The 202,905-nt window shown below is 39.9% G+C and overlaps 6 protein-coding genes and 1 long non-coding RNA gene across 11 annotated transcripts in view; 3 read left to right on the top strand and 4 right to left on the bottom strand.

Annotated features, from left to right (window-relative positions):
* Positions 1 to 2,102, top strand: part of LOC129347320 (uncharacterized) — a 2,302-nt gene extending 200 nt beyond the window's left edge. The window contains exons 2-3 of the long non-coding RNA XR_008599350.1: positions 605 to 763; positions 1,694 to 2,102. This is a non-coding gene — a long non-coding RNA (uncharacterized LOC129347320). The remainder of the gene's footprint in view (positions 1 to 604; positions 764 to 1,693) is intronic.
* An 11,680-nt stretch (positions 2,103 to 13,782) lies between these two features.
* On the bottom strand, positions 13,783 to 36,199 carry thbs4b (thrombospondin 4b). Its single transcript, XM_023297937.3, has 22 exons — positions 35,872 to 36,199; positions 31,820 to 32,017; positions 29,840 to 30,090; positions 29,619 to 29,721; positions 29,371 to 29,453; positions 29,205 to 29,256; positions 28,914 to 29,065; positions 27,043 to 27,180; positions 24,583 to 24,660; positions 24,336 to 24,488; positions 24,113 to 24,217; positions 23,900 to 24,007; positions 21,801 to 21,960; positions 20,614 to 20,732; positions 20,160 to 20,212; positions 19,869 to 20,062; positions 18,192 to 18,370; positions 17,817 to 17,865; positions 17,522 to 17,718; positions 17,199 to 17,371; positions 15,823 to 15,962; positions 13,783 to 15,499 (listed from the first exon to the last, which is right to left on the bottom strand). The coding sequence occupies exons 1-22, from the start codon at positions 35,948 to 35,950 to the stop codon at positions 15,441 to 15,443; spliced, it is 2,823 nt and encodes a 940-aa protein (XP_023153705.3). The 5' UTR covers positions 35,951 to 36,199; the 3' UTR covers positions 13,783 to 15,440.
* Positions 36,200 to 46,509: 10,310 nt separating this feature from the next.
* Positions 46,510 to 55,819, bottom strand: zgc:73226 (uncharacterized protein LOC402792 homolog). Its single transcript, XM_023297945.3, has 6 exons — positions 55,582 to 55,819; positions 51,172 to 51,322; positions 50,816 to 50,897; positions 50,276 to 50,349; positions 49,457 to 49,603; positions 46,510 to 47,272 (listed from the first exon to the last, which is right to left on the bottom strand). The coding sequence occupies exons 1-6, from the start codon at positions 55,622 to 55,624 to the stop codon at positions 47,224 to 47,226; spliced, it is 546 nt and encodes a 181-aa protein (XP_023153713.1). The 5' UTR covers positions 55,625 to 55,819; the 3' UTR covers positions 46,510 to 47,223.
* Positions 55,820 to 68,950: 13,131 nt separating this feature from the next.
* Positions 68,951 to 109,082, top strand: LOC111587830 (mucin-2). Of its 2 annotated transcripts, none has more exons than XM_023297936.3 (4): positions 68,951 to 69,539; positions 76,801 to 80,621; positions 83,017 to 83,088; positions 108,071 to 109,082. In XM_023297936.3, exons 2-4 carry the CDS (start codon positions 77,650 to 77,652, stop codon positions 108,258 to 108,260), a joined length of 3,234 nt encoding a protein of 1,077 aa, XP_023153704.2. In that variant the 5' UTR covers positions 68,951 to 69,539; positions 76,801 to 77,649; the 3' UTR covers positions 108,261 to 109,082. The 2 variants fall into 2 exon arrangements, with proteins under 2 accessions (XP_023153704.2, XP_023153703.2); XM_023297935.3 differs by having other exon boundaries at positions 83,014 to 83,088.
* A 13,572-nt stretch (positions 109,083 to 122,654) lies between these two features.
* pcsk5a (proprotein convertase subtilisin/kexin type 5a) lies at positions 122,655 to 160,945 on the top strand. Its single transcript, XM_023297938.3, has 37 exons — positions 122,655 to 123,084; positions 126,929 to 127,033; positions 128,658 to 128,804; positions 128,948 to 129,091; positions 129,385 to 129,461; positions 129,704 to 129,792; positions 129,899 to 130,071; positions 130,241 to 130,447; positions 133,957 to 134,057; positions 134,166 to 134,269; positions 134,618 to 134,738; positions 135,006 to 135,194; positions 137,204 to 137,340; positions 137,468 to 137,590; positions 137,770 to 137,872; positions 138,174 to 138,364; positions 138,621 to 138,705; positions 139,164 to 139,267; positions 139,414 to 139,552; positions 139,793 to 139,908; positions 140,326 to 140,428; positions 141,733 to 141,869; positions 142,948 to 143,148; positions 143,334 to 143,402; positions 143,562 to 143,604; positions 143,779 to 143,921; positions 145,718 to 145,918; positions 147,843 to 147,926; positions 148,051 to 148,249; positions 148,933 to 149,147; positions 151,655 to 151,897; positions 152,503 to 152,739; positions 152,861 to 153,038; positions 153,572 to 153,789; positions 155,904 to 156,004; positions 156,360 to 156,564; positions 159,970 to 160,945. The coding sequence occupies exons 1-37, from the start codon at positions 122,935 to 122,937 to the stop codon at positions 160,455 to 160,457; spliced, it is 5,670 nt and encodes a 1,889-aa protein (XP_023153706.2). The 5' UTR covers positions 122,655 to 122,934; the 3' UTR covers positions 160,458 to 160,945.
* Positions 160,946 to 161,038: 93 nt separating this feature from the next.
* Positions 161,039 to 179,934, bottom strand: prune2 (prune homolog 2 with BCH domain). Of its 4 annotated transcripts, none has more exons than XM_035942777.2 (12): positions 179,796 to 179,897; positions 179,140 to 179,364; positions 177,324 to 177,390; positions 177,046 to 177,246; positions 176,430 to 176,606; positions 169,195 to 169,297; positions 164,756 to 164,887; positions 164,504 to 164,590; positions 162,844 to 162,942; positions 162,710 to 162,748; positions 162,199 to 162,249; positions 161,039 to 162,075 (listed from the first exon to the last, which is right to left on the bottom strand). In XM_035942777.2, exons 3-12 carry the CDS (start codon positions 177,376 to 177,378, stop codon positions 162,042 to 162,044), a joined length of 978 nt encoding a protein of 325 aa, XP_035798670.1. In that variant the 5' UTR covers positions 177,379 to 177,390; positions 179,140 to 179,364; positions 179,796 to 179,897; the 3' UTR covers positions 161,039 to 162,041. The 4 variants fall into 4 exon arrangements, with proteins under 4 accessions (XP_035798670.1, XP_054875077.1, XP_035798672.1 ...); XM_055019102.1 differs by having other exon boundaries at positions 161,039 to 162,072; XM_035942779.2 differs by lacking the exon at positions 179,140 to 179,364 and having other exon boundaries at positions 179,876 to 179,934.
* Positions 179,935 to 180,149: 215 nt separating this feature from the next.
* Positions 180,150 to 193,436, bottom strand: LOC111587833 (guanine nucleotide-binding protein subunit alpha-14-like). Its single transcript, XM_023297940.3, has 7 exons — positions 193,102 to 193,436; positions 189,829 to 190,013; positions 185,508 to 185,662; positions 184,318 to 184,446; positions 182,426 to 182,555; positions 182,157 to 182,310; positions 180,150 to 181,251 (listed from the first exon to the last, which is right to left on the bottom strand). The coding sequence occupies exons 1-7, from the start codon at positions 193,220 to 193,222 to the stop codon at positions 181,061 to 181,063; spliced, it is 1,065 nt and encodes a 354-aa protein (XP_023153708.2). The 5' UTR covers positions 193,223 to 193,436; the 3' UTR covers positions 180,150 to 181,060.
* Positions 193,437 to 202,905: the final 9,469 nt, after the last annotated feature.

The raw sequence follows: 202,905 nt of genomic DNA, 5'->3' as shown, positions 1-202,905 counted from the left end.
TTTTTTCACGATGAAATGTTGTTGAGAGCTTCCAGTCTATGAGAGCTAACTAGTTAGCCACTAGCAAAACGCTAAGGCGAGCTAGCAACTTGACAACCAAATACCAGACGATTAATAGTAGCTGTAGTATAGTTGTACAAGCAGTAGTAGTAATACTAAAAGTACAAGCAGCAGTAGTAGTATAAACAGCTGTTAGAGTCGTAGAAGTAGTATCAGCATTTGTAATAGTATTACAAGTTGTAGTAGCAGTGCTAGTATCAGCAGCAGTAGTGTGTACCACCACTACTACTAGTAGTAGTCACATTGCTATTACTACCACCAATACTACCAATAGTAGTTATAAAGCCTAACTCATGTATCTCCAGATTACCATCTATGTTCTTCCTCCAAACCCATTTTATGATTGGGATTACAGGCAGTTCTTTAGGCTCTCAAATAATTGAAATGTTACTAAACAAGGTTATACTTATCAAATTAAATAGCTCTGGTCTCCAGTATATTGGCGAATTCGGTTCTTTGTACTTAATTTATTAGCATGATTTCTTTTTAATATGTTGTGTACAGACTTAATTACTTCTCTGTCTACTTTTCTTACTCCATGTAGGTTTCCCAGAGACTATGGGTTGAGGAGGAATTGGAAGTTTGTCGGCTTAGACCTGGTGTCATTCCATCAGTGTTAAACTTCCCGGCTCATCTTGGAAGAGTACGTGCCAGAAAGACCACGACCAAGCACCCTTGAGATCTTAGGCAGCATCTCCCTGAGGTGGGTGTCGACGGTGTTCACGGTCAGGTCTGTGGTAATCCTGTCAAAAAACAAAACAGAAAAAAATCTAGATTATAAATCAACATGTAACCAAAGCACTCTGTGTATAACGCCATAGTATAGGATGTAGTTCAGAAAAGGTCAAAGTATAGTATGCTTTACTCGAGAATAACATAGTATGGCCTGTAGTTCATAGTACAGAATGTTGGCAAGAAAAAAAAACAAAACATAGATTATTATGTGGTTCAAAAAGTGCAAAATGATAGGATGTTGCCTAAAATATGTGGTTCAAAAAATGTCATAGTGCAGTATATTGTCAAAATAGTATGTAATTCAAGAAAATATCAGAATATAATATGTCATCTAAAAAATGCCATAGAATAATAATTTCATTGGACAAGTAAAAGTATAGTAACTTTTAAAACTGTTCGAATTCTTATATGTTGCTAAAAAAAAAAAAAAAAAAAACTAAAACAAAAAAAGCGTCACAGTAATATGTCAATTAAAAAAGCCTATAGTATAGCATGTCGCCCAACAAACATCAAAGTATAGCATGTCGCTCTAAAAACATCACAGTATAGCCTTTAGTCCACAGCTGTCAGTAGGTGAGGAGCAACACAAAAACAGTCCAAACGCTGGTTTCCAGAGGGTTAGACAAGAATTTATTTGAAAGAGTAAGTTTACAACAACACAACATGTGAGGGGGTTAAAAACAAATGGGTTTTAGTAAAATAAAAATAAATCAACAGAACTAAAAGTGAACTTCATGTTGACATTGATGGGCATTCCAACCAGGAACAAAGTAAAAGATAATCAATACGAAAAAAAACTCATCCTGTTCACCTCTTCAAGCCCAAAAACACACCGCAGTAGCACCCTAAACTAAAACTACCAGTGAGTTCCCTGTTTTCCTTTCTGAACAATTCAAAGGTCCCTCTCTATCTCCCCACACATCCACCAACCACTGGAACACATCTCCAAAGTTCTGCCCGGCCAGCTCAGCTTCCCCTCAGAAGAAGTGCCGCCACCTGCCAGATGAAGGAGCCTTTTGAGAGGCAGCTGGCATCGTGATTGGACTGTACTTTGGTCTGTTCCAATCCAGCTTCAGCTCCAGAGACGGCAGGCGGGACGAGTCAACGGAGGCCGGGTGGACGAAGTCATGCAGCTGAGTACAATCCAGAAAACAACAGAGGAGGAGTGCAGTGGCCCAGGACCAGAACAAACAGATTAGCATCGTATGTCTCTTAGAAAACATCATAGTATAGCCTTTGGTATGAAAAAATGCCATAATACACATCGTATATTGTACAAATAACAAGTCAAAGGAAAGAGACATACATTGTAGAATTGTAGTAATTGTGGACTGACTGATTTACTGATTATCAGTATTTTATTTTGAACTGATTTACGGTAATAAATAAATTTAAAAATGGCACTACTTTGGCTCTGAACCTTGATCTACCTATGGTCGCTCTGTCTTCTGGAGTGATTTGATTGGTTATACGTCACGAATAAAACTCCTTTAACTTAACATCTGTAAACAAAACAAAAACGTATCAACAAAGTTTTCTGTTAGAGTTTGTGTTCTTCTAAGTTTAACTCCAAGATTTTAAATACTTTCATTTACTGCAAACGAATATCTACTCCAAATGTCTCACTAATAATCTTTATCAGCCTTAAAAACCCACAAAACACCCCTCTATACTCGACCACACTTAGTACAGTCTGGTTCCCCCTTCTATAAGTCTGCTTGGAATCTTCCACTTCCTGTTTGTCAAAGTGCCCTTCTACCTGGACAGGTTTTGTTGGAGCGCATGCAACAAACATTTTGGGTAACTGCACTTTAATATGGATGGATGACACTGAATTAGAGTCTGTTTTAATGAGACTGAGTTAAGATGTGTAGCTCTGTCATTAAATAGTAAATTATTTCTCTGAATTCACAGAGAAAAGTCTGAAATGTTTGCTAGGTTAGCGTCCCACATGTTCTTTGGCTCAGCTAAAGCTAACTCTCTCCAACTTCTGGATCTCTTGAGTTGCTTGTTGTTAAAATATCTTGCTAGAGGTGCTGAAGCTCAGAAAGTCTGAGATGTTTGTTCAAAATAAGCTCATTCTCAAGTCTTCTCTGAACTGTCCTCTTTTGTTTGAACTTTCCCTAAATTTAGGAGTTAATGACAGAGCAGCACATCCAGACTCAGTCTCATTTATGTAGAGATTAAACTTCAGTGTCATTCATTGATGTTAAAGTGCAGTTTTTCAAATGTTTGTTGCACATGCTCCCGACCAAACCAGTCCAGGTGGAAGACGATGTGAAAAGAAAGCTCCAGAGGATGAATATCACACATTTACGTTGGAAATAAATGTCCTTTAATTAGACATTGTCATGCAAATGATGTTCAAACCTTTGAGTACTTTGCTCATGTTTGTTTCTAAATGTTTTTTGACACTTGGCCCCAAAGAATAAAACCTTCTACGGCTCACAAGCTGCAACAATTCACACATTATCAACCATCTTTCTGACTAAACTAAGATAAAAAGTGAAAAACTGCCTGATTCCTGCATCATGAATGTAAATGTTTTTGGTTTTTATGACAGTAAACTGAATATATTTGGGTTTGACATTTTATAAACCAAAACAAGAAATGAATTAGTGGAGAAAACAATCAACAGATTAATGGACAATGAAAATGTGTTTTCCAACATATATGGCTGAATTACTCCAACATTACAAGATACAATTTGAATTCAATTTTATTTATATAACGCTAAATACAGGTCAAATTGTCTCGACACTTTATTTTTATATTGTTTGTCATATTTAAAATATGACAAAGTAAGAAATTTAAACCTCTTGACTAATCCAATTTATTATTTGGTTTTTAAGAGACTAATCGACAACTAAAATAACTTTCTCCACTAAAACTAATAAACATGAGGTCCAATAGAAGGAACAGTTTTAAATACTGCAGTCCCACGATGACAAGAATAAAGTTTGTCAACAAAAACTAAATCTGCTGGTGGATTCCATTAAAGTCCTAATAAATGATAATAAAGTGTGATACTAAAGGTTTGTGGTGCTAAAAAAGTCAAAGATATCAAGTTGAACATCTGGATGGAGGTTGATAAAAGTTGACCTTTCATTTCTCTGGAGCGACTCCATGGATTTTATGGATGGTGGTTAAAGACCTGCTCTTCTAGTCGTTGTCCTTCTAGTCGCTGTAAAAAGTCACTCCATCCTGGCTGACTTCAACATCTCTTCATGACAACTTTTTCTGCCTCCGACCTCGTGGAAACTCCAGAAACTCAGGAAAACCTGTCGAGACTCGAAGAAATCGTGGAGACTCGAAGAACTCGTCGGGCGGGGGAAGGTGTGGTGGGCGGTGGGGGAGTAGCGGGGGGAGGCCGCCACCCACCTCCCCGCCTACTCTCCGCCCTGACTCCACCCAGACTCCGCCTTGGCTCTGCCCATGTGGTCACTTCAGAAACTACGATGCCAAAGGGACGACGAAATCATTTCTTTTCATCTGATCTGTAGCTCAGTGAGTTAAGGATTTGCCTATGGAGCTGCAGGTCGCTGGTTCAAGACCAGACCCTTCCTAAATTTTATCAAAATCCTGACAAAGACAAACAAAGAAAAGTGCCAGTGGTGGGTCTCGAACCTGCGACCTTCCAGTTGGTAGTCTGTCTTCTTATCCCCTGAGCTACTCGCTCAGATACTAAAGTTTGGGTTTTTTGCGCATTTATCATTTATTTTTTGCCATTTTCGATTTTTTTTTTTGACTTGAGTCTCGACTCGACCGTTTTTCTCAGGAGGTTGGACTTCAGCCTTTGTGCTGGAGGGTTGAACCCTCAGTTCCAAGAATTTCCAAGCCTCCAGACCTCCCGAGTCCTCAGGACCTGAGCTTTCACACAGTCTGAGGGCTGAAATTTTCTAAGTCCCACAGTAGTTCTCTGTTAGATTTAATTTTCAGACAGTCCCAGGACTGATATCTTCTAAGTTCCTGAGTAGTTCTCTGTTAGTCTGAACCTTCAGACAGTCTGAGGACTGAAATTTTAAAAGTTTCTCAGTACTTCTCTGTTAGTTTGAACTTTCTGGTTAACAGAAGCCTTAAAACTTGTGACCATGAGTCTTGATTTCACATTTAGACCATCCATCTGAGTTCTTCTCAGACCTTCACCTGTGGGTTTTTTAGAAATCCTCAACAAACTTTGATTCTCTTCACTGAACAGTAAAGTTTGTGGAGATCAGAAGGTAACATTAGTTTGATACATGCCTTCAACTACTAGTAGACTTTATCTGGAAAGCAGTTTTCTGAAATGAGTTCTTAGTAAATCTATCCACAATCAAACCAAGAACATAGAAAGAGGAAATGTTTGAAGAAACAACTTGATGTTTTCGTTTCAGACTAGAAAACGCTTTCAGACCTTTATCTGTTTTTGCTCTTTTTGATCGTTTTATTGCCTCTTCTGTTTAATTTGATCTTCTAAAGTCTAACTGGTGTCTTTCAAATGTTTTGTCTTTAGTTTGATTCTTCTTAAACGTTTAGTTTTGCTCTTTTCTCACCTTTGATTCTTTTCTAATGTCTGATTTGATTTCCAAATGTTTTGTCTTTTTAATATTTAATTGTTTTTTCAAATGTTTTATCGGCTTGTTTGAGTTTCTTTTTCTTTCCCAATATAAAATTTTTCGATTAAATCTTTAAGGTTTTTCTTTTTAAATGTTTTTCCACCTTTTAATGTTTAATTTTCTTTTTAAATGCTTCATTGTATTTTCTGTTTAATTCCCATTTGAAGTTTTATTGTCTTTAAGATGGAATTTTCTAATTAAACATTTAATTCTTTAATTAAATGTTCTGTCTTTTTTGGCCTTTTTCAGCTTTTTATTGGATAGGCGTAGTGAGAGACAGACAGAAAACGGGGGAAAAGAGTCAGGGGAAGACTTGCAGCAAAGGGCCGCAAGCGGGAATCAAACCCGGGACACTGCGTTGGGGACCAGCCCCTGCACATGGGTCACCCACTTAACCCTTTGAGCTATATGGGCACCCATGTTTTGTCTTTGTAAGGGTTTAATAATGTGACTAAATGTTTTGCATTTTTTAAAATGTTTAACATTCTTCTTGTTTAATGGTATTTTTTTTTTAAATGTTTAATCATGGAAAATACTTTATCTGTAATTTCTAATATTTGTATTTTAAAAATTTTGTTGAATTTCATAACGACATGTATTGTATCTTGTTGAATTATCTCATTCCATATTTTGTCTGTTTAATAGAATGTAATGTAATTTAATGTTTAACTCTATTAAACAGACAAAATATGGAATGAGATAATTCAACAAGATACAATACATGTCGTTATGAAATTCAACAAAATTTTTAAAATACAAATATTAGAAATTACAGATAAAGTATTTTCCATGATTAAACATTTAAAAAAAAAATACCATTAAACAAGAAGAATGTTAAACATTTTAAAAAATGCAAAACATTTAGTCACATTATTAAACCCTTACAAGGACAAAACAATTAAAGAATTAAATGTTTAATTAGAAAATTACATCTTAAAGACAATAAAACTTCAAATGGGAATTAAACAGAAAATACAATGAAGCATTTAAAAAGAAAACTAAACATTAAAAGGTGGTATATATATATATATAATTTAATTGTATTTAATGTTTAACTCTATTAAACAGACAAAATATTGAATGAGATAATTCAACAAGATACAATACGTCATTATGAAATTAAACAAAATTTTTAAAATACAAATATTAAAAATTACAGATAAATTATTTTCCAAAATTAAACATTTAAAAAATAAAATTAAACAAGAATATTAAACATTTTAAAAAATGCAAAACATTTAATTAGATTATTAATCCTTTAAAAGGACAAAACATTTAATTAAAAAATTAAATGTTTAATTAGAAAATTACATCTTAAATTTCTTAAATCTTAAAAGTTTTATTGTATTATTTTTTTTTCCTTTGATTTAATTGCTTTTTGTTATGTAGTTTATTTCTTTAATCTTCTTTTTCTGTCAAGATTTTAACCCCAACCTTAAAAATAAAATAAACCCTTAAATCACAATGAAAATACTTCTGTTGTCACAATCATGAGTTAGTCAATTATTCAGTTTATCAATTCAGCTTTATTTGTTTAGCACCTTTTACAGAGATGACAAAACTAAACAAGCAAAGAGAAAAAACTATGCTAAAACTAGGATTAAAACTCAAAAACATAAAAAAACAAAAAAAAAACAAAAACCATTTAACATGGTAATAAAATATGTTGTGTCCAGGGGATGGAGGGAGTTTATTGAAGTCTTCTTGGGCTCACATGGGAAATCATTTAAAATATAAACTTCATATTCAGTCTAAGGAAACTGCAGAGCGACAGAAGAACCAACAATATCTCCTGTTTTCTCCTTTAATGAGTCGACTCTTGTGCTTTCAGACCAAAGAACTACAGACTCTTTACAACCTGCTCAAACTCTTGGTACAGGACCTCACCACACGGGTCAAGAAGGTTTCCGTCTCATTTCTACTCTGAAGCTCACCTTCTCCTGCTCAAACTACTGACAAATGTTTCTGCTGCTCTAAAGTCTGGTCTCCAGAACTTCCTAAAAACTCTCAAAGTCTCTTCTGCTGCAGGTTGCTTTGTAGAACTGTTCCAGAAAACCTCACTAAACCACATGGAGGGGCCTCAAGATAGTCGTCCAAATGAAACCGTACAAAAACCAAACTAGCACAACCCAAACACTAAAGTCTCCTGCAGCCTACCAGAGAATCTCTGAGAACAGAGAATCAGGACAGGAACTCTTACCTTCTGGACAACCAACGCTGGTTCACAAACAAGAACACAGAATGTGTCTAACCAGAAACCTCTAAAGACTCACTACAGCCAAGATAAAGACACAACTCAGCTGGAGCAAATCCACTAATCACTGCACACATTAGCACCATGTGCTTAACTGTGGCTAAAGAACCTCATTTACCAAGACAACTATCCAGTACAAAGCCCTAAAACATACCAAGAAACACATTAAAGATGATTTTACTGCTGGAAGCTGCAAGCCAACGCCTAAAGAACAAGCTAAAGCAACGGAGCCAAACCCAGTTCAGTGGGGAAGAGAAGCAGAGTAAATGTTTGTCTGCAGCTGAATAAATTAGGAAGACACTGAGCTGCTCAGGTGTTCCTGATAACACCAATCAGCCACCTGGACAGCCAATAGGAACACAGCTTACTGGGAGTCCAGAGGGCTGGGTTAGTGAAGGAAATTTAGTTTAAAGTTGAAGCAGAAAGTTAAAGAAAGTTGAAAACCACCTTCTGATACCTAAAATCTCTGAGTTTTCACATAAAGAACACCTGAACATGTCAAACTGGTTCCATAGTAGAACCATCATTGTAAAAACGTCATAGTATGGTGTGTTGCTCAAAAAACATTACAACCCGGCTGTCATGGGACAAACATGTAAGAAACATGAGAACAGAGAGAACCCAACCAGTAGGTCACAGTTTATCATCCCCCAATCATCTCCTGAAGTCCATATGGTGAGAGACATCAGTATCTGGTTGTTCATTTACCAGAGGATGCTTATAATCATGCTGATGTGGTCTGTACTCTACAGTATTTTAGTGACTCAATAAATGCCTAAGTTGTTTTTTTTTTTTTTTTAAATGCTTTTTACTTTTTAATAAACATTTAAGAGCCTATATGTAATCAATAAATGGCCTTTGCCTATCTTAAGAAAAATTCACTCAGAACTCTGATATGTTAACAGTACTAAATAAATCAATAAATACATGCATACACACATAAATAAGTTAATACATTAACTGTGTTAAGATTTAGATTTTTAAAAAAGTTGTTTATGTTTTTGCAGAATCCAGTATTGCTCACTGGTTGGTCATTACATTTTATTAGTTTGATTTCACTGTTTAAAATGATGCCACCTCTTTTCAGACAGAACCTGTGATAATAAAACAATACAAAATTTTTAGTTCCGTGTTAATAAAGCACTTAAAGCTTTAAGTATGGCTAAATGCTTTTTTCAGAATTAAATATATCACTCCTTAGGTGGTAGTGGCCCCAAGTTCAGTAAAGTTGGAAAGATATTCACAGATTCAGACTTCCAGCATCAATAACTCATTAGATATAGGTTGTCAAAACATAAACGGTGCCTCTTTCCCATTGTTGCAAGGCAGACAAAGTGCTACAAGCCCAGTTTTATCAAAAGTAGCTGTCTTTCAAGCTACAGGAATAACATTGGTGTCTATGGAGTGAACAGGGTCCGTCTGCAATTTGCAAAACCACTGCAACAGTAAAGAGAGACAAATATTCAATAACTTCACTCTTATACATTGTAGTGTCACTAAAATCACTGCAGCCTTCAACTGGCTCCTGTTGACAAAGTGTTTTAACAGAAATGTAAATGCTGTAATTTGATTCTTTTAATAAACCATGTAACTTGAATGGATGTGATGCTGGTGTGACCACAGTGCACACGTCTGATGTTGCTCACAGTGGTCCAAGGGACGCTCAGGGAGTTTGTGTGTTTGCTCAGACTCAGGAAAAATTACAGGGAACATTGCTGCTGACTACGTGATCTTTGACCTTTCCTGTAGCGCCACTATGAAGTTTACTTGTTCTTCTTTTTTAGCAAAATGTCCTGACAGTATTATCTATCTGGGGGTATATATATATATATATATATATATATATATATATATATATATATATATATATATATATATATATAAAAAAAAAATCACTGCTGATTTGCATTTAATTAAATTTCTTCTGCAGGCACCGATTAAAACCATAAAACTCATATCTATTCATCAAAATGACATATTCAAAAGTTTCTCCATGAAACTAATCCCTTAAAATGGCTCAGATGTGGCTCTACACCTTTGCTGCTGTGTGTGTGGATCTATGAATATGTAAATGAGTCGCTGTCTCTGCCTTCCTTCACCCCTCGGCTGTTTGCCTGCAGCTCTACCTGTCTGCTTACCTTCAATTCTGTTCAAACACTGTAAAACTACTCCACACTTCTCAATGGAAAGTTGTTAAATTGGAGTTATTCAGCTGTACATTCTTCGAACCAATTCTGACGAAGAGTAGTGTATTGCACGGGGCTGGCCACAAGTCCATGCATTAGAATGCTAATGTATTTCATGGATTGCTCTCAACAACATTATTAACCACTGACACGACTATTGTCAAACAGCTAATAATATAAAAAAAAAAAATACTCAGAACAGTCTCGTCTTAATCACTTTTCCTCTGATGCAGAAAGCCAACATCCAAGTTGACAGGATTGATTCCTTGTGTTTGCTGTGTTTGAAACCACGGAAGTCATAATCCGTGTTTTTGAGATGCAGCGTCAACATGAAAAGGCCAATCCTTCCATTTTCTTCTGCTTATCCGGGGTTGGGTTGTGGAGCAACATTTTCCAGCTCCTCCTGGAGGATCCCAAGGTCTCAGTTGGACGTGTCTTTAAAACCTCCAGAGGAAGGCGCCCAGGAAGCATCCTATTAAGATGCCTGAACCATATTCCCCCAAAGAATCACCACCTTATCACAGTGGAGGGGTTTGCGTGTTCCTGTCATCCTATAGGAGCTTTGTTGTTGGGGACAGTAGCCGCTGATAGTGTCTGCCAAGGCAAGCTGGTCCTAAAGGAGGGGGTAGACAAAGGACGATTCAAAGACCCCCTATGTACTGGCAAGGATATGATATTAATACGTGACGGGGAATAAGTAGATCAAGCTTGCAAGTGGAAGTTATGTCTTCATCCATGGTGCATGGCTGGGCACAGCCTGAAGAAGCGACACAGACTCACCACCCACTGGGATGGATATAGGAGGTGGGTGCGATGCATCCAAGTGGCAGGCATACTAAACCATGGCAGCCCAGAAGCAGCTGTTAGACTGACTGTTTATCTGACTCACAATGTGTCATCTTGCATATCTAGAACACCATATGGACATGTTAACAAGATAAAAAAAAAACACTGACTCTGATCTGAGGAACTCTTTGAGGTCAGTTTAAACACTTGTTGCTAAATATGTAGTTCATCCATTTTTTTCACTTCCTAATCAAATGCGTCCATCTCCTTTCAAATATACACAAGTACATACAGCAGTAACACATCACCTTTAATTGCTCTATCTAAATACTTTTTTGAGATGAATAACTCAGCAAACCTCAGTATTTCTGCAGGAAAACATTAGATTTGTTCTGTGTTTTTATCGTCTTTTTCGAGACTTTTAATGGTGAAGGATGTGATGTGATTTAAAGTTGAACTGACATCAGGACACCAGTGAGGGGAGCGCCACTGCTGAAAAGCTCCAGACTCAGTCAAAGATGCTGTGGTTCCATATATTCAGTTCAGTTTGAGAATTCAGTTTTCATGTATCTAATAAACAGCCAAGGATGACTGTTTAGACTTTGGTGACTCTAATCATTAGGAACAAATTTTCAATTATCCAGAGAAGCCCTTATTTTTTCAGGTTCACTGACAGCTTTAGTAATCCCCTGACTTTTCATGTTAGCATGCTGATGTTAGCAATGAGCTCAGAGCAGCACTGTGCAGCTTCCCAGAGCTGCCAAAGAGGCTGCAGACTCTTCATCTGTTTGCATCTCGAACTTTCTCTTCGCTGCTCATCAAAATTAAGTTACAAACCCCCTCATCACCTTATCTGCATCATGTCTTATTCATAGCGCTTCTGTGCCCTAATTTGGACCCTGATGTTATCAGATATTGTGCTTCTCGCAAATTACAGCCAAGTCGACGCCTCCCTGCACACAAACTAAATCAGTGTGAACTTGATTCCCCTTCGCTCCCTGAGGTGGAAACAGCTCCAGCAGAGAAGTGCGAGCTGAAATCTAAACCTAGTTGCCAGTTTGCCCCGTCGTTTTGTGCTCTCTTTAAAAATTGTTTTCTTATTTATAGATTTATTTTGAAGGAGCGATCAAAGCAGATTTCCCAGAGAGCTTCCCACTGTTACCGTCAACATCCTCAGTCACATCTCTCTGCATGAAAGCCTGGCTGTGTTTATGTTGTTCAGTGAGCAGTGAACCTCTTGATCTTTCGGCTCTGCTGGTAGCCTCTTTTCTTCCGCACCACAATACTTCCAAAGAGTCAACAAATATGGAAGCTACTGAACACAACTCTGCAAACAAAAGCTTAGAGTATCGAATGTAAAATGATCAATAACCTTCTCTTGTAAGCTGTTATCTAACAAAGAATGTATCCAGAGGTAATTCAGGCCATGAGACGATTATCTTCAAACCACCATGTTGTTACTGCGTTGCATTGTTTGGTGTTGTTTGAGAGTTTTGATAAGGCCCTTGGGATTTGCTTCTTCCCACAACACTACAGATTGCGGCTGCATCTTCCCGACTGTGGTCACATTAGTTCAGCCCTGAACACCTTTTGCAGCATTGATGCTTATTTACTCCGGTTGTGATGAAAATAGCTCCTCAAAGCAGCAGCTTGTCTGATTTTGTGCTCTCATCCAAATAAAGTTTTGAAAAGTTCAGCCAAACTCTGGGTACATGAAACAACAATCTTAATATTCAGTCCATCGACCAGTAAATCAGTCAGATAAGTAGATGCAATTCTTAGAGGGGCACAGCCTCTAGACTGAAAGTAAAGCAGATCCTAGAAAATATTTGAAACAATTTAAACTTGTAAAGACGTTAAACATCTGTTCAAGTTGTCAGACTCCTCACAGCCTCTTTATGGCCTCTGCAGACTTCCTCTGTCCTGACAGCTGCCACACCCTCCAGTGTAGCTCTGTTAAACAAATCTGACTGATATTAGATGTGTGTTGGCGTGGAGCATTTTGCTGTTTGGTGTCTGTAATTGTCATGTCTTTTCTCTTGCAGTTGAATTTGAACGAATTAATCAACTAAGTAAAAAAACCTAAAGTTTATATTGACGAGCTGCAAAAATCTGCTAGATGTGACTGATTTATGCGTCTCCTACTTCATTTAATTCAGATTTTTCCTGTAATTCATTAGCATGTCTTCTACTTCATTTGCTACATTTGGAATAATTGATGATGATTTCTGATTTAACGTCTGTCTGATTCATTCATTTATAAATAAATCAAGAGTGGGCTGCTTCAGTTACCCAGTTACATTTTAAGATTTCTGTCTGAAATACAAAGCACTTTTACAAAAAACCAAATCCACGCTGCACACATCTGTTCCATTAGAGTCACTATAAAAAATGAAAGAAGGAATCTTTCTTACCTCTCTGAGTTGAAGATAATTCACAGATCTTTCATCTTACAGCTAAGTTAATGAAGACATGCAATAATACTCCCAGGGATTTATCATTTTATCTTCGACTTCATTTGTCACATTTGGAATAATTGATGATTTCTGATTTCAAGTCTGTTTTTTCATCTATAAATATCCCCAAAAGTTAGCAAAAGCAGTGCACTTCCAGTTAAACATTTACCTTGTAAGATTTCTGGTTAAATAAAGCCGCACTGTTAGGTTGCATGCATCTGTTCAATTAGAGTCATAATAAAAATTTAAAGAAGTGATTTTTTTCTTACCTCTTTGAGTCGAAGATGAATCAAAGATCTTTCATCTATCATCTAAGTGAATAAAAGCATGCCTGCTTGATTAAAAACAACTGTTATAAAAGAATCTCCATGATTTGTGCCTAGAAAAAAGCTTCATCCTTTTCTTTTATCCTTTGTCTCTATTTCCAAAGATCTCCTGCCTGGAGCAAAGACCAAAGTCCCTCTATGCAGCTAATCAGAGGTAAGAATGTTCTTATTAGGAAAGTATTTCCTGGTCAAGCAAAACAGAGGCCTTTGTTTCTCAAGCACCCCTGAAAAAAAAGAATTACACGAGGAAGCAGGGGATTGTGATCAGTAATTATTTTCATGCATTCAGGTGGTCTGTAGGAGGTTTTGCATTTGTCCTTCTTCACGTAAGTAAGAGGTTACATAAGAAATACAAAGGAATAAATAAATATATTGAAAGGCAAATCAACGTCAGTGCATATTTTAATGTATTTTAAAGCCCTTTATTCAGACCAGGTTCATGACTACACACATATGAAATGATCAAGATCTTCAGGCTCAAATGATGGAAAGAGAAGACAACGTTACACTGAGTTTTAAGTTAATCTTCTGTAGTAAATGAGACGAGATAGAATCTGAAATCGGAAACTTGGCCTGTTCATCCGCTTCCCAAAAGGACTCAAAATACCAAGTTAATAAAACACTGACACAATGCGACCCATTTATGATGAAAACTACATACAGGAAACATCATGGAGGTTGATTTTAAGCACATCTTTTTTTCTGGTGAGGATGATTATAATACAAGACACGAGCTAAAATACTAAAATATATCAACTGTGTAATAGTAAAACAAATGTTTTTTTTAACAGGATGTGCCCTTTAATTTGAACATGACAGATTTATAATGTAAAAAAATGAAATAAAAAAAGCAGAAATGTGAGAAACTGTGGGTTAAAACGATATGCATGATGGCATTTTAAGTACAATATTTATGATTTGTGCTAAATTTTTGGAGACAATTTCTAACACAGACTTTAATTTACTGGGCAATTTCATTGTATTACTGAGCGATTAATAAAATACTGACCTACTTCAAGCAACACTTAGAATACAGAGGAAGAACCGGTGCAGAAAACTGGGCAGGAGGAATGAAATAAACTGAAACTTTTGACACACTGAGTAGGGACATTACTCTTCAACACAATTGAAGTTTTAGAAAAATGGAACTGTCTTTTTCTTACCTTCCAGCAGCCTAAACACATAAAATGCTCATTGTCACTCAGTAATAAACGATACTGCAGTGTGTAGGAGAGACTACAGTATAAATGAGGGGAGTTCAGAAACAGCCGCAGGGACTCATTATCATGTCTTCTACTTCATTTGCCACATTTGGAATAAGGAGACTGTGAGAAATGGGTCCATATTTTTCAAAATGGCAGCAGACAGGTACGCTGCAGTAGAAAACAAATGGCAATGGATGACTTCTAGCGGCGTCTGAAGGTGACCGTAACAAAATAAAGTCATATAATAATATGACATTGATGTAAGTGTCTCATATGTGGCTAAGCTGTAATTTGTAACTGGTAATTCATATTTAAATTACACATGAAGTGGCTTTGCTACACAGTACTGTACTTTGCAGGGGCCCAGTATGTACAAAAAAGACTTTAATTTAATCCTCCCTTCTTGTTTTTTCCCCTACTTTTAAGTATCAGTTGGAACATGACTCTATTGTACCAATGTGTGATTCATGCGGCAAAATTACAGTGTAAAACACAGCCTGCATTATGTTCTTTCTTGTGTTTCTTTTGCTTAATTTTTGCATTCTATGTGGTAAAATACGTCATAACTTACAATATTTAGCACAGCAGGCTCAAAGAGTCTTTAAGAGATGATTAAGCAGGAAGCGCATGTGGAGAAAACGAATCCGACGTGATAATATGCTCACACAGTTCATATACAGTACAAAGATTGCGGTCATATATGCACAGAGGCTGTACACATGGATACACAGACACACACAAATAAACAGCCATTCTCATTCTCACACATACAGCAACTTAGACACGCACACGCAGACGCATTCTCTGTAGATCTGGTGTCATATTTCTGTCTCGACTTCAGAGTGAGTCAGCGCCGTGTTGAGTGCTGAACTCCTGGAAATCCTCAGGGATGGTGTCTGCAGAAGTGACAAGGTAGGTTCTATTATGAGACAAGCTCAAAATCTCAAACTTGGTGAGGCCAAACTAATAATTCTCTGCACAGCTGTAGCCCGAATGCAATAAGATAAAGTATAAAGCCATCCCAGACACAATTCAAAGAGGTCAAAGGGAAGATATATTAAGACGACTAGTTTGAATTAACACCATTTGTTTTGCACATATTGGGACATAAACTGCCTTGAATTCATCAGAAAGAGAAGCCTGGCGCTTGTAGCATTTCATCACTCTAAAAAACACAAATAATCATGTATGGCAGTTAGATTTGATGGTGTCTCCTTACCGTTGCAGCGGTATTTCAAATTGGACCAGATGATGTTTTCTTGTGAGAAACAGAACACACCGAGTCGTCCTCCTCTCATAGTCGTGTCGATAGTCACACCAGAGTCTGCAACCAGCTCAGTTCCCTCATAAAACCGAGCTCTAAACAAAGCACAAGAAGGGATTTTCACATTTTTTAATCTCTGTTTTTGGCTTCTTGATGTGAAGCCTGACACCATTCTCATATTTATTTGCTAAACATCACGCTACAGCCAGGAGATGGACAGCTTGGCTTAGAATCAAGGCTGGGAACAGGGAAAAACCAGCAGCGTGACTACTGACACTTCTGAGTCTCACTTATTAACACACTGCACCAATCAGCTGAAACATTAAAACCACTGACATGTCAAGACAAGAACATTAATTACCTTGTTACAATGACACCTGTCAAAGGGTGCGATGAATTAGGCAGCAAAGGAACAGTCAGTTCCTGCAGTTGCTGTGTTGGCAGCAGAAAAAATGGGCAAGTGTAAGAATCCAAGCGACAAGACAAGAACCAAATTGCGATGGGAAGATGAATGGGTCAGAGCTTCTCCGAAATGGCAGGTCTTGTGGGGTGATCCTAATATACAGTGTCTAGTACTTGGAAAAGGTGATCAAGTAAGGAGAACTGGTAAACCAGCATCAGGGTCATGGACCAGCAAGTCTCACTGACTGAAACCTGTCCACATGTAAAAGCGCCTACAATTGGTACATGAGAATTAGAACTGGACCATGTAGCAATGGAAGAAGTTGGTCTGGTCGGATGAATCGCATTTTCTTTTACATCATGCGGACGGCCATTTGCGTGAAGAAATGACATGAGGATGGACCATGGGAAGAAGGCAAGTTGATGGAGGTGGATGGATGATACGCCTTTATAATACTCTTTGATTGGAATGCCCTCTTTCAGCAGGATGATGCACCCTGCTACACTACAAACATTGTCCAGGAATGGTTCAAGGATCATGAACAGTAGTTCAACTTGTTGTCTTCCCATCCAAATTCCCCAGATATTAAACATTTGTGTAATGTACCATGGAGGCCCCAACTCACAACCTCCAGGACTTAAAGGATCTGTTGCTAGCATCTTGGTTTCTGATACCACAGGACACCTCAAGAGGTCTTGTAAAGTCCACACCTTGACTAGTGAGATCTGTTTTGGTAGCATGAGGTGATCTATACAGTATTATTCAGGTGGTTTTAATGTTGTGGCTGATAGATACATGCATATCCTGTATGTCTGATATAAGGACATAAATATGCAAGTGATATCCATCTTCACATCCCACTCTTGGCAAGAAAGTGAAGAATTAATGAGTATTTCTTAAAATATCTGGAACATTTTTTTCATCATACCTGATGTATCCAACCTGTGGGCGGTGCTGCAGGTACCAGCGGTAGGACACCTTGTCCTTCCAGCCCACGTTCCTTGGATCCTTCCACAGCAGACGCACCTGGTCGTTGGTGTCTCCTGTGTGCCACAGCGAGTTTCTCAAATGCTCCCCAGGGCCGGATCTAGACTTCACAGCCTGACACACAGAGACACACAGATAAGTGAGCAGGGATGTGGAAGCAGAGAGAGAAGAGAAAGGCAGAAATGTGAAAAACATGTCGAGCGATAAAAATAGGATGAGAACGAATCTCCTGCTGGGGATTTGTGACATGGCTTGTGCTTTCACCTTAAGCTGGATGCCGGGCTCGGCCACGGCTCTGAAAGGTGTTGCCTGCCAGTATGTCTGCTCAGTCTGCTTCCACATCACCACGTAGAAGGAGGATGAGTCCTGATAGCCGAAGATGAAGCCGGCGTAGTCGTCATCGGTGACTGTGTTCACGTGAAATGTCCCCTCAAAGTCCACTCCACTAAAAGCAGTGTAACCTGATATCAGAAAGTGTAATCAGTACATTATACATGTTTAGAATAGTATAAAATATTTTACTGACTGATATTCATCTCAGAGGGGAAATACATCTTACCAACAGCAAGTCCTGGATCACTATTCATGGTCTGAACAATTTCCATTCCCTGTTTAGCAAAACAAGGAAGTTGGTAATGTTGAATTTTGCATTTTGGTAACATGACCTCCTATCTTTATGCAGAAAACAGCTGCCTGCTGAGTTAGAAAACTATTCAAGGACAGCAGTAAGAGTGAAGCAAAACAGCAAAGCAAGACAATGAGCTATAAATCCCTATAAAGCCAAGGAGCATGTCAGATTACAGTAATAATTCTCTGTCGGTTCATAGGTACAAGCAACGACTTTAACCTTAAACACTGTCATTTACATACATATAAAAATATCTATCATAGCCACTTCACTCGTAGGCCTTGTTTCCACACTCAGTGATCTCACCTGGTTCAAAACAACCCAGTTGGGGTCGATCTGTGCGTCGCCTTCAGGGTCCAGCACCACCGTCTGATAGGCCCTGAAGTCAGTCAAGGTAACCTCGGCGTTCTCAGGGCAGTTGTCGATCCTGTCAATCACTTTGTCCTGGTCAAAGTCAGACTCACACACATCTCCAACACCGTCATCTGAGGAACAACAGAGGGAGGATAAATAAAATTAGCAAGATGGAGGATCTTTGTTTCATCACAAGGACGACGAGGTACTTGTTAAGTGAAAAGCCCTTTTCATTCCAACGTTTTTTCTGCACTATCATGATTAGATTTTAGACTGGCTCCACCAAAAATGTCAAAAAACTTACTTCCAAAAGAAACAATATCGAAGCTGTGCAGCTGAATATAGAAATAAAACATCCCAGATACTGTATGCTGCCAAAGGGCGAAAAAGCATTTTGTTCAGCAGTTTATCACTTTTCGTAAAGTTTTCTAAGCTGAATGGACTTGAATTGAAGCTTACAATGGTCTGAACAAGGGGCCAAACGATTAATGACCTGGTGGATTATTGGATCCAATATTTAGCTTGTTTATTTTTTTAGACCTGTAGTCATCACTGTGTGGTCAATATCCAGCCTATAGCACTATCAGACTGGTTACAGGCCATGAGGAACAGCCTAAGTTTTGCATTTGAGATGTTATTCTTCCAAACTTTTCCTCAATTATACAGTATACTGGTTTCAAATATTAGTTATTTGCCTCCTTAATCATAAATAATTTGCATCTGAAAAAAACTTGATTGGCCAATGTTTAATCTGCACTCTGCTGTGTGACAGTCATTTGATGGGTTTGTAATATGTTCTGTGCAGGTCTGAATCTGTCCAATGGTGCAGGTTATTAAATGTAAAGAAGTAGGTGATTGAGCTTTCCTTACATATTGGATTCTTGACAGGCTATTAGGACTGTGAATGTGTGACAGCTACCACTGACTGCACACGAAAAGGTCACGGAGTTTGGCGGTTGTTAGCATAAAAGTTTTGCTGCGTGTTATATTAATGGCTTAATCTGAGGAATGTCTCACTTAGTGTCTTGATTAATTCTTTTGCAAACGCAGCAGGTAACTTTGTGTATTTGCACATGTACTGTTGTCTTTGTGCAAGGCCACTATTTCATTGTGCTCTATAGCGGCGCAGACAGCGAAGGTACATCATTAGGATGCAGGTGAACATACAACTCTAATAAACATCTTTGGAACACCCTGAAGGTCTCTCTCCGCTCTGCATCACTGAACTCTGACTGCCAACAAAAACTGCTGTGCCCCACTTGATTTGAATTGACACTTAACTCCCGTTCGCTTCAGAGACCATTTTAACAGAAGTAATGTCACAATGAGTCATAAAATTGGCAAACGAGTTCAAGCACACAAAATTGTGCTTTTTACTTCCCCCTAAAATTGCTGCTTAATCTGTTCAAGGTTGCCACAGCTTGATCGTCGTGGGCGTGAAATGGGGCCACGGAAAAATGCACATAAATGTCAGTCAGTAACAGTTCAGGGAGAATGGAGGCATTTAGATGAAATTATCTTTGAACACTAAGCTGGTTTTCAGCCAAAGACATCAACCATAATATGTGAACATTACTGCAAACTGTTATCATTGTGAGGGTTTATGAAGTGCCACATATTGAGGCTCACTGTTGTCGTCGGTCTGGTCGGGGTTGGGAACCAGCCGGCAGTTGTCAGGCCCTGGTGGAATAACGTCCGGGATCCCATCATTGTCATCGTCATCGTCACACTCGTCACCCAGCCCGTCTTTGTCAGTGTCCAGCTGGGAGCTATTGATCACCAGCGGGCAATTATCCTTGGTATCCTGGTGACCATCACCATCGCTACAGGGGGAAATGACGCAGTAAAGGTGAGATGAATGAGGAGGTCAAAGTAGAACGGCAGGTTTGCAGTATAAAGAGACTGTGGAGGTGTCCATACCTGTCTTGGTTTGTGTCACAAGAGTCTCCAACTAGGTCATTATCTACATCAGACTGAAGAGGGAGAAGAAAGTACGAATGAAACAGTGTGAAAGTACTCCAATGCTGCATTTAAGATCTGACTTTAGTGTTATCAGACTGCACACGTGTTTCTTCTGCTGTTAAATATACACTTTAACTCATATATTCTTATATAGTGCATGTGTGTTTATGTGTCCATGTGTATAATTTTGGATCATCTTAACCTGTCTGGGCCTCAAAATATAGTTTTAATGAAACCATCTTTGGGGTCCCCAAAACAACACAGATTTATTGTAGAGGTCACAAGCCAAAATTCAATGTGAAGATACTCAAACTACAATATTCCCCAAATACTTCTAACTTAGATTTAACTACCTTACTGGGGTAAATGTTCTCAGCATTGTTATGCATCCATCTGTGTGACTCTGACTGACTTGATTTGGGTTGGGGATGTCGGGGCAGCTGTCGCAGGCGTCTCCCACTCCGTCTCCGTCCCGGTCCAGCTGGTCTCTGTTCTGGACACGCTGGCAGTTGTCCAGAAAGTTCTTCAGACCTGCACAGCACCCAGAGGAGATAGTTAGAGCCACTTAACACTCAAACCCAGATCCGATTGGATTTATTCAGTGCATGAATCTGCTATAATTTGAATAATTAATCATTAAGTCAATTTACAGCCAAAAAATCCCAAACAGTCTGTCTTTCCAGCTCCTCAGTTGAAGGGATCTGTTGCATTTATATGACCCATGTTGCAGTAAACTGAAATTTGTTGAGTTTTGAACTGTTTACTAGGCAAATCATGCAATTTAATGATAGTGATTTGGTTATTAGGAAACCGTGATGATAATTTTTTTTGCAATTTTCTGGCATTTTATAGACAAAACGATGAATAAAAATGTCATACATATATAGGAAGATGAATAAGTACAAAAGTAATTGTTAAGTGTCTTGTAAATGAATATGTTTTTAATCAATTTCTGCCATTTTCCCTCTCACACTGTGATTTTTTTCAAGTGAAAGAGAAATTTACATTTAATCAGTGAATTCACACAAATGTTAAGCCATAGTATCCGTACTCGTGTGTTCGAACAACTGCTCCTACTGCCTGTCTTTTATAAAGTCACCACTGGGATGCACTGTTGCATTTGCTATGTAGGGGAGGCCAGCTTGTGCTTAGACAAAATTTTTATTCATCGCAGGGAGGCAGCAGCAGCACCACAAATGCTTAAAGGTCAAGCAGCAGCGATGGAAGAAAAACTATCTTCTGTCCTGTGGGGATTTTTGAGGTGTAATCATACTGGTGGATGATCAAAGCTTGTGTTTGCTCTGGGGTCAGACTGCTGTTGGCTTTGATTTTTTTTTTTTCTGCAGTGCTGTTTGTCATGCCTCAGCTGGCTTATGAAGTCATCCATGCCACTACATAGTGATACCTTCAAACAACACGGTTTAGAGAGCTCTGTGTCTAACTGTAAATTCTGTGTGCATGAGTGTGATTCTTCATTAATTTATTGTGGTGGAGACATGGAGGGCAGAGTAGAATAATAAGTCATAACTGCGATTGCCCACAGTGATGCTGCTTATGTAACAAGAACGTCAATGTTAGTGATGTAATTTCTCCCCATACCATCTCCATCCATGTCGTCATCGCAGGCGTCCCCTTTGCCGTCGCCGTCAGTGTCCCTCTGGTCAGGGTTCTCCACCATGCGACAGTTATCGCAGGCGTCTCCATGGCTGTCTTTATCACTGTTTCTCTGGTCCAGGTTGGGCTTCAACCAGCAGTTGTCCTGAGAGACAGAGATCACAGAGGTCTCATTCACAGCATGTGTCATTCAGTCACGATATGTTTGCAAATGTGTGTGCTGGCAAAAAAGACTTCACTTGCATATTAAATGTTAGTGTGTTATGGTGGAACATCTAACCCTCTGTGGGCTTCAGAGCTGAAACAGTTATTTGATTAATCCATCAACCGGTCAACAGAAAAACATTTAGCAAACTGTTTGAATGATTAATTAGCTGTTTAATGGGATAATTTAACACTTTGCAGAGAGTTAGATAAGTTAGACAGGAAGATTGATAAACCTCTCATGTGTAATGGTAAATAAAGAACTACAACTACCAGCTTGTTAGCATAGCTTAGCATTAAACCTGGAATCAAGGTAAACAGCTAGCCTGGCTCTGCTCCATAGACTATATATAAAAAAACTGACGTATTCACTGCCTCTGAAAAGTGAAGCCAATGCAGAGGTGCCTTAAAGTGCAGCACCACTGGCTGCCACTAGGGGCTGGCTCCAAAAAATGTCTGGCTTCAATAGACTCATATTCAAAAAGATTTAACTTCTCTCATGAAAAACTAGATCAATACATTTTTCAAGTCTTTGTGATGTTATTTGCTAATTTCTCCTTCTAATCAGTGTCCTGGTGGTCTTCCTGAAAACAAGTCCATAATTAAGTAGAAATTAAGTCTCAAAGTGAGTTATGCTTTGGGGCATGGCTGACTTGATTGGCATGTCTGGTCCGGACTGACTGACAACCATTTGGACAAAGACAGACTGTCTTCTGTCCAAAGGTTACAAACTCTTCCTACAAGCACTTCTAAACCTCACTTGAACCATGTTATATCTTGTTTGGTTGCACATAAAATCCGTTAAATTGATGTTTTTAAGGAGTTTTTGTGACTTCATTTTGCATTTAAGTCTTTATCCCAATGAAAATGATGATGAAAAATTTAATATAACATGGTGATTAGCGAGCTTTGGACATGCTGGCAGGTAGAACTGGTAAGCTTTGAGTGGAGTAAGACTAGCTGTTTCCCCTTGTTTTACAGTCCTTAGGATAAGTTAAAGCCTTCATATTCAGTTCGCAGACACACAAGAGAAATCTGTCCTCTCATCTGTCGCTTGGCAAGAAAATGCACTTCCCAAAATCTTAGACTACTCTAATCTCTGATTCCAGCTTCTTAATTGTGAACATGTGCTGCTAGCATCTGTCTGATATGACTGCAGAGTGAATGGGTTTGGATTTTGAACTAATGGTTTGACATAAAAAGCAAACTGAAGACAGCACTGGGCTCAAAGTCCCAGATTTAACCCCTAAAAATTAATCTATGTGTGTATCAAAGTTACATATTTAGATTTTTTTTTACCCAGAAAACAATACCTCCCTACCCTAAGATACCTTAGATGTAACTACACTGTTGCTTCCTCAAGAATGTGGATATCTATGAAGTCCCTGCCTCTCTCACCACTCATACCAGCACACATGCCACCTAAAACTCTGTTCAAGCACTTTAAAATGACTATCATTGGTGTATTTCAATGATACATGTTTGACCTGGAAAGTGATTCTGAAGAAGAATAACGATCCAGAAAGCTCCACCCTTCAAGTTGACAGGATTGGTTGCTTTGGTTTGTCATGTATGAAAGCACTGGAAGTCTGAATCTGTGTTTTTGACACTATCATTGGTTCTCTTCTGGTTTCAGTGAGGAAATGCTCAGCAATGGTGATGGCGATTTATTTCATTCATGATATGTCTGTTATCATATAAGAAACAACACATGGGCATGTTAACAAGGTAAAAAACAAACAGACTTGATTTTCAGGTCTTTAAGGAGACTGAGAGGCTACTATTTTCTGAAACCTGTCAACAAAAACTGAACAGATTAACAGATAAGGAAAATAATTAGTTGCGACTCTTGGATGTTTGCAGGCAATATTTCCACCAACCTGCTCGTTTGGAATCCCATCACCATCTGCATCGTCGTCACAGGCGTCTCCATGACCATCCCTGTCAGCATCCTCTTGACCAGAGTTGGGAACGTAGACGCAGTTATCCTGTGAAGAAATGTGACAGTGTGATTACAACAACAACAACAACAACAACAAGAAAAGTTCAATTAAGCCAAAGTTGCATTTGCTGACAATTTGCACCTTGCTTACCTTTCTGCAGTTTGCATCCTTGCATTTAAGTTTCTCATCTGGATATCCATCAATGTCAGTGTCCTTTCCGCACAGATATCCATTACCGGCCCAGCCAATTCCACACTGACAAGACAAATGAAACTCCTCAGAAACTCAGACAGAATACATACAGACTCATGCATACATACAGAATCTTTAAATAGGTAGCGCATAAGAGTGTGTGAGTCGTGTGAAGTCCTACCTGACAGGTAACAGACCCGTCTCTTTCTACATTACACTGGGCGTTGATGTCACAGGGGTTGGTCAGGCTGTTACCACAGCTGATCTCTGGCTTACAACCCTTCACCTGATCTCCTGTGAATCCTGTCTTACAGCTGCCACAGTGATAGGAGCCCTGTGAGGGAATTAGAACAGCTGCACATGAACCTCTCTGAACAGCCACTGACAAAAAGAGCTGGTGGTCGGACAATAGACTGCAGACATCTTACCACGGAGTTGTGACAGATTGAGTTTGCAGCGCAGCCTCCGTTGTCAGGTTTTTTGCATTCGTCAATGTCATCGCAGACCTGGATTGTGCAGAATGAGTCAAATGTAACATGAAATAATCTGAACGTTTGCTTTTGTGACTACTTGCCTTCTTTCCCATCCTTCAGATTTCATTGTTGCAATAATTGTTGTATGAAAACAGACATGTCATCCCCAAAAACCCGGATACTGGAGCTCAGGCCTGCCATTCAGGAACACTCACAGCAAATTACCGTGTTAGTATTATGTACACATGGGACATTCTAAAAGTTTGTTTGGTAGGGACCCAGAATTGAATTACACTGTAAATACTTCTTTAACTATCCGATGCATATTAAATTATTGCATACTTTTGGCTGCAGGCTATAATTACCTTAAAAAGGGGGTGAGCAATGACTGCTTCATTTTACAGCTGACAAACTCCAGCCACATTTTTAATGCCTTGTTCTATTACCTCAGCTGGAATTACCGATGCATGCTTTTCAGATATACTCGGGAAAAACAGAAAATGAATGTGTCATTTGTTAAATTGATGAATAGCTCCGCACACTCTTGAGGTTTGTCCACAGATCTTAGTAAAGCTTATTTCTGACTATGTTCATCCGATGATGTGGCAGGAAGTTGATCTCGGTTCTTCGTTAATTTTAGTTCTGGTTGTCAGATCCTTCATTGGACCCCAAAAATGCATTACTTTCCCTTAGTATTATAAAATGATTTCAGAATCATGGCTATAACTAGCTACAGCCTTAGTATAATATTTGATGCTCAGTAGCAACAGTAATGTAGGCTGTTTTATATTCACACTGAAAAGTAGTCCCGATTTTAAAACTTAACAGTGTCATTTTCCAAACTAAGTTTTATTTGTGAGTATGCCATAATGCCAGTCGTGTTTCCATCCAATTTTAGAACAAATTCTAAAAATATTTTGAGAAAATTAGCAAAAATTAAATGTGAATTATGTGAATTTCAAGAATGGATGCATCAAGATAAACAGTTGGTGTTAATTCACCAGCTGGGTGCCATGAAATCAACACAACAGGAGCACATTAAGATGATGAAATGAAAAGACGAATGTCAGACCTTTAAAATGATTATGGCATAGAAATCAAGATAAAAATGTGGCATTTTGTTTCCTATTTTAAATGTGAGTCTCCTCATCTCTCCACAAAGACTACTACTAAGCTTCAGTAGATGTTTAAAGGTTCTCTCTGAAATTCAAGAAACGCTTATAATGAATAACACCAGTGGCTGCTGGGTGAACTGCATTCATCACCTTCCATATAGGTGCAAGTGAGCATCTTGGGCATCAGCCAAAACAGTGACATGACAAGCAGGAGAGTGAACATGATGGAGCGACATCATGGTAATAAATGAGGTAACTAAAGTAAGACTGTTATTATAGTTTGACTGTAAACTATATTTGAAAGTACATATCATATTTGGTTCTTTTCTTTTTGGCCCACCTCACCACTGAATGTGCAGATGTAGGGAAGCAGCTGCTGCTTTGCATTTTTCTGGAAAGTTTAACTTCTTTTATGTAGAAATGTGTCAGTTTGAAAAAAAAGAAAACATAAAATTAGGCAACTAATGTTCATGTAATGTATCAATTCAAAAAAAAGTGAACAAAATCACTGGAAATAATAATAACTTATGTCATCAGTTTAGAGAAATGAACCCGTCTGCCCTTTGGTCCTCACATCATTAACTCACAATAGCAAAAAGTACCTGTTTCAGTCTTTCATAACCACAATTTAGGTCAATAGGAAATATAAGAGACTGCTATTAATGACAACTTGAGTGTTTTTGGCCGACCATTACAAACAAGAAGCCTCATAAAAATGACGGCCCAAAATATAATACATTTGCCAAATTCTAACACACAAACTAGCTGGAATACGGGGTAGGAGGAAGGCTGGGCTTTATGTAGAAACAAATGACTGGAGGACTAGTCAAATACACTGAAAATGAAGCTCCTCTGTTCACACAATGGCAATAAAAGGCAATTTATGCATGTAAAAAGCTTTACATTCTTACACAGAGCTCTTTTAAATCACTTCTGTGAATTCAACAAGTCTGTTTCTATTTCTATTATCTTTTTTTAAGATATTTTGACATTTTTGTGTTTTTTGGGTAAACGGTTTGAAAATGTGCACACGACACTCACTGTTAGCCATTTCTCAAGTGATGATTTTACAGGTAAACTACTTGGTAAACACAAAATTACTCCATACTCTTTTGTCTTCCTTCCCTCCACTTATGTACCCAGATATGGGGGAGAAGTAAATATTTTACTGACATGCCACCAAACTAATCCTGCATTCTTTTGTAGCACAATAACAGAAAACTCTTTCTTTGATCTGTAATTTGCATGTAATTCTGTTCCCATTTTGTCTCCGTCTCCTCCACATTTTGTGCACCCTCACCTGTTTGTTGTTCTGAGCGTACAAAATGCCAACTCCCTCCACTGGCAGGCCGGTGTAGCCCAGAGGACAGGCGTCGCAGCGGAAGCCCGGGGCAGTGTTCATGCACTTCACTCCAGGGAAGCAGGGGTTAAACTGGCACTGCAGAAAGGAGGGCATGAGCTGTGTTGAAGCTGCAAAATATATGTGCTTCTCACAGGGCTTCTCTCCAAAAGCTTTTAGGTCTGATGACACTTTTGCTCATGCAAAAAAGAGAATGCTGAAGGGGCCAGTCCTTGGAAAAGAGGTCAGTGCAAACACGAGAAGACAGACAGGCAAACACACACATCCTTGCACTTCTATTATTACGAGATCCTCCATGTGCAAAAGTCATCCTTTAACTTTTATCCCCAAACTTCTATCTTTACCTGTAGTTTTGGTCCCTGAACTGTAATATGCCATATTAATCTTTGAGATGTTTCTTTTGATCTGGTGTGGCAGTTTGATGATCCTACTGCATGACGAAAGTGATGAAATATTTCAATGAACTTTCTCATGAACCTCTGCAGGGACTGGAAAATCCTCTCCAAAAACATCTCTAGATCATCATAATGCACTCAAGTACAGCTCTGTGTTTTCAGCGACAGTCATGTGTGTCATAGTGATCTTCTGGTTAAGATGCACGCTAGATGCTCTAAAAATAATGTCTGCATATGTTTAGTGAACAGAGAAAAAGAGTCCCATCCACTCAGTAAAATTTGCACTTTACCCACCTGCTCATTACATGGCTATTTATTTACTTTTTGCTACGAAATTTTGCAACTCCAATCACAAACTTGCTGATTGATAGCATACTTATTGCACGAGGTGTGTTCATAAAGTTCAGAGTTTGACTGTGTATCTTGGTCTTGTGAATCCAACAGTTGTGAGCAGTCACTTGTTAGTTCTCCACATGATATGTTGCTACTCATAGACCCAGCAGCAGTGGAGCAGTGAAAGAGCCCACAGCGTACAAGACTGAAGAGTAAAGTCAAGAGTGCAATCAAGAGCTTGCCATTGGTTTGGTTTCACATTCACTGGATTGTGCATCATGAATTCATCTCCCAGCATCAGTCTGTCAATACTGAGTCGTAATCTAATATAACCTGATCCGTGGCACGATGGAAACTGGGTGCTCTACCATGAGAGCATGCAAATTCTTTGGCAACACAATCAACGCCCTCCTCATCAGATATTGTTCCAAAACTTCTTCATCTTCCCCAAAATGAAATTCAAGCTTCAGAGTTGCTGTTTTGACACAGTGGAGGAGATCCAGAGTTTATCGCAGACGATGTTTGATGCACTTACAGGACTCCCAGGGAGCATTCAAATCGTGACATGAGCACTGGGAGCAGTGTATCGCTGTACAAGAAAATTACTGTGATGGGAATTCCGGCCAAATTTAAATCTGTCTTAGAATGTTTTGATTGCACCTGGTATAAATAAACTGTTTGTTTCAAACAGATATTTATATATCAAATATATGCACAGCAAATTCTGGCACTAGCTGTATTCAATGGCATCAAGGTGTTTGCTGTAAATCGAGGACACCCCTTGAGGTGGATTAATCACACTCTGTTAGCTTGTAATGTTTTTCATCTGGGTCCAAAACCAGAATAGGAACTTGCTTCTATGTGCCAAACATATATAGACAATATAGGCCAACTTCTTCTTTCTTAAACTAACCATGACTGTAATCTTATAAAGCAGTAACTCAGGTAGTAACTCTAAAATATGAAAACTGAGTGCGATGTCCATAGTTTCTAAAACTGTCCAGACTGGGTACTTAAACTTATATTGACTGTCAGAAGGGTAGAGACATGGAAACACACACATACACACACATTGAACTTTACCTCATCCACATCATCACAGCTGAAACCATCTCCAGTGTATCCATCAGGGCAGGGCCCACATTCAACACCATCTGCTGTCTCTATACACATATCGTCACGGAAACAGACGCCTGGAGCACACCTTGGCTTCACCACTTCAGTACCACCCAGACCTTTAAGTAAGAGACATAACAGATTGGTTTTTATCATCTTCAGTTTCATTTAATTTTTTCAAATATCCAAAAACAGCCATTAAAATGTCCTGTTTGCTGGTGAATGACAGCGTCTGATAGTTACTGGAGATCATCTTACCGCAGGCCTGACACTCTGATATGGTGTTTCTGAGAAAGGAGGTTTCTTTAACCTGGAAAGGGTCAAACATAAACAAGTTTATGTGTGGTTAGGCGAGCTGTCAGGGAGGTCAGGGTTGAGGAAGCATGGATTAAGTGGCCTCAGAGGAACTGTTAGAGGTAGTCACCTGCTGAATGAGGACGTCTTTCAGCTCATTTATCACCTTTGTTAACTCCAGCATTTGATTGGACAGCTGCTTTGTGTTGACCCCTAAGAGAAAGGGACTATTATTCTGTTTGACTGGAACAGAGGTGGGGGATTCTCAGGGCATGCCCCTGACTCACACTGACTTTTGCTCCTCTACAGCTAGGACTGCTTTCCTGGAAAACAGTTGGCTTTCTTTGTACACAGTCACTTCCACAGAAAGAACCTTACCCAGAGTTTGAACAGAGTCTCTTTGCTGGAAATGGCAGTCTTGTAATGACGCAACATTCTCAAATGAGTCCCCAACCACCAGCTTTAGCTCATCTAAGCTCTCCTGTTAGAGTAAAAACAAAGTCAAAGTGGGCAACTAAGCCATCTGGAAACCCACAGAGCCACCACGGAGACAGAAACACATTCATTATTGTATGGAAATGTTCTAAGTGATGGGTCACCTGATCTCTGGCTTGCATGGTCTTGAGCTCCACCATACCATAGCCTGCTGGCAAACCCTGGAAGGCGGCGGGCAGATCCCGGACTGTCTCCACCAGCCTGCAGTCCAGATGCAGCTCCACCCCGCCTGGCCCCTGCTGCTGCATCCCCTTCAGGTGGAACAACAGTCGGTGCTGCTGGCCGTCTGCCAACACCAGGTTGTTGAAGGTAACAGAGCTCATCCTCTTGTCACTCCGCAGGTAACGTAACACAGCTTTGAGGAGACGTGGTGGTGAAAAAGGAACAGAGAGAAATGCAGGAGCTTGTAGAGAGCATTTACTGTAAATGGTACATTCATCCATATTACAGCAAGAGTAAGATCAAGTGACCATTGGATGTTAAGCAAGTATAATGTTGCGTTTTCACCATCTTTGTTTACCATGCTATAACATGCTAGCCTTTGCTAATTAGCACTAAATAAAATGAACAGCTGAGAATAATGACAACATTGTTGCAGACAGACATTTTACAATAAAGTAATGTTAGCTTAAACACAAGACAGTTGTGCTAAAATGTATTTGGGTCATTTCAAATCTGACCTCTAAAGTGATCACAATTCAACATGAGGCACACATAAATTCCCCCCAAATTTCACGTGATTCTGTTCAAAACCCTTCAAGATTTTTCAGTACGGACCATATAGTGGACTGATCAATTGACTTTCCTTGAGCAGTAACGCTTGAATGTTTAAAAACAAAATTTTTCCACTTAACCACAATTTCCACCAATCCATGTCTAAGATTTCCTTTCACAGCAATTAATAATCACATTTTAAAAATTCTGCCACATTTTTCCAAAAGCAATGTCCTGATTACACTCAATGATCCATTGCGCTCGCTATGATTCATTTTAAAAACTGCTTGACAAAGACCAAAGTAGCAGGGGCACTAACTTTAAAAAGTTGCTGTTGATATTTTTATAATCACATTTATTAGTACTCAAGGCTCTGTTCGAGTTCAGAAAGTTGGCACAATTATACGCTTATTTTTTTTGGGTAAAATACAGACAAAACAGAGCAATAAATTAAGACTCTTTAAACACTAGCTACTGTACAACAAGCCTGTCTAACAACTGTCTAGACAAGACTAGTCTCACATTGCTAAACCACAGAATGTTCTGACTGTAGTCCATTAATACTCTGCTGTTGGGGAAAAATGCTTGGCTTTTTCTTTACACTAAATTACAACTGTGTAGGGAGGTGCTAAGCCCAGGATGCAGCGGTGGTGTCCCTCACTGCAAAGTAGCAACAGGTTGAATTGTTTTGCACACAGAAAGGCAAGCACTGCTGTTAAAATGATTGATCCACTCAAAGAACCAAACAGGACTCCAGATAAGATCCAAATCTGTAGCAAAACATGTTATTTTAAGCTTGTAGATTTCTGCTGGGAGGCTGTTGGTGTGTCCTATAGTAAAGGTGATTTTTACAACTTTAACATGCAGATAGTGGAAGGGGAGGAGAAAGCCAAATGAAATCTGTAGCAGAAATGGCAGGCTTATGTATCCAGTGAATCAGGCTAGATATAGACTAACAAGTTCCAGTAATAAGTTCATTCTTCAGAGCAAAACTTATTTATTTATTCAATGCCATTCTGAATGTTCTCTCTCTTTGTAATTGTGCTTTTGGTTTCCACCAGCTCCTGAGGGAAATATCAGGCTAAATGCTGCTAAATGCTCCACTATGTTCACCAACATGTTGCCAGCTGTGCCTTTCTGGTGTCTTTTTTTATGAAAGGCAAATGCAGCTAGGGTGGGTTGGGAAAAAAGATGAGAATGAACCAAAACAGTAAAGTTACAGACCATAAAAGTAAAACCATGAGCTGAAAAACATTAAAACGCTCTGAGGATCTTTGGATAATTCCCTCCTTATGAGAATCCATTGTGATCATAAAAAATATTGATTAGTGCAGCCTTGAAGTACCAGAGGCTCTTTCATGTCCTCCTACCTCTGTTGAGCTTCCCCATCACAGTGAACTCAAAGTACTTGCTGTTGTCCCGGGGGTTGTGCAGGCCAAACACAGCGGTTCCGGTCTTGGGCTGCAACTTGAAGGTGGTGAGGATGAAAGCCTCATTCACCCGTTGCTCAGCCAGACCCCCCTGCAGCAGATCTGGCAGGCAATCAGGCGAGGTAAGCAGATCATAGACTGTTGACAGTGATAGGGAAGAGAGAAGCAGGAAAGCACATGAGTAATGGATGATGAGATATGAATATTTACAACCTGCAGCCGTGCTCCAATCCCAGAGTAAACACATCCTGAGTCGACAAGAAGATGATGATGATGTTGACCCAGTGTTTGTTGCTCTTGCGAGGCGCTGCGTCAATCAGCCTGTGCAAACTTGGCTCAGAGAAACCACGAGGAGGTGGGTTTCTAAGTAAATCAAAGCCAAGTGCCATGACTGTATGATGTTGTTATTATTTTTTATTAGATCTCTACCAAAAACTGTTTGACTTATAAAACGCATTTGAGTTTTCATTTACAGGCAGAATTTAGACATACTGCACCTACTGACAGGCTGCTTAGTAAGACTGAAATGCCGGAGAGGAGAAGAACACTTGTGCTCATGGTTAGAGTCTATCTTTAATAAAGTGACTTGGGAGCTGGGCAGGCCACAGGAGGATGTGCAGGGAATCTCTAGTCCGCCATGTGCACACATCATGAATACTAAAGTACCCTAAAAGCAGTCTGCAAGGCCCTCTGTTGTGAAGGAGCAAAATTGCTCCCAAATGCTCCCAGAGACCAGCCGTTGTCAGCCAAGATTGCCCCAGATGAGATCTCGCCTTCTTTCTTTTATCTCTCTTCTCTGCCCCAGGTCCCTGGTGTTTTGTCAGGCCTGTGGCATATTTCAATAAAACGCAGAGGCTTTAAATACAGTTAAATGGGACTACGCCACCGAAAATGCTTCCTTATACTAAGCTGTCGACATCATTTTCATTAAAAGTTAGATACGAAGGTCATTTATGTTCATTATTATCAAGATCATCCTTTTGTAAAGGATATAATTAATGAAAGTCCAAAAGTGAGCACAGCAGCAGGAGAACAAAGAGCCCTGCTTCGTGTCTTTGGAGTTACTGTAACACCACAAAAACATCCACACATACGCACAAAAGACACAGTCCCAGTGTTCATAAGTCATCTGGACAGAGGGCTTTCTTAGGGGTCAGGCTCGTCTTACACAAGAGACCCTGAAAAAAGTGTCTCATTTCACCCCCTGATTAACCTCAGATTTCAAGCTTCATAAAACCAGTTCAGCTGGAAGCCATAAAGTAATCCAGCGTCTTGTTTTTTCCTCAACACCAGCGTATAAATCAGTCACGGTTAGTTTACTATAAAGTGTGCAAATGGTCGGCATTCTTCATTTTAGTGCTCAACAAATGCTTCACACTTGAGGGTTTGTGTGTGGAAAGCTCTGATTTATTGTGTCGTGTTTAAGACTCAGCCATTACTGGCGATGGAGGAATTACATCTTCAACATTAGCATGTAGCTAACATAAACAGTGAAGTCACACTTAGCCATGAGTAATATAAATAATCTAAACGCATTATATTTCATGTAAGAATACTATGGTCAGTTTAAAAAAGAGAAACCCCAAATGCAGGATATAGGAGGCAGATGAAAAATGCAAACCTACGCGAGCAATGCAGACAAGGAGCAGGCAAAGGTCCAAAAACACAGAGAAGATTTACGAGGAACAAGGCTGAGGTACGGTGGCCGAGAGGTGCAAACCAAATTTACATAATGCAAAACACTTTTACAACCTCCAAGAAAAATTTACAAGTGACAAAACACTTTTACAAGTCCAAAAACAAATTTACAAATTAAATTTAACCGGAAAGGGAATGTCCCAACTCCGGGGTTGAACCGGAAGTGACAACGAGGAGCGGCTAATGCACTCTGTCGGTCTGATCTCCGCCATTTAAACACTCTAAAGACCGACCACACGAAAAACAAAACCGCGTCAATCGGTTCATATGTTCCCCACAAAACGGGCAAAACATCACCTGCTCACTGTCCATCTTGGTTCACCATCAACAACAACCAAAAGTTGCATTAGCCGCTCCTCGTTGTCACTTCCGGTTCAACCCCGGAGTTGGGACATTCCCTTTCCGGTTAAATTTAATTTGTAAATTTGTTTATGGACTTGTAAAGGTGTTTTGTCGCTTGTAAATTTGTCTTGGAGGTTGTAAAAGTGTTTTGCATTATGTAAATTTGATTTGCACCTCTCGGCCACCGTACTGAGGGAACGAACTGTGATGATTATGCTCTCATGTCCATTCTTTGCTGGAGACAAAACATTTTAATCTTCAATAACAGGCTTTTTTTGGACATCGTGAGCAGCTGAATCAACTTATGAACCCAGCACTGAGATATCATCACCTTTAAGTTGATACTGCAACTGTGTTAGTTGCTTTTTTATACATGTTGCAGTTGTAGAACACTGTTGTCAGTTCACCTTCTTTTAGCTCCATTTTTGGTTTCCACCACCTCCTCAGCTGCTAAATGCTCCACTATGTTCACCATTTAGTCACTCACTGTGTCTTCCTGCAATCTAATTAATGTCAAGCAGGTACGGCACGACAGGTTTTTAGAAGGAACAGTTGCCAAAAAACGCTATTACAACAATGAAAGTGAACCAAACAGGTAAGGTTGTGAACCAGGTGGCTAAGCAGTGAGATGAAACTCACTATAAACTCTTTACAGCCAAGTGGAGCTGCAGATTAAGGTAATAATTCTCTATATGAACGACCCCTTTTACCTTGTTTTCACATTGTCATTTGATACATTGTTATTACAAAAATATCGATTAGAGCCACTGTAATGATGCACTTTGCCTCTGAGCGGCGAGCCTCAAATTCCAGCTCCGAGTGAAGTCATCCATGAGACGTTAATACTGATCAATAACCCCTATAACTCTAACAGACTATAATGCATTTTTTTTTGCACCTAAAATCTGCTTTAAATTGCCCTAACTCCTTTTAAACACACTGAATTCCAGTCATGCAGACAATGAGCCATTTGCAAGGGAAATGATAGATGATGAACTCCATTAACGTGGACTTGTTTTATGCGTAACATCAGGTACCCATTGCCAAAAGATTGTGGGGATTAATGGGCGCTGGAGAGGTACGCCATCAATCACCTGGTGTGATTTGTAAGGACCTGATAAACTATAAACACTGGCGTTTCTACGTGTTGTCTGCAGCTTTCTGTGTGTGACCTTGAGCAGAAGTGTGTGTGACTGTAACTGTGTGTCAGGGGAGTCTGTGTGACTTGAAGTTCAATATTGCGCCCAGATCATCTCTGATTATTCCCATGTGTGTGTCCCAGCTGAGACTTTGTTTGAATTAATATGAGCCAGAAAGCTGAACCTCCTGAGCTGAAATAATCAAGCAGATCCATCTAGATGGATATGAAAATCAGGGTGAGTTGACTTCAGTGGGAAGATGGCGGGTTTAAAACTTTTGTCTACTTTTTCTTTTTCATCTGCTTCTGCATTCTGTCAGAAGCAAAAAATTATTCGACTGCCCCATCTCTCCTACAACTGACAGGGATATTTAGCATTTTATTCATACCTCAGTGAGTATCACACACCATGTCTAATCTTTTGTGTTCTTTGGGTCTGCATATGATATTCTCTTTCACAGTGTCTGCTTCATCCATTATGCATTAAACTCATACATAGTCTGTTAAAATACCGAGTGGTGAAGCCATTAAATCTTTTTTGACAGATAATGAAAATGGAGGATTACATCACAGACAGGATATCAGAAAAATGCAGCATTCCAAAAAAAAAAAGCCCAGACATCTTTCTTTGTGTTTTGAAATTTAAACAGCAAGAAGAAATCCTAAAAAGATGTTTCCTGTTTCTTGAATTTCTGTCAATCCCCAGCAGCAACAAACCACAGCTGTAATCAATGTGACACATTATGTAAAAACTGCAGTGACATTTAAATAACTGATATGAAAAGGAAATTTAAACACTTCAAACAACACTCACCCAAAGCCTGGGCTTCCACATGTAAGCACAGTTTTAATAGCAGCTGCAAGGCCAGAATGAGGGCCGTCCAAATTCCCATTTTGTCCTTCCAGCTGGTCCCAGATCTGCAGTTCCTCTGTGGTGACTTATCTGGATGTGACACAGTGGCAGTTTCCCGTATGTCTGCGCCTGTTGTGAGTGGTGCGTCTGCGTCTGTGCCTCCTTTTTGAATCAAAAGTGAGGCAAGACTGACATGTTAAGCCTCAGCAGAAGCCGCTGAGTGTTTTTGGTGTGTGTGTGTCTGAATTGGTGTGTGAAGAAGGGGATCGTAGGAGTCGTATTGAGGGAGGAGCATTAGGGCCAGAACCTGCTTTTAAAACCTTCCTCAGACGGCCCCATGCAGAGAAGGAGTGACCTGGGGAAACTCGTTGCATTGGCTCCTACTGGCTGCTACTTAATTCCCACAGGCTCTTTCACAAATCTACTGTACACGAGCAGCTCCTGATTCAGCCTCACGTTTGGCCACTGTCATCATGTTTCGACCCAACTGAGCCCAAAATATTTTTAGACTTGTGAGTTCATGCTTGGGGGAATTTCTGAAAATGGGTTTCCCACCTCCAGCAATTAGAGTTGTAATATTTTTTTTTTCTCACCTTGAGATTCTTTCAGTTTCCTTCCAGCGATCAGATGTAACACCTTTCCCATGTGCCCTTGCTTTCCCCTTACATCCCTGGGCGACGTCAGGAAATGAGCGCTCTGGAGCTCGCGCCTTAACAAGCCGTGTTACTCGGCCGGCAGAGCTTCAGACAAGCTGCCGGCTCATGCGGCCTCCAGGTCGTCAGCATGTCTGGCACCACGCGACCTGCCACATTTGGCAGCGATGGAAAAGCTCGGGTCCTAATGATGTTTGTTTTTCCCTCTTTTCCTTTGCCTGTTGCATTTTATTTTCAAGCCTAATTCCATGGATGGGTGGCTGCCATCGAGCAGAAAAAAAAAACACAGAATCCGTATTAATGATGTTTGAAGCCTTCACTCTTCCAAGTCTCAGTCACTTTAAGACGATGTTGCTACTTAAGAGGATAAACACAAGTATCTATAGCAACTAGCAGCAGCAAATGAGTCATAGTTTCCATACATTTGCCACAGTACCACAGGTGTTCCTTGTGGTTTGCCTGTACACAGACGCTCCGGTTTGTTGTTGCACACTGATATGGACTAGATCCAGTTAGCAACGGGACACGGAGAGTTTTATCTGCCCTCTGGTTGGTTTTCAGACTGATCCTTTGCAGACGTCTGGGTTCTGGATCGCAGAAAGCCCCACAGACCTCCATGAATGGTCGGCAGCTGCAGCCAGGAGCTCAACAGACCACATCAGTTTGCTGGAGTACCCGGCCTGACTCACATCACGATGCGGTCGATGAGGTCAGACAGTGAACGCAGCAGCTGGCTCAGCGATAAACCCCAAATGTGTCTGACACCATCTCCAGACTATTTTTATTTGTGATATCGATACAGTCAAGTCCTGAGTCTCTCACATTTGTAACTCAGCTTAACTTTGTAACAGACGCTAAAGATTATAGCATGGCTGTAACCGCAGTGACAACAAAACGAGCATTACATAGCTGGGCTGAAATCAAGGTTTCATGCAGCATAAAAAGACAGCAAGGGCTGTTTCTGTGCTCAGGGGAGGCCTGACAATTAGCATTTTTCAAAAGCTTTGGACCGTAAATGAAAACAAGACAAACTGGTCAGAAACTAGAATGATCAAAGATATAATAGGAAGCATGTGGTGCATTAATAGACAAAAAACAAAAGAAGATGTTAAATTGTAACCATGTAGGGGAAAAAAAGAGAAACTTGCATGGCCTAGAAATACTTTAGAAGCAGGGTTAATGCTCATCAGATCTTGCCACAGAGGAAATTTATCCTTTTGTGCTGTTGTTTCTGTCTGTTTCTTACAGATTTTTAACTCAACATTTGCCCTAATTCATTATAAGCTGATTTTTTTTGCTCTTAAGTCATATGATTTTTGTTATTCTTCCCCTGGTGTGGTATTGTGGGATCATATATCAATCCCATTTGATTAAATTGTCAATGGTGTACTGCACAGAAGTGCTTGCATGATTAATTTGTGGATTTTATATGGTAGTATCACTTACTGTCCCTACAAGTTACTTATAGTGTAACATTTTATTCCCCTGGCACACATAAATATACCGAATGTTCCACAGAGGGTACATATAAATATATATTTTTTCTCATCAATGTGACATTTTCAGGCGTAATTGAAAATGATTTCCTGGTCTAGACTGTGCGGCGAAAGTGTTTTTATGTCAAAGAAATTATAGTATTAAAGAAAATAATAATTACATTCACCACATAAAGGTCCCTTCCCACAAGACGTCCTTTCATAAAATGACTTACATCAGTACTCTTACGTTTGAGGAATGGACAGGACTTTTACAGCCGCAGCTGGAGGTGACCATAAGTCTCGTTGCTCCTGCGCTGAGTGCTTAAGTGCTCATTACACTGTGGGATGCAGAACGTTACAAGCTCTGCACTGTCTTACCTGATGAAGCTACGTAACAGCAGCCAGTCAGCAAGTCACAGGGGTCTCTGATCCAGCACCTCATTAAATGTGCAGCATCTATCAAAACCTCACCCCAGTCCGGTAGCAGGGACTCGCTCCAAACCCGAAATTACACCATTAAATTGCCTGATTTTTGGTATTAAACAGACTGTAACTCTGAACCCAAGGCAGAGGCTTAATAAATGGACCCACATCCTGCAGCATATTTAGTCTGCAAACTCTTGAGCCAAATTGGTATGTCATGGTGGATAAAGCTTCCTGGAATGGTCTAACACGGCGTAGAGGGGCATGAATACAAATTATGCATCAAATGTTATAGATTCTAAATTAATCAGAAAATTTATTCAGAGTTAATATGGAACAGAAAAATGTTTAGAAACGAGGCACAGTTTATTACAACTGTAGCTTTATTTAGTTCCAGGCCTTGAGGTTTTCAGACTGAAGTCGCTACAGTCACATTTGTTTGAGTTTGGTTGCTCAATAGGATTCTATGGAAAATAACAGGAAACCATTGCTATATTTTTTCAATTCCATTTACCTCACCGAATCTCTACACATCGCTCTGCAAAATCGCTCAAAACGGCCTCAGTTGTGGACACTGTAACATAAACCTGCCCTTCTTAGAAAAGCTATTATTCTAGAAGATTGATGATAGGCGCACAAAGGTGTTCTCAGAATAACCTTGGCGCAAAGGGGGAACATAGCGTTTCTAAAACAACAATGCGGTTTCAGTGTCTCACAAAATTACTCAGGATTATGCAAGGACTCTTAATGAAAGCCCCCGCAAAGCCGCCGTTAAGAGTTGCGGTTGATGGTTTTGCCATGTGTAAACTGTGAGTTCATTCTTCGAGCATCTCAGACCTTACAGCTGCTCTTTCAGTCACTCACACCAGCTGGGCGCATTCATTCCATCCCAGTGAATGTCTCACCTACACCTACACACCTCATACAGATAGAGACGGCCGTAAATCACCACTGGAGATACTTGACACCCAGTCGGCTACGCGGCTCTGAAAATTTCTCTCACTTTTTCACACGAACACCCCCAATGCAACCTTTTTCCGTTTTCTGACATTTCTCTTTTTTGATTTTGCTTTTTTAGTCTTGCTGCTGGCATGGCTGTAGGAAGGAGCACCGCCACTTTAGTACAGACTGAAATGTCTCAGCAAATAATGGATGGATTGCCCTGAAAATTGGTGCAGATATTTATGCTCCCCAGAGGATGAATCCTACTGACTTCGATGATCCTCTGACTTCCTCCATGAGGTTTTTGACATCTTTTTTGGATGGATTGCCACTAAATTTCATTCAAGCGGCACCTTCTCCCTGGAATCCTTTTTTTTTTTTTTTTTTTTTTAACAACCCCTGTTTTTATGACCCTTGAACTTTTCATCTATCACCATTACAGGTCAAAATTTAAATCCTCCTGCACTTGGGTTCAAAAAATACCTTCACCTCCCCTCCTGTCTCCCAAAAATTGCATTCCTATAAAACTAACTACATTCTCGATATTCTCAGTTCCATTTTGAAATATATTCTGCAATCAACATATCTTTATTTTATTGATTCACTGTCACTCTTGTTCAGCCAACCAAACATATTTTAGATGGACTGAGACACGTCACCGTATTAACCCCAAAAAATGGAAGAGAAACTTCAAATTTGTTGTGAAACGGTCATAGATTAATCTAAACCATGCTTTTTCCCCCAAACTTGATGAAATAATGTTGGTACCTAAATTTAAACAAGCTTCTAACAAACCTAATCACACACTTTTGGTGCCTAAACATTCCCAAAGAGTGAATGGAAACCAAAATTACACAACAAGTTCAAATTAAACTTAAGTCTAATAATAATGTTCTGAGTGAGAGACTTATGACTCCAACCTTCCTATGAATACTTGGTGACTTTTTCAAAGTGGAAGCATTTCTTTCTACGTCACAGTCCTATCCTTCGGAGAGAAAATACATTTCTTTCTAAATGTAAATGAGAGCACAATTTAGCTGGAAAAGAATGTCATTTTCCAGACAGTGTTGTCACCAGTCGACTAATGACATTGCCGTCTTTAGCAGCACATTTGCTCAGTGCAATCTTGGCAGTGCTTGACTCCAACTTACTCAAAAATGAGCAGATGTGCAGCATGAGCCATGGACTGTCCTACGACAGTACCCACCTGTCAATCAAAGTGACGACGCCCTTAAATCTTAAAACAATTTAAACAGGTGAGACCTAGAAAGATTTATCTAATGTATAGTTGTCATGAGTGGGGAAGTTATCTATAGAGGCCAAACTCTTTTCTACACAATACTGTAAATGTTTTTATTTTGGCTGTAAAGTTGAATATTTTAACATGGGGTTCTATCAGGACTGACTCGCTTTTGGAGATAACATGCAGTGGCCATTTAAAGAACTGCAGCTTTTGGCTTTATTTTTTATTTTTTAAATCCAGGAAATTACCCGTTGGAACAGCCTCGAAGAATTTAAGAGTCTTAGGGCTTAGGTTTTTCTGGAAAAGACCAAATTAGTAATATGGTGAGCTATGAAAACACTGAAAATCAAACATTCTTTGTAGCCATAATAAAAAGCCAAATTTGAATGTAGAGTGAGAAGTCATAGAACGATCATACAGAGAGGTCATGCAGTGTTATTTAAATATGTAGATGAGGACACACATTTTCAGTTTGTCCTGGAAGGAATTCATGGAGGGCTGTTCACAGGAACAGTGACATAGATGTGTAATGAACCAGAAAAAGAGCTGAGGGAGAAGTTTAGCCTCTTTTCTCACTGCTACACAGCCGGTCAATTGCCGTGATTGTAAGTTTCAAAAAGCCTCAACTAATAGTTAACACAGATGCCCTTAATGTGACATGAGAAAGGTGTTGTCAGGGGGAGGTACAGAAGAAATCTGATCATCAAACAAGCTGTTCTTTGGAAGCATACTGAAGGCATTGGTCTTGATATAATACACACACACAGTAGTACAAAATGTGACAAATACTCTCTTTTGCTCAACTCAGCGTGTCCGTAAAGCTTTCTTCATAGCAAAACATGCATAGGACAATTTCTTCAGGACAAAACACACCCACACTTTATTGAGCTGCTTGTTTACACAGAACGAACAGCGGTGCATTGTGTTCCATTGAGCCCTATTCCAGGTGCTCCCATTAATCCTTCATACTTCTGGCACATCGAGGCCAAACATGTCCGGACTAGAAAGGTCCGCCGTACAGTGGGAAACAGCGCCGAGTGGGAGAGTACACAGGGTCATTTGTTCAGACACAGTGCAGTTCACATCCACGTCTGTGCCACGCTCAGCCGGCGTGATTGACTACTGTGAAGAAGGAAGGGGAGCGCACATAAGAGGAGGAGAGGGACGACAGCACGTGGAAGCAATTATTGCCCCTTCCTGGTGTGTAATCTGGCACTGGAGATACAAGATGACAAGCACATGTTTGAGTACATGATAGTGTGGGGGGGACACAGCAAATCATTCTTGTACACAAAGGAACTTCTTTCACTCTCCTTGTTCCACCTCCGTGCCTTGTCAGATATTAGGCTGATTAGTCAAATTGCTGCTGTGTTCTCAAGAGTGACAGAGAATATGAAAAACGCAAAAACTCTCTGTTTGCAAATGTTACCGGCGGGGCATTCATTGTGCCTCCTGAATGCCAGATTGCATCTAAAGAGATGCGGTGATCTCCCTCAACAAGCATTCATTTTGGATTTATTAGAGCAAATATCAATTTTTGGAAATAAATGTGTTTATTCTGTGTGAGTGGAGCTGTCTAAGCCCATACAAGGCAAGCAAAAAAGTTTTTCACTCTTGTGTGGGAACGTGCTGGCTTGGTAAGCTGTACATGATTATGTGTCTGACTTCCGAGTACGTCATTCTGTTTTGTGGAATTATAACCCAGTATTCCTCATAATAAGTGGTTCATGAGGGGGAAGTGGGCCACATGTGGTAAAGTCAAGCTACTTGAGATGGAGGCTCAAATTAGTGACCTTGTTTTAATGTTGAGGCTCAGACGCCGTGCCAGTTTAACTGAATTCTTTTGTTACATCCACAAGCCTTTGAAACTGTACTCTCTATTTCCTGTCTAGCAGTATAGGAGCAGGAAGATAATGCATTTCCCAGAGAGACAGATGTCCAATCTCTAAAGTGCAGTCCAGGAAATGAACAGATTTCTTGCACATTCTGTCTCGGCTTCAGTCTCCTCCACCTTCGAGAACAGGATTTGGGGTTTCTTTCGTAACTCCGGCTGCTCAGACTGGTGTTTATCACCCTATTCCACATGTATCCACGTAGGTCTACTGGTTCACTTTAATGCTGATGGAAAAATCACAGATGGTGTTCAGTGTAGTAACTGCTCCCCTTTTCAGGGAGGATATTACAGGGTTGACAGATCTTAACATGGTCCCCTGCTATGCTGAAGTCCCAGAGGTTCACAGAAACGGGATGAAACTGTGTGGGAACATGATGATTTATAACAATCTGACCCACCTGTGGCTGCCTGTTAGTCCCAGGCTGAGGATAAACAGTTTGAGGGGTTGAACCAGAGAGGCCAAAACTGATGGCCTAAAGAACCGCTAGGATGGATTACACCTCTGATTTTTATCTTTCACTATTATCTCTCCCAGTTGAATGTCTTTTTACCGAGTAAGAACCATTTTGAAAAAAAAAAAAGTTTAGTTGCATTATCTAAACTTCTGACTTCGATTTGTTTCAATTTTGTCGTTTTTTGGGTCATTTCAGAACTGGAGAACATTTTACGTCCCACCCATCAAATTTCAAACAATCCAAGTACAAAATACTAAAACATGCAGTTGTTGTGTAAATGTACTTTTCCTGAGACCAAATCTAAAAAAAAAATAATAAAAAAAGGAGAAAAGCTAAGTCTGGAGTTCCCCCTAAAATGCCATTTTCTTTTGTCCCACCCCTCTGATGACCAAACTGAATCTCAAATAAAACAGTTAAAATGAAATTTAAATCTCCTTTTTCTGGTATTATTTTTGTCATTGATGTCTCTGGTAATTGTGGGACATTTTTTTTAATCAACATATTATTTTAAATAATATTTATTATGCATGGAATGGTTGTCCCACAACATGCACCCAACCCTGTTAACTTTTTTAGCTGGTAGAAGATGAAGAAAACAGTAAATCAAATGATACGCTGGAATTGAAAGCATCAAACAGTTTTCCAAAAGTCTGGGTTGAGCAAAGATATGTCCTTGCTTCTATTTTTCATATTTTCATAGCATTGTCAGCCTTGCAACCCTGTTATGCATATTATCAGGATAAGACAAATTCAGTTTACTTTTTTCTGTACTGTTTTCCATCAGTAAGTTTGTCCTCTTGGTCAGCAGTAACAGCTAGCTAAATATCTAGCTCTTACTCCTGAGAAAAGCTAACATTAGCATGGATTAGCAACTCTGTTACTGTGATTAGAGTAGGGTTAGCAAACAACAAATATAACATGGAATAAAAATGGTACCATTGATGTGTAAGCTGAGCCAATCAAGCCTTTGATAGTTTATTACCAATTATTATAAATATGGAGCAGAAAACTGTAAAAGAGAAGGTCTATTTTTCAAAAATTTTGAAGCCCAAATGTTCTCCAATTCTGGAATGACCCTTTTATTCATGTCAATGAGATGCTCAGTTCAGTTAGATTTTTAGAAAAATTTCTCTGAGATTTTGGTGGAAAGTAACAGATTACATTTACTCATGTATTGTACCTGAGTCTAATTTTAAGGTACTACATTATTTCCATTTTCTGATACTTGATATTTTTTATCCACTACCATTCCAGGGAAATGTTGTACTTTTTACTGCAAAATGCTCATCTGTTAGCTTTTATGATATTATTATAACTTTCATATTCAGATAAATATAAAATATAGTCAGCTAATAAATCACTTTGTATTACTATGTATACTGCTGTAAGCATGTTATTGATTCCTTGGTGAATTCTACAAGCTACCTAGCAGTGACCAATAACGTTAACCATTAAAACCTTTATGAGCTGCAACATTAACGTCATGTACTCATTAGTTATTAGTTATTCTAAATCATTGGTTTTTGTTTACTACAGGACCTTTCCAAATAACAAACTGTTTCTACACTGTGTCATTACTTCTTTTATTTAAATAGATAAAGTCTACAGATTTTTTGGTGTCCCCCTGACTTTTCATGTAGAGTCATAAGGAGGTTAACATAGATAAATAGACAGATTTACATGTGACGTTGTCCTACAGGAACTTTTTCTTGTACTCAAAACTGCTGCATCACACAGGTCCCTTGTAAACAGCATCATAGTGCACATTCACTTACACTGTTGGCTTGTTAATGTTTAATGAGGCATATTTACATGTGTAAAAACAAGGAAATTACCTATAATTAAAGACCCAACACTTCTGTTTCTGTTACTGTTACTGGTTGTTAATGTTATTTTACATTGACTGTCCGTTTTTTAAGTTTCATTCATAATTTCATGTTTTTCAAAAAAATATGCGCAAAATCTAAAGTGCAGCCAAATAGTGCAAGAAGTCACACAATAAGTGAAATGGAGATCATCTGAGTGCAGTGAATGTGTCTCAGATGACTATAATATAAGGACACCTGTATCTGGAAGGTCCAGTGTGACTTCCAGCCCTAGTTAGCTGCAGCTGTGTTGACTTAGGTCACTTTATAGAGGGTAATCACTTAAACAATCACTTATTTTCCATTTTAAATTTCTAATTGACTGGCAATACTTTGTAGAAAGCTGTTTTCACTTTTACACGAAAGAATATTAAATGTCAAAAAGCAATTAAAGGAGAAAACCTGCAAGGGGGGTGAATACTTTTTATAGTCACAGTAATGTCATGAACAAATACTTTCCAGCACAGTAACTGTTGACAAAATTACCCCTGATTAGAATCTTTCTGACCTGAAAAACTGCACACATCCACAGTAAATACAGGTCACTCTGTAAACCATATGACTTCCAATGTTAGCCTTGCTATTCGGTTTTAATATGCTATGATTCACTATAATGCAACCATCTTTCTTCTTCTGAAATTACATCATACATGGATGCAATGGTTTTGTCAGCTAGAAATGATGAACGAACATTACTTAAGCATGTGTCATCTACCAACAAAGTGTTTCTTCCTTTTTCTTGTTGTCGTGTGAAAGCGATGCCAAAACACGCACTCGCCATAGATTCCTTGTGTGCACGTGAGAGAGTTACGTGCGGTTGTCTGTGAATGGAAACCAGGTGCTTTTGTGCTCCGCCAAGGCAGTCTTGTTGTTGCATCGTCAGCTCAGTGCGTCTAGGAGAAGCTTAACGAGCTCAGCAGGACCCTCACATCAAACACTGTGCTAATGGCTGATAAACTCATTGGGCTTGGCCAAGCTGGACAACAAATAGGCACGTTTGCGTCCGAGGAGGCACAGCAAAGCCTCACTGTTCTTCTCAGAAACTCCATTCAAAATCTGGGCCAACTATTTTCATGAGATGTTAAGAGGAAACGGCTCTCTGCTTTATGGGAAAGCAATAAAATGTCAAATCCATGACGGGTCAAAGCAGCAGCTTGTTAAAAAAAGAGAAAAGGAAGACTTACGTGAGGTAAGGAACGACAAAGGCAGATGGATACAGACACGCTCATGTGACGTCATAACATTTCTGCAGGAGTTCAGTTAGACAAGAAGAGTCATCACTGGTGCATGAAAAAACACACCAAAGAGTTTGTCAGGACAAACTACTGGAGTGATTTGGAGTGATTTACCTCTTTTGGAAACAGGAAGGAATTTTAAGCAGATGTTGTGGTTCATTTACAGGTTGTTAACAACACATTAGCTTGTAAAAATCTTTTCTTTTTGTTGTCTATGACTGCCTCCAAATAATCTCCAGGCAACTCAAACTAAAAATATTTATTGTACAGTGCTTACTTCAGCAAGTGTTTGTGCTTTGTCGGCTGAAAATGCTTCACTTTCCCCGTATTTGTTAAAACAGACAAGCATGTGTACATTAAATACTGCCAGGATGAGCGTGGAAGAGAGGAACAAAAGACCCAGGAGGCACGTTAAGGTTTTGAGGAGTGAAGTTTAATGGGATCATGATTGTCTTTGTCGGAGGTCAAATATTTAATTGGTTTATGGGACAAAAAGCACAACCAGAGCCACTCCTACATTCACTCAGCCAACTAAAACTCTCTACATTAGACTCACCATCAGGTCAGACAAAAACCCAAGAACCACTTTTAGCAGCTCAGTCGTACAGAGGGTCATTACTTTTGACAAATGACAGACATTTTGCTTTCTCAAAGGTTGGGAGAATGGCTACCACATATTAGCTTTCTCATTTTGTCGGAACACACCGTTCCCAACGAAGCGTTTTCATCTCCTCCTATCAAAGGGATTTATTGTTCTAGCCGGGCAAAACACTCTTTCTCTCCTCTCTCTTGTATCACGGCAATCTCTCCCCTCTGATTATGCTTCAGCTGGTTGAGATCAGTGTTACTCTGTGGGAGAGTAAAAGTGACCTCAGTCTGACTCATTGGTCGACATCCATCCGCTCCCCGGGCCCTACGACATGCACAGACTGACAAAGAGGCTGACAGAAAGGACGGACGGACTGCTGGGTGGACAGACAAACAGAGAGACAGAGGTACAGACAGGCAGGGTCCTATGTTTGCCCCATGACGAAGGGAGGAGGCAAATTAGTGCGGTAGAGAGGGCGGACTGTGACCTTATTGGCCAGACTGTTAGCGAATAGGGTCGCTGGCCTACAGCCGACGTCACAGCGTGCTGGTTGTGGAAGCGGCCAATCGCTTTCCTATGTAGATCCTAAAAAGAGAAAAGAAAAAGCATGAATTAATGATTGACACTTCACTGAACCCCTCAAACCTTAGCAACCATAATTAGAGATGGCAGTGTTTAAAAACACCGGAGCAACAGATTAAGAAATGGAATAAACGGTGCCCTTATTTGCTCTAGTATGAGCTAACTAACTACATTAATTTGTGGCATTACAGATTATGTAATATCAACATCATATAAAAAGCTTGTTCACTAATAGCCCATTTACTGTCCAGTATTCCCCAGTCCAGGATGCTATTAAAGTTTAATCTAAGGTTGGCACTTCTGTCTTGCTCTTTACAAAGAGGTAAAGTTAAACTGCCAAATGTTAAAAATATAGCAGGCCGTTAAATTTGTTTATTCAGTTTGCAATATGCAATGCAATATTTGCAAAAGACACATCAACAGAGGAGATGATTTCACAAGCGAGGACGCCAAAGAGATGCATTCATTCAGTGGTGTCTGTAAGACACTTCAGAGCGACCGACTGAAAGTTTAATAGAGTCTGGGTGAGTTATGAACTAAGTTAGGGTAAAACCTGTTTTGCTGCACTTGAAACTTTTTCTGCAGTGTTTTTTTTTTTTTTTTTTGGTGCTCACAAAATTATCATTTTCCATGCCGGTACTGTGACCCGGCTATATCTGTTTAATATATCTGGTTATATCTGTATTAAAAGGACACCAAGTCAATGCCAGTTTGTCTTAGAATATAGAATGTAAATCCCAAGAAGAAGCTGTATTATTAATTTCTTTTTCAGAGACACCAGTGAAAGACGTGCTGAACAAGAGATTGCACTAAGTTACAGAAGTTTCTGGCTCCAGAGGATAGTTCAGACATTCCGTTCTCTCTACAGCGTGGCCAGATGTATAATTATCCCATCTGTACGATAATTTTGCCTTCTGTACGACATGCAATCAAGAATGCCAGAAGTTCCATGATGTATAAGAAATTATTCATTTTGTGGCATGTAGTATTAGTAAATGTAGTAAAACCTATTATTAGGAGAGTTAGAAATGAATCCGACATCTGTGTTTATGATGGAACATGAACAGATGAGGTAAATGTCTTATTTATTTATTCTGCATTTAGATGCTGAACAGGTAGCAACTCTTGTTGTTTACTTTTAGAGCCTTTAGTTTATTGAACACATTTTCTTTCAGTGCTGGGACTTCTTTAATTGATTGAGTCCCAGAAGAGTGTCGCCTACTGCACATCATATAAGTTGACACTTTTAAATTAACATACATTTTTTTCAACAATGTGACTTGATTTTCAAGTTGCTCATGTCAAAAAATATGTGTTTCCTGAAAATACAAACTTCTGCCTCTTTGTTCTCTTGGTTGTAACTCGCTTACAATAATTTGCTTTGCTTTGCCTTTGCAACAGTACAATAATACTGTTTTCCATTTGGAAAGACTGGCTCTGTGTAAGACTCATAGTGTTAATCCAGATATAGTACAACATGTGCTAATCACATCCACAAACTGCATAAAACAGATAGATGTAACCACCGTGATGCCACTCAGTCATTTGTAGACTACAGTTCTGAAGCCTCGAGTGACCTGTCAACCATAAGGTAGCCTATACCCTTTTTTGTTGTCTATTTTACAGAAAATGGGACCATATTTTACCAAATCAACATCATGCTCTATTGACAAAGGCTTAAAACAAACAATTAAGGCGATAAAATCATGAGGAAAATGTTGATGAAGGTAATAGATCATGTGAGAATAAGGCTCATTTTCTCATAGACTTATATACAAAAAGGCTTCTTTTTGCAACCACAGCAGCCCCCTCTGCTGCCTGTTAGAAAGAATGCAGGGTTAAGACACTACATTGACTTCACGTTTCAGAACCAGATGCTATGTCTCTCTTTTCAGTCTATGAGCACATCAGACAATAATCCACACAATAAAACTCTTTTCTCCTGAAAAGAATAAACATACTTTTTGAAAATGTACTAATTCTTGTCCTGCTTCTTCCAGGCCTCATCTGTATCTAGCTGCTGGAACATGTAAATTTACCTGGCGAGGAATCAATAAAGCCCATCTCATCTTAAATACAAAAGGATTGGACGGCTAGGCAGGAAAACTAGAGTATGTAAAAACATTGTGAGCTCTGTGTTTTCTTTATTTTGTGTTATTTTTCCCTTCAAACATGGATCACACTCACCCAACTCCAAGTGTGAGCAGGTGTGAAGCCAGCAGTGAAGGGACAAGAATGAGGAGGACATCGGAGGAGAAGAGTCCCCTCTTCATCACCTCTGTCTTCCTAACGCTGAGGGAGCTCGGCTGCTTCGGATGCTGAAACACAAACTCTCTGCAGCGAGAGAGAGGAGGAGAGGAGTCAGAGATAAGAGATGCGGGAGGACGGAAGATTGAAAAGGAGAGAAATAAACAGAGATAATGAGAGCACAAGAGAGAAGACTGAGGATGCAAGAAAAATACTGAGAGTCTGAGACCACTGAGAACTGCTACCTGTCAAACAGACTTATTTCATTGCGGGAGATTAAATGTCAAGTGCAGCACAGTAAATAAATATGAGGGCGCTTCATGTGCTTCAAAGGTATAATCCACAAACAAAACAAAAATACACAGCATGCTGTTAAAGCTAAACTGAACAAACACACTCGGCAATCAGAAGTTTTGTGATGTTTTGAAAGTATACCAGACCTATTTTTCTGAGAAAAGCAAAAAAGTGCTCAAGTTTATTTATTGTATATTCCTTTAAATATACGTGAATAGATTATTAGGTAGGTTGTCTGGTTGTTTCTGTAAAACCAAACTTTTGTAGTTCATGTTTATGTGCAAACAAACTAGAAATGGGCTGTAAATAAATGATCAGTAGGCAGATTTTTGATCACCTGCTTTCAATCTTTACACTAAGTTAAGCTAACCGCCTCCTGGCTGAGTCCTCTGACAGCGTAGGCACGCAGTAAAATATCACAGCAAACATAAGCAAAACAGTAAAACTCAAAGGAGCCCGTCTTACTTTGGTGGCATATTTTCAGGTCTACTGGACCAATCCCACACCCAGTCAGTGTCCACCCGTCGCTCAGCTTCCTCCTGCAACACAGAACACGGATCAGATGATGTGCAGTAAAAGAACATAACAAATATCTAATAAAGGACAGTAGAAAACAGTGATGTTACTGTGAAATGAGCAAATCACTGAAGTAAAACTGAACAATATTTAACAAGAAACGAGCTGAGTTGATTCTCTCTTGGATGTGAGAGCATCGTGACTTTGTTCAGTTGTTTCCATTTGCAACAGAGTAAATAATTTGTCACACAAATGCAAAATATACACTCTGGCATCGATTATCTACCTCAGGCAAGTGGAGTTTCAAGCTGCACTGAAATGATCCCTTTGTGCTTTGGAAGCTGCTCATCAATAACTTAACACATTATGCAGTGTAACTACTTTCTGTGATTTACAGCTATAAACAACATCTTTGTACTTGTCAGAGCAAAATTAAACATCCGTGCATGTTGTTGGTCTGTTTTGCTTTATATTTAAATGAATGGATACCTGTATGGTCACACAGTCGCTGTCCTGCTCACTAGTGGGTCTTGGAGAGCCCGTGGGCTGTGGAGTCGTCACCTGAGGAGGACTGTGGACAGAAGACACTCTACAATGTAGGCTCAGTGTCAAGAAACAGACCAAGTGTGGCGTAATAATTCTACATTCTTGCAAAAACAAACCAAAACTGAGAAAGTAAACACGCGTTGTGAAAAACAAGCAGAGTTCCTCTGAGCGCAGAATAAACCTCATTACTGTGCAAATGATTTCTACACCTCGCTGTGCAGCTCATACTCCCATCCTCCCTCCAACCCCCCGAACAAAACAAAAAAAAACCCCACCACACTAACAAACTGCATCATTACCTGTCTCTACTCCTCTCACACTCCAGCTGTGCCTCCAGAAGGATCCTCTCCAGCTCCCCCTGCAGGGCGGAGGAGATGCTGTCCTGCGGCCCCGTCAGACTCTCTCTGCGGCTCACGGCTGCGATCAGCTCCTCCAGCTCCACCCAGGAGCCTGGAACAGCAACACAAAGGGCAGAGTTGGTGCTGATGCTGGAGTATTCTGCTTCATACATGGATATTAGACTGGGATCAGCCAGAAACGTGTTTTGATACAGAAAATTAACAAATCCACACTCTTAAAAGTGATTATTTACATGGAGTCGCACTTACTGACCTTTGGCCTTTTATTGACATTTTGCTGTAATTTCCTTCAAAGCATTAACAAGGTAAGGTAAGGTAATGGTTAGCATTAATTAATCCGCTGAAGCCGAAATCCTGCCGGCAGGTTTGAAGGGCGTGTTATCTTTTAAAAATCACACATCAGAGGCAGAAACTGCAAAAACAGAACAAATCCTCGGATTTTCAACTTTCTGACAGTGTTTGAGCTGCTCATCTGTGACATGTTATTACGTCGACAAACTGATCTATGTCTAAGCTTAAAATCATCATATTTCATGGAAGTCACTTCATCCCCAACACATCTTAATTACAAATTTGCCAAAAGTTAATGGTTTCCAATGACTAGATTCTGTAAAAAGCTAAAAATTCTCAGCTCCACTATAGAACTTGAAATCCATTAGCAACTCAGTTGTGACCAATAGTCATGTGACAAAAAATTCAGCACTTTTTAGCTGTGTTTACACCGATAAAAACAACTATGGGAATCAATTAAAAACATATCAATAGTATTTAGAGTCACTGATTTTTTTTTTTTGATCTGTGGGCAAAAATATTGTCCATGATGATTAGAGTTGTTTTTTAACATTTTTTTAGCAAATGAAAAATTGAAAATATATTCATTTTGGTGATTTGTGGCAGGGCTGCACAGTGCCTCAGTAGTTAATAGTGTCGCCTTGCAGCTAGAAGATCCCCGGTTCACGTCCTGCCATCCTGGGATCTTTCTACATGGAGTTTGCATGTTCTCCTGTGCATGTGTGGGTTTTCTCTGTTACTACAGCTTCCTCCCACAGTCCAGAAACATGCTCAGGTTAATTGGTGATTCTAAATTGTCCATAGGTGGTGGAGTGTGAATGTGAGTGTGATTGTTTGTCGGTATATGTAGCCCTGTGATAGACTGGTGACCTGTCCAGGATGTCCCTTACCTTCAGCCCAAGGCAGCTGGGATAGACTCCACCCCCCACCACCCTAATGAGGATTAAGCATTGTATAGATAATGGATGGATGATTTATGGCGTTATATCTGTGTCATACTGCATGGAAGACATGTTTGAATTCTTTCTACTTCTAGCCATGGTTTTGCTGATACCATAGAGGTGTAGGACTAAATTGTAGTGACAAATGAGCTCCTAGTGAATAAAAACGTGGCAGGAGCAATAAAACAGCAGGAATTGGGTTCAGATCTTTAACTAAAACTCAACCATTAACGAAATTGTGTTGTACACACGTGATAAAATTGTTATTTCAAATGCTGTTGCGATAAAACACTAACAAGATCAGCTCTGGAAGCGTTTGGCTGATGAGTTTGTTTGTCAGAACAGTGCAGCAAAGTAAATGCAATGGTCATCATTTTTCAATGCAAAAGATGTCTTATTGGTGAATTTTAAATTCTCTACAAATTATGCAGTTCAGTGATATTTTCTGTCTGTTCTCTGTTTGAATATCCACACAAACACACATTCCCAATTTTGATTTAAAATTTGTGTCTGCACAATGACTTGGGTCCTGTTTCATTTTCCCAATGATTTGAATTTATATTGTTCAAGTTGTTGTTTTTCTCCAGACCAGATTATTTGAATTGTTTTTTTTTTTTTTTTTTTGTTTTTTTTTAGATTTCTTTTAATGACTATGCAATGCAGCTCCTATTGTGTCCAGATAACCCATCAAAATCCTTTTATGAGGCTTAAAATGATGCAACAAGCCTTATTTCATCTTATACGGCATTAAATAATTCTGCAGTATTGCTAGACTGATATCAAGCATACCACTGAGCTGTGAAGGACACATGTGGTCGCCTGTTTATTTATAATGTCATTGGCTCAGTGTGGAGCTGACAGTGAATGGAGACGTGACATATGGTGACTTTAGGAAGCACCACAGATGCCTTGACATGACATCAGATGACCTGAGAGACGCTGACATCCAGCTGTGTGGCACAAACACATTCACACGCACAACAGGACAAACGGACGAGTGTTTCATTCTGTCAATGGAAAACCGACACAACATATGAATGAACGGACACGCAGGTTAACTGGGTACAAGATCAGGATGAGATTTACACATGCACACACACACACACACACACACACACACACACACACATGCACGCTGCTGTGTATGGCGTGCACACACCCACAGCTAAACAGTAGGGCAGGGCTAACTCGGGCTGACAGCATGTTTGCTTACGTAAGATCTTATTTCTGTTAGAGATTAGCCATTCGCCCTCTCCCTTCCTCCCCTTGTTTCTCTCTTGTCATGCCGCCTGTATCGCTGCCCGACACAGGCAGCATGTACAAAACATCTCACCTCATCTGCCTACCAGACTATCCTTCCATCTCATCCCATCTCTCTAATCTTTACTTTATGCCGGTTTATGACACGACAGTGCGATCACACAAACAGCAGCAGAGGCATGAGTGGGCTCAGTGCTGCAGGAGGGGTGGGAGAGAGAGATGGGGGAGAGAAAGGGGGGAGGGAGGGCAGAGGAAACTGTGCCATTGCCCTAGTTATTTTCCTACAGAGGGGAGTTATGACATAACGACTGCCTTGCTGCCTGACTTATCTATCTGTCGCCATTCTGCAGCACTAAATCAGTTTCTATGGTGCAATCCTGTACACATTCGTCTGTGCCTCTGCCAAATCAGCTTTATGTAACGTGGACACGAGCTGGATGCTAAAAGACTCAATGAACCGCGGCGCAGCACATTCACTTTGGCCTTTGCCGGGTTATGAATGCCTGTTGTCCAGTTTATGGACTGGAGGGAGGAAATATCAGGGTGTGAAGTGGGCTCAGAGGACAGGAGGCTGAGTGCAGCTTGAATGCTGTCCCAGATTTATGGCTTACATGAGAAAACATAAGTCCAAAAAGACCATTAGGGACAACTGCAAGAGTGTTTCCATCCACCTATTTTTAAAAACACAAAGTGGAAACAGCAAAAATTGATTTTAAAAAAAGTTTTACACTGTGCTGAGGTGGGAAAACTGCCGTGCAAATCAATTTAAAACACTAAATTCAAACCACAATTTCCACATTGTTTACATTCATTTTAAGCCTGACAGGCACTTCTCTCTCTCTCTCTGTACCTTTCTCTGTTTCAGTGATTTTTTTTGGCACCGAACAGGAGAGTTTGAATTTCCACTGAGCTCCTAATGTTTGATCAACAGCAGCAAAAGTAAAGCATTTTCTTTTGCTTGTTTTTCTGGAAATTTATTTGTTCAATTAACACATTAAACTTGAAATCTGGGCTAAATTATTAGGAAGGAAGATGTTAGAATGTCCTCTAAGTCAAGGGGAGTATTCAAAGTAAATATTGATAACAGAGCCAGACTACTGCACATATATTGCATATCTGCCAAGAAGAAATTGTAGCACAGATTTGCCAAATGAGGGCAGAAGATATTAGGAAACACTGTCACTATGACATAACCTGTTCAGCTGTCAAGTTTATTATTCATCTAGAGGATCAGTATCAAGATTGTTTTAGTGTTTATGTCAAACGAGCAGCGGTCAGATCATACATGGTCATTGAATTTTCAGTTTTGGCTTAAAAATCCAGCCTGGGTCACCAAAAAGTCAAATATCAGGCCCAGTGGCTTCCATTCAGTCCCTCAGTGTCCAGCTCCACATTATCCACATGTTTCAGAGAGCATCTTCTGTGCCAAGCAATGTGCAGCCAGCACAGTGGAGCTATAAGTGTCAGAAAATCTCCACAGCTTAATTGGCTTACAGAGATACAAACAGGTGAGTCATGGAATCCGTTTACACAATGACAGTGTCAGTGGCAACAACAATGACAAGTATAAAACTGGCAGTGGCTTCTTCTGGTGTGTGTTTCATCCCGCCACAGCTGCCCTCGGCCTGACAGTCTGTTACTATCATGTCTGCAGTGATCAGCAGCTGCACATCATCACACCTGACTGGATGAACTGCTAACATTGTTTACACACACGCAGGGCTGATATTTGCATTTGGAAACAACACATCGATCTGTGTGCGCACAGAACGAGCGGAAATCATCTGCTGCAAGGCAAATATCTAACTGTCATGACACAACAGCAACCTGTGTGGGTCTGTGTGCCACCATCACTCACCGTACAGTCCGTCTTCTGGTGACTGGGAGCCGGATACAGACATGTTTTACGCGCCGGCGGATGAAGCTGGATGAAGCGGAGAGATGCTGCTGACTCTGACCGAGGAGGACGATGCAGGACGCAAATGGGTTTTTTTTTGTTTTGTTTTGTTTTGTTTTTTGTGCCCTGAACCAGTTTCTCTCAATCTCTGTTGTGTTTTGTTGTGATCTAAAAAGGACACCGGGAACCGACGCTGCGTTAATCCGCTCCTCTCCCTCCCTCCCTCTTCCTCCTCCCTCCCTCCCCCCTCCGTTTCCCACGTGTCAGGAGCAAAGAGGTAAACAAACAGGCCGAGATGAGCTCAGAAGCCACAACAAGGTGCATGACACAGCTCTGAATGGTAACTCTGCACTAAAACGCTGTTTTAATGTTACCTGAGAGCTCAAGGTATTATAGAAAATATAGTGAGTGCTGGTAAAAATATGTATTCTGGAGCAATTTACAGAATCATTCCAGTGCTTCAGCTCCAAATTTAATACAATTCTACTAACAATAACCTCCCTACTGCAATAAACAGACAAAAAAGAATAATCAAACAAAAAATCACTCCATTTCAATCACAGTATGTCCAAAGAGCTGTTTTACAGACACGATTGGCAAAATATGACACCCTATAAAAAACTGAGAAATTAAAGAAGACAGTGTCAATATTTTACCTTCCAATAACCGTCCAATGAAAATACAACAACTTAACTGCAGTAACATGACCATTGCAAAGTATTTGGCATTCATTTGCTTTTCTGATTATATTTATTTATCAAGGTCCTTGTCCTTTATTAGACACCTGTCTCTATAACAACAGAGTTGTCCACATTTACACATATGAAACGACTGTAGTGACTTAATTACTTACTTATAATTATAAATTATCCCATGACAGAGACAGGATCAGTCAGGAACTAATGCCACACTGTTTTCTTTACTTTAGAATCACAGTTTATCAGGTCCTTCCAAACTATTTCTACTTTGACCAAAACACAGGCCTACTTATTCATTTACTTAAAAATACTAATATATTAAAAATTATCATAAAAAATGCATATACATGTCAAAAATATATGAGCTAAATATGTAATTATATGTAATGTCCAATTTAGAAATTTTACTTATTATAACGGTGTGTAATTTGTGATCCTCAAAAACTAATTTTTCTATCAAGATGTCCAGTTTTAACAATTTGCAGTTAGCAAAATGGGACAAAAATATACATTACTGAAAAGGGCAAAAGGAGTGTATTATGACTCTAAATGATTTTGATTCATAATTACATCCCGCTATAAGATAAAATAGAATCAAGTTGTGAATATTTGTTTTTAGATTTTTGATGTCAGAACAGTTATTTCCTTAACTGAGAATTTGTAATCAAGTGTCCCTGTTCCTGATGCCATGTCCCCTGTATGACATCTTACCCATAAAAACCTTTCACCTTCATCAAATGCCTTGTCAGATGTGCTCCAGCGATGTTTTTTTGATTATTTTTTATAATCCTAGAAAAAAAATACTCATTGCAAAGCCTAACTGTACCAATTTACCAGGTGTTTCCAACAATACTCACCCTCATCATTTCTGACTGACTAAAGCAACCTATCAGATGCTTGTGTAAGAAATGTTTGTATATCACACATTTCACAATAAATTACACAAGCAAAGCTGGAGTCCTGTTCTCAGACTGTTCTCCAGATCGCTGCTGCTGACGTTATATCATTTGTTGGGAACAATAACAAAAGCTGAAGGGATGAAGTACGTTATTTCTTTTAAAGATTGCTCCCTGATACCTTCATAAACTATTTAAATCACTTTATTGATAGCTAATTGTATTATAAACCTGGAATGTTATGCATTATTTAAATGAGCTTTTGCATTCAGGCTACAGCTCCAAATAAACCCCACAGATTAGACTGCTTAACTACGTTATTGTCAACTTGTAATTTCATATTGCAAAGCTTCTGTTAACATGTAGGAGCACTCTTTTTACAGGCTAATAACGAAGGAGTTTTGATTTGTGGACACATTTTACTGGTTGTTAACAAAAAAAATCACAGGTAATTATAGAGCTTTTGATAAATCTGCAGTGTGACAGTGCAATACTGTCATGTTCAAAAATAGTAAATGTCATAATAAAAATGGCAAATATCTATGAAATAATTATTTTTTCTAGCTGATTTAAATACGGTTGCACAGTGGCTCGGTGGTTAGCACTGTCGCCTCACAGCGGTTCGGAAGATCCCCGGTTCGCATCCCGGCCTGGGTCTGGGATCTTTCTGCATGGAGTTTGCATGTTCTCCCTGTGCATGTGTGGGTTTTTCTGAGTACTCAGGCTTCCTCCCACAGTCCTGAAACATGTTCAGGTTGATTGGTGATTCTAAATTGTCCGTAGGTGTGAATGTGATTGTTAGTCTCTATATGTATCCCTGTGATAGACTGGTGATCTGTCCAGGTGTCCCTGCCTTCACCCTAAGTCAGCTGGGATGGACTCCAGCCCCCTGTGACCCTAATGAGGATTAAGTTGCATATAGATAATGGATGGATTATTTAAATGCCCCAGAATAGTGTAATTTCATGATCACATGGTCACACATTATATAACAACAAATTACTGTTTGCAAAAATACATATTTTTGATGCGGACACTGGCCTTGTGTTTTTTTTTTTTTGTTGTTTTTTTTTACAGCCATCATGTAAGTTTTTACTTTTTCTCTGATTTTAATTTACACAATTCTCTTTGAGATACCAGCAAATTTCTGTATAATGTTTGTTTTATTTTGTTGATTTATACAATTTGTGTAAGTGTAACTCTCCAGTGAGACACTGCCAAGCAAACTACCATTTCAAAATCAAGATTTTGATGTGGGCGTTATTCACAGTTTTGATCTTCTGTTTTAGTAAAACAGGGAAAATCTGTACAATAACAATGAATTGTTCAATAAATGACAGTTAAAAGCTGATTCAAAACTTTTCTGGTTCCTGTAGCACAGCTGGAGAATGTACACACACATTGAACTGTTCTACTGGTGGCAGATTGAGTTGATCCAGACTCTGGTCAGGTGTGACTCAGAAAGATACTCCTTGGATAAGATAAACTTTATAGGTCCCTCAACATGGAAATTCACAAATTTGACCAGTGACTAAAAAAATCCACCTTAAAATGCAGCTTTATTTAAATGATACGATGCATTAGACGACAAGAGAAATATACACTACCGTTCAAAAGTTTGGGGTCACCCAGGCAATTTCATGTTTTCCATGAAAACTCACACTTTTATCCATGTGCTAACATAACTGCACAAGGGTTTTCTAATCATCAATTAGCCTTTCAACACCATTAGCTAACACAATGTAGCATTAGAACACAGGAGTGATGGTTGCTGGAAATGTTCCTCTGTACCCCTATGGAGATATTCCATTAAAAATCATTCACCACCAACCTCACCAACACCAACCTCATTTACCACATTAACAATGTCTAAACCGTATTTCTGATTAATGTAATGTTATCTTCATTGAAAAAAAATCCTTTTCTTTCAAAAATAAAGACATTTCTAAGTGACTCCAAACTTTTGAATGATAGAATAACTATGAACAGTTTGTCCAGCCAGAATGTTCATCATTTTTGTCTAAAAACTGATTTCAGATAGCTCTAGACGTCCAACAACGTGACCCTGTCCTCCAAAATGTCCTTCAACTTTACCCTTCAGGAAAAGTCGGACAACATTTCGCCAGCAACACTGACCACCTCATTCAATAAGTGGAGGACATACTTGTCACTGACTTGTATTTTCTAGATTCTGACCCCACTCTCAATCTGCCCATTATCATCGTTATCATCGCCATACTTAGTTTTTTTTTTCCATTAGGTTGTAGAGATGCAGTGTGTTACAACAACAAATACTAATTCCCTTACGGTAAAAAATGGATTGAACTTAACGCATGCTGTGGTTAGATTTTTGTTCAGCATACTGTGTGTTCACCAAAGTGTTGGATGGACGGTCCAATCAAATAGTATCACCATCCTTAACCCCAGGCTGTCTGCTGTTGTCTGCAGCAGCCTATAACAAAACAACAACCGTGTGCTGCTGCGAGAAGAGTAAGCAGCGTCTCCCCTGGCATGAGAAAGACGGATTGACAGGCAGCTTACATGACTGTGCTGCAGCAGATTTGGAGTTACACAGTACTTGACAGGCATCTTGAGAAGTTGCCACCATTCTTCTGTGGATTTAAGCTCTCTCAGTGTCTTCTGTCTCCTCGTGTAATCCCACGCTGACTTCGTGAGGCTGAGATCAGGGCTGTGTGGAGGCCATCCCATCTGCTGCAGGACTCTTTGTTCTTCATGTGGCTCAATATAGCTCTTTATGACTCTGGCTGTGTGTTTGGGCCAATGACTTTGGAGCCAATAACACACCCCCAGATCTTTACATGATGGAAAAGCATATAAACTTTTGAACTGGGCTGAGTGAGCACATTTACTTCATATATTGCTTAAAACATATCCTATGTCCTACAGTAGGTTGCAATGCAATTTCTGACTGTACCACATATTAAACTTTGGGACTTTTTCCAAGCAAAATGAAATATTCGATGGAAGACAATTTAGAACGACTTTTTTTGGTTCTGGGAACATCCCTCTAAATTCCCTGTTTATATTACATTAACTCTACAGTGGAGTGGTTTATTTGTTGGATTCATGCATGGATTAGAAGACAATGGGACCCCCGGGCACAGACATGTAAAAAGGCGCCTCCTTTCTTCCCACGCAAGGATTGCATCATTTTCATCCACTTTGCATCTCTGTAAGCAACATTTTGTAGGTTTACTGCAACACTTAATTGCTGCTGTTGGTTAACAGCTGCACCTGAACTGATCTTGTATCAGTATCTTGCTACAATAATGTCCAAAGCCTCCTACCATACCAAATCCACAGTGACCCATGTTTTTTTTTCACGCATCCATCAAAGATATTGCTTTTCTAATTTTAATTTAGGTTTGCTATAGTGCTAGTTTGCCCCATGGAGCTTTATTATGTCAGACAAAATAGAAACATAAGAAATGTTAATATCAGTCATTTTATTCAAAAGGGACACAGTGACCTTCTTGTAATATACTTGTAATATTTTTTATATATATTGTTATATTAATATTAAAGCAGTCTAGAAGTGGATATGAATAGTATAATGACAATATTTTTGACCTGTTTTAATTTCCGGCACTGACAGTTAATGCCAGAGGACTTCCTCAGGTCTGGGATCAATGTGGGGATTTCTGTGTTGTATCTTGTGTTGATTGTTCTCATCTCTTTGTTTCTCCAACTCTGCCTTTTAGCCGTTTGCAAACTTTTATCATTAAAAGAAGAATTTGACATTTTTACAGAGTGAAACAAGATGTTTGATCCCACTTTCATGTCTTTTTTTTTTAAATATAGCCTGAAGTTGATTGGCTTAGCTTAACATAAAGATTGCAAACAGGCTGAAACTGGGATTTATCCGAAAATCTACCTTACATCTCTGAAATTCAGTCATGAACACTTTTTGTCATGTTTATCTATTCTGTACAAAAATATAAAGCCGATTTCTTGCAGGCACTGGAAACTTTTGGAAACTTTTTGGTAAAAATCACATTGGATGTCACTTGGTCAGACTTAGTAACATTTCTGTATCGCTTTGAACACAAAGAAAGACACTTTAAGTTGTGTAAAGTAATCTGGCAAGGACTTTTTCAACATTTCAGCATCAATATTGGTCCCAAAACATCAAAGAGAAAAAATTGTACTGCTATAAAGACTTTAACAGGTCAGATTAATATGACATCAACAATGAATATAATCTGTGTTATTTACAAAATATTACCAAAAGTTAAAGTTCAGTGTGTTGCTTCCAGCTGTTTGTAGGAGTATTTCTTCTGAGTTTATTAGACACCCGTCTCCATAACCAGACAGTTGTGCACATTTACACATATGAAGTGACTGTAATGACTTAATTATTTACTTAAAATTATAAACAAAAGCAGTCAGGGAGCGCAGTTCTTCGCCAAGGCTGCTCAGTCATTGTATCATTTACGACAGCTGGAATCTCGAAAAAAGTCATGACAGAAATGTGACACACCGAGCAGGAAATAGAGGGAGAGGAAGAGGGAGAAGCCACGCTAACTGCTAAGCTAGCAGACCAGAGATAACAGGTTAAGTTACAAGACTTTGAATAAGGTGCTTGAAGAGTACAAATGTATGTTACAATTCAAATATTAGCGTTACACAGAGAGATTTAATGAATATGAAATTAGATAAGATGGATGAGCTAGGATAGTCAGAGAATACAAGACAGCGCTAGAACAGGAAATGGCGCAATACGCTCACCGTAACGTCAGACATCAGGAAACCTCACACAAATCACAAATCACAGCACTATAGAATGTGGACTTTTAATATAGATGTACCCACAAACTAAATGACGTTGTTGTGCACTATGAAACTCAACAGTCCGTATGGTTACTCTACTATGTTTGGATGTTCACCAGTTTTTTTTCTTTCTTGTTTTTTTTTTTTTTTAATAATCCATTGATCAGAAGAACTTACCGAATGTTGAGCGTTGCCTTATTAAATCTTCATAGAGCTTGACCCCTTCCCCTTTACGTCAGCCTGCGTACACTCACTCACTATATTCTCTCAGATCCTACAGAATATCCTCTGTATGAGATTGTATCATACTGTTTCTCTGCGCTGCATTTGGGTAGTCAGCTTTTCTCTGTTACAGCCACAAATCAATGGAACAGCCGGGCTGCCTGTGAGGGGCTGCAGATCTATCAGCACTTTCAAATCCAACTCAGAAAGTCTGCAAAAGCTGCTCAACTCTGCACTCACTGACTTTGATATTCGATCCTACGGTCTGCATGAGTTGTATTTATTTTTACAAGCATACATTTGTGATGTGCTGTTGGCTGTAGTTTTGTCTTGTCTGTTCTTGTCTGTATAATGTTTTACTGCATTACTATTCTGTCCTGTCTGTTAATGTGTGTTTTTTTCTCTTTGTTCTGTCCTGCAAAGGATGATGCACATTAACTTGAAACTTTACATCAATCAGTCACAGCATTAAAACCCCATGTCTGATAATGTGTAAGTCGTCCTTGTACCACCAAAACAGCTCAGACCAGCTGAACTTTGTGGATGTCCTGTAGTGTCTGGCACTTGGACATTGTCAGCAGATGCTTTGGATCCTGTTGGGTTGCAGGGTGATGTCTTTATAGATCAGGCTTGTTCTGGTGCATCCCACAATGCTCGATTAAATTGGATTTGGAGAGTTTAGAGGCCAGGTCAACATTTTGGGCTCTTTGTTGTGTTCCTTGAGCTGTTCCTGCTGTGCGATATCATGGAAACACACCTCTTTTGTTACAAATGCAAAACACCCTCTCTAGACCCAGTGTCTGATTTGTCCTTCCTGGGTTACTGTGGAGACAACATTGTCTCCATTGTAGGCTTTGTGGAAGAGGATCCGCTCAAACTCAATGAGTCTTCATTGTAGGTGATTATACACTCAACAAAACATAATTATAAATACTGTGTTCCATTTCTGCTTATAGAGCTTCCAAAATCCAACATGCTGATCCTTTAAGGGAAACCATTACATCTCCTGCTGTCTCTAACGAATGGTAGTGTACCTAGATGGACTAACACACAGAGTTCTTTGACTTTTATTTGTATTCTTCTACAGTAAATTAGACGATACACTCATAATTCAAGGTGGTCTGACTATATATGCACTGTAACATCCATTGCAAAACAAATTAATCGTACTAAATGAAGATTTCACCTTTCTACTCCATGCAAAATTTCCTAATTAAAGATTTTCTCATGGGCTGCTGCTCTGAGATTTGTCTCTTCAGAAGACAAATGTTGCCACACACATTTATTATATGAAAAACAGAAACGCTTACTGTGATAAAATTATTGGTTTTAGGATAATGTTATTGCCAAACTCTGGAAAATATTTCAAAAGTTCTCCCTTTTTAATCTTTGGCAAGCTGTACAGGCTGGAGAATACCCTTTGATGTACGCCTTAAAAACATCAAATGAAATGGACCAAAGCAGATCAGGATGTTCATGGTTGCTGCATCATCACTTTATCAGCATCATGTACCTGGAACATGTGAGAACTCTGCGCTATATTTAAACACATGCTAATGAATTAGATGAAGAACGCGCTTCAGATTTCCCTGCTTGTATCGAATGAGCCCTGCGGCCAGTGATTCATCTATTTCTGTGACATTTCTTTAAGACGTTCAGCATCAGTGACATCAGCAGTGCACAGGCTCAGCGCTGGATTTCCTTCATGTAGCCAAGAGCAAAGAGAGACCTAACAAAGGAGGATGCACACACGATGCTCTCATGCAAAAACACTGCTCATCATCATCAATGTGTTTACCCGCTTATTGTGACACTTGCTAATAATTAACAGTTCAGTAATCACAGAACCCTTGAGGGTCACATGAGTAAACAACGTTTGAGGGAAATAGATTTTTGCTGGATCATTTGGAAAGTGTGCTGTAATGCAACATTGCCCAACACTTTATGAACAACATCACCACCTGGTGGAAAGAGCTATTACAGAGCACCACGTCCTGAGGCAATTTTATTTACTAGCATTAAAACCAGAGCTGCCATATGCTGTACAGCTCAACACTGATTGAAGTACAACTGGTTTAGAGCCTCTAAACTGTTTTGTAAATCACTTTCTAAGACTTATTTGAGGTTAGACAAGAACAGCAAGCATTAAGAATGATGCAATGTATTGTTCGTGCCTTCTGGTACGTCGCAGCAGCCAGAAAGCTCTCTACTTTCACAGACTATCTTCTTGCTCATTTATTATGTTGCCAAGCAGCATTCCTCCTCTGACCTCCAGCCTTGTTTCGAGACAAGGGGACAGACACAGAAAGTCATTATTCGGCCCAGAAAAAAAGCCAGAAAAGTTCCCTCATCCATCAAAGGAACTTAAGATCTTTGACAATGTTCTGGGCCCCGCTCAGATCAAAGAGGGAGATGCCAGCTGTACTCAGGTCCGGCAAATGACTGGCCACCTCGTTCATCCATCATGCTTGGAACTGAGATAGCAAAATAATAAAACCTTTTCAGGTAATGGCCACAGTTACATATCACCATTAGACATGTCCCCTAGCCTACAACCTTATATTAGGCTGTGATTGATGACTTGATCCAAGTGTACATTATAAGATCTGCTTAAAATTCACTTTTTTTGTGGCCACGCAGACACAGAGGCTGATTAATGAGTGCCAAGGGAAACTCGTGGTGCTCTTTTGGTGGCTCTGTAGGAACTGTGAAAACAAGATCTGATTGGGTGTATGCAGAGAGCCTTCGGATTCGTTTGATAAATAATTACAGTCCCTCGGCTTACCCAAGAGCATGGTGACAAAAACACAAAGCTGGAGAAAGAGAGGGAGAAGTGAATGGAGAAACAAAGGATTTGCAATGTGTGCTATACACACAGAGCAAATCACACATGTTGTTGATTTGTAGAGTGAGAATTCACAGTTACACGATCAGCTATCAGCATTGTGAAGCTGTACTAATGATACAGTTGATGTGCCTTGGAGGTGAGCAGTCAGCATTAAAATTTTTAATCTCCTTGTGGTTAATGCACAGTATGGGGAAACAACACAGCTGCCTCCAGAATAGTGTTTGTGGTTACCCATACAAAAACAAAAATATTAATATTTGAATGTTTGTGCAAATGCATCGACTTATGTGCAAAGCAAGCATCAGATGCCCATGAAGCAACATTGAAGCCGAAATAACTTTAGTGAACAGTGAAAGCTTGAGTGAATGGTGACGATACTAATGCATTTCCAGCAAAACTAATGGATTTATTGTCAGTAGACCATAGACTGTATATAAAATATGGATGTAGACCTGTACATCCATATATAAAATATGGATGCACAGGTCTGAAAAGTAAACCCAACCCAGGAGTGCCTTAAATCTGCATTCTTTCACAACCAGCAGGGGGCGACTCCTCTTGTCTCCAATTCTGTAGAAAGCTATGAGAATATGACCCTGCTCCTCACTTGATTTGTTACCTCCATGAACATTTCCCTTGTAGTTTCAAGTCTTCAGCATTGCATGGTGTTTTTATCTATTTAGAGTGAAACAACGCGAGGTCCGCTTTAAGATGGGGGCTACCTTGGAAGTGGCAGGTCACTACTGTATCGGTGTGCGTAGTTTACTTGTGTTCGATCGATCCCTCACTTGTTACATTTGGTTTCAAGAGAGCAAGATGGCAAAGGTCAGTCTATGAGTTAAACTCATTAAAAGTGGAGAAGCTGCGTTTACATTTTGGTTTACATTGTCAGCTGTGCACTGGTGCTTTGAAAGACACACTAATACAAGCATGGCAACATGTTAATATAGTGATGTGTAGCAGGTTTAATTAATTTACTTAGTTGACAATTTAGGTATAGTTTACCAATCCTATCATAATTACTATTTACTATTTCGCACTAAACACACTGTAGGTATAGTTTACCACAGTTGTTATATTAGTTGATGTTAACATACTAACATTTGCCATTTCACTCTACATACAAAACACTACTGATGCGGATAAAAGTTTCCCTTCTTTTGCAGGTATTTGTTCACAAACCAAAGCATTGAACAAATTGAAATTTTAACCTTGTGATGGCGCTCGATGAAATAGTCAGAGAATTATGCAAGTGGTTACAAATATTTTTACGATTAACATGAATATCCGCATCATATTTAATCAGAATTGATCCAATATTGTGAACCTCAGTCAGGACCAAGATCATGTTCATGTTTGTATTTTATGCTTCAAAGATCCAGATATTCGTTACGTTCTAAAGCTATTAAGTCTTAAACAGTCAGTTTTTCTATCTAGTTAGAAATCCAGTAACATTAGCCGTATAAATCTACTGTGGTCTATTGGCATCCCCATTTCTGTTTCATTTCAAAAAGCAGTCTGTTGAAAGCGACTGTGCCTGTGCTTTAAAGTCTCTAAAGCTATAAAGAACTGCTGTTCAGGTCTCCCAAAATGGTTTAATCCTCACAACAGCTCAACTACAACCCACAGTAGAACAGATGACACGGTGCAGAGCTTCAAACGTCATCTAAACATAATGGACAACACACTAAACACCACCTAAAACAGTGCCAGCAGAAGCTCTTTGTTGTCTGTAAACTCAAGGTCTTCTCTGTAGCCAGTAGGCTGCTCTGCCTGTTTAGACGCCTCACGCAGTCTGTCCTCCAGTCATTATCCTCCACTGCTCCATCTGCTGCTTCACCATGTTGACAGTCTCCAACAGCCACAGACGTGCTAATTCTAACATGACTGGTCTTTCAACTCTCGCAGACGTCAAAGTGGCAGCAGTTGTGCAAAGCAAAGCCCTCACTGAGCCTGACCCTGAACACCCCTTCAACCCATGCGTCACTCTGCGTCAGTCCAGCTGCAGGCGTCGATCCTGGGGCCTGATCCTGATTTACAGTATCTGGACAGAGCACAAAACTAATCCAAGACAGCTAATGGTCTTCATGTAAGTCTGTGTTGCAGATTTATGTGGATTCCAGGTTTTATTATCCAGATAACATTCTGCAATAGGTTTGTGGATCTGCTACTATTACTGATGCAGGGTACTTTGCAGAATGTGCACACAAAGCATGTATCAGCTTATATACAAGATAAGATGATGCATTGTTATGGTTATCTATTGTCTATTGTTGGACAATTTCAAAGCAGTTCATCTCAATGGCATATACTCATAGTCTGGTATTGTGACTTTTACTTAAATCTGCAAGCTGTCAATTGTTGGGCCACTTGGGGGCAGCAGAAACAAGTGGTGAACTCAATCATCACCCTTGTTTGTGGCGTACTTTTAACTCTGGGTTTGGTCTCCACCAATTGTTCACGGGAATCAGGGTCTTTGGCTGCTAAATGCTCAACTGTGTTCACCAGCTAGCAGCAAAATGACTTTCTGCTGTTTGTTGCTGAGTAGGTGGAGGCAAATGATTGCATGTAAACACACTAAACTAAGATGGTAAACATGATACCTACATGATCACATTGTCAATCTGTGCATATTAGCATGTAGACAAAGCACAAAGACGCGCCTTAGTGCAGCCTCATAGATCTGTAGATGCTTTAACACAGTGGTCAAAACCTTTATTTGTGTTGACCACTTTGTACAACAGGAAGTCAAATACATGTGGAGCATACATAGTTGTGCATGTAGCTAAAAGGCTTGACTCCACATTCATCTGTATGCTCCAGATATTACGGTATTGTGTATCAGTGTTGCAGTGGTGTCCAGTCCATTCAGCTCCTATTACCATAAATGCAATCAGAGTAATTGTGCTCTTTCCATGAAACTGTATTTGAAATTCATCCAATTCCAAGAAATTGGGTCTGAAAGCATAAAAGCAGAACATCTAAGAGATATAAAAACAAGATTCAGTGGGACGTAAGTCTGATAGAGAGAGAGGAGATGGGACAAGATAAGTGATCAGAGCTGATAAAATGGGATGAGATGTCTCAGCCCTCGAGGCGTTTATGTGTAGACTTTATCTCTCCATCTCTGCTGTGTAGAGTGGTTTCTACTACCCAGCCTCAGGTGACAACAGCCAGTAAGGTGATGATGGGGTCCATGTACACCACTAAGAGAAAAAAAAAATCCTCAAAACTTCATACATTTAATACAGAGTGGTGTTTTGCCTTGTGATTTGCATGCACAACACTTACGCACGGTAATCCACAGCGGCCTGAAAACACTGGAGCGGTTTAACCTTCGATGACTATGGATCTGCCTCTGCTTCAGAGGGCCGTTGTCCATGTGTCTCTATTATCCTGCTGGTCACGGTTCCCCGGCTCTGCCCCCGCTCGTATGGGAGATATCTGTAGAATAATTCTACCTGTCTGTTCCTATCTCCTTCTCCCTCCTTCTCTCCCCCTTCCCTCTGCCTCCCTCTATGCCTGACCTTTCTGCATTCCTCTCCAGCTGACCTTGGTGTCCTGTCAGCTCTTCCCTTCTCCCCACCTCACACCGCTGGCTGCTCTCTCCCACCACCGCCCCTCCTAAACACCCCGTGCTCCTCATTTCCACCCCCCACTGACTGCCTCTTCCCTCTCTGTCCCTCGGTTCCGCCCCCTGGATCACTTTGCTCCCCTCTCTCCTCCCCTCTCCTCCTCTCGCCGTCTCCCTCTTCGCTCTCTGCAGCTGTACATACTCTGCTTTTTAATTAGACCGACTCACTAGCTCCACCTCCCTCTGCCTCCTACTCTCCGTCCCACACTCCTCTACCCCCCCATCACTCCCTCCCTCCCTCCCTCCCTCCCTCCTTTTGCTTACAAGGATACAGGGGCTTGCATGGCGACACGGAGAGGAGGTCATGATGGAGAGATGCAGAGAGAAAGGGTGAGCGAGGAGGAAGGCACAAGACTGGGAGAACTGAGAGGAGCATCTGAGAGGATAACTGGCTGTTTGCTCACTCTTGTCTTCTTGCTCCCCCTCCTGTCCTTTCACTTCCACTCACAGCACAAACGCTCAGACAACTAGGTAGGCACAGCGGAGCTCAGAGCTGTGAGGGATGGATAAAAAGGTTCCCACGTGAAAGGCATGAATGCACGGGAGAAGAGGAGGGTGAGATAGAAGAAGACACACAACCAGAGAGGAGAGGAGAGAGCGGCGAGGAGGAGAGGAAAAAGGCAGAGGAGCAGATGGACTCTACACAGAGGAAAGGAAACGGTGTGAATCTCACCGAGCAGCAGTGACAGAGAGGTGGGAATAAAAGCAAACATGAACGCCAGAGGGATGGAAGAACGGGAGGAAGCAACGTGAAGGAATAGCAGAGGCGAGGAGCGAGCGCTTGTGGGAGAAAGAGACAACTCAGAGGCAAACAGGAAGAGAGAGATGTGGTATGTGTGACTCAGTTCTGTGTCCTGATGGAAGATAGTACAGCAATCTCCCCGGCAGCCTCCTCTGAGCATCACCATAGAGATAAGGAAGTGAGCAAAAATCAGAGAGGAGGACAGATTTAAAAGCAACATACAAGTGTCTGTTTTTATTTTGTGCAGTGGACATTAGTAGAATGTGTCACTTATTGTTTTGTTCGGGCTCTTTGCATTCTGCTTATGAAAAGAAAGCCAGCGTGTTGCCCTTGCATGCGTGCACACACGTGCATGCATACATTTTGTTTATGTGTTTGTCAGGTGTGCTCATGTGTGCATGTACATATATTTATTCTGACAGCGGGGGTGTGTTCATGTACTCACAGTGTGTCTGTGCTTGTTTGCGTGTGTGAAATCTAGTGAAATTGGATTGTACGTGTGTGTGTGTGTGTCTGTGTGTGTGTGTGTGTGTGCATGTTTGGATACTGGGATTTGCTTTACTGCAGGTGTGGGAGTTATTTTCTGAGATTGTGCAGCTTTATGAGAAGCTTTAAAGAGTGAGGAGCTTAGATTGGTCTGTCAGTGATGTAGCTTTGCAGATTCCAGCAGCGTGCTTTCATTGCATATTTGTCATGAGCAGGACTATGTGTGTGTGTGTGTGTGTGTGTGTGTGTGTGTGTGTGTGTGTGTGTGTGTGTGTGTGTGTGTGTGTGTGTGTGTGTGTGTGTGGTGGTTGGGGGGTGTACGCAGAAAGTTTGAGGAGGAGGAGGCACTGAGTGAGGGAATTCCATTTGTATGGATCTGTGTGTGTGTGTATGTGTGTGTTTCTAAGCAAGGTCCAGCGCGTGCCGTTCTTCCTGCATGTCAATTTCACACACACTGTGAAATTGTTAATGCATTTCAACACTATTAACATGCCTTCACATTATGATCACACACTTAGAAGTAATTGTGTGTTAGATTTTGCACATATGTTCAAGTCTCTCAGGAAACACATGACACAAATTTACTTGCACATGCACTCTCTCATGCATGCACGCCATCATCATCATCACACACTCACACACACACCCGTGCACTGGAGCCCATTTGCACACACACACATTTGCTGTGTGGAAGAAATGCTGTGCTGTTAATCCTGTCTGTCGTCGCACAAGTCTTCCCTCTTGTTCTCTCACTCCTTCTGCTCCACACTACTGTATCTTTCCCTTTCATCTTATCTCATCAGCGTATCTTTTAAGGGGTCAGTTATCTCCATCTCCCAGCTTTTTGTTTTTTTTCCTGTCTAGCACTTCTTTTCTCACTTTGCTTATAAATCTGCCATCAATCTCCACCATTTCATTTTCTCTCCTTACTCAACAGAAGTTAAGGCACTCCTCTCTTATTCCTTTACTTTCATTTACTTTCTCCACACTTGGAGAAGCCGTCTGCCTGCTGGCCAGGTGTTCTCCCTGGACTGACAGCACGCTTGGCTTTATAGGAAACACGTTATGATGTATTCTTGGGACATTAGTCTGGACAGGGGCATTGCAGCAGAGAGGAACCCCCAGGGAGTGGACTGTGCTGTACATACCGTACATGTAGCATGCTGCTGTGAGCTGGACATGTCATTCTGGCCACCTGTTCTGTTCTGCAACTGACAGTTCACACAGAGTCCGTAGGAACATTCAACTTCTCTGAAACCCGTGGTAGAGTGGGAAAAGAGACACACAAAAGCTCTGGCATAAACGAAGCAGCCAGCCTGTGAAACAAGACAATCAGGCAGCAGAATGAGTGCAATAAAGAAAACAATGTTTACTCTGGCTTTCTTTCACAGGCACCCAAACATCCTCAAATTTGCCCACAGTTGGCTAAGTATGCTTATCACAATCCATTGGCCTATATATAGGGATTTCATATTAGGCAGAGGATTTTGGTCAAAAGAGGACAGATGGAACAAATCATTTCTGGCACTCACACTCGAAAAGTTCGAAGTAATCCAGGCATCCTCGAAGGAAACTGGAACAAGTAGGGTGGCCGCAATGTCCTATTTAGTAATAAGCTGCCCGGTGACTTTGCATGCAAACATTTATGCGTGTTTATGTGACTTTCAAAGTGATGATAAGAGTGGAAGATGTATTTGCTATCTGAGCTGTGCAGAGCATACTGTGCAGAGAATTATAACAAACTTATGCACAATAAGACACTGCAGTTTTATATTACTGTTGAGGTGTTTTTAAACTTCTGGCAGAAAATCAGAGGCTAATTTATGTGACTGTCTCCTAAGACAAACCACTATGGAATGCATCAACTTCTCCAAGTTAAGACATTGTAGGTCTTTTCTTTTCAGTACCTGTTCAAAAAAATATGAGAAAGGGCACTTCAGGAGAAAAGGAAATAGGAGTGTCTGGTTTGAACCTTTTAGTAAACTGAGAGCCTTTTTCTTGCCGCCTGGGGGCAGCAGAGGCAAGATGCAAACACTACTCTGACATATATTCTTTTAACTAATCTTAGCAACATTAGCATCATTTGCAATTGTCATGTCCAGCCGCCTGATTAATACTAGTGTTTTTTTGTTTGTTTGTTTGTTTTTTTTAAACTTTCCTCTAACTCCAGAGGGTAATATCCATTCATTATCTATACACCACTTAATCCTCATTAGGGCCATGGGGGGGCTGGCACTTATCCTAACTGATTTAGGGTGAAGGTTGGGGCTCCCTATGTCACAGGGCTACATATAGAGACAAACAATCACACTCACATTCACACCTACGGACAATTTAGAATCACCAATTAGCCTCAGCATGTTCTTGGACTGTGCGAGTAAGCTGGAGATAACCCACGCATGCACAGGGAGAACATGGAAACTATGCAGAAAGATCCCAGGCCAGGACGAGAACCGAGGATCTTCTAGCTGTGAGGCGACAGTGCTAACCAACGAGCGACTGTGCATCCACCAGAGGGAAATATTCAGTTCTGAATTTGTTCAGTATTCACTAAATGCTTCCCTTTGTTCACCAATTCGTTGCTAACTTCTCTTCTATTTTTCATGACTAGAGCTGCAAGATTAAACTAGAAGTCCGCTCCCAAGGCCAATGCCCTACTTCACAGTTTTAAATAAAGCAATCCACCAGAATTCTATGGGTTCTTCCTTTGGCCATGTTCCACCTCTGCACAAAATTTCATGAAGTTTGGTCCGTTAGTTTCTGCATAACCCCACTGACAGACAGACAGACAGACAGACAGACAGACAGACAGATAAATGGCGCTGAAACATACCTCAATTCTCACTTGAAGGATAAACACTGCATTTCAGAGAGAAGCTAGTTGCCAGTTCTCTAACAATTCCTTAAACAAGAGATCATTGCACTGAGATCACCTTTGTGTACAGCAGTTAACAATTTTCTTCAGTGTTGATTAATCTGTGGATTTTTTTCAATTAATCAATTAGTTGTTTGGTCTATAAAATATCAGAGAATGGTGAAAAATATAAGATGACACTCAAATGTCTTGCTTGTCTACAAGCCAAAGATATTTTGTTTGCTGTCATAAAGAAACCAGAAAGTATCCAAATTTAAGAAGCTGTAATCAGAGAATTTACACTTTTCTCTTCAGAAAATTGTTCAAATTGATTATTCAATTATCAGAACAGTCTGTGATTAACTTATTAGCTGACAGCCGTTCAATTAATTGAATAATACTGGCAGCTTGAGTACAATTTTTTGTACTGCATTTGGCATCTAGAGGCCAAGTGCTTCATCACTTAGATGTGGAGGCTACCACTTGGGCACAAACTCTATTTTGATGAGAGAAATACAAGAAGAGTTCATTTTACAAAGCTTCTGCTGCAGCCAGTGCCTGCTGAAATATGGTTCGCTGTGACATTAACCGGTCAAATTGGATGCCGGTACACAGTCATAAACAAACAAAACCTACATGTACATCTTGATGCTATTACACAAGTGTCTGACAGGAATGGCAATGCTTCTGTTCACTGTGTTGCCTCAGAGATATAATGAATTCACCGTAATTGAATTTGTGTTTGTTTGTATAATTTAATTTGCCGTTAAGCATGATCGAGCTTAAGATTTCATCAGTCAGGGGGAAGCTACATCACTAACACAGTTTCCTGCTTTGAGTCTCAGCAGTAAAGAAGCCTTATTTTCCATACCAGTAAAGACCATGCATTCGCTTGCTTCACTTACAGGCTGCACGTTACTTATTCCTTTGTTTCTAGTAAGAATTTGTGAAAGCTGTATAATTGTAGGCTGTTTTTTATTCTTGCTTTAGGATTGCTTATGCATGTGGATCTGGTCTTTGTGCCCACAAAGACTTTTATAGGCTTACATGTGCATTTTTTTAATACGCTTGCTGGTTTTATTGTATCAAATAAAATGAAACATCTCCCAGTTTGAGATGTTGCTGTGCTGTGCTGCACACAATGCTTACCTAACAAAATAGTCATCTACAGGCACCTCCCAAGGTGGTGTTCTTGAATTTGAGATCTCTTTAGACAAGAATGCAAACAGCACAATGGCTCATGCACTTTGCATCTATTCTGTGAGCTGACTGTGTTGTAAATTCCTCTGACAGTGCGCAGGTATAACTCTTACCCTCCTTGTGCTCACAGGGCCAATGACTGATCATATAGCTTTTCTTAGTTCCTCTCCACTTCCCTCTTAAATGCCCTGACACGCTGATGCTCCTGATTTACCACTTCACTGAACCCTAACCATGACATTTCCTCTGCTGCCAGGGGTTGTTCCCTCCTGCTTTGCTCCCTGTCCCCCTACCTCTGCCTGTCTGTCTCCCTCCGCCTCTTCTCCCTCCTACTTATTCACATTCCTACTCCTCTCAGTTTGCTATGTGTATCATAGCATCTCTAAATATAACCAAGCATGTCTACCTCCTCTCTTTCCTCTTCCTCTTTCTGCCTCCTCTTCATCCCAGTCCTGTCTGACAAATTTAAGCGTGCCTAGACAATCGGATCTGACATGCCTTTACATAACAATTCAATCCGCAGCACCTTCCACCTCCTCAGCACAGTGAGACCCAAAGGTGTGTTATTGGCATGGATGCAATTCTCGACATCCCCGAAAGAATCAGGCTCGGAATATTATTAGATCTGCGCAACCGGAGTCTTGACTTCTTGTATTTTGAATGCATCAGATAGGTTTCTTAGCGTCAGCACGGCTTAGCGCACATGAAAATCAGATGTGACCTTAACATTATCATCACACACACACATACATAGCCATAACAGCACACACACACAGGAAAGAGGATAGAAGCCTATATTCACGGTAAAACCCTCTCTGAGACGTAGGCAGGTAGCAAGGAAGCTATAGTAAATCTTAAATAATAACCTCAAAGAGTTATGACCCTTGCTGGCATTATGCCGTTGCACACCTTCCTCCTCTTGCCCGGTGATTTATCTTTTGTCTGCCAATAAAGCTCAACATGGAAATGTCACATGTGGGAAAGGGCTGGCCTCAGCCCCGGGAGTGAGCCCATGCAGCATTAAGAGGGTCTGGATTCATTAAACTGTCAGTGTAAATTTTGATCCGAGGGTAGTTTGCAGACTGAGAGGGAGGAACGGTGGAGAGGAAGGGTTTTTGTGGGGCAAAAAAAGAGGCAGCAGGAGCGATTGTGGCAGTGCGAGTGGTGGTGGAGGGAGGAAGGAAGGAAGATACAAGGGTGAAAAGGAAAAAGGAGGAGGAGGGCCAGACGGAAGATAGAAAGAAGGCATGCTCAGGATGACACCCCACTGAATGAGTGAGGGTAATGGTCCTACGACGCGTGGATGAAACTCGGAGGAAAATCTGTCAGGATGAAGGTTGAAAGTAGAGTGCTTTTTACAAGAGATGGGTAGGAAGACTGACGGCTGGAGTGAAATGGGATATTAATGAAAAAACAGGATGAATGGACATACGATTTTATCCAGGCACAACAACAAAGAAAATCACGATCAATGTCAAATGGACAGTGTAGATCAGGGCAGATCAATGATATGCTATAGATAAACCTTTGCTTTTGTTTTTTTAGTCTCCGTAGCACAAGATTCACTCCTCCACGCCTGAGAAAATGTGTACCATTACCCAGAATGATTTGGTCTTCTGTGTGATTCATAGTTAAGCAACTCATCTGTATACACTGCAGTGATAAGAAAGTAAAATGAGAAGGAATCCCGTGGTTTGTTTCTAAAGCCATTAATATATCTGAGTGTGTTTGGTTGATATTTCCCCTCCAGGCTCTATCTGCTGTGACTTTAATCATAATTAATCCTAATAACCATGTTTTTAAAGGGGTTGACGGGGTGGGGGGTGCGGTTGTGACAAAGATCCTCCTCCTCAGAGCCGGGGAAAGAAAGAGAGAAAGTGAGGAAAACAGTGGACGTAAATAAAAGTGGCAGCCCCTCGGGTATCTCTCTCCCTAAATAACCTGGGAGCTGTGAAGGAGTCACTAATTACCCCTCCCACAGAGGATAGGGAGAGCAGAGTAATGGCCAGTCACACTCGCACACAGAATTAGCCCAGGCCTGCCAGCGTCAGAGGCTATCACGAGGAGATAACAAGGAACAGATCCATAGATCGTGTAAGGCAAACGACAACATCACGCCTCACTGCCAGTGGCACAGAAAGGAAATGGAAGTGATATATACATATCAAGGCCATAGATCGTCAAAAACAGACCGGAGAATCAGAGTGACGAGAACATACTACTAACCACAGCATGGCGGACAGACTGTCACAAAGTGACCAGATGAATCAGAGAGGATGTCACCATGGCAGATCATCAAGGACTGATAACAGGGCTACAGACTGTTAAAACATGGAGGAAAAGCAAAATCTGTATGACACGCGTATGAGGGATATGATAACTGTCACAGGAATAATACTGAATCCTACCAGTACCTCTGCTGCTACTACAATGCGGCTACTTTTAGCAATAATGAGAGAGAGGAATATCGAATAGACATAAACCATAAGTATCCCCTTCAGCCAATGTGAATAGGCTTTGATTACAATCTCTTTTCATTTGTTTTGAGCGTCTATTTCTCCACCGCTGATGAAATACCTCGTGGCTTTTCTTCTTCCACCTCCATCCTTTCACTACTTTTCCTGAATTGATGTCTTCTTTTCCCATTCTATGCTGACCCTACTCTCATGCATTTCAAAATAGCTGCCTATCTTATATCTTCTTCATTATCCCGAGGAACAAGCACATTGTGTTTCAATGGAAATGCATATTATGGATACAATTACAGTCTCTTACTCCATTTCTCCCTTTGTCTCTTTCCTCTCTTTAGGAGCTCACGCTGTCTTCAGCTATGAAAGAATGAGTCACTAATAGAAGAGCAGAGAAAAGAAGGAAACAGAAAGTGATAAAATCAAAAGGGAAGTAAGGTGAGATACCAAAAAAAGTTCAAAAAGACAGGCCATTATGGGGAAGCATGCAAGCCCATCCCGGACTTAGACCATCCAATCTCCCAAAGGCCCAGGGGACGGAGCAGGTGGAGAAGGAGGAGCTGCCAAGTAGACGAGCAGAGGTGATGGACACACATAGGATGGACAAGTTGCATTCCCATCCTTTCGACTTATTTGCAGGTGACCTCTCTGGCCTTGTCAAGAGTTGATCTCCCTGGAAAGTTCAAGGAAAATGGGAATGAGGAGCAAAAGTGCACAACTTAAGAAGACATGAGACAGTATGGACCTGCTGATTTTAAAGAATATTTGATGCTGCATATATTTATTTTTGTACAAATATAAGAGTCGAGACCCATAAGGTTCTTTGGGTTAGCATTTGTCACAGTGATCTGTAGTCAGTTTTTACTTTCTGTGCTGGATAATAATACACCTCGAACTGTGAATATGTTAATCCATCTTTTCTTGGGGACAGTCTTCGTTACAAATGAAGTCTTTGGTGTACAGATAAGCTGAGCAGCTATACACAGTCCTATAAAGAGACATTTAGTTGCCCAGTCTGTTCTGTGATGAGACTGGGACTCATTCAGTCGTATACATCTCTCACTGTTATAATGAATATATAGTAATGGAGAGATCTTTTTACTTGTTGATGTATTAACACAACAAAGCTTCACAACATCAAACTGCCTACAGAGCCTGTGGATGTTGGGGGAGCGAGAGAGGCTAGAGAAATGGTGAGCAAAGAGCCCAACCACTTGCTCACAGGCCAAACCAATGGCAAGAGCACCTTGGCAGACAAGTTGCCAGGGACAATGACTGTGCGCTCTGTGCTGCTCAATCGAGACTCCCCAGATATTGAGAGTCGCCTTAAGCGGCGCCGCAACCGCACCCACCAGGTCCGCTTTAAAGACCTGGAGGATGGCAGCAGCAGCAGCGGCAACAGTGGAACAGGAGAAAACAATAGCCATCAGAGGCCTGTCACAGACTGTGACAGCCCACATCCGCTTCGAAAGCACAGCAGCAAGTCCCCCCAACCATGGACTAACAGGGATAGGCCACAGACCGACAGTCTACCTGGCCAAACCTCTGTGGTGGGGGCTGTGCGTGGGGACATGGCAAGTACTATAGAGGTGGTGGCTGCTTTTTTAGCCAGAGCCCCTCCTCATCCATTGACACCTGGTCCTACACGAAGATGCTGGGCACCACCACAGACTAACTCCCTAACCTTGCCAATGACACGTAAGTCCAGTACGAGCACCAGCACAGCCATCCAGACCTCCCCATGCTTGAAAAAGCCCCAGTCTCTCTCTTCCACCCACACACGTAGCCACAGCCTTGGAGACTCAGTTGGCGTAGATGGGGATGATGAACATGACTCTCAAGACGAGTACCATACACACAACCACGTGTTGTTGCCTGCATCAAAAGACCAAAATGGACCTACTGGCCCTGGAGATCGAACTGCGGTGGAAAGAAGGTCTAAAGTGTCCAGGACAGACGTCAAATCAGCTGTTAGTGTGTTAAAAACCTCGAGGCACAGTTGCCCCCCTTCAGTCCTTCACAGCACTGAGCCATGTCACTGTTCCTCTGTATCCTGTCGAGATGGCCCCAAGCGTCAGGGAAGCAGCACACCCTCAGTGGTCAGGAGGAGAAAGCGGCTAAACAGGACAACAAGTGATCCTGGAAAGGAAGTACACTACTGCACCACTCCCACACAGACTGAGAGCCGATGTCCATCTTCATCACCCTTAAATACCAAACTCTGCACCACTCAAGTTCAAACCGAGAGCCCTTCCCCATCTCAAAATTCAAAGTACTGCACCACCCAAAGCCAAACAGAGAATCAGCATCAGTCTCCACCTTTAAATGACGAAAAATGCACAACCCAAATTCAAACCACTAGTTCTCGTCCATCCCTACCTCCAAATGCTGAACAGTGCACCACTCAAATACAAACAGACTCTCCCTGTCCCTCGTCTCCTACTCACAAACCTTGCACTACGCAGACACAAACTTGCAGACCCGCTTCGCCACCTCTGACGGTATCACCCAGCTCAGAGCAAACTCAATCTGAGAGTCCTGTATCCCCAGATGCAACTCAAGACCCACCCACCACCCAAACAACTACTGTGCCTTACTGTCCCTCTCCCCCACCTACAAGTACACCGATACAATCTCCTGAACACAGTGCTACACCACATTGCTCCTCCCCAGCCAAGCCAGTCTGCGCTACTCCACCTCCTCCCAAAGCATTACCCATTCCTTGCTCCACTTCTGAAGCTACTGTTATCCAACATCCTATTCCCTATTACACTGTTGTGTCTCCACCAACAACCCCTAGCACAGCTGTGGTCTGCTCCAGTCCTCCCTCCACGGCACCATCATGCCCCACCCAAAACTGCACCTCCCCTATCTCGAACCTGGTATCATCCCCTCCCTTAACCTGTTCCACCCCAACCCCAACTATCACCCCCACTGCACCTCTTTTAGAACCCGCCAAACATCCATCCACTGCCCTAAATGCAACACATCAACCACCATCAGGTGCATCAAATGCCACACCTTCTGCAAGTCAAACACCCTGTACAATAGTAACTCAAACTGCCCTGTCTTGCACCTCTATATCATATTACACAACCACACATCCAGCTGGCCACCATGCACCTCGACTGAATCCGACTGCACCTTCTTATGCCACTGTCATACAAACTGTATCTCATTGCAACATCCCATGTCAAGCTCTGCAAAATACCTCCTCTGCCAACACAGGTTTAACACCCTATTCCTCCCCAGTCCCAAAACTAAAATCTTGCACTTCTCCACCTCCACTTGTGAAAACCTATACATCCACTCTTCCAAATGCTCAAATTTGTGCAACACCAACTAAAGTCGTTCCTCTGTATTCTTCCACATTTCGTGCTGCGCCGCCATACACTCCCCCCTCTCAGGCCCCCTACAGCGCTCAGGATAAGAGGGGCATTCGACTTCCACCTCCTCCCCCACCTCCTCCACCCTACACACCACGAAAAAAGGGAAATGATCCGGCAGGTCCTGCAATCCGAACTCCCATGCTCAGGGCAGACAGCAAGGCCAGTGAGAAAGATAAAGAGAAGGAGAAGGAGAAAAAGGAAGATATAAAATGTACAGACTCGCTCAAGCTCTGTGAGAGAGCCAGCTCTCTGAAGCACAGAGCTCAGACCCCGCCAGTCGCTGTGATGAAGGGAGAGAAACAGTCTTCCTCCTCCTCTCCTGCCAAGGCCTGTTTTAAGCCCAGCTGTCTTAGCTCAGCCCAGGCTCAGCTTGGGGTACTACACAAAATGCTCTGCTCAGGAGCCAACGCCAGGCCCAACACTCCCAACAGCCAACACGCTCTCCCATCGAATCAGCAGGGTTGCTCTGGAGCCAGAGGGTGCTCTGCTTCTGGGGAGCAGCCTACAGCTGGGCCCCTGACCGCCACCCAGGCTGACACTCTAAGACAGGTCCAGGAAATTCTGGGAGGATTGGTGTCTGGGGCCAGGTGTAAACTGGATCCTTCCAGGGTGACAGAAAAACTCCTGAGTCCCAACGGACCCCTCCATGATATTCGTAGCCTGCAGAACCAGCTTCACAGCCTGGAGGGGGTCCTGGAGACCAGCCAGAACACTATCAAGGTCCTGCTGGATGTCATTCAAGACCTTGAGAAGAAGGAAGCTGAGCGAGACGGGTGAGGTTAAATTTTTTTATCAGTGGGACTGTTTACATAATGAAAAGATAATACTTGCACATTGACTGCAAACTGTTTTAATCAACAATGTTTAGAGACTAATCAGACTTTTGTCACATTTACATAATAATATGCTTACTCTGTTATTATTACTGCTGACTTCCAAACAACTGCTGACATCAGTTGGTCTGAAGGCTTTTCACACTTGCATTTAATTAGATGTGGGCTAACAAACAGTCTTTAGAAAAGGTAGCTTATAGGCTCAATGCAAACTCTTGCTTTGTTTTATTGCAGAGCTGTTTAATAGGACTGTTTAAAATTGAAACCTGAAAGTCCAAGTCTAAAGTTAATGTCTTTGTTGGCTCAGTGCACACAATTCAAATACACAGAGCTTTGCCTGGACTCAAAGGGTGCCGTCGTTACTTAATTGATGTGAGAACAGTTCTAACCTCAATTCACACACAATGATCTTAACCAAACATGCGGAACCTTACTCCTGCTCTGGGTTTAGAATGAGGTTTTACACCATTAAACAAAGTGTTAACTTGGGTTAGACTACTTCTGGGTTGGCTTATACCACATTATACATTCGAATGGTTTGGAAATTTAGTTTTGGAAATTTCACACAGTAGGGCTGATGTCCCAGGATCACAGTATTGTTTTTAGCACCGCATGCCCAAGGTGGTGTCCGACGGTAGCGTTAACAGTAACGTGAAAAGTGTTGTATAGCCCAGGGTTAGATCAAGGGTTTTGAAAGGGGGCTTGTTTGGGTTTAAAAGCAGTGTGAAGGCCCTGGGCCAACAGGGGAGCTATCCCACATTTGAAGTTGTAAATGTGAAATGACTGGAACCCTTAGGCTAATGGAGCTGTAAACCTAGGACTAACGGCAGCTCTCAGCCCAGGGCCTACTGTGGAGAGCCATCTGGTAATCTTCAACATTCGGTCTTCTCTTAGACTTTATTAAATTAAATTCATAGATAGATAGATAGATAGATAGATACTGTAGACACAAAGGGAAAGAGAGAAGAACAAAGAGTGGAACAATGTAAATTATGAGAGCTAGAGCTTGGTATTTGGAGACCTGGAAAGTAAATGTCAGCATGTAGCCTAAGTGCCTGCTGTTTTATTCCGAGACAGTTAATTTTTCTACTAAGGATCTGGTTCACTCCACACAAAAACAAATGAGGGGCAGACGTGATATCGTGATCGCAGCTCTGCACTAAAAGATTGTCTGCTCTCTCATAGGCAGATTATTCTTCACCAAAACAGGAATATCCACAGCACAGCAGTAATAACCTCCCTGCATCGTGTGCTGTGAATATTACAGATAGATGGTTGTTGTGTTTAAGCTTTGCTGTGATGCAGCTCCTCTATTTATAGCCAATCCCAGTATTGTAAGCATTGTAAATACAAAGCTGTGTGGACAGAGCACAATGTAAATTTAGTGAGAAGGAGAAGGCAAGACAAAGTAGCTTAAAAAAAGCAGAATAAGAAAGAGAAATAGCAGATTGGATGCAGCAGACAGAGAGCAGGGGAGCGTCTGTAGTTATTTTTATGAAGTTACATGTCAGTCATGCAAGTCTCAGCTCTCAATATGCTAAAGAATTTATGCCATGTCAGACCACAGGGAGCTTTTTGGGGGTTTGGTTGCACCTATTTTGCAGCAGCTCTTTCCTCATGCATGTATGCAGCAGGCGGGGATAGATAGAAATCAGCAGTTGGCTGTCATCATGTTGGTGGTTTCACATGCTCCATGCCTCTTAGTGTAAACCCTTTACCATTCTCATCAAGTCTTTAATTAATCTGCTTCCTACATTGTAAGCTGCTTAGTAATTTCTCCCCCCTTATCACACCAAAATAGTACATGATGTGGGGACGAGTAAATTCTTGGATAGGAAACGATGCACATGGATGGATGTGTGTCTATGAATCCATGGAAAGGCTTCACTGATATCTGAGCAGCATAATCCAAATCACAGTGTTAACACTAATGCCAGCACTATACTGTGCAGACATCTGAGCATGTGACTGAACAGCCTTCTGTCTCATAAAGTGACATATCTTGCGTGTTCCAGTATTAGAATTCAGTCATTTGTCTTATGCATGCAGACTTGACTTTTACCTCATAAGCATTATTTTATGCCTGGAGTGATACAGTGACTCATGGTTTACGTAACAGCCTGAGCCTGTTGGAAGGGGTGTCGTTCATTAAAAAAAGATCAGTGGTGATTTCAGAGAGGAGATTGGTATATTTGCAGGGATGCGTGTGCCAGAAATTGGTTTCAACAAGGGAAATGATAACCTGAATATGTCTTTGTGGGCTCACACAAACACACACGCGCAAAACATCATTCTTGTTCCCCTGATATGTCATCTCTATGCTTTTCAACAGAAGACATTCCTACAGAACCGGACAGGACATTGAGAACTGTGGGACCTGCAGAGACTGTGCCTGCATCATCTACAGGTATGTGGACGTATGCATGCGTGAATTTCTGCACATTTCTCGCTCATTTTACATGTGAGCGCTGAGAGCAGCAGAGCTCGTCTCGGTGCACAGTTGTGTGCATCACGCTGTCATTTTGAATCACATCAGTTTTGGAAGTTCAGTTTTATGGCTTGCTAGGATTGTCATTCTGCTCTGTGTGACAAGCACAGGCGGATGCAGCACTGTGAATGTTGCTGCAGGTTTGATCGCTGAACACAATTATGGGAGATTTCTAAAGACCTATCACACACATTGCCATGCTCTTCCTCTCAAATTTAATGAGGTGAACAACAACACAGACTTAAGTCGTGCACCCGTGTGCCCACTTTGTTTCCTGCCTCCTCCTCCACGCTCCTCTCATTTTCCTACTCCCTTTATCCATCTTGTACACGCACACACACACACACACACACACACACACACACACACACACACACACATGCACGCACACGGAGTTACTGCATAAATCATTCCGCTCTGAGATTTGAATTGAAATCAATCAATTAACAAACAGGATTTCACACTTTACAGGAGGGTGAAGAAAGGAAAAAAAAGATAAGTGTGGATTGCTATGAAATTGAAATCCATGTCTCTTAGTTGCAGATGTCAACATTCCCCCCCAAGAAAAAGAAAAGAAAAAAAGTCCTGCAGAGTGGGAAGAGAAATAAAACAGCGATAGGATAGAGGGGATGACATGAGTGCTTACATGCACAAATATAATTTGATTATGACAAGATCAAAGTGCTTCTCTGATTATTAAAACTTTCATGTAAACACCTCTGAGGGTTACGATGCTCAAATTATGTCATAAATCTGAGAAAGCATAACCCAATTAACAGACCGGGATTCATCATCAGTCTTCTTAATTGTGGACTGGAGCTGTGAAATGTGGCATGTGTACACCTTAGACTGATTACCTTCAGTGATTTGATTCTTCGCTCTCACCTACTCACTCATTTATTATTTATTACCGTGTGCAGCTAATAAGGTGTTTCCTGTAGCTGCAGAATATCCTCAGCCTTAACCCCATTATCAAACAAATGATATTATGGCTGAAGTTCAGTTACTGTAAACCACATAAATGATTCAATCAAACTATTATCCTAATCTGGTTATGCTCAGTAATTTATTTATACTGTGTGTGCAAACCTCCTCAGTTGAGAAGAAGAAAGACAGTGGGGGAGGACAAGAAGAAAGACAGTTGAAGATAAGAGACTGGAAAGGAAAGCGCAAAAATAAAAAAAGAAATAAAACAGAAGAGATCTGAGGGGAAAGATCTGAGATTTAGAAATGGAACAAGAGAAGGAGAGAGCAGAGGAGGCCCATAAAGAAAATGATTCATTCAGAAATTAAATACAGCTTCATCTTGAAAGATTAGAACATTACTGCTCAGGAATGTCGGCATGAAGCAGCGACAGTTCCTCATATTGAAGCGAGGGAATAAGAAATATAGATGACACAACGCACGGAACGTGACAGAAGATAAGTTATCACTCTGGTTTGTTGCACTGTATCATCATGTTATTTCTCCTGGGTGGCAGTTCTGAAATATTTTACTTAATACTACACAGCAGTCGACACTGCGAGCCACAGATGAGGACTTATCACTCAATCACCTGTCAAGTTGGCATGTTTCTTTCATGTGTGACAAGAGGATTTCATTGCTTTGAAAACGGAGGAGATTCTCTTTTCTCTGAGGCTCAAGTTGAGCCGAGTTTAAAGAGAGCAATTGAGAAAAAGGTGAAGATGAAGTGAGGCCTGAAAACGGGTGAGTGATGGGAAAGCCATAAAATCTGACAAGACAGATTCCATCAATTAAAAAGCTTCTCAAAAGTTTAGTCCTCGAAGAAAAGCACCGCTCAGCACACTGTCAGTCTGCTTGAAAAGCTCAGACAGATGTATCTTTAGAAATATTAATTTCAGATTTCCATGGAAGAATCTTCTATATGTCCTTGACCAGTAAGCCTCTTAAAATGTTACCTGAGTAAATGAAATGCCAAAGAGATTTATTTCAGAGCTGCTATCATAGATCTTTTAATATTAACAATAGGTCTGATTACTACTTGAAATATTAAAACCACAGTGATAAATTCACTGATAATATCACCAGCTCCTATCTTTGCATTTTAGTGTCTTTCACCTCATTGTTTTGGATTTCCCTCCTGCAGCTTTACTGGACTGCATCAGCTTCACTGAACTCAAAGCATTGTTTTTTGCTTTTGCAGATTTCAGTGGGGATTTAAACAAGTGCATTATTTGGAAATCAGGAGAGAAACACACAGAGAGACACACACAAGCACACAAAACATTATTTCTGTGGTGAGGTAATGTTTTTTAAAGCTATTATGTGTAAGTAAAACTATGAAACAATTTACATGCCTAAATCATTTTTTAATTGGCAATATGTGAATGGATTGTAACATGAGAGCTTTCCTGACTGTGTTGGTGCTTTTAACAGCCTGTAGACTGATTTCTACACTGTAAAAAAATCAGTAAGTTTACAATTTTTTTCTGGTTATTTTTGCAATTTTTTTCCGCATTTTTGAGGTATACAAAAATATATCAATACAATCTACAAAATTTATAAGAATTTACATGTTGAATGTAAAATAACAGTCTAACCTGGAAGTTCTGAATAACTATAACATTTAAAAGTTTTGAAGAAAATCCTTTTTTTCCCACATTCACATTTCCTTTTAATATAATAGTTGAAACTAACTCAAATTCAAGTTTTATATTGTCATTATATTACTAAAATTAGATACAATTTGTGATGAGTGACAGAAAATTCTTCTTCTTATTATTATTATTATAGTATTATAAGTGATTTGTTTTATCATGTAAATATCCTTCAGTAAACATAAAAAGCCAAAACACTTTCCTGATTTTTCTTTTTAACAGCATATATAAAAGACTCGGGATGAGTTGTTCAGTAAAATCCAAAGAATGCAATATGATGTTTGTGCTTGCTGTCAAGCACCCAGCATCAGTGCCTCACTTCAGGTTGAATACAACACCAACAATGTGCTACACTAATGTTAGCTTAGAAATGCAGTCCACTAATATCAACAAAGCACAACAAATACTCCGACATGAACTCCACATAAACATCCAAGACACACAAAAAAAGTTTTATCTGTCTGGCCAAACGAGAATGTGACGCACATCAGGAGAAAACTGGACATCAGCAGGGTGCTCAATTCAGTCTCCGTCCCTAGAGTTTGTTTTACTGGCTGGAGAGTCAAATAGTGCCTATATAGAGGAGTGCATTGGGAACCCTCCACATATCTGGCGGGAGTGGATGGTTTTAAGTTTGCTGTGGGTGCTCAAAAAATAAACTGCAGGTCTTGGGATTTACCACGACCAGAAGGACGGAGTCGACAAATCAAGTGGAAAAGAAGATTAAAGGGGGTCTTTACAATACAAAAGCAAAGCAAGGCAAGTTGACATGTGCATACATTTCTCAGCTGTTACTGGCAAAAATGAAAAAGAATTTAACTTCATTGCAACAAACACGCACAAATCTGCCACCTCTGGGCTGAGGTGACACCTGCACGATTGTCCTGTCTCTCCTTTAATGAAAAAGCACTTCTTCCTTCTTTCACTTCTTCCGTTCAAGAAATGTATGAAATGTGTACTTATTGCTCTAGAATGACAAACTCCTATGAATGTAACTGTCTCTTTTTTAATATTACACAATAGAATAATGTGTTTTCCCTGCAAGAATATCGCCATGAATGTTTTCGGGTGTGGACAGGCAGATTGAGGGAGCAGGCAGTAATGGTCAGACATCCAGCAGGAGCAAGAGTAAGAAATCTGTCCCATACAGGACTCTACACTGTCAAATATATACATTTTTACAGTCAAACTGTAGTAACAACATTACTTAGTTATCTCATCCATCAGTGTGAAGTCACTCATGTTTCACTCTCAGGGTTCATCACTGGTTTGGCCGATGCCCAGGTTGCTTATGTGAGCAACGGGATGCTGACTGCACTTCACTAAACAGCCATCAGCGTCATTAATAACAAGGGTTTTCCAAATGTTACACAGGGAACCTTAAATCTAAGCCTCCTCCCTTTACGTACACAGTTGTAAAGTGAAAATCAGATGCCTGGTGCAGTTGTCAGTCATGATTTTCCTCTTAAAAAAAACCTCTGGTTCTGTTTGCACATAAATTTGTGATTTTACTGGGGAGTTTAATAGCTAAAAGGCTGCTAAACAACCTCTTGTTCAGGAGTTGGTGGAGAGCAAAATTGCTACATCATCCACTGTCCATATTGACTTTACCAGGTAACTTCAGTGTTGGCTTTGCCGTTAGCTTCACCTTACTTCAGTTCAATTTTATTTATGTAGCGCCAATTTAAAGTATAAGTCACCTCAGGGAGTAAGATCAAAACCTTACAATATTTTTTTTATTGAGAGAAACCAAATAAATGTATCAATGCCTTTTGAGTGAGCACTTTGGTAGCAGTGGGAGGGAAAAAAACTGCCCTTTTATAAAGAAGAAATCTCCAGCAGAACCAGGCTCAGGGAGGGCAGCTATCTGCCTCGACCTGCTGGAGTGAGGGGAGGAGAGAATAAAGGATGCAGCTTCCCTGAAACAGCTGAAACAAACAAAAAAAAACTATTCATTCAGGAAAATGCCTAGTGGAGATTGTTAAGTATTTGAAAATAGCAAATATATCAAGATGAAGTTTGAACTAAATTGATATATATATATATATATATATATATATATATATATATATATATATATATATATATATATATATATATATATATATATATATATATAAAGTTGTGGGTTGGCTGGATGTGCTTTTATTGTGTATGAGCGTGAGTATGATAAATGCTGCAATGAGTACACATAATAACACAATTACAATAATGTCAAATGTACACAATTTTATTTTAAAAGCTTAAAATAAGAAAATTAAGGGTGAAATAATGCATATTTATTTTTACTAAATTGCTGAAAATATTTATGTAACACAAATAGGAAAATACAAGCCTAACAAAAAATCTTAATATGTTAATTAGCTATTATGATACGCGTGTATTTAAGCCTGTCTTAGTATGTTTGCACACAGAGCTTCGTCCTCCAGTTACTCAGGACATCTTTCAGAGCAAAGCTTATATAAAAATGCTAATGACACTTAAAACATGCAAATGTAGATACTGGTGGCTACAGAATGTAGCATTTTGAACATTTTGTACCCAACCAAGACTCACAAATAAGCATTTCATTTGTTCTGCTTTATAAGGTCTCATATTACGACAAGAATAATGCATGATGCATCTGATGTTGTTTATCCAGCACCACTGGCACATTAACTGCATATTAATACGTGAATCCGATTGTGTGGCCATGCAGGAGTGTTAATTAGTGAGCAGAGTTGTGATTTGCTCCCTGTTATTCTTTTTGCTAATGGCGAATGTGCTGTATGGAACAAAGTAGGGAGGTCTAACAAGGAACTGTTGTGCTTAATCCCCGTGGAGTGTGTGGAGACAGCAGCCTAATCAGATCTGTACTCTGCTGCTTTATCTCCGCAACTGCTCTGTCTATTGCTCGATCACGCATTTCGCTGGAGGAGCTCGATGGGCCTCTGAGATGGATTAATGACTCTCCGGACCGTACGTTTTCAGCTAAACTATAAGTCCACTAAGAGTTTTTTTTCCTTTCAAAACCAGTCCGTCATCGCCTTCACTGAACAGCAGATAATTGAGAAAAAGGATTGCTGAGGAAGCGCTTTCTCTCTTTTTTGCTGCTAGCTTGGCCGTTATCTGTGGAGATGCCACTCATGCTTGTTTCATATCGCCACTGTGGCCTCGTTTCACACTCATATTGTTTTCTGTCTATTCCTTTCATTTACAGTCTGACTCTTTAAGCATTTGTCAATGAACGTCTCTCCACATCAGTGATATGCATGCCAGGCGCACTGGTAGCGGTGGTGGTATGGTGGAGGATTTCTTCTTCTCTGGTAGGACAAAGGCTGCAGACTGATCCATTGGAGGGCTTGAGAGGAACATTTTGTGACAGCGCCTACAGTAACAAGTCATCACTCCCCATTCTCACCACACTCCAATCATGAATCAGTGCTTCCTGACGCACATCTCCACTGACACAACATTGCATGACAGAGCTGGATACTCGCACGCTGCACTTCGATTGTGATAGACCACAGAGCGAACTGGGGGAGCATAAGCGACTCTGGAGACGTGGCACGGGGAAGGAAATTGCCTTGACTCCTCCTGCATCTCAATATCTAAACATATCCCTCATACCTCTTCGTTGGAGTCTCTCTCTTTTTTCCCGCTCTCTCTTTTTTTTTTTTTTTTTTTACAAATGCCTAGTGTGCAGTGAAATATTCATTCACATCAAAAATTAATCACAGCAGCTTTAAAAGACTTTAAAAAGTAATAATAGTGTTAAAGGAGACCTGGAGACATCTACTTCGGCGTTGGCTCGCTGTGGGTGAAGGATGGCTGCCAGACACATTTGTCCAGTAGATCCCCATGACGGAGCAGCGCTGCATGCCTCGCATGATTAAACGTGCAGGATAATGCAGGCAGGACTCTCAGAGAGAACAAATTGATTGAGAGAATTAATTGATTGTGTTAAAAAATTCCAAACGGCATGTGGCTTTTTGTGCATCTGTCAAACTGTGAAGGGCCTAAACAAGGGGAACATGCAGAAGGAGAACTCCAAAGTGGAGAATCTAGTAAGAGAATTGTGCATAGTGTCTTTGCTGTCACTCAAGTCCATGTTAAGAGCTGTGGGCTGCAGTGCATGGAGCCCTTTTTCATACTCCTCCTGCCCTCTATAATACGCTTCTGTCTCCGTCCACATCTCCAGAGTGCCTCTTCTCAGCTTGGGCTCACGTTTCCTTTCAGCGGCTCTGAATCGCTTTCTCATGTGGCCCAGAAGGGCGTAGCAGTCCAATTCAAATACTCTCCACATGGTCCTAACACTGGCCCATAGCTACTGACAGCTTCTCATTGTCCTGGTTTTATCCTGAGGAATATGCTATTTTACAGACATCAGAAAGAGGCGCCTTTTCCAGTAGATTGCTTGTGTCACTTCCTCCGCTCTCTCTCGCCATCTCCACCCCGCACTTCCCCGTTTTTTCTCTGCTTTGAATATAAATACATTTCACACCTAAATGGGGATGAGGGGAAGTGGTGCAAACTGGCGGCTCCGGATTGGGTGTAGGAGCAGCAGGGAAGAAGGGTGAGAGGAGCATCAGAGAGGAGGTGAGTAGGAAAGATTGCCAAGGCAGCTCTGCTTTCCCTTCTGCAACCAAATGAACCAGAACCCGGCGTGTTTCTGTGCACAGTTTACTCAAGGAAACGAACATCTGCACTATATATACAGCATGCAAATGAGCAGAAAGTCATCCAAAATAAATCTGTGCCTCAGTGTGCGCACATTTTGCTGAGCTCCTCTGAAACACAGTGATGTGTGAGCAAATTATAGATGAACTTCTCATGTTCATGGTCACAGGGATATTTCTGAACCCGTATCTAGCCTCCAGCTTTTCATTAAACATTGACTATTCTCTGCTATTATCATAACAGGGAGAGAAAAGACCTGACTGAATAGAATATGAAATGAATTCTCGGGAAAATACAGAGGTTAAGAGAAAGGAGGAGAGGAAAAGTGCACCTGTATTTGAAGAAGCAACGAAGCGAAGCAGACAGGAAGATGAAACATAAAACAGTATTTTACAGTGACAGAGGAACCTGTGAGTCTGTTTGTGTAAAAGAGAGAGATGAGACATTGTATGAATTTTAAAACCAACTTTAAAAAAAAAAAAAAAAAAACAGACAGCCCAGTATCTGTATGAATTATGTCCAGCCTGGACTTTTCAGGGCTCAGTAGGAAGCTTTCTACTGCAGGAACTCAGGGAAGTTGTGAGGAACATTTACAGGTGGGCCCAGTAATCAGCTACATCAGCATTTTTTGTTTTTGTTGCAGTATAGAATATCACATCTTGTGATGTTAACTTGAAGTGTCCAAAAACAATGACAAATAGATAGTGGACTTAACTAGGAGCACATAGGAAATAGAACAATAGATGGTCTGTTATGCTTATTTTCCTTGGAAGATAGTGATTTTAGAGAAAAGACTGCTACTCGAAAAGAACATCAAGAGAGCAGAAATTATTGTTGCTCTTCTTTGAGAAGTTTTTTTCAAGATCCACACAGCAGTTTTTCAGGGCCTTAAAAGTACCTAGGTACTTTTTTTCCCTCCAAAAGAGGCTCTACATCAGGGGTGTCAAACATGTGGCCCGACAGAGGGTCCAATCTGGCCCGCGGGATGACTTTGTAAAGTGCAAAAATTACAGAGAAGACAATAACTGCAAATCGTAAATTTGGAAAACTAGAAATTTAAGATAATTTCTACACTATGCTGTTGACAAGTTGTTTTGATCATAAAGTAAAATACTAGATTGTTCATTGTTCTTTTGTCTCATTTTTGTAATATTTTGTTTCGTTTTTGTTTTTTTGTCTTTTTTTGTCTGACTTGTCATTTGTCTCATGTTTTTGTGTTTCCTTTTTGTCTCGCTTGTGGATTTTGTCTTATTTTTGTCATTTTATGTTTTTTTTTGTCTCGCTTGTGCTGTTTGTCCATTTTTTGTTGCTTTCTTTCTCGCTTTTGTCATTTTTCTGTCTTGTTTGTGTCATTTATGTAAATTTTTTGCCTCGTTTCTGTCATTTGTGCATTTTTTTTGTCATTTTGTAACTTTTTTGTCAAATTTTTTGTCTCTTTTTTTGGTTTGGTTTGTGTCATTTGTCAAATTTTTTGTAATTTTGTTTCTCGCTTTTGTCATTTTGTGTCTCGTTTTTGTCATTTTATGTCTCATTTTTGTAATATTTTGGCTTGTTTTTGTTATTTTTTGTCTTTTTTTTGTCTGACTTTTGTCATTTTGATAATAAAGTAAAATACTACATTGTTCAGTTCCAGATAGAAGTGACAAAATGTGTTGTGCTTTTGTAGATAAACTGTGATCTGTAGGTTGTTATGTGTAAATGGTAAACTGGGGCATAATGTTGCTGAAATTGAATTTATTTTTCTTAAGAAATTTCAGGCTGTTCCTGGTGTTTTGTAAAAAGATTGCTCCTTAAATGTGAACATTTTAGCCTTATATTTACCTCATACATTTACCTTTGTTTATTGGATCGAGCAACAGGGATGACTTAGGTTCCACTTACAGGGAGCCAAAAGTTTGCTGAAGACCTCAAACAGATTACAAAAAAATCCCCTGAATGGCCACTAACTATCTGACATTATTCAGACGCAGTGAAGGCCATCCTCACAACACACCTGCCAAGTGTGAAGTAGATCGGACGTACGGTTGTCAAGATATTTTAACAACAGAGAGAGAGACACACACATGGACAGACAGCGATTCCTTCATTCATTAGCAGATAATGACAGCTCATAATATTGTGGCGTATTTAAGCTTAACAGGAAGAAACTAAGCGGTGCAAATCGAAGACCCTAAATACTCAAAACAAGTCAGTTATCAGTCAATACTACGCTAGCTGAATCCTCAGGTCCCGACATAATCTTCTCTCTGCAGGGCCCGGATTTGTTTTTTCCTGATATTTTAAATCGCCAGGTTGTCCAAATCTGACAGGAAATTGATTTGAACACGGATAGATTCCTTCCTCACGGTGCATTTTAAACGACAAATGAAGGGAGAAACACAGAGTCAGACGGCGATAAATAGAAACTGATAGAAAGGCAACAAGAAAGAAAAATAATAGCTGGTGTATTATCAGTTTAACTGGATGTGAGAGGCTTTCGTCTCTCTGAAAAAAGATTTGTCAGATTCTTGACTCTGACCTTTTGCTAACAACCCTGTCAGAGCTCCCAGACCTGTGTGGATGTGAGTGTGTGTGCACATGCGCATGGATGAGGCTGATAATGGAGAATCGGTGTGTGTGAAATGTGTAAAGGGCAGGGCAGGCAGCTCTTCTGCAGTAATCCATCTTTACTTGAGGGCTGAGCCGTGGAGCAACAGGCATCTCACAGGGGAGAGAGTGAAAAGACACTGTAGGCATCACTCTCGTTCATACGAAACTGCACAGAGGAAACGTTCAGCCAGTGGGAGCACGAGATTTTCACAGCAAGAAAACATGAAAATAGAAATGAAGAAGTATTATTGTTCCATATACTCCCTTATTTTCTCACAATTGCAATACAGTTAGGAAAAAACAGGCACAGTGGTATGTAACGTTGTTAGCGCTAACACTTTAGTCTCAGCTCATTCACTGGAGATGTGAGACCGTAAAATTGTTATATGTCCTTACAAATGTGTATCCATCCACTCATGAGTTTGTTTATGCGAGGAAATGACAGATATAAGGCTGGGTGTGAAACAGAGGGAGAGGGTGCGAGAGACACACCAAGAAAACAGGGAGAGCGAGAACCCTTGTTCATGCTGTTTGGCAATAATCACAGATCCGGACTCGTGCCAGCAGTGAGTGCCAGATGGTGCCCATCACCGTTGTGCCATATCTTTGAAACAGGGAGGAGAGAAGAAGATCAAGAGTGGCATGTGGAACAGGGAAGCGCTGCCTAATGTGGATGATGTGTCATATAAATACTAATCACACTAAAATCACACCCACAGCTAAATTAGATCCCTAAAGCTTCTCCACTAGCACCCACTCTCAATCTTCTCCCTCCTTTGGCACTGCGCCTCTGTCATTATCAGAGATGATCAATAGATGAGATATTAAATCCTGAACCCGAGAAGTATTTCTCACTCCTTTATAATGAGGGCCATAAGAGGTAACTATCTGCTTTATTAAGGCATAATGAATCAATTACTAATTTCTTTTAAGCTGGCTATAAGCATTATTTAGGGTTGCCAGGTTGTAAGAAATCCCTTTTGCTGGTGTTTCACCTCCAACGTGAACTCAGCATGATTGGGAATAAGTAAAGTAGTTTGTTCACTGTGCCGTCAGACCAAATCTGCAGGCAAACATGTTTATAACTGTTCCAACAGCCACACTCAAAGGCAGGACGAAAAGCTTGCTGTGGACATGATTTTTGCTCAAGTGGTGATAATGGGGGACAGTTTCAACCCCCAGTAAATGACAGGATTGTGTGAATGTTGACACAATACTCTTCTTTTGCGTTTAGCAACATTGGCAGAGAAGAGAGAAACATGGAAAATCTTTGGTCCAAATTGGTGGTCTTAGATCGCACTTTAAGACACGTCTGCTGACGGCCAGCGAGGAGTCTCAGCAACAAAACACATTATAGGAAACTTAGGTTGCAATTCTACAATATATCTGGTGCTACAACCTGCATCTGCAAACTGACCAATCAGAATTCAACATGAAGTGGTGCAGAACATGCCAGTCAATACTGTGGGTCAGACATACGGTAGCAGAAGATAAAGCAGGTATTTATCCACTGCATTGGTTGGGTTGAGGCACAAAGCACTTGGTTGGGATTTGGTTTAATAAAAAGGAAAGGTTTAGTTAAAATAGAGGACATCTGTCATCATGGTTACAATGAAGAACATGCTGTAATATTACAGAAAAGTCACCTTTAAAAGGAACATTCACTTTAGTTTTGAAACAGAAATCAAACCGTAGCCTCCCATGATCAAGTTTAGTGTTTGTCAACCCATCCATCCACCCCAGCGTCCTCCCTGTTTGCACATCGTGATTCTATAAGTACATAGAAGCTTTGCTCCCATAATAACTACTACTAATAACATTGACTGTTTATAAAGGTTTTTATGAAGTTAATATATTTACTAGCTGTACAAACATCTATGATCCACACCTCTGGTCCTTCTTTTCTTCCTCTCTTGTCAGTTTTTGATGCATGGAAGTGTGGATGGATGACATGGGCTGCTTTCTTATATTGTATATCATAACACTACAGTTCACCATGCATTCATTGCACAGTGGGACATTACTCAAATTAATATCATACAGTCTGACACGGATTGCAAACCAGGATTTTATTAGGCTACTGTTATACTTTCCATTTCCGTGAGTGTGTGAGGGTCTGCTAAGACCTGAGTGGTGTAAATTTCATCCTCAAAGGTTATACTCAAGGTTCTGTGGAGACAACAGCACAGACAGCCACTACATTGTAAGGACACTAACTGCTCATTTTGCAGGAAACACAGAACATATAGACATCGATCTACTGCGCATGTATGAAACATGTTCTCTGAGTGGACTCAAGCAGACAGGAAAGCAGTATAATAAGGCTGCATTCCAAATTGCACACTTTGTCTTTTTACTTTCATTACATACTAAAACTGCCTTTACAAAGTACATACTGTTCGTGCAGTGTGCGTACAACTGCGATAGAACATTTCATCATAATATTGCGCCTTAAGCTTTGGCTGTCTTGCTTTCATCTCTGTGCAGGTTCTAGTGTTAAATGAGCTGTCATCAGTCTGCGCACTGTTAGGTTGTTTAAACTGCTGGAAACACCACAACGTATGTGATGTATCTCCTGCTGAGCAGAGAGCTGTGGGTCACAATACCTAGAAAAACATGGCTGCTCAAGTATTGCAAAATGTTACCTGATGTAGAAGGACATCCTGGTATTTTGGACATACGGCACTGGATACACTATTTATTGGAACATTCTATGCTAAAACAGGTATTAGATGCACCCTATGAACAACTGGTGTCCACGGTGTTGCTGTGCATGCAAAAAAAAAAGGCCCCATACATTGTGACATACAGAAAACTAACACAAAAGTTGTTGTGCAGTCTATAAGTTGCTTACTAGAGAATGTCAGACTGTGTCAGTTCTCCTCATTCGTACAAATTGTCGATCTCAGGAAGTCAGAAGGACCCCCCTAAATGCCAGCATCGGAGAGCAGTGTGTTAGTGTGTGTTTATGAATGGGTGTGACAGAGATAGAGATGGATTGATCCTAACCGCGAGTTGTTTTTTTCAGGTGGCAAACTGCCACCCTGCCGTCACACTTCTCTCTCTCAGATCTCCCCAACAGCCACTCATCCGTCAGTGCCTTCCGCTCCAGCAGCTATCACTCAATACCTCAGTGGTGCTGAGGACAAACAGGTACTGTGTGCAACCAGCCGTCACCTTTTGCCTTTTAATTCACCTTAGCTGACTTACTGTACAGTTGTTTGGTCATGGTAATGTCCGCGTGAATAGTGGACAAACTTGTGCAGAAGGAGGAAAACTGCAGCACTTTTGTGTGCATCGTTGCTGGATGAATATCGATTGTGGGCGGGTGCTGTAGAAAAAAATCCTGGCGTGAATGCGAGGACAGACTGGGTGAGCACACCTCATCACATATGCTGCACTAAATTTGGCCCACAACAGCCCCGGGAGGCCGAACAGTAAATTTTGGTCCAATTTTCTCAATATCAGCACTCAGCGAGTATCAACACAAATCTACACTGATTTGTGTGTAACTACTCTTACACACTAAAGCTGTGCTTATACTCAGAATTACAGTTCAACTGAATAGAAATGACATGTTCAGCAGTTCATGGCCTGCAGTAACAGGGATGGTTAACCATTCCAGTTCAAACTTTCCTGCTCAGCGGTCTAGAAACAGCGCCGTATAGGCAAACTGCAGACAAGTGAAAGATTTACCATTAAAGACCCCCTCTTTCCGAGTGTTCTCTGTCAAGTCAGCGATGGAATTCAGTGTTTTGTGCTTCAACCAGCTTTTAAAGACCAATAAATTTAAAGGTGCTGTAATCAATCATTTTCTCTTTTTTTAAACCGATGGCGTAATGTGAAAGCACCCCTCGTAGTGATGAACCATGACCAGACTCTTCAGTTGCTCTCAGTTCCACAGAGGTTTTCTGCACACTTTAGCACAAGACTTGGTTTTCTGGCATGCAGCTGTATTGCTTTGGTCTTTCTACTTTCATCAGTGCTCTTTTAAGACACATCAGGCAGCTGCTTTTAATGAAAAAACTCTAAATACCTCTAATACCTCAACACTCAGCAGCACACAGACACTGTTAGCATCTAGCTGGTGAACATGGTGGAGCTTTTAGCAGCTGAAGAGCCACATATTTCTTTCAGGAGATGGTGGAGACCAAAACAAGGTCAAGAATACTAGATGGTGAAAACTACTGTTGTCTGCTAGAGGTTCAAATAACATTTTGCAGATGCATATTCCACATTAAGGATGGATCTGTTGTACAAACAATGTTTCAAAAACAAAATTTAAAAAAAGGTTGAATAAACCCCCCAAAACAACATTAACAGGCTGGAAGATGGTGTGCCAAAAATATATCTTCTAGTCTTAGTTTTACATGGAATTGCGTGTATTATTGGGACGTAATAATAAATGATTTATACAATTTTATATATATGTTATATTTGTTGCTTAGAAAAGGAAGATTATAGGAAATTTCACACTTACAGGGTTATATAGTTTTTTTTTTACATTAGACATGTAAATTCGAATAAATTTTGAGGTTTAGTTTTCTAATTGTATTTATATTTATGCGTGTTTCAAAAATACAGACAAAAATGATCAAATAAAAAGGAAAAATTCCCAAAAACTACAGATTTAACTGTAACGATTTAAGAAGTAACTTATTAATGGTTGTTATGTCTGGCTGTTTTGTCCATCAACAGCCACATTTGAGGTAGCTGTGTCATCGCAGCTCTTCATCTCACCCACCACTACTTCTTTTATGCTACATTTGATAATCAGGTCGCTCAAAGCAGCTCCTGACAGAGACAGTTAGGTGATCGCAGCATGCATGCACACTGACCTCCCAAAGTAAACCTGTAACGAGTGAATCCACAGCAAACAGCTTTTTTCCCCACAGAGCCGACCCTGGATGCTCAGGACTGCCAACTTTGCATTTGGCTGCTGGTTCTGTATATAAGCTCGTCGCATTTATACACTTTGTACAGCATCTTCCCATGATACAAGGAGCTCCACAGAGTAAACAAAGCACTGCGAGTTAGACCACAATAGCAGGTCAGGTCTAAAGCTGGTACAGGCTAACTCTGATGGGACTGTAAGCTCCAGGCCTACATCTGCTTTTATTTCCTCATCCCCAGCTTATGCCTCCTCAGTAATCAATCTTAACCTCGCCTGCTCTTTATTTACAAAGCTATTTGATGCAGGGGATTTTCTTTGATCTTAAACCTTTCAGGTTCTTCATCTGTTCTCTTCAATGAACAGCATTTTGCGTTATTTATTCATGCGCATGGAGGGAAATACAAACAAGGTCAGACTAGACTCTTTCTCTCACTGGAAATGGCTTTGTGTTGGTTTTTGAAAAACAAAGCACTGTGGAAAGTGCCAGAGGTTGCTAATAAGGTCGCATTAGTAAAATCTATTGTGATAAAAACGTAAATATTAGGCATTCATTATCATACAGTTGGGGGAAAAATGCAAGAGAAAGGACAGAGATGCAGGGAGAGACAATAATATTAAGGGTACACAAGGTTAAAATCATCCACAACAGGTTTCCCTTTGTTTATTCTGAACTGCTGCCAAGAACTTCGGCACTTAGTTCTAAAGCGAAATGTACTGACCTTGAAAAAAGTCACATTTGTATTCGAGCACAGATAGTTTCAATACAACATATTGTTCTGTCTTATGCTAAGAGCTGATGTGATGTAATGTGATCTGACTGCTGGTGATGTGCATTTAGACTTTTAGCGTCCCATAATTAGCATAAATTATATTGTATAGTCAAACTCCAGCGTGGATAGCATAAATCATATGATGATGTGTCCCCAAGGTATTAGTCATATTTACAGTGTCAGTGTCTTCTTTTTTCTTGCTCAGTCTCCTCTCAACAGCAGCCTGCTGAAGACATCCATATATCTTGTTAGTGAGGCCTTCTGCATGTCCAGATTTTTAATTAGATTTTTCCCAGACCTCTGTGAGTTTGATAAATTAAGTCCTGGAAGTCACTGGTTTCTGTGTTTATCTCCAGAATAACAACTCAGTGATTACAATAGGACCAACCTTCTGGCAGTCACAGTCATTTCAACTTATCAGACCAAAGATGTTTTAGTCAGCTGTCAGTAAAGGGAACCTGACAACAACAAAAGTTGGTTGTAGTCTGGCTGCCTGCATGTCATGCTTGAGATCACACCTTAATTGTCTCATTATCTTTAGATGTATTGCAATTTCTCTTGATCACAGGTTAATTATCTAGAGCTCATATTTAGTTTTTAGCCTGTCATATGGAAATACAAATTTACATACTATTTCCAGTTATCACACATTGTTTAAAATCTTACTGTAAACTACTTATTGTCCTGAAACACAATCAGCAACAATAACCTAGAGAGTCTATGGAAATGTACACTCTGTCTGACAATTTGTCCACCACTTTGATCCATAGTTTGGAAACTATTGCCATCAGTTGGAATTTGTGGTTTTGAGTGAAATAAAGTGGCAACTAGTGGCACAAATATTCATGTTTCCTCAGGATGGACTGTTAGAACTAAAGTTTACTTTGAGCTAACAGGTCACAACTGTCGATCCAATTCTTGTGCTATCTTCCTGCTAGCTTTAGTGACCACCTAGCCTTGTGGAGCACTCCAGTTACTCACAATTGTAGGCCGTATATAAAAGATGGCTGCAGCTTCCAAAAAGTGATCACAAAGTGTCTTTAACCTGCATTTTTTAGAGCAGTAAGCAGAGGGCTGTGGTTGCAAAATGAAATGTGATTGTATAGAACTCTACTTGTAACTTGATTTGCTACGAAAGTAAGCATTTCCCTAAAGATTTTATGGTTTAATTTGCTAGTTCAACATCTCCTTCAACACATCCTCATACTCATTTTGCTGAATATGGTTCCTTTTAGAGGAAAATAGACAATAAAGCATGCTGTGCGAGGCTACTTTGTAATTGACAGGGCGCTACTTTACCGCCATGTGTTGCGTCCTCTGTCAGATCCGTCCCTCACCAGGCATATCTGGTTTCAAAAGACCAAGATGGTGATGGCCAAATGTCAAACTGAGGATTTTAGATCAGTCGCCCACAAACCAATTGGATGACGCAACAGCTTCTGTAGTCATCCTTTATAAACAGTGATCTCATGCAGACTAAACCCAATGATAGGACAGACTTCCTACAGACCTATGCCTGCAACAGATAACAGATTTATTCTGTTATCTGCAAATTAGCACTCGATTTATTGCTGTCGGGATGTAAAGAGACTTTGAATTAAAATAACAAAAAACAAAATGCATCTGGAATAATACTCGAGCTTTACCTTCTTTTTTTTAGAACTGTCGGAATCTGCTGCTGTGGCATAATCATCTCACTACCAGTTTAATCCTTTTTCTGTCTCATTCAGGTTTAATTGCTTGGCCAAATTCCGACCCTGCAAAATTCAACTGCACTTACTGTCCAGTAATTCTAAGTGATGCTCACAGAGAGCTGCTGCGAGGCGCTCTTTCACCTCGCTACCTTGAATGACCTTTAAAGTATTGGCCAGTGCTGTATTTTAAATCTTTAACACACTTTTTCTATATTTAAGACAATATATGCTATTGCTGACTTCAAGAACATAAAACAGACTTGCACTATGGCCACACCTGCACCTTTCAGCTTGGTTCACATGCCTATATAGTAAAAACACATAGGCACACATACACAAACGACACCGAAGCAGTGCACAGATCAGTATTTGACAAAGATTTTTATCAAAAATCCCTCATCCTGCTGCAGCCTGTACTGGAAAGGATGAGGTCAACAAATCACACCTGGTGGGATAAATTATTACCATGTGGAAGAATCAAATGCTAGATTCAAACAAACAGCCTCAGACACTGTAACACTACTTTCATACGTCTGTTTATATCCCACTTCCAATCAGTGCAATATGAATGTTAATGCAAGCACCAAGGAAGAATCTTTACATTCGAACCACATTTTGAGACGCTCCGTGACAGCAGAGCAGCTGGTGGGACCATCTCTGAACAATAGCACGAGAAAGTGTAATAGTTGAGGGTACAGCCTGTTTTCCAGAGCAGTAATAGGAAAGTTGCTGCGTGTGTGTGTGTGTGTGTGTGTGCGTGTGTGTGTGTGTGTGTGTGTGTGTGTGTGTGTGTGTGTGTGTGTGTGTGTGTGTGTGTGTGTGTGTGTGTGTGTGTGTGTGTGTGTGTGTGTGTGTGTGTGTGTGGATGCTAAGATATTTGGGTGTTACAGCCGATGGCGGAGTGTGCATGTACATGCATGTATGTTTATCTGTTGTGTTGTGCGTGGGCTTATACATATGTTTGTGGGTGTGGTGGCTCATCACACAGATCTCGACAGAGATTGACTGCTTTGTAATTCTTGCCGAAATGAAATGTTCTGGTTTTTTTGAAAGGATATTCAGCCTATGGGAGAGAAAATTGCAAAGATATTTTGAGTTGATTGCCTGTGCACTGCTATATTTCTGCTGAAAGTCTCTCCTCCACCACTCAGCAAAGCCACAGAAGAGGAGAGATGGAGGAGAAATGATGATCTCCTGCTGGTGCAGCTGAATGAATGTTTTATAGATGGAAGGATGAAAACGAGTTGAAGCCCAGCCCAGCCTCTGTGCTTATATTATTGTAAAATGCAGTTTTAAAACATTGTTTTCAGCTTGTTGAATTTTCCGGCTATACCCAGTCTGACTTCTTAACAACCTCAATTACAGAAAGTATAATACACTGCAAGCATTGTGCACTTCCCAACAGCCCACTTTACTGTGCAGAACTTTATCTGACTGCAGCAAAAGCTTCAGGATTACAGACACTAATGTGAGAACTGATAGTGCTGGTAAAATTGTTATTAACATTTCAAATACTGCCGTTAATTTTCTCGTTAATTGTTTCAAATGGCAGTTGTGAACAACCTTGAGTTCCATTATGTGGTAACTACAAATGTGCTGATTCAATCCCCTCTAGAGATGCGCTGGGGTAGTGCTCTTGGGCAAGGTCGCTGTCTCCCAAACTGAATGATTATAATAGAGGAGATTTATACAGTAAATCTCTTAGGATGGAAAAATGCGTGCAAAGTAAGGTCACTCAGTGGGAATGGATAATACACTTACACTTAAACAGCAAGAAATATTAACTTTTCCAGTTGATGTGAGTTGACTTTGGAGTCACTTTGATCCTCCCTCTGACGTCAGAGCTGTTTCATCTGCCAGGACTTGGCATGCAATTAAATATGTGTAAGAGCAAGAGAGAGATCCCCTTAAGATGCATAAAAATACTGTTTAGAATGATAATTTGTGGTGCAGGTTTCCTAATGATACATCTATATGTTGCATATTGGAGCATAGATGGGCTCCTGCTGCGCTCTGGGGATTTTATTGTAAAACTAACGTTTTGTTCGCACTTATTCTCATAGTAAGTTCACTGCAAGTATCAGATACAACCTTGTTTGTCTGCATCTCACATCTGATGGAAACACCACCAGCAGCAAGTTGCAAGGGGATACTTTAATTCATCACATATCATCCAGATTATATGCATTTGGACAGTTGGATGTGTTTTGTTCTTCAGTTTCTGTGCTTCACGTGTTTTATTTAAAACAAATTAATGGAAACTGCATTGACGTCTCAACTTTAATTTGAGCAAATGTTGAAATACCTGTGTAAGAGATGTAACCCTTTGAACATGTAGTGCCAAAACTGCAAGGATTCAAAAGTAGTTGGAGACTTGACTACTAAATGTTTGCTGGGCAGCTGTGTGTTGTTTTAAAGATAGACAGATCTCACATGTGAAGTAGTTTGTCAGTGTGAGGAGTAATGAGGAAACCATGCAAGTGAAAGCGATAACACCATATGAGGCTAACAAAAAATCTGAGAGATATCAAAGGTAGTCAGTTTGCCAAAATCAACAGCTGGGTTCTCTCTAAAAACGGAGGCGTGCACAAGAAAACAATACTGAGGAGCACAAGTGTTGTGGATGAGTGGAAGATCCTTGGTGCATGGTGAAGAAACAAATCTTTTTGACTACATAGCGAGAGTAGGATGACCCAGGATGTAGGCGGACATGTTTACTTGTCAATGATCAAAAGAGGACTTCATGGCCAGAACTTCAGAAGATTCACCACAAGATGTAAAGCCCTGGTCATCAGAGAGGCCAGGCTGCAAAAAGACAGAATTCTGGAATAAACATCAATGGTTTTATCTCCTACACAGTTTTGTCAAAATAGATGTGAACGTACTGAAATTAAGGCGGACATTCGGTTGTACTCACTCGCATTTACAGCTATGTATGTTTTTGAAATTAACACATGCTTGGTTCAGTTTCGTTAGCATTTAAGTTTGTCCTCCTCAAGCACAGCTATGGAGACATCTCAATTTCTACTAAAGCCAGGCTACTAAAATGAATTTTCCCCATAGGCTTCCATGTAAAAAAGTCTAACTTTACAGCAACATTAAACATGTTTCCTGGTTAATAAAAAAGTTTTTGCTCTTTAGCATATTTTCCCCTTAATGACCACTATGCAGGTGTGAATTTTTATGTAACTTGAATGTTTAAATTGCTTTGAGACTTAATGTTATACATAATTAAAGGTGTGGCTGCATTAAGTGACAGACTGGTATCATCATAGAACAGTCCAAGAGATGTTTGCATGGCCCGCCTTAGCTCAGCACCCTGATCTTTCACCTGGAAGATCAGGGTTTGTGCACCATGATGCACAAAGACCATCAATCTCAGGATTAAGTTTTGTTATTTGTCATTTAACAGTGGTTTACACTTAACTTGCTTACTGGTTAGATTTAGGCAGAAAAATTATATGATTAGGTTTAGGTAATGATTATGTTTTGTTAGAAGCTAAGTTAAGGTTAGGCACCAAAATTATTCGCTCAGGGTTAAAGAAAATGTTATGGTATGGGTTAAAATGCAACATTTTCCATACATGTTTGAGGCATCTCCTCCATTTTCTGGGTCTAGGAATGTAATTTTGTGAAGACTAGGTTGTCCTTCGACCACTTGAATTAAAATGTGCTGAATGGTTATGTGGAATTTTTGGCCAATGATGTCAAAAGTACTGCCTACCCCAGCTTCAGATTCCTTGGCTTGTTCCACTTGTTTGTGGGCAGCTCTGGCCCAGGTGATACAGCGGGTCGTCCAGTGATCGAAGGGTCGGCAGTTCGATTCCCGCTCTGTCCTAGTCATGTGCTGATGTGTTCTTGGGCAAGACACTTGACCCACCTGGCCTCCAGTGCTGCTACTCACACTGGTGTATGAATGCGTGTGAATGTTGGTGGTGGTGGGAGGGGCTGTAGGCTTCCATCAGTCTGCCCCAGGGCAGCTGTGGCCACAAATGTAGTTTACCACCATCAGAGTGAGAATGTGTGAGTGAATGAATAATGGATCCATTGTACACGCTCTGAGTGTCTAGAAAAGCACTATATAAATCTAATCCATTATTATTATTAAAGCATAGTCTTTGTTGTGTTTCTTGGGGTCAAAACAATATGTTAAATAAAATGCTGATGTATCATTGTTACTGCCATATCTCCCACCTGTGCTGAACTTGCTCAGACTAGGTGTGATCACTGACATTTCTTCCAACTTTACTTACACCAGTGTTAGACTGAGCACAGCAGCACAATGTTGCTACTCTACTTTTAAAATATGGCCTGCATCAAATGCAAAACACACCTAATATGCCCACAGGCAGGACCTGAGGTGGGGTGCCGCCTGAGGCCAAAAACTGTGGCGATGTGAGCAGAGGACAGAGAAGGAGCAGTGGGAAGAACTGTGTTAGGTTCACAGCTTCCTGCCTGCCACAGTTTGTGGGCTCAGTGTGCAGATAATTAAGGTTGAGGGTGGACAGCTCCCTACAGCGCCAATGTGCCTTGATCACGCAGCACTGTGGACCGGGGCTATTCATTTTCACAAAGAGGGAACACAGCAGCAGCAAGGCAGGAGTCACAGGGGAGATCTATAGGGAGCTGAGCTGTATGGTGCTACAAATGGGGAGGTTGTGAAGATGGGGGGGACTGGCGTACTTTATTTACTCTATTCATTTCAGGCCAGTAGAATGCTGGAGACAGCCTCCATCACTCATATTCCCACTGACTAGTGCTTCATTTCACCCAGCTTTGGAGGTTTGTTTCAAGCTGTGAAGCAGCCCCAGCTACCACAAAGAGGTTTAGTTGAAGTGGCTTTTTTCCTACCTGCTGTAAATATTGTGGAGGGAAGAAATCCTCTCCACAGCTCTTTGTACCCACTCACATTTTTACTGTTTACTCTGTCCGCACCCATTGCCTGCACCATGCTCCTGTCTGGAGTTTGGTGTTTCATTTGTGTGTGTGTGTGTGTGTTAGAACCAGTGGGCACCTAGAAGTGGTTGAGTGACTGAGGGAGTGGGAGTTGTGAAGCTGGATGGATCTGAATGTGAGAGTCCTCATTGTTCTTGCCTCAAAACTCCAGGCTACTGCTGCTGCTGCTGCTGCTGAGCTCAGTCCTCCTTGCTTCCTCTGCAGCACTTCTCTCCTCGTATCTTCAACCGAGGGAGTCCTCTTTATTTCCAGCATCTGTGCTGTGATGAGAAACACCAGCTAACTAGGCCACTGCATAATAAGCAAGCATAGCAGCAAAGTAAAATGAATTCTTGAAAAAAGGAAAGAGGGAAAAAAGACTCAGTTCATGGGGGGAATGCTTACCCAACATGCAACTGCTGACAAAAGTAATTCCGCGAGCAAATATTGTCCTTATTCCTTTATTGCCGATGCATCCATTTATTATTGCTTACCTTTACCTATAGCTTCTGCAGAGGTGCATCAGAGTTCACATCTCATTTCGGCAGCGAAGCCCCTGAGCTATACTGTCATGTGACTGACAATGCACCTTTGCTGACTTTTCTTTTGGTGTGTGTGTCAAATGCAGTGATCCCTGCTGGTGCTGCGGCATTTCTGTCATACTCAGCATTTTAGCACTTGATTCACTTTGTCAACAGCTTCATTATTGTCTATGAGGAAGAGGCAGATGTGGGGTTCTTCATTGTTTCTCACTGAAGCTTTTCACTCTAGTTCTTCCTTATATAACACACTGTGCTCACTCATGTAATTTGTATATATTTCAGCGATGTGTAAAGCAGTAATAACTACTTCTTGTATAATTTATCAAAAGACAATATGAAAACACTGTGTCAGCATGAAGCAGGCTGCTTGTAGTGATCCACATAGTGAGAATTATAATTCAAATCTGCAGCTCCCTCGGCTTTATGAGCCTTCTAGTGAGTTTCAGATCATTGTTTCGCTTTCTGGCCTGTGGGTTCACTTTCTTATTTCACTCGCATCATGTTGTTTTCAGAGTTTTTACAGCATGTAATGCTTTTTACCTGCTCTCCACCAAATAGCAAAGCTAGCAACTATTTGGAGAATATAGTGGAGCGACTGAAGAGCTAGCAATTTCCTGAGGGAGCTGGTGGAGACCAAAAACAGAGCTAAAACATGATATTACCCATCTATCCAGAATCATGACTCCAAATAGAGGTTAATGAGTTCTGTTTGCATGCGCACCAACATCCCAGTTATGAGGCTGATTCCAGTATTTTTAATCATAATAATGATATGGTGTTTACATGGAGCATAGAGAAATCCGGTTATTCATTTCTACATATACATGATTAGTTTGACTATATTGGAAACGAGGCCACTTTGGCTTAAAGAGGGTTTAACATGATTAAATGCAAATATTGCATTGCAGATTTGGCTTTTTGCCAGCAAGAGGGGATCACATTGACAATAAATATTATAGATGTCCTCTTTGACCTGTGTCAGGTTGACACTGTCACTGCCACTTTGAAGGGAGCAATGGATGAAAATATGTAATGACTCAGAATGGAGAGAAAATGTCCATATTGATTGGGCATCCTTTCAGCAGCCGTTTGACACTGCTGAACTCTTCATTAGATTTATCAGAGTAAACATCAGTAAACCACTAGTTTTATTACTGATGACAGTGGGCATGTTGTTGCACAAACTGGACAGTTGCTGTATATTGCTTAGTTTGTGTTTCTGTACAGGTAGTTGACACTGATCGGAAAAGAAGTACAGATGCAACAGTTTCTGTCAGTATCAGCTAGCATGATCAGGATACTGAAATCCATGATTATCCAGGTTTCTGAGACCAAAATATGATGTTTGCATGCACAAACACAAAAAAGGGATAATTCAAAAAGCCATTGTCACTACAATACTGAATTCATATGAATACTGTCAGGGTCAATATATAATTGAGGGACTTTTGAAGTCAATCACTTAACAATAAAAAATGACTGGATGTCACTAAAATGTCAACTAAATAACCGTCTAAGTTTAATAATGACCATCTTCTAATTAGCTAAACAATAATAAAATTAGTTTATTCAAAAATTGTTTTGATTGCGTTCTTTTTATGAAGATGAGATAATCATGACAGATACTTCTTTTTCGGCAATATATCAAATTTTATACGGAAAATAGCAAATTGTATCTGTGTCTGAGAAATCACTTTCAACTAAGTTACCCATTACAAATCACATGACCTGCTCCACATGATGTCATTTCCTCCTGAAGAAAAGACTGGCAAGACTCCCAAGGCTTTCTGAGTTATTTAATATAAAGGAGTGTGTGAGTCAAATGTGGCTTTATCGCATGTCAACAGGTTTATTATAATATCTTGATAAATAACTTTCAGTTTCAGTTTTACTCAATTGTGTATTTAGAAGAATCTTTCTCTAAAAATGCCATGTGGTGTTTGGGTATTGGCGGCCATGTTGATTTTAGACCTGAAAACAGCAAAAATGTCAACTACAATACCTGCTAACTATGTTACAAAAAGTCCCGCAATTATATATTGACCCATCAATGTAACTGTGAAAATCACCTTATCGACTTCATGTCAATGTTGTGTCCTCTGCTTGTTTATTCTACCCCCATGAGGCTAAACAATCTATTATTGCTTCTTCAAATGGACGTAACTGAGACCTGCATTGTCTTTCTCTTTCTCTGTCCAGCGTAGAGCATGACTTCCGTCTGCAGGAAGGGCAGGTGGTTCGCACATGGAAGGTGGGCGACCCTCCAGAAGGCTCGCCACAGACCCCGACTCCACAGCCCTCCACACCTCACCAACAAGACTCCCCTCAGCCAGTGCGACCCCCTGCCACCACCAAGAAGAACCGGAAGAAATGCTTCTGGTTCCTCTGAGCATTAGAGGACGGAGCAAGAGACATTTTGATACTGTAATGCACTGCATAACCCTTCTTTTTAAAAAAAAAAAAGACAAAATATTAACTGTGGAGGTCTGTTTTAAAAAGAAAAACAAATGTGAAATGAACTGGGGGATTAAAATGCAGGAGTGAAATTGTGGGAGGATAAATTGCTACTGAGGTTAGAATATTAGCAGTTTCTGTTGGAGTTGATGAAAATGGTTTGACTGGGTCGCACACATTGTTACTGCTCTTAAAATACCTCTTCAGCACTCACAGGTTTGATACTGGAGCAGGGACGCAAAAGTGCTGAAGTCAAATAAAAACAAAAGTTCACTCCACAATATGACTCAGTTTAGAAGCAATTAGGAGATATAAAGAGAATATATAGCAGTCAATGGGCACAGTACAAGAGGCAATACAGCAGAGAGGATAGAGCATATTTATTAAAAGACAACATTTATAAAAGAGTTTATGTGAAAAGAGAAAGAGACAAAAAAAAAGGATTCATCTTCATTAATGGACTAATGAGGGTCAGAACACCAGCTTTTATATCCAGAGACATTTAAAAAAAGAATTATTATGACCTGTATTTAAAACTTTTAATATTCTGTAATTGATGAGAAACTACTACATGCTCACACAGTGCACACACAAACACACACACACACACACAAGCAAATAAATGGACATATTTACACAAAAAAAGCATATATAAATGGAGAAAATGGTGAGTCGAGTTCTGTACATATCAGAGCTATTCTGCTTGGATGCTATATTTCAGATATGGATTACTGCTCTATAAAAGTATTTTACCACAGCTCCCTGGTGTGTGTTGTCATTCAGGGTTCAACACAATCGTAGCTGGTCAAATTGGAGTTAGTTTGAACTATTTCATATACAGTGTGGAACTCTAATCCATTGTTTTCCAGTTTAGGGGATCAGCCATGAGATGTGATGGTTTGTGATGAGATTAATGATCAAATTGTAGCATTGTCTTAACGTGTTGGCTAAGTATCTGAAACTCAACCAATTTTGTACATGGGATCTGCCATATTTAAATGCAGTGAAGAAGAAGTATAAAGTAGCATAAATGTAAAGTACAGGCACCTCCAAACTGTACTAAGTCCTGGAGTAAATGTATTTAGTTACCTTTCATCACTGGTTTGCATCATTAGGCATTAGTCACTTCTAAGAAACAAGTGTTAGTCGATGATTGTTGACTTCCAGGAAACAACCGAATGCAAGCGAAAGGAACTTTTCAGTCCTCAGATGGCGGCTCAGGCAGCCCACTTTCGTGGACACTCCAGGGCAAGTCTCAGGAAATTAAGCCTCAGCTGTTTGATGGCTGTGAGAAGCCCCAAATATTACTACTTAGTAATTCATGACACACATAAGCTGCTTCTATGAAGCTCTGAGGTGGTATGAGATCCTGGCCTAATTTATTCCAAACTTTGGAAAGTGCTGGCTCTCAGTTTGTTTGCCTGCTTGTTTGGATTTGTACAACTACTGCCAGCTTCCACTTTGCCTCAAACAAAGCAGTTAGAAACAGACTGTTTTGTTTTTGTTGGGAAGAGTTATTGGAGGGAAAAGATGTTTCAGGCATCCGTGTCAGGCAGCAGCCCACAGTCCCTTATGTACTGGACTTGTAGCTGCCACTTGTTTTTCTTTTTTCGCTGGGCTCTCAAGACATGAGTACACAAATGTGCATATGTACACATGAGAATACACACACGCATCAGCCTAAGCTTGTTCAACAGCGGCCACATGTTCGCTGACTTAACTCTGTCCTGCTGTGCTGCACTGAGGTGTAGAAGTCGAGAAGCTCCTCCTGCACGTATCGCCGCTTCAAAATGAGCAACACGAAAACCTGTGGCACACACAGCTGCACACGCCGCCTCGCGATTCCACTTCACGCACACAATCTCACAGCTAACATATTGTTCTCAGACCAACACAATGCATTATCTCCCCCGCAGTTGTTCCTCTCTCCCTCACAACCAGGCACACGCTCCGTCCTAGTAACTGTATGTGTGCCGTGCAATGCTGAGAGGAGTGTAGAGTTGTCAGTCATTAATCTGCTACAGCACAGCCTGTAATCCTGATGACAGAGCGGAGCGGGCTTACAGAGAGCAGAGAGGATCTGAGCCCAGCCTGGAGTGGGGAACAAAGGAGCCAGAGAAGACTGGCTTTGAATCCATAAAGAGAAAGGAAGTGTGTGTGTGCGCGTGTGCATTTGTGTGTGTGTACATGTAGGGATTCTGGGTTGAGGTAGGGAACTATTTTGTCAGCATTGCTGCACTGCTATTGAAGAATGCTGGCACACACAAAAGGTAGAAAAGCTTTACACGGAAAGCAACCCAGTGTGTCACATGCGTCAGATAAAGCGGCTCCGGTCCACGCTGGTCGTTACGGAGCACCGGAGAAACACCGAGGTCTGCAGAGAAGGAGAGGGAACAAGCTTATTTTGGGGCCTCTTCAAAGAAACATTAAGGGTCAAAGTGGGCTCACGCAATTCAGTGCAACACCAGTCGAGGCTCGGCTTAAAAAGAAGGGGGTAAAAAAATAACCATGTCTTGAGGCATCAACAAGCATGCATAATGGGCATCTGAAGACAACTACAACTGCCTCTGCATGCTGAGAGGAAGCAGCAAAGCTAATACTGCATGAGTCATTGAGCTTAGGCTGCTATAGAGGTATTATGTTTCACTTTAGCACATTACAACTAAAGAGGTCATTTCACAGTCAATCAGACCAAGAAGTCAGAGGTGCTGCAGCCATAACCTGTCTGCCGGTGCAGCCGCGAAATAATATTATTTGAAGGCTAATGCAATAAATGATGCAACAGAAACTGTGTCTTTTCTCAATGACTTAATAATGATGCTGATAAACAAGCCCCAAAGTTGCAATGATACTTGAAAGAATTTTCTTTTCTTTGAACTGAGATAGGAGCCTCATTAGTGACCAAATAAAAGAAAAATATGGATTGAATGTGGACCAGGGGATCCAAATTAAAAATACACACACACACACACACACACACACACACACACACACACACACACACAGACCGATCCAATGCCTGGGCACATCCTCAGGCTTAGCTCTCTTGGAATAAATACTGTGTGTGATTTGACAAACACACACAGTATTCCAGTCATATCTATGTAGGGGTGTGTGTGTGCATGCACGTGTCGCTGGAAAATGGTAAATAATGAATTAAAAAGTACTCATTTCAAGTAGACCTGCCAAGTTTCTGAGTCAACTGCGATAGCTGCAGATTGGTTTAATAAAATATGAGCTAAATTCTCCCCTGCCACTGCTGTCACTGATGCAAAAAAGGGCAATGAAATGTAAATACGCTGTGGCTGGGCTGAGAAGGACACAGAAACACTGTGGAGTTGCAGCACGAGGGTTTCCTTGCTGCTCAGATGTTCATGGCACACATAGAAATAATAGGAAGAAGAGGGGAAAAATCCACTGTTAATAAGCTGTTTCTTTTTGTTTTGGACATCTTCCCATAAAGGGAAACCTCAGAACAGACACACACGGCAAAGATTTCAAGACAGAGTGGGATGATATGCGACATGGGCCCTGACTGAATTCATGTTGGAGGAGCTTCAGAAGAATCAGACAAGCTTCCCGATTGGATACGATGGGGGCTTCAGAGGAACATCTGCATAGCAGCTGGGCTGTGAGGGAATTTTTGACTTTGTTCTCATTACTGCACTTTTAATGACTTCTGTTGTGTGTTTTTGTTATGGTATGTGAGCTGCAGTACAGTGTTTAGGTCTCAAATGCAATCATTCAGTCAACCTCACAGAAAACAGGAGAAATTAGTGTTTTTATTAGGATGATCATGGGGTCCCTCCTGTACTGTAAAATGACAACATGCAATTTCTTTTGTCTGAGTATTTTAAAACTCAAGAGTGAGCAGTTTTTTATTGCATTATGTTACACCAGAAAGTTAAATCAAACATGCTCGGAAGCCAGTAGATACATCTAATAGGTGTGATTGTGATTGTTTGTCTTTCTGTGGAGCCCTGTGACAGACTGGTGACCTGTCCAGGGTGTCCCCTGCTTTCACCCTAAGTCAGCTGGCATAGACTCCATTTGATATTTGACGGCTGTTACCTTTATACTTGTATAGGAATGTTGTCTAGGAATCGGGTCTACTTAGAGTCCTGCATAAATAAGGTTCTTATTCATCTGAATGTGGTCACTCTGTCCATATATTGAGGGTACCAGCAGCAATAAAGTCCAGTAAGCAGTTTGATTATTGACTTAAGGCCCTTTCACAGAAGACGTGGTATGCACTATGCTCGTCTCGTGGGTTCAGCACACAGCTCACGGGCAGTCACAGATGAGTGAGTTTAGGTAGTTAGTTCTCAAAACTTCCAGTGGGGCGACATCGCCATCCTCCCAAGAAGGAAACTTTCAGCTTGTAGCATCCTAAGTAGCAGACATTAGCACAAACCTGGCTAGTACCAAAGTTTTCCTTACCGAGTCTCAATACAACTGCAAAGTCACGTCATATAGTTCAGGGGATTCAGACACACACAGTACCAGCTTTTCCTCCACTTTCTCCGTGGCATACGACATGCCTCGTTTCTATTGGCACCCAGTTATAGTGCAGGTGCATATTTATATTTTGACCCTGATCAGCAAGTAGTTGAAATGAATGGGTTTCAGAGTGTGGTGCTGGCATTGCCAGTGCTATGTGAAAGGCCTTCTAGGTAAGGTTTCCTTCCTTCCTCTTCCATGTAGATCCTGTTTGTGCACCAAAATTGCATATTGGGATGGTGCCACACTCATGTGTTAACTAAACCTTCTTTTACATATTTTGCAGTCATATGCATGTTTTGTTTTTGTTGTTCTGCCCAGCAGACCTCCAGTTTGTCTCTTGATTTCCACAGTTCCCCTCAACTGCCACTTCTTACATGGCACTGTACGCTGGAAAATGCAAGCTGGAAATGCCTTATGTAGTTTTCTTCTGTTTTGTAGCCATCATTTAGCTTCACTTTAGATTCTCAAGGAGTTGTCTAGAAGAACCCATGATGTTTGAATGCTATGACAAAGTCTGGAGAATCAGAGAATTTATCATCTATTTCTAAAGACAGTTCTTAAAGACAAGTCCATCCATCCATTTTCTTCAGCTTATCTGATGTTGGGTCACAGGGGCAGCAGGCTAAACAGGACATCTCAAGGCATTGCTAGGCAAGATGAGATATGGAATCCCTCTAGCAAGTTCTGGGTCTACCAGGGGTCTCCTTCCAGTTGGACGTGCCTGGAAAACCTCTGACAGAAAGTGCCCAGGAAGAATCCTAATCAGAAGCCTAAAACACCTGAACTAGCTATTTTTGACACAAAAGACCAGCAACTCTACTCTGAGCTCCCTCTGGATGCCTGAACTCTTCACCCTAGCTCTAAGGCTGACTACAGAGGGAACTCATATTAGCTGCTTTAATCCACAATCTCACTCTTTCGGTCAGTACCAACAGCTCATAACCATAAGTGAGAGCTGGAATGTAGATCAGCTTGTAAACTGATGAACTGTGCTTGCATTACTGCTGATGCTGCTCCAGTTTGTCTGTCCATCCCATGCTCCAGTTTCCCATCACTTGTGAAGAAGATCCCCTGATCCTTTAACTCCTTCATTTGAATCAGCAACTCAGCTCCAAATCAGAGGAAGCAACCCACCAGTTTCTGGCTGTGAACCATGGCTTCTGTCTTACAAGTCCTAAGACAGTAAATGAAGTGTAACGAGATAAGGAGAACTTTACAAGTACCAAACATCTGCACACCACAAATAGTACATTTTTGGAATTGAAGATAATGTGACATAAGCCAAACTTTGTATACGGCTGCAACATACTCTCAAATCAAATTCATGTATCAATAACTGACTTTCCTGTATCCTATAAAACAGGATGCGCCCTCTAAAAAAAGAGAGAAAAAAATCTAAACAATCCATTTGGACATGCATATCAAGCAAGATGATTGGTGGATGAGGATGGCTCAAAGTGCAGAAGAAAAACATAATCTTCATTCACTTATAAATGAAACAGCCTGCATGTTTCTGCCTGTGCAGGGCCACACAAAGCATTCTTAAGATTTGGAAGCTGCCCACATCAGCCTCTCTGCAGCTGGCATCACACTCTTCATGGCCCATGGCTGCAGACATACTGATGTCTCCACAGAAAAGTTCATTCATAACCGCTAACACACATCAGCTTGCAGACTGACGCTTCCTGGTGCATGCAGAGTTGCTGATAAACTTGTTCTATATGCATACTGTCATACACAATTACAAGAAATGACTCAGAGCCACTAGTAAATTGACACTATGGATGACAGTATTCAGATCTTCAAAATGTAAACTTCTCACCATGGTATGTCACGCACCAAAACTCATGATGCCAAACAAGAGAGCTTATAAAACAGCAAGAAATTTTGAACAAAGAATAATAAGAGTTCATGCCTGTGCTGCCTGGGGGGCAGTCAATGTGCTCAGGAACACGTTTGACAATTATTTTCAGGGGAATATGTCACTGTTTGAGAAGAGTTTTCTGAACATCAAAGTCAGTCTCTCTGAAGACATGTTAGATAACTTCAAAGTCTTGTGACTGCTTTGCCAAGAGGTGCTTTTCCTTTGTTTTGTGCAGCTAGTTTGTTTTCTACTCCATTGTGGAGTAGATGATAAGGACTCTGAGTGCGTATTGCATCATGAACCTGTTCTTTGTAATTTACAGTTCAAGGACGCAATGGACATTGAACATGGCTTTAAACACCAAAGTATTCTGACAGGTTGGTATCCAACCAAGAAGCTTGGAGAATGCCCTTTGAAGTTGATTTCTATTTTTTTTTCTTATTTAGAAGCTGTAATGAATGGAGACATAAAGATACAACTGCATTATTTTACAATATTGAAATTCCGATTTCCAATTTAATTCATTTTTTGCGTAATATCACATGACATTTTGCCTTCTAATTACTTTTTCCTTAAGGCTATTCCTTTGAAGTCTACAAAGAATTGGTTGAAGAATTGTTGAGACCATATGCCATAGATTGTTTCATGTGTAGTCTGCCTACAAGCACATCTAAAGCTCTCCAATTAATATGTTATATCTTGTGATCTGTTTCCCTTTTCCAGTCTTGCTGCTATGCTAAGCTACCAGGCTGTTGGTTGTATAATCGTATTATATGAGTTTGAGAATAGGTCAGATGTTTTCATTTAACTCAGCAAAAAAAAAAAACCAAAAAGACAAGTTTACCTCCCAAAATGTCAAACTGCTCTTTTAATAAATAACACCAAATGGTGCTGTTGTTTATGTAGCCTTGAATAGAAAAGGTAATTGAGAAACACTTACTGCAGGATTTGAAACCAAGTTTTCAGTGGCTTTAAACATTTCATATTAATAACCATCTGGATATACGTGAGAATACAAAGTCTGAGGGAAAAGACCAGCTGCTGCCTTATCAGAAATGATCAGCTGCGGTGCTGCCTTTATTTCCCACAGCATCAAAACAGCAACAAGAGGCTGATGCCTACATGTCTACTTAATTAGTAAGGCATCCTCCAGTACCATGCAATATTCATCACATTATGAACCTCATCTACCTGCTGCCCATACAGTGTACTCTAGGTCTCTGGTGACATAATTATATGACTGACACTGTGGCATTAATTGGAATTACTATCCCTGAGGATCAGTGTCGGTGGATATTATAGAACTATCTTGGTGATGTTGGCCTGTAGCCTGTTCAGGAAGAGCTAAGCATGCAATCTATAACATGAACCAGATCAATGAAGAGGATGGTCAGCATTCGTGAAAATGAAAAAGATGATCTGTCCAAAATATCAATATCTGTCAGGCAAATTAATCATGGTTTGAAATTGGTTGTGAGCAGGCCTTTAATTTGTATAGCTTTATTTGTATGTTCATCAGTGAAGTAACAGTAATGTGTTCAGATGTTGGGTCAACAATATACAACAATTTAGAATGTTGGAACAGCAATTTTCCTGGGTTTTGTCTGATATAATGTAAAAAAGGCAGCATCTCGTTGAAAAAGTGCTTAAAAATTCCACTAAAGTGAACATACTGCGATGTGTTGCATCACATATTCTGGTAATCCTCCTCCAACTCCTGCCATTTGCATTTCTCCATGTAATACAGTATTGTACAGACTAAAACATGCAATAATAAGCTACTTTGGCTCTGGATGAGAAGATTTGCTTCCTCTGTTGTATGCTGCGATATAATGAGATGAAACAAAGCCATCCAACTTTGGAGATCACAAAAATGATTTCATTTAGTTCATCTCCTCCTTCAGTTTTTCATCCCTAAGAACTGTGCAAAACAAGTTAAATACTGAAAGTTCTACATACATCTACAAAGGTTATATACAGTGGCAAGAAAAAGTGAGTGAACCTTGTGGAATTATCTTCATTTATGCATAAATTTGTCTTGAAATAGGGTCTATTATTCATCTAAGTTACAATTATTTCCAAATACAATCTATTTTTACCAGTAACGCAAAAATTGCATCATTCTTGTCCATGAATTCACTGTCCATGAGTTTCATTCAAACATCCCGAGTGTTGGTTGCAAAAGTAGACTAATGACATAAACAAGAGCTAACCAGAGCAAGACTGAGGTTCAATCAATGAAACTAATTGGAGGTGTGGGCTAGAGCTACTTTAACCTATAAAATCATTCAAACAGGAAACATCCGCCGATGTGAACTAAGCAAAAGATCTCAGAAGTCTTACCATCCGGAATTGATCAGACGGGGTTACAAGGTATTGAGTTTAGATGTTAAGCCCACCTGTTAGATGACTACAAAAGCACAAAGCAGAATGCTCAGTGATTCCTTAAAGCAATTGATGGAATTACTGTGGCTGGTGAAAATCAAATCTCTGTTCATGTGTCTGCTATACTAAGATAATGACGCATAGCTGAATGGTTGCATGGAGTGTGACATCCTGACCATGCGCACTAAAAAACACACATCACTTTGCACGTGAAATTTGCATGAGCAAGAGCACCTTTCCACTATACAACACTACTGGGAAAATATTTTATGGATCCATAAAAAAGTCCTCTGCATGCCAACATGAAAATATCATCCCAGCACTGGAGGGAGCTTCATGATTAGGAGCTGCTTTGCTGCTTCTGGGTTTGGACAGCTTGCTGTTGTCAAGGACGAAATTAATTCCTAAGTTGAACTCTGTGCAGGAGCAGTGGCAGACTGGCTGGATTAAGAGAAGAGGTATAAAGTGTGCACTCTAGAGCTCTAGACAGGAAATTATAACTGAAGAAATCTCTTGTATTTTATGTGCCTGTGTAGATTTTATGTGGACACTAACACAAAATGTCACAGCTGCAGGTGCACAAATGCTCAGATAACAAATATCAGAACCAAGCAAACACCAGATTCCTATTTAAGGAATAGTTCCGGCAGAAAGTTAGATCGATAACACACTCGTATTTGTCTGTTAAATATAGGTGACTCTCCACAGCAGGATCTAAGGGCCGGCACAGGGTGGTGTGAGGTTGCGCAAACATTTCCAGAAATGGACGCCTCATGGGTTTTTTTTAGGGCTTTCTGTTTACTTAGTGGCGCAAGACCCAACAACTTTGATCATAATGTTAACTCTGTGTGCAGAACAGTGGCAGGTTTGTTATTTTAGCATATATGGTGAATGATGTGAGCAAAGAAGACTGCAACTCAACATGATATCCAGAGGACAGGAAAGTGGTGCTGGCCATCTGTCAGCATTGAGCTCCATGTAGTAGAATTTCAAGGCAGCTCAAAAGCATGTATCATGCAGTAAGTAATGAAAAGAGGGTTTAGGCGACTCACACTCTGCACCTGGGGTGCTATATGCTGTGACAGACACCTGCCCCCCGCTTTCTTGTGCTCCCACTCTTTGAGATGATCTGACCTAAGGGATTAAGGCCTATGCAGAACAGCAGTGGGAACAGTGCATCACTCTGGTATATTGAGCACCCGATGGGGATTTGTGTGATGACCTTGGACTTGGCTCCCCATGTTGTTTTTCACAGCGGCACTGAGTTCTTGATGAAAGTTATCAATGTCCTGGCAGTCTTGTACAGTGCTAGACTGTCCAGTATCCATGTGTGGTGCATTAAGTCACAGGCTTTATTTAATCAATCCAGGTGGTGCTGAGGTTAGTCTGCCTGGTCTCACAGTCTCGGGTGACCCTCTGGTGTGTCCATCTGAGCTTTATGTACAGTCAGGTCGATAAATATTTGGACATTGACACAATTTTCCTCATTTCAGCTCCGTACACCACCACAATGGATTTGAAGTGAAGCAATCAAGATGTGCTTTAAGTGCAGACTTTCAGCTTTAATTTAAGGGTGTTTACATCCAAATCAGGTGAGCAGTGTAGGAGTTACAACACATTTTAAATATGCCTTCCACCTTTTTTAAGGGACCAGAAGTAATTGGACAACTGGCTGCTCAGCTGTTCCATGGCCAGGTGTGTGTTATTATTATTATTATTATTATTATTATTATTATTATTATTATTATTATTATTATTATTATTATTATTATTATTATTCCCTGGTTCTTTCATTTACAAGGAGCAGATCAAAGGTACAGAGTTCATTTCAAGTGTGGTATATAAGCATTTGGAATCTGGTGAGATCAAGTCTCAATATGAAATCCAAAGTTCACCGTTCACCTTGAAACACATCTTGATTGTTTCATACCAAATCCATTGAGACGGTGCACAGAGCCGAAATGCTAAAAAATGGTGTCATTGTCCAAATATTCATGGACCTGACTGTATGTATTGATTCCTATGCCTACTATGTGTGAATGCTATGATGCCTTAGAGGAGCTTTGGTGTTCTGGAGAGGAAGGTTATTAGCTTGTAGTTTGAGGAGATCTTTGTTGATGAGGATTGTACTGTCCTGCGTTGGACACACTGGTAAGTGCCAGTTAGCAACTCAGTCATTTGTGTTGCCAAGTGATCATGGAACGCTGTTAGCTTCTCTAGCCAGTAGGAGAAGCTCATGTCTGGTCCTGGTGCTGTCCAACTATTCATGCTGGAGACTTGTCGTTGGATGTGAGCCTTTGTGATGGTGTCTGGTTCTTCTTCTGGGAGGTTGCTGTGGTCTCCTCTTAGGTCCATCAGCCATTTGGCAATGGTGTAGCATGATGTCTCCTTCTCCCAAATGTCCTTCCGGTATCTCTCAGTCTGAACTCTAGGTGTTCCTTTGTTGCTGCTGTTCCCTTGCAGCTGGGAGTACACTCTTTATGGATCTTTGGAGAACAGACAATTTAATCTCCAGGCCTTCACTTCTCTTGTGTATCTCTTCAGCCTTGCAGCCATAGCTGTGCATCTTTGTCTGGCTGTCTCTAGAGCATCACTTATGGACCTGTTGTTATACTTCTTCATCCAGGAGACCGGTCTGAAATGAACCCTTTCTGCACTTCTGCTAGCCAACTAACATCCATCTGGGCTTTTTTTAAAACTTGGCCTTCATCTTTCTCCTTTATGGGGGGAACTCTCAGCATGTTGTGTTCTTGATATTATACACAAGTGTCTCCAGAGTTACTGTTGTTGTGGCATGTATGAATTCATTTGTTTTGTGATGGTAAAGCTGTGTTAATATCAGCAAGCATCTCTTCTGATGGAACTTGGACCGAGGTAGTGTTATCTGAGAGCTGGTTGTGTTCAGTCTGCCCACAATCTTCATCCTCAGCTCGGTGGATGCAGGTCTCATGACTGGTGGTGGGGAGTCATCGGGTTATATGACACAGCTCCTTTGTTGGGGTAAGCTCAGTGTCTCCATGTTGTTCCCATTCTGTTGGAGCCTTTCTAGTTTTAACTGCAAGAGTAGTTTCTTCCACTTAATGTTGGAAGATTGGACTACCAGCTGATTCTTGGTCAGCTCAGTGGTGAGTCTCTTGACCATCTACAGGACCAACATGTGTTGCATAGCCTCTCTCATTGGGCCTGCTGTTGTCATAGCATCCCATCAATTCTGTATTCTCACCGCTTGTCCATCTATGTCTTGTTCCAGTAGTTCACTTATAATCATGTTCCAAGGGCGGTATCATTCATACAGACATAAGACGAATTTTTTAAAAAAAAATACAGTATTTCTAATGTTGCCAAGAAAGTAATCAACATCCCACAGATTTGTATGGTTATAGTCCAGTACATAAATACTGCTGATGATTTTTCAATTCAGGAACTGCATTTTATCGCCTCTCAAGTATCTGGTCTTTCCCCTCTGTAGAGAACTGCTACATTCAAATTTAAGAATATCTTGATTCTTACACACCATGAATGATTTTGTTTCTGATTGCTTCAGACTGACCTAGTTAAAGCAGTGAATTTTTTAATGCAGGGATATTATTTCACAATGCAGACTGCTCTGGTGCCAAGGGGAAAGGCACACTTGAAAAAATAAATAAATTAATAAATAAAAAAGAAATGCCCACTGCCTCCAGGCACATATTATTTTTCCCAAAAAATACTTAACACGTCTTCTGGGTTCAGTGTAAGGCCATGTATGATCAATGTTGGCAGTGACTGAGAGTGTCAGTACAAATTATAGCAGAGTGGTCAAACTGGCAAAGCAAGCCTCTCTCAAATGCTTTAATGCTGCTTTTCTCTTCTTGCTGTTGTTTTGGTTCCCGAATTTATGAGGTTGCATCCTGGAGCCAGGAGGGAACTGAAATAACCATCACATGTTATTGATAAGAGGCAAAAATAAAAATGTGCTGGGAAAAATGGCTAAATGTCCAAATGTGTGTACATTGATACAGAATACTCAGTGCTGTGGAACTATTAGAATCTACATACTAACATGAAATGACAGAGATTATTAATATCAGTCCAGTTTACCTTTTCATGATAATATGCTGGAAAATGTTATCACACTTAGTGTTTATGTGTAAATATCAAAACAACCTATGGAACAGTCTATAAATACTTCATTAAAAGAAAACGTAAGTCTTAAATTTAAAATTATACTTTGGTAAAATGATTAAATATTATTACCAAAATGTACTAAAGAACTAAAAGTGAAAATACTCATTCTGTAGAAAACACTGATCTCTTTGACTCACTGACAAGTGTGATAAATTAATTTTAAAAACATCTGCCAGTAAGAAATCTTAAAAGTAGAAGAAAAAAAATCTTAATTCAAATGAAGTGCAAAGCAATAGATTTACAGACATTTTCATTATATGTGTTGAGAAAAACTGTTATTTTACAGACAAATAAACTACACAACACTACTGAATCCAAAAGGCTTTTGTGTAAGTTATACAGGTAAAAGTTAAAAATAGCAATCCTTTGAATGAGTTGAAAAACTTAAAATTGCCTTTATCTGCACTCTACTGATTTACACATATCCCTCTGAAATCTCTCTGTCCTCAGGAGGTTCTTGAGATAATTAATATCTGCAATGGTTTTAATCGTTTTCTGGTGTGTCCTTTGACCTTTGCTTTTTGTGAAACACTGAACTGACACTTTAATGAAACTTTAATGAAAATCTTGTTTTGTGGAGCTAATAACAACTCATCGATATCTGAAACATGACAGGGGACTCTAACTACATTTAGATCTCTTTGATAGGACAAAAACCCTTTCCAGTGTCACCTGAACAAAACAAAACATTGAAACTTAACAATAATTATTTTCATGTAGACTGTTTAAATGTATTTATATATTATATGTAGCATAATTTCAGAGATCACATGGTCCATAATGGGCATATACCATCTTTTTCAACATCTTTTCAACCATTTATTCAGTCTCTCTAGTGGTCAATAGAGCTGCAACAATTAATAAGTTAACTATCAAATCAATGGTTAACTAATTTGTATAATCATTTAATCAGTTTCAGTATTTTTTAATGAAAAAAAATCCCAAATTCTATGAGTCCAGCTTCTTAAATTTGAATATTTTATGGTTTCTTTAATCCTCTATGACAATAAAGTGAATATATTTATGGATTCTGGACAAAGGAAGACACAGTTGGATGTCATTTTAGGGTTAAAATAACACTGATAGACGGTTCTCACCATTTTTTTTGACATTTTATAGCGCAAAAAACCGAACTCAATTAATTAATTAATCTTAAATAATGACCAAAAAGAAAATAATTGTTCGTTGCAGAGATAAATGTGAATGTTTGTTAAAGTGACGGTTGCCTATTTGTACACGTTTATATTATATTTCTCTTCACAGTGACTATGGGGAAACCACTGAAGGAAAAGACGTGTATTTACGTTTACAGGTGCAGAAGAAGCTGTGTGTTTCTGCTGCAGCAGAAACCACACAGCTTTCCAGGCCTTCACCAGGAGGCGACCTGAGGTGCAGCACCTCAGATCGTCTCCTGGTGAAGGCCTGGCTGCAGCTGATCCCTGGCTCCCATATTGAAGTAATCTGATCGCCGCTTGTTGCCAGTGAAGGAGAGTCAAGTCCTGCCAACTTCAGCCGCCAAACATCCTTCCGATCCTGCAGAACATCGCCCGAAACCTGCTTCTTCTTCTTCTTGTTCTGTGCGTCTTTACGCAATGAGCGGCTCCTTCCTTGGTCTTTGGTGCAGGCAGGACGAGTGAAACAGCTCCTGGGCTCCGTCTAATAACAGGAAAACCTCCTCATCCCAGCAGAAATGAGGCGTTTTTTGGCTCTGTGGATGGGAACTCTGCTGCAGTTTTGTCATGCAACAATTTACACCAACGACTGGGCCGTAAAAATAGGAGGAGACCTTGAGTCTGTGGACAGGATAGCGGAGAAATATGGATTTACCAATATGGGTCAGGTGAGTGCACTGAGAAATGAAGAAGGCAGGGACACGTTGAGCATTTCACTGTTGATCTCAGCTGTTGAAGTTTTTAATTCTCTGTTAATATTTGTACAGGGCCACAGGGATGCACAGGGTGTAGGCCTTTAGAGCACCACAACTCCAAATTAGGCCACATCTCACTGAAATTACAGCAAAACTAGTGACAAAAAACAAATGTATCCCAAATTATTATTGCAAAATAATATCTCTATTCTTAAAAAAAAGAAATTTACCATTTGACTCACATAGAAATGTCCCATATAGCTAATTACAAGACTGTCACTTGAGCAATGTCATGCAAAACAATATTTAAAAAAACCCAAATAGATTGGTAGCACAACACTTTTTATTAGAGGCTTTTAGAAATGCAGTAAATGACATTGCATCTGCAGTTCACTGTGAACCATTTGCCTGGAAGAATCCAATTTAATTTCTGTTCAAGACTGAAGAAAAAAAAAGCTAAAATGAATCGTTCCCTGGATGATTGTGATAAAAACTGTTGAAGTAGAAGTGAAAGTTATTGCTAAATGTAGTTAAAATATGTAATTTAATCATATACACTTCCATTTCCCAAAAACATTGTCCTGGAGTTTTACTTTTGTGTCATCCAGAAAGTCTTTTTATATCAGAAGTCAGCAGCTGCTCATCCACAGCAGGTACAAATACCCCAGGGGGCATTTCTGCTGTAGCCAGGGGGTAAGTAGAAAGATTAGCTCAACTCATCTGAGAAAAACAGAAATTCACAACTAATTAAAATTATAGTGGTTAAGCAGTAGGAACAGGCCGTCAAAAGAAATATAGAAACGATTAAAATATGTAAATAATGGTGCAAACAGTGGCTAACAGATAAAATTGTTAGCAAACAGTGTGGATTTTCACTGTTTGCTAGTCTGTTAGCTTGTTTGTTTTGCTAGCTACAAGCATGGATAAACATTTGAAGGAAAATTAACTCCTAATTAAAATATAATGGTTAAGCCATAGAAATAAACTGCCAAAATAAATATTTAAATGATAAAAATGTGTAAATGATGGTGAAAAAAAGTGGCTAACATTTGAAATTGTTAGCTAACAATGGATTTTAACCGTTTACTGGTAGTCTGTTAGCTTCTTTGTTTTATTAGCTAAAAGTATGGATAAACAGTTGAATATTGTTAGCTAACAGTCGGCTAGGGATATAAAAAAATCCTACTTCTGGGTAAATATATTTGACAAACAGTTTTAATAACTAAAATGAGGAATTGGCGGATGGAAATTATAAGCTAAAAGTATGACTAGCATTTGACATTATTCGCTAGCATTAATAATTAAATCTTTTAGCTAACAATAGACAAAAGCTAAATTAGCTACCTAAAAATATAAATAAAAACCTTTATTGTAAGCTAACAGTATGGACAAACAGTTGAGAGCTGAATATAATGGTTAAAATTTATAGCTTAAATGATAGTTATTATAATGTGACTTATTTAATTTATATAGCACTTAAAATAAGGCGTAACAAAATGCTTTGACAGACATCACAAAAGCTGAATGCAGAAGGCAACACTTAAGCAACAATTGAGATGAATTTAAAACAGAAAGACTACAGCCAGTAAAATTCAAAGTGCAATATGTCAATATTATTAAGTATAAGTAAAATAATTAAAGCAATTAAATGTCACTCAAGTGAACGTTACTTATGTTGCAAATTTTACACAACACTTGTAAAACCAGTAGAGAAATAAGACTGACGTTGTGAAACTACCTCACAAGTTTAAATATTAAGGTTTAGCCATTAAGTTACAGACCTGACGATATTATATCAAATACAAATTTGCGAGACTAAATTAAATATTAAGGTTACCACCCTACGATATTACTAATAATGCAAATGAACACTGGCAGTATTGGATGAAAAAGTACTTTAACAGTATCCAATTTTACATAATTAAACATTAAATTAGATCCCATTTAAAGTGAACACATTTGAACATGAGAGGTGGTGTTGATGAAGGTGTTCTCGAGTCCGTCTGACAGGCCTGTGGGAGTTCGTCAGATAAAAAAGGTTGGAAACCGCTGATCTGCAGCACAGACCTGTCAGGAGGGTGGTCCAGTGTGAGGCTACGATATGCCAAAAATCCCAATTTGCTATCTCACCTCTGACTTTCACTGCATTTATTCCACTCTTGACTGTGCAACATTAATTTTCAGTTACCATTTTTAACCCCAACGAGCCAAGATTATGTATTTTATTGCTGTTTTAATCAAGGTTGCCGGGCTTGTCAATAGACCCACAGAATGGTCAAATAAATACATAAAGAAAACCCAGTTATGGAGCCCAGGCAAGAAAAACTCAGTCTGAACTCCCACAGGATAATTGCTGCATAGTGTAGTAATGAAAATTACAGGCCTTGTGTCCACTGCAGATAATATGAACCAGAAAAATACGTCGAAACTGAAAAGACTGCTATATAGTTACTTAAAGAACTGTGGTGAGAAATCAAAAGCTGGATTTCACAACCAGGGTTTCTGCAGGGCATTAAAAAGCATTAATAGTCATTAAGTTGATTTTGCGAAAAATTAAGGCCTTAAATGGCATTAAAAATCATTAAATTTGATTCTCAATGGCATTAAAAATTCTTTCTGCAGTTTTCAAAAAAAATATTTGACTATAATAATACATAATTATAGACTGCGGTACGTCAGATATGTGCATCTGCGTAAACATGCCAAAGCATTGTGGTAATTGTTCCGGCCGGTCGGGTACAATTGCCAAAAACTGCATGTTTTTAAAGTGGCCAGCAGGCTGGACCAGGTGGAGGAGAGCTGGGAAATGGGGAAACGCAAATTCCAGCAAAAATGGCTCAAAAAGGTGGATTTCAGAGAATGACTACAGCCCGTTGGTGGTCAGGGGTGGTGTTTTTTTTTTTTGTCATTTTATGTCATGTTTTTGTCATTTTGTGTCTTGTTTTTGTCACTTGGCATCTCGTTTTTGCCATTTTGTTTCTCATTTTTGTCATTTTGTGTCTCGTTTTCGTCATTTTGTGTCTCACTTTTGTCATTTTGTGTCTCGTTTTTGTCATTTTGTGTCTCATTTTTGTCATTTTGTGTCTCGTTTTTGTCATTTTGTGTCTTGTTTTTGTCATTTCATGTCTCGTTTTGTCACTTGGCATCTCGTTTTCATCATTTTGTGTCTTGTTTACCTAATTCCAGCAAAAATGGCTCAAAAAGGTGGATTTCAGCGAATGACTACAGCCCGTTGGTGGTCAGGGGTGATTTCCAGATTCAGAAATAGTGAAATGTAGGGACAGTTTTCATATAAAAATCATCTTTTACAAAAAAACAAATCTGTGTAATTTATTGAGTTTGCGGTTGTGGCATTAAATTTTTTACAGTATAGCATTAAAATGGCATTAAAACGCATTAAATTTGACTGGCTGATTTCTGCAGAAACCCTGACAACAGAGCCACCAAGGAATAAAGTAAGGCCAAAATGTATTTCTGTCACAGTAAACAGCCAACTAATGGTACTTTATTATTAGACATAAATTACTTATTGCTCTACCTGTATTAAATAAACAAATTACATCATGTTATTAATGCAGACACGTGAATGTGGAAGGTACACTCACCCACACATGAGCTGCAGTGTGGTTGAAGCCTTGTGGCTCAGGTTGCCTTTACCTGAAAAACTATCACGGGTGTTAGGTATCCGCTTTAATGAAGGACGCCAAAAGCAGATTCATAATTTAACACCTGTTTAGCACAGAGACGGATCACGATGAGCAGCACACCTCCACTCGAAAACAAATTCATTTAGAGGATTTGATGTCTGTTTCGCCAGATTGGAGACCTGAAGAGTTATTACAGTTTTCGGCACCAGGAGACAGCAAATCGGTCTACTGTGTGCAACAAAGAAGTGACTGTTCGCGTCGCCAAGGAGACCCAGGTATAGTAATGGGATAAGAGGAGAGCTGAAAGACTCTGCTGGATTATTAATCAGCAGCATGTCCACTCCCTACCTCCATATACGCAGAAGCACACACACTAGTGTACTGTTGCCTCCCCACACATCAGGACCTTTAGCACTCCTACACCCACAAAACCTGCAGATGCCAAGAGGCGTTAAAGAGCAGCAAAATGCCAAATGCACACCACATTTAAAAGCTAGTCGCAGTTATTTGAGATTGTATGGTAGTGTTGTATTTGTGGCCATTACTATCAATAATAAACTTAATTTCACTGGACCATTGTACAGAAAAGAGTGGTGGATAGTGAGACAGATTGTAAATATACCCTCAAGGTACCCAGATTATCATTACTAGGAAGAAAAAACGATATCAAATCTAAGTATAGTTATGAAATTAATGACACTTTGTAGGTAAATCTGAGCTAATCATGGTTGTGTGCAATTTTCTGGGTCAGTATTAAACCCTCCGAGGCAGTTTCTGGGTGTGGTTTTTGCTCCTCATAGTTTTGTTCACTGTGGGCTCATTTTTCACTGCAATATAAAGTGCTGCATCTCGGTGGAAACGGCACAGCCATGGCTAGAAGGAGAGAACTCCAAAATGTCTTTTGTGCAGTGTAGCTAAAGTGTAATGCAATAAATCATTAAAAAGCAATAACAAAAGTTGAATTTCTTTGATTACTTATCTGACAAGAAATGAAAAAAAACTGCTCAAGTTTCCAAAGGTGTAACCAATACTGGAATAAAAATGGATCTATATACTCCCAATATTTTACTACCAGTTACCCATTTAGATTTTTCATTTGTTTCCATACTTGCCTTGTATCTGCTTTGTTTAACCCTCCTCTTGTCCTCATTTATGGGCACCAAAAAATATTGTTTCCTTGTCTGAAAAAAATCCAAAAATTCTGCAAAAAAATTCCCCAAATTTCTGAAAATTTGCAAAACCTTCAGGAAGAAAATTCCAATAAAGTTTTATTATTAAAAATCCCGCAAATTTGGCAAGAAAATTCTTGTAAATATTTTCAAAAAATGAGTAAAAATCTTCCAAAAAAATCCTAAAAATATAAAAAAAAATCATTACATATATATCAGTTAAACTTATCAGTAAATAAATATCAGTAAAATATGTTTTAAAGAACATTCACATAAAAATCAACCAAAATCCAGCAAGATTCGTTGGATTTTGGTTGATTTTTTGTGAATGTTCTTAAAGAAACATTTTTAACATTTCTTTTTTTCCACCAAACCCAAAATGTTGAAAATGTGGATGTCAGAAGTTTCACTGAGAAAATATTTTTTTCCCCACATTTTCAAACTTTGAAATTGGTCAATTTTGACCCGCAGGATGACGTGAGGGTTAAACTTATTTTGAATTTTCTTGTAAAATTCAACTCAAAACAAGATACTTTCAAGATTGTTTGACTTAACAACATATTTAAGATGCATTGTCTTAAAACAAGTCCCTCCATTTTGCTGAAATGTCACTTGTTAAGTGAATTTATCTTAAACCAAGTGGGATGAGACGTTTTGACTAAAAATAAGACAAATAGACTTGGTAAGATTTTGAGTTTTTGCAGTGCAAATACTCTGTGTTTCTTTGGAGGTGGAGTGGCTAGAGCAGCAGGTGATCCAAACGAGAACCAAGAGGGACTCCGGAGTCACCAAACACCTTCTCGCCGCCCATCGTCAGCGCAGCCACACCCAGACGCTGTACTTCAACGACCCAGTGTGGAACAGCCTGTGGTACATCGTGAGTCACATTTTTTTTTTCCTTCACTAAGCTCAAGTCTGGAATGCAGACACATAAACCCAGGCAGATACAGACGAAAATAGACCCTGATTTAGTCTTTGCTCCTAAGGGCTTAGTTGGATGTCCCACTATTTGCTCCACAGCACTGCAGTGATGAGTCCAGCGGCTGCCAGTCTCACATGAACATTGCAGGGGCCTGGAGGAGAGGGTATACTGGGAAGGGTGTGGTGGTGTCTGTCCTAGATGATGGCATTGAGAGAGAGCATCCGGATCTGAAGCCAAATTATGTAAGTGCCCTGGGATGGGACGCTCTTCTCAGTAAAGGGACATTAATCATAAGCAATTTGGCAGAGCTCTTAGTGTAAGAGCATGGAGCTGAGACAGATATTGCAGGCAGAGCTTTTGGGCCAAAGGTTTGGAAAGGCCAGCTAAGAGTATTGGAATGGACATTAAACGTCTGGTCCACTTAACTGTCGAGTGGACCGGTGAATAATGCTCTTTGTGATTTGTCTGATGAAACAGAGACAGATAGCCACTGGCATCCTGTTATGTGCTGCTACTTACTATCCATCTGATTTAGGATCGTCTTGCCAGCTATGATATGAACGGACAAGACCCAGATCCTTCTGTGAATTCTTCCAACAATGCTGCTAACTAGTGAGTGCTTCTTATTCCTCGATTTCTCTTCGCACCTGCTTTGTAGCTTCTCCATCGTGATTCAGACTTTAATTAATGCACGCTTTTCCTTTCCATTTTTCAGTAATTACATGCATATATGGATATGCAAATTCCCCAGTCTGAATTCTGCCTTCTCACTGGTTTGATGTAACGGAAATAGTCTTCTCCTCATGCATATGCATCTAACCCCATGTTCTGATGTTCTCCTCCTTTCTCTGAAGCCATGGGACTCTGTGTGCAGGGATTGTTGCTGCAGCTGCGAATAACTCTGTCTGCACGGTTGGAGTCTCTTTCCATGCACGGATAGGCGGTGAGTCCAAGTGGTGGCATGAGGCTGGCATGCTGAAGGACTTCTGGAAGTCACGCTGTAGTCGACTCAAACACCGTCATTTATTTTCTTCCACCTTTACCTGCAGGCATCCGGATGCTGGATGGAGACGTGACAGACATCGTGGAAGCAGAATCACTGAGCTTGAGGCCACAATATATCGATATTTACTTAGCTGGGTGGGGGCCGCAGGATGACGGGGCCACTCTTGAAGGACCTGGGCCTCTGACTCGTCTTGTTTTACGAAATGGCATTCAAACAGTGAGAGAAGTGTGAAAGAGAAAGGCTTGTGAGCTATATTTGTGTGTTTGTTTATGTCTGTGTCCTACCTGCGGCTGTATATTTACTTGAAGGGTTTATCTCTTTCTCTTTACCAATGTGTAAATATCATTAATAAATGAATCCCTTCCATCTGCCTCCCTAATCTCAGGGCCGGCGTGGCAGGGGCTCTATTTTCATTTGGGCATCAGGGAACGGAGGGCGAAGAGGTGACCACTGTTCCTGTGATGGCTACAGCAGCAGTATCTACACTATCTCTATCAGCAGCAGCACCCAGCGTGGAAGCCAGCCAGATTACCTGGAGCGGTGCTCCTCCACGCTGGCAGCAGCTTACAGCGGTGGGGAGACAGAGGAGATGGTGAGTGGGGACTGTGAGAAACAAAAGAAACTTCTCAGCTATGGTGGGAAAGTGCCAGAAGATACGCAGTGACTTTTATGTTTCTAGTGGTTAATGTTATTCACTGAGAACATTATCTAAATCCACAAAATAGCTCTGCCCTTCCTCAATCACCAGTTACAACCCCACTCTTTGCTACAATCAGTCCATTAAGAGCAGCTTTACCCAGATGTTGAAGAAAACATTTTCTCACTTGAGGCCAAAACTACCTTGTAAAAGCACTCATTTATATTCTTTGGCACAAATAAATACAAGTTGTTAGGCCTTAGAAACCCAATTTATCAGCGCTTACAGTAAAAAATTAAAAAGTACCAACAAATCATATTAGTCTCTTGCTCCAACAAAAGCAAGTCAAATTCCAATCTGTGATTTATTAAGGGGAGTGAAGGTCTGTTAACCGTGCATTCGTTAGGTGGATGATGTTGGAAAACAAAATTTAACTTTGTGTTTTTGTCCTTGCATTATAAAATCTCTTAATAAGAACACTTAATAAACATTTCCTTTATTGGTAATTCAGTGTAGATGAGTGAAATTATGTTATTTAGAAACATAGAAACTCCCCATCAATCGTTGTTTTTCTCATATGAAAAAAGAAAGAAGCTCTTGTGTTTCTTTATGCATTGTGCTTAAAATGAGTTTCTCTTATTAAAAATGAAAACAAGCAAACCATGATGTAGACAGATCTGTATTTCAGACAATTTCTGATTCTATATTTAGAAACGCCGTTGTTGTGACTGCTGAGGGATATAATGTGACACAATAAAATGATAAAAATCAAATCAGAAAACTGCTTTCCAAGCTTATTTGTCAGCTGACACTTTTTATGTGAATACAGCACACATCTAAAGTTTAGCTGAAACATAACCTCAAAGATGAATGTTTTTTGAGTACTTTAATTTTAAGTGCTGCCTCTAAATTTAATAGTTTTCTCAACTTTTTTTCACAGTGTATCTAAATAGCCTGTTATTACTAATCGTAAATAAAACATATTTTTATTTGTTTGTTTTTAAAACAGACATAAATTCACAGCTGCTACCATGCTGTTCAGGGTTTTCTGGTAATACTAATAATTTTCAAGACATTTCTTGGAAATGTCCTAATAATTTCCTTTAATTATAAGTAAAATAAACAGTGTTTAACAAGTAAATGTCTTTATTGTTTACTAAATGAAATTGTAGAATTTGTAAATTGTAATCCAAATTCATTATTCACATAAACTAGAGAGTAATTTAGTTTGTGCAGAGTAAGCATGTGTAAAAATGGGAAAAAAAATTGTCTATAGGCAAACATGCAGTTCAACATATATGAGGAATGCTTCCATTAATAAGTGAATAATACATTTGGAATTATTTTGCCTTCTGACTTTCTTTTTCCTACAATTTTTATTTTGTTGTATTGTTATATAAGGAACATTTAGAGATTATTTGAAATGTATTGCCTAAAGTAAGCCATTACATATTGTCTTTATTTTATTTTTAACCTGACACTAAGTGTTTTAATTTATATTTTTAAATATGATACACATAACTCAAATACAAAATTACATCAAATTGAGAAGGCAAAATGAAAGTATTGTGAGTCAAGAACTATCATTGGCTTGTATTGTTAAAGTGACATAGATGCAATAAATTAGAAGTTTGTTGTGATATATCGATGTTCCTTTTAAGATTCAGATGACATTAAATTCTTTTGATTGTCCGTCCATCAGCCTTTCTGTGGTAATAGAGGAAGCACAGAAGCTCAGACATCAGTGTTTAATATATTAACACAAAATCTTTTTTGATGATGACATTCGTAACTTAGCTTGGACTGTAAGGGATGTTTCAAAGTCTGTAGGATTTAACATACACCGCCGTCTTGTTGGCTGCTTAAAGCCAAAGAATACACATTTGGGAAATGAGTTGTAGGCTTGGGGGGAGCATCGTTGGGGGCGAGCAAGCGACAACTTCTACAGTTGAGTGTTATAGTCTGAGACACCTGTCAATCATGCAAATACGCCCCAGACATACCGTCTGTGAACTCTCCTCCTGGTAGAACAATAACTTTGAAATTCACAAGTCACAGGAGGGAGCTGCTAGTTAGAACCTGTAACCTCCTGTGGAAAAATTATTCTGTGTTTTCCAGTTCACTTCAGGAGACTTTGAACACTTTTGGAGCTTTAAGTTTCTTTGCACTTAAAGTCATTAGAAGATCTGCAGTGTGAGACATCGGCTTCATTATGCATTCGGGAGTGTTATGCAAAGATAGATGGTATGGAAGAAACTTGCTTTTATGGAATACCTGTATACCTGCTTTTGTTTTTCTGCCTGATTGATTGGCAGCGACGTTTCTGTGTTTTACAGCCACCCAACAGAGATGAATGATGGTAATTATACAGTATGCAATACAGTCACTATGCTGTTTGACAACAGAGTCACTGAACAGGCTGCACAATAACGCCACACACCTATTTAAGGACCCAGTCTTGGTATGCAAGTCGTATCTTTGTCAGATGAAATAAAAATCCAGCTGTGATTGAAATGTCATCTGTGTGAATGAATTTGCGGTTTGGAGCTGGAGGGTAGAAGATGGCACACTTCTCTCGTGTCATGCAATTTATTGGCGTCATGGGTAAACAGAGTTGGGTGGCTCATTAGAGTAAATTGGGTGAACATTGAGAGCTGCTCCTCTGGCCTCAGGCTTATGTGTTTCTCACCTGCGTTTTCTTTTGTCAGAATCTCACCTGACAACATACCAACGATATAATCTTATATACCTGACAATACTAAAGTATTGCATTGTTAAACTTATTAATTTTAATCATTTTTAGTTTGATAAACCACTGGTGTTTTTGCATCTGTGAGTGATCTTGTGCATCCGTACCTGAAAGTTAAACCGGTTTATAACAAGTGGCTTGTTGAAAGCTTCTACCAAGTGGTTATCAAATCTGACCTTTTGAAAACAGATGTGTGACCTTATACAGTATGGACTAAGTTCAGGAACAGGACCACACCTCTATCACTCTCCTTCCTGTCGTACATGCCATTCTGTCCTTCCCACTTGTTTGATCTCGTTTCTTGTGCCCCACCCTCCCTCCCTTTACTTTTGCCTCCTCCTCCTGTCTTCTCCTTTTTCTAGGAAGTCCATCATCCCAGAAGCTGCTGCTGCTGCTGATCCCAGACTAAGCATTTCCCCACTGCACCAGCTCAGCTCAGCCATCACCAAACATAATGCTCATTTGTATCCAATTTAAAAAAAAAACAAAAAACTTCAGTTTGATGGTGTGATCCTTGCTGGTGAATATTAGAACAATAGAAAAGTAATATAGCCAGGGGTTTGCCTAAAAGAGGTTAATTGGTTGGATTGGTTTGCTGCAGCATAAAATGCATAGAAATAATATAGCAAAGAGAGAAGAAAAGTACAATTCTGCGTAATACTAAGTGAAGACTGTTAAATATTGCAAGGCTAATAAGATCTGGTGTCCTTGACAGGTAACCTTGGGTCCACAGCAGAGCTGTAGCAAGGTTCGGTCAGGGACTTCCCTCTCCTCCTCCATTGCTGCTGGTGTCATTGCTCTCACTTTGGAAGCCAAGTAAGCTGCTCTCCCAAACCAAAAATCCATACGTGCAGTCCATGTTAAAATCCGTAGGTATAGTTGGGTCCTGACAGTGTTTCTCATTGGTTTGACCTTTTTTTCCAGTTCCTTGCTAACCTGGAGGGATGTGCAGCACATTATTGTCCGAACATCGAAAGCTCATCATCTCTTTGCTCCTGACTGGCATGTTAATGGAGCCGGATTTAAAGGTATACCCATTGGATCTCTCGTGAATTTCTAATTCCAAACTGTTGGTTTCAATATCAGCCAGAAAATTAATAAAAACATGACATCTTCTGGATGAAATCTTTTCAAAACCTCTACTAAAACACATGGGCAAAGACAGGTTGAGCTTGATAAGCACATTTTGGTAAATGTTCTCTCAGCTCTTTTTAGGTAAACTATAAAGCAGTGAGCATGCAAACTAATGAGGTGCTGTGAGCTGAACAACGCCTACAAAGTCCCAGGAGTGTGAAGGCTTTTATAAACTACATGCCTTCTTTGCCCCGGCTAATGTGGTCTGTGTGTGTGTTTTGGGATGTGCGGGTGTCTGTTAGTGAGCCACCTGTATGGCTTTGGCCTGCTGGATGCTGAGAGCATGGTGAAGGAGGCTGAGCATTGGAAGCAAGTCCCCTCACAGCATGAGTGTGTGGAGGAGGCTGCCATCCAGCTGAGCAGGTATCACACCAACCGCACTGCAAGAGATCTCCACTTTGAGTCAGGGCTTCCCTTGATTCCTCCCCTTTTATCGCACTTTATCTATTTCTGTCTCAGTTCTCACATGGATTTCTCTCACATTTATTCTCACACACTTTAATGGGTGTCATTTTCTTTACTGCTGCTCTCCTTGTAACTCTCTCTCGGCCTTCTTGTGTTCTGCCTTTTCTCTTATCTCGGCTGCTCGCCGTGTCTCTTTCTTCTTTTTCTCTCTCTGTCTCATGACAGAATTATTCATCCAGGCTCGGTGCTGACGTCTGTGTATGAGACTACAGGCTGTTCCAGCGAGGCCCTACAGCATGTTGTTTATGTGGAGCACGTCATTGTACGTGTTATCATCACTCACAGTCATCGCGGCGACCTTTCCATTACGCTCACATCACCTTCAGGCACCGTGTCGCAGCTGCTAGCTAACAGGTAACTACGAGCATCACTCCATCTAAGGTGCTATAGTGACCCCACATATTCACCTTGGGGTGGTTTTGATGTACAATAATCGTGGGGCATCATTATGTTCAGAGCACAGCATCCGCTACAGAGAGCTAAATTCTTCATTTTGGCACCTTGTCTCATTAGGGGGGAAGATTTTGGCAAACACTACTGGAAAAATCACAGGAGTGATGCTCATATGGTGTTTCAAGGGAACTAGTATCTAGGCAAGTTCCTGGCAAAATTTATTCCTGGTAATTATCTCTTACATGCAGTGTCTTTCAATAAACTGTGCGATTCCAAAAATACACCACAAATTAAGAGCAGGCGAGAGCCAAAATGTTGATAATTCTGTGATTTAAAGGTCCCATATGGTGAAAATCCAGTTTTACTATGTTTTGTTGTTGTTATAAACTCGGAGGTGTAAAATAAAACCTGTTAAGATGTGAAGACTTTCAATTCTGCCACTCCTCAAGCCTCCCTGCAACTAGACAGCCTCACAGCTTTACAATCCACTAAGAATTGTACTGAACTTCCAGGTTGCAACTGAGAAAGCAGCAGTAGTCGTCGATTGTAAACTTTGTATAACCCTGCCCCCTCATTGCCTGCTGCTTGTGTTGAGCCAGAGAAGGTGGAAATTTTAATATTTATTTGAAACCAATAAACAAAATCTGTGTGGGTTACTCTGTTTTCGTGTCACCTGGTGTTCCTCAGTAAAACCCAAACACAGCAGTGTCAGTCCTTTAACTCTGTCTGCTTCTCTCTTGCTCTCTGTGCTCATATATACTGCAATTTATTACCACTGAATGTTTTCTGTTTGCGGACAACAGAACGAGTTTGAAAAGTGACTGAAAAAGCAGCCCAATACCACATGTTCACTGGCACTTCAGAGCCATTAAGATTGCACTGCTAAACTACTGATTTTATAATCAGTACATTGTCTGACAAATTTACCATACATGTGAGGTGAATATGGCATCATTTCTATTTAAAATTATCTCTTGGAGAAAAAAGTTAGACGCGGTAGAAAGTTCTGGTCTCACTCACTCATTCATGTGTGTGTCGAAATCTGTGTGGTCAACTGTTCTGCTGTGAATCACAGATGCAGAGAGGGTTTTCTTTCTGAAGGTGCGATGGCAGCAGCAGCTCAGCTGTATCTTAAGCTACAAGCCCATGTGCACCACTTTGTGATGATTTGCTTACAGTAGAATTTTTTTTTTCTTGAAGTAATTCGGGCCGCTTCTAAATCCGTTGCCAATCTCACAGGAATCCCCAACCTTTTTTCTGAAGGTTTTAGCCAGCTCTTTTGATCATCTTACACATTTCGATAGCAAAGAGAAAAGCAGACTCTAGATTTCAGAGGTGTAAATACGGCAAATTCCACCTGCCTCTCCCTGAGGAGATTCTAATTATCAGTACCTAATCTAATTTAATGGATTTGAAGGTGTGATAACAGCAGGGGTACTTACTTTTCCAATGTGACTTTTGGTTGTTTATTTCTTAAACAAATGACACATGAAATTGCCATTTTGTAGTCATTTTCATGATTTGAGTTTATCACATTTATATGTGGGCATTGCTTCAGAGAGGATCAAGTGCTTGTTGAAATATGATGAAAAATGAGCTGTACTGTACCTGTTTTTTGTTCCACGGCTGGATAAATGCCCAGCCCACATGGACTCACAAAACACCACAATACCCAGTTGCAGTTGTAATACATTTGTCAAACATAAACAAGAACAAAACTTCTTACATTGTTTTGCGAACAAAGCTTTGTTTCATATCCCGGGCTCTATAAATATGATCAGCCCCACAAAAGACTCCCTTCCTGAAACACAGCTCAAGTTTCTTATAATCATCTATCCAGAAGAACTCGTTTGAATTAAGGACATTTTACTAAATAACGTCTGCCTTAAATTACCATATAATAATATAATATAATATAATGAGCAGTAGTAGTAGCAGTATAATCAAGATTATGTAATGTTTTGGTTTAGGCCTCTTGACGACTCTAGTGAGGGATTTCAGAACTGGGAATTCATGACAGCTCACTGCTGGGGGGAGCAGGCCGCAGGGGAATGGACTTTAAAAATCCAGGATACTCCTTCTCAGAAGAGAGACAGCACTGAACTAGGTCTGTACTTCCTCTTTGTAACATCTCAATATTATGAAACATACACTGAGCTTCAACTACAAGCAGCCAAAATACAGTGCAGGCCCCACGGGACAAACCTCTTATCTTTCTTTCTGTTGTTTCAAAGGAGTGCTGAAGACATGGTCCCTGGTGATTTATGGCACTGCAGAGCAGCCGTATCCCGTGCATCGTGAGCGAGCCCGATCAGCTGAGATTCCCATGGATGGTGATCTCACTGAAGAATACAGGGGTGAGTCATACTTTGCATCTTGGTGGGATTAAGCTCTCCCTTGCTCGAGCTCAGACTTTCTCAGACACTCTAATGCACTGATTTACAGCGTGTGACTGTTGAGGCGGGGTCTTACACAGATGTGGAATTAAATCTGAATCATGATGGTGCTGTGACTTTGCGAGCATCTGCCCTTGCAGGACCCTGTGACCCAGAATGCAGTGACGATGGTTGTGAGGGGCCGGGCCCGCAGCAGTGTGTCACATGCTTGCACTTTTTTCTCAAGTTCAAGAACAACACAAGGTCAGCATGATTACACAGCGGAGAGTACAGTTAGGAAATCTGAAAAGCAACATACAGTAGCTGTTGATACTGCTGCTACAGTGCATGTGACTCATACATGCTGTGTTTGAAATAATCAGCTGTTGTTTAGTCCACATGTTTACATATTATGAATTTTTGAATCTAGAATTTTCTAAAGCTTGTGTCTAAAGAATAAGGAATAGATGAGCAGGATTTCTCATTAAGATGGTGAAAATGGACCCTCATCTTGATAGTTACACCTTTTGTCCTCTATGTGCTTTGGTCCGTGTCTGTCCAATAGGCTGTGTGTATCAGAGTGTCCCAAGGGATTCTGGGGCGATCGGCGGCGTTGTAAAAGGTGCTACTCCTCCTGTGAGAGCTGCTCTGGGAGTCGCAGTGACCAGTGCACCTCCTGTCAACCTGGACATCACCTGACTGAGGGCACCAATACCTGCACAGCCATCTGTGGAGATAATTACTACCTCGACCACGGTTGGATTCTTTAACCACTCTCTGAAATTTCTAAGTGTTTTGTCACATTTTTTCTAATTAAACTTAACAAGACAGGAGGAATATCCTTGAGTGTACCTTTAAGGATCCTTTGCTTACAGAGGAGCTGTTTGAATAGAGCTGCATATGAGGCTGCTAATGAATAGCCAGTTGATGTAACTGCAGTTGAGAGGTGTGTGAGTAAGATTGATTAATGGCTCTGATGTGTATTCCATGTGTATTGTTGATTTCCCCACAGATGCAAATATGTGCAGAAAGTGTAGTGAAAACTGCTTGAAGTGCACCTCTTACAGCATCTGCACAGAATGCAAACCAGACACAAGGTGAAACAAATTCTCTGATGATGCTTGAATTAACTGCTCGGTAAACACTGTTCCTTCTCCTCCAGCCACTGAGAATACTGATTCTCCCCGTGCACACACACCCTCTGCAGTATCATAACAATTACAAAAAGCAACAGTATTTTTAACTCTGCATTCAAAACCGTGTGCCTGCCATCCCTCCCTTTTCACACACAGCTCAGAAAGAAGAGTGCATCTTAATTTCCATTTTGCAGTCTCATCACTAGAGAGGACAAAACATCTCTGACAAATTTACCATATTGTTCAGTTAGAAGTTTCCGGAATACGGTGTTCACTGACTCAGTTCACCAAGTGCTTGTGGTAGTGTGCTGTGGGTTGGAAAACTGAGCCTGCAGTCTGAAGGCAGTGACTCATCTTTGTGGTGTCACATGATTGACTGAGTGTGTCACGGTGCCACATGCTCTCTCCACCCTCTCCAGCCTGTATGGGAACCGGTGCCAGCGGAGCTGCGCAGCTGGATTTTACCACGACATGCAGGATGGTGACTGCAAGCCCTGTCACAAGGCCTGTGCTACCTGTGCAGGTGAGAGTGAGGTCAAGGGTCATGAGCTGAACGCCAACTTCTTTTTTTTTTATGTTATTAAAATACACAACATTCATCTGTTGAGTGCTGCCTCATATCCTTTTTCCATTAAAGAGCATGTTTGTGTCTGCCTCACGCGGCATCAGGTGCAGGTGTTGAGGCGTGCAACCGCTGTGCAGAGGGCTACTTGATGGAGGAGTGGAGGTGCGTGTCCTCCTGCAGTGCTGCCTTCTATGCCACAGAGCCAAACCCAGAGATAGCTGATAGGCACAGGATATGTAGGAGGTGAGCTCACTGGTGTGTGTTCAGGTGTGGGTGGTTTGTTTATCTGCTGATGGCAGGCCTTATTCTGGTGGTTGGCTTCTGAGTGAGTTTGTGCTTGTTTTCACGCTTATGGTTGTTGTTGTGAGTCTGTATGTAGTGGAGAGTAGTTGTTTTTTTATCTATGTGTTTGTGTGTTTTTTTTTGTGGTCAGCATGTGTGTTTGTGTGTGCATTAGTTGAGTCTCTGTGCTCTTCTCTTCAGGTGTGACGCCAGCTGTCTCACCTGTGTGGGGCCGAGTCGGGGGAACTGCAGCAGCTGTTCCAGCGGTCACAGCCTGCAGGAGGGAGTGTGTGTTGTTAACACTGTGTGCACAGACGGTCAGTCAACCATCTTCTTCCTCTATTATATGTTGCCTCAGTGCTACTTGATGAATATAGTGCAACTTTCACACAATTTGTTCTGAATTCTCCAGCGATTTTAATTTTAAAATATAATTATTCCCGTGTACTGAATAAATATCAAGTTTGTTGCGAGTGCAGAGTCTATTTTTATATGTCTGCGATAAATATGTGTATTTGCAGTGAGCTATATATGGTATCATCTCTTTATTCTGGGTCATCTGATTTAACTGTAAGTCAGTCAGCCATGTTTATTTGCAAAAATGAATAGCATGGAGCTGTTTAGATTATGTGTCTTCCCTTCTTTGGCATCTGACATTAAGCCCACCACTACGCCTCAGATGGTTATTCATTTCTGAGTCAGCGTGGTTCTCTCGTTGTCTGTCTGTCTGTCAGGAGAGTACCAGGACAGTAACGGGAAGTGCCACGCGTGTGATGCAACGTGTCTGAAGTGCACAGGGCCGCAAAGCGAAGACTGCATCAGCTGTGTTTCTTCACGGTGAGTTGGATGTGATTTTTTTCAATTCAGGGTCAGAGGGAAAGTCATTGCATCCCACTGTTCCTCTGAGTAATATGTCTGTTGCATAAAATGCACAATTCATTAATTTATATAGAGTTCTGAGCCATTTCTATTTTTAAATAGAGTGTGTATGCGACAGAAACAATTAATTACTTAATTGATTATTTGAAAACAATGGACAAAGGATAATCGGCAACTTTTCTGATAAATGTTTAAGCCATTTGAGTTTCTTGTTCCAGCATCTCAAATGGCCCGCAATCAAACCAAACAGACAATTAAAGATGTCATCTGGGCTCTGGGAAGTTGCAATGTTTATTTTTTTCTGTATTTGTCTGAGATTTCATAACAGAATTATTAACTGATTTTGAAAAAAATAATAACTCTGATTAATTAGTAAACAAAATAGTTGTAAGCTGACAGCCATTATAACTTACGAACACATAGCCCACACAATCTGAAGTTTCTTTTTAACTATTTATCCAAAAATAGTTAATTGTGTCACCTACTCAAGACTAAATATGAATAAGGCATAAAATGGGCCTCTTATGGTCTTTTAGTTTCTACCTACATTGTCAGAGGAAAATTGAATCAATGAACAATGCAGACAGTAACGTTGCTGATAAGTGCAAGATTGTGCAAAGTTGAAGGCACTAAAGTCAATAGGTATACTTTCAAAAATAATGATAAGAATAATTTTACTTATCCGTAAACATCATATAAAATGCAGAATTGAGAAAAAACTTAATGATATCAATGCTGTGTTAAAGTCTTCACCTTTACAACAGTCCCAGTTCTCCTACTTACACTCTTGCAGAATTTCATAGAGGTAGGTTCCTTTGAGCATCTTGGAGAACGTGTCACAGCTCCTTGTGGATTTAGTCTGTCTCTGTGTTTTCTGTCTCCTCATGCAATCCCAGTCTGACTCTATGATGACGAAATCAGGACTCTGTGGGGTCAGACCATCTGTTGCAGGGCTCCTTGTTCTTCTTGTGGCTGTAGATATTTCTTTGTGACTCTATGTTTAGTTTTGTTGTCATGTTGCCTCGATCGACTAATATCAATGTCTAGTATCGAAGACTTCAGGGCAATATTATATATCAGCAGATTAATTGGTCCTTGGAAATATTAATTTTAAATGATCAACAAAAGGACTGAAATCTTCCACATTGCCTCTTTTTCAACCAACTTCTCAGAGATGAGAATTTCTTCAACTCATTTGCATCAAATAACTCGTGTTGATTTTTGTGACGCTGTGATGTTGATGTTGTTGTCGTTTGCTGCAGGGCTCTGGATGAGGGCCGCTGTGTGCTGGCCTGTGCCAAGGGGAAGTACCAGTCCGGTGGCCAGTGTCACCTGTGTGACCACACCTGTGCCACATGTGTGGATGCTGGACCTGCCAACTGTACTAGCTGTGACACTGGTGAGGACAAAACAAGCTGTGTGTGAATATCTATGTGGAACTTTGTGTATTTTTAATATGTAAGTAGAGCTGAAAAAAATAATCAATTAGTTAACAGCTGTTAAATTAAACAGCCACTGTTTTTTCATTAATTGGTTTGAGAATTAAAAAGGAAAAAGCCATAGTCCACTGATTACAGCCTCTTAAATTTGACAATTTTCTAGTTTTTTACTCCTCTATGACAGTAAAGTGAATATGTTTGGGTTGTGGACAAAACAAGGGATTTGAAGACTTTATCTTGTGCTTTGGGAAACACTAATCAGCATTTGTCATTACTGACTAATGTTTTATAGAAAAATAACTAAGTGATTATTCAAAAAACAATTAACAGATTAATAGTCAATGAAAATAATCATTAACAACTCTGTATTTTAGTGCGAATTGCCTTGTGGTATATTTTTCCACTCTGGCCTCTCTTGCAGTAATGACACAAGTCAGAAAGATCATAAAAGGCATTCAAATCCTGTTTGAATGAGAGCTACTTAGTGCTTATACTTTTCAAGGGATTATTTGCATGAGTTGTATGTTTTATTTCATAAGAATAATAAAAAAAAGTATTTTTTTAATATATTGAGTAATTTTGGCACCAGCTTTGCCTTTTAATAAAATGTAACCAAAATTTTACTAAAATCCAAAGAGGCAATATCTGGAGTTTTATCTCGATCAGTGCTGGGATTTGACTGCACTATTTGCCAACTGTGTAAAGCACTGGGTTTTGAGAGATTTTCCACTGAAGTGAGCTTCTGAAAACAATCCTCACAAGAGCAGTGGCAGTGAATTGAGAATGATTTGTGGTGGGTTTGGCACCACAGGTGACCCATTTTACATTGCACATAGTCATTTAGTCACATTTAAAAATGTAAAACCTACATTTTGCCTAATCAATTATTTATTTGCGTTATAGCTGAATGATCTGTGCATTGCTCTAAGCTAATAGAATTTTAGAAGGTATTCATGACTACCAAAGTGTACAAGCCGAGATTCAGGCAGAGATCAGTGTTACACTTCTTTGCACTGTGATTTGTTGTTTTCCCTTTAGATAAGTTTGGAGTGGAGCGGTACCTTTATAAAGGCCTGTGTCTGGACGCCTGTCCTGAGACCTTCTACCACACCAAGGACAGGAGCTGTGAGCCCTGCTCGGACCACTGCCAGCTCTGCACAAGCCCCAGCCACTGCCTCCAGTGCAACTCCTCATACTACGTCTCTGATGGAGGCTGTGTGAAGCTGGAGTGTGGGGAAGGTAAACATGGTCACAGCGTTATTTATGAGATGTTTTCTTATATCTTTTGTGTGACAGTGTCCAAGATGACCTTGAAGGGCGTTGTTTTTCACCTGTCCACCCTCAGCTCTCTTTCACCTCCTTGGTCTGATTGTTGGTCTCGCTGTATCGCCCCTCCACACTCTGCCTCTTTTCTGTTTCGTCAGGGGAAGTGGAGGATCCAGATTATGACGACTGCATGGCCTGTGAGGAGGGCTGCAGAAAGTGTGTCTTGTGTAAGTCACGACTCAGTGGCCGTAATAAAGTTTTCCCCAAATGAACGCAGCCTGCAGTAGACCGAGCTCTTGTCCCAATGTGTTGTAGACCATGTTCAAAAATTTTTCCCGGTAGTTCTGTTTAAAAAGAGAGCTGAGTTTTTTGTCTGCTTTCAACAGATAACCCCAGGCATTGCCTGTCCTGCACTGAGGGCTTTTACAAGTAAGGCTGTGTGCCTCGCTGTCGCCATGTGTGATCTCCCCTCTCTGCACTCGCTCTGCCTTTTATTTCGCTGCTATACTAGAATGAAAAGGCCTCTTTCTGCAGTGAGACTAGAGTGGATTTCTGTGTGTGTGAGGGAGAACTGCAGGTATCAACTACTGCTTTTGTTATCAGTTTTCAGGATGGCTGCTACAAAAACTGCCCAGCTAAGACGTACGCCGTGGAAGAGGAGATGACCTGTGTTCCATGTGATGACAACTGTGTGAGCTGTGATGTACATGAGTGCTACTGGTGTGAGACCGACCTCTTCTTATCAGGTAAAACTGCCCCACTGGGCAAAACATTAAGCTCTGAAGGATTATTTACAGGGATGGAGGTTCTGCATGAAAAAAAAAGTTAACAATGTACGCAAAGGCTCCTGTCATCCTGTTATTTTATAATGTATGATGCATTAATGTTTTGTTAGAAGCGATTATTATTTGCTGTTTTTCATTTCCTTGTTTCACATTAACTAATGAAAAATGAAAAACTGAAGTATAAAATAATTAAAGGAATAAAAGGTGAGTTAAGAATGAGAGTAGATGGATTCCTCAAAACAGAGTTACATTATGTGGCAACATTAACGCTGACTTTTCTGTTTCACTTGCAAGTATATTTATTATGTCTCCAAAAACCTGCAAATAATTTGCAGATTGTTACGCCACGCTTCCTCCTGCAGGCTCCTGTTAGTGCTGGTGTTATTTTTACCACTCATATTGGGGAAGAAAAATTTGTGTCTTATTTTCCATCTGTTCTATCCAGGTGTTATTAGTGAAATAGAAATTTTTACATATCTTTTTCCAAGTTTTATTCTCACGTCCTCCAAGCTCAGACTCCCTTTATTATTTCATTTTTTCTTACAATATTTTTAGTTTGTGTCGTAAACTGCCATGTGTCATTGTGGAAAAAGAGGCCTAGTGTTTTATTGTTCAAGCAGCATTGAAATTAATGAAGTAATTTTATCTACTTCCAATACCACTTTATGTTGCACTTTACAAGATAATCAGACATCTGTATTTCAAGTATTAATCCTCCAAACTATGTAACTTTAACAAGGGCCAGATTAATCCACTAGTAAACTGATTGATTACACTCAAATTTATGTAGCAGCACCATGTAAGCATGATATCAACATAGCTAAGCTATTAACAAAGGTATTAACACTTACTTTGGACAAAGGGCAGTAGCTAATGTAACTGCTTTTGATTGCAGTTGATGTTGTCCTGTAGTGGTGCATGTTTTTTGCAGTTGGAAGTATTTAATGCCCCTAAATGTCTGTGCTGCTATGTTAGTAACGTATCTTTGAATATAGCTGCTGAAGAACTGCAATGAAGTTAAAGCCCCTCTCCAGTTGTTGATTAAACCCAACAAAATGATCTCTGCGTATCAATATTACACAGAAACTGCTCTACACTCCACAATGAAAAGTTGTAATACCGGTTATGAGAAGAATAATGACACAGAACGTTCTGCCCTGCAAGTTGACTGTGTTGATTCATTGGGTTTGTTACATATGAAATCCTGAAGTGTTAATCTGTGTGTTTGAAACTGTCATCTGTACACTGCAGTTATATCACTCAGCCATGGCACTCACTGCTTTCAGTAGATAAAAAACACTTTATGGACATATTAAAAAGGTTTACAAAAAACAGGATTTTCACTGGAAAAAAAAAACCCAAAATGATGAGAAGAATTGTGAAGCATTGTCATATACATTGAAAATATAATAAGAAACTCTTGCAAAGTTTTTTTTATTCTGCACATTGTTCTTTTTTGCACAATGCAACTCAACTGCTGAGAGTTCAGTCAGATTCACGTGTTAGTCGTCTTCAGCCCCAACTGATGTATCAGGTTTCATGCAGGTTCGTCTGGAACAACAAAAGGCTTCATATGTCTTTTTTCACATATGCAGTCATACTGTAAACAGACTTTGATGTGTAAATGTCATGTCAAATATAAAACTGCCTTTAAGTTCAAGTACAACCAAACAAAATGGTAAACTTTGCCAGCTAAGTGGGTTACATACAATATTGATCTCAGAAAACCGAGAAACTTCTTCTCTTTTTTTCCCCAGAGGGGAGGTGTGTCTCAGTGTGTCCTGATGGTTTCTATGGCGATGAAGACACCAACGACTGTGAGGAGTGTCACTCGGACTGTGTGACATGTAGCGGCCCGGAGGACAATGACTGTCTGTCGTGTGAGGAGGGGAAGCTGCTGGAAAACGAAGAGTGTGTGTCTGACCACGAGGCCTGTCCCATTAAGACCTTTCGCAGCGGTGAGACTAATACTTGTATTCCACTAATCCAACTGTCTGCCCATAATGAATCAGGGATTTGGGCACTTTCACAGGGGCAGAAAAGAAATCTTGAAGGGTAATTGGTCTGTGTGCCACCGTCCCTGAACCCTGTACCAACTTAAGTACTCAAAACAGAATGAATGTCGGCCAGATACCGACTTTGAAATAATTGATTGTATATGCTGAACATTTAGTTCCCTCCTCGAATTAGTTGGACAGACCTTAAAACAACATATGGTAATTAGTGCGAGGCAAGACATCTTAATTATAGGAACTAAAATAACTGTGAGAAAAGGACGTAGGTTAATACAAAGGTTGAAAATGAACACACTGAAGTAAAGTTATTCTTAGACTTCACCTTCATTTCAGCAGCGGCACAACCTTAGATTTAAGCCTCAAACCTTCACACAAAATCTGAAATAGCACAATGTTGGAGGAAGCAGTCAGTAATTTGTGTAATTATCAGTTGATTTAGATTGTGACGAGTGAGCTTAAGTGCTAATTTTTGTTGTTTTTTCTAATTGCTGTTGTTGAAAGACATTTTGGGAAAGACACTGTCTTACCAAGAGTTTAAAAAAGAAGATAAATATCACTCTTACGCTAAACATGAAGCTACATCATGCTTGGTGCAGTATGAAGCCTGGAAGCAGGCAGAAACCTTTAGCTTGGCTCTGTCCAAAAAACAGCCTGGCAGCACCTTTAGCTCACTAATTATAAAGTTATAGCTCATTTGTTTAATCTTAACATAAACCAAAATATGAAAAGGACAACTGAGGGTTTTACGGGCGCATGTTGGAATTTTTTCTTGGCACAGCTTTCCCCTTCTGTTTACAGTCTTTATCCGAAGCCAAGCTAAGATTAGCTGTTAGTGTGCCAGCTCCAGCTTTATATTCAGCATACAGACAGGAAACTGTTATCAATCCTCATCTAACTGTCAGCAAAGTGGTAAATGAGCATATGCCCCAGAATGCTGAACTTTATGCTTGTTTACAGACAGGAAGTTCAGGCAGATTAGACAATAAGAGGAGCATCCAGGGTTTGTCCAAGTTCTTAGGTGCTTAAATGCTGGAGGGTGATGGTGTCCAGAGGGTTTAAAGGGATTTAAAGGAAATTTTAAGTTTTTCAAAATGTTTTCCTTACCATATTTGTGAAAGAAAGCTTGCACTGACTGTACCTGAAAGTCTATTTATTTTACCAAATAACACGATTTAATGTAATAGTGTATGGACCGCCTTAACTTCAAGTTAAAGTAATATGCTAATATGTTGCCTAAATACCTTTGTACATTCATTAGTCAGCTTAATGCTCTGCACAAAAATGCTGAGGCACTGCAGCTTCAATGGTAGGGAAAAAACAGACATCAATAAGTCCAATCTTTTGTGGTGATGAAATGGTTCCCTTTGCTCTGATTCAGACTTTCATTATTCATATTATGGCCAAACATTTCAGTCACTCTGGCTTTCATAAAATTTGTTATTGGAAGATCACTGAAATCATAAATAAACACAGCTATTAGTTATGTGGACAGTTTGATGAGCTTGCTATTAGTTTAGATTTAGTGTTCTGTTTATTAGTGCATTATTATGTATTGTGTCACTTGATGTACTGTCCAATCTTGTGTGAATGACAAATTTTATGTGGGACTGTGGCTCTCTGTCTTTGTTGCAGGTATGTCTGAATGAAACCATGAAGGACATTAATATGTAGCTGACCTTTGTTTTAATGACAAGATGTCATCAGTTTATCAGGTTGATGAAGCAGCAGTGTTATGTATTGCGTGTCTGAAAAGGGCTCAGTACAGCGATCAGTGCTGTGAAGGTCCCGCATCAGGGCTCAGCTTTCCTCTGTTGTGTTGTGCTGTAATAAGAAGTGGCTCTATGATCGCTGCGTTGTTTCCCTCCAGATGATGGCGCTTGTGAGGACTGCCACCTATCCTGTGAGTCCTGCTTTGGAGAGGACAAGAACCAATGTGCAACATGTGCAAAAGGTCTGTCAGGCGCTTATGCAGATGAGGTGTTTGCTTTCAGACGTGCAACAACAGTTTGATATTTTCAGTTACACCACATGAGCTCCTTTACAGCAATGTTTACTGTTTGTTGTTTCTCCTCCAGGGCGTTTTCTGACCGCACAGCAAACATGTGTATCCAAGTGTCCGGCTGGCTTCTTTGCCAGTCGACTGAGCGGATTGTGTGAAGCGTGCCCTCCAGGCTGTTTGCAGTGTGCGGACGCTCAGCGCTGCAGCCGCTGTCAGAGCACTCGCAGAGCTCAGTTTTTTTTGCAGGATGGACAGTGTGTTCAAGAGTGTGTCAGGTCAGAGGTCGACCCTATCGCTGTTTGTTGTTTTTGGCTCAAATTTAAATGTATTTACTTTTTTTCCAGCTCTACCTGAGAATTGATTATTATCAGTTTGTAGAGATTTAACTGATGTTTGAGACAACTTTTCTAAACCAAGAGTAAAATGTCAGAAGACGTATTTGTTACCATGAGTTCCTGTTTAATACTGAAGTACCATTAAACTTTGACATCCATGAAACTGGACACATAAATTGTCCTTGCTGATGCTCCATTGGCCTTTTTAATTTTTCTTGTAATTACATTTTACAATCATCTACCAAATAGCTTTCCTTATCATTACTTAAGTTCTATGCAATTGCCAGGTTAAATTATCAGTTGTCCTCTGTATAGTGGAGCAGAGAGCAGTGCAAAATGTCAGACCACTTGTTTACCCCAACGGCATTTATTGCAGCCTGTTAAATTATTCACATGCAAAAATACTAAATCTGCAACTCCACATGTCTTACAAGGCCAACTAATCAATTAATTAAGAGAATTAATACATCACTAGTTAGTTCAATGTTATTTAAGTATGCAAGTGCTCAGTGGAATTTATATACATTATGAAGCTGGTTTAAGTGATGCAATTTCAGCAGAATAAAAGCAAATGTAAAGTGTACAATGTATGTCTGTGCTTGTTTATATGTCTTCTTCAATAGGGGTTATCCTGTGGGTCAGGCGTGTCGTAGCTGTGCGCCCGGCTGTGTGTCCTGTGGGAGGAACGCCACCCACTGCCTCAGCTGTGAAGAATCGCTCCTCCTCCACAAGCACCAGTGTGTGGAGGAGTGTCCTCCAGCGCACACTGTCCGGGACGGGGAGTGCCATCGCTGCCCCTTGGTCTGTCAGGAGTGCAACCCACTTGAGCAGTGCACAGGTACAGAAACACAAGGCAAACTAGGACAAACTCTGTACGTAGAGCTCATTTAATGGCCGTGCTTTAATTATTCTATGCTCATCCTTGGGCAGCATTATTATTACCAGCAACTTTGGTGCTTTTTATTCTTAGCACAGCTCTAGATATGGCAATGTCTCTCAGCTGATCAGTCCACAACTTTAACTTAAGTTGAAATACCACAGCAAGCATTAACTTATAATGTGTATACTAGTAACTTTATATTCATCCCTAGCACCTCTTTTCTCTCTAGTGTCACCACAATGTTGATATTTTCAGTTTTAATTGAAGCATCTTGATAATTGTGTGAATTCCCATCAAATTTGGTTTAGAAATTCATAGTTTCCACAGGAGGAAGTGTGTGATCCCTATGAGACTGGTATGAACTATATTTTTACAAAAATGCATCAAAGACAGTGTGAAAGGCTCATACTGAAGAATCAGTGGAATATAAGCACCAGCTGTCCTCAGCTTTACAAAGCTTTAGAGGGAGTTTTAGCTTGTTGTTTAGCCACTGCCATCACTTTGCAGCTCTTATTAGTGAAAAAGCTCAATAACTGTGCAAACAGAGTTAATAACTAGCTAACAGAATGGAGAATTTAGCTTCCAAGGGGTCAGATATTTTACACAGTTTTTGACCTTTTAAGAATTGCTGTATGTCTACTCTACTGGTTTGAATGATGTTTTTATAGTTGTTATTCACTTGCTTCCAAGACTGTTGAATGCTGCAAGGGGCTACAGCTGAGAAAACAAGCCAGAAGAATAGATCCAAACAACATGTTAACTCAGTAGAATACACAACTATAATTATAGTCAGATCAATTTGTTGATGATGGAGCAGTGATATAGATAAGCCTATTAACTTCCACATTCACACTGTCTGCATTTTTGCCTTTATTAACTTTCCTTCCTGGCCTTGGCTACGTTGTCTGTGTTGCCTTTAGCCTATATTATATTCTTAGTTTCCTCATTTTGGTTAAGAATTGAAATTTATTGTGAGAAATATGCAGCTCTACACCGTACATGTTTGGTCATCTGGTGCCATCACCCATTTTATGTGAAGGTGGTTAGCAATAGTTTCAGAAAACCTGGTGAGACTTCAGTTGATAACCAGCTTGGTGAGACTACAGTTTATAGTTTTAATGTTTTGTTTTTTTTTTGTTTTGTTTTTTTAGTATTTAGTTGTATAGCTTTTTGGTAGATAACAAAAAGATACCCTGGTTATGTTGCACTTGCCTCCTAGCACAGGCCTCAGGTGGTCAGAAAGTCCAGATGAATGATCATGTTTCTGTCTGTTGGATGTTTTTGCTGCGGCTAACAAATTCATCATATCATCCTCAAATATGACAGTGTGTCCATGTTGTTCCCAGCTTGTTTCTGCTGCACACATATGACCAGAACAATCAGTTATCATTGTTATCACTTTACATGTTCATCAATCTCAGACCAAGTAGCTGCGATAGGCTGTATATAAAAGATGGATGTACTAATGGGTCTAAAAAGTGAGGTCAGTAAGGAAGTGCCTTACAACTGCATTATTTCTGACAGTCAGCAGAGGGCGACTCATCTGGCTGCAAAAAGAAGTGAGATTGTATCAAAGTTTATGAAAAAACACTGTTGCTTCCTACTTGATTGCAGCAAACATTTTCCGAACAGGTCTATGATCTCAGTTGCTAGTTTCAAGGCTTTTAGAGGACTGTATGATGTTGATCTTGTAAATTATGGTCCCAATTAAAATGGATGATTAAACAGAAGATGCTTTACTCCCTGCTTGTATTGGCGTACGTCGTGTTATTGAGCGTTCAGTCGGATTCACCTCTCATTGTTGCATTGATTCCACACCTAAGCTTTAAAATGGTGATCAACAAACCAGTAGGTGATGTCATGCTGCCTACATCTAGCTTTTACATACAATCTGTGGCAGCTGCAAAACTAATCACATTTCCATGAGCCTCAGCCTGAACCTGGTCTTTACTACTAATCAGCAAATGTTAGCATGCTGACACTTAAATGGTTACCTTCCAAATATCAGCATGTTAATCACATCATTGTTAGCATATTAGCATGCTGGTGTTACCATTTACTCCAGCTTTACTGTTCCTGCTTCCTCACAGAGCCTTTAGCAAGGCTGTAGACTGGATTATCTTAACCAGACTAGATTGGTCTTGTTCTCCAACATATCTGTGAAGTCAGTTGTGTGGAGATGACAGAGTCAAAATTCTTTTTGTCAGCCCCTGTTAGGACACTTTTAATGCAGTATTAGGATACAGGAGCAGTGAGTGTGCTTGATATAATGCACAGCTTTCAGCTCACCTGTCTCATCTTTCATTCATGCCTTGTCATTTTCTAACCAACTGAAATCCATTCCTAACAGAGAGGACTTTTCTTGCTCTCTCATTCCTCTTAAAGACTTTAAAGTGCTTAGTGTAGTTTCACCGAGTTGTAATAAATTGTTCTTCCATTTAGTTCAAAAGCTGATCTTTGTGCAGGCTGTGAGGAGTATCACTTTCTCCTGGAGGGCCTGTGCGTGCTAGACTGTCCCGAGGGGTTCTTCGAGGACAAAGAACGAGGGGAGTGTTTGCGTTGCCACCCCGACTGTGCTTTGTGCGATGGGCCAAACAGCAATGACTGTGATGCCTGTATGGACCGTGAAGCCACCCTGCACAATGGGGCATGTCTGCCAGCCTGCCCCTCCCACACCTACCGGGACCATATGACAGGAGACTGTAAAGGTACAACATTCATCTCACTGCAGAAAACATACAGCACAGGTTTAATTTAAGGTGTATGACTGCAGGGAGCATCACACAAGCAGGAAAATGCACACATCTCATCATGTTAATGAAAATTAACTTGTTTCTTATTACACATTCAGAACTCCCGCCCTTCTGAGCATGACAAAGTCAGCTCCATCGTTCCTGAAACTGATGCAACGTTTTCTGTCCTGTAGTGCGCCCTTCATGCATTTCTTCAATTATATTCTCTACTATGCCTGAGTGTGTTTCTTGACTTGAGCTCAGACTAAAATAGCAACGCTTTTCAGACGGTTAACAGGCAGCTGTCAAACCTTGAAAACAGCACAGCGATGCCAAAGACAGTTCCCTAGAGAAAGACACACCGCTCCATAGTTTTGTTATTCAAAAACAAAGAGAAGGGTGTGTTTCTCACAGTAAAATGTTGTAGGCGATGCCCGTTTTTGTTGCTGCTTAAAGTAGCTGCCAACAGAAAGACATTTAAAATCAGGTACACTGCTGTGCTGCAAAATTGGATATCACATCTAGATGATGAAGTATTGATAGTATCCTTTGATTCAGTGAGTTTTTGCTTGTATTTTTAGACTGCGATGCATCGTGCCTCATGTGCTTTGGGCCTCACGCTGGATCCTGCACCAGCTGCCAAGAGGGTCAGAGGCTGGACAGCCACAACCACTGTGTGCCATCAGACAGCAAATGCTCGATTCACCAGTACACAGACCAGGACGGTGAATGCCATCCGTGTCACAAATACTGCCACAGGTGTTCAGCTCCTGGCAAAACCCACTGCCTGAGCTGCAACCAGAGACATCTCCTGCTCAGTGAGTCAAGTTTAGTTTGTAGGGCTTGTGAATCCTCCGAAGGCTGCGTGTCCTGGAGAGCTCGCCGGGCATTTGTGGCACGTTTGCTTAGCTGCGTGATCATGTGTGTTTGTTGATACAGATGGCACCTGCGTGGATGAGTGCCCAACAGGCTACTATGAGGACGACTCGGGGCAGAAATGTGAACCCTGCCACGCCGCCTGTCAGTCCTGTGTTGGAAAGCACAGCCACGAGTGTCTCACGTGCAAAGCCCACCTATTTCGGGAAGGCAAAGAGTGTGTGCAGACCTGCCAGCACAGGTAGTTTAACCTGCTCACCATCCAAATGTGCCGCTCATCCATCACTTTAAATGCGGTCACGCAGTGTTGTCATTATTAACAGATTATTCTAGTCACGTAATGTCACTGTGGACACTAAACCATAGCTCTTCTTCAGTTAGCTGGACAGGGGTGCAGTTTGGAGATACAAGCTAATTTAGCCTGAGATTTAAATAGCCGTTCTTGTGGCCTGTAAAATGCTAATTAGACTTGATATTTTTTTTCGGGGAGGCAGGGTAATTGAGAGAGTTAAATTAATGTGCCGTTAAATTGATGCGCAGTTAAATCCTGAAGAGAAAAGACAAACAGACCTGCATGCAAACAATGCAGCATTACTCAGTAACATATGGAAATGTTAAGACTGTATTCCCTCCTCCATGTGTTGGTCTATCTGTCTAAGTAATTATGGGTGTGTGTGTGTGAAAGGTATTTCCTTTGAGAATGAACAAAGCTCTAATCTCATTTCATTTAATTGAATCTAATCTATCATAACTTTTGACCATCTGTCCGCGTAGTCACTATGGAAACACGGCCTCAAGGATGTGTGAGAAGTGTGACCCGAGTTGCGGTGAGTGTAACGGGGGCAGCGACGACGGCTGCCTGAACTGCGCTGCAGGCCTCATCTTCTTGCGGAAAGAAGGCCGTTGCCTCCCCTCGTGCCCTCAGGGATACCATCACGATGCCGTGCACAAGACCTGCGAGCCCTGCCACGCCACCTGCAGGACGTGCTCAGGTACAAGTGTCCACTCAGCGATAATTTAATGTATTGCAGTTATGTGCTCACAGATCAAATGTAGGTTGTGAGATACTGATGATGCTGTTTTCTCCGTGGACTGCAGGTGTGGAAGCGGTGGAGAGCTGTGACTGTGCTCTCAGTCAACCCTAGAAATGTTTTATACAGTACAGGCTCAGTACTCTTTATCTTACAAAGGGACTCTGATGTAAAACTCCTTAAAGGAATAAATAATTAAACATTTTTCTGTTAATCTAACCTTGAGTTAAATAAGCTTGGTTGCTCTCAATAGATCCCATGAATTAAACCAAAAACAATCATAATTTCTCAACATTTCCCAACAAGTCTGTGGTTTTCAGTCTGCTTCCTACTGTGGACATAAATCTTTACAAATGAGTCACACATTTATAGCAGGGTACTCACGTAGCAATAAATGGTGTATTTGTTGGGCACAATTGTCACTTCCAGATTTATTGTGCTGGTTAATGTTTGACTGACTCAAAATAAACTACAGTGTTAGATCATAATGAAGCAGCACTGTGGCTTACTGATGTGTTTTTTAAAGAGTCCATTTTATGCAAATTTACAGACACATAGTTTTATTTTTGCATTCTACTAGAATATGTTTAATGTTTTTAAAAAAAAAAAAAAAAACGTTTTTCTCAGACAATACATTGCTGCAGCATCTTTTCTCACCATCTGTCTGAAATTCTCTGTTTCCTGAACCCCAAAATCTACTGACAGGTTTGAAAAAGTTGTTGCCTTTTAAAAAAAAATCTCTAAAATGACACCATTTGTCAGAGCAAAACCTGAAACAAAAAGAATCATTTGATTTTCAACTTTTCTGACAGTCCTTGAACTACTCATTGGTAACACGCCATTCCATTGGCAATTTTAACAAAACGAAAGCCTTAAATTGAGATATTCTTTAAAAATCACTTTATTCTCTATGTCTCTTTTCAAAATTTACCAAAAAATACACTGTTTGCTCTGACCAGATTTTGTAAAAAGCACAAAAAAAAGTGACCCGGAAATGATTACTTAGATGACTTTTTAGCTGTTCTAGGCTGAACTGCAAGACAATACAAAACAAAACAATACAATAACTTTATTAATCCCCGAACGGAAATTCAATATGCAGGCTGACAGATTAAAAATCTAAATAATAAAATATCTATAATTTCTGGAGCCACCATTTTCCCTTAGTATCACATTTGTGATGACTTGAATATAATGATATATATATATATATATATATATATATATATATATATATATATATATATATATATATATATATATATATATATATATATATATATATATATATATATATATATATGTCTCATATTTTATATAAGAGGCATTATAAATGTGTCCTCCAGCACAAAAGACATTTTTGTGTTCTCTCTACTTCTGGCCACAGTTGTACTATTTCTGTAGTGGTGCAGGGTTTTATATTGTAGTGTAAAATAAATGAAAATGTGATAGGAGCAAAAAACGCAAAGAAGGGGCTCAGAGGGTTAAGGCCCCCTGTGTGAAATGCCCCGTCCTCTCTCATTGGTCAGCTGGTTTGACAGGGCAAGGCAACATTGGTTCTCCCAGATCTCTGAATTTAGGGCTTCAGCTCTAGCAGCTGCACCTCTAGTGAAGAAATAATGGCAGGCAGCGAGGAAGCTGTTATTCTTTGTTCGAGGATGTGCCAAACTAGGCAGGCATTATGCAAATATGCTACTTAGCGATGTAAATAAGAAACAGAAAAAGAAAGTTTTCATATTCAAACAAGGTGTTTCAGGCAGCCAGTGTCTTCTTCTGTGGTAGAAAAATACTGTCTTTGGTGTGGGTGTTTGCAGAGCCTTTTTACATGCACAAAGAAGCACAAAAGGAAAGGGGAAAACCCAGAAAGAATAATATGGGCTCTATAACATTTTGGAAAACAATGAGGGCACTGTGTATGGAACAGACGGATAGATATCATGTTTCAGCTGCACTGGCAGCATTTGTCAGTAGGATCTGTTCACTGCTGATGAATTCATATTTTTAAGGGATTTCTTGACAATGTTAAAATACTAATTGTCACCAGACTTAAACCTTTAGTTGTCATTTAACTGCAGGACAATTATCCCATTCCTGCGATTCCTGCTTCCCTGGATACCTACTGTTTGATGGCAAGTGTGAGTCCATGTGCGATGTCGGCCAGCATCCCATAATAGAGGTAGCAACACTTCTCTGGGTTTTAGCCACACAGATATTCACTTTTATTTTTAAAAAAATCCTCACTCTGTCCTTCACCAAAATAATTACTGCTAATGTTTTGGCCCCAGGTATCAGAAAATGTAATTCAGACTGAAATCCCAGACAGCAGAGTGAAAATTATTACTGTGTCACATTTTCTAAATAAATCTTGCTGCCAAGACAGCTGACTGAACCTTGACAGGTAGATGCATGCTAATCAACAATGCTGAGAGGCTTTATTCAGTCTTTTGAAAAAGTTTTGGAGACAAAGAATCAGTAGTTATGCCGTAAAAATGCTGTAGCTCTGCGTCAGTCACGCCTGCCGTCCCTCCCAGGGTTCAGACCACTCCTGTGCAGACTGTGACAGCTCCTGTCTGGAGTGTTGGGGCCCCGGACCGTCCAACTGCACCGAGTGTCCTCCTCAGGCCATCTTAGAAGCTGGAGGGCGCTGTCTGCTCTGTTGCCGCCATGGGAAGGAAGAGGAGGAGGAGGAGGTCACGACACAGCAGCAGGACTGTTGTAACTGCACCGAGACTCGCGGTACTTCTGCTCTGTCCTTCTTGTTGAAAGAAAGTGGAGGAGAATGACGAAGGTCACTCCTGGGTGGGGTGGTCAGTGACTCAGTTCGTCACTTAGGGATGGATGAACTATAGATTACACATCCGTTGTGAAGACAAAATACTGCAACTGTAACTAATTGGATTTTTCATTGTTAATTATTTTTTAGAGTCACAGTAATCGATTGATTGCTTGGTCTATAAAATGTCAGAAACAGAAAAATACTCTCATAATTTCTGAGATCCGAAAGCTTAATTATTGGTCAGACATTTGAGGGGACGAGAGGAAATTTTTGAGTGAACTTGCTGCTTTGCCACAAATGTGAATGCAGGTATGTCACTTTCAAGAAGCATTTGTCATATCTGCTGCTTTATCATGCTGCAGGTTTTTATAAATGTCAAAGGGAAGAATCTGATACATAAGTAATTGTAGGCGACAAACAGGACATCATTAAGTGTGTTCATGTTTCGGCTGAATCTCAAATTGCATTTAGCGACACCTGAAAATCTTTAATTCAGAAGTTAATCTAGCAGGTTTTAGATCTGCCTGAGACACATTAACCTTCGTGTCGTCCTGCGGGTCAGAATTGACCCGTTTTAAAGTTTGAAAATGTCTGAAAAAAACACATTTTCACAGTGAAACTTCTGATGTCCACATTTTCAACATTTTTGGGAAATTTTTGAACATTTTTTGGTGGAAAAAAAGAAATGTTAGAAATGTTTGTTTAAGAACATTCACAAAAAATCAACCAGAAAATATCAGAAGTTTTACTGATAAATATGTAATCACTTTAGATATTTTTAGGATTTTTTGGAAGATTTTTACTCATTTTTAAAAAATATTTACAAGAATTTTCTTGCCAAATTTGGAGGATTTTTTTTAAAATAAAACTTTTAAGGGAAACTTTTAAGGAATTATTGGAATTTTCTTGCTGAAGGTTTTGCAAATTTTCTGAAATTTGGGGAATTTTTTTCTGTATTTTTGAATTTTATTCAGACAAGGAAACAATATTTTTTGGTGCTCGTAAATGAGGACAACAGGAGGGTTAATAGCTGCATTTTTACAGAAATGTAAAATCTGGACCCCGTCTATCAGGACACAAGCTTGATCAACCTCAAGTGTGTCTGCTGGGTGACGGTGTGTGATGTTGAAAGACCCGAAACACCCGATTATCTCAGGAAACATCACAGATGATGTGTCCAGATGCTTCAACATGACATGCTGCGTGTTATAAAATAGCCTACAATGCGATAGATAAGCTACGATACGAAGGAGATGAAGCAGAAGACATGAATGTAACAGTTCTGTGTGTGCCTCCATGCTGACTTAACACATATAGACTGAAGCTTTTGAACTCTGCAGCTTTTATTCTGCAGCAGTCTGTGCAGAAATGTTAAGAAAAGCTCTGCTCAGTCTAAAAAATGTACTTTACTGCCTTTAATACATCCATTGACTGTATCCATCTTGTAATGTGCAACATTCTCTCCCTCCTTTCTGTGCTGTACTTTAAGTTTCACAATGCTACATTAGCTTTGAGGATCAGAAAGGATGTCTGCTCTAAATAGACAGGTGAAGGAAAGGGGTGCAAGTCCTGCATTTTCATAAACTTGCAGGACATAATAGAATTTTTAGAAATTAAAAATTGTTGGATTAGTCATCCCAGTGAGAAATCTTGTTTGGTCTATAATTTTGGCATCTTATTACTACTACTTAATACTAAAGGCCTCGGCCACAAAGAAGCCTGTCAGAAGCCTGAATCAGAGTGATAGCAAATTAATAATCATGTATGGTGGTTATTAAAGACAACCACGGCTCCATAGTGGATGAATTCACCCAAAATTTACCATAAAACTGATTTAGTTTTCTCGTCTGCAGTTTTTAGCTCTCATCTGTCAATTTTAACCTCTGTGATTGGAAACTTCTTGCTGAAAAGAAACTTGGGAGTTTGTTTTTCCACACACAAGCTTTTACTGTGAACTTTTATTACAGAATCAGGTGTTTTCAAATGCATTCGTTACTCTTTTGGACCGATGATTCAGCTAGGAGAGTTTCATATTGATCTGAGCCGAAGGAGAGCTTGACATGAATGGGATTTGCAACTTCCCGAAGCAGGGGCATCTGCAATAGCTCTCCTACCTCACAGTTCTGTTTCTCAGCCTTTGAATAGAGCCACAGAAGACGTTATTCAATTGTTTTGACAGGCTAAGCTTTTCATTCCTTGACAACTGAACTTCATGTGCAAAATTGGCAGAGTGCCCTTTCAATTTTGGCAATCATAAAAGCCCTTGGATAACCACGAAAGAGGATTAGAGCCATTGTAAATAAAGTATTAGAGTTCTGACCTTTCTTTTTTTGGCAGAATTTTGAGTTTTTTCTTAGATTTCTGAAGTCGTGTTCAGATGGTCCACTATATAGTAAATCAGCCATTCTGCAGTGCTGTAAACTTTATCCACTATGGAGCACTACAAAATTGTCAGCTGAGAAACTAAATCGTAGTGCACAGAAGCTACACAAGACATCAATCAACGCAGACCGTCATTCCTTTCTCTGTTGTTAGAAAAAGATCGGTTAGCTACTATGGAATGGAATTTTCTTACCTACTGCACGATGTCTCAGCCATCCAGTGACTTGTCTTTGTTTGAGCAGCAGCAATTATCATTAAAACGCCTACTTAAACCATATTTAAGACTTCAGTAGCTCAGTCTAAGCAGCTTACTTATGAAACAAATAGTTCTTTTAAAGCATTTGACTGCCTTAAAGGGTAATGTTAACTCACAATTAATTACTGAAGATTAGTCTATAATAGCTCAGTTACAGTTGCACTCATTGTGGAAGTGGATTCAGAACAACCAAAGAATGTCGTACACATAAAGTTGCCCAGAATTGTGAGGTTTCAATGCACAAATTACAAAGTGTATTTCTCCAAAAATAGAAACTTTGTGCTGCCCATGACCTCAGATGTGGTGCAGATGTTCAGACATTTGTTTATGGGCAGAAATAATTAAGAGTATCAGGCTTGTAATTACGTGTCAGTGCTTTGTCCAAGTAGTAATTGAGATCTCTCATTAGCAGTCTGCCCTCGTCCCGTTCTGTGTTCTGTGTAGCAAATACTATATTGTGGGTTAGAGAGTGGGCAGTCCAGCTTCAAAGGAGAATTTTGACCATTTTTTCATAATTGTGACTTTAAAGTTCTGAGACTGAAGTCAGAACATTGATTTTATAAAAAATAAAAACTCTGACTTCAATCTCAGAATTCTGAAAGAAAAGTAAAAACTCCTTTTTTTTACCTCCGTCTTTATTCCAGTGGCCCTAATTCTGTTCTGTGAAAATCTTCCATTTAGATGCACTGTAACTTTCACACTTGTATCTTCTTGCTTTGGTTTCTAGGAGAGTGTATCCTCAGCACTAATTTGGCGTTCAGGAATGAGGAGGAAGAGGAGGCCACAGGTAACCTTACCGTCTTCATCATCGCTTGCATCCTTCTGGTGCTGGCACTCGTGTCCATAGTCTTCCTCATCAGACACTCCCGGTCGAAGCACCCTCAGTCGGACCTTCCTCCTCGCGGCTACGAGAAGTTAGGCTCCGGCGGCGTATTTGGAGGCGGCAGCAGACACGGCGGCTACAGCTCTGCTTCTTCGGCGTCTTACAGCGGCCGAGCCGGCTCCTCTGGCGGTCGTTTCCAGGAGTCTCAGCTGGTTGACATCGGCGAGCGTCGTTCAGGGATTAAGGATGATGATGACGACGATGAAGATGATGAGGACATTGTTTACATGGGCCAGGACGGCACTGTGTACAGGAAGTTCCGGTACGGACAGCTGGGAGACGACAACGAGGACGAGCTGGAGTACGATGATGAGAGCTACGCGTTCCGGTGAAGTATGAAAAACATTTCTCTATTTTCTTCTGGATTCTTCTCCCTCTGTTTATCCTTTCACGCCCTCAGGGACAGACCCATTTATCCTTCACTGAATGAGCTCGACCAAATGAGACATGAGAAGCTATTTATAATGAGCTGCATTTTACAACTGCTATTCATTCACAAAATGAAAAACGCTGCACAAAAACATCCCTGCTGTTTGCATTCCTATGGACTTTTTGCATAACTTAGGTTGGTTTTCTTCACTTTGTTTGGAGTATAGTGGTTTCCCACATATATATCATAATTCATCATGGGCATTTACTAGTTTTGACAATTTCATTAACCACATTATCTCTTTTAGTTGTTGTAGTGTTGGATTAGCATTTTAAATGTGATTAATCTTGCTATTTATTTGGCTTTTCTATATTCCCAAGTGTTTGCCGTCTTTGAATGTTAATTTAAAAATGTGTTATTCAGTTCAAATAAAGTCTTGAAAGAAACGCATTAGAAATGAGTAAGTCATGACTTCATGAGGCGGGAACGGAACAATTCATCACTAAATTCCAACTAACAAATCAGACATGATCGAAACAAACGTTCAGACGTGAGTCCATTTTTATTGAATTACTAGACAGTGATCCATAATTTCTTTGCACATCCTCTATACACCATAGAAGACTGATGGGTGAGAGGACCATCAGTTATCTAATGAGGGGACATGCACTGATGCACAGGTACACACACATGCGTGTGGACACACACACAGATAAGATGTTGTGCTTTACAGAGATCCCATCATTATTTTCATCTGACATTTCTTCCTGATGATCTGGCAGAAACTGAATAGATGATTTCCAGTTTGTATCGACAGAAAGACACATGCACACACGCACACATTTGCAAAACATGGCTCAAAAGATGTGATGTCATGCTGCACTGACAGCTTGGTTTCATATTTAACTTACTCCTGCTTGACTTTAGATTGACTATAAAGTTAAAATATCTATCTGTAGGTTTATTTTCCAGTTTGAGGACAAGGCAGAGGATTGGATTGCTCAGATGTAAGTTGGTCATTGTCTATGGCACAAGGTTTTTTTTTGTTTGGTCACACCTTGTGCTTTTATTGTAGATTGCTGACACAAGAGTCACCTCCTTATCAGAAACACTGAGACTGTGTAACCACTAAAGGGTGATATTATTGCTTCACTGCATCTCATGCACAAATACAACACTATAGACTACAAATGGATTTGCGCAGTGCACTGTCTGGTGTGTAATTGCATTTTCTACCCTAAAGTGAACGATGAGGCTACTCTGTTGAGGCTGCCAAGCATCACACTTGACTACATAGTTCTCTGGATGGCAGGTGTGAAGTACAGCAGATGCTACAGCAGCTAGAAAGAATGAGATCTGAGTGTTAACAGGTATTATTGTAAGTTGTGTTTTCATATTAAACTCCAGTGTCTAACTGACAAACACTGACCCACACACGCACACACACGCACAAGCTCCACAAGCTGCTACTTTCCAGCTTCACCCGTTCATTTACAGCAGTGACTTCTGAACATGGAGGAGACCCATCCCTTTAGGATGTTTGTGTTTAAGAGCCGCTGGCACCGGCTTGGTCTGCTCTGCTGGGAAGATGAAAGTACAAAGCAGAGACATTAAAGATGGGTGTGTTTATGTATAGGTGACAGCCTGCTGACACAAGGCCATTTGTCTTCCATGTGTGAACTTAAACGTCTTAGAGGACTTACTCCGTTCTGCTTGCTGCTGTTGGCTCAGATCCCTGCAGAAAACTATTCACTCTGGAAAAAAAATAGAGAAAAAAAAACCCCAAAGAGGTTGTTGAAGCAGAATTTACTATTGTAATACACTGGTGTGCTGTGAATTTGAAGGCACATACAAGTTATGATTCAGAGCACAATTAGTCAGCCAGCAATTAGTGTGTGAATTCTACGGCTCTGTTTCTACATTTATTATCAGTGTAATAGATCACCATGCAATAAGGTCTGGCTCATTTATTTTACTCTAATGATAAATGAGATGAAAGCAAAGCATTTAGCATCTTTAGCAATTTTTTTCCCCCCTGTCTCCTCTATAATTGCAACCGTAGCCAAATCCAATTGGTCGCCATCCAGCAGAAGAGTCCCTGTGATCTGAAAGTGAGCCATCTGATAAATGAGTGCTCCAGCCAAGGATAAAAGTGAGGCAGAGGCCGCTGCTTCCACAGAGGAAGTAATGAGAGGCAGGAGAGGCGATGCTTACTTTGAGTTCTCTGCCGCTTCCTTCAGTTCCTTGTCGAGTCTAGAGGTGAGAGTTCAAATGACAAGATGAATATAAAGTCATTTTAAAGGCGGCTGGGAGGAGGTGGAGGTGCTGCTGTGCTGAGAGGGACTCACCTAATGATGCACTCTGGGATCTGGACGGAGTCCATCGGGATGAGTTCCTGCAGCTCGTCCAAATTGTGCACATACTTAATCTTACTGCTGAACTTGGCGCTGTGACGAGAGAAGCATGTGCACGCTCATAAAAACAAGCCCGGTGACAGACGCATGTTTAAATAAGAGCAGACACAAAAAAAAAGGACGGTGAGAATAACCTGCTTGATACGAGAGGAACCGAAGAATATTCATGTTTTTCTTCCATAGGTGATGATGCAGGGCTTTAACTCGGCCACAGTTGACTAATGAACACCAGTCTGACTCACAGGATGTGGACTTCGGGTCTGACATTTTCACATTTCACGCTGCTTTTCACCTCCTCTCCTGCTATCTGTGTGTGTCACTGTTTTCAAAATGCCCTTTACTATGAAGCAACAACAACCTCCGAGCAGCAAACCTACACACTGAAAATGTCAAGTTTGCTGGAGATTTGGATCCTGCAATAAGGCGGTGCTGCTTGTTTCTTTGGGTGAAAGGCCATATTAATGACACCTCACCTAGTGTTCACCAAAACAGTCAGTCTGTTGTAGGGACACTGTTGCTGCATTCTGGGCTTGGCATCACCTAACACAAGTGGGATTGGCTTAGAGAAACACAAGCAAGCTAGAACAGCTTATTTTTCCCCTCATAGCAGAATGATAATGAGGTGCAGTCAGACCATTCTCCAGCACTGACACAGTGCTGTTGAGTTAGGCCTGACTACACAAATGAAAACAAAAAAAATTAAGTGTCTTAAATTGAGTGCAAACTAGCAGCTCTGTGACAATGCTAACATGTAGTGAAATTTAACCCTCGTGTCGTCCCGCGGGTCAAAATTGACCCGTTTTAAAGTTTGAAAAAATAAATTTTCACAGTGAAACTTCTGATGTCCACATTTTCTTTGAACATTTTTTGGTGGAAAAAAAGAAATGTTAGAAACGTTTAAGAACATTCACAAAAAAATCAACCAAAATCCAACGATTTTCGCTGGGCTTCCTCACTGCACAATCCAAACCTTCAGCAAAACTTTTTCAGTATGGTAGGGTGCTGCTTAGAGGTTACTGTTGTTTCCCATAGCAAAGAGAATTTTAAAGGAGTATCAATGGCAGAGTTATACCCGCAGTCTACATCTGGTGAGTCAGACTAGTCCAAAGATGGCAGTTGTATAATATGTTTTGTAGCCAATTGTCTGCTTTGTAGCATCCAATCCGGGAACATTTAGCCAATCATGTTGCTGTATCGACACATGCAGGTGTCATCAAACTGCTCCAGTGTGTAGTGGAGATACAATTTGAAGGGAAAAATGCTGCTGAACACTTTTGGAGCAAAGACATTAAACCTTTCAGGCAGTTTTCCTCAGATTTGATTGGATTCCACACATTCAATTGCATGTATAGAATCTATATATTTTTATATCTGGTGGAAATTGAAAGTGCAGGTATGACTTCCTCGCCCTTTAAGAAAGCAGTCACATATTGCTCGCCCCAAAATAACTGCCTAGGGGAGTTAAGAAGACGGCTGTCGAGGGGCGAGACTTTGATTTCAAAGTAAAAGTTAAAATGAGATCGCAGCCCGGAACAAAGTGTTGGACCAACTGATGCTAACGTGGCAAATCAAAGCTGAATTTTTTTTTTTTTACCTGATGAAAGGCTTGGTAATGGCTAGGATGGTCCTGATGAACCACGATGGATGGAGAATAATGAAGGATTTCAAATTCTTCCTGAGCCTGAAGACAACACAATATGTCACACATTAGGCAACGCTCCTGTCAACGCCGGTGCTCATTTTCACTGTCGTTCTTGAGAGCTACAAATGTTTGAGTCATGCAGCGCTTCCGTTATCTTTCACAAAATCACTTCTCGCAGAGCAGACGGACGAGAGCGGGACAGACCTTCTGTCGATCATCTGATAGCACTTCTTCAGCCAGCCGAGGCCGGGCATTCTTCTGTGAGGTGTGGCTCCATTCAGGTACACAATCATGTAGTCCTCTGCCACCATCAGCTCCAGGGTGCTGATCACATAGCTGAAGACACACAAGCAATACTTTGACCTACATTCACTTCCCGGAGTCTTTATCTACACATAATTACCACTTGCCTTAGCCTCACCTTAAACCGAGTCTTCATACTAAAATTTTTATCATTTTCTTTATGGGAACTTACTTTTTTGGGCCCAAAGGGAAGGCAAGACTCTAGAACGTGACTGTATAAACAGATTTATGTCCACTCACCAAGAGTAATACAAGTACTAGTCTCGCATAGGCAGACCTATCTCCACAATGCTGTGTCAGCTCTGGAGAATACACACACACACACACACACACACACACACACACACACAATAAAATACTAAAAGTTCAGTGACTGTGACTGCTATCCTTTTTTTTCCCCTGGAATAATATACACGGGAGCCTGGGAGTGAAATTGTTTTCTGACCCATATATCGTAAATTGCGCTATATACTCCCCACACACCCTTAAAATGCCAGAATTTAAGAGGAGGGTGTCTGCAGCTATTAATGTGCTGTGCTTTTACAGAGCAGTGCTTTTAGCTAAATGCACTTTGTGTTGTTTTTCTTTTACTGACTTATGATCACCACGTATCTTGTCTGCATCATTTTGAGCAATGTGTCAGTTTTGTTGTTTTGGTTTTTTTGTTTTGTTTTTTTTTAATGCTGTTTGTTTGTTCAAAATGAATAAAAACTTAAATGAAAAAAAAACAAACAATCCAGCTGTCGAGACATTTCGGTCTGAACCTGATGGACTGATCGCCATCATGATGTTCAACTCTGGAAATGTTACTGCAGACGACACAACTGGCTGATGGAAGAACCAATAGTTTGTTTATGGATCAATCTCAATAATAAATGAGCAGTTTTTACAGTTACACAAATAAATATGACATCAAAACTATACATACATCAAAGCAGAGCAACATTACGCCATTCGCCTGAGATACTGCACGTATTCCAATCCGAACATTTAAATCTCTGAAATTATGTATGTTGAAATGGTGAAATATGGATGCAACTTTTATTTGAAGCTGAACACCAGCGATACATGAGGAAATAGAAGACAAGCCTTATCCAGAATTTGAAAAACCCATCTAGCAGCATTTTTGAAATTTCTCCTCTGATGTCAGTTACGAGAAATTGGTACAAATGTTGCTTCATGGAGGAGCTGTTTTGCTTTGAATTCCTTCTTTTTTCCTTCTTTGCGTCAATCTCAGAAGCTCAATCACACTTTCTAAAATCCAATTCTCTGATTCAAACCTGTTGACTCGTTTCCATTCTCTCCTTGGACGCCGCCTACCGCCTCTCTGTCTTCTCGGTCAGCAGGGAACCTTGTCACCTCCTTTGAAAATAAAGTTGGCAATTCCCTCAGCTCTGTCCTCAATAACTCCTCTAACTTCTCTGACTTTGGTTTCAGGCTGACTCTCCTCTCTTCCTGATCAAATGTCATTCTCCAACTTGCAGACCAACACTGCTGATCCACTCTGTTTCGTGACAATTGTGATCATCTCCCACTGACAAACTGCATGCCGTTCACCACCAAGCTACAGTTACTCCTCCTCGCAAGGATTCAGACCTCCAGCCATCTGGCATCAGGAACTGCAGACACTACGGTTTACCTCCTTTCATTTCAATCCAAAACTCTCGGATATGCCAGTTTACTCAGTATCTTTCACAGAACAGCCTGTGGGATCGCAACCACACTGTCCAGGCATGAAATGCAACTGTTCCAACACAACAGTGGCGATAACAACACAGGAGTTCCCAGCAAACAAGCTAGACTATCACTTTATTTCTATCACTTTATGGAGAGAGTCTTCCTTGTCCAGAGGTGCTGTGGCTGATTTAATCAATAATGCAGCATCCTCATCCAATCAAATACAGTGTAAGGATTAAATGGATGTTTTCATTGAACTCCCTTTACATTTGCTTTGTACTAAGTTGTAACATGACCACTTGAGAAAATTAAATGGTACTAAAGGAAACTACACTTCCGCCCCACCTCTTGGTTTAAAAAAAGATTATAAAGAGCTACAAAGTCTACAGTGAAAACAATATGATGCTATGGGTTCAACAGAGAACTTTCTCTAAGGAAAGTGGGGTTAAAATCCTGCTCAAAGACTCAAGTAAATGTTGACTTTTAGCCTGACAAACATGTTTAAAGCACACGCATATTGACTATTCCAGATTTCTACTCATTGCAGCTTTAATGGGACAAATTCCTGTTTTAGTTTGCTTGTCAGGGAGCTTGGTGACACTTTACTGAAATGTTGAGCTTATGTTTTATTTAAGGAACTTCCTTGCTTTGTGATTGAGATTGCAAATGCGTTTGCTGTGCGCACTGACATACACGGCTGGTTTTGAAGGTGAGCTGCTGGCAAATAGACTCAGCCAGTTGGAGTAACTTTCACGCATCACCTGATTGCTTTTGTTTCAGTCTGCGTTTGTCATATGCAGTTTGCTGCTCCACACCACCACCCACCATTCATTCAAACTCCCACGTCCAGCTATGCGTTTTGCAGACATAACATTACCCCACCGAGCGGATGCTGCAGGAACTAGTTTTGCAAATCCCCGTTATATGCATCAATTATCATCCAACTGAGTTGGAAGTTTGAGGACATCATTTTATCTATCCAATCTGCTTTTAATCCAGTGACATTTTTTCACAATATATTTGTGTCGTGGCATTTACAGGTTGTAACATTAAGACTTCTTATTGCTACAATCAACAAGAATAGAAAGTTCTTCCAAATTTGTATGTTTCCACTTTTAGTGGCGACCATGAATGCCTGCATTAAATGTCCTGTCAATCAATGCATTCATATGGACATTCATGGTAACCGGGGGATGAATCCTTACTACTTTGGTGATCGCCTTACTTCTATGTAGCATCACCATGAGGTACATATTAATGGTTTTGAATAAACAGTTTATAATACTGGATAAATTACCTTGAAATCAGATACAGCATTGACATCCCCTGCAGGATGAAATGTAATAACTCCGTGATTTCTTAACTTTTAATATAGAGCAGGAGTGTCAAAACCAATTTAGTTCAGGGGCCACATTCAGCCCAATTTGATGTCAAGTGGGCCGGACCAGTAAAATCAGAGCATATTAACCTATAAATAACGACAACTCCAGATTTTTCTTTTGTTTTAGTGCAAAAATGTTCACATTTAAGGAGCTATCTTTTTACAAAACATTATGAGAAACCTGAAATTTCTTAAGAAAAATAAGTTCATTTTCAGCAATATTATGCCTCAGTTTATCATTTATCATTGCACAACTTCCAGATCACTGTGTTTCTACAAAGGCACAAAACATTCAGTCACAGGTATCTGGAACTGAATGATATAGTATTTTACTTCAAGATCAAAACAAAAAAATTAGACAAAAAAATGACAAAATCAACAAAAACAAGACAAAATATTACAAAAATGAGATGCAAAATAATAAAAAGTGAGACACAAAACACAAGCAAGACAAAAGAAAACACAAAACGACAAAAATAAGACAAAAACACAAGCGAGACAAAAAGAAAACACAAAACAAAAATGAGAAACAAAACAACAAAATATTACAAAAATGAGACAGAAAATGACAAAAGAACAATGAGTATTTTACTTTTTGATAAAAACAACTTGTCATGGTCTAGAAGTTACTTTAAATTTATAGTTTTACAAATTGAAAATTTGCAGTTAATGTCTCCTCTGTAATTGTTAACTTTACAAAGTCACCCCGCGGGCCGGATTGGACCCTCTGGCGGGCCGCTTTTGGCCTGCGGGCCACATGTTTGACACCCCTGATCTAGAGCTTCATCTGGACACAACTTCAATACAATCAGCCCTTTTGGGTGAAATCAAATATCTGAAAAACAAATGATAGTTCAATCTGCTGCTTTGTGCTTCACATTTTTTAGCAAGCTAACTTGACATGCTAAATGAAGATGGTGAATATGTTGAAACCTGCTACATATCAGCATGTTGTCATTGTGAGCATGTTAGTGTACTGATATTAGCATTTAGCTAAAAGAACAGCTTTTTACACCTTGACCGACTCATGGTTTATCCCAGCTTTTACATTCTTTAAGTTTTGATCATACAATGTTGTTATCTTGTTATGATGTGTCAGTGTTTGTGCAGATTATCAGTAGCAAAGTTAAATAGTAAATTAAAACTATTACTAGCAACAACTAACATTTCTTTAGTGCAAAAACAAACTAGTGGCTAAATTGTTGTAGGTCAGTGCAAAACGTACTGATGAAACAGTGAGCATGTTAAGAATGTGTGTTAGTCATTGTAGTGCGACACTCACAGGAAGAGGTTCTCCATTATTTCATGGTAGTCCTCTCGGTCACTGTCTGGCAGGAAACAGGCAGCAAACACTATGATGGCATTCACTCCGTTGCCATAGTAGCCTTGATAAAAACACAAAAAAAAAAAAAGTAGTAAGAGTCAACTTGATTTTGCTCCTTTGTTGGCGAGAACTTGATTGCTCTCATTTTCCTCCTTTTTGTTCTATTAATCTGCCAATCTGTGTTTCTTTTGTCTCTCCGTCTCGTTTCCTCTCACAACTCTTCAGATTAATGTAATTTCCTTTTATTCACGAGCCCATTTATTACCAGATTTGGTGTCACTCAAACAGGGGGGCCTTTTATCTAAATGACACAGTTTGTGATATTGACTTTTCCAAGGCAGATGTCTCAGTTTTCTTCCTTGGGATGGCTGTGTTTCACTTAAGCCAACAGCACAGGGCACAGTAGGAAAGCTCAGCCTGCTGTGGTTAATGTCCCTTTCCATGCATCGATTGAATCCCTAAAAACTCGTCTCTCTATATCAGTGTTAGGTGTTTACAAGGGTTATTTCTTGAAAATAATCTGTTTTAGCTTTTAAGTGACTAAGATGGCCACCTCTCCACCAGTTGTTGCAGCTTGAGCACACCAGCTCACTTATTACTCTGCTCATACACTGTAAAACTACTCCACGGTACATCACGGTAGGTTGTAAATACCGGAGTAATTCAGGCATACAAGTTCAAACCAGAAACTGATTCTGAAGAAGAACAATGATACAACAAACCGCACCCTGCAAGTTTTGGTTCTTTATTTTTTGTTACGTATGAAACCGCAGAGGTCTGAATCCATGTTTGAACAACCATCATGACTGCACTCCAGTTTCAAAGTGGAACTGTTCAGTCACTGACTGTGTGGGCTGCTTATTTAGCTCATGATATGGAAAAATGGACATGTTAACAAGGCCAAAAAAAACTTCAATTTTCACTGGAGAGTCTTTAAAGGTCTTATTCCAGTGCTTACATGAGCCACAGGCTTACTGGGACATAAAGTCCATGGCCACGGGGTAATAAAGAGACAAAAATGGGGCCCCTGCCTGTGAAACCAATGCTGTGTGACTCAGCGCCTGGACTCAGTTTAAGATGTAGATCCCCCACCAGCAGTTTGGGCAACCAGGAGGAAAGCTTCAGTGCTCCCCAACAAATATTCTTTAAGTCTGTGGGGCTGTTCTTCAGTGATGAAAAACTGTTATTTTGATAACTGATCAAACTGTTCATGGAAAAATACCAGAAATGATCTATTTTTTGCTTCTCTGGTGGGAGATGTGTGAGTTTTATTTGGCTTATATGACAGTAAACTAAATATTTCTGGGTTTTAGTTTTTAAATTGAAAATTTAAAAAAAGACTGATTTAAAAATGTCATTTCGGAAATTGCAATGACATTTTTCCACTTTCACAGCACCTTCCCAATCATTGTTGAGTGACTGTTTGTTGCAGAGTGTTTTGATGGTGGTTGTAGGAGCAGGTTTGAAATATGCTCTGTAAATTATATTGGTGTCAGTGGGTTTCACTTGTAATTAATTGATTGTCTATTTTACCTATATAAGGTAGGAACCTTTGTGGCTAGGTAGGGTTTCCAGCCGGAAAGGGACAAATCAGTTTTTGACAGCTAAACGCCGAATGGCAACTTGTGATTGGGAATTTGTGCACTTTGGAGTTTTTTGGGAAACCAATAAAGACACTGTGTTCAAGGCAAGTTAAAACGAGTTGGACTTTCATCCGTTACTTCGGTTATTAAGCACGTTAATTCCGTTTTTTATGGTTCCCGGTTGGAGGCTCTCAGTGGCTTAAAGTATTGGCTTAGCCCCTTTAACACAAGTCAAGAACTGATTTGAAAAGTTCAACAACGGCTGCTAGGACTTTGTTGTCGCGTTTTGCAGGTGAGGACGGGAGGACAAGGGAGGCATGGCGGTGGCGGAGGCTTGGAGGAGACACCTGAGCGGATCATCACCTGTTTACCTGCGTTCCTGGACGCAACTGCGGGAGAAGAGGAGAGACGCCGGTGAAGACGCGGAGGAGCTTCACGGTAGCGGCTTTGAATGATCAGTCTTCTGAAATAGGTATGTGTAGCGCTACCATTTATAATGATGGACATCTAAAAATAGCGTGCACACGTTATGGCGTAAGCCCAACGCATTGGTTGGTGAAGTGGAAAAACATTTTGACTGTATTAAGTGAACTGTCGGACTTAAATGGATGATTGCGCGTTGGGTGACACACAGCCGGACGTCAGTGTGTCAGCTGTAGCCGGTAACCTGGATACTGAGGCCGGCTGTAGTGATACACTGACCAGCAAACGGGCGGTTAAACTGACTGTTAAAGGACTTGCGGACAAGATAGACCGACTGCAATGTGGTAGAAAAACTAAGCTAAACAAAGCAACCACTTTAAGAAAAACGATAAAAGATTTAATGCAAAGTGGTAAAACTGATGAGGTACAAAAATCTCTGAATGAGTTTTCTGAACTATGTGGTGAAATAAAGTGTATGCATGATTCTTTAATGGGGTTGTTACCACCAGAAGAAAAAGAAAGACATGAAACATGGATGAAGGCTAAAATGATGTTTAACGATGAATTTGTTTACAGTGTTGGAGTGTGGGTAAAATCTAATTAAAAAGGTGTGTCTGAAACTGGCAATAATAATGGTGTTGGTGGTGAACCTGATAATATTGAACCCAATGACAGTGTCTCTAACGTGGGTAAATATTCAAACAAAAGTTACACAAGTCAAGTACTGCTTCCTCAGAAAAAATAAAAGTAGCAGCGGAAAGAGCTGCACTTTTGGCCCGAATGGCTGCTTTAAAGGAACGACACGCACTGGAGGAACAGGAGCAGCAAATCAAAAGGAAAAAGGAACAGCTAGAGTTGAAGACGGAACTGGCTGCATCAGATGCTAAGTTGGCAGTTTTGCAGGCGTCTGAGGGACAGGGCCGTTCTCAGGCATCAATGGATGGCATTGATGGCACTCTTATTTTGAAAGAGAAAAAAGGAAAGTGGTACAAAATGCACTCAACCCAATGACACAGGAGTACGAGTCCGCATCCTGTAAAACACAAGAGCAAAGGGATTGGTCAATGCCACAATTTAAACAAGCAGCAATGGAAACAAAACCTTTGGAAACATCAAAAGGTTTTACAGCATGCTGCAACAAGTGATTGGGTAATTCAAAACAGGAAGCAAAACATGAATGATCAACAGAAGGATCAGTTTTCATCTGGTGATGTTGTTAGTATTATGCACAAACAAAATGAAATAACAGCTGCCTTAGTACACCAACAGCGCTTACTTTCTCTGCCAGCAAGAGAAATTCCAGCATTTTAAGGTGATCCATTCCTGTTCAAAGCCTTTGTCGAAGCGTTTGAGCAAGGTGTTGAGGAAAAAGCAAGTAAAGCTGACTGCCTTTACTACCTGGAGCAGTTCATAAAAGGGCAGCCAAAAGAACTGGTGCAAAGTTGCCAGCACATGGACCCTGAGCGTGGCTATATTGTGGCTAAAGCTCTTCTCCAAGAACATTTTGGCAACAACTACAAAATTGCCATGGCATATATTAAAAAGGCTTTAGCTTGGCCAACAATAAAATCAGAGGATGCCAAATCATTACAGGCCTATGCTTTGTTCCTACATGGGTGCTGCAATGCGATGGAGGAGCTTCATCATATGCATGAGTTGGATATGCCAAGTAATATGAAGACGGTTGTTTCTAAGTTGCCATATAAACTTCGGGAAAAATGGAGAGCTGTTGCTTATGGTGGCTCATGATCGGAGAGCTCACTTTGTTGATGTGGTGGTATTTCTGGAGAAGCACGTGAGGATCCTGACTGATCCAATCTTCGGAGATATTGAAACACGTACCACAAAATACAGCTATCTGAAGACCTGCTAACCAATTCAAAATGCAGTCAAAGACATTTAAAGGGAAAGAAAGCAGTTTTGCTGCTATGGTGACTTCTGTTCATTCCCCTGAAGAAAAGACAGACACAAACAATACAAAGAAACAGGACCTTTTGTATTGTCATTGCTGTTCACGTGCTCATTCATTCAATTCCAGCATAAAAAGCACAGAGAAAAGATCCGATTGTTAAAGGAAACGGGAATATGTTTTGGGTGTTTAAGGGCTGGACACATAAGTCAAGAATGTGACAAACACTTGATGTGTGAGGTTTGCGATCAACAGCATCCTACAGCTCTTCACATCACAAAGGTTGAAGCTGAGCCAAAGCAAACAGGCCAGCCACCAGAAGGTAGCCTTTCAACAGCTTCCCAGACATATGGGCATACAGGGGCTGGAAAGGATCGCAGCATTCTCAGCATCGTGCCAATGCAAGTTAAGTCCACCAAAGGAAATGCAATCATTCAAACATATGCATTTTTGGATCCTGGTAGCACGGCTACATTTTGTTCTGAGTAGCTTATGCGGCAATTGAACATCGTTGGAAAAAGAACCCATTTTTGTTTGAAAACGATGGGACAGGAAAGGGTTGTTTCCACTTATTCCTTGTTTGGAATCGAGGTTTCAAGTCTTGAAGGAAAGTGCTTTTATCCCTTGCCTGAAGTCTTCACACAGAAGGAGATGCCAGTTTCTCCAGATGACATTCCCACTGCTGCTGATTTGGAAAGGTGGCTTTATTTGTCAAAGGTTCACATTCCTTCTGTAAATGCCAGTGTATACGGTAGGAACCTTTGTGGCTAGGTAGGGTTTCCAGCCGGAAAGGGACAAATCAGTTTTCGACCGCTAAACGCCGAACGCGGAATGCTGCACGCCGAACGGCAACTTGTGAATGGGAATTTGTGCACTTTGGAGTTTTTTGGGAAACCAATAAAGACACTGTGTTCAAGGCACGTTAAAACAAGTTGGACTGTCATTCGTTATTTCGGTTATTAAGCGCGTTAGTTCCATTTTTATGGTTCCCGGTTGGAGGCTCTCAGTGGCTTAAAGTATTGGCTTAGCCCCTTTAACAGTGGTGGAGAGTGCCCTCCAACATAATCTCATACTGTACGTGTTCACTTGGAATGAGATCTGGAAACTGAATGTTGCAACTTACTGTACAAGTCACATCACTTTCATGCTCAAACCAATTAGTGACCTCTGTCGCCTTGTGTGGAAACATGGTTTTTCCTTTAACTATCATGTTTGTATGCTTGTAGCGAGTTGTTTTGGAACCCAGCAGCCAGCCTTAATTAATCACAGATGGTACATTTGCTGACAAGAGACCACTTCGCCAGTTTTCATCCTGAATCATATTGTTCTCATATACAAAGGACATGTGGAAACTGGAGATAAAAATTTGATGTAAATCACAATCAGCTGGCTTCAATTACAACCTGTATTACTTCATTTTTGCTTGGTCTGCCGCCAAGATGAGACGAGGCACTTCCTAAATGAGACATCATTCTGCCACCTTGTTAGATGAGAAGTGGCAGCTCAAAAACAATGGGTGACTGTGATATAGTAGGACAGAGAAAATGACTCTTGTATCCTGGGGTTACTTCTGGAATCTGATATCCAGGCCTCCTTAAAACTGAAAATGTCACTTCTGCTGAAAAGATGCTATTAGTGTCAGACAGTTTTGAATGCATCCATTTATTTCTGTTTATATTTGAAGCAGCAGGAGAATTGTTGGAAGAATACAAAATAATAGGACTACATTTTTCACATCTGTCTTACATTTGTTCTATTCACACTGGCTGTCAAGAGATCTGTTACCGAAGTACTATAAAAGCTGTAGTCTGACTTTGTGCGCTCTAACATGATGCTCGACTTTCCTAATTCATACTGCTAAACCCTAATACAAGCATTTTTGCACTGAACAGCTGCATGTTAACTATAATCCAGCTTGGATAGGAGGGATAATGTTAAAGGTGACCTACCAATTTGTATTTTTATTCTAGGACACTAGTGTAACTTTGCATGATTCACAGTTTAAAAAGTCCTTGTTTATCTTACACTGGTCTTTCATTAATCCCCTCAGTTCATTTACTGTCAGAAACAAGCAATTTTAGCTCCTGTCCCTTTAAGGCCTCCTCCTTAAACGCCAACTTTCTTCTGATTGGCCAATTTCTGGGAGGCTGCTGAATGTCAGCACCAAGCGCTTTTGAGCTGTACTGCCTGTACTTCGATTCCTGGAGTAGATGGCTGCATAAAGAAACTGGTAATGAGCCAATGTCAGCTTGTCATGGAACTTCACAAACATTGAAAACATTTAGAGCAGCCTGAAGCCTAAGCTGCTGGCTTAAAGAGATTACCTTTCACACACATTTACATCATTATTTCAAAATATGGCCAAAGTAAATATTAATAGCCGACATCAAAAGTTTCCATATAATTGCCAAGCAAATTTAATAATAAACTAGATTGCATAGAGTCACCAAAGGTAGCAGTATACGCTACTTTAGCATGGCTGTAATTAGAAGAAGCCGAACACATAACCAGACCACCACAAACCCTCAAAGAAGAAACAAACAAGGGGAAAATGGATAAAAATTTCAGGAATTCTTTCAAATTAAGAAAATTGTAATTCTTTTTTTCAAGTCAACTGGTAGCGGTTATATTTTATCCAGAGACAACAACAATGGAAAAAGTGAAAAAGCTAATCGGTTATGTAAGCTAAATGTTCGCTACATCAAAACATGTTTGGAAAAGGTGTTTCCTAATCTCATTATGCGCATTAAGACTTTTGTAAAACAGCCAAAAACCAAAACATGCAGGCTTAAAAACTGAGGAAGATTTTTCAAAATTTGTATTAACTTTTTTCCTTTTTTCATTGAACAGGAACATTATATACACATATGATAAGCAATAAAAGAAAGCGCAATTGGTCCCTTTTAACTGCGCCAGTGTAAAGTTGAGCATATTCAGTTGTTTATTTTAGCCAAAACTGCAAAGGTTGTCCTGAGTTAGTGTCTGTGGCTTTATGTCTGAGGATCCACACAGCTTCAGCAACCTGCCTGTCAAGATTCCAGTCTGTGACTTGGCCGTGAGGCAAAACCCCAGGCAAAGGGAAGTCCTTATTCACTTACAGCTGCTTATTTGCAATGTGTACACAGTGAAACTAAAGGCAACTCAGGACAGGTTTAAGACGGACCAGAAAAAAAGAAAATAAGTGCATTTTTTGAGGGAGAGTATACAAAATATAGCCAATATTCAGGATGGACACAACATGGTGACTTATGATGTTGAAGTTGTTCTTTAATAATTACCTCCATGAGAGATGACTCGCATGTAGGGCTCAATGATCTTCATGTTGATACGGTGCTCCTGCTCGCCAATGATGACGGTCCTCCATAGTTTGCCGTCCTGGCGCTCCTCCTCGGCACTGTATGTCGGGATTGTGTTGTAGGTCTCGGTCGTTCCACTCCTGCCGCCTGCAGTGGGATCTGACGTGAAAAACAACAAATATATTGCATTATAGGCCTTTTTCATACTAATCACATTAACATTCATGATACCTCGGCACTGTTTATGTGTCCCAGCAGTAAGACACCATGCATAATAGCAGGACGATGAAACTGAAGCGGCTAAATGAAACTCTGCATTGTTTTTTTATTATCAATACCTGGGCTTTTCCTCAATGATGCATCAAAATCTTTCCAAGAAAAAAAGGCTTACATCTGAAGGGACTTCCGTGTTTCAAAAAATGATATCCCCAAGCATAATAAGCTTAAATGTCATTGTGAATGAAAAATTCTTGACACTAAAAATCCAAAGATATAACTTTTTGAGTTTCATATTATATTACATCTTGCATTCCTTATCATCATCACAATGAAGCATGAGGTCGTCAAACTGCCAAAGCTCCACTTCTGACTGACCCACCTTCCCAGTCCATTTCATGGTCTGTGTAGTCGAGGTAATCGCCTTCATCTGGAGTGTCGAGGTCGTCGACGTTAATGTCGAGATCATCAGGCGTCTCGCCCAAGTCGTCCTCGCTCTGGTCCAGTGACAGGCTGATACGAGGGGCAGATAGCTTTTTTCTCTGGGTGGCACCTCCTTGCAGAGGTAGAGAGGTAGGAGGGACTAGAAAAAAATTAAAAGTTTATTATTTGAGCCGCAATAAGTATTATAATTCAGAGAATTAGGTACTTCACACTCACCCGGTCTGCCTTCGCCCCCCTCAGAGTTCATTTTACTCTCTGATGGCAGGTCCATCCCCAGGAGGACCTATGAGAAGATAATTACAGTTACTAAATGGACTCTTGTGATAGAACAACATACGTAGAGAGTACCCATAATGTTGTGTAATCTGTTGTGCTCTGCCAGACTTAAAAGCTGCCAGTGGTGGAATGTAATGACATTCGCTCAAGTGCTAAATTTGAGGTAAACCAAGTATTTTCATTTCATGCTCTTTTATACGTGTACTCTAGAGTTATAGGAAAAATGTAATGCAATACTGTATATAATTAATTCAAACTAAATTCAACCTACAATACCTAATTGTTATTAACCTCAATTCATTTGCAATAATTTCCAATAATATATTATACAAAATAAAACTGTTATTTTGGATACATGCTCAGTATCTTTTATAATAAAATGTAGTAATATTTTTCTAATTTCCTCAAGTGCATGGATTACACATTTAATATACTGCAGTATTGCTATTGTGACATAATATTGTGTCTTCACATGAAAACCGGATAAAACGGTAAATAAGACAATGTTATTGTTCACTCAGTACAATAAAATGGTCACAATAACCTGATAATTTGACAGATGGTACCATTTTCCATGCATCTACACTGCATATTATGATGCATTTTATCTCACATTGTAATGTAAATACCCTGGTTGCATCACAGAGTCACACACCTGTGAATAAAAGGCCGCTGGCCAGAAAAAATAATGAGCTTGACAAAAAGGGCTTTGATGTAACAATGAACAATAGCTTATTGTAGAGCTACCATTTCTGTGTACATGCTGTCTCCATGTTCGAGCAGCAGAGAGCTTCAACTAAACAATAATCTCTGGGATCCGTATCATGATCATTCATTTTATGTGTTTATGTTGAAAAAAATTACATTTGGCCTTTATTAGATTCTTCATTCCCTGAAGCACTGGCATCAGTCGGGCTATATTGCAAAGCATAAATACAAGAAGTCCCCAAACACCAGCATGTCTTAACACATGTATTGATCGTAGTCATCAAATTTACATAATTATCAGGGAAGAGGGGGAGGAAAGACAAGGCTTGCAAGATGGTAGTAGGGGGGAGACAATGGGAGGAGGGATGCTGGAAATGAGAAAGATTTTGAGGTTAAAGGTCATCTTCCCCTGTAAATAATCCTTCCATTCACAGTGGAGGAGGGGGAGGATGTTGAGTGGTGGGTGGAGGTGGGGAGGGCGCTAAGAGAACAGGGCTTGTTACATCATGACAAGCTCATTCCCCCCCTCGCTGCCTTTTTCTAGTGCTGATTCAAATCGAATGACTGCACGCTTGCCTGAGCACAGATTGGGAAGAGATGCAAATTCACAGTGAGTCACGTGTGCTCACTGGCATGAAAAAGAAACATCCTTGTTTCTTCTCGGTGGACTCGCTCTGGAACAGGAGGAAATGTGATTGCATTAGCAGCTGCAACAGAGAAACGCTGAATGGTTGATTCCTTTACTGTGGAGGTGACTGTCGTGCTGACGATTCAGTTTGTCTACAGTATGCGTGCACACAAATAAACACACACTGATACACGGCTGAATACTGCAGAATAATAAAAACCAGCATCATGTTATGTGCATCCTCCATGGAGGATGCTGAGCTGCCTCACATCCACTTCCATGTCTCAGCACAGGACCACAGTGCTGATGACAGCAGCCCCTCCTTCTCTCGCTTCCTGTCTGCTTGCTGTGAGGAAAAAAAAAGAACATATCCCTCGTTCTCTTCTTTTTAACATCATCGAATAAAAGCAATCTACTCACCACTGCTGGGGCTCGGGAATCTCTTTCCTCCTGCGTCTCAGAGCATGGATGTACTTCCAAGATCCCTGCCTGTTTCCTGCTCCCAGCTCCTCGGTGGAGATGCTCAGCTTACAAACAGCTCACAGCTTCCACCATTTTGTGGTCACATGATCTGGGCTATTACCAAATAAGGGCGATCACCTGCTATAACAGCTCTCTGCACGGCAGCTTCCTCAGGCAGTGCGACTGAATGGGGATATAGGAGGGCGTGTTTGTGTGTCATTATTATCTTGGACTGGAGGGGATAAACTCTGTAGGTGCCGTTGTGTTATTACTACCCATGAGAAGCGTGGGACTGCTATTAATGCTTGACAGTAGATTTGTGAGCCTGGCTGTGCAACTACAAGATTTTATTAGCCCTCGGGGGGCAGGGGCAAAAAAATGAAAGAGCAATAACACTCAAACAAGAATATTGCCAGCTTCATGTGCAGATAAAATTCACAGGATTTTACCACATGCTGCAAGAAAATAGAGACTTATCCAAAGCAAACTTGCTTACTATTCCACTGTTTAGAAAGCTACTTCTAATGTGTCCCTTTATGTTCTGCATTTGACCTGAACTTTTCAACCCTTAAACAAGCAAACTATAGCCACAAAGCAGATAAAATCAATAGTACCTCGACAGTCTCTCCTTCCGTGTGGAAACAGGCATTGTTCTGTGCACAGGTCTAATCTCGATGAATTCCTTTTTACTTACCACTGTTCAGTCCCAGCAGTGAGGCAGGAAGACAGAGACCAGCCTTAGTGCATTCTTGACCATTGTTTGGTACAAAGGTTGTTTCCGCAGTCTGCCAATCAGTGTGACCACACCTGAAGGGAAGGCATCTAAAACAACCTTTGTTTAATGAGTACTGTGCAGCTGTTGTTGTATAACATGAGATCGATCAAACATTTCTGTACAGAAAACTTGTTTTAATGACAAAATAAAGTTATGTTGGTAAAGTGACAAGAAAGATCAATGACCAGTTGAATTGAGGTTGTTCAGAAACACACATTACATGTGGTTTTATTTTTTATATTTAGTGAAGATTAGTGTAAAAAAGAATTATTTCAAAGGCTACAACAGTGATACTCAACTTAAAGCTCACAGACCAAATCAGGTCAAGGACAAGGTGCCGGCTGGTCTGCCGACCATAAACTGATTCATACTCAAACAAACTTTTTTTTTGTTTGTTTAGACAGTGAATGTCCAATAATGCCCCTTGGCTGCAACTCAGTTAATTTGAAATATGAGCTTTGGGCATTTGAATGTTTATTCATTTCATCTGATTAATATTATTGTTTGTTTATGAACTGGCCTATGGCCTACTGTCATTTTGCAAAAGCGACCCCTGGGCAAATCAAGTTGAGTATCCCTGGGCTACATGGTTCTTACACACATAAAAACATTAGCAAAAATAAACTAAAGCCAGTCAGGCAGTGTGGTTCTCTGCAGCATATTCTATTACTTCCTTCCCCCTGAGCGGTAAGGCCGGATGTGTTACATTCTTGCATGATAAGACTTTGTTAAACCAGTCTAATACCATTTGCTGACTCTGTCAAACAGTAATGTAATAAAAGAACCCGCATGTAATAGCTCTGCACTACAGTTAACTGATGTTGCAGCTGTCCGTTTCTCTCATGTAGCAATAGAAAATATACTAATTACCATTTATGATAAACTGTAAAGCTGAAACAAAAAAAAATGGCACTTACTGTCTGGTACAGTAACGAAATAAAAGCACCTTACCTGACTGCGGTCTGATTGGCTCTTTAGTGTGTTTTTAAAAGCTGCAACTGACAGCACAAAACATATAAAGTCCATCAAAGTGTTACAAGATGTGACTGTGACCAGTTTTCTTGATCCTAAAGGTGAAATCACAGCTTTGTCCAACAACCTCAGTTATTCCAGGTTGAACTTTTCAAGGTTATCTCTGAACAGTGTATCTCTGACTGCTCTGAAGACGACCCGGATGTTCTCCGTGTCTGTGGCGCAGGTGTAGTGTGAGTAAAGAGGTTTATGACGCCCGCCATGTCGCTCCACGTACATTTTCAGGATGAACGTCTTCGCTGCTTCAGCGTCACGTTGAGGCCCTGAATGGTGAAAGTGTCAAAATCAGACAGAATCTTGGAATGTTGAAGAAATGGCATTAGGAGTGATTATTTAAGACAAGACGTGTCCGAAAATACATGTGTTCACTAATTTACTACACCAAATATAAGACACACATACAGTTTACTCTATAGTGAACATTAATTTGACATTTACGCATGTGTAAATCATCACACATTGTTACTCCGCCAAGGAAGTTATGTGACGATTGGTGTTGGTTTGTCTCTCCATCTGTTTGTGTGTTAGCAACATTATTGAAAAATGGACAAACAGATTTGGGTGAAATTTTTAGGGAAGGTCAGAAATGACACAAGCACCAAGTGACTAGATTTTGGCAGTGATGTGGCTTATAGTCTGGGTCCACGGATTTGTTAAGAATTTCTGTATCATTGCAAGATAGCGGCACGGCGTTACTGTAACCATGACAACAAGTGAACGCTACGTCAGTTGCCTGCTGATGATCACACGATTGTGATCCTACTAAAAATTGTCCGTTGCGGACCGGGGGGGGGGGTCCAGGTCCAGTTTCTTTACTAATGTCAGACGGGGGACATATTGGGCGAATACCGACTGCTTGACATCTTCTGACGGGGGATAATTGATGATTAGTCAATTATCAAAATAGTTGCCAACTAAATAAATCTTCAACTAAAAAATTATGTGTAGCTCCAGTTTGCAGGGATGTAAAACAAACGAACAAACGAAAAAAAAAATCCCAGCCAATTACCACAAGGGAAGCAGCACGGGAGCAAGTGAATGTTTGGTATGTCCCTTAAAATATGACTGAAAGCTTTATTAGACTATAAAATTTGAGCCTCATTCATTAATTATCAATGGACGCTTAAACGTTATGTCAGAAAAAGCTATGAATATTGTTTATGTTTACCGTTATAGGCTGGGAAGTAGGTAGCCAGATGTGACTGTGTGATTTTCTCCTCTAACAGGTCTGTTTTGTTCAGAAACAGGATGGTGGAGGACTCTTGAAACCACGGGTATGAGAGGATGGTCTTGAACAAGGCAAGGCTCTCATTCAGTCGATTCTGTAGAAGGAAGTAGAAAAATTCTTTAACAAAAGACAAATATTTATTGTTGTTAAAGCTTGACAGCAAAAAAGGAAATAATTTTTGACAGTAACTGTATTGCTTTTGACCGTACATCATTCTCGCTCTCATAAAGGACCTGATCGTACTCGCTGAGGGCAGCAAGGAAAATGATCGAGGTGACGTTCTCAAAGCAGTGGATCCATTTCTTCCTCTCTGAACGCTGGCCTCCAACATCCACCATCCTACAGACAAATGAATAACATACATCAAGTTCCTTGGTACGTGAGATGTCGAGAGAAAACCCAAACACAGGACACAGAAGATACAAGACCTAAAGTCCAAGTGGATCAACAAAGCACAGAGGGCTGTACTACAAAGTAGGTGCAACATATCCAGGCATTCCTTTTGTAAAAAACCCTAAAATTACTAGCAGAGAGAATGGACATAACGATGGTGTTTATCTTTCTAAATCCAAGCTTTGTTTGGCAGCCTCTGTGCATGCGTTACATAAAAGAGGGCATTTGACCCGTCTTATGGACTGATGGTGTGTTGCCCACTACAGTCAAGAGGAACAGGCTGTTATAATGGAGAGCTATGAGGAATATAAAAATTTATTATAGCAAAAAGCACTGTTACTGCAAATAATACAAGAGAGGAATGCTGGTAGAAAATTGGCATTCTTGTTAATATATCTATTTTACCACTCCGTGCACTTAAAATACAGCCACTTATTTCGAATGCAACAACTGCACTTTAGAGCTCTTCATTCATTTAAATACGGTAATCAAGAAGTGCATTTAGGTCTGACACTGTCACTTTAGTTTTTGGCCAAATCACAGTGAAATTGATGTTCTTAATGGACTATTCTCTGTGATAAATATCAATTTCTAATCAGTGTTCTATTAGCTGCAGTACCAGCAGTGGAAAACAGATTTGGCAGCAAATCGGTAGGCAGCATAAAAACTTTCTGTAGCTTGTTCCAACATAATGCATGCAGTTTGGACAGTTGTTACTGCACAGCTTCATTCAGTGGCATTACTAACACAAAGCTTCACAGGTTTGCTAATTTATTCCTTCAGCTGAGAATCTGTATCTCTCAAGGAGGATCGTCAGGAAAAGAACTGGTGTATAAGAGAATGTTCTTACACCCAAATTAAATCTGAAACTCTGAACAAAACCGTCTCTGGAGGAAGTTAGTTGCGCAGCATCAGTTACCATGATGAAAGACCAGAAAAGTATGAGGATCAAAGTACAGCAGAAAGTTCAAAGACTAAACATGGAATATCCCAGGATTGCAGAGGATGGCACGAGGGACAAAAGTTAGGTACACAGGATCAAAACTTAGGGGACTCGCGTAGATGAATTACAACTGACAAGGGGAAAGCCTGAACTATAAATACACAAGGAGGGAAACTCAGGTGAAAATAATCCAACAGTCACAGAGGCGGGAAAATACAGGAAGTGAAAAAAGCAGCAACACACAAAGAAAGTGACTTCCAAAGTATTACGGGAAGGAACAAAAAAATACTGGCATGAGTCTTGAACACACCCACAGACAAAGAGAGACACGGAGAAAGTAAACTCTAAGAGACAAAGAAAAAAAAACACAGACATGACAGAGTCTGTGACATTCCTGCATTACTGAAGCTGTAGGTTGGTGTTTTGGGGAATACACTTATTTGCTTTCTTGCTGTGAGCTAGATGTGACGGCTGATACTAGCTTCATATCAGTAGACTACAAATCTAGGGCTTAGTTCAGTTTAACATAAATGCCGGAATCAGAAGAAACAGCTGGTGTGACAATCAGCACCTCTAAAGCTCACTGATTAACATGTTTGTCTCATTTTTAGAATACACACACAGTGTGAGCTAAAAAGAAAGATATGATGGGTTGATTAAAAAAAAATCAGGGAAACAATTTATCTTCATGTGTTATTTTAATCAGAAAATCTGCCAGTTTTCCTTATGAGTGCGCTACCCAGGTAATGAGGTGTAATTTCATACCTGAAGACGACTTTTGAAAGGTCAAAGGGGTACTCTATGATGCCTGTGGTGGGGACCCTGACCCTCAAGATGTCCTGCAGGGTGGGGATGTACTCTATAGCTGTGATTCTGTCCAAGTCGCTCAGGTAGCTGAAAGGTTAACAAACAATGCAACCAAGTTAATACCTTAACACAGATCTAACCAGTTAAAAAGCTCCATCATACAGAAATCTATGTAAACGATCTAAATTAGAGGTGTCAAACTCATCTTAGTTCAAGGGCCACATTCAGCCCAATTTGTTCTCTAGTGAGCCGGACCAGTAAAATCACAGCATAATAATCTATAAATAACCACAACTCCAAATTTTTCCTTTATCTTAGAGCCAAAAAGTACATTCTGAAAATGTTCATATTTAAGGAATTATCTTTTCACAAAACATTATGAACCTGAAATTTCTTAAGAAATATAATTCAATTTCAACAACATTATGCCTCAGTTTATCATTTACACATAACAACCTAGTTTATCTACAAAAATGAAAAAAACTTTTAGTCGCAGGTATCTGAAACTGAATGATAACAAAAGTCAGAGAAAAAAAGACAAAAAAGACAAAATATTACAAAAATGAGACACAAAATGACAAAAATGAGACACAAAACGACATGAAACAAAACAAATAGAGACAAAAATTTGACAAAGTGACAAAACAATGGACAAAACCGAGACAAAATATTACACACACGACACAAACGAGAAAACAAATGACAAAAAAAGGCCAACAATACAAGCGACACAAAAAACCAAAACAACAAAAATGAGAAACAAAACGACACAAACATGAAACAAACAACAAAGTCAGACAAAAAGACAAAAAACGGACAAAATATTATATAAATAAGACACAAAATGAAAAAAAACAGCAATCTAGTATTTTACTTTATGATCAAAACATCTTGTCGTGGTCTAGAAATTATTTTAAATTTATAGTTTTACAAATTTACAATTGGCAGTTAATGTCTTTAATTTTTACAAATTAGTCGTCCCGCGGGCCGGATTGGACCCTCTGGCGGGCCAGTTTTGGCCTGCGGGCCGCCTGTTTGACACCCCTGATCTAAACTACTGTATGTAAATTTATACATTTTATCAGCATGAATCCACACTTTTAGTACTAATCTGAGATGACTGACAGAAGATATGGCAGAAGTCTTACTATTTGGTAGAATCTGACAACTGGAACTCCCTCCTGCGATCATAGCACTGTTGAACTCCGTGGTCGTTCCATACTCTCTTGATGGCGTCCACCTGCCAAGGCTCTAAGGTGGACACTTGTGTTGTATCTACTTGGGTCAGCTTCTCTGCGTGATGCTGACACACACAAAACATTTGGGAAACATTTTTGCCATATTCATGTTTAACCATATCTAAGGGGCACATGTATAGTATTTGGCCAGTCTACCAAAACACAGAATTACATTAGAATATAAAGAATTATATTAACCTATTCATATTTTTTTCTGTTCCCCACTGTACAAAGTATTTTTAGAAATTAATATATATGGTTTCTGCATCAAAATCAATTTAAATGAATTTTTAACAGAATTTTATATTTATTTTTTTCTAAATATCAATATTTAAATGTTATGTTTCCTTGTAAAATGTATAAAGTTGATCATATTGACTCCATAAGTCATCATTGCTTAAAGTACACATACACTTAAGCAATTACCATCATAAAATGTTGGTTGATGAGTCAATGCATTTTATTTTTATTAAAACAGCTGTTTCACTGGGTAGTGACCCTACTGTTGCTGTAGTTACAGTGGCGCTTTGAGGGTGGCATCGTAATCACTTAACTCTTTTTGCTACATTTTAACATGTATTATAACCAATAAAACATTTTAATTCATCATTAAAGGAATAACAGTAGTTTCATCTTCACTATGAAATTTTAATTGGAATGACAATAATGTATAATTATCAACGAAATAATTTTTTTGTGTGGCAATCATTGAACAAAAACATGTACTTTTAACACTGCATTTTCAAGTATAAACAATCAGGTGCAATCATTGAAATAAAGTTTTGCAACTTAAACAGTAGTCTCTCAAGGCAGACTATATGTTTTACAAGTATAAAAAAAGGAAAGAAAAGCTTTTTTTCAAAATGATGAGTTTGTAAACAATGATGTGCACAATTATTATTATTTTGTAACAAACATTTAACAAAAATAAAGATTTGCAACTTAAACTTTAGTCTCAAGGCAGACTCTCTCTTAAGCATAAAAAAGAAATGGAAAAAAGGAAAGCTTATTTTAACAGATGGCTTCCCAGATTGCAAACAACAAAGTGCAGTAAGCATTGCAATTATTACATTTTTTTGCAGTTAACATTTACCAAAACATGTACTGTTGTGACTTACACAGTAAAGGTGCAAATAACATAGAAACTGTTTTTCTTCTTTCATCTTAAACATTGGTCTCTTAAGGTAGATTTTGAAAGCATAAAAAAGAGAGAAAAGACAATCTTTTTTTTTTAAAGTGATAGGTTCCAAGATTGCTAAAACAATGAACAAAAACATGTCACTTGAACATGGATTTATCCATTTCAAGATTTCGTTTTTTGCACAGTGCTGCAAACACAGCAGGGCGGATTTGAACATTCCTGTGTGTCACTTTTGCAGGGAGATGTTTTAGGGTGAGGACCTTGTCCCTGGTATACTTTGTGCTTTATAAATCCCCTCTAAGTCTCCGTTTTGGAGAACATTTCTGGTGTCACCTTCAAATTCTGACATTGCTTTCTATATTTTTCCTTCTTCTTCAGCTTTAACTTCTTTACTTTTCTGTAGTTGCATGTTCTTGCACTTTTCACACTCTTCAGTGCTGAAGACCTTTGTCCTCGTGACTGATCACCTTCACTAGAGGTGCCAGGTGGTGAGCAAGCCCAGCAAAACATCTCTATGTCCGTCTGTTTTTTCAGAGACATCCTGTGGTCTTGCTGTTTTTTCCTTCATGAGCATCTGACATACTTTTGCTCTCTGATGATAAGTCATTGGTAGATTTAAGCTTTCATTCTTCCTTCTGTCTCATATTTCTTTCTCTTTCCTTTGTCAGATATTCCTGGTATTTTACTGGGTAATACTCTTTGCCTACACTGTCTCAGTCTCTCTGCTTGGCTTTTTGGCATTTTGGTGTTTTATCTCTCCCTTCAAATTTACATAAAATATAAAATAAAATATAAAATTTAAATTACAATTATCTATGTATGACATATGTATATATATATATGCATACATTATATTATGTAAGACTTACTTTAATCAAAAATGAGCATCATATACTGTCACAACCGAAACCTTTCCATATGTTGTGGTAGTGAGTGTTTCGGTAGTGATACTTTATGATAGTTGTTGGTAGCATAACTCAACAATGCTAAGCACAAGGTGGCTACCAAACACAGTTTTGAACATGTGTACAGAGATAGAAAACATGGCATTTAGTATTAAAATCAAAAGTGCTAATTTATTGCAGAAATTATGTGTATGGTAGTGACAATCCTTAAAACCACATATTGATTTTCAGACTGTGGAGGGCATGTACTTAACAGTGTTGTAAACTAACTACTCTTGGTGAAATTTTTGTTGGTGTGGTTAAAACCAAGCCCTGCTTACAGACTAAGTATGCTGTTTGTGTTTCGGTATTGACATGAGAACTTGGGACAGGATTTTTTACACAAACTTTTAATTTTTAAAAAAAAATCTACAAAATCACTCTAAATCTTTCACCTTCCCTTTAAAAGAAATCAAAAAGATCTTTTAAAATACAATATTTAGGAAATTGGTAAAAATCATTAAATGTTATTTACATGAATTGAAATTTAGGAGTTAGAGGTTGGGACAGCCACCTCCCAGTAGGAAGTCACATATAAAAGAGGACTTTTATATATTAAATTTAATGGTATCTCGATGAATGTCTTGTGATAAAGTAGATCATAGCATGATATTAGTATGTATACAAGGTCTGAACACTTCATTGTTTTTTTTTTTAAATGTGATTTTCATTGTGGGACAGCACTTTCAATCAATTCGGTAGAATGGTTCACATACACTTATCAGCTATTTTATTAGGTATAACCTGTTAAATCTACTGCAATCCAATACATTTTTTTGAAGCTGCTACACTTTTTTGCTGACATTGTCAGAAAGTTTTAATTCTACTTTATGTTTTTTATTTAGGTCATAGTGAGTGGTGGTGATGGTATACTGCACTGCATAACAACTTTAAATGTTCCCCTCTCATATATGTTAATGGGGGTGAAGAAAATGTTCAGAACACTTAAATGTAAAGCTGTCAAGGACACAACCACCACACTATAATAATACATACATAATAGAATGGCTTTTTGGACAAACAACAAATATGTGACGCATATTTAGCAAAAGTAGGATATGTGGTAGAGCTGTTGTGGTGGACCTAATAAAGTAGCCAGTGCTTCAGTTTCAGATGTTCATTTTAAATATGGTCAAAGTCTCAAATAGAGAGATAAATGTATGTAAAAGTAATTATTCTGCTGAGGCTTCACAGAGCTCTGGACACTAGGTTCCCAGTGGTCTTGTCTATAAATGTGGCAAGCTGATATCAGCTCGTCATGGATTTCCAGGCACAGCAAGCCCACAAAGTGCAGTTAGTACTGCTCACAAGCACAGAGTAGGTTTTCCAAAGTTGGCCAATCAGAAAGAAGCGGGCTTTTAGTGAGAAGGGCCCCAACGAAGGGCTAAAACAGCAGCATTAAACAGCTGATGAACTGAGGAGTAAGTGGAAGATAAATAAGATTTTTTTCTTATTGTGACAGCTACCATAGTGTTCCAGAGTAAAAAATAGAGTCGGAAATCAGAATAATGTGGCCACTTTAAGTTCATTGTCTAGCACCATCACCTAGTCAAAAATGTTAATTAGTAAAATAACTAACACCCTCATCTATCATAGCTAACAATGCTGCTATAGGCCGAGGTTGGGGTTGGACCTCCAATAATGCCCTCAGCACATTTCCCCTTTTTTCCTTCACTCTCCATGAATTTATATGTAACTACAAGATGTTAACTTTGTGTCTCATCTTTTCTCTCTCTCTGCTCTTCTCTCACCCCAGCCAGTCGAAGCAGATGGCCAGCCACCCTAAATCTGGTTCTATTGGAAGGTTTTTGCACCTAAAAAGAAGTCTATCCCCCCACTGTTGCCAATTGCTGCCTCAAGGGGGAATAGTAAGGTTTACTTCTTTAACGTTTTAAAGTCCTCACCTTACGATGCAAAGTGTCCTGAGATGACTTTTATTATAATATAGAGCAATTAAAATGAAGTTTGATTGAATTAAACTGTATGTTAGATAAAATGTTAACTGAGAAATGTCAGCATACTAAAACGCTACACTATGATGGGGAATTGCCTCCTAAAAGAGTTTACATGTTGCTAACACGATGAGCTTCATAAAATGTCAAGACATGAGAATAATTTCTTTTTAAAAGCATGCACAGTTTCTTACGATGTTGTTGTCATCCATGTAATCGATCTGTAGCGTCATCATGGCCTGGATCAGCGCCTGGATGGCTGTGATGATGTTCTGAAACACCAGGCGAGTGAAACCTTTCCTGTCAGAGTCACTGTATCCGCTGCCATGGATGATCCTCATCTGTTTGATGAAAGTGCTCTTCCCACTCTCACCGGTCCCTATACGAGCAAGATGAATGAGACCGAAGGGTGAAAAATGGCATAAGATCAAAGCAATAGTACATCAGTGACACGCATTTTAAAAAAAAACAAAATATCTCAACATTTTGACTTCAAGACAACAAAGATGTATTCTTTGGAGAGCAAGAATATTTTCACAGGTTAAAGTCTGTGAATTGTAATGGGTTTTCCTTAAGCCAGAGACGTACAAACACAGAAAGCCTGAACCCTCGAACCCTACACTGTACACTGAGGGGATCCGGTGGCTCCATTATGCTGTAGGGGGCATTTTGGAGCATGATTTATGTCCACTTGTCCCCTTAAGGGAGACTGTCTGAAGTTCAAAGTTCTTCTGAGTGAACACCTTTACCGTATGATGAAACATTTCTATCCTGATAGGAGTGATCTCCTCCAGGATAGCAATGCCTCCACCCATAGGGCTTGAGGGGTTGAGAGGAGATTGGTTTGATGAAAATGACGTGAATCATACGCTACAGCCTTTGAAGTCAACAGATCTCAAGCGCACTCAACACCTATGGGAGATTTTAGACTGATGTGTTAGATAGCGATCTCCACCGCCACCATCAAAACATCAAAGGAAAAAATTGCTTTTGGAAAAATGGTGCTCAATCCACCTAGTAGAGTTCCAGAGGCTTATCATCAACGCAGCATGTCACTAAGACGCTTTATGTTGGTTTTTCCTTTAATTTGTCACCTGTGTGTGGGTGTACATATAAAATAAAACCTCATATACAGATTTTGCACCATTCTCATGTGCTTGTTCTTATTTCAATACCAATGAAGTTACTCGACAAAGAAAATCAAACAATGAAACACATTTAAAAAAAAAAAAGAACAAAACTCTATAAACAATATGAATTAAAGATGAATTGCTTTTTTCCTGCAAGTAACAACTACATTGCACACTATGTCAAGACACTGAAGGTTAGTGTTGTATTCACACCACTCAACGTGTCTATCACCAGCCGTGTGTCCTTGAGTGAAACAGTGAACCGCTTCCTGCCCTGTGGTAGTAAATTACTCTCGATAAGGGTGTCAGCTAAGCACCTAAAATGGCTAAAAATGTTAACCATTAGACTGACCTTTACAGGAGGATATTGTTCTCCAAACAACTCAAGTTCAAGTTTAAAGTAGTGCTGACCTTTAAACAAAGTCCTTCATGCCTAATGTATTGTTTCCAACCTAACCAACAATCAAGCTTTTATAAGGGGCCTGTTTTGATAGTTCTGGGAAAAACAGGCCTGGTCTCATCATCGTGATTGTCAAAATGTCGCAGTGCACTGTACGACACATTTATACTCTTTTTATGGGTTGCACACTACACTTACAACTTACCTGAGATTTATTTTGCACATGCACATTGGCTGTTCAAACAAAAGCAACAAAACAATAAAACTACAGGCTGCACATATCACATAACAGGTTTTACAAAGAAGCATTATTATTGAAGACGAATGAACAGTGAGTAAAATATCCAAACCAAGCAGCACATACAGCCTCAATACACTTAGGGTGTGAACACGATGTTTCATCTGAACACTGAGAGAGAAAGATACGAGGGTTATCAAGCTGACTCATCAAAGCTTCGCCAGCTATTTGAAGAATGTAAAGGCTAACCTGTAACTATGTTAAAGGAACAGTGCAGCCAACAAACACACACGCACACACACCAAAGTCACAGCATGTATTGATCCAGATACTTCAGTTATTTCCTGGATTTGTCCTCTTATCTGATGCATCAGAGCTCAGGGACACATGGAAGAAGGCAAAAAAAAAAAAAAAAACAACACCACAATGAACACTCAGTCTTTCCAAAGACAATAATTCAGTTGCTCAGAGTCAACAAACCTTGACGATGACATGCCGTCATTGCTAACTACTTTGTGTATCCACACAGATACTCCTGAAGAGTGTTTGTTCTTGTTATCGATCTGTCAGATCACCATTTTGGGCCAGACTAAATTATGTCCAAAACTTCTGAATAGATTACAGGGCTTTTTGGGGTTGACATGTCCCCACAAGTTTTCAATGGGTTGCTATGAAATTTGGTGCATACATTAATGCTTTCCAGACGATGAATCCTAATGACTTAGGAAATTTTGTCTGTAATGTTGAGTGAAACACCCAGTGGCGGAGGAAAGGGGTGGCCCAAGGTGGCCGTGGAAACCTAAGAGCAAAATCTGGCAGAATCTGCAAATCAAATCATCTTAGACTGAAAATATCATTCTAAGATCATTAGACTGGGGAATTTAATTTTGTGTATGCATTACTGGTTTGTTATCTTATTAGAATAATTAGGATCTTTATATTAGCTTAAATTAGCTCTGTAGCATTTCATGCTTATAGAGAAGAGCATGGAAATAAGACATAAACCCTTGTACATTGAGGAAATTTCAGCAAATATTACTAGTACAGTGTATAAGTGTTAGTTATTGCACTAATATGCTAGTTATACTGCTAAACATTAGCATATTAGTGTATTAATTGCTGCATGTTAGCATGCTAACGCTAGCATTTGGCTCTGATTGGAAATGTCTCGCCCAGACAGTCAGCTATTGTAGTCACAATTTAGAAACAAATTTAAAGGTCCTGCGATCAAAATATTTTGTTCATATATAAAATTACCTCTTAAGTTACTGTACAAATATGCTAAATATCCTACTGAACGTTAGCATATTAACATAATCACTGGCATTTTCGCATGCTAATACTGGCATGTAGCTTGGAAATGTCACACCCGATTCAGCTAGGGTCACTATGTAGAAACAAATGTAAATGTGCTGTTATGTGAAATATTTAGTTTTGTAGCTAATTATTTTTAAAACCTGAAACTATTTTTAGTCTACATTTCAGCAAGGTCCTTTCACTTGAAATGTGTTTCTGTTGAGCTGAATAAAAGATCTCAGAAAAACACTGCTAAAGTGTTTATGGCTGTAATCTATAAAACTCTTATGGTTTTACATTTTAAAAGTCAATATTCACGTTTTATTAATGCGTTCGGTGATTTGGGAGGTGGTTAGTTAATAATTTCCAGACCTTTCCAGTGAGTGAACATGTGAAGTCTCACCTAATAGCAGCAGCTTGAGCTCCCGGTGAGACTCCCTCTTGTCGCGGCGCAGTTGTTTCTCTATCTCCCGGTGGATCCTCAGCCTCTCCGCCTCTTCCGCAGACACGCAGCACTCGTCCATGGCTGTCCAACTTCACCAGCTGCTCGTTTGAACTTCTCCACGGCTGACTGAGATTAATGAAATGAATGGGTTTTGATTTGTGAAACTTGTGTCCCGGAACAGGTGGGTTGGCGATTTCCCGCAGTCATTCTTCCTCATGCTGGATCCAGTTCAGGTGCATTTCACATTCCTGCTGTGCAGAGGAGGAGGGACCTGCTGAAAGCCAGTGTCAGACTGCAAGAGCAGCTCCTGTGTATCTCCTTACAGCTCCACACTCTCATGGGCAGCTCAGAGTCAAACCCTTCTCCTACTGTGAAGCAGGAGGCAAACATTAACAGGATAGCAGGATGGTTAGGTGCAACACACAGCATCTCTGTTTACATGTGCACCAAGGCAGGTTTGGTAGCACCTGAAGGCATCACATCCCACAAGTTTATCAAGAGTTATCAAAACAGCTTGTACTATAATCTGTATCATCCATTATCTACCACATACAAATGAAGTTAAAGGGATTTATTAACCATCATGTGCTATTTTTACCCTTGTACACCCTAACATGTGCAATACCTACCCAGGGTATTTATTATTCTAATTTTTTAGAAATGTGCAATCATTTTTTTCTTAAAATGTGCACTTGTATAGAGGCTTTACTGTAGAGTATTACTGATATTCTGGATTATTTTATGGATTGTACAGGATAGGAAAAAATAAGCCTTGGCTTCAGCCTATTCCTTTTTTGGTTAAAGAGCTTGTTAAATTTTTCACTTTTTTTTCTTTTTCTTTTCTTTCTTTGTGAGAAAAAAATAATGTTTACTGCAAGCATGTATAATAATTCTGTGTCAGCTGAATGCACAAAATTGAATTATTGTACTGTAGTATTGTAACCAAAATAAACCATTCATTCATTCATACCTACCCAGGGTAACTATTATTCTATTTTTTTAAATGTGCATTTATTTTTTTCTTAAAATGTACGTTTGTATAGAGGCTTCTCGGTCCGTGTACGGATCTGGTAATTGGATTTTCCGTTCTGAAACTGGTATTGAAAAACAAAAAACGAGTGGGTATTTGATTTTCGTTTTAAAATACAAAAATTAAAATTGAAATACAAGGCGTTTTTCCTTTTCATGATCAAAAAGGGATATACCTTTTTTTTAAATGCTTTGATTTTCTTTTTATATTTAGAATAACAAGAAAGTAAAATCAGTAAGAGACAGAAACGAAAAAAGGTCCGTTTTTTGCATTTTCTGAGACCGGAAGTGATCATCCGCAAGTGTGGAGCCAAACAGAGTACGGTGCATAGACTGTATAATACATATTTTTTCGTGAGTTTTCATGGTCAAAATGAGAGATCAGGTGGCCGATCTTAAAATAAATCGATATTGATTTTTTTATAGAGCGTTAAAGTTTTGCGAAGCCAGGGGGCGGGACTACTTGATTGACAGCCCGGTCCGGAATGATTGACAGGTCCTACGGAGGAAGCAGAGATTCTGCTCTCCTCCTTTGGATTAATTCTGATATAATAACTGTTGGTTTATTTATCGGTGGAGCAGCACAACATTTTCTACAGACAGTTTTCCTGCCCGTTGGCTTGTTTTAACGAGTTTTCTACCTTCGGCTGATTCTACCAGCAGACACTGAAAGGACTCTGATAGTTCGGCAAGTAAATGTTTATTTTCGGATCGGTGCCGCTTTTAATGCACTTTATATGCAGCTTTAGTGTCAGATATAATGTGTGCCATGCACTCCAGATGTTGGTGGAGTTTGTTTCAGTGTGTGTTGACCAGAGAAGAAAGTTAGCATAGTAAATATTAACTTTAATGTTAGCGATGCTAACCGAGCTAGCTGCTTAGTCGTCTGATTAAAGCTAACGTAGCATCAAGCTAATGTGTTGAGTTTCATGTAAACAGCTGGTGTGTTGTGCTCCTGTAATGTGGTTGATTAAGTTCATAAAACTGTGGCTGGTTGACATTAATGTAACGTTCAGGAAAATTAAATGTGATTAAAACAGTAACAATGTTCTAGTTGTCAGTAATCAGCTTTAATTTGACACTAAAACAGACTCTGATAGTTTGAAATGACATCAGTTTCATTAATTTGTTGAAAATTGTCTCATTTGTTGTTGTGATGTTGCTGCTGATTCATTAAAAGCAGATGATCCGTGTTGAAGATACGTTTAGTTCTAGTATCAGAAGTACAAGAAGGAAAATGGAAGTTTAGTTCTGCTACATCAAAGATTTCAGGATTAAAATAACTAAATGAGTCTTTATACCTCAAACTTTATTTTTACAATAAAGAAATAATGAAATAATCACAGATAATAAAAATATAAATAGCAGAGAAAACCTGAGAGAATAATTTCCTGAAAAGTCTGTGAAGGAAAAGCAGCTTTTTATCCTGAAAGATCAGAATCAGCTCCAACATCTGTATCTGACAGCATCAAGTCAACCAGAAAGAAAATAAAACAGAAAATGACTTCTTTCTGATCACATCTGTTCCTCTGCTCACAGTATGCTGCTGCTCACGTTCTTCACATTTATAGTCCACTTTTAAAAGTTCAGCAGACAGGTGCTCTGCTTTGGAGTGTGACGATGTCGTCGGTGATGTGGAGAGTGAAGTTTCCGTTTCACCCACAGCGTGCTTTAGGGCGCCCGGGTCGGACTTGATGTTTGAAATACTGACCGACAGCTCAGATTTAACTGTCTGTAGTTCTGTTTTGATGGGTGTTAAACTTTCACTCAAAGCCGACAGGAGCTGGGTCTTTAAAATAACCGCCGTCTCGTTACAGAGTGAAAGTAGCGGTTCCTCCTAAAGGTCAGAGATTGCAGCATCTGAGGGCTTCTTCAAAAGAAGATGTAGTTGATGAAGGCCTTCTGGAGCAGGACCAGAAAGACCATGACCAAGCAGCCTTGAGATCTTAGGCAGCGTCTCCCTCAGGTGGGTGTCAACGGTGTTCACGGTCAGGTCTGTGGTAATCCCATCAAAAAACAAAACAGAAAAAAATCTAGATTACAAATCAACATGTAACCAAAGCACTCCGTGTATAACACCATAGTATAGGATGGAGTTCAGAAAATGTCAAAGTATAGTATACTTTTCAAGAATAACATAGTATGGCCTGTAGTTCATAGTATAGCATGTCAGCAAAAAACCCCAAGTGATTATTATGTGGTTCAAAAAGTGCAAAATGATAGGATGTTGCCTAAAACTGTCATGTATGATAAGTGGGTCAAAAAATGTCATGGTGCACTATATTGTCAAAATAGTATGTTTTTCAAGAAAACATAAGAGTATATGTCATCTAAAAAAATGCCATAGAATACTATTTCATTTCACAAGTAAAAGTATAGTGATTTTTAAAACTGTTCAAATTGTTGTATGTTGCTAAAAAACAAAAAAAAAAAACGTCATAGTAATATGTCAATTTAAAAAGCCTATAGTATAGAGTGTTGCCCAACAAACATCATAGTATAGCATGTCGCTCTAAAAACGTCATAGTATGGCCTTTGGTCCAAAAAATGTCATAGTATAGCATGTTGCTCCAAAAACGTCATAGTATAGCATGTCGCGCTAAAAACGTCATAGTACAGCATGTCGCTCTAAGAACGTCATAGCATAGCATGTCACCCACAAAACGTCATAGTATAGCATGTCGTCCAAAAAACATCATGGTATAGCATGTCGCTCTAAAAACATAGTATATCCTTTGGTCCAAAAAACATCATAGCATAGTATGTCATTCAAAAAACATCATGGTATACCATGTCGCTCTAAAAACATTATAGTATAGCATGTCACCCAAAAAACATCATAGTATGGCATGTCACTCTGAAATTGTCACAGTATAGCATGTCATTCTAAAAATGTCATAGAAAAGACTTTGGTCTAAAAACATCATAGTATAGCATGTCGCTCTAAAAACATTATAGTATAGCATGTCGCTCTAAAAACGTCATAGTATAGCATGTCACTCTGAAAACGTCATAGTATAGCCTTTGGTCCAACAAACGTCATAGTAGAGCATATTGTTCATCAAAATATCATAGTATAGCATGTCACTCTAAAAACGTCATAGTATAGCCTTTGGTCTAAAAACGTCATAGTATAGCATGTCGCTCAAAAAACGTCATAGTATAGCATGTCGCTCCAAAAACGTCATAGTATAGCATGTCACTGTTAAAACATCATAGTACAGCATGTCGCTCTAAAAACATCATAGCATAGCATGTCACCCAAAAAACGTCATAGTATAGCATGTCGTCCATAAAAGATCATGGTATAGCATGTCGCTCTGAAAACATAGTATATCTTTTGGTCCAAAAAACATCATAGCATAGTATGTCGTTCAAAAAACATCATGGTAGAGCATGTCGCTCTAAAAACATTATAGTATAGCATGTCGCTCTAAAAACATCATAATATAGCATGTCAATCTAAAATTGTCATAGTATAGCATGTCACTCTAAAAACGCCATAGTATAGCGTGTCGCTTTAAAAACATCTTGGTATAGCTTTTGGTCCAACAAACATCATAGTATAGCATGTCACTGTAAAAACGTCATATTATAGCCTTTGGTCTAAAAACGTCATAGTATAGCATGTCGCTTTAAAAACGTCTTGGTATAGCTTTTGGTCCAACAAACGTCATAGTATAGCATGTCACTGTAAAAACGTCATGGTATAGCCTTTGGTCTCAAAACGTCATAGTATAGCATTTCGCTCAAAAAACGTCATTGTATAGCATGTCGCTCTAAAAATGTCACTGTATAGCATGTCGCTCTAAAAATGTCATTGTATAGCCTTTGGTCCAAAAAACGTCACAGCATAGCATGTCGTCCAAAAAAACATCATAGTATAGCATGTCGTCCAAACAACATCATAGTATAGCATGTCTCTTTAAAATTGTCACAGTATGGCATGTCGTCCAAAAAACGTCAGAGTATAGCCTTTGTTGTAAAAACGTCATAGTATAGCATGTCGCTCAAAAAACATCATTGTATAGCATGTCGCTCAAAAAACATCATTGTATAGCATGTCGCTCAAAAAATGTCATTGTATAGCATGCCGCTCTAAAAATGTCATTGTATAGCCTTTGGTCCAAAAAAGGTCACAACATAGCATGTCATTCAAAAAAACATCATAGTATAGCATTTGGTCTAAAAACGTCGTAGTATAGCATGTCGCTCTAAAAATGTCATAGTATAACGTGGCTCAAAAAACGTCATAGTATAGCATGTCACTCTAAAAATGTCATAGTATAGCATGTCACTCTAAAAACGTCATAGCATAGCATGGCGCTCTAAAAATGACATACTATAGCATGTTGATCTAAAAACGTCATAGTATAGCATGTCACTCTAAAAACGTCATAGTATAGCATGTCGCTTTAAAAACGTAATAGTATAGCTTTTGGTCCAACAAACATAATATAGCATATCGTTCAACAAAATATCATAGTATAGCATGTCACTAAAAATGTCATAGTATAGCCTTTGGTCTAAAAACGTCATAGTATAGCATGTCGCTCAAAAAACATCATTGTATAGCATGTCGCTCTAAAAATGTCATTGTATAGCCTTTGGTCCAAAAAAGGTCACAGCATAGCATGTCATCCAAAAAAACATCATAGTATAGCATTTGGTCTAAAAACATCATAGTATAGCATGTCGCCCAAAAAAAGTCATAGTATAGCCTTTGGTCCAAAAAAATATCATAGTATAGCATGTTGCTCTTAAAATGTCATAGTATAGCATCTCGCTCTGAATACGTCATAGTATAGCATGTCGCTCTAAAAACATCATAGTATAGCATGTCGCTCTAAAAACGTCATAGTATAGCATGTCGCTCTAAAAATGTCATGGTATAGCATGTCGCCCAAAAAATGTCAAGTATAGCATGTCGTCCAAAAAACGTCATAGTATAGCATGTCGCTCTTAAAACGTCATAGTATAGCATGTCGCTCAGAAAACATCATTGTATAGCATGTCGCTCTAAAAATGTCATTGTATAGCCTTTGGTCCAAAAAAGGTCACAACATAGCATGTCATTCAAAAAAACATCATAGTATAGCATTTGGTCTAAAAACGTCATAGTATAGCATGTCGCTCTAAAAATGTCATAGTATAACGTGGCACAAAAAACGTCATAGTATAGCATGTCACTCTAAAAACGTCATAGTATAGCATGTCGCTCTAAAAACGTCATAGCATAGCATGGCGCTCTAAAAATGACATACTATAGCATGTTGATCTAAAAACGTCATAGTATAGCATGTCACTCTAAAAACGTCATAGTATAGCATGTCGCTTTAAAAGCGTAATAGTGTAGCTTTTGGTCCAACAAACGTCATAGTATAGCATATCGTTCAACAAAATATCATAGTATAGCATGTCACTAAAAATGTCATAGTATAGCCTTTGGTCTAAAAACGTCATAGTATAGCATGTCGCTCAAAAAACGTCATTGTATAGCATGTCGTTCTAAAAATGTCACTGTATAGCATGTCGCTCTAAAAATGTCATTGTATAGCCTTTGGTCCAAAAAACGTCACAGCATGGCATGTCATCCAAAAAAACATCATAGTATAGCATGTCGTCCAAACAACATCATAGTATGGCATGTCTCTTTAAAATTGTCACAGTATGGCATGTCGTCCAAAAAACGTCAGAGTATAGCCTTTGTTCTAAAAACGTCATAGTATAGCATGTCGCTCAAAAAACATCATTGTATAGCATGTCGCTCTAAAAATGTTATTGTATAGCCTTTGGTCCAAAAAAGGTCACAGCATAGCATGTCATCCAAAAAAACATCATAGTATAGCATTTGGTCTAAAAACATCATAGTATAGCATGTCGCCCAAAAAAAGTCATAGTATAGCCTTTGGTCCAAAAAAATGTCATAGTATAGCATGTTGCTCTTAAAATGTCATAGTATAGCATCTCGCTCTAAATAAGTCATAGTATAGCATGTCGCTCTAAAAACGTCATAGTATAGCATGTCGCTCTAAAAACGTCATAGTATAGCATGTCGCTCTAAAAATGTCATCGTATAGCATGTCGCCCATAAAATGTCATAGTATAGCATGTCGTCCAAAAAACGTCATAGTATAGTATGTCGCTCTTAAAACATCATAGTATAGCATGTCGCCCAAGAAACGTCATAGTATAGCATGTCGCTCAAAAAACGTCATAGTATAGCATGTCGCTCTAAAAACGTCATAGTATAGCATGTCGATCTAAAAACGTCATAGTATAGCCTTTGGTCCAAAAAACGTCATAGTATAGCATGTGGCTCAAAAAACTTCATAGTACAGCATGTCACTCTAAGAACGTCGTAGTATAGCATGTCGCCCAAGAAACCTCATAGTATAGCATGTCATCCAAAAAACGTCATCGTATGGCATGTCGCTCTTGAAACCTCATAATATAGCATGTCGTCCAAAAAACGTCAGAGTATAGCATGTCGCTCTAAATACGTCATAGCATAGCATGTCGCTCCAAATACGTCATAGCATAGCATGTCGCTCTAAAAATGTCATACTATAGCATGTTGATCTAACAACGTCATCGTATAGCATGTTGATCTGAAAACTTCATAGCATAGCACGTCGCTCTAAAAACGTCATATTATAGCATGTTGATCTAAAAACGTCATAGCATAGCATGTCGCCCAAAAAATGTCATAGTATAGCATGTCGTCCAAAAAACATTATAGTATAGCATGTCACCCAAAAAATGTCATAGTATAGCATGTCGCTCTTAAAACGTCATACTATAGCATGTTGATCTAAAAACCTCATAGCATAGCACGTCGCTCTAAAAACGTCATAGCATGTTGATCTAAAAATGCCATAGCATAGCATGTCGCCCAAAAAATGTCATAGTATTGCATGTCATCCAAAAAACATCATACTATAGCATGTCGCCCAAAAAACGTCATAGTATAGCATGTCGCTCTTAAAACGTCATACTATAGCATGTTGATCTAAAAACGTCATAGCATAGCACGTCGCTCTAAAAACGTCATAGTATAGCATGTCGCTCTAAAAACGTCATAGTATAGCCGTTGGTCCAAAAAACATCATAGTATAGCATGTCACTTTAAAAACGTCGTAGTATAGCATGTCGCCCAAGAAACCTCATAGTATAGCATGTCGTCCAAAAAACGTCATCGTATGGCATGTCGCTCTTGAAACCTCATAGTATAGCATGTCGTCCAAAAAACGTCAGAGTATAGCATGTCACTCTTGAAACGTCACAGTATAGCATGTCGCTCCAAATACGTCATAGCATAGCATGTCGCTCTAAAAATGTCATACTATAGCATGTTGATCTAACAACGTCATCGTATAGCATGTTGATCTAAAAACGTCATAGCATAGCACGTCGCTCTAAAAACGTCATACTATAGCATGTTGCTCTAAAAACGTCATAGCATAGCATGTCGCCCAACAAACGTCATAGTATAGCATGTCGCCCAAAAAACGTCATAGTATAGCATGTCGCTTGTAAAACGTCATACTATAGCCTGTCGCTCTAAAAACGTCATAGTATAGCATGTCGCTCTAAAAACATCATAGTATAGCCTTTGGTCCAAAAAACGTCATAGTATTACCTGTCACTCTAAAAACATCATTGTATAGACTTTGGTCCAAAAAATGTCCTAGTATAGCATGTCGTCCAAAGAACATCATAATATAGCATGTTGCCCAAAAAACGTCGTAGTATAGCATGTCGCTCTTAAAACGTCATACTATAGCATGTCGCTCTAAAGACGTCATAGTATAGCATGTCGCTCTAAAAACGTCATAGTATAGCATGTCACCCAAAAAAGGTCATAGTATACCATGTCGTCCAAAAAACATCATCGAATAGCATGTCGTCCAAAAAACGTCATAGTATAGCATGTCGCTCTAAAAACGTCATAGTATAGCCTTTGGTCCAAAAAACGTCATAGTATTGCATGTCACTCTAAAAATATCATAGTATTGCCTTTGGTCCAAAAAACGTCACAGTATTGCATGTCGTCCAAAGTACATCATAGTACAGCATGTCGCTCTAAAAATGTCATAGTATAGCATGTCGCTCTAAAAACGTCATATTATAGCATGTCTCTCTAAAAACGTCATAGTCTAGCATGTCGTCCAAAAAACATCATAGTATAGCATGTCGCCCAAAAAACGTCATAGTATAGCATGTCTCTCTTAAAACGTCATACTGTAGCATGTCGATCTAATAACGTCATAGCATAGCACGTCGCTCTAAAAACGTCATAGTATAGCATGTCGCTCTAAAAACGTCATAGTATAGCCTTTGGTCCAAAAAACGTCATAGTATAGCATGTCACTTTAAAAACGTCGTAGTATAGCATGTCGCCCAAGAAACCTCATAATATAGGATGTCGTCCAAAAAAACGTCAGAGTATAGCATGTCACTCTTGAAATGTCACAGTATAGCATGTCGCTCCAAATACGTCATAGCATAGCATGTCGCTCTAAAAATGTCATACTATAGCATATTGATCTAACGTCATCGTATAGCATGTTGATCTAAAAACGTCATAGCATAGCACGTCGCTCTAAAAACGTCATATTATAGCACGTTGATCTAAAAATGTCATAGCATAGCATGTCGCCCAAAAAATGTCATAGTATAGCATGTCGTCCAAAAAACATCATAGTATAGCATGTTGCCCAAAAAACGTCA

Source organism: Amphiprion ocellaris, chromosome 17, assembly GCF_022539595.1.
Source record: "Amphiprion ocellaris isolate individual 3 ecotype Okinawa chromosome 17, ASM2253959v1, whole genome shotgun sequence".
Taxonomy (NCBI): Eukaryota; Metazoa; Chordata; class Actinopteri; family Pomacentridae; genus Amphiprion; species Amphiprion ocellaris.
The sequence above is the reverse complement of the archived record's forward strand: the minus strand, read 5'-3'. Positions and strand labels throughout refer to the sequence as shown.

What these genes read in the sequence shown, in the direction of transcription:
- thbs4b (XM_023297937.3), bottom strand. Translation starts at nt 35,950, where the DNA reads ATGGGAATTTGGACGGCCCTCATTCTGGCCTTGCAGCTGCTATTAAAA. An exon ending in TGTGGAAGCCCAGGCTTTGG is followed by an intron (nt 32,018 to 35,871) that starts GTGAGTGTTGTT and finishes CACTGTCAACAG; the next exon opens with TCTATGATCTGCTTACCTCG. An exon ending in AGGATGCAAACTGCAGAAAG is followed by an intron (nt 24,008 to 24,112) that starts GTAAGCAAGGTG and finishes ATTTCTTCACAG; the next exon opens with GATAACTGCGTCTACGTTCC.
- zgc:73226 (XM_023297945.3), bottom strand. Translation starts at nt 55,624, where the DNA reads ATGTCTGTATCCGGCTCCCAGTCACCAGAAGACGGACTGTACG. An exon ending in TGTGAGAGGAGTAGAGACAG is followed by an intron (nt 50,898 to 51,171) that starts GTAATGATGCAG and finishes TTCTGTCCACAG; the next exon opens with TCCTCCTCAGGTGACGACTC. An exon ending in CTGCTCACACTTGGAGTTGG is followed by an intron (nt 47,273 to 49,456) that starts GTGAGTGTGATC and finishes TTCTCTTTTTAG; the next exon opens with GATCTACATAGGAAAGCGAT.
- LOC111587830 (XM_023297935.3), top strand. Translation starts at nt 77,650, where the DNA reads ATGGTGAGCAAAGAGCCCAACCACTTGCTCACAGGCCAAACCAATGGC. An exon ending in AAGGAAGCTGAGCGAGACGG is followed by an intron (nt 80,622 to 83,013) that starts GTGAGGTTAAAT and finishes GCTTTTCAACAG; the next exon opens with AAGACATTCCTACAGAACCG. An exon ending in TGTGCCTGCATCATCTACAG is followed by an intron (nt 83,089 to 108,070) that starts GTATGTGGACGT and finishes TTCTCTGTCCAG; the next exon opens with CGTAGAGCATGACTTCCGTC.
- pcsk5a (XM_023297938.3), top strand. Translation starts at nt 122,935, where the DNA reads ATGAGGCGTTTTTTGGCTCTGTGGATGGGAACTCTGCTGCAGTTTTGT. An exon ending in TCCAACAATGCTGCTAACTA is followed by an intron (nt 129,462 to 129,703) that starts GTGAGTGCTTCT and finishes CTTTCTCTGAAG; the next exon opens with CCATGGGACTCTGTGTGCAG. An exon ending in AAGTTCAAGAACAACACAAG is followed by an intron (nt 137,873 to 138,173) that starts GTCAGCATGATT and finishes TCTGTCCAATAG; the next exon opens with GCTGTGTGTATCAGAGTGTC.
- prune2 (XM_035942779.2), bottom strand. Translation starts at nt 177,378, where the DNA reads ATGGACCTGCCATCAGAGAGTAAAATGAACTCTGAGGGGGGCGAAGGC. An exon ending in GGGGGGCGAAGGCAGACCGG is followed by an intron (nt 177,247 to 177,323) that starts GTGAGTGTGAAG and finishes ATTTTTTTCTAG; the next exon opens with TCCCTCCTACCTCTCTACCT. An exon ending in ATTACCAAGCCTTTCATCAG is followed by an intron (nt 162,943 to 164,503) that starts GTAAAAAAAAAA and finishes CTCTCGTCACAG; the next exon opens with CGCCAAGTTCAGCAGTAAGA.
- LOC111587833 (XM_023297940.3), bottom strand. Translation starts at nt 193,222, where the DNA reads ATGGACGAGTGCTGCGTGTCTGCGGAAGAGGCGGAGAGGCTGAGGATC. An exon ending in TTGTCAGATTCTACCAAATA is followed by an intron (nt 184,447 to 185,507) that starts GTAAGACTTCTG and finishes TTAACCTTTCAG; the next exon opens with CTACCTGAGCGACTTGGACA. An exon ending in TTTATGAGAGCGAGAATGAT is followed by an intron (nt 182,311 to 182,425) that starts GTACGGTCAAAA and finishes TTCCTTCTACAG; the next exon opens with AATCGACTGAATGAGAGCCT.